This window comes from Homalodisca vitripennis, chromosome 4 (genome assembly GCF_021130785.1).
Source record: "Homalodisca vitripennis isolate AUS2020 chromosome 4, UT_GWSS_2.1, whole genome shotgun sequence".
Classification (NCBI taxonomy): domain Eukaryota; kingdom Metazoa; phylum Arthropoda; class Insecta; order Hemiptera; family Cicadellidae; genus Homalodisca; species Homalodisca vitripennis.
This window is the reverse complement of record NC_060210.1, coordinates 148,318,410-148,572,491: the sequence shown is the minus strand read 5'-3', so window position 1 is coordinate 148,572,491 and position 254,082 is coordinate 148,318,410. Positions and strand designations below refer to the sequence as shown.

General features: G+C 31.8%; 5 protein-coding genes across 6 annotated transcripts; 1 reads left to right on the top strand and 4 right to left on the bottom strand.

Annotated features, from left to right (window-relative positions):
* Positions 1-11,372: 11,372 nt before the first annotated feature.
* On the bottom strand, positions 11,373-16,414 carry LOC124360298. Its single transcript, XM_046813802.1, has one exon. The coding sequence runs from the start codon at positions 16,265-16,267 to the stop codon at positions 15,197-15,199; it is 1,071 nt and encodes a 356-aa protein (XP_046669758.1). The 5' UTR covers positions 16,268-16,414; the 3' UTR covers positions 11,373-15,196.
* A 64,662-nt stretch (positions 16,415-81,076) lies between these two features.
* Positions 81,077-164,901, bottom strand: LOC124360296 (PH-interacting protein). 2 transcript variants are annotated; one of them, XM_046813800.1, is made up of 30 exons: positions 164,487-164,901; positions 154,759-154,817; positions 152,786-152,815; positions 150,917-150,976; positions 147,243-147,393; positions 146,604-146,699; positions 145,124-145,284; positions 143,359-143,535; positions 138,103-138,251; positions 135,264-135,581; positions 132,356-132,566; positions 130,255-130,470; positions 129,705-129,930; positions 128,732-128,860; positions 125,356-125,497; positions 123,822-123,996; positions 121,828-122,061; positions 121,343-121,540; positions 120,411-120,615; positions 119,970-120,134; positions 118,191-118,438; positions 115,779-115,930; positions 113,331-113,579; positions 101,879-102,059; positions 95,311-95,398; positions 93,918-93,995; positions 92,197-92,271; positions 89,735-89,836; positions 85,896-86,000; positions 81,077-82,905 (listed from the first exon to the last, which is right to left on the bottom strand). In XM_046813800.1, exons 1-30 carry the CDS (start codon positions 164,524-164,526, stop codon positions 81,641-81,643), a joined length of 5,685 nt encoding a protein of 1,894 aa, XP_046669756.1. In that variant the 5' UTR covers positions 164,527-164,901; the 3' UTR covers positions 81,077-81,640. The 2 variants fall into 2 exon arrangements, with proteins under 2 accessions (XP_046669756.1, XP_046669757.1); XM_046813801.1 differs by having other exon boundaries at positions 118,191-118,405.
* Positions 164,902-167,696: 2,795 nt separating this feature from the next.
* Positions 167,697-186,520, top strand: LOC124360295 (dehydrodolichyl diphosphate synthase complex subunit DHDDS). Its single transcript, XM_046813799.1, has 5 exons — positions 167,697-168,265; positions 174,083-174,244; positions 180,314-180,462; positions 184,126-184,310; positions 185,218-186,520. The coding sequence occupies exons 1-5, from the start codon at positions 168,105-168,107 to the stop codon at positions 185,461-185,463; spliced, it is 903 nt and encodes a 300-aa protein (XP_046669755.1). The 5' UTR covers positions 167,697-168,104; the 3' UTR covers positions 185,464-186,520.
* A 3,612-nt stretch (positions 186,521-190,132) lies between these two features.
* Positions 190,133-248,285, bottom strand: LOC124360293 (vitellogenin-4). Its single transcript, XM_046813797.1, is given in 25 exon segments — positions 190,133-190,615; positions 191,937-192,088; positions 193,198-193,352; positions 198,580-198,697; positions 199,921-200,108; positions 201,977-202,229; positions 207,243-207,360; positions 208,314-208,447; positions 209,444-209,541; positions 209,744-209,910; positions 213,156-213,360; positions 214,788-214,845; positions 214,848-215,018; positions 216,924-217,134; positions 217,429-217,646; positions 218,335-218,510; positions 218,671-218,821; positions 220,692-220,860; positions 224,276-224,454; positions 227,240-227,393; positions 229,152-229,291; positions 229,636-229,794; positions 231,583-231,798; positions 234,994-235,184; positions 248,130-248,285. Coding segments are annotated over 25 exon segments (3,993 nt in total). The 5' UTR covers positions 248,158-248,285; the 3' UTR covers positions 190,133-190,431.
* LOC124360294 lies at positions 239,451-243,258 on the bottom strand. Its single transcript, XM_046813798.1, has 2 exons — positions 242,901-243,258; positions 239,451-240,009 (listed from the first exon to the last, which is right to left on the bottom strand). Exons 1-2 carry the CDS (start codon positions 243,095-243,097, stop codon positions 239,511-239,513), a joined length of 696 nt encoding a protein of 231 aa, XP_046669754.1. The 5' UTR covers positions 243,098-243,258; the 3' UTR covers positions 239,451-239,510.
* Positions 248,286-254,082: the final 5,797 nt, after the last annotated feature.

Here is a 254,082-nt window from a genome sequence, read left to right as displayed (position 1 = left end):
ATAGTCGACCATGTAGTGAATGTGTACAGAAAGGTTTTTAATCAAAATTGGCTCGTACGTTTTTGAGATATGGCTTGTCCATAGATTGGTTTTTGTCAGCACTTGGCCTGTAAAAGTAGGGTGTGTCTCCGGAAATAGGCGTGGCCTAAGAATGAGGCTTGTATTTTAGTATAGTAGACCATGTAGTGAATGTGTACAGAAAGTTTTATCAAAATTTGGCTCGTACGTTTTTGAGATATGGCTGTCCATAGATTGGTTTTTGTCAGCACTTGGCCTATAAAGTTATTGTGGCTCCGGAAATAGGCGTGGCCTAAGAATGAGGCTTGTATTTTAGTATACTAGACCATGTAGTGAATGTGTACAGAAAGTTTTATCAAAATTGGCTCGTACGTTTTTGAGATATGGCTGTCCATAGATTGGTTTGTGTCAGCACTTGGCCTGTAAAATCGATGTAGCTCCGGAAATAGGCGTGGCCTAAGAATGAGGCTTATTATTTACTATAGTAGACCATGTAGTGAATGTGTACAGAAAGTTTAATCAAAATTGGCTCGTACGTTTTTGAGATATGGCTGTCCATAGATTGGTTTTTTGTCAGCACTTGGCCTGTAAAATCAATGTGGCTCCGGAAATAGGCGTGGCCTAAGAATGAGGCTTGTATTTTAGTATAGTAGACCATGTAGTGAATGTGTACAGAAAGTTTTATCAAAATTGGCTCGTACGTTTTTGAGATATGGCTGTCCATAGATTGGTTTTTGTCAGCACTTGGCCTATAAAGTTATTGTGGCTCCGGAAATAGGCGTGGCCTAAGAATGAGGCTTGCATTTTAGTATACTAGACCATGTAGTGAATGTGTACAGAAAGTTTTATCAAAATTGGCTCGTACGTTTTTTGAGATATGGCTGTCCATAGATTGGTTTGTGTCAGCACTTGGCCTGTAAAATCGATGTAGCTCCGGAAATAGGCGTGGCCTAAGAATGAGGCTTATTATTTACTATAGTAGGCCATGTAGTGAATGTGTACAGAAAGTTTAATCAAAATCGGCTCGTACGTTTTTGAGATATGGCTGTCCATAGATTGGTTTTTGTCAGCACTAGGCTTGTAAAATCGATGTGGCTCCGGAAATAGGCGTGGCCTACAGAATGAGGTTTGTATTTTAGTATACTAGACCATGTAGTGAATGTGTACAGAAAGTTTTATCAAAATTGGCTCGTACGTTTTTGAGATATGGCTGTCCATAGATTGGGTTTTGTCAGCACTTGGCCTATAAAGTTATTGTGGCTCCGGAAATAGGCGTGGCCTAAGAATGAGGCTTGTATTTTAGTATACTAGACCATGTAGTGAATGTGTACAGAAAGTTTTATCAAAATTGGCTCGTACGTTTTTGAGATATGGCTGTCCATAGATTGGTTTGTGTCAGCATTGGCCTGTAAAATCGATGTAGCTCCGGAAATAGGCGTGGCCTAAGAATGAGGCTTATTATTTACTATAGTAGACCATGTAGTGAATGTGTACAGAAAGTTTAATCAAAATTGGCTCGTACGTTTTTGGGATATGGCTTGTCCATAGATTGGTTTTTGTCAGCACTTGGCCTATAAAGTTATTGTGGCTCCGGAAATAGGCGTGGCCTAAGAATGAGGCTTGTATTTTAGTATAGTAAGACCATGTAGTGAATGTGTACAGAAAGTTTTATCAAAATTGGCTCGTACGTTTTTGGGATATGGCTTGTCCATAGATTGGTTTTTGTCAGCACTTGGCCTATAAAGTTATTGTGGCTCCGGAAATAGGCGTGGCCTAAGAATGAGGCTTGCATTTTAGTATACTAGACCATGTAGTGAATGTGTACAGAAAGTTTTATCAAAATTGGCTCGTACGTTTTTGAGATATGGCTGTCCATAGATTGGTTTGTGTCAGCACTTGGCCTGTAAAATCGATGTAGCTCCGGAAATAGGCGTGGCCTAAGAATGAGGCTTATTATTTACTATAGTAGACCATGTAGTGAATGTGTACAGAAAGTTTTATCAAAATTGGCTCGTACGTTTTTTGAGATATGGCTGTCCATAGATTGGTTTTTGTCAGCACTAGGCTTGTAAAATCGATGTGGCTCCGGAAATAGGCGTGGCCTAAGAATGAGGTTTGTATTTTAGTATACTAGACCATGTAGTGAATGTGTACAGAAAGTTTTATCAAATTGGCTCGTACGTTTTTGAGATATGGCTGTCCATAGATTGGTTTTTGTGTCAGCACTTGGCCTGTAAAATAGTTGTGGCTCCGGAAATAGGCGTGGCCTAAGAATGAGGCTTGTATTTTAGTATACTAGACCATGTAGTGAATGTGTACAGAAAGTTTTATCAAAATTGGCTCGTACGTTTTTGAGATATGGCTGTCCATAGATTGGTTTTGTCAGCACTTGGCCTGTAAAGTTATTGTGGCTCCGGAAATAGGCGTGGCCTAAGAATGAGGCTTGTATTTTAGTATACTAGACCATGTAGTGAATGTGTACAGAAAGTTTTATCAAAATTGGCTCGTACGTTTTTGAGATATGGCTTGTCCATAGATTGGTTTTTTGTCAGCATTTGGCCTGTAAAATCGATGTAGCTCCGGAAATAGGCGTGGCCTAAGAATGAGGCTTATTATTTAGTATAGTAGACCATGTAGTGAATGTGTACAGAAAGTTTAATCAAAATTGGCTCGTACGTTTTTGAGATATGGCTTGTCCCATAGATTGGTTTTTGTCAGCACTTGGCCTAGTAAAAATATGTGGCTCCGGAAATAGGCGTGGCCTAAGAATGAGGCTTATTATTTAGTATAGTAGACCATGTAGTGAATGTGTACAGAAAGTTTTATCAAAATTGGCTCGTACGTTTTTGAGATATGGCTGTCCATAGATTGGTTTTTGTCAGCACTTGGCCTGTAAAGTTATTGTGGCTCCGGAAATAGGCGTGGCCTAAGAATGAGGCTTGTATTTTAGTATACTAGACCATGTAGTGAATGTGTACAGAAAGTTTTATCAAAAATTGGCTCGTACGTTTTTGAGATATGGCTGTCCATAGATTGGTTTTGTCAGCACTTGGCCTGTAAAATCGATTGTGGCTCCGGAAATAGGCGTGGCCTAAGAATGAGGCTTGTATTTTACTATAGTAGACCATGTAGTGAATGTGTACAGAAAGTTTTATCAAAATTGGCTCGTACGTTTTTTGAGATATGGCTGTCCATAGATTGGTTTTTGTCAGCACTTGGCCTGTAAAATCGATGTGGCTCCGGAAATAGGCGTGGCCTAAGAATGAGGCTTGTATTATTTACTATAGTAGACCATGTAGTGAATGTGTACAGAAAGTTTATCAAAATTGGCTCGTACGTTTTTGAGATATGGCTGTCCATAGATTGGTTTTTGTCAGCACTTGGCCTGTAAAATAGATGTGTCTCCGGAAATAGGCGTGGCCTAAGAATGAGGCTTGTATTATTTACTATAGTAGACCATGTAGTGAATGTGTACAGAAAGTTTAATCAAAATTGGCTCGTACGTTTTTGAGATATGGCTGTCCATAGATTGGTTTTTGTCAGCACTTGGCCTTGTAAAATCGATGTGGCTCCGGAAATAGGCGTGGCCTAAGAATGAGGCTTGTATTTTAGTATAGTAGACCATGTAGTGAATGTGTAACAGAAAGTTTTTATCAAAATTGGCTCGTACGTTTTTGAGATATGGCTTGTCCATAGATTGGTTTTTGTCAGCACTTGGGCCTATAAAGTTATTGTGGCTCCGGAAATAGGCGTGGCCTAAGAATGAGGCTTGTATTTTAGTATACTAGACCATGTAGTGAATGTGTACAGAAAGTTTTAATCAAAATTGGCTCGTACGTTTTTGAGATATGGCTTGTCCATAGATTGGTTTGTGTCAGCACTTGGCCTGTAAAATCGATGTAGCTCCGGAAATAGGCGTGGCCTAAGAATGAGGCTTATTATTTAGTATAGTAGACCATGTAGTGAATGTGTACAGAAAGTTTAATCAAAATTGGCTCGTACGTTTTTGAGATATGGCTGTCCATTAGATTGGTTTTTGTCAGCACTTGGCCTTGTAAAATCGATGTGGCTCCGGAAATAGGCGTGGCCTAAGAATGAGGTTTGTATTTTAGTATACTAGACCATGTAGTGAATGTGTACAGAAAGTTTTATCAAAATTGGCTCGTACGTTTTTGAGATATGGCTGTCCATAGATTGGGTTTTGTCAGCACTTTGGCCTATAAAGTTATTGTGGCTCCGGAAATAGGCGTGGCCTAAGAATGAGGCTTGTATTTTAGTATACTAGACCATGTAGTGAATGTGTACAGAAAGTTTAATCAAAATTGGCTCGTACGTTTTTGAGATATGGCTGTCCATAGATTGGTTTGTGTCAGCATTTGGCCTGTAAAATCGATGTAGCTCCGGAAATAGGCGTGGCCTAAGAATGAGGCTTATTATTTACTATAGTAGACCATGTAGTGAATGTGTACAGAAAGTTTAATCAAAATTGGCTCGTACGTTTTTGAGATATGGCTGTCCATAGATTGGTTTTTGTCAGCACTTGGCCTATAAAGTAATTGTGGCTCCGGAAATAGGCGTGGCCTAAGAATGAGGCTTGTATTTTAGTATACTAGACCATGTAGTGAATGTGTACAGAAAGTTTTATCAAAATTGGCTCGTACGTTTTTGAGATATGGCTGTCCATATATTGGGTTTTGTCAGCACTTGGCCTATAAAGTTATTGTGGCTCCGGAAATAGGCGTGGCCTAAGAATGAGGCTTGTATTTTAGTATACTAGACCATGTAGTGAATGTGTACAGAAAGTTTTATCAAAATTGGCTCGTACGTTTTTGAGATATGGCTGTCCATATATTGGTTTGTGTCAGCACTTGGCCTGTAAAATCGATGTAGCTCCGGAAATAGGCGTGGCCTAAGAATGAGGCTTATTATTTACTATAGTAGACCATGTAGTGAATGTGTACAGAGAGTTTTATCAAAATTGGCTCGTACGTTTTTTGAGATATGGCTGTCCATAGATTGGTTTTTGTCAGCACTAGGCTTGTAAAATCGATGTGGCTCCGGAAATAGGCGTGGCCTAAGAAATGAGGCTTATTATTTACTATAGTAGACCATGTAGTGAATGTGTACAGAAAGTTTTATCAAAATTGGCACGTACGTTTTTGTGATATGGCTGTTTATAGATTGGTTTTTGTCAGCACTTGGCCTGTAAAATAGGTTTGTCTCCGGAAATAGGCGTGGCCTAAGAATGAGGCTTGTATTTTAGTATACTAGACCATGTAGTGAATGTGTACAGAAAGTTTTATCAAAATTGGCTCGTACGTTTTTGAGATATGGCTGTCCATAGATTGGTTTTTGTCAGCACTTGGCTTGTAAAAATCGATGTGGCTCCGGAAATAGGCGTGGCCTAAGAATGAGGTTTGTATTTTAGTATAGTAGACCATGTAGTGAATGTGTACAGAAAGTTTTTATCAAAATTGGCTCGTACGTTTTTGTGATATGGCTGTTTATAGATTCGTTTTGTGTCAGCACTTGGCCTGTAAAATAGGTTTGTCTCCGGAAATAGGCGTGGCCTAAGAATGAGGCTCGTATTTTAGTATAGTCGACCATGTAGTGAATGTGTACAGAAAGTTTTATCAAAATTGGCTCGTACGTTTTTGAGATATGGCTGTCCCATAAATTGGTTTGTGTCAGCACTTGGCCTGTAAAATAGGTGTGTCTCCGGAAATAGGCGTGGCCTAAGAATGAGGCTTGTATTTTAGTATACTAGACCATGTAGTGAATGTGTACAGAAAGTTTTATCAAAATTGGCTCGTACGTTTTTGAGATATGGCTGTCCATAAGATTGGGTTTTGTCAGCACTTGGCCTGTAAAGTTATTGTGGCTCCGGAAATAGGCGTGGCCTAAGAATGAGGCTTGTATTTTAGTATAGTAGACCATGTAGTGAATGTGTACAGAAAGTTTTATCAAAATTGGCTCGTACGTTTTTGAGATATGGCTGTCCATAGATTGGTTTGTGTCAGCACTTGGCCTGTAAAATCGATGTAGCTCCGGAAATAGGCGTGGCCTAAGAATGAGGCTTGTATTTTAGTATAGTAGACCATGTAGTGAATGTGTACAGAAAGTTTAATCAAAATTGGCTCGTACGTTTTTTGAGATATGGCTGTCCATAGATTTGGTTTGTGTCAGCACTTGGCCTGTAAAATCGATGTGGCTCCGGAAATAGGCGTGGCCTAAGAATGAGGCTTATTATTTACTATAGTAGACCATGTAGTGAATGTGTACAGAAAGTTTTATCAAAATTGGCTCGTACGTTTTTGAGATATGGCTGTCCATAGAGATTGGTTTTTGTCAGCACTTGGCCTGTAAAATCGTTGTGGCTCCGGAAATAGGCGTGGCCTAAGAATGGAGGCTTATGTATTTTAGTATATAGTAGACCATGTAGTGAATGTGTACAGAAAGTTTTATCAAAATTGGCTCGTACGTTTTTGAGATATGGCTGTCCATAGATTGGTTTGTGTCAGCTGGGGGGTGGGGGGGGGGGGGGGTGGGGGGGGGGGGGGGTGGGGGGGGGGGGGGGTGGGGGGGGGGGGGGGTGGGGGGGGGGGGGGGTGGGGGGGGGGGGGATTTAGAATTGATTTATGGTTTATAATTAATTACTGTATTCTTTAATCTGTTCACCAACTGAAAAACACTTTGACCAAAATTTAGTGGATTATTAGGAGCTTTTACTCATGTAATTACAATCAATAATGTCTTATTAAAACAATATTTCAACCTTTGTAAGACATTGATTATTTACATTTAAATTGAATTATAAGGACATTATACATGGTAACTTTGGTTAAAATAAATCCATAGTACTTTATTAAACCACTTCATTGTTTATCACTGTTTCAGAATTTTCATAAAACATTTTTAAAATTGACGTGAATGACTTTGTAAAAAGGAAGGGACTTTTTACATTTCCCATCCTTTGGAAGTAAGGATTCAATGTCTAAGTAGGAACAAAGTCTCCAAACTGTTAGTCCATTATCCTTAATAATATTTGAAATAATAGATGTTTTAGAAAAAAATTCATTATAAAATAAAACATATTTAATTTGTAGAGATTAATTTCAAAAATATTTTTCTCTTAGCCGAATGTGTCATCTTTTCCTCAAATCTATATAATAAATATTTAATTATCTCCATTATACTGCCTCTCCTTAATCCTTTTTAAAAATTGAAGAATCCTTTTTTGTTTCCTTATTTTGATTGTCAATGGCACTTAAAATTATGTCATATTTATTACAAGTATTCAAACATTATTCTTAACCTGACACCTTATATAAAATGTGATGATTAAAAAAAAGCGTGGATGCCTTTTATTTTTTTCTAGCTCAATCCTACCTTAAAGAGATAGTCAGTCAAATTTTTTATACTTCTGGTAGTGTGTATATTCAGTAAAATGTAACAAACAATATTTTGTAGTACAGTATATCATATTTCAAGAAAGTTAGTATTTTATTCATGCTATAATTTGGCACTAATTTATGAGTGTTATTGTCTGGAAGATACCAAAGCCTATCACTCTTGGGGCTGGAAAAATTTCATTTTCCGTTTGTCTCACTGCACGATGTCTCTAAAACGAACTGATCTATAGTCTTTGCAAAGCCTATCAATCGAAGGGTTGAAAACTTTCATTTTTAACTGTCAGTCCGCACAATATCTCAAAAACTAACATACCTATGAACTTGAAAATTTCGAATGAGGCTTCATTTATACATTAGCAACACTGAGTTTGATGATGGTGCATGTTAATCCATGGGATTTCTCTGAGCGTTAGTAAATATTTTTACAAATAAATTTGTAAACAAGCTGAGTTCAATCATATGAGATGTTAACATGCACCATACTATCACATAATCTACATTTTCATACAGTTAAAAGAAAAAGAATAATAGAATAAAAGTCAATGTCAAAAGTTAGTGACAAGATCTGATTTCAGCGCATTCTTGCGCTGTAGTATCCTTCCTACCTTACCGAAACTTTGATTACTTAAACATTGCTATGAAATCTAACTCAATGAAAAATAATGTGATTGTATTATGTGATAAAGATCATGTGTAGACTTTAAATTTTGCATGAAGCTTTATTCCTACATATACAAGAATACGTTTTATGGTAATGCATTTCCAACCATGGAATTTGGCAAAGTGTCATTGAAGCCGGTCACTTGGTATGTTGACACAATTTTCTTTTGTCCGAGAGGAGGATGTAAAATTTGTTTTCTGTATAATATTTGTCTGTCTATTTGACCGCAGGAATCTCAAGAATGAAATGAGCTATAGGCTTGAAATTTTGTATGCAACCTTAACCAAACTCTGAGGTTGAGTGGTAGAGAGGGCTAAATAGCCCTAAACTCCGCCTCTTAAATAAAGGCATATTTCATTTCATTTCATTTTCATTTCAAACTTGTTACGCAACATGTGGTGTGTGTACTTCTATCTTTTTTGATGAGTAAAAAGAAAGAAAATCGCTGTATCTCAGAAATGGTTTGTTTAATCAATACAGTAGTTTCAATCCGCCAAGTTGGCACCCTTGTACTTTTGCTTCTCATTAGCTCTTCAACAGTATTTTATAGGAATAATCTAAAATTTACTCAGTTTAATAATGAGTACATAACTTCCACTTGAGCATTGCACTACAGAAAAATAATTCTCAGTGATTACATTTGTTATTGCAGAGAGTGTTATAGCTTTGAAATCCTTCATCAAACCCACTAAGATACATTTTTAGTTAGAGTATCGACTAAATACATATTCATAATTGGAAGGATAGAGACAAACTACCATAAACATTATATCCAATAGTTTTATTTTTATCGAATACACACCAAATGTTTCAGAACTGGGAGAATAATAAGTTATTGATAATAGTTCTCTAATGATAGAAGGGATAGTCCAAATTTCCAGCCAAACACTTTTGGTTCACCAAGCTCTCCTAATCTCAATTAAGGCAGAAGCATGAAGTGGTTTACAACAAATGGCATTGACACTTTCATCAACGCTGCTGAATAGTAACTAATTAAATATTCTTTAAGTGTTGGTAATTTGGTGCTAAAAGATACAGTACTAGACTAAATGTAATGTTCTTACTTTGATATACCTTTTCCTTTGTAAAGGATGCCTTGTTTAGCATTCCTAGCTTAAAAAAAAATGTTCCTCCTTTCGCTGTGATATATGCTAAAGCTGTGATTAAGAATAACAACAGAACAATAGTTGTTCTGGTACTGAGATTCTTCATTAATTTTATCTTCATGTGATATATTATTTCAAGCTACTAATTATTAATACACAAGAGCACATGTTGAGTTTATTTCTTTCAGAGGTAGATAAAGTTTTCAAAAATGCACTTAAGCGAGCACAAACTGAAGGTGTCTTTTATTTACTTTAGACGCTTTGAGAATTTTGTGGGGACATTTTATAGCAATACCTCCAATGTTGAGCAGCAGTAGTAGAACCATTTAAATAATCTACATTTTCAAAATTTGTTCATTGTTGAGTAAATTGAATTTTAAAATACTAGAGTTTACCTTCTTATTCTTATTTAAATCATTTTAATTGTAATATAATGTCAATATTTATTTGACCAAAATCTTACAAAAATTTAATTCCACTACAAGTGTCTCCTTTGCAGAACTCCGATAAGCTTTAATCCATCGCTTTGATTTAAATTTGAAATCATATTTAGCATTCTTTAATAATTACTATATGAAAAACATTAATATTTTTAATTTAGTTAATTATCTTTGTTTCCTAAATCTATGTAATATTCCTCATTGCAATCAAACCTTTTCACATCTAATTCATTTTGTAAGTAAATATTCAGTTTAAGTTTGTAAAACATAGCCACGTGTCTTTATTTATACTATAGTGTATCTAATAGTTATTTGTAGTAATTTAAAATTATATTCCAAATCATACATTAGAAGTAAATTATATTGAATGTATATAATAAATGGAACCAATTATAACATCATGTGATCTTACACGCCAAAGTTTAGTTCAAGGGAGTTGAGTTCACTTTCAGTTGTTCCTCATGTAATAATAACTAAATTTTCATGAATCCATCAAAGAATTCAATGAAATGACTACACATGCAGTTTTGGATTGTTTAATATCAAAAGACATATATATGAGTGTATATTTTATGTGCCAGCTAATGTTTGTTAGTTACGTTTACACTCTGGGTATCTCGTATCTTCTGTAGACACTAATGTATTGATTGCCTCAGTCAACTTTTGGAATTAGGAGTATTATACAGTTTTTGTTGTGATTGAAAATTAGTATGTAGTTTTTATTGTAGCTGTCGTAAACCATTCAATCATCATCTTCATCACAATATTTTTATAACAAAAAATTCAGTTATTTATGTGGTGACGAAAGAAGCATATTTTACTGATTCCTACGATAAACGTGTTGATTTGATGTAATAATAGTTTTATGTTTTACGTAAAACAAAAGTAAGTAGACAAATGGCAATCTGCAGTCATTTTCATTCAATAGAATGAGTAATTTTAAAATCACTAACCATGGATATTTCTATTCTGTAATATTACTAACAATCATGGACAGCGCTGGAGAGTAAGAGCTCAAAATAGTTCTTATAAAAAGAGAACATCATAAAACAAAAAAACAACTTATAAAAAAAATTGGTAACATTCTTTTTGAATTGATATACAGTATTTCCAAAATATTTTTGGGTCAGTGATTCCTGTATGTTTTGGATGGTTGCAGATTCCCTAACATATTCTTATAGGCTTGTATGAAATCTTCTTTTCTGATTTTCTTTTTGAAATTATTTTTGTTTTACATCAATTGGCATTTATTGCCTTACCACACAACCTCGCTATTGTCTGCTGCTGCAAATTATAGAACTAGCAACACAACCTACTAGCTATAGTAATCATGTATTCTTCAGGTTCTTTTGTGGACTCAGTACAATTAAATAATAAAAGAATAAACTGTAAAAATAAGGCTTGATGAAGAAATGAGAAAGATTTATAACTTAAACCACGAGACTGATCCACATTTTTCAGAAACTTATTCATCATCTCCAATTTTCTTAACACCATCAATGCTAACTTTTTCACAAATATTATTCAATTACAAATTACAAAAAAACAAAAACTTTATGTATATTATTAAGGGTATTACCATAACAAAATTAACTGTACCAGATAGTCTATTATGCGTTCATGTATGTTAGAATGTTTGTATTTTCCGTTTTTTAATAAAATTTATTTTAAAATCTAAATATATTTTTAAGAGCTGTTTAAGAATGGAAGGGTATTATTAATACAAACCAAAAAATATGTATAAAATATATATTAAGTTAGATAAAGCGCAATATTGTACATTTTATAAACTTAACATTTTTTAAATATACCCTGTCTAAACATTATTACTTAGCACTACTGAACAGCAGGGATTTACCTGTACAATATTAACAATTGTTAGAAAAATAAAATCTTAATTTACAATACATAACATCAAAATTTCCTCAATAGAGTTATTTGAATAAAATATAACAAACTGCCATGATTATCGCTCTCATTTTCAACAATATAGTGAATATCATGATTTTGATACACTTTTCTGATATCTTAAATGTAAAAATGTGGAAGTCATTTAAACTAGAGAACACATTTAAAAAGAATAAATAGCTACAACATAAGCTATTATATCACAAACGAATTTCAATGAGAGTTTGTAACATGTTTTAATCCTAAATGTGTTATAAATATTTTCCAAGAAACTTGTAGAATTTGAAAACACTGAATCCTTTGTCTTTTTACAATATTTAAAACCTACTTATTTAATTGTTAATAAAACTTATTTACATAAGTAGGTAAAAACAACAAATTCAGTGTTGTTCAAACCCCACAATTACAAACTAGTGCATAAACTATTTTCATTGAAAACTTTAAAACTGTTTTGTTATTAATTGTTCAAAAAAAATACTTCCTTCAATTCAATTAAATTTTTCATTGAATGATATTCAAATAAATAATAACACTTGTATGACAAATGATTCCACTATAGTGTCTTGTAATAGAACATCTGATTAGCTGCATTTAAATTGAAAAACTTTTGGTTACCACAAATATATTATAGGGTACTATATTAACTTTTATTTTAATGTATTAACATATAAAACACATCACATAAATATTATTTGTGATAGTTACATCTTTCAATGCATGTGTAGTTTGAGTTCTAGCCTTGATAATATTGTAAATTATACACATTAAATGGACTGATTAAATATACACAATAAAGAGAAACCACAAAATCAGACAATTTGAACATTAATTTAATGTTTGACATTAATACATTAAGTCTAACATTATTTTACTTAGGTAAAAACGATTGAGTCTACAACTTAATCTTAGGCCAACTAGATCTTCTGGTGAATCTTTGCTATCACTTTGCTATCTTTGCTATACTTGATCTTTGAAGACACTGGATTCAAGTCACTAAGAATACTACATTGGCACCTGCATTGAGCACTAGTTCATTTAAGGCACTTTCATAACATACAAATCTAATATAAAACATTACACACTCTCAGAAGAAAGAACACTATATACTGATACTTCAATTTGTTTAACAAAAATGTTTAATTAATTACCTGGTAGACAAGGTTTTAGCTTAAAGGACAAATTTATATATTTGTAGCCTATTAATTTTAAATATAATAATATTTTATTGACAACCTTGAGAATAAATTTAACTAAGGCAAAAAGCTATTTATAAACAAAATATAAAAATCGAGTAGTATGTATTAATGTAGGCCTACAAGGTTTAATAATTTTTGCCATTTAAATCTTTTTAATTTTACCAAATATAAAAAATAAGTAAAATAATGAAGATTTTCTTCTATACTACTTGTTATTCCCAATTAAAAATAAGAATATATTCTATACGAATAATTTAACCATTTTAGTGTTCAATTATGCGTTCAAATTAATGTTGTATCAGTAAATTAAATCTATAGTCTATGAATAAATCTGAAAGTGATTAGTTGTAAAAATTTTTCTTCCACATTAAAATATAATATATGATACACCTTTTACGTGTTTAACTACACTAATGGTTAACATATATATGGATGATTCTACAATGCAAACTATTTTTACAACTTCTTCACTTATTCAACCTCACTTAAAAATCACCTGTTTGTTACACTGTATTACATACGAGAAGTTTTAAATAGATGCAGTAGAGTAGAGAAGAAGAAAAATAAACTCATCAGCCAAAATTGATAATTTTGTGTTATTTTTTTTTTAAATCCCCAAACCTCATGGCTCTATGAGTTAACATTCAATGACCTCAATCAAAATTACCATTGGTCTTAAAACCCTGTTACTTAAACCGTTTATTTAAATAATATTTTAGTGTATAGTGTGATCTGTGTTCGATAAGAAGCAGTATTTCAAGTGAGAAACCCTGTTTTCAATATAAATGAAGGCAAAAAACTAATTAATTTATCTGGTTTACATTATTCTTGAATTTTAAGTCGTTCTTTATAATATGTCCAAAATTAAGATAAAACAAAATATATGTATATTATATATACAGTGTTCTTTCTTGATCCTATTAGTCTAAACATCAAAATTGTTTAGTTTGCAACTTGCCCTTTTAGGCCTTATTATAAGTTACTCATAAATATATGTTTTACACTAATTTGTATGGTAATACAGATTTAAGTAGCCTAAGGTGTTGAAATTTAATTGCACGTAAAATAGGCAATTTAATTATCACTATATATGAATACAAATTCTGAACTATTAATTTAATGAAGGACATCTCAAAACATTACACAAGCCAACAGAAAAAACATTTGCATATTTAAATTTGAACTATTATTTTTAAAATTATGTTTTTCTTTTAAAAACAGGACTACCAGACAGTATCTATTAACATATGAACACTAATAAAAGGAAGATTAAGTAATTACAGTATAAAAGGAACAAATTGGGGTGGAGAGATTAATGAAAAGTTTAATATATCTGTTGCATCTATGACCATTTTCTTCAGCGGACTGGCAGTTTTTAGGTGATTAATATGTAAAAATCATGTTTATTTATATATTCAAAACTAAAAAAGTTAAACTAAACAGAATTTTATCTTCTTTTTAAGGCACAATATTTTGTTTTGAAAAAAAAAATATATATATATATTTATTTATCTATTCATCAAATTTTATAAATAATTAAACGAGGTTTTTTGAAATGACATTCCAAACATGACTAGCCATTTCCAAAATGTGTTTTCAAAGTTAGCTTTTGTTCAAAACTACTGGTAAATAACTGATAATTACATACACAATAACTATTATTGTTATTACTAATTGAATTTAATTATTGTGTAAATATTCAGTATAGTAGTACTTGGCAGTAGCAAGAACTGAAATCAGACTAACAATACCGATAGTAGAGCCAAATTAAAGCTTGTCCACCACTTCCTAGAAGCTGCCGACTATAATTGAAAACTGTCATTTATTAATTTCAAGTAATTAATTTTAAGAAGTAAGTATGTATGAATGTAGAGTCTATGGTTTAGCAGAAAAAATCATGAATAACCTTCAGTCCTCGGAAGAAAATAATGAATCTATAGATATTACAGACATTACCTGAAAATAGACTACACACTCAAAAAATACCAGTTGTCAATTGCTAACCTGTCATAAATCTAGACATATATATCTGGTAAACATAATAGTACAAATAATAGGCTTACTAACCAAAATTAAATGATCTGAATGAAAAAATGGTAAGTGTTGAAAATTTTGTGACAATTTATTTTGTAACTAACCCGTATAAAATAAATAATTAAAATTGTGTCTTATAAATGTATTTGTGAACTCTAATATTTCAATTGTATTTCCACCATATTTTTTTAATCAAATCAAAAAATGAAAACGTAGACCATTTTGAAAATCAAACTGAACGTATTTTCAATAAGAAGACAGTACAGAAAACTACTAGGATATTGTACAGATTGAAGTAACTTTTAATAGGCACATCAGTAAAATTATAATAATAAACAAGATTTTTAATTTTCACCTGTACATTCCATAAACTTTTATGGGACTATCACTGTAGTCATGACTAAACCATTTAGGAACATGTTCAATGGGGTAAGAAGGATAAAAAGGGGTACTCCAACATGGTAAAATAGTGTGGATCATAAGTAGGTAGTTCAGTGGGGCTCAAGTAACATAAAGGGGGAGATGTTTGATAAGTATACAAGTCCATCGTACTAGATACCTCTTGTGGAGTCCGCGGTTTGACAAGACATAGGGCCGTCTCTTGACAGGAGCTTGTGACTTCAATCCGTTCATCACAACACAAGGTGGTGCAGCAGCCAGGGGAAATCCTCTTTGATTTGAAGTCGGAGTAGTCTTCTTCAGCTTTGCGTTTTTTGCACGTTAAATCCAAGCAGTCCTCACCGATTTCACTGCGTAAGCTGTTTTCTAGTTTCAGCCACTTTTGCACTTGTCTCCTATGAATTCCAAATTTTCTTGCAATAGCTCTTTGATTCCCATGACAGGTTTTGTCATAGTAAAATGCATCAAGTACCTGAAGCTTAAAACTTGTAGAATAAAATCTGCGTTTACTTAATGCTGCACAGGTAAAATCCAGAGCTTGGTCACTTCTGTCATAAGAGTCAATACTACTAACTTCATCTTCGGAACCAGAATCGCCGTCGACGTTGATCTCTTCTGTGTCTGAAGCTGAGGATTGGTCTGGTTGTGGGCTGGGGCTGGGAGAGGAAGGCGCTTGCAGGCAACCCGCCACACCAATCTCAGCACGGGCACTGTCGTCGCGCTGTCTGGCTGAGCTAAGGTTCAAGGCCACTTCGTCCTCGCTTTTGTTAACTCTATTTTCTGATACAGCTTGTACGGTTAATCTTAAGTTTGATTCCATTTGTAACCATTTTTGGATTTGCCTTCTGTGAATTCCGTATTTTCTCGCTGTAGCTCTTTGATTACCTTTACAGTCTGAATCAGTTCGATACGAATTTAACACTAGCAATTTGAACTGAGGTGAGAAAATCCGTCTCGAGCTCATACCTTTGCTGTCGGGTTTTCCTCCTTTCTTCTCATCTAATTTGATGTGTTTTTCTGTCGGTGGCACTGTCCCTTCTTCCCACTCTTGCTTAATCCCATGCGCCATCGCACTATTATCAGACACTACCATAGGAATAACAATTTTACACACAACGAACAACACACAGTAACACTTGCACTAGCGAAGTGAGAATTCCAATTCTCTATCTCTCTCACTCGGGGCTATCCTACATTCCCCTCCCTGTCCTCCCCACCGCTCGGCAACATCAGGCCAGACTGAGCGGCGCTGTGACGAGTACGGTTCACATGTTGTCACAAGCGCGTCAGAACGCATTTGTATATCTGAAACAAACGCTAATCAATATTTCGTGAAAACTCTATATATCATTCTAGCACTGATATTTTATACCTTGAACTTATTCAGAAATTTTAAAAGTCAATCAATAAAAAAACAATTTGATTTTGAATAGAGGAATGCTTGTGAACATGGCTTAGAAGGAGAGGGAGAGAGAGGGAGACAAAAACAAGTTTTAATCGCCGTTGCCAGATTTATACAAATAGCACAATTTATCATCATAAACTAGAGATATTGTAGGAAATTAATCCTATTATAGACAGTTTGAGTAATGTTATTCAGTTTTGATCATTGTAATTATAACGACAAACAATATTTGAATGTAGTTATATTTGTCCTACGTGTTAGTGATTGCCCTTGAAATGTGGCAACGTCGCGGCAGCCATAGCAGGCGGCTGTGCCAGACAGTGTGGACGCCAAGAATCCCCACCTCTGGCGCATGCCTCTCCTCTCGCGCCTCGCCTTGTTCTCGTTCATTTGTTTCATTACTCACCATTTCTTTTTTGACACCTCATACCAGTCGCACCTTTATTTTTAAAAGCCTGATGTTTTCTCGGTAATCATTTGTTTGGCGTTATCAATTTGGCAAGCGCCTAATTCAGATTGAAATAAACAACTATACAATAAAAACGGGTTTCAATAATTTATTAATTGAACTGCTAAACAACAAATAATTTATGTCATACTTTATAATTGCCGTTTTCGTATTCGAGCTCGGGGATATGTATTATTAACTGTATACATTATTAGTCATAAAGCAGTAGTATATTTCGTGTCTGATTTTACTCAGAACATAAAATTTAACGAGTCAAAATCTAATTGTATTTATTAGTACTTTATAGTACAAGTAGTGCTTTTTAGTTTGTGGATATTTTTTTTTTTATTATTTAGAAACCCACCATTTTCAAACCTTACAAATGTCAAAATAAGCACAGTAATGGTTTCTGCAAATGTATAGTTTAGAAATACTTTATTTTAGTATGTTTAATTAGGTTAAAATATACATAAACCTTTTATAAATAAATACATTTAATTCATTTTAAATATATTACGATATTACGATGTATATATATATATAACGTAATATATATATATATATATATATATATATATATATATATATATATATATATATATATATATATATATATATATATCATAAAAAACGGATAAAGATGGGGGGATTGAACTCGGGACACCTTTCTGGGAGATAGAAGTGAACTTTTTAGTCACTGTTACAACTTTGCCCATTTCCCCAAAATGGGATTTTGGGGGAGGGCGGCTCAACATTTTAAAATGTAAAGACCCATTAAGTGACAACTCATTTGAAAGGTATTGATAAAAGAAGAACAATAGAAACTAGAGGTTTCTGTTTCAACCCAGTACAACATTGCAGCTCAGTGCAATCAATAACTAATTTAGGCAAAATGAATATTGACATTCAGAAGGTAAATAAATAACTTCAGCAGACAACCACTTTCCTTGCAAACTGAAGCATTTTTTACAGTTATTACCTGCTACAGGGCAGGCCTCTCTTATCTTATACATCTTGAGGAAGTCCAGAATCATATTCCTAATAAATTCCTTACTTCATCGTAAGATCTCACCTGGTCTCTGTAGCCTGGAATTGTCAGGATCATAACACGCTCTTGTTTACTTAACACACACACACACACACACACACACACACACACACACACACACACACACACACAGTATATATATATATAAAACATAAAAATATATATATGAATATATTGTTAAACCTTATGGAAACTGTTACATCCATACTGGATGTAAGTTGCCTTTCACTTGGGCATTACTCGGGGTTTAAAATAAGACACAGTTAGTTGTATATTAAGACTGGCAATCGTTTATTCAACTCGTGACATTCCATACCAAGAACATGGAAAGCATATTGCCAACATTGAAGTGTTACATAACAAAATATTAACAGTTAGATACATTACAAAAACTAGTTGTTATTTTATTTTCTAATGCTGAACGGTAAGTTCTGGGAAAAGCCATCGATGTATAATAATTATACCTTGATGGAAAAAGCATGTCGGACATGACCTTGGCGTTCCTCAAACTGTTCTCGCAACCACATAGAAGATTGATTCTCTGTTCAGAGCTCGCTACTTCAGGAACACTCGTAACAACAGTAAGTCCATGTCCAACACTTCCACTGAACACTGTATACTGCCGCATGCTGTAAGGACGGCGCTGATGTGATCACATGGATCGTCAGATGTAAATTGTACATAGTATAACCTCTGTGAGTACACCTAGGGATTGTTTTCAAATAAGTAAAACATTGCATCTAAAAAACGTGTTCTCTATGTAGCCTATATAATGATAGTAACACCTCATTTTCATGGGCGAATGAGAGATTAGGGTTTGCTCAGCTTTGATACTCGAGTGAAATATTTTACACAATTAATTTTACTTATCAACAACACAATTTTAAATGTTCTTCTACATCGTACATTTTTTTTAGAAATTGACATTTTACACACAACACAATTACAACAATTTTACAACAAAATACAACATTTGCAACTTATTTTTACAATTTTACTTTATTTTTAAAGTTTGTTATTTATGGATAATCTGGACAAATAATACGATTTCGAACCTTTGCCATCGTTACATCATGTTACGAGGGTTGACATCTATCACAATTGGAGTAAGTTACGTTGGAGTAAAAAATCCAAAACATAAAGCGATGAAGGAAAAGAACGGAGGAAGAGGATAAATTGAAACATCAAAACGCAGTGTTCTATATTTTGTAACATATAAAGAAGGAAAATGTATGAAAGCCTACTTCTCTACTTCTTTTTACACTATGTTATTTAGACAATCGCAAGGTCCCAACATCGAAAAACGGAAACAACGATTGCTATTTAAGATGGCGACCACCATTGTGTTTCCAACCTTTGAAGCGTTAAAATTAACTAAATATTGAACACAGCATTGTGTTGTTATAGTAATGTGGTTGTTGGGGGTAAGACTCAACTACTACTACCTCCTTGTGACGATTTCTGGGTAGTTCTTTAAGTGCTAGCAACTAGTTTCATTGTATTCAAAGTTCATACATAGCACACAGACAATTATAGGAACAAAATTAATTATATTATTTCAGAACTTTAAGAGACTTGACTAAAATGCATTTTATCATTTAAAATAATCATATTTCTTCCTCAATATTTTTTGTTGTAGTTATGGAACCTTTTGGCATGACTAACTTTTCTAAACGGGCTTAGTTAAGTCATAACAATTTTATTTTAACCTACTAAAATAGTTTAAAATAAAATAAGTTTCGCCGTAAAATATATCTTTTGAAGCCAATTGTCCAATTTAAAAGTATTGTCTGTGCCTAATATGTTACGCTATCTTAGACGTAAATGTTAAACAAAACTTTTATGAAAACGTTTTTGTATGAACAAAAATAAAGTTTTAAAATACGCAGAATACAACGTCTGATCACAACAAACATTTTAACGTAGTTATGAGCCAGACCTATTGTATTACTCTGGCCATTCTACAACTACCACACAATTGTAACTCAATAACATATAACTGGTTTTTAATCGGAAGAAGTTGATTTTTTCGGTTCGCTACTATGGCATAGGTATTAGGTTAAATTTGCAAACCTGACAGCTTTGCAACTGCAATACTTTTCTACTTTGTTTACAACATGTAATTATCTTTATTTATTAATCTTCAAAGTAGGTTTATTTCAGAACTGTTACTATACCAACCTTACACCACCCAAAATAAAAGGTAGCTGTTACATACTTGTGCGTATTCCACAACAATAAAACAAGTATTCTACGTCTATTTTACAATTTCAATATTTTGGCACTCAAATGTAGCCAAAAGCTCTCACATATTGCAAGACCTTTAATTTCTATTGCGCAATATACGACTCCGTGTGTTGCCAAGTAAACAAAGAGGGCTTTTACACAAATTAATGAGCTTTCATATTAAAATGTATCAAAAGCTACCGAAAAACTTGCAGCGTGCACTTGGCTTCTAACCATAGGTGTCGCGTAGCAAATGTGTTTACGCCAGTGCCCCTGTGGTGTGAACCGTAGCTATTGTTCTGTGCCCGTAGACTGTAGAGACAGGCGCCGCGCTGTCTGGGCCTGGCCAGGCCTGGCTAGCTCACGTGGTCCACAGGCCTGACCACCGGACACCGGCTACTGACCCGCTAGCGACCATCTTGAATTCCAGCTGTTAAGTGACTTGGAACAAAGTTACAGGGGAGGGGGTTGTTTCAATTTGTGCTTGCTTTTAAACATGTATGTCTTTGTGAGATCAAAGTACGGCATTTTGTTCCTCCGAGGGTTAAAGCTATTACAGTAATTGTTGAGTTTTAGTATGTAACGTTATAAAATTAATAGAAAATATTAGAGTGGCAAAATTTAGTTTTTGTAATTAAAATATAATAATGTAGCGTTGTTTATTGGCTGTGTCCATTGTATACAACCAGCAGAAAACATTACATAACCTAACATTATACTAAAACATTAAATTAAAAGTGTTTTAATTATTACGAATGTATATTACTTTGTAGATAATCATGCATCCACTTCATATTATTAGAAAAATCGTAAATCGTTGTTGTAATAGTTAACTAGGCATTTAATGCTAATAGAGATTTAATCTTAACCTGTAAAAGGACATATCTCTGTACAAAGGATCCCGCGTAGGTAAATGATGAATGGCGAGAGAGGAAAATTGAGCCCAAGCTCTAGGAAGACTTGAGGTTCCCAGAACTCATTTTGGGGGAGAGGGCACTTTGGTTTTAGATACTAGTATCTTTACTGAATCAGTTGATTTTTCATTTGGAAAGAACAGCAAATTAAATGGTTTAGAAAGAAATGTTCTCATACACAAAGTTTAATTCATTAAGTTAAGTTTATTTTGTTTTGAATTGTTACGATACGAGAGCAAATTTAAGAACAAATAACACAATTCTTGTTCTTCCACTCGACAGACTGTTCTCATTCACAACTTGTATACCACCTAGCACCTGTCCCAGCGGTCACACCTTTAATTGGGGTTGGTGCATGGACGAATGGAGATCCCAACCGAGAGAACGCCGATGGTCAGTTTCTATTGTTATAATAGTCTGAAAGGCAAACCGCTCCTTCCTACACGACCCTGGCGGTAGCTCAGTAGCTCAGTAGTAGCCTACACATTTTGGTAATTATTGTTGTATCATTTGTACCATTTTTACGAGATCCGCTTCATCCAATTGCATTTATTTTTTCAGGAGCACAAATAAGACGCAAGTTTCGATTAAATTAAAGTAGAATAGCTCAGATGGTATAGAGCGATATTGTTCTTTGGTGGTTTAACGTCATACTTGGATAAGTTTCACATCGCCAATGTTAGCCTAAGTGATATTAATTTTAGTTTGAAGTGCTGATAACCTAACTTTATTTCGTGGTTTATGTATTAAATGTACTATAGCACTTTACAAATTCTTAAAATTAAATGGTTTTTTGAACGCTGAGAATCTTAACATTATAAAATTGTTGGTAATATAAATTTTGTATACCTGACGCTATTATCAATAATAGTATATGAAATGTTACATGGCAACAATGGTAGGAATATTGCTGTTAATGTTTGAAATATGACTGTGATATTGTTGCATCTGCACGTGAATTTTCGACTCAATGGGAGTTGTTTTGTATGGGTTTACAATTTATTGAGCACATTCTCCGGGGTGCCTTTTTAAATTTACGTTGAGTCTGATTAGTTAATAGTCTGTTTATATTAATGTGTTATGAACTGTTGAGAGAGAAAGAATTATGGGACTGATCTTCAAGGGTCAAAAAAGGTTGGTTTGTGAAAAAAACCGCTGGCGCACAATTTCCTTAGGAAAAGAACAATGTTTTGAACATCTGAACAATGGCAAACCTCATGATGGATAGAACTTGTGTATTTTTTGCTGCACTTAAAAGTCGATGTGCAGGTTTTAATTAGGCTACGGCATGCGAACTAATGACATGTTTGATTTGCAGCCTTTATGGTGTAGACACGTGGTTTTTACCTTGATTTATAGTTCGTTATCTATCAACCTCCATTGTACGCATAGGACAAACCAGACATTGATTTATGACTAGTACACTGTAGATTATTTATCTATACAGTTAAAGCATGTTCCAACACATCTAAACAGCAAATACGCAGACAAAGTAACACTTTCAAGCATAATTTTTTTAAGAACTGTGCGCTTTTATAAAACCAATATGAACTGATAATAAGAAAAAATAAAGGTTGAATAAAAATAATTAAGAATGATATATAATATTTTAATAAAACGCAAAAATATAACCTGCCGGTCTGTATGCATATTCAGGGCGAATAAAAAGTATGGATATTCCTTATTAACTTTTTAATGACTACAGAACTAAAATCAGTGCACATTTGATGGGTATAACACTGCACTTTTCGGTTAGTATCACAGGACTGCTCCTACCTCAAAATACAAAATTTTATACTCAATTTAAACATTTGTAATGTAAAACATCCGCCAAGTTACTCGTCGTTTTAGAGGTCGTCATGAAAGAAAATTTAAATTGAAGCCTCAGCCAGTACACAGTGGCGGATAATACAAATTTAAGATGGCACATTATGCCTAAAATTATTTAAAATAACAAGCTGTAAACAGATTGAAATTAATATTAATATTAATTTTTAACGGCAAGAAAAATGCACAATAACAAGCTTGGGCCTGCTTCGACAAATGAGGCGCTCCAGTTAGAGACGCTTCCTTATCAACCCCTGGAATAAGCAACCCCTGGGCTTCTATGTCACGCCTGAGGGGTGCTTATTCAGCGAAAGGACACGGTCAAGGAGCTGAATTAGCACCCTCAGTTTTCAACATTTTCCAGTTATTTAATAAATTTACTACTCTTTAGTAGTAGATGATGCTACTACTAAAGACTAAATTACTGTTCCAATAGAGCAACTAAAGTGTTGAGACCAATGTTACAAAGGATAACTGGTTTTGGGATATTTGTCATCGATGTTACAAAAATAAAAACATTTTTTATTAATTAAATCAATGAATTATTTTACAAGTTTCAATGACTCAAAGCCATTATATCTTTTTATTTCGCATTTTGATTTCAGTTGTTTGATTATGATTAATTTATTTGTATAATGGTATTTAAAATATTAAGTCCTATCTGTAAAGTATACATGTAAAGTTTTTATACTATCTTAAGTATTAAATTAATTCAGTTATAATTAACACGACAAGGTTTAGCTGCATATATGTTTCCAGTATCGGAGAGTACAGAAATAAAGCAATTAGAAAAGTTAGATTACAAAGAAATCCTACTGATAGCATACAAAAAACATTAAAACTGTATAATTATTTATATTTTGAAAGGAACATATAGGGTATAGGACTATGTTTGACATGCACGGTCCAGCCTTTAAGTTGTCCTATTGCCTAAAATGTATGATATATGTTTTCTGAAAACCTTTCTAAGCATATAAATAAATTCTTTTCTACTGTTAACATTGTATGCATTTATTGCAAAGGCCAATTATTTATGTGACATTTTAGTTAATATTATTTTTAATTAAATATGGTAATGTAAGGAGATAACAGCCTTTCGCGTTCATCGGGGAGTTGCTTTCGTTTAGATAAATATTAGTGACAATAAATTTGGAGTTCTTTCTTTAAAGATTCAATTTATGTAATGCCTAAACTCCGCTACTACTTCGCTGTTAAGTACTCTTATATCAACAACTTAAAAAAAAAAATAATAATGTTTCATAAGAGCCAATTATTTTATGTTGCCTTTAAACTGTGTTAACTGGCAAACTTACTTGGATGAAAAGAGATCCGGAAATATAACCAGTGGCATTAGAGAAATGACTTTCATACCGTCACCAGGGCGTTAATTGAGTAATTTATTGAGTATATAATTGTAGCGGAATAACATAAATAATATGTTTCGTTTACGCATTGTTGCTAGCCATAAAATGCTGTCACTTTGATGTAATAATATCATGACCATACAACGTGATCATGTTAGCGAAGCTTACTTGATTAAGAGAATATATATAATTTATCTGATATTTGATCTACATAAACAAAAAATAAAATGTTTTTCGTTGGCAAAAAACTGCTGGAGCGATGTGGCTATTTTTATTATCATGCAGAAAAAATGGAAAATATGATCTCAGAGTTTTCAACTACATTGAAAACTTTAAGCATTTTGAGAGACAGTAGTGTATTTATTCTCGAGTGGATAAGATTCAATATAATGAACAAAATTGTGAATATATGCAAGTAAGTTACTCATAATTGAGATTCCTGGACATTGTAGCTTGGAATATTTACAGTAGCTACAGAAAAAAGAGAGACTAGGCACTGACAAGATCCACAGAACCACTTGCTACATCACTACAATATTTGAGGAATAAGCGAACGAAAAGAGCCCGTGACCATTGCAAATAGAATCGAGGGGGTGCTAAATCAGGACATAGACACGGTCAAGGCGCTGAATAAGGACCCTCCCCCTCTTCTAAGGGGATGCTTATTCAGGTCAGGATATGGACACGGGCACTGCGCTGATTTAGCACCTCCTTTCGTGACGTCAAATAGACGCTATGAGCGAGGGGGTGCTAAATCAGGACATGGACACGGTCCATGCGCTGAATAAGGACCCTCCCCCCACTTCTAAGGGGATGCTTATTCAGGTCAGGGTATGGACACGGCCACTGCGCTGATCTAGCACCTCCTTTCGTGACGTCAAATAGACGTCATGAGCGAGGGGGTGCTAATTGAGGCGCACCCTTACAGTCTTATCAGCTATTTTTTGACTCGAGGAATGTGTATTAGTTGTTGATGGTGTTCACAAAGTTAATAATGTTACTCATTGAATTATCTACTTACTAGTTGTTCATGGGGGGGGGTGGGGGGGGGGGGGGGTGGGGGGGGGGGGGGGTGGGGGGGGGGGGGGGTGGGGGGGGGGGGGGGTGGGGGGGGGGGGGGGTGGGGGGGGGATTTGATAAAGTAAAACATGTATACATGTATTACTCAAATTCTGTTTATATTATTTTATTCCATTAACGAGATAGCAACAGAGACTCTTTAATCCTTGACGTAATCTTCGCTACTTATTACCTACATGTTATCGAGTGTCCGTACCAAAACAGGGCAAGTTTCCGTTCCCTCACGTGTTGCCTAATAAGCAGGGGCCATTCCACATAATCTGTGGTAGACACATATTCTGGTGGGTTGTACAAACAGACCACAACACAGTCTCACAGCTGATAATTAATCTGTAAACAGTAAGCGTGGTCGTTGGTGAACGTTTACATTCCCTCAGTTGTGGTTTCTTTACAAATTGCTGTTGCGGTTTACGTCAACATTACCAGAGGCGAAAATTCTTCTTTAGGTTCCAAAACAAAACATTCCATTATAAATGTGAAGTTTATTGGTTTCAAATTTTTTATATAAGAAAATGAGTTATAACTATAATATTCCATTGAGTGCTTTGTTAAATAAAATCTATATAACATTCAAATCATCCGAATTGTGGCTTTTATATATGAACAAAAGTAAACAGATTATTTAAATTTCTCTCATTTACTCCTACGTTGCAAAATTATAAAAAAATGTAATGAGTTTAAAAGTATGTATAAACATTACTCCAAATAAAAGTCTGTAGGATATCTATCTTATGCAATATAAGAAATGTAATAAAATGTGCAGAAATGTGGTGGAGATGTGTTCGTTTTCGTAGTAAACATACTTTGGATCTTCATCATGGAAATAAACAGACGCCTTCTGAAAAGTCGCGATATGTTAAGAATGTCTTATAAGACATAACGCATCTTAAAATATGTCATTCAATTGTGCCTTCGTTCAAAATGAAAGCGTAATACTTACATTACATCAGAATGTGATTCATATGAGCTTTTGTTTTGGAATTTGAAACCAACCATAAAATAAGTGTTTTCATTCAAAACACAATATTATATTTTTTAAGACAGTAATCTTTACAATTTCGGTGAATTTCAAAGAAAATTTTCCTAGAGTTTATCTTAACTTACTTATATATTTAATCATAAATAATAATAAAATACGCTGCCAAATAAAAAAACCAAACTAATCTAAAAATAAAATATTTATGTAACTAATAATAATATAAGAATGAATATTAAGATCGATAAATTTGCCATTAGCTAACATGTATAATATTTATAAGTTTCCACTAGAAATAACAAAAGAAATAACAGTTAAAAATAGAAATAGATATTGATTTATATTTAGTTAAGGATTTGGTTCTAAATAATAAATTTCTTTTCGCTTGAAGCAGTTTTATAATATTTTTGGTTATGTTGAATTTCGTGTGCAGAAAATGGTTTATCAGAGTTTTTTCGAACGATATCAAACTAATGATTAGTCAGTCATTCTTGCACTTTAAAGAGATGGGTTTTATCAAGTGTAATATTTGGGACAACATTTACAGGTACATACATTAATTTGACTGAGAAGTCTAGTACGGTCAAAAAAACGTCAATTTCCTAGCTTTTTCCATTTTTTCATATAATGAGTACAGTGAACAATTTAACTTCAGGTTGTGCCTTCAGTATACCTAAATTGGTACTACTAAGTCTTTTCACTGCACGTGGAACAATTTTCGAGATACACGGGCATACACAATAATTCTGAAAAGCACTACCTTTTATATTGTTGCTATTTACTAATAATATTAGTTTAATTTCTTAAAATTAAACGTATGCTGACCACCGGAATTGCTTTTAACAATTTGCTTCACACTAGGGCAGCTGATATTTATTAATGGAAACACAAAATACTGAGACGCCGAGTGGCACTTTCCGTTCTGTGACTCGATCAGCTGACAAGAATATTGCCTATCTATACAGTAAACAAGTTTTCTTCAAATAGCTTTTAAGATTATTTTTGGTGATATTTTGGAATAAACATATACCTTATTCCTATACTTATATACTTATTCCTACAAATAAATAAGATACATACACAAGGATTGTGTGATTAAGTATCAAAAATTTTCATAAACTCAGATATAAGTATTTGGTTCCTAGCGCACTTTTCGGACAGACAGAAAAGCAATCCAAAATCTCTGCCCAAAACCCCATATATAATCTGTCATTTTAAACAGAATATTTAAGGTTCCTAGACATAAACTGTTCTTGCTTTTTCATTTTATTTACTTTTCGAATTTTTAAATTTATTAATGTTTCATGATTTTTAAATAAAAAAAATAAGTAAACTGTTACGCCACTCCACATTTCCTGATTGTGTATGTAATAAACACCATACAAAAATAAATTCGTGCATCTAGAGGGGCTGACAGCATAATTTACTCTTAAAACCTAAATTTAAGACATTTGGTCACACCCTGTACATACTAATAAACATAATGTTGAGATTTTAGCGCCAAAACTCTTAGTTTAAATATATCTTTGAAATGAGGTACCACACCTCTATGTTTCAGTTTTACAATTTTCCAAAACGACTACTAACCCACAAAACTGCCCTTGGGTAAATTTTCTGGGTTAAAAACAATTTTACTGAATTCTTTGGGGTGACTAAGGGAGTATCTGTTGAAACGAATCATTCAGCTCGGTTGTTTGGCTGCTATATATATATTGCACGGGTGGTCTTAAACACCCTATATATACTCGTAAGTATACAAAAGTGTCCTAGAATATAGATCACACCCCAATCGCTCTCTTCCTCTTGTAATGTTGTTTTCGTAGCAAAGCCTATATCCTCTTCCATATACCCTATACATTTTCCATGTGGATAAATTTAAAATCAGATAAAGATTGCGGGCGTGTGTTTGTGTATATATCTACTATATATAAACTATTTTTTAAAATATGTAATATTATTCAAAAATTGTGATGCCAACTTCTTTAGCATCTCCATCTCAATAGGAATGGGTAAAGTGTTTGTATTGAAATGTACACTGTTTGCCACATACAATAATTTTTAAATGCCACGAGTAATTTTTAAATGTATTATTACTGAATATACTTTTACTTCTAAATGAATCTAAAATGTACAGTTAATACTGGTTTTGTAGTTATTATATTACCAAACTTTAGAACCCACAATCCTCTCAAACTTTATTACTTAGTTACTATTTTTCTATCTTATACATATGGTTATGTACAGATTCTACCTTCAACTTACAAGATGTACTACATCATATAAATTATGGTTAATCGATAGTTGTTTGTTTACCTTGTAAATATGAGTCCAATCTGTTCAGATTGTAAATAATCAAAGTAAAGTATTGAGTAGTTCGTAAATTATTTACTAAGTACTAAATGACATGTTAATTACTATTGTAAATTGAACTCTCCATGTGCATGGTTAAATTTGTGGTACATTATAAAATAATTGTATAAAATTATGTAAAATAATAAATACAAAAACAAAAGTAAGGTTGTACCGTTTGACGATTACACATGGGGGTGGTGACTTCTGAGGTCGTAGTAATAAATACTCGAATTGCAAAGTTTACTTATAAGTATATTTTAATTTGTGAAACTTACAAGCACCACTTTTAAATGGTAAATTAAATATATGCCTTGCCACGTTGCTGCCATTTAGAATACAAGTATATTTTCTAGGTGGGCCTAAAATATCCAATGTTCTATGGAATTATGCCTACAATGTTTTACTTTATAAAACAATAAGACTTCACTTCCCTTCGCAATGTGTAGACTCACCACCCGAGTGTCGGCGTCTTGGCACGAGAAATTGAAGCTGTAGTCTAAGAACGGTTATTTCTAGAAGAGGAGTAGAAGTTGGGAAACTGGTAGCCATCTACTCAAACAACACGTGAGATACATCAGCTACGTGAACTACGTGAACTCGCCTAAAACAAATTCGCGACGGTATTAGCCATTTAATAATACAAATTACTTATTATAACAACGTGTTCGCCATGGATGACGCCACAACTTTTATCTATCTCAATCAAGCAAATAAAAGATCTTCAAGGGTACGTTACTTTACTATTTACAACTTTACTTTACGTTACATTCATTTTTTGTATGTTTGGCATCAAAGGGCTAATTTAATAATACGAAAAGATAACTTTTACTTACGGACAAAGCGCGCGAGGTCTGCTCGGTCACATAGTTGGGCTGCTACAAAGGGTTAGAAGAAAAATATTCATACGCGTGCCAATTAGGTAGTTACTCCGCCCAATAATTTAGTTCCGGAACATTGGATAAAAATAATATTAAATTATACTGGCTGACTAGGTTGTGAATTTTACATTATATGAAATTTAATTAACCAATTAACGGTACAAGGTTTAATGCCAAAGTAGAGTAAAAGTCAGAGTAAAATGTCGGAGATTAAAGTCTGAGTTGAACCAATAAAAAATTTTACATATATAAATTTAGTGTAGACATGAACCACGTCAGAAATTTGTGGAAGAAAATACAACTGAGAGAACATAACCATAACCGTAACCATGACCGACGTTCACCAACGACTACGGTTACTGTTTACAGATTATCAACTGCGAGCTACTCTGTTGTGGTCAGTTTACAGAGCTCATCGGAAGAGATAATGTGGCGTTATAGGGGTCTCGGATATTGGTTTGACAGTGTTCATAACTCTCATTTCATTGCTTTAGAAACTAATTTTGTTCATCGCGAATTTGGTGCAATGATGATTGCCATGCGTGTGAATATTACTGGGGGTCATAAAGTCAACACACTGTTGGAGAGTTATATCCACATGTCTTAATATTCAATAAAACAACAAAATAATGTAGCATCCACATATTAAAATTACAGAAAGAAGCGCCAGCTATTTCAAAGCGCTCTATTATCATGCTTAAGTAAATTGGTAATAACACTATTTTGCATACTGCCTTATTAATATTGCGTTTACCACATAGATTGACTATTACTTTTTGTAAAATCGTTTTATTACAATCATAGAAGTATATTCATCATATTGAAATCCGTTCTGCTAGAAGGTCGTGCTATTTGTAGTTGCACTATTGTACTTATTTATAGAATATGCGGTCATCGTTATTGGACCAGTTACTAACGGAGTTTCACTAGACTATTTTACTTTTCCATTTCATTTCATTTCGTAATTAAATTTAATGAGGTTCGTTTTTCTGTGTCTCGACTGAAACAAGCTCGATTGCCCAAAAAACTAAATCTACATAAACATTCGAAAAGCTTTATGTAACATGTTAGATCCTTAGGTCTGTATTATTGTAATATTAGCCTATTTATTCTCATAATTTGCTATAAGCAATGTAAAGGAAACTACTATTATTTGGTACTAAAATAACGTCACTCTTGAATGTAAATAACTCCACCTTGAACAGTATTCGTATTAGAGGCTATTTGTTTAAAATTAACTAAATGTATTGCTCCAATAAATGAAAATATTAAAAAATACTATTTGTAACATTTAAAAAAATTTGACTTATTTTTTCTGTTTTGATGCTTAAGACGTTTCTAATATATTTTGTATCTGATTTTTATTTTCCCCTTATTACGATACTATTAAGAAAAGCAAGCGAATATAAAGCATCGCTGTTTGTGTGGATGTTAAGCCGAAGCTTACTAGCAGAGCCCATCATGCTACGCTTCATATTTACTCCATTAAACTTCGATCCAAGTTTGGATACACCGATCATAAACCGAAGCCAAAGCTGGTTGTGTTTCTAACCTTGTTTAGGCAACCTGTCACCAAGTGTATGAACCAGTATACCTTAGAGTTCGTTTGGCTATTCAAAAACATCTGTAATATCCTGCTGTATTTCCCTAATCCTTTAATTAATAAATGTACATTTTTAATTTCTACATGAGATACCGTCTCAGTAAATCAAATACATAGCCAGGCTGTCTGTAACACCCATTACAACTGCCAATAGGTCGATAACATTTTAATATTTAAAAATCTTTCATATTGCTCCACTGGGATTCACACCGTATCTCACTTGTCGAGAGTATTTTCCTAATGATTATTGGAAAACCTTTTTTTCCGTCGCCGCCAGAGTAATAAATATGAAATGATTGTTTAACGTGAGAAAATTTTGTCAGAGCTGTGAATTATTTCCAATATTATTTTTTTAATGTACAATATAACAATACTAATTTCAGGAATGTGCAGTTACAAATTAATTTACTCGATCCAATTAGATATAGTAAGTTATACACGGTGTCTCTCAACCAAACTTGATCAAACTTTACCACGTTGTTAAGCAGGCAAAAACTAAAAAGTAATACATGATAATGTGTGTACTATCTAGCTTAGTTTAGAAGTTGACTGTATATATTATAACAAGTGTGGTTTAAATGTTAACTGTAACCCTCTGTAATTACGAATAATGGATTCCTCTTATCAGTATTTCTTAATAAGCAGGGAAGACGACGTAAGACAAAAATTTTTTTCTCTGATATCCTTGACTCTATGATAAAATCTGATAATCCATTAAATATTCCTTGACATTGCCTACTTTTTTTTACTTGACGCTTGCTGTTATACTTATATATCTTTATAAATTTAATTATGGAAATCTTAAACCGCCGCTATTTCAAAACGGATAATTGCAGAAAGTCAGTGTTTTGCTGTATTGTGTAACTCAGCATGATACAGGTTTCTACTGAGTTTAATGAATGTATCTGAAACCATTCCTGAGGTAATAATTTTTACCCAAAACACACATTAAGACAGACAAATTCAAAAGTAAGCTACACAGTACACATCTCATCGTGTATTATTTGTTAGTTTTTATCTGCTGAACAACGTGGTAAAGTTTTATGAAATGATTGCGAGACACTCTGTAATGTTGATTAAAGCATACATACCATCTTATAGCATGCAATCCTTCACCTGTTATGATGCCTTCAAAAATGCAAGGTTAGTAACGCATTTGAAACGTAAGCATTTGACTTAGGTTTGTATGCTAAAGCACATTAAGTCACTTATCATCATATATCAGTATTACTCTGGCTATACTATACTATTTTAACACTTTATTTTAGTGCCTGATGTCAGGGTACTTCCAAATACTATTTATCACTTTAATCTTCGATAATGGACGTGGTCTATATCAGTAGAACTACTGTTCTCTTACAATAGTATACGTTTTTAACTATTATTTTTTTAATGCATTAATATTTAAATCAAAATATTTCATACACGATTAACTATTTTATTGCAATAACTAACAAAGTAATTAATTAAACATACATTTTATTCATGTTTCCGAAATGTAACCAATCTATATGAATACAATTAAGTAAGCATTATTACATTATTACATTGTGAGGTGCTATCGTCTACATAATAATATGAGTATCAGGAGAACCAGTTTAAAACTTCTTACAGATTATTTAATATACATAAATTCAAATAATTAAAACATTTCTGACGCCTCATAGCTCAGACAATGTGATAAAATTGATCACTTTTCTGTGTACCATGACGATTTAAGTCTTGATATATAAGTATATATTCAGTAACTGACTATAATAAGTAAAATGCAGTATAGTTGAAAGTGCTAAAGTAACTGTACTAAAGTCTGAATTAAGGCTCTCTTTAATAATGAAGTACACCAATAACCTATATATCGAAATAGGTTGAATAAACAAGACCGATTCTATAGCTTTACCTTCCGAACCTAATAGTTACATATCGTCGGACTACAACATAAATCAAACTCGGTTAGCTCACATATTGTGTCTGTGCCAAAGTGTTTCCTTCTACTTTGGGCATGGGTGCAGGTTGGATGTATATCTGTACTATATAATAATTGGGTTCTACATTTCCTGAGACAAATAAATTTCCAGTTCAACCCTACCGATATAATAATTGTCACTATATTAAAAATCTCTCAATCTACAAATTCCTAATTTCTGCTGGTTTGTAGCTTTTGTGTTTTTTCTAGCATTTCTTGGCGAAAATTAGTAAAAAAAATGTTTTTCAAGAAAATTTAATACATTGATAAATTAAATTCATATACACAACCAAGCTTCAAATTCTACTTGACTTATTTTAACAACTGACGCGTCACTGAAAACCTCTCATTCTACATTATGCACAAATTAAGAGAACGGGACTTCTTAGTGATGTTTTGTGAAAAAATTATCAACATTTGTTCTTTCTGATAGATATATAATGTGTAGAGATTCCTTTATGAATATAAACTTTTTCACTGATTTGATTTCAATAACTGACGTGTCACTGAAAGTTTTATCTACAGATTAGTAAGAAAATACATTTTTACGACTTCAAATGTTGGATGTGAAATAATTTAAGAAAACTTACATTATCTTCTGACAAATAAATTACAACTGGCTTTGCACCATAGACAAAATTGGACATAATCCTTTACGGATAATACTGACTGGACTGTCCTTATGACATACCGTGGTTGTGTCCTACATCTCCCGTCTTTCAGATCTGTAGTATGAGCTCATAATGGACCAATATAACGTCAAATAAATTGCAAAATATCGACAAAATTAGCAATGTGGGGCTATGGAGTCTTGTAATGATATTTTCATTCATTTGTTTGGTGAGGAAAAAATCAAGGCCAAGACGTGAGCAAGTATAATATGAAAACCAATATTTTGGACTAGAATTGTGGAAAGTGGCCTCTGTAACACGACACAACGGTTATAATTCCTATTTATAATTATCTATATAGTCTTTGTAACAAGTTGTAGGTGGCCAAGACGATCCAGTTTTTATTATACTGACAGAGGATGGTAAATTGTAACAAAAACCATAACTTTATTTTAATGGTTCGCCACAGGTACAAACGTTCTGAAAATGGACAAGAATTGAACTTTGAGCTTAAAAAGAGGGTTAGCAAAACTAATTCGTTGTGAAACATTCTTGGGGATTTTACATACAAAAACAGTCTATTGCAATTTTCCTCATATTGGCTGATATTTATATTCACTCATATTCACTTACCCATAATTTGTGCATAACTTCAATGAACAATGAAACCCTAGAACTCACAACCACCTCCCGTTTAAAAATTTGGAACGGATTGTTTATAAAATAACTGTCCTTAAAAACCCTAATCAAGTTTAAACTTGACACTAAAATCACATATTTACACATAGTTAGATATTAGACTAGACTGAATTTATTGCCATCTTGGTACGCCATTTCTTTTAAATGTGTGTGGCCTATAAACATTTGTTTTAATTCATAGCTAAAATATTTGAATAGCTAAATAAAAACTAAAAGTGTTCTTAACCATAACCTTTTTGTAACTAACAACATTTTTATATAACGATGGTTTTCGATATATCAATTACGTGTAATTCCCATAAGAGTTATTTGATCACGAAGTACTGAAGAAAAAATGTTGAAACAAGTTCAAAATTGGAATTAAAATTGATCTTATTGGTTATAAAACATTAGCTAGTTTGGTACGCTATTTTGTTTCGATATGTGGGCCGTTACCAACAAATGGTAATTTTAAAAAGTAATATCAACTCGGTTATTTGTGAACCTAGACAAAATAATATTTTGAAATGCACGCATTATTTTTTTATTAATTTTATATTTTCTTTATGTTAAGTTTGTTTATGTCTGATGTTGTTTATGTTATGATGTTGGAAGGACTATGACGGAAACCAGATTTTTTCGGACATTTGCCATCGATCATTGACACATCTGACGAAGAGATCAGATTACAGATTGCGAAACTAGTGTTTCCGAAATTTTTGTATCAATAAATGGTTTTTATTGCCAGTATTTTGGTGTTCAATTGCATAAAATACTGTTTTTCTTCTAAAAATTTTATTTTCTACCCGTTTTATTGAAATTGAGCTTCATTAACAATATGCCTCTAAGGAACCCAGATTTCGAAATTCGGGATAATGATGTATCAGATGCTCCTTACACTATAACTAGTAGAAGTGCCGGAAGACCTATGGATTATGTCGGGCATCATCTCATTGCTTTTTTAAAGGCTATCAGAATAAGATTAAGGAATCAGATAAGGCAATTATTCCTTTGCGTTTTCACCAAGGCCTTCCTGCCGTCACTGTTTCCTAGTTTGCAAGCCCAAGCAAATAATGCTGGACCTCACTATAATGACATAAATCCATCTTAATATTTTTGGATTGCCACTCAAAGTCCTCATTGCAATCAACTTGCAAATTATCAGTGATGAAGTAGCTTTCTTAAAGTAATGCCTAGGCACTTTATATCTTATCTTTACTCAAGGCTTTCTCTATCTTGCTTAATGGTTTTCAAATTCAGTTTACTTTTTTAGTAAACTTTATTGGATGGCTTTTGATGGCGATCACCTTGGACAACTCTCGCCCTGTACAAGATCAAAGGGTGCACATTGATAGGATGCAAGATAAATTTTGCTCAAAACTATTGTTATTTCCAGGAAGTAGCATATTGCCATTTCTTAGTATTCAATATATGTCTGCATGGTTCCAGTCAGCTCAAACAGTGCAGTTTCAGCAGAAAGTATTGCTCTTGTGGTAGCAGCATTCTACCCTTTCTTTATAAATTATCTCCCATTTAATGTTAAAATGACCGGATTATTTTCTTTCCTCCCAGTTTAGAGATTAATGTTACCTTAACTCGTCTCCACGGCTTTGGAATGTAACCAAGAGTCAGACTGTCTCTATTCAACGTCACCAGATAGAATACCTTCTCACTTTGCGCCACGTATGATGGCAAGAAAGAGCTGATAGGACCCTTCTTTTGTGTCTGTATCAGTGATAGCAGTTCGCTGATCCTTACTTGCGACACAGGATTCTCCAATGAGGCACATTCTCTTAATGAATACTTTAATCTTTTTGTTCTGTAATTCTGATTTCTGAACAGATACAAACTACATTTTAAAAGCTCTTTTCTTATTGGAATTCTTAATAATCTTGAAAACCAATAATACACTTTTTATTTTTGTGAGGACTTTCGTGTTCAAGGAACACATCATCAGACTCTGATGATTACAACCTGTTGATAACTGGTGGCCCTTGGTGGCTGAAAAGACAGTTATTTCATTATTTATACATTTAAATACGGTAAATCGTTTAGGATTTTATATCTCAATTCATATTCAGCCTAAATGATATTTTATTTTTACATATTAAATTGTAGATCACATTACTGAACATTGTGTATGCATACATCCAAACTTTTAATCAAACCTTGACATAATTGATATATATATATATATATATAGAAATAAATATATATATATATCTTAGCGTCTTAAAGAGAAAACAGGTGTGTAAAAATAGACAGACGTAGGTAAAACAGAGTAAGAAGGGAACGCTGAATACATTTTCGACCCCTACACCCAGATCGGTTTTTATAATATATCCAGTGTTTAATATGCTAGGTTTTCCAGGTAATCACGATTCAGTGATATTTATAAAGACCTTAAAAATTGACTATAACACTTTATCTATTTCAGCTTTAGTAATCGATGGTAATACATATTTTTATTCTTTACTAATTAAAGAGTATTTTCTAAACAAATGTACTAATTACCAAAATCTTTACTGTCACTTTGAAATGTTTTACTTTATTGTAAAATTTTCAAGTTAAATCGTTTAATAAATAACTAATACATGAAAAATATAATAAAAATCCTTTTTACTAAATAGTGTAAAATTAATTTAGATCAAACCATTTTGAGTTTTGATTATTATTAAAGGAAATATCAGTAAAGTATCACACATAAAGTACTTACTGGCTTGGTAAGCTAACTAATTGAAGTGTGTTTTTCACTGTAATGTGACCATGTGTTACGTCATGTTACAGCTTGCAACAATGCGTTAACAAGCAATGAATTATGCTTCCCCGCTACATATGTGTAATAAATTACTCTATATTACTCAGACACCATAATATCGATTAGATTTTTTTATTCATAAAATTCAAAGACTGCAACGAGATACTTTAGGGTGTAGAGGATTTGTTTAGGATGTCTCTATTACCGTTGTTCCTATATTACTGGACCTCTTTTCATAGAACTATGTGTATCAGTCGTGATGGAACTTTAGCATTTATGTATTATTTTTTGCGAAAAAATTTGCCCGAGTTCTTCGAAATACACGTCTAACAGTAACTTAATTAGCACAGCCCAGAAATTTTCTGGATTAAATGTACACACAAACTATAAATTTACTTTCATAGATTTTCACCTCCATGACAATAACTTCCTCAACACAAAATACCTGTTATATTATGTATAATCTTACACGACACTTTGAACTAAAACTTTAATTGAATTTTGCTCTGCAATCCAATGCATAAATACATTTTATTGTTAACTGCAATAAAGAATTATGTATATATTAACCTATCAAAAACCCGTTTTTTATAAAATATAGTTGCTGCCTTAGGCAATAAAAAAGAGAAAAGACCTAGCCTGTTAAATATAGTTTATATCTCACGTGTTATTTTTATGAACATGCAGGTTATCAAAGTGATAATTTATCCTTAGCCAGTTCAAATTACATATGGCAAACAATATTAGATATAAAGGATCCTTAACTCTTGAAATTGTGGGAGGGGTTGCTATAATTCAGCGCCTTCACTATATCCCCAGGCGAGATGTCAGAGTCCGGTGGCGTTTATTCCAGGAGGTGCTAAGGAAGCTCCCTCTCAGTTTACACATTTATTTAAGATAGAATCTGTCCCACTAGGACGTGTAAAAACTGTATGATTTGATTCTGGTATTAACAATAACAAAGGCACATGATTACATAGGTCTTAAAACACTGAGTTAGCTAGTTAAAAGTTGAGAAAGGTTATAACCTCGAGTGAAATTAACAAAAATGTATATTTATGAGGGTAAAATTACAGAAAATCCAAACACCATTAAGTAACTAATAACAAAACTATAAAACCTTTGACTATGAAACTACACAAATATTCTTTATAGGCCCTAGATGCGTACTAAGAAAAGATTTTGGACAATTCAGACCCTAAGTATATTACATTCTTTAAATAAGTTGATGTACATCAATTTTTAATCAATCACTTGACTATATGGCCACAAACCAATGCTATTGAGAATTTTATCGTATATGCAAAGGGAGTTTCATGAAACTTCTTGGCTCAGGTAACAATTGATCGTAACTCCTTAAAACGACTGTGTAACCTGCATTAACGATATTTTATTGAAGCATCTACCAAATGAGGTAGTGAAATTCCAGTCTATAGGTTCAGTAGTAGATTCAGAACACGCTGGTTACTATCCTGTTAAGCTTCATGTTAACCCATCAGAAATTCCACCTCACAACCTGTGAGAGCTGGCCAATAATTGTGCTAAGGAACCTCCTAATCCGTGAAGTGGTTTGCCACAATATTTACAATGTTTGCAATTTTTTGATATTGCAAGGTAAACGTTCCACCTAAAAATCATAGAGGCTACCATATTACTGGCTGTGGAACATGTGAAAGTCTTACCTCACATTCCCATGATTCCTTCAGATTATCAGTTTCAATTTAAAAGACTACAGTTTCCAGACAAACTTTCTTTCTTTATCCATAAATAAAGCAAATTGGCAATCAATGAAAATTACTAGAGTGTGTTTAAAGAGCCCGTGTCCCTCTCATGGCCATCTGTGCGTGTCCTCCTCTTGAGTAAACTTTCCTGAGTGTTTGGAAATTCTCCAAGTTGAGGGTTGCACAAAACATGTTTTATACAGGGAAGTTTTAAGACAATTTTATAAATATTAATTGTCTTACTCATTTATCCAATACAATATAATAGTACATAACACAGTAAGTAAAGCAAGTTCATATTTTTTCCAAAGCACAGGTTTTCAACCCGAATTTAATAGGTTTCTTAGCTAAAACTTCTTATATACAACTCTACGCGTTCCTTAGTTCTTAAAATAGCTCGCATTAGAGGCCTAAACTCCCTAGCTCCCCCGAACAGTAAAAAAAGCGCTTGAAACGATTTATTCGTAAATTGTATTTAGCTACAAAGGAATAATATTTTATGTATGTTAACCTTATATGTCCAAACGGTCTAAAGAGCAATGCAAGCACAGATTTCCAATTAATTATATCAAAGTTTGCTTATTAATTATGGACTAACTCCATAACTTAATCTACGTAATAATTGTATGGGTTAATTTCACTTATAAATTTAAAGAAGAAACTGGTATAGTAGTAACAGACGTCGCAACTGCAATAGGCGTTTTATAATTTAAAAATATGTTTTCAAAGTCAATGTGGCTTTTAAGTGGAAATGCTTATTATTATTATTCAAAACTCTTGCCACTAACATTCATTCAAAAACATTGTTATACTACAATCTGAATTTATATAGTTTTCTTGTTTCTTTCAGATATATAAAAGATAGTATAGCATTATTCCTACCAACCGCTGGTATAAGATAGGGAGGGTAGTGCGCAGTATAGCTCACCGCAAGATAGCATTCGTCCTACGCTTGTTAGATTAGAAAAATAAACCTTATTTTGTGAAATCTTTAGTATATACACAGAAAGCTTTATTACAACAATGCGGAGATACCTAGTTAAAACTTTAATTATTCAGTTTTATTCAAAATATTGTAAAAGTTACTACACACAAATATTTAATCAGCCATTTAAGTATTTATATATTATTGAAGCATCCAGTATATCATCCTTTCATTTGCCCAAGTATGCACATTTTATCGTTATTCAAAAAGGAGGGTTTAGAAGTTCAATAGTCTATACGAAAAACGAATTAGGTTATTTAAAAATAAATATAAAAAACAGTATTTGTCCATTTTGTAATCATCGATCAATTTTTTACGTTAGCTGATTTATAACAAAAAGTATTCCTCCTCTATATGTTTCGCAAATATTTAAGATGCTTTAATATTTTGATGGTATATTATCCTGCCTCTTTGGACATTGAAATAAAAATGTATATTTTCGTAATAATACTAAATATATAATGGAGAATAGTTCCATATGGCTTCATCATAATAATCGATGATAATACCAATTTTAAATAACCAACTCGCGATTAATGCAGACTTCTGTGGCTATTAATTTTAAACATTTTTACCTTTGATTCCATAATTTATTATACAGCAAAATATATTACCCAATACTAAGAATTGTGATACCCTGAAACAAACTTATCTAGCAACAAAGAGAAATAGTAATTACAAATACGTCACACAACAATATCTATTCATTGCCTTAAATTCATTAGCAAAATCTTGTCGATTAATGTTTACTCTTATGGTGTCAAACTTGGTCTAGACCATCGTTGTGCTGAGTACAAAGGAGTAAAAACATATTCGTGCACCCAATGTTGAACAACTATCTTATGAACGACGCAACCTTCTCCTTGAAGTATTATAAGGATTAGGTAAACTTCAGGTCTGCACATGACGTAGAGGATTTGAAAAGGTGTGTCACCAAAATTGAGCTCGTTATAATATAACAAACATATAATGAAGGTTTTGTGTTACAATAAGTCCGTTAAAGGAATCTTGGTGTAGGGACGTTTGATATCTTCTTCAGTATTAATTTATTCATTTTTTTAGAAAATAATATACAAAAAGAAATAATAAGAATTAATATACACTGAGAAAATATCGATATAAGATTTTGCGTTTACTTATAATAACTTAGGGGTATTGTTAACAGGGTAACGAAGATTATATGACCGAATGTCAAACTTGATTTTCTGTTTGTCTCCTTGTTTGTTTTTTTATTTTACACAAAATTTATTTTTCAAACTTAGTTAAAGTACAAGTAAAATCACATTTAATAATTCTCTGAAAAACGTGTGTTTTCGTTGTTTTCAGGTTTTCTTCTGTTTTTGACTTCTCACGCCATATTTCATACAAATCTACATAACAGCGAGAACATAAATAATTGTTAAAAATTTTCCCAAAAAGCACACATTTCAATGCCACTGCTTATGTTTTTATATTATGTTAATTCATAACATTTTTCAATTCCATATTCATTGTAATTTTCCTACTCTAGAACATAATTACAATACCCGAAACAGATCCGAGGTCTGTATAAAAATTAGATTATGTTTGTTTAAATAGTCACTATATTTTTATGATCCAAAAATATTTAACTCTATGCACGAATATATTAAGAAATCTCCTAGTATTAAAGTTTTTAAGGCGTCATCTGATCGGAGAGGCTTACTACAGTCTTGACGGGGCTGCCTCTATCATTGTATGAAATATAGGTCAAGTTTAAGCTATACATTTATCATAATTACTTGAAGTGTAATTTTTTAATTGTATTGTGACGTGCACACTAAATTGTATTGTTATAATTGTACCAATAAATGAGTTGATTTGATTTGATTTGAATGGTAGCTATAAGTGGATATATTTGCACCACTAGGTTAGATATAATTGTATGTATGAGTGTGTACAAATACAATGATTAAAATTAAACTCTGTTTGCTACGAATGAGTGCTTGTATAAACGCGAGCAGACGACGGTAATGAGGCAACCAGATGAAATACTACTTCAACATTTAAACCTAAAAAACTTTATATTCGGAAGACTAACCTTTTCATAACTATGGAACTAAAATAGGTTTTTTAATTTTTATCCGTATTTTCAATAGTTTTAAATTAAATTTATGAATCGCGTTCTCCTTATTCTAAATGTTTTTTTTCTGTTATTATGAACGCCTAGGTAAATAATATTGCATCTTATATTGTGGTAGGGGAGAGAGCAACTAAATTTTTAATTCAAAGTTATACATTCCTGTACAGATTGATTTTTTAAATAAAAGTACTAAATTAATTTTGAAATCAATCTTTTACAATAAAGTAGAGGATAAAATGGAAAGCATTATATTTTTAAATCTTATTAAATCAGGTTAAATCGTACATGTATATTTTGCTAAACTTTTCAATAGGTAACTTTATTTTAGTATGAGTATTTATTTCATACCTTTATATTTCATACAGTTCGTAAATTTAAAGGCATAAGTATTTTTTTACATTAAATAGTAATAGTAGTGTAGTAATGTGGAAAACTTAAAGTAATTTCAAAATAACTTTTCTATGTTTGCTATATATTATTGGATATTCATTTTTTCATTACATTTAAGTGTAAATGCCAAATACAACAGAGATTTTGTTTTATTGACTACTAAACATTTTATTAATAATTCTGATGTACAGAAAAATATTTATTTGTTATTATTTAGATAGAATTTATTGCACGTACAATTATAACATTTGGAGCATCTGATTAAAAGCGGATTTCATCTATAAAGCAATCCACGAACTATTTAACTATGCATAAGTTACGTAATGAATTTATAGTATTATTATAACTAAACCAATAGTTCAGAACATAATGTAGAATCCTTTTATGGAATTATCTAATTACATTTTTAAATTACAGGGTTTTAGAGAAAATCCTGTTTTAGGCAATCGCATTCTTAGTCAGAGAAAATAAATAAAATTGTATAGATGCAGAATAAAACTATTACATCGGTCTCTACTTAATTACTTGGTTTGTAATTGAAATATAAGACAAACCACACCGCCAGCTTTACTAAAAAACAGAGCTTAAGTAATTTTTCTCCTCTAGTAGACAAATTTTATTAAAATATTGCAATATAAAATATATGAGTTTAATATTAGTAAAGTGTACTAGATGAAAATTACTACTAATTGATTATTTAATTCGTTATTTTTCACCATTTATGGAATAATAAAAAAAAATATTATTTAACCGGTCGTATCGATTTATTTCAATGGCATCAATTAAAGCAAGGCAGAGGAACGATTTGAACGCGTCTTAAAACTTCTCGCGAAGGAACAGTATCTCAATGTTGTCCCAGATTTCAACAATGTATTAGGAGATTCAACAATCATTGGATTGATATCTCTTTAACAGGCTTCCTTTAGCCATACAACTACATTAGACTGATATGTAGATTTACCTGAGGGTTGTCGCGAGCTGTGGCCAGCACATTTCGCGAGTGGGGGGCGCGGCGGCGTGCTCTCCCAGACACTACCGACGGACCACTGACACAACTTTGCGCCGCAGCCACTTCCGTCCCGCGCACTCTCCACACGAGCATCCGGTTAACGCAACGACTACAAACTAACATATTTTAGGAAATTGCGTTTCAAGGGTTTGTTTCTATCCTCTTCTTCAGGACTCAAAAAACTTGATCAATAGAAAAGGGAAAAATCAATAAAATACGATAAAAATCCCAATATGTCTATCTTCAAACGGCTAGGACCTAAGGCTTTTACGTAAATTTGAAATTGTAATTATGTTTTTCACTGTTACGATTTTCTAAATAAACCACTTGATATGCTTACTCATGGATGTCTAAAAGATCTATAACAATACATCACATCTGTTGTGTCTCATAGACTACATTAGATTTGCTTTGTAATGTTAAAGGTAAGACTTTCTCAATAGGATTGGTCTGAAAAGTCAGTGACTGTCAAAGATTCTGATTACATTGTACCCTTGTTTCACACAAACAGATACAACAGTCGATTATATATTGTAACAAGGTCATATTTTTCAAATTATTTATTGTTGTTATTCCTATTCAAATTTTTATTTTACATCGTTGTTGTTATATTATTTATTATTATATTGTTGTTATATATTATTTATTTTTATAACGTTGTTGATATATTATTATTATTTTATTTACATTCAAATTATTATTATAACTATGCTATAAATTCAAGTTATTCTGGTACTATAATCATTACTGTTTTCAAATGCTTTACTATTTATTGTTCTGATCTGCTTTTTAGTTAATTTTTGTAATCTTTGTATGTAATGGGTTTACCATGAATAAATAAATAACTCTGGTCAAACTTGTATTATTACGTGTAAAAAGCGTGTTGTTTATTGCACATAAATAAAAATTAAGTGAGTTATATTATTAAATTATAATATGTTTTCCATTAGGGGTCGAATAGATAAATAGTTTGAGGTTCAGAAAATTTTTACTTTTTCAAATTAAGGAACTTTGAATTAGGTTATAAATTAACAAGAGCACCTCAGAACAACAGGGCGCAAGATGAAGTGATGCCTAGCGACAACCACAGCAATACAGCTTAGGAATCGGAGGATCAGCGCTGTGATTGGCTGGAGAACGTCGTCTTTGATACTTACACAGCAAGAAGTGGTCCAGCGGATGAGGCGGGGATTGGGGCGAACAAAAAGCCTTCCAATCCCAGTCGAGGTCGGGCTTGTTTAACTTTCCATCCAAGTCACGAATCTCTCCCTTAAGAAGATATCTAGGAAAAGCAATGTAATTAGCATAAGAAGGCGTCAATAGGTAACTCTTTTTATTTAAGACCTTGACAGTACGTTACCCTATTAGGTGGTATGAGGCGTTCTTACGTAGTTTATTGAAAAGCAGGAGTCACAAATATGTAATTCAACTAGCACCTTCCGGAATAAAGGATATCATTATTCTGTAACCCTATTCATTATTTTTTCATTCATTGACAACATTCCCCAAACTTTAAGTAGGATAGGATGTAAAAATATTGTGTATTTGGAACATAAAATTCTGTTTTTAAATTTATTTCTTACTCTCTGTTGCAATTTAATACTTTTTTCCTATTGCTGGGTTTTATTCATCAGTCATATTTTTGTGTTTTACGTAATAATTGCATAGTTATAGTTTTAATTCATCATGCTGATTTTTTTACTAAACCGATGCTTTTCAATTACATTAAAATATTTATCATTCATTGCCGGTGAATTTGCTTAGTTAAATACTGTGCATACTACTGTACATACAGAAATGACGCATACTACCGGTAAAATCCTTATTTAAATATTGTATGTAGTTTAATTTTATTAGAACCTAAACTTAAATGGCATATAATCATTATCGTCATAAGGAAAACCCCTAAAGCCCAACTCCCGGGTCAGCATTGTTAATGAGTACAGATGGAAAACCTACTATCCCAGTATCGCTGTACCGAGTCCAGGATCTCACAACGTCTGAAATGCTGTCCAATTAACCTTGTAACTGCACTGAAGATGTTTCCAAGCTTCCCTTGTGTAACAGATGTTTGGCGAAACTCGCAGCCCGCCCGATCTTGTTACACCAGATGGAGAAAGCGGCTCCAACAACTCATTAACAATTTTCATTTAGACAGCGAAATATCCTTGAGTATTCCTGGGCTTTTGAGTAAACAAGCTATAAAAGTTATCCTGCACGATTTATACCACAAAGTAACATTTTATATTATTTGAAATGTATAGCAATATTATGCTCAGTTTTCGTTTTAATTTTATTGTTCTCGCAGTACAATAGGTCCGGTACAAGAGTTTGAAGGGCTCGTAAGTTATAGGATTTGTGCATTAAATCACTTTTTTTATAAAACAATAAATCAGTTCTTGATTAAAAATACTAAACAATAACAAGCTATGCTTCTAATTCGGTAAGTGATGTACTGTTATTTGTGTTTTACACATAAATCAAAACTGAAGAGATTTTTTTGTTTTGAAGCACTTTCTGAAAATATATCTTGAAATAAAACATGTTGGATAAAATTATTCAGATACACCTATATGTAGCTATACGTTAGCTGTACACAAAATTCAGATTAGCCGCACTGTACAAAAATTGTTTTGTAAATTGAAAGTTAGTAAGAACAGTTATTTTATCTTATTATATTTATTTAAAAAGCAGAATAATAAAATATGTGAATTATTCCGTCTCTTGGCAAGTAAACAGAAAATTTCTTAAGTTAGTTAGTGGATGTTACAACAAATCGGCTGACAATTATTTGGTTAGTAGACTTAGATTAACTCAAATCTATGGAGCTTTGGAACATCGGGGGAGAGGGGAGGGGTTGGCAGAACCCGTTGTCGAATGTTTTATAAATCAGGAAAAGGTGTATCTAGAGTGTAAGAGTTTGCGAATAATCCCAAAAGATAAATATGAGTAGTTTTCGATACGGAACCTGAAATCGGTGTACAGAAAGAGAGGAATTCTTTTAATAATGTAGATTTTTAGACAGTATTGAAAACTGTACGTATATTTTTTCTTATTAAATAAAATTAGGCCATATGAATTGAATTTTGTACAGTACTTCCTGAAAATTGAGAAGCAAGTTTTTGTATATAAAAACGTTTATATGAAATATGGGCTGCACACAAAATTCATAGCATCCAAATTGTAAATCAATCTTTCTTTCTACACAATGTTACTGGATGACTTATAAATAAGAACCACTTTTACAAATTATTTTGCTTTTATTTCTTTTTTATTGAAGCAGACTGTGTTATATAAAGATAAGTCAGATAAAAGTTATTTCAACCGGTAACTATAGGTCGTCACCTTTTACGACGGTGGCACATTGAAAACGACAGGGTAGTCGTAAAAAACGACGACAGACACTTCTAGAATTAATAGACTCAGGACACTCTCAGTTGCATAAAATCTTTTCGTGCTAAATTTTACACAGATCATTTTTGTAGTTCTTTCGTGCGCTTACTTTAAAGAAAAGTAATAAATTGTAAATAATGCAATTAAGATTAAGCATGAGTTGTTTTCCATTTTACGTGTCCTAATTAAGATGGTGAACTTATGCTTAAATTTAAAAAAATGCAAATCTATAAATATTTTTTAACAATTACCAATATGGAAGAGTCGGGTAGCTTACTGTCAATAACAGCAATATATGTATTTATTTAAAGTCGCGGTAGCGTATCTAGCATATCATATCCTTCCGTGTCCTAATAAGAAACTGATTGATCATTATAATTTATCTTCTTCTTCAGGTATAAAAAGACGTAAGATTAAGGATTCAATAAAACAAATAAATACATAACGATAATCAATTGTAACACATGTGTTGTAAAAATTGTACGGTATCGGATTGTGAGTAACTTTTTTTTCTCAAATTAAAATTATTTTATACTTTTTTGTTCCTTAATTTTCCCTGCCTTAATTATTTCTTAATTAGTTACTTAAGTTTTATAGTCGGATACTCAAAATGATATTTATTAAAGGAAATAATAAAACTAGTATTAATTGTATAAACATTATTTAAAAACACATTTTACTATAAGAAACCAATCATATATGTGGAATAGAGTAAATCTCTTTGCCGGATGAGATAAAGCAGACGCCATATACGACCAGCCCGTGATCAATTGGAGGGTCATTAGTAGCTAGACCCACCCTGATGTCCTTCGTTCTTACACTGCGACTCTGATACACTTGTCCTTTCATACTTGAGATAGACAGTATAGCTGTGGCCACATAAAGCAGTTGCCATATACGACCAACCCGTGATCAATTGGAGGGTCATTAGTAGCTAGACCCACCCTGATGTCCTTCGTTCTTACACTGCGACTCTGATACACTTGTCCTTTCATACTTGAGATAGACAGTATAGCTGTGGCCTGATAAAGCAGTTGCCATATACGACCAACCCGTGATCAATTGGAGGGTCATTAGTAGCTAGACCCACTCTGATGTCCTTCGTTCTTACACTGCGACTCTGATACACTTGTCCTTTCATACTTGAGATAGACAGTATAGCTGTGGCCTGATAAAGCAGTTGCCATATACGACCAACCCGTAATCAATTGGAGGGTCATTAGTAGCTAGACCCACTCTGATGTCCTTCGTTCTTACACTGCGACTCTGATACACTTGTCCTTTCATACTTGAGATAGACAGTATAGCTGTGGCCACATAAAGCAGTTGCCATATACGACCAACCCGTGGTCAATTGGAGGGTCATTACTAGCTAGACCCACTCTGATGTTCTTCGTTCTTACACTGCGAACTCTGATACACTTGTCCTTTCATACTTGAGATAGACAGTATAGCTGTGGCCTGATAAAGCAGTTGCCATATACGACCAACCCGTGATCAATTGGAGGGTCATTAGTAAATAAACCCACTCTGATGTCCTTCGTTCTTACACTGCGACTCTGATACACTTGTCCTTTCATACTTGAGATAGACAGTATAGCTGTGGCCTGATAAAGCAGTTGCCATATACGACCAACCCGTGATCAATTGGAGGGTCATTACTAGCTAGACCCACCCTGATGTCCTTCGTTCTTACACTGCGACTCTGATACACTTGTCCTTTCATACTTGAGATAGACAGTATAGCTGTGGCCTGATAAAGCAGTTGCCATATACGACCAACCCGTGATCAATTGGAGGGTCATTACTAGCTAGACCCACCCTGAGTTCCTTCGTTCTTACACTACGACCTGATACACTTGTCCTTTCATATTTAAGATAGACAGTATAGCTGTGGCCTGAGATAAAGCCGTTACCATATACGACCGGCTCATGATTAATTATAGCCGGGTTATTAGTTGCTGGACGCGCCCTGAGTTCCTTTCGTTCTTACATCCAAAACCCTGATACACTTGACCTTTCATATTTTAAGATAGACAGTATAGCTATGGCAAGATAAAGCCGTTACCATATACGACCGCCTTGTGATTAATTATAGCCGGGTCATTAATAGCTGGACGCGCCCTGAGTTCCTTGGTTCTTACACCAAAACCCTGATACACTTGTCCTTTCATATTTAAGATAGACAGTATAGCTATGGCGAGATAAAGCCGTTACCATATACGACCGCCTTGTGATTAATTATAGCCGGGTCATTAATAGCTGGACGCGCCCTGAGTTCCTTGGTTCTTACACTGCTACTTTGATATACTTGTCATCATGATCATACTTGAGAGAGACTGCATAGTACTTTAGTGTACAATGTACTTTTAATCGATAGATTATCTTGCAAGTACATGAGATGCGTGTTTTAATTTCGTCTAAAGATGTTTGTCGATTAGATATGAGTGTACATCCATCTAGATTGTTCTATACTATATCTAAATACTCAATCATATCTAAGAGGGCTACACATTCTTATTCATTATTTGCTTGATTTGGGTGATATTTTGAGTAATTAATGCAAATATGTGGCGGGGTAATAATTAATTGCTGGTTTGTGAATTTCTACAAGCTGTCATTTAAATTTACTTTGACGATGGCCAGAATTAAAAATTATGTTTATTAAGATTTTGCATTAGTTTGCATATATTTGTACTTTTATAATTATAGCGATTGTCAACTAACTATACTCAGTGCTGTTAACACTATGCAGTGCCATAATCTCGTGTTGACTGTGAGGAACATAGATAACGTCAAGTACGGTGAGGCGTTAATGTGTTATCCAGCTATAGTCAACTATACGAGTACTATGTGTGTTTATACAGCTACAGTCAACTATACTATGTGTGTTTATACAGCGATAAGCTAATTATACTGTGTGCTGTTATACAACGGTAGTGAACTAACTATACTAAGTGTTCTAATACACAGGTAGTCAACTAACTATACTATATGTGTGTTTATACAGCGATACAGCTAATTATAATGTGTGCTGTTATACAACGATAGTGAACTAACTATACTAAGTGTTCTAATACACAGGTAGTCAACTAACTTTACTACGTGTTTTATACAAATATGCTTAACTAATTATACTACGTTGTTTTAACCTAGCTGCCTGTATTACTCACATAATTCTTTAGCTATACATAGAGAAAATATGAAATAAACCAATAGCGTTTACAGTGATTTAGTTTTTCTTAGTTTTGTAGTGATCAGCTCATTTTAGGTAATATACTTGTACTTCTATTGGTAAATATTACTGTGTGGTTATTATCACTTATATTTATTGGTGTTACAAAAATGTAAATATCCTCAAAACTAAAGTGGATGTAGAAGCTGAAAATTTAAGTTAAAACCGACATTATTTAATAATCGTGTACAATTTGAATGCTTTGTTTTCTCTTTGTCTGTCTATTGTAAAGGGAACCCCACCACCCTTTGAGTACACTCAATATTCATTACATTGTATTACTCTAATGCAGTACTCATTTATGAAATCTATATCCTGCATACATTTATTTGTACGAGAGGTTTTCTACTATTGCAGAGGGATAAAAGTAGAAATTTAGCTCCATGAAAAAGTTGATCTTTTCAAAAACTTATTATTTGTCAATTTTAATACTAATTATAAAAATAGGCTTTATTCTTTCACTACAGTCAGTTTGTGGCTGTTGTGTTGTAACTACGAACAATAAATCAAAATGTTATCTGGTACTAGTAGGCAGGTTTTAACATTTTATTGCTCTGGTTCTTATATGTTTGTAAACAATATATATATATATATATATATATATATATATATATATATATATATATATATATATATATATATATATATATATAGTAATTTATCAAAATGTATCCACTTCTGCTCTCTGCAGGAAACATATTTTGCTTCTTTTCATTAAACTGGCTGTAAATTGTATGGAAACCCCTTAATATTTTTTATCCATAACTGATAACGATATGATCTACACAACACAATAATATATAGCAAACCTAAGTATGTTTTACAATAACCATCACACGCCTACATTTGGGGGATGCCCCGTGGAGACGTGGGGCGTGTGATGAAAATTATAAATCTAAGCAATTGTCAAAATGCATTTCATTTTAAAGTCTTTATTATTAGAACATAATTCCGCAAAGCTTACTTTCTTTGAGCGTTTCTGAGCACTTTATTGAGCTTTCTTAATTACAAAAAGGCGGCTATTGACACAAGGTCAATAGTAACGCCGCCATTTTGTATAAGATGAACGATCTTTTTAGGAATCACTCTACTAGAAAATAGTACACTGGGTATTGAAAGTATTGGATTCCATAAAATTATTAGAACTTGAACATTGATTTTCTGTTATCAAAAAGAATATTTCGATCTTTCCACCCATTTTACGCACATTCATTTTTCTCTTTATGTGTCTTGTAATAATTATTGTATTAATATAATTCAGCAGAATCCAGTTTTATAAGTGCTACATCACATTTTCTGATTATATTTCATACTTAAGACTTGTTCTGACATTATAGTTAAATTGGATGGAGTTCTTTCTATTTTTGAACTTATTTTGTAGTATTTACGTAAATAAGGTATTTGAAAGTTGTATGTTTTCTTACGTATACATTCCCAAATTAACTATTGTATCATTGAATTTGAACGGAAAGAACAATGGCGAACGACTTATGGTAATTTGCCTACAGGATTAAGTGATTTGTTAACTCAAGTACGATTTCCCGTAATGCCGTAATAACATATCTCACTAACTAAGGAGAGTTTGACGCGCCACAAATCTAATCGTCACTGGTGTTCACTCCCACAGAAAGCGCCCAAAAGGTGGCTAACCCGAGCTACAGAAGAGGCTCCACTTGACTCGGTAAACTTCTCGCCCTCGAGCACCCTTCCGCGCCTTGCCGCGTCCCGCCCGCCACTTTCCGTAATTGGACCAGGTGTGACAATTGTTTATCCGTTTTCAAAATTGTGAGTGGCCGTTCAATTAAAATATATTATCAATATTGTATTATGTGTTAGATTTTTAACACAGAGTCCATTAAACCATTAAATGGCGCATTTTTAATATTGAGTATAATAGATCCAACCCGACTATTTTGTTCCAAATTAGAAGAATTTCCAGAAATGACTACTAACGAATGGGATTAACACTTGCTGCAAGTTTTATACCTCGTAGATACTTCTCGAATGTTAACTTACAAGTTTTCTGATAGACAATGATACGTGGCCTCAAACCACCACCTGATTAACTGACCTCGAGTAGACTTGTGTTTTATTTCTTATGAATACTCAGTCAGTGTATTAGTAGAAAGTTCAAAGTCTATCCGAGGCATGAGGAGACTTCTATCAGAACCTTTAAGGGTGGTCTATTCCATTGGACCAAAATGAAACAGGATTAGTTTAAATATGCTACATTTTTGTATGTATGTTTTCATTAGTAGTCATTAAATAAAAATTCCTCCAATAATATATAATATTATTTGATCATCAGTTCTTTGTTTAAAGTTGATTATTTAATGATCATTATTGAGTGTCAGGGAGTTCTGGATAAGCATAGATAATGTCAATAAGTCAAGTAAATAAATTTACACACACGCGCGCGCACAAACACACATACACACACACGCGCACGCATGCACGCACGCACACGCGCGCACGCGCGCGCACACACACACACACACACACACACACACACACACACACACACACACACACACACACACATATTGTTTCTTCTTTTCTATAATATTTTCTAAAATAAGCACTATTTTTTTACTAAAATCATTTTCTTTATATTTAAAAATTATAGGAAAGTTTCAGTGGTTACATTTTACAAACAATAAACAACAGAGAGTAATATAAGAAAGTTTACTTTCCATCTGGTAATAATAATATAAAAGCAAAGTCCAAAATGTCAGACCGCGTTATCTATCAAAGTGCTTGTAACAAAGGATGTTCTGACCCAAGGATCATTTTTGCTTGCGCCACTCGTGAATTCCAGAAGCAATCTGTCATCATACGAAATGTATTTCTGAAGTTTTATCGTTCCAAAGAGGTTCTTGGTTATAAAAGCTCTGAACATATTGTATTCATTGCCTTGACATCGGGTTCAATCATAGTAAGTTATATCCTATTTTTACTTTTTTCATAAATAATACACTTAGCTTGTCCTGATAGACATTATTGACTTCAATATAATTTTATTATATATCTACCAAACTAGGTTCATGAAAATAAAGACTGCAAGTATTATAATTCCGTCATCAATTGTTTGTCTAACTAAAAATATTACTTGGACTCTTTATACTTACGACAAACGAATTTTTAATATATATATATTGTATATTTTATCGTGCGTTTCTTAAAAATGTTATCTCTGCCTATATATATATATATATATATATATATATATATATATATATATATATATATATATATATATGTATATCGTCAGTTGGCTTAAATTTTATTCACATTGAACTTTGGGGTCAATAATTAAAATATTACTATCCATCTGTACATACGAGGTATATCTTCGAGTACATTATTGTATCTACGAGTCTAACACAAAAATCTCACCCCTCCCCTCAATTCTAAGCTTGCCATGGGGGAGAGGCCTCACTAACCTAAGGTAAGCTTAGAATGTATTGGGAAGGAAGAATTTTTCATACTTCAGCCCCAAAATTTTACAACGAGGTCCCCCGATGACCTCAAAACGTTGTCATACAGCTAAGGTTAAAATTTATAATACATTAAGTTCTCAATTATGTCAAAACAATTTATTGTTAAATATTTATGAAAACGGTTTTGATTTTATTTGGATATTAACACATTATAGTACTGTAATCTAGAGTTTTTACACTTTAAAATATATCTAATATATTTATATCCAATTCTATGTATCCTATCCCCTAACTGTCCCTACTAGTGAACATTTGCATAATTAAATTCGAAACGTTTTTATGTTAGATATTTAAAACTAATCTATAAATAATAATGTTACATTGTATAGTTATTAAATTTGATTAGGTATTAAAAATGCATACAACGACCAAACAACGTTAATTATTGAAGTAGCGGCAAATATATTCATAGCTAGAATGTTGGATGGTAAGATACTGTATATATCCCTACCAATGCTAGTTGACAGTAAGAAATTACGAACTAAGGGCAACTCTCATGCCTGACCTTCGTCACCAAGGCCAAAAGAAATCCAGAATCCAAATACTGTTTAAATTTCGTAGACATTTCTAAACTCAGGACAAGACAGAGTTACTCATTGCATTTAAATCCTATGTTTCATAAACATTTGGGAATTTATTTGTGTTTTTGTTAGCCAGTGCCGTTTACAGCTAGCCGTTCCAATGAATACTGGGGTTATAAAACATGTGAGTGCTTTCGAGGTCGCTCGACGTGGGAATCATTGCTTTCACAGACTGGTCATAGTGGTTACGATTGACGTACGAAACGCCAGTCAACTGACATGTTAGTTGACTTACGGGTCCACTAATGCATTACTACTTAAGTAAGAATAGAATAGAGAAATATTCGGCGAAAGCAATATCGGTACGGAAATTACATAACGAATATACAACATAAACTTTTTCGCGCTATACAACTTACAGCTGGATGTTTTACTGCCAGCTCACGGACACAAAGCTGACTAATTTAACGAATTGCGGGATGCAAAAGAAAAATAACACTGCACATCATGACAGTCTCGATTCTAGGACCAGGCCTTTAAAATATTGTATGCGGCGGAATCCTCCGTAAAGAACTGCCTTCTTCTTCTTCTTCAAGCAATATACTGACGATATTTCAGTATTAATTACCGCGAGGTCTTGTTTATGAGTATAGTCTATCTCTATTGAGCAAGAAAATAGAAATATTGTCTTCGTCAGAATGAGAATAGATATCGTCGTTCATATATAACAAGACAGGCTAGAAATAGAGATCAAGAGTGTCTGCAACTATGTTTCGGCATGAAACTTAAAAACAACGTTGCTATTGAAGAAATGTTTTATGCTGCAGATGAAGCGATATATATTCGCCTGCTTCAGCGACTTGGTGAAAATCACTAGCAGACATATGGCGAGCAAACAAGCAAATAGATCTACAAGAGTGGATGGAGCATGAGATGATAACTTTTTGCCTGACCCACCACTCATGGCAATTTCAGAAGTTATCTGTTCAAAACCAGGATGTTCAGAAATCTGGAGTGACTTCACGAAGACTCGGAGCACAGTGACGCAAATCACAACTTCTATAAGAAATCTCGAATAGCCATTAACCAATTCTCGCTGTACTCTTAATTGTCTCGGACCAGAATTTTTAAATCAGTGTCTCGCTAAATGTAGTACTGAAATTCGAAGGAATAAAAAAGGCGATAAGGAATCACGTATGTCCAGCACGACAGTATGAAAAGTGTATTATATATCCGATGAATTCGTGGGTACGATCTTTAAGCCTTCTGCATTAAAAATCAACTACAAACAAACACATACTAATACTGGACATCAAACCTTATAAAACATCATGTGTCTTTGAACTCGTGGTTAATATACATGATGTTTATTATTTTTCAGAAATTTCAATTTTTTGTAAAGTACTATTCTTAAAAATGTACTAATGCGTCCGCAACAACTGAAGCCTCTGTAATTTTTGATAAATATAAAAAATCATAAAATGAAAGATACCAAACGATAGAGTTCTTTTAATTACAAAGAAACTCTAATTTTTCTGGTTCTATTGCTATAATGCTTTTTTACCGTGTAACAATAATTGTTGCCTAGTAAAGGAATTATGTTGGTTTCCATTAACTTTACAACTTACTTATACAATGCAAATTGGCCCTGACTCCTAGACTGCCAATAATAATTATTCGTCTGTACACTAGCCGCGTAATCTTAAGAACTAAGATTACGATGGCTTACTGTTTAGTGGAAAGTATGTGGAAAAGGAAATAATTATATATATTGAAGTTAAACAAAACATAGTCATAGTTATACACGTTTGTAAAGTAAATTCAAAATCAGTGAAGAAAAATTAAAGTGCTTATTAATATACGTTTTGCTATACCTTTAACATTAACATATATTAAAACTTGTTAGTTACATATATTCAGGTTTAAATACCAAATACAAGATATTTTGACATAAGACCGTTGGGTTCGCCACCCACCCAGCCCTAAGATATGACCCGGACACAGTTCAGATTGACTCAGGGTAGGGTCCACGTGTCGCGCTGGTTGTGAATCGTTACACTCATAGAAATTAATGTCAAGCGTTGCGGCAATTTAAACTCGTAAATATAACTCCTCATTTTCATCTAAACGTTTAAATGATCCTATCACCGAAATCAGCAGTAATTAACAAGATGTTACTATCACGTCCACACTCTTACTTAAAAGTTTTGCGTAATATTGTAGAAAGTACGTCTGTAGATTTTTGGAAACCCAAATATCCAAATTTTAACTTTCGTATGAACATTTCATGGTGCATTTGCTAAATATATTTAAAATAGTTGTCAATTTTCTTTGCGTCCTTTTAATATATAACTTTCGTCACAAAATAATTTCAATTTTTAGTATGGTTCAACGATTTAATTGACAATGAAACAAATGCGTTAAAATTGGAAAAATACAGGATGTGAATGAATCGTGAAAAGTTTCGGTACTGTTTAGTAAAATTTTAACTAAGAAATTTAAACAGCTTAATTTTTATTTTAATGATTGTCTCTTTGAAAATATTGTATTTTGTAATCAGATGAAGTACTCGTATTTTGGAAGGTCTCGTTACCCACTTGATCAATTTTACTACAATAATTGTTAATTTGGTGTTAACTATTGCTTTTATCAGTTTTAATGATTGTTTTGGATATGGAACAGTTAACTGAAAAGGAAAATAATACATGATGGAGCGTTGGTTTGAACCGCATCACTTGTGAAGGAAATTTCACAGTAAAGGAGAGAGAGGTCTGAAACAAAGTTCCAGCAGCTCTGGGAAATTAAAGTAAGTTCAAATTAAGTAACATCAAAACTAATATATGCATATCCCTTTAATACGGGTACATACACCTAAGATTTTATATAAGATAGTGCCTGTATAACTTACACATAATTAAAATTTTCAAATCTATTGTAATCTTTAGATAGATTCCAAATCTAAATTGTAATATTTTTGAGTCAACCTACATATGATACGATGTTTACGATTTCGGCCGTAGTTCTTAACACATGTGTTCGAAATTGGCATGGACACTTCAAGTGGGCGACAAGGAAATTTCACATTTGGGGGCACCTGGATCATAGAGGGTCGAACCCCAGGGTCAAAACGATATTCTACACTAGATGCATGTGGTTGGATGGAGTTTAACAAAACTTGACATGACATTTCTATAGTACATATATTAATATCCAAAGATAGTTATTTTAAGTCACTTTGAGGCAGAGTTTCAGAGCCAAAGCCATTGTATAAACCTCAACCCTGGGTATCCTAGTTTACCCAAAATGTAAATGAACGTTTTACAAGTAAATGGTAACATTAAATTCCTCATTTATCCCAATCGTATATAAGGGGTATTGGTCAATATTTTTAATAATTCTTAAATGTTACTTAAATTTTTAATGTTCATTATATGGGAGAGTCTTTAACAAAAGAAACTTTTGAACCATAAGGACGTAGACCGTGGGCAAACGTAGACGTGTTAAGGTAATTTGACATAATTTTGTACTTGCACTCTATGAAATGTAAGAAATTCTCTTTATCAAATAACCATCATTTCTTCAGCAAAACTTACCGTTCTCACCGACTAGAAAAATGGTTGCTATCTCACATTGCCCTTCCTACAACTCGCCGGAGCAACCTAATCTTCTGATCTTGCATTTCTCGCAGTCATTAATATCTTCGGCTCAGCGCTGCCAATTTTTTCAATCACTTTATTTCCACATAAATTAACTCAACGTGCATGATCCGTACAATGCGCTTTAGAATTATTGAAAAGCTCACACCTTCCATAACTACCTCCAGCCATATCTTCTTACCCACCAATCAATGTGATAAGTTATGTGAACCACCAGTGAGAGTATGTTGGTTCTGATGGCAAAGCGTGGCCAACGAGTTTTCCAGAAAATGCTGAATGATGGGAAAGTAATCTATCTGAAAATTCTTCATAGGGCAGGTCGCTTTGCCAAGGTCGTCCATGCTTGAACTTACATCAATGATACCCAGATAAAACAGGAAAATACAACATTTCTTTGCAGAAAAATTCATGATCAGTATTAGTATATACAGTATAATTACCAACTACTCTTCATATGCTAGGCACTTTTATTTAAATCAGAATACTCCTTACATTTTACTTGTCATTAACAAGAAAAACTTGCATTAGATTTGGTAAAATCACTCAAATTCACGAAGCATAATGTTTTTTTTTATCTATAAATCGCCGTAAAAACTGTTGCAGGAGCATTGATTATTTTTAAATTAGTGATAAGAGGAAACCAGTTATATCTAAATTGTTCTGAAGAAGTCATTAGTATTTATCGATATAGTTTCTAGAATACTTTAAATTATCATTGTCTTTAATTTTGATTTTGTTATGACTGTTATGTAACATACAAATTTTTGCTAGTATTCACGCGTTTTACTTTTATATCTTCTGGTGCCTTGACTTAGTTTGTTTATTTTGTGATTTGGAAAAGTTTGGAAAAGCTCTTACATAAATTTATAACTTATATCTCGACTTGGGAATGGGAAATTTTACGGAAGCTAATTTGAATTTCATCGTATTTGTTTATACCAGACAGCAAATACATAGTAATCGAAGATCTGTTAGGATGATACAAACATTTACTAAGCTTTAGAATCGGTGTAAGACATAAAGAAGCAATACTTTGTATGAAGTGGAGACCATGTGGATCTCGTTCACCTTCTATACACATTCAACGTGTACAACTCCTGGCTGGAAGACATTTCACTTCCTATTGCACTTCGCCCGTATTTGAGTAGCCGCAAAAACTATTTTACAGCCACAACCATATCAATGTATATACAAGCATATCACTTTTTGTTCCCGATTGTTGCATCTATCTCTCTCTTTGATCTCTTCATTTGTAATAACATTTCAAAATATTTTTACATCTGCAAACTACAATTAAACCAGCAGCGACAGACTTCTGACACAATTGGAAAGTTACTAGAAGGTCATTATAATGTTTATGCCAATTGTATCCGTACTTATAAAAGACAAAACACTCACTCACTAATCATCGATTCCCGTACTTTCCAACCCCGATGTCACAGAATGACGCCAAGTTTTGACACTTGGATTTGTATACCCCAAAATCGAGCAACAAAACCACTTTTTTAATAATCAAACCCCAATAGACAAATATTTTGCAATGTTTGACCTTAGCCATAGCGAGAGACAGCGACTCTAAGTCTAACCGAAAGGGCATGGGTTCGATTTCAGAGGAGATTAATAAATATTTGCAAATGGACCGAGTTTCCGGGAAAACATTTTGTGTGGTTGATTGAAATTGTATTGGCGCTGACAGAATTCACTTAACAGAGGGTTACTTTTAACTTTCTTTGAGAGATGCATAAAAATTATGGGTACGAAATGTCGAGCGTTGGGATCACCATTCCATCTGATTCGAGATTAGATCAGAAAGGACCAATTGGGTTCAATAATTTAACCGTTTGGGGTCTGTTAGAAATTAATTAACTCAAAAACTGTTAGCAAATTATCGATTTTATTTGTGTGCTAAATGTTTTACATATTTGTAAATTTTAATATTTTAAAATAATTTTCCATGAAGGTGAAGGGTAAACATTTAAACTAGGCATGCTGGACATGACGAGAACGGTGTACGGGTATTGAGATCTCTCAATGTTCATGGTTAACATCACATTCATTCAATGTTCTAGAAAGTTCCCTATTATTAACCTCAGTGACAAAGCCATGTAGAGTATGATCAAATGTGGTTCCAATTTCATCCCTATCATCAATTACAACCCTATGATCTTATAGCTGAACTGGATAGATTGTTAGAATAATCATTTCTACATTCTTTATGTATGAATTATCGAACACTTTCAAAAATGTGTTTTGTGAAATTTTAGATGATAGGTAAGAAATTTCTATTTCTAGGGTTGCTTTTCCTGTTATAATAATAATAGTGGCCTGTGAGTGGAGATTTTTCTCATTTACCTCAGAAATGATTGCAGATTTTTCAGCGTAACAGTTACTGTATCGACACTTCTATTGAAAGCCAGCTCCCGGGTCTGGGAGAAGGACTCGTTGTTTTCAATAGCCTAACCTCGGGGGACGCCTGGTTTGCGGTATACAACGAGCATTTCCATGTCGCAGCTTCTGTACTGCAGTACTGAGAATGAATCCACGGATACCAACTGTTGTTATAGCGTTACTTTGCGACATGATTAGTACATATCTATATTTATAAACCAATTCGAACCAAAGTTTATGTGGCTTTAGTAATTAGTCGTATATTTTTTGTAAACATATAATTTAGAAAATAAGTTAATTATACAATTCTTAAATTATATTTTGTTATTATTTTAAGATTTAAAGGTTTTACGTTTTTTGCTTACATTTCTATAGAATATTTCAATAATTCCATAAATAGATGCGACTTCTTATATAATGAATTTTGCAAATATCACAGCTTTCAGAAGGTGGTTGTCCAACATTGTAAACAATAACATATTGTTTAATGCATATGTATATTGTTATTATATATCCACATTGTTATTGTAATATCTTAGAAAGAAGGACTATTAATTAAAGTAAAAATTGTTGTTAAAGCAGTATACCAATCACATTGGTTACTGCTAGCTGTAACCCATATCTTCAAGCGTAATTTCTCGCAGTATAAAAAAACAATATTTTTCTTAACATCAGAGATGCCTGAGAAAGGTGGTGTCAAAAGAGCGGAATCCCGGACTCGAATGGAATACTTTATTCTTTAGTACGTGACCAGTTCATGATTCATTCATTTAATTAGGTTTGTATTAAAAGAAGCAGACGTGTTTTAATCATTATAACCTTTCAACCAAATATCTTTATGTTTATTAGTTTTATTTTCATCGTGTTTAACTCTCCCTCAAAATGTCTAGTAATATTTTTTAATATGGATAAAACAAATATTACTGGATTTCAAAAGCTTTACTGTATTTCAATAATTAACTCTTTTTGATTGTGTAATTTAATATTCCTTAATACTTACTTTTGATTAATTTCACAAAGAAGCTTTGAATTACGTTGAGGTCATTGCACATCATACACGTTAATAGTCTATATAATAATAAGCTAAATAATAATATCGTTAAATTAATCATTTCAACACATAGCTTATTGATCTCAACACAACGTATTGTGATCACGTGCATGTTAGATCAAGAGTACTCTTGTGCGAATGCGAAGTTCACTCCATTTAACCTTCCGCTCAATGCAGCGTCTGAGATCTGACTTTATCACAGACTTGAAACCTGGAATCTGGAGTACACGTCCGTGTGAACAGATCCAAAAAATAAGTCGGCCACAAAAGACTTCAAAACGAACTCTTTTAATCTTTTCGACATCAGAGCCATCTAGACTACAATATCCAAGTCTAATCTAGATGAATAGGTGTTCTCATTGTCTCATCAGTTACACAATTGAGTGCACTACGATGTTTTAGATGCAATCCCAAAGTCGAACGATTCAGGGTTAGTTTTTGGCTTGCTTGTCGCCGACTTCTTTGGATCTATTCAGCCTGACGTGGACTGGTAATAGTGTATTAAGAATTGCGGTTGAAGAATTTTCCCAAATTAATCTTCTTTCGCCTTCGATTAAATACTTTAGACAGTAGAGGACCTCAAAACGTGTCTTAAGTTTTATTCCAACAGAATAAAAAATTTCTCCTTGATGTCCTTACTCATAGTTTTGTGGATATGATTTCAATCTGGCAAGACCTGATCAATATTTTATTAGTCCATTGATGAACATGAATATCTTTTAAACTTTACATGATTTTAACATGTACAAATTTGAAAGAGTCGAATAAAATATCAAAATATTTGAAATACTTAAATTAACTTATCAGCAACTAATTGATTGTCTACATTCTGTACCTTCACAGTAGTAGTTTATATTTTTATGTAAGGTTATAGTAATGTTTTTTTTATTGTGAATTAATTCATGTATTGGCATTATAAGTAACGTTGAACCTCGATATTAATTTCATATTCATAAAATGTAATTAATTTGGATTTTATTGGAGTACATTTTAATTAACGGGCTTCTTAGTTTATCGATTTGGTCAGTGTGATGAAAGTAGGCTACCCCGTGTAAGCAACCTTTGATATCTACTACCTGTTTAGCTAATTGTAGGCAGAGAATAACCCATGTAGAAAGCTATGCAATCCATTTAAGTGTTTAAAACTAATAAAAGAATTTTATTTTCAATTTATTAGACGAAAGCTCCCCCAATGTAATCATTTTTCTCTTCACGCTGATTTTCCTATTACTTTACACACAAAACGTCAGAAAAGTTATTGTATCCTTATAATGTTTTTGGCAGCAATCAACGTGTAATTATATTTCACATTGAAGTTGCAATTTTTGCACTGTAGAAAATCGTTATAGCGTTTAATCAGAATACACAGATTTTTGCATTAATCATACACTATTTAATTGTATTTAAATTAATTTAACCAAAACACAATTTAAATGCTATTCAGTTATAAACTTCAGATTTTTTTGTTTATGAGATTTCAATAAACAAACATATTAAAGGATTTATGTTGTTTTCCATTATGTTGTCATGCCAACCACCATATATTTGTCTAGTATCAATTTTCCGGTCCACTATTTTTTGAGGTAAGCATTATTTTACTAAACATTAAAGATAGTACTATATTTAATTTATTCAATCTTATTTATCATGTAAAGGTATTACGTATGCTGACACCTTACAGCTGTTAAATAGATTAATAATTAGTTCTATGGTTTTTAAAAGCCGTAAATGTTTGCAATCTGTTTAGCAAATTTTAACATTGTCATTCAATTTTTATTGAACATTTTTGATTACAACAAATGTATTTGTTACTATTTTGCAACAGATATTAAAATAGGCTAAAAGCTGAGGGCCAATTTACACTGTATAACACACAATCTGGTCTTCTTGAAATGCTATTTTCAAAGTTATTTTCAGCCACGCTAATTTTGGTGGAGATCAAAATGAAACAGTAATCGAAAGGTTTAAAGTAGTGAATGACATTATTTCTCAGGTTGATAAACCACTTTAAAAAGGTCCTTATATAGTTAGCTGTCGCTTGTTTAACATTTATAAACGTGCCTGGCGTTTGGTTTAAAGTGTTCTAAGAAAAATATTATCCCAGAAAATCTATTATTATTTCATTCTTTTTATAATCTACTTTTATTTCAACCACCACCAAAATTTACTTGGCTGACGATTGATTTATTTCCCAACGGAAATTCCTTTATTGATTTTAAGAAAACCCCGGTGTGTGCCTACATCGTGCAAATAGGCTCTCGGCTCCTGAACTGTAAGCCAAGAGTTTGCTGATGGCAAATGTTGTAATGATTTCTCTTCTGATGGAATTCGAAAAATAGACTTAAAATACGGTACATTAATGTCTAAAAAGTACATTTTTATATAAATGTTCCCTGGACTATTTTCATTTCATTCGATTTCAGTAGTTCGAGAAAACATTCATCAATATTTCAGTAACGAAGATTTAGACTAATTACTAGGGAAACTTGGCTTATATAGTTACTTCTCCACCCCCTCGCACACATGTTCTGGAGAATATGATCGATCAACACCTGACCCTTTCGACCTCGGTGTTGACAGGGCGGTCGTAAAACCTTCTGTTTCTTATGAAGAAAATCTTAATAAGAAATTGAATGAAGTCTACGTTACAAGTAATTTACATATATTTCACTATCTATGTTAATCCATATACGTATATTTCACCAAAATAATAAATAAAGTAATGTTTTAATTTATTTCTTTAGTTTATTGTAATTTTTACACAAAATAAATATGGGTAAATAATTGTGTAAGTACCGGTATGTAATAATTACTTCTTTTCTATCTAATTCATTAATATAAATTATTTTTATTTCAACGTTGTTTATATGAATTTTAAGATATTAAATTTCAATATAAAGTACAAAACAGTCCAGAATGGTTTCTTCCTAGAGTCGCCGTTACAGTGTGTCATATATTGTGGCATTGAAAGAAAGGACCAGAAGCAATGATCCATCAGTCAAAAGCTTCCTTTATTACCGGCACTTATGATGGATTGTGCTCGGGTATTCTGGACATTACAAGTTCTTGTTCTCAACTCACTACCATTTTCTGGCCTTATTTATTAAAGTTTAACTTAACTCAACGCCAGTATTTATCTTTACATTTTCTACTAGAGACAACAATAATACTCATTTTCCTTTTTAATAAACTGTAAAAATACATCACAAAAACTTCCTATTTATAGAGGAATCACTGCCGCTTTTATTATCAAAGAATATCTTAACCACAAATATATCTTAATGATTATTTATGAGTATCATTTAAACGACTTCTATCTATCTATATTCGTACTAAATACTGGTATAAAACACATGTTTTTCAAAATATTTGGAAAGTTATCGACCATATTTTTCTTTATGTGTCAATCATGTACTTAATGTTTCACATCAATGGATAAACATGTTAAATCGGATTTAAAATGTAAAACCAATGTTATCGCACTTTTCTTACCTTGTTATTTAATAATTTACAATGTTTAGTACGAGACGGGCACGATAATTTGTTACAATTCTTAATGGTTTAACTCAATACTTATAGAACTATAACCGAATATTTTATTAATACCAAGATGTAACTTGCCAACATGAAAATGTATTAACTTCCTTGAAAGAGAGACAGGACATCCTAATCCATTCAATCTTTAAACTAAATTGATTCCTTATCCTGCTTTCGACTTATTTAAGATTTCCCTCCTAATAGGGCCTCACAGCTACGCCGAATTGTCATTCCTGACCCCTTGGACGTCGTGGCAAGATCATTCGTAGTCATCATCCCAGTGGCGGTTCTACTAGATTTTCCCTGGACACGAAGTCCCAAAACTGGTTATACGAGGTAGTATACTTTAAGTCTAACTCACCAAATACAAGTCACATTTTCTCAAGCAAATACAAATTTTTATTTTTATATTTATTTTACACTATTTTAGAACAATGTTATCTAAATTTGTACCTTGATAAAACGAAGAAAATATCTATTTCTTGGGCAACTAGCAAAAAAAAAAGAAGGAGGCCACGTCATCCTCTCCATATCAACTTAATTTTAGAGCTACTGAATCATTACTAATAAATTGTACATAAGCAATGCCATATAAAATTACCATTTGATTATACCTACAAATAAGTTCATTTATTCTGTTAGATGTTTTTATTTAAATTTTAAATTATAATGATATTGTTACTTAAAACTGTTGCACATTATCGTTGCATATAAAATATAATGTAGATGCGGTACATTATTTTTAAAACAATATTATTAAATACCACTTTTAAAACCGTTACTAATAAATATCTGGACGAGACATCAGGTTTTTATAAACTTCGTTGGATTTAGTTTTATGCCTTGTTTAATCGATATATGTGACGATCGATGTTACACCTCACATAGGAAAATATGTATCCAGAATATCCCAAAATTATTCAAACAAATTTTCAAAAATCTTATGAGCATCTAAAAACTGTTTATTTTATTTTCGTTATTTTAAAACATTAGAAAGGACTTATATCACTCAACGAAAAAGTTTTAGTTTCCTACGGCCACGATATTTAATGTGGCCGTAGGAAACATTTTATGTGAATTGATTTAGACAACTCACAAACAAAAATGAATGGTTTTATTAGTTGCAAAGCAGGAGGCAAGTTTTTGTAAAAGGTCACAACTTAATTCTGGTGAAAGGTGTAAATAAATTTTCTCTGCGTATAGAATCGATCGTCAGTCGAGCTATTTTTTGGTTGAAGTCTCTATTTTCAGTTCCTTTAATTTGACACTGATATAGCTATTATTTACGAGCCCAACAGGTGGTTTAACTGAGCTTAAGCTAAAGAATCTCACTTGTGAAAGTTTTATCATATTTTATGTTTAACCCTTACAATTATTTCCCTTTCGGCCTCTATCGTGTTTAACATTCATATTGGTTACACTATGTATTTAAAATTATATAAATGTATGGTTATATAAGTTGCTATTCACTAAGGTGGCAAATCATTTTAGTGAATAGTACAAGAGAGTGTGTACCAGTTATCTTCTTGTTCCCTCCACCTATTTATGTCCATTGTACCGGTATTCCACGAAGTGCGACATTATTTCCACTCACTGCCTTGATGTACCGTCTATACAACCCAAATTGAATGGAAAATCTGCTTTCATGTTCTTTGTACTCGTTATATAGATCTAAAAGTTATTAAAAATATTCTTTTACTTTTTTACTAAATGTATTGTCGGTCACTTCGTAAGAGCCAATGTTTATTTTTGTAATTTTAGTTATGCCCATAATTCTGTACACAAGTTCAAATGTTTGTTTTTCTTCGATGATGAATTTACGACAGTAGATATTTTATGGCTCAATCACTTTCATTACAATGAAGTTTTTGGGAAGGCGACTTCAAACTCATGCATAAGTCAAAACAATTGTTTCCGTTTTTGTAACCTGGCTGGCATTTTCTATGTTTAACTGGGCAGTGTTTATCATAATAAACTAAGGAAGCGATTATACGAAGAGCCGTCCGAAACATCCGCTATAAGTGAATTTAGAGAGCAATGCTTGATAGTTGTGGTCCAATAAATTTGCAACTATATCCTTCACATGATAAGTCAGTCATATTAGCCCCATTCTCACGACGCGTGACTTGCCGATTCCTAGACGACTTTGACGTTTTGGCGGATGTGTTGTTCGCCACTGTTCTTGCGAGACAACTGTTTTTAGGGCGCAGGATGGCGATTACGTCGGGTCGTGGGTAGAAGCGGAAAATCAGTACGAGCTGGCGTTTCGCCTAGCTAGCATTGAAATTATGTGTGAAGACTAATTTAATTAACTGCTTGTGCTGCAGCGTACTATGTTTCCATTAGTGGTGAAACCATTCCGTGGCACTGAAGAAGAAACTTGTGAAAGTGAAAGAGTGTTAGTGGGATTTAGTTATTCTCTCTCTGAGAGCTTCTTAGACTATAGTGAATTCCAAATTAAGGGTTCCTGTTCTTACAAACCAAAAATCTCCATTGTCACTTCCACTCATAGTGGACTGCTCCATGTTCAAATCAGTACTATACTAAACCAAAAACAACGACACTATAGAACACCACTCTTGACAACGTAACTAACCACGACCGAGAACTTACTTTGCTCAATAGCCTAACTGACAGGCCGTGTGAACAGTGCACTAGCCGAGCCAGGCGGTTTAATGGATTGTGGGCCAAAATACTGTCAGGGCTATTTCTTAACTACTGCTGGGACAAATACTAGGTCCAAGATCGTGGTCCGGAATCGTTGCCTCATTCAATAATAATCTACAAGAAACAGATTTTTAACTACTAAAGGAGCAGTAGCAATTTCTGTATTACAGCTCAAGCGACCATTCATCAGGTTAGAATATTTAGCATTATTTAACTAATAGTAGTTTATACCACTATGAGCAGAAGAGGATGTTTTCGGTGCCTAGCCGTATCTTAAGAAGGAACCGAAGCCGATGTCGGAAATTTGATTAATTAAGCGCCTAAAGACATTTTGCACCGTGTGGTGGACAACGTTATCCTAAGGAAAACAATTAATGCTTATACGTTTCATTTAATGTTCATTACATAATAACTCAACATACAAGTACTGTCAAGATTACATATCAAAAATTGCTGTGTTTTTGTATTTTGTGCAACAACCTAAAAATCTTATTCCATATGAAAAGTGTGGGTATGCGAGCCCAAAATAGTCCATTTATATAACATTTTCTGAACAGCATTGTTCAATTTGTTGACATAAATTAAAAAGAGAACAGGTCCAAGTACGAAATTCTTACTTTTTTGGGATTAAGTTTTCAATTTGGAAACACTGATGCTTGTCTTCAAGAAAAGACTACATCCACATGTGTGCTAGTCCCCTAACACCGCAATATTCAACCTCATGCAACAGTCAAAGGCCTTGGACAGATCCAAGAAGACTGAGTATTGCAAAACTTGTGGAAAGCCAAACTGGCTAGGTAAAAATACGAGGTGTGATAAAAAATAAAGTAAATATTTTTAATTCAAAAAGTAATAAATTTACATCGAATTCGATTTAATCTCCTTTAAATTAATATCCTTGGCTGGCAATGCACTTATTCCAACGTTTAATCCATGACTGGAAACATGTTTGGAAAGCTTCTTTCGGAAGGACTTTTAGCCACTCGGTTGTGGCTCTCTCAATGTCAGGAACAGTGTGAAAACGTTTTCCTGTAAACACCGGTTTAATGTTTTGGAAGAGCCAGAAGTCGTATAGTGCTAAATCGGGTGGGTATAGCGGATTTGAACAGACAGGAACTTTTTTTTCGGCCAAAAATTTGCGAATGAGAAGCGAGGTGAGACACGGCGTACTGTTGTGATGAAGAAGAAAGTCATTTACACATATTTCTTGTCTTTTTCTTCAGATGCCATTACACAAACGTTGCAGTGCGCCCTTATAAACTTCAGAGTTCACAGTTGTTCTCTCCTTGGAACAAACTCTGATCGCACTATACCCTCACTATCTAAAAAACAAATGAGCATGACCTTAATACTCGATTTTTGACTGATGTGCCTTTTTAGGGAGAGGAGATGCTCTGATTATCCATTACAGAGCAAAATTTTTTTGAACATTTGCCCAATCTCTGAAGACTGCAATTAATATCTCACTTACCTCCAAAACTCACTCATTTTTCTTACATCACTTTGAATTGTAGGTTTTGACTGTTTAATCCTAAACAGTTTTTTGAAAAGTTTTTAGTGTTTTCAATTTTGCGACTCACAATAAAAGCGTATGCCTTTATGACATTTTTGTAAATTTTGTTGTTTTTATAAAAGGTATTGAAATTTTCTTGTCAAATTGATAATACATTGAATAAAAAAAATTTTAATTTCTCTCTCTCTCTCTCTCTATATATATATAAACGATTAGTACATACGAATCACGACTGATCTAAGAATTGTTGCGCATTTTAACTTTTACTATTTAAAGATTAAAAGGACATGAAGAATCAAGTGGTACAAGAGAAACTTATGGGAAGCTCTATGCATGTTGTAAATTTATATACATTTTTATGTTGGATCCATGATTTAATTAATTATTACACCTAATTCAGTTCTATATTTCAGTTACAATACTGCAATAGGAATGACTATATTCTTTTATATTTATTTATGCTTAGAAGTTAAGTGTAAGAGAGGACTTTTAAATCCTAACTTCATCTATAAATAGACAGGTTTTTTTTTCATTTCATTGCATTCCATTTTATCAGATGTATTGAAATTGTTTTAAAATTCCAAGATTAATTTTCAAGCCTTTTATTGAGTTCTCTAATATTTTGGGTTAAAAATTATTTTTATTTAACAATGGCCTGGGTCACATCCCAAGACATCAACATCCTGCACAAAATGTACATGGAAGAATAGAGGAGTTGATGGCTGTGATCGATGTTTTGGTTACCCTAATTAGTGAGTTTTCTGATCATTTTAAATTACTTGAATCAAGTTGCAGAATTGCTGGGTCATTGTATAGGTAAGGTTGAAAACATTTATTTTTAAATCGCCAATTAGTAGAAGTGTATGATGCTGAAAAGAATTTAGAAATAAATCTAGTTTATCTAGGAATATTCTAAAACACTCGCTTGGAGATCTATCTGTACAGTACAGTCCAATGGCAACAATTGTTTCAGATAAATTTAGAGGAAAACTGATACTATCAACTTCAAAGTCAATTTCAGAACTGCAGTAGATTTTGAAGAGCTTAATTTTAAATTTATTTTGTCTCACAAGCATAGCTACTCTTATTTCCTTAAATCATTCTCAGGTTAAAAAGCTTGCCAATTTGAAATTGTGTTATTGAAAAATACCAATAATTTCTTTGTTGAATTCATGTTCAGATTAAACCAAAGTACCAGATTGTAATTTATCACAAATCAATACCCTAAACTCTTTTTTTAAATCTTGGTACATAAAATTTAAATACACCGGTTCCAAAGTCCTGCACATATTTTAGAAGTAAAATAAGAAACTAAAAATTTAATGTGAGACAATGACAGGTATGCTAAGACTACAAAATTTTTTGATAACTTTCCGACTAACTACCTTAATACTTCGCAGGACACAAGAAGGTTTTCTGAAGCAGCCCTATGGAACTGCAGTATATGGAATAAAACGACCACCAGAGCTGCAGAGAATATCATTTCTTTCTTCCCTATACCCTTATATTCTAATTTCAGGGATAGAACAAGGCATAGTAGTTTTTGTTCTTCAGTGATACTTTTGATGATCCTCTCACCACAATGTGTTCAGTAACGCACTTTCACGTGTTTTCCTTTGTATTGCACATACTCCTATCTTTTAATACTATCTTTTCTAAATTGTTTTTTGATTAGTTATGCACTTGGATATCAACTATCTATCTATGTACATATTCTCCCAATGAATTCATTAATCTCAAGTTCAAAAATTAAACATGTCATGACCAAGAAGAAATGGTGGATATAATTAAAAATTATATCTCCACTTCTATAAGGTATCATTGGTAGAACTTTTCTTTGATAAATTTTAACTTTTTCAATTTAGTATTTAATAAGTTTATACACGAGCAAATACAAATAATGATGCTTCATTTGACTAAATAGTTTGTGAGGGAGGTTGGAAATAAGGGATGGAGTGAAACCATAATTTTTCAATTATATGTGGGGTATTGTGGAATAAAATCTTAGCAAGTCAGAACTTTAATCTCAATTGATTACTTTTTTGACAGCACAAGCCAAACCCATTATATGCCCAAAACCGGGTTGATGTATTAAATTACCGAGGTTTGAAAACTGAGATGGCCCAAGAGATGGTTGCAATTTTCAAAATGCCATATGTCATGAGCTATCACGGCCTGTAGCTTTGATAAACTGTATCTTTTCATTTAATTATTGAATTAATTAATTTTCTATCTGCTATTTGAGGTTACAGAGGTAAAATAAAAAATTATCAGAATCATGGCATGTGGAGTGTCATTGAAAGATCTTAATGAGGACTTTAATCACTACTGATTCTTTTTTTATAGTGTAGGTGTGTATGCATCATTCTTATATGTGGTTATCTCAGAAAAACAAATATGATTGTTATTTCGAAATATACTAAATCCCCGAGATTCCTTTCTTAGCACAATTTTTATCCTTAATGGATAGAATGTTGTACACAACAAATATGCTGTAAGCAACTTGACATATCAGCCTACTACACCACCATAAGTATGTAATTATATATAATGATTGACTCTTGATATACAGACAGGTATTTATTTGTTTCAGGACGAACCTGAACAAAATTACAACTAAATTTAAAAAAACACAAACATTGATACAAAATATTTTATTTGAAAAATATAAGTACACAAAGAATCATTGTAACACTACAATTAACACTTTATGATTAGATGGATCAAGGAGTCAGTCTTGCAAGGATTTATTTTAATTTCTTAAAATTATTTTTCTAACAAATGAAAGATACATATACTTACAGTGTACTTATTATTAACTGTTGTGCATAAACATATTTTCTTTATCAATCTCTGAGTGAAAGCTGATGTAACAATCCTGCTAACACATTAACAGAAAATACACAAAACTCAATTCAACTACACAACATTTAGTTTACAAAAGCGAACAGTATTAACTGAAGTAACACCAGCACAAGTGTGCAGTTACGTCTTCAATAAAATCTTGCCTTAAGATTGGATTTCTTAGTTTTGTGAAGCTGGAAGTAACAAAAAACTAAGATTTTAATATTTTTTAACAAGTTACTAAATTCTATTACATTGATTCTTGAACATTTCCAAAATTCAACTGTTCACAACACATTGTGTTATAAGCTTTATTGGAGAGCTGTTACCATAAGTTGACAAAAACCACTCTGACAGTTAGTTACTCATGTAGGTTCATGGACAAAAATATTATATTGTTGTCAAAGTGTCAGTTTCCTTTTAAAAGAAAAGCTTTTTTGTTCCTTTTGATTAGGCAACCAGTTTAACTGTTGCATCCATATTTACATTATACACACATCCATTTCTAATAATGCAAAAATTATTATGTTTTCTGCATGATGAGGTATTTTATATTGGTGAGCAATTAAAGAATTGTTTAAATATTTTTTTCATTTTTTATTTTAGGGGATAAAATGGTAATCCTTAACTAAGCTCAATAAATATTTAATCCAAATTTTATCACAGTAAACTAAATATTCCATTAAAATAATAATTGTGGAAATGAATATAGATTTTAAATTTTAAGTTCTTAAATAAAAATTCAAGAATGGTTTTCTTGACAGATTTTAGAATTAAAGACATCAAATGATATTCCCTTACACTATTACATTAACTTGAAGCTTTAAGTGTTAGATACAGATGTTGAACTAAGTTTCAAGAAAGTTGACTATTCTATTATTAACATAGTGGACTCTCAATTGGCAGTGTTGTTGAAAGATTAACTTATATAGGACTTACAAATAATTAAAAACTAATGACTAAGAAAACTATACAATATTATAATTAAACTAATTAAAACTATGCCTTTGACCCAAATAACAAAAAACAATCTAAATATCAGTTTTCAATATTGAAATTTGAAGCTACAATATATGACTAATTAAGAGTACCACAGAATAAACAAAGAAAATTGCTTGCATCATATTTTGATTCAACATGCTTTAAAACCACAAAATTTGTGTATTATCGTGAATACATGGAAATATTTAACTAAAACTTTTCCTACATGATGTCCCACTCTCCTAGAACATTCAAATATATTTTTCTATTATCAGGGGAAATTAAAAAAAGCAATCCACTACTGACTTGTTTACAGTATTAATCGGATATGGTTTTAATATGATAGCATTATGATACATGTACTAAAAACTTACTCAGTAATCACTGTTTTTAATAATTTTACGAATTTGTTCATAAAAATTTCAACTTCCATAAACTAACACACAATATAAGGAAAATAGTATCAGTAGTTATTTTAAATTATAACAAAAAGCACAAATAAAGTATTGCCGGATTATAACAAAATCTGAATTAAAACATTTTGAATATAGTAATTTATTGATGTATTAATTTGTTAAATAACAATATGAAGCAAAATTTGATTCAAGACTATGCCTAAAATGAGTTACGGCAGTAGAGATGGTTCATACAATTATCTTTATGAAAACATTCATTAACCAAATTCTTCAATGTATATGAAATATTACAAAACAAATTTACAACTAAGCATTTCAAAGATCAGGACCGGAAATCAAAATTTCTGACATTAAAAATCCTGAAGAAAGAAGTAGGACAAACCCATTTTATATTTACTTAATGTATCATTTTTGTACTTTTGTTGATAAAAATATATAGCACTTTTACTATGAGCATTTTGTAACTTAATAAATTTAAAAACGGAATTTTAATTACATATAAATAAAAAAAACATATACAAATTAGGCCTATTTCAATAAATTTTATATTGATTAACTCTCACACTGACTTGAACCATTTAAGGTAAGTTAAAATTAAGGTTTAAGGATTATTTATGGAGTATATAGCACTTAAGTATTTGAGCACTATTACATTTTTTTTATTCAATAAATTTATGATTTGAAAAAGTTATCTAACAATAAATATTTTGTTAGGCTACCTTCTCTTAGGCATTGTATTATGTCAAGTGATTTTTGGGATGACAAACAGTGACTTATGTTTCAAACTACAGATAAATAATTATACTTATTATTGTTAGGCACAAAAATTAGACTTTATATGTATTTAGCACACTTGAGTATTTCAATCAGATAATTTCTCATTGTATGATTTATTGTTAAAAATTGTCTGTTAATGTGTGGTTGTAAGAAAAATTAATATTTGAATTTATATTAACTTTCAATAAATTGTTCATAAAAACTTCATAATACAGCTAATACTTATTTTATCAAAACAGCTAATACTTAAACTTGGATATTTTTGAGCATTATTGAGTAATATTTAACCTTCCTTAATTTAAAGACGCATATAATGCTATACAATAACGAGTATAGAATAGTTTAGTGTTCAGTTTGACTAATCATAATTTGTGTTATACAATTTATTATGTTTAATTTGCATTAATGTTTTAGTGGCAATTAGTATCAACATGACAGCAAAATTCATATTTTAACTCTGGGCCAGATAAAATAACTACAGGCCATACAACTTAACTAAATTTATTTTACACACATTTATAAATATTAAATATAACTGCACATTTATAAAAATTTTTAGGTGTTTCAGAGAAAGTTTCGTGTTTATATTATATTTTTTTATATTTTTGGAAAACAAAATGTCCACAGTGGTAAAATCAAATTTATTTTACTTACAGATAGAAAAACTAAAAAAAAAGTAAAAATAATTTCATAATTTGCAACAACACAGTATGACATTATATATTGCTGCTTATAGCATTACCGAAATTGATGTAAAAATCAACAAACAAATCAAATATGATGTATTAATTTGTTAAATAACATAAAGCGGTTTTCCCACAAGAAGGCAAATTAAATATACACTCATATAGTTATTGAAATTAACTATACTTTTCCTCCAGAAAAAATAAGGAAAGGACAATAGGATGTGAATATATGCTGTAATAGACATTAACCTCACAGTTTGTAAGACTCTTGTGAGACCAATCTCTTTACCTTCAACTAGATCCTCAGAACCACTCTACAAGTACTAAATTTATTTTTAATTTTGTTAGACTGAAGATCACCCAAGAGTTTTACTCTCCTTACCCTCCAGGATGATACCAGACATGCTGCTGACTACCATCTACTGGTACTCCATCTCATGCTGTACCAAAAGAAACCGTCTTATGCAGGCCAGAAGCTGTTCAATCTACAACCGGCAGAAATGAAGATTCTCACAGGAAAGAAACTAAAGAAATCACTGAATGGCTGACTTCAAGACCCTTCTACACACTGGAAGAATACCTGCACTGGGAAGATTTTTAAAAAAGAAACCTTGCATTTTAACTTTATTAACAACTATATGTACTCATGCGCAAACATTACTATTGTAAATATAACAGACATGAAATTATTATAAATTGACGCTATACATTTCTCAAAGATAGTGTTATAAAGAGTTTCTGATTCCTAACAGATATACTCAGCTGTTTCTTTGGTTTTCTTTATAGAAAGGCTCTTTCTGTGCAAATGTCTTTTAGTGATCAAGAACAATACTTAATCCGACTCCCCCTCCTTAGTTCTACTTATTGAAAGGAGGGATCTAGAGAATTAAACACTGGGATCTTTGACAATAACTTTGCCTAAGCATTAGCTAAGGTATAGAAATTTAATTAACTTAATTTGCTGTATGCCCTCCTGGCTAAATGTTCGACTGCAGTTCTTATCGCTGAACAACTTATACTAGGCTGATCTTAGTACAAGCACGGGTATCTTGGCCCCCCACTACGCAGTTTTGTCTGCCAACTCATTCTCTAAGATTCCATGAAGGCCTGGGAGACAACCAAGTTCTAAAGGCATTAACAGAACTAAGTCTTATTAGACTGTGAGTTTATGTGATGTTTCCGCCTTTTGTGCTTTAAGCCATCTGGGCACAATATTCAATTTGCTGAGATTTGATACCTACCACACAGCCTTAAATAATGAGTAACACCAGCTCCAGGAAGGTCGAACAGAGAGTCAAAGGGTCCGAGCACACTGTCTACAAGACCATTCCATATCAGCTCTTCATCTAGAATAACTTCCAGATACTTTACTTCTTTGGAAATGATGATGAGCACTGTAAAGTTAAAATGCTGAGATTACTCTTGTTGTTGAATGAAATATGACCGTTTTCTCAGTATTGATTCCAAGATCTTCCTTCTTAAACTTTAGGGGAATCATTTTTGAATAAGCAAGAGAATATTGTCTATTTCGTAAATTTGGATGTAGTGTCCACTGCATGAAAAGTAATAAAGTAGGCTCCCTACAAGATTCCAAAAAAATGGTGATAAGACAACAACCTCCTACCAACAAGAATTTATTGCTCTTGTACCGAGTTCGTCGTATTCCACTCCCCTTTTCCTAGCTGCTTGTTTTATGGATTTGAATAAAATGTGTCTTGTCAACTGCCCATAAATGTCATAAGTGTTTGGGTGCCTTTAAAGACATAAACATCGATAAAACTATTACATGGTCGTTTTGCTTACTCCACTGATAGCAGTAATAATCTGGTCTTAAAAAAATGTTAATAATCTCATTCCCACACCAAAATAACTCAAATTTGGTACTTAATGTTATAAGATTATTTAGATTTTCTGTTTTAATAAATACTGTGCTCAATCCTAATACAAATCCACTTAAATTTAATTTAACTTCTTCATTTAATAAATCTTGTTAACAAAATATGTGTATAACATTTTGATTGTGGTTTTAATTTAATAGTCTATTTTAACTTCTATAGATTTTCCAATATTTAAACCAAGAGTAGTATTAAGTAGTAACCTTCAAATCAGTATGAATACACTGCAACATAACCTCTATCTCATTATTTAGTTATATTCATTAATAAGGCAGTTCCATTTGTTGTGAATTTTATATATATTAGTTCATTTTAATATATAGTTCATGTATTAACTAAAAACTCCTTTCTCAACTTTGAGAAAAATATTTTACTTCTTTATTCTTTTAAAGAAATAATAAATAGCTTTACTGACAGGCCATAGTATAGTTAGGAGTGAATTGATATAAAACATTAACATTAAAAACACAAGTTTACCAGCACTCACTGATAATTAACAAATAACAAAGACTTCTTAGTCAAAAAACTCAACAGATTTGGCATTTCCAGTTTGCATTAACTAATTACTTACTGTATTTATAAACCTTAACTCTACTTTACATACAATACAAATATACTAAAAATATTACCAGTGATCACAGATGTCATTTTTACGAATTTTACATACACTAAAGAAGTATCAACTTTATGTAACCATTATTCATTATACAAATATACACATCAGTAGTCTAATGTACAAAACTTCAGAGTTAATAAATGGACAATACTTACACAAGACGAGATTTAATACATTGGACTGTACATTGAAAGTGTTATCTTAAAAATCAACCATACATGTACAAAGCAGATTTTTATTATTTACTTAAAATGGATCAATTCATAATTACATTACTTAATACACCTTCACTACACAATACTAAATTCAATTTAAAATATTTAAACTCTTATTTTAGCAAAGATATAACACATACATACTACTGTTAGAATAATGTCTTTGAAATCAATAATTATAAATTATTTTCTTAAGTGATCGATAAAAAAAACAGAAATATTAGTACGATTAATTCTTTTTAATAAAACAAAACATTCATAGATAACAAAACTGCCTTTGATATTATGAGAAATTTACAACAGAAAAAGGGAGGTATTAAAATGTATACCTAGTTCTAATTCATCAAACACAACAAGATAATAAAAATAATTGTTTGTTTTATTTTAAATTATTTTTCAGTTATGTTAAATTTAATTTGTTCATAAAAAATGTATCAGAAGTTTTGTAATATGTAATAATTACACTGTTAGTAAAACATAAAAGTTAGGATCATTAAAAAATGTCATAACAGCCAACATATAGAAATTATTAGCATATTTAACTTTCAATCTCAATAGAGAAAGATTAACTCAATCATACATTTGCAGAAAATTTATATAATGTGTGTTTTCATCATTATCATACCCAAGTATGAAAACCTAAAGAATCCACTATTTTTAGTTTTAAGAATGTTAGTAAAACTATATTAAACTACAAATTTTGTAGTCGAAGATAAGATTTGAAACAATTTATCTATATAAATTAGAAGATAAAAAAAGAACTTATTTTTAAGAATAGTGTAGCAAATTAATGTGTTTTATTTTATTGTATTTTTTTACTATACTTGTCATTGTTTACCACCAAATCAATGTGTATTGTAGAAATTATAATAAAATTACAACTATCAACCTCCAAAATGAAATAACAACTTTAGGACATAAAAACACAAATTCAAAACATGACTAGATAAATAGTTCTCAGTGTACAAGACCATGAATAATAATGTTCAATTAAAAATGTTCTATGTGAATCCATTTACAAATTACAACTCCATACTCCATTCAGCACGTGTTTGAAGGGAAACTTCATCCTTTCGATCCAGAAAGGCTCAACACAGAGTATAATTGGAGAGAAATATTTGTCAGGTTTGAATACCATGACTATGTCAAGACACTGGATATCTCACTGAGGAGTGGAATGTGGTTCAGGATCATTAACGTCACTGTTGTGTAACCCACAAAATTATTTTGAACGAAGGTGTAACTGAATAATAAGATTGATATCTTATTATTCAGTTACACCTTCGTTCAAAATATTACACCCTTAAAAACTTATTGTCACACCACCACTTCTAACATTTAGCCAATGATCTTCATCCGCCCACTTAAAACTCTTTTCTATACGGCTAGACTATTAAAAAACAATAACTCTATGACATAAATATGTTTAATTTATCACAAGTAACATGCAGATGACATGGTTGCTTCTATATTAGGAGCAGAAAGTGTGCAGAGAACTTTGTGTAATCACCCTTGAAGCATCCTTATGATCTGCATATCCCTTGTCATACATTAAATATTTATATTAATAGTTTATAGTAGATAGATTATATTGACAATTCTGAATCATGAACAAAAGTGCACAAGCCTGCAAAACATTTTTGCACAGTTCCTGTTGCTTGAAAGCATTGACATTTCAGAACTATACTTATTAATATAATGTTGTTGGTGAAGAATAATCTTATATGAAATAGACTAAGGCTTGTGGGCATCTAACAGTCTTTGACCCTAACAGGTTCGAGTGTAATCGATCCGACTTAAAAATTAGTTTGCCCAAAACATGTACCAGACAACAGTGAAAGTGTAATGTAAACTCAAACACAAAACAACTTGGTAACAAACCTGTTTACAGTGAAAAGAAGTAAGCACATGTATGTCTTATTTTTATTATTTACATTATCTCATTCAAAAAATAAAATGTGTGTTAAATAATATTATCAAAAAACTGTAAATATTAATATTTGTTACAGCATGGTTTTCTAGAAAAGCATATTATTTTGCAATATTAAAACAAATTTCCTGTTATTAATATGATAAGCCCTTCTCACATATTGCATGCAAATTATATTCCAAAAGCTATCCTAATTATTGCTTACACATTTTTAAAAATATACATTCAAATAATTTATTTTCTTTGTCAGATTTTTTACGGTGCTAGTTTCACACACATATAACATTACAAATTTGATAATGATTTGTTTAGTCAAAAATTAATGCAAAATTAAGTAATGTTAACTATTGAATGAAAATATAATTACAATAACTACATTAATGCATGATAATTTTGGTTTTAACTATGAGAAATGCACCATTACCGATAGAGTGAAAATGCACATCAAACATTGCACATTACGCCGTGTGCGAAGCAAAGTGCAGGCAAAATTGTGTTCCAAGTAAAGAATTGGGCAATGAAAGAGTACATGATACCGAGGCTATAAATCTCACTTAACTCCTTTAGTGCCAGTCACTGATTAAATCAGAAAATAATAACAAAAGCATTATTTATTATTATGCCATTGACCAGTGTATTGGGGGCCAGAAATGCCAATATTAGATGTTTTATATATCAATGCTTTCTTTAAATAAAATGAAAGTAAAAGAGTCTCGACATGACTTGGGGACTTAGGGTTGTGATGACAGGGTTATTCTCTGCCCAAACGACTCTTTGTATCATATTATATTATATTATAATACACTTAATATACATATCAGAACAATCTGTCAGCAGCTCTCCAAACATCTCACAATGGGCTGGTTTATGTTTTCTCTCAGTGTTTTGTCATTTAGATAAGTTTTTATATTCATTAAAAATATAAGTAGCTCTATTCAAAAACATGCAAACTATATAAAAATGGTTGTTTTATATAGGCAAATAATACAATCTATCTCAACTGCTCAGTACCACATCACACTACGCTGCTACACTGAATTAGTAGTCATGTTTGTATTTTTGTATACTAAAGGCAACTTTTACATAATTAAAGATTTTTTCTGTAAGTTAAAAAAATAGTCCTATAATCAAAAATGTATTAATAGCATGATAATGCGTAATCGTGCATCGTTCACTGGTAGGTGCATCTAGTTATATTCAATATATTCCAATAAATAAATCATGTCTTACGGAAAAGTGATTGATATTAAGTATTCCAAAATGCATTTATTTTTGTTTCAGCCATCAAAATACCTCCAAATAAATAAATTGCTCAACAAGCATTAATATTGTTTCTAAACCAGACATTAAACAATAACTCAGACTGTCTTTTTTAAAAAGACTGAATTAATTATATAAACTTGCATGTATGTAACAATAGACTAACGAAAGGTTTAATTGAATAAAAATATATATTCACTTGGCCAGCAGTCCATAAAAGAGAGATCGTTTGAAGGCACACCTACTATTATTCTGTTTATATATCAGTAGTTTTTTTGGCCTGGCATTTAGTAAAAACCACTATTTTATAAACCACTTAGTTTAACTTGTACTTTCATATATTTATAAGGACTATATGGGTATGGGTATGAGTAATGAGTCAGTCTTCTTCAGGCGCACGCGCGCGCGCGCGCACACACACACACACACACACACACACACACACACACACACACACACACACACACACACACACACACACACACACACACACACACACAGTATCAATAATTAGTACTCTACTAACAGTACTACCAGCACTGTATACCCATTAGCAGCTATTTACCTGCTTAGCTTGTAATTATTGGAGAATACTCTTTCTTTCTTATTAAACGGTCAGCTTTTCATTATAGAGACTTTCTATCATGATTGATAATGCTTGCTATTCTCAATACCGATAGTCTGATTGACTGTATTATGAACCAATCACCTCTGACTGTTGTGCCTTCTGAATGGTTTCAATCCCTACAGTGCGAAATAGCAGGGTGGAGCTTCACTTCAAACACTTCCTGAATGGAATATGTTTGTGCAGTATAGTAAAATAATGCAAATAACACTGAAATATGTTAACATTTCCTAAAAATTATTAGACTGTAATAAACAATATTAGTCTACATTACCTGACTATTTAAAAAAAACTGCAGGCGAGCAAATCTGTAAGAAGCATCCTTGTTTGCTATTAACTATGAAATAACTTTCGATATCACTGTTATGCTTAACAAATAAATACGTTTGAACTGTACATTTCAAAAATATACATTAAGAATCACTAATCTCTGAGAAAGGCCCTGGCCCTTGGTGTCAGTTTCCGAACTCTACCTCGACTACTGACACTAATAGCAGCAGGCTTATTGTCACTATCTGAATTATTTGATTCAAGTGTTACATCACTATCACTATTTTTCCTTTTTCTTGATCGAGTCCTACAATTTCTTCCTTTCGCACTATTATCACTACCATTAGCTGTTTTTTTACTACAGCCTGTATTTCGAAGACGCTGATAGATCCCACGACCTGAACTCCAACCACCAGTAGAATCAGAAGATCTTCGCCGTTTTTGACCCCTTCTGGTAATGTTTGTTGATGGTGTATAGGCATCACTGTCGTCATCCTCTACACTGTCTCCGACATCTTCATCTTGATCTTCAAGATTACTAGAATTTTCACTTTCATTTGAATTCTCAACATATAAACTAGTTCCATTTATTGGTCTTTGGTTGGATTTTCTTGTTTTGTAATAATGTCCACCCTCTTCTTTACTTTCATCAGAACTCTCTTCAACTAAATTTTTCTTAGTGGTTTGACGTAAAGGGTATTTACCTTGGCTAACTCTTGTTTGGACCTCCCTTCTTGTACGCTGATTAACTTTTACTTGAACAGCTACTTTCTTATTTTTCTGTCCAATGTTTAAACAATTTTCTTTCACGTTATCACTGTCCGTTTCTTTTGCTATTCTTCTCTTTGGATATATACATTTGACAGTTTTTCTGACTGGTTTCTGAGAAGTGGCAGGTTTGAATTCCTCATCTGAATCATTGTCAGAGCTTTCACTCTCTGAATTTTCTTCACTGTTTTCGTCTTCCTCTCTATCATCTTCATTATCTTCATCTTCACATTTTTCTTCTTCCCCATCATCATCTTCGCCATTGTTAACACCATTTTCCAAAATTTCTGATTTTGTATCTTCACTGCTCTCTTCAGACTCACTTTTTGATATTTTCCCATTAATTGTGTTATTAATTTTTTTGTGTGAACTTAATTTAACTTCATCTTCTTCTTCAGAAGACTCACTCTTTTCTTCAACATGTATCATTTTAGCCCTCCTAACAGGCAGACTGATACCAGCTGCCTTACTAGTTGATGGTTCATTCACATTGATATTATTATACAGTTTCACATACACTGAGTTAGAAATCTTTGGTTTTGATTTTTCTGAGCTCAACTCATCATTCCCATTTTCTTGTTTGTTATTGATTTTCATATTTCTTGTTGGACGAGACAGTGGCTTGCGTTTTCTTGTGTAACCATTGACAGCTGCAACAAAAAAATCTATAAATACTTTAAAAAACAAGCTGCAAGTGTTAACATTCCAAACACAGAATACGGGAAATGTGACCATGTCCAAACCAGTATCCTATTAACATAATAAAAGCAATACAATAACAAAATATATTATTAGACTGTATCAGTTATATACGCAAAAAAGACACCTCATTTTTTAGCAACATTTGTTATATTTTATGACATGTTTTTAAATTGGTTATAGTTTTATTGCATTAAATTAAAAATTTAATTTTAATTAATGATACTAAATTGTTGGTTCCACCAATACTAAGAATTAATTCTAAACTGAAACCAAAATAAATTAAAATTTACATATTGTTAATTATAGCTTCATGACTGTCTATAGATACTGGACTTATGAGTAAAATAAGTAGAATAGCTAACAAGAATGAGAGTAAAATGTAAACTCTCTCCCATATATTAGGTTTGGATCAACTTGAGCCACTCATTATTACTGCTAGGATGATTACAGATTCACACAACAGCTCCTTTTTAAAAGAAATATTTTGAATTACTATGTCCGTACCAGACATTATTACTGTTAGTTCTTCATATGTTTAATGATCTATTTTTATAGGTTATTTTATTTAGTCATTAGTGGGGTTGACAACATGGGAAGGTTCAGTTATGCTGCAGTACGTAAAGACAGGCATAAATATTAATAATGATTCTGACAACATCAAGTAAATGTTTCTCAATGGCAGATAACATGATTATATCAGGTGATAGTATTACAGAAGCCATTAATTAGTTATTCTTATTCTCTGAAAAATATACATTGTACATCAATACTGGCAAGTTTTTAAAACTTTTATCTATAGTCAATGGAGTACAAAGTTTTTTATTGACGATGGAAGGTTTGACAGGATAACAGAATTTCGGACATTTGCCATCATTATGGTTACAAAATGTATAACACAACATTTTAAGAATTAGCATATCTATCCTCTTCATCAGGTGTGGAAGGTATTAGTACGTACAAAAATAGAGAACAGAAAGAAGAAAAGAAGGGAAAGAAAAGGGTTCAAACATACCCAAAAGCCACTTGGAGTCTAGTCCACAATAGCCATGAATAATATTTATTAAGCAACCTTTCCCTGACATACCCCTGCATTAGAAGTAATAGGTGATTGTATACCCTCAGTGCAGTTACAGAATGGCTGTTAAAGGTCTTAATATCAGGAAACCTTTCAATAACACTTCGAAATGCTCCACTGATCTGTAATTTAAGGCGATGTAGAAGAGGCTGAAGAATGGCAAGACAGTTTTAAGTTTATCCCATCTTGAGTTTCAGGTTTCTGTTGAGTTATTTTTATCTACTGCTACTGCACTCAGAGCTTAGGAAAGAAGCCAGAATTATTTTTAATTGTTACCATATGTCTGAAAGATATATAATATCTTTATTATAATTGTGACATAAATAATGATAATAAATTGTAAATGTAAAAAATGATTCATAAATATGGGTATATTTTTAAGGTGATCTATCTGATTAATGTAACAAAACAAAAACAAACAAACAGCAATAAATAAAAAATTTTATTTGGTGTGCACAGATAACATATGAAGTATTGCAAATAAAAAATTAACATAATAGAGTACAAAAAGTAATGTTTATACGTTATTGATGTCTCAACACATCTATGGACTACTCTCCAGCAAAATACACAGAATCCATATTTCGAAAAAGATTACCAAGCCCATGGCATCCAGCTGCAACGACTGGTAGCTAGTGGTAGCTGTCCATTGCTCTCCCAAACACCATTATGTTACCGAGGCCGCAACATGCCACAGTCGGCTGTGATCTAGTAGTGTTAGCAGTTGTTTACAATCGTCACGCCTGTACGCTGCGGTCAGCTGTTATCAGTCTGCTCTCGCTTGCTTGTGTGAACTATGTGAACCGGGCCTTACAACATGGTCACAGTGACGATGCATGTTGATTCATTTAATCGCAAGTTGTAGAAATTTTTAAAAATTATAAATTTTACATCTATTTAAGATTTTTTTTCACAGTGAACTAAATTCACTGCTTAGTCACGGTTTCATGATTTTCGTGTTGGGAACACTCATGATATATATATATATTGTGTGTGTGCGTGTGCGTGTATGATCTTAAATAGCTTTGAAGAACCCTCATTTACTGTAGTTGAATTTTATAACACACATAACAATACGTATTATTTTTATTTGATTCAGTTCCTAGGGATATAATATATATACAGGAACCTTGATGACAGAACTTAGTTTTTTTATAATTTTTCCATTTTATATACATAGGGAAGACCATTAAAATACCATAAACTACAGCTTGGATTTCTGGTATATTCTGGTAGTTTTTATAACAGTTTCAGTTGAGTAGACATTTGTAATTCATTTAACATCAAAAACAACATCTTGATAGGAGAGATGAAACGAGCCTACTCCATAGAGAGTGAGTGGCCACTGATTAATCAATCACTTCTATATATACTGTGTTAGTTGATGCAACAATTTGAAATTGAAATGAAGACAGATAGAAGATCAATCATATGATTGTAGAACCAATCAATAGTCAGCAAAACGTTGAATTTTATCGTAAATGGACATTTTCAGTGATCCTTTTCAGGTGGAACAGATTGAATTTAACTTGAATCAGGAATTAATGGTTATAGGTTAGAACTGGTTCTGTGATAGATGATAAGCATCTAAATTACACTTAATTTTACTATATTGTACTTAAATATATTTATTTTATAGACCTACATATTTCCCACAAAATTCCTATACACAATCATGCACTACATAAATATAGTGGCAGATACTAAAAGTAACTAAAGTTACAGTATTACTTTACTTGATTTTAGTAGCTGCCACCATAAAATATTAAACATAAGGTGTGTTAGCAGTGCATATTTCAACAATATAAATTACCATTGTTCCAAAAATGAACATTGACTAATGAACCAGAGAACTAATGTTACCTGAGGCAGAGACAGCTCTGGAGGGATGATAGTCTCCGTCACTGTCACTGTTGGTCATATCTTCATCTGAGTTGTTCCAAGACTTCGCAACCATTCTCTTCGAAGCTGTAAAAGAATATTAAAACTTAATATTTATGAAATGGAATATACCCAAAGTTGTACAACAAAAATGCAATATGTTGGCATGGAGTCAATGCAATTTAAATAATAATAATTAAAAAACATTTATTTGTTGTTTGGATTTTACGATCTTTAAAAAATTCAAAATTCAGCCTAATGTCACGTCAATAATAAAATATACTAATAATAATAAGAATATTCATTGTTATAAGTATTATAATACATATACAATAAATATTAATATATACATATTATATGAATACTAATTTATTTATATGATAAAATTTAATTTACTATACGACTAATTAAAATGTTATATTAGTAATAAAAAAGAATTCATATGAATTATAGAAACGATTTTCTAGTAGCCAATTAAAAGATTTCTTTTTAAAAGTAATATACTGATACTTCCCGATTAAAGTTTCTAAATGACCTTTCTCAAGATTTATATTGTCAGGATAAGACATTATGACTTTTGAGTGATTTGATTAACCGAAGAAAATTAATTTTTGTGTTATTTTTGGTTCTTCTATTGTAATTATGCATAGAATAGTTACATTGTAATAACTCAGAATTTCAGACAATGTACATAACTAAGTCATATAAATAAAGATTGATTAATGTCTGTATCTTAAAATATGTGAACAAAGGTTTACAATGATCTACCGGGCCTGTGTTTGTAATTACTCTAAGACCTTTTTCAGTATATATTCTGGATTCTAGAACAATCCTCCAAAAAATCAATCTATATCTTAAAATTGATTGGCAATATAAAAAGTACACAGATTTTAAATAATTTTCAGGAACACTAAATTTAAGACGACTTAACAAATAAATTACTCTTGAAAGTCTGGTGCTTCTATGATCGTTTTGGTTGTTCCTATTAAACTAGTTATCTATCTGAATTCCAAGAAATTTAATTCAATTTACATAAGTATCAATTGACATAGTATCGATGTTGGATATAAGCTGAATATTATTTTTTTGTTTTTTCCTGGTTTAGGAGAAATCCACTGCTACTAAATCAGGAAGATGTAGCCAAAACTGTATCATTAGTATACTTCTGAAGTTCTGATAACCTGCTGTTAGTAATCAAAAAGTTGTATCATTTTGCATGCAAAATTGATTTTGCTATATTTTAGATGGTAAATCATTTATACATAGAAGGAAAATGAGTGGCCCAAAAACTTATGCTTGTGGACACCCCCCCCCCCACCATTTTACCAAAACTTTATCTTTCCATTCATTTTGTAGATATAATGTTTGCTTCCTGTTAAGGCCTTGCTTAGGTCACAAAAGGTAGCCTGAGCGAAGGCCTTGTTCTCCAATGCCAATTGAATTTATTTTATGAGATCATCTAAGGTGTCTACTGTTGATCTCCCTTTTCTATAACCAAATTGAGAAAAATTTTATAAATTGTTTTTTTTTTTCAAAAATTAACCCCTCCCCCCCCCCCATTAGAGCCCTTTACTAGAGCAAAATGTGTCTGATCATATACTAACACTTTAATTAATTTTGAAAAACAGGAATTATATATATTGATCTGTAGCGCTTTGGTTGGTCTCTAGAGCCCTTTTTATAAATAGAGTAAACCCTTGATAGTTTCAGGCACTCTGGAAATACCCGTTCTTGTAACAAATTATTTATACAAAAAGTCAAGGAATCACCAAGCTTAAAATTATTTGTTTCAACAAATTTGTTGATACATTGTTAACATCAAGATAGCCAGATTTAATTTTTTTACTGCATTATTGAAATACTGTTTGGCACAATTGCTCTCCAACTAAATACTGTAGTTTTGGTAACACTCATCAATTATGATGGTGCTTGGATTATTTTTAAGGGACTTTGCAACCTCTTTCTTAATACTTTCTATTGAAGCAATGAAATTAAAGAGATGGAAGATTAAAGATGTTAGTTAAAATCAAGTTTTTGTTTCATTTGTTCTGCAGTTTCTGTATTTTTCTTGATTACGTTCCATCTCGCCATAGGTTTATTCTTACTATTCTCAATTTAATTAGTGCTATGCAAGAATTTAAGCTTCATTAATTGAATTTTTATACAGTCATTTTATTCACTGTACTTAATTTTTAAATCTATGCCACTATTATTCCTTGTGCACTTAACCGATTAATTGACAATGACCATTCCTTCATTTACTTCTATTAGTCTCTTTTTTACAATCTTGAAAAAATACAAATTTTTTATTAGAATGTCAAAAAATAACTCAAAGAATTTGTGAGAATTTGAGTTTTTTTACTAAAAAAAATCAATATTGTCAATAGCAAGAAGCCAAATTTATTGATAAACTTGACAGACACTTTTTGGGTATAACAAAATTAATATAATTAACAGATTTAATATTTGTACCTCTATCATCATTGAGATTTGAGCACTGACGTTTCTAAAACCAAATTTATGCCTGTATATTTGCGCTAGAGTGATGAAACACTCAATGAGGATTTAAAATTACACTCGTGGGAATTTTTAAAATTTGCAGCTAAAACAAGGTTGAAAAGTAAATTTTTATACATATTTAGGGGTGACATTTGATAGTAAGCTAACATGGACTGTGCATATAGAACATCTTAATAAGAAATTAAAGAAAATGATATTTGCATTTTACTAACTTGGCCAAATTTTAAACATCACAGAGTTAAGAATAGTACATTACGCTTATGTGCTATTTGTGTGTCTTAGAGAGCCAGTGGAATCATAGCGTACGGTGGTGCGTATATAAACACTACAACACTGCAGCCTTTGGTGGTAACACAAAAAGCTATTATTAAGGTTGCCATTGGTAGGAGTTAATTGTACTTGTCAGATGCTGTGTACAATAATCTTAAAGTTTTCGATATTAGAAAATTGTATGTCAGAAACCTGATGACCTATATCTTTAAACGATCAGAGGAATTTTCAATCGAGTGACACACCAATATCACACGAGGAGTTCAGTTAATTACTCCTCGACTTCTCTGTGATAGATTCGTTTTCCAAGGATTCATAAACCCTATTTCACTACTAATCCCTTCTCAATTGTGCACTACTTATGAAGAAATATATTAGAACCACTCCGAAAATTTGATGAATACCCACTGTCTATTTTCAGGATAACAATAAATAATTGGTTGCTGAGTATAGAAAGGACAAATACAAAGATTTGGTAACTTGCAGTACAGATTGCACTACCCCAGGTAGCTGATCCACCACGTGGATGTCTTGTGTGTGTGTATGTGTATATAGATATGAGCGTGCATGAGAGCGTGTGTGCACACGTGTGTGTGCTGTGTGTGTTTGTTATTAAGCAAGCATTCTAAGAGAGCCTGAGTGCAGTGTCTGAGAATGTGTAGGATTAGGGAAAGAAAGATTTTTATCTACTTATCTAAACTTATATAGCCAGGGCATTTAAGCCATATCTGTTATAAAACTTACAAGATTAATTATGCAATTAAAATTAAAACATATAAACATTAAAAATTCTGAAAATATTTTTTTTAATATCACAACTGGCAACTTAATTTTGCTATTTTTAAATATCACATTTTTTAAATCAAATACTTTAGAATAGTAATTAACTAACATTTCTCATAAGATAGCAAATCTCATATACTACCAACCAAATCGCGAAACATCGTAATGCAATCCCTGGCCCAAGATAGTGTGCACTCTTAAAATTATAAATTTAAATTAAAAATACAATTTAATATTTGATCACATACTCCTAGGCCTAGAACTGTTGATGTTGGCTGGACCGTTGTCATTCTGAGAAGTGCCTTCATCTGATCCTGACATTCTTCTTCTAAACCGTTTTTTTCCTTTTGCTGAAAAATATGTATATCAATCACCTTTGTTATATTGTACACTTTTATTAGGAAAATGTTAAAAACTAGTCAGGTAAATAACCTGTCAATAGAAAAGTGTGATTTCTTTTACATTTAAATATAACAATGGTGCATAAAGCTACAGTTTAGTTGTAACAAGAAATTGAATTTCCAGTTGAATGTTGGGAGTATAATTAGGAGGAGTTAGTTCCTTCAGTGCCGAGAATGCTATAAATGATACCCCTTACAAGAGCAAAATGTGTCTATACTTTTTTTATATAACATCATTCCAATTAATTTTATAGTGGTCTGTCTTGGAGTGTTTGATTCCAAAGATTATGTCTTCTTCTACTAATTTTTTCCAATTGATTTTCAATCAGTGATGCATTAAAGCAAAAACTTGAATCTCAAAATCCACCCAAACTTAAACAAAGGTTCGGATTCAAAAAATCAATCAACGCAATTTGACAATTAATAATCGGCTGATCGCAGTACATAAATTACTAATCACTAAAATGTATTTTTGTAGTACTTCTCGTTTAAAAATTGGAAATTGATAAATTTTTGACAAATTGTCGTGCTTTTGCTAGCAATTAAAATTTGTACATTTATGTTTACACAACACCGCAAGTATGCTGTGTTTATTTCTAAACTACAGCTGACCAGTATTACGCAAATTACTGATCACAAAAAAATGATATTGTTGTATTTTATGTATGACAATCTTTAGATAGGTAACCTAATCAACAAATAATCGTAAGACATAACACAACATAAGTACATGCATCACTGTGAGTCCACTGTGTATATTCGCAAGTTCTACCAGCAGTTTGCTAATTACTGATTGACAAGAAGTGTTTTTATTGTACTTTTGTCTTTAAAAAAATGCAAATAAATAACCTAGTAAAATACAGGGTGATTCAAAAAGAATATAACAACTGTAGAAATGTATAACTCTGTATTGCTCAAATGGAAACAGATGAATCTTTCGTTTCAAAGATTGTAGTGATGAAGCTACTTTCTACACTAACGGGAAAGTCAACCAGCACAATGTCCGTATATGGGGCACTGATAATCCGTGGGAAACAATCAAGCATGAACATGACTCGCCTAAGGTGAACGTTTTCTGTGCAATTTCAGTCAATAAAGATTTTGGTCCCTTTTTCTTTGAAGGTGCTACAGTAACTGGACTACAGTATCTGGAGATGTTGGAGAATTGGCTGTTCCCTCAGCTTGAACAAGGAGAACAACAATTCTTATTTCAGCAGGATGGAGCACCACCACATTGGCACTAATCTGTCCGTGACTAACTGAACGTCAACTACTCGAGGTGACGCATCGGCCGCCAGGCAGCCCGTGACAGAGCACTTCATCGCAGTCCTGACCTTACCCCCTGCGATTTTTTTGGGAGGGAATGTTGAGGATGTGCTGTTTCGGCCACCTCTTCCAGCCACCATTGATGGTTTGAAAAAAGAAATAACAACAGCTATCCAAACTGTTACGCCTGATATGCTACTGAGCGTGTGAAATGACTTTGAGTATCGGGTTGATATTGCTCGAGTGTGTGGAGGGGGTCATATTAAACATCTATAAAACTTTTTTTGGGTGAAAAAAAATTCTTTTTAATACTCTTTGTAATGATGTATAACAGACGGTTCTATTATGTTTATTCTATTAAATACAACTTTTTAAAGTTGTGGTATTCTTTTTGAATCACCCTGTATTAATGTACTTTTGTAAAAAGTATTTACAATTAGTACTACTTTTGTAAAAAAATATTGCTTACAGCTGGAACTTTTTATATAAACGTTCGTGCATCATTGCGAGTCTGCTGCATGTCTTCATGAATGACCATACAAAATCTCTAAGCAAAAGACTTCAGAAAACATAATCTACATTATTGGATTGTTTGATTTTAAATTAATGAAGTGTTCATTTTTCTTTTTATATTTTATGAAATTGAATTGTCTAGATTAAAATCAAAGCTTGAAATTATTTTAATTTGATCTTGACTCTCATTTGCTCTGTAATAACGAAATTTTACTCTACAGGTTTCTGTATTGGTTGGGTTGGAATGCCACAACTTCAGTTTTTCTTTCATTTATTGCAATAAACATGTAATTTTTAATCACAGTATATCAAGCGATCATTTACTGTTTTAGATTTTCAATATTTCCAAGACTAAAAACATTTCCAAATCATATTTTCACCCATTTTGAGTAAAATATTGTTTAAAAAAACTTATATAATGTTAAGAACAAAACCCGGAGGATGGGAAAATTTGTTAATTACAGTAAAACATAACCAAGTGTGAAAGAACTACTCTGAATGAAATGAATGACAATAATAAGCAAACTTACTACTTTTTGTTTTTGAGGTGGAAGGATCTTCATCATCTGGCAGTTGACGTTTTTTCTTAGGGAATTTTTTTACACCTACAAATTTAAAAGATTAAATTGTATAAAATAAAATATGTCTTCATGGACAGTCATCGATAATAGATCAATAAATACAATGATAAATACATATCAAACACAATGTAATCTCAAATAAATATGTTGTTATAAGCATTAAACATAGTGAATTTTTTCATAAAAAGTACTGATCGCAACTTGCTCCTAATATTACCTTTAGCAAAATTGCATCAAAAGTATATAATTTTAATCCCAAGTTCAAATATATGGACAGGAGTTGCGTATGTTTGTTTTGGAGGTCATTATGAGTCCAAAGCAGTGTGTAAGCAAGCTCATAGGGTAAAACTTGTGCCAACTAAGATGACATATGTGAGAGAAATCTTTGAACATACTGTACTGTTTTAATAGTGCCTATACAAGCACAGACAGCTTGTCTTATCTACAATATCTTGTATCTACAGAGCCAGAACATTTTGAAATATTACTTGAATAACAAGATGTAAAGAATAGTAATAGGTAGTGACTTCCATAATGTTAGGCTGTTTTACAGAAAAAAACTAATCGTACACCAATTTAATGTATGTTGTCAGGTCACACAGATGGAAAACCAGTCATCTACTACTATGTCACTAACCCTGTGTTTGTGTTATTTGTTTAATTGCATTACAATACTTATCACTATGTTAATTTCAATTGATAGTCTGCAAGAACTGCAAAGTCTCTAGTGTAATTTATTTTTTAACTGCTAGAGACTACAAAGTGGTATCAAGTGCTAAGGGAAGGTGTATGGAATGATAACAAATACTGAAAGATATTCTGAAACCATGTTAAATCACAGTCAGTGAGGCCAAATGTCAGAAACCAAATCTGCCCCATGATAATCCTCAGGGGACATTACAAAGCATATTACTGAATCATTCATCCTACAGTCCTAAATTGTCACTCTCTTCCTTCCAATTTTTCCAAAATTTAAGGATCTTTTTAGTAAAAGGCAACTGAAGAATGACGATACATTGAAAAAACTGTTACTGATAGGTTAAATGAACAAGCAACAGAGTTCTTTGACGAACGTAACCAAAAGCTGGTGGTATGACAAGTGTTGTTTATTAATGGTAACTATGTACACAGACTATTTATCTAATGTTCAAAAGGATGGTCCTTCTATAGTGCTGCAGTTTTCCAATTGGGGGAGAAAACTAGTAGAATTCACGTGTACTGTGCAGATTTCATGAATTTCTAGGATTTTCTCTTTGCTCTTTTTCCTTAAAAAAGGAGTGGTCCCTGGCAAAGTGGAAGAGATTACATTTACTCAGGGATTTATTACAAACAATCCACCAGCCATGTAAGTGATGAAACATTTACTGACAATATAAAGCTCAAACAGGTGCTTTTGCTGACCTCATGTGAACCGGCCTGTCACCACATCATGACAATATTTGGTGGAGTATCACTCTCAACACTCGATGAATTGACTATAATATTAATATTTTGTTGATAAATACAATTTTATAGGCTATCAACTTTCCCTCTAATTTTAATTTTAGCTACAAAGCCATTCAACTTACATTAAAAATCAAGTTTTTTCACAGCAGTGTAAATTTATACATTACTTATATTTTAGTTACATTATATGTACAAGGCCTAATTTATAAATTATAAACACTTACCAGGAGGTTCATATTCACTAACTGAAGCATTTTCATCATCCGACATTAATAGTTTTCTTCTATGTTTCTTTTTCCCTCCTATGGAAAAACAGATGAGATGTCAAAAGTAAAATATTATTAGTAGTAGCAATAGCCAAATTCCACCAATGCCAAAATCCACCTAATTTCAACACATCCATAAAAATTAAATTCTTAAATTAGATACAATCCAAAGTTGTTTTAACTATATAAAAAATGTTATTTATTTTATTTATCTCATATATACTTCTTTACATTAAATGTGTAGTTTTTCTCACAGTTCTACTTTAATTTACGTGTATAATAAACTATAGTACATAAACATGTAAAAGAATGACATTTGTATGTGATTTAAAACATATGTATTTTCAGTTATTTTTAAAGGGAAAACACAATTCACTACAGCCCATCAACAACGTGACATTAAGTTCTATGTGCTACAAAGAACCACTCTAATTCAACCCTCCTTACACTGTAAGCAGAATATCTCACTGTTTAAATTGAACTCTAAACATTGTAAGTGGAATATGTCACAGTATTTCCAAACAACAAATTATATTAATGTTAGTTCTACAAAATTTAGTCCGAATACGTAAAAGTGCTTCTTTGGCATTTTAATAGAACACATATGCAACATGACTTATTAACTCTGGTAACATTTACAACTTAAAGCTGAAATACTCGCTCATAAAAATCCACTGCTGCGCATACGCTTAAATTGTTTGTAAACTGATCACTATTATAGACTGTTATGCAAGATTTAATTTGAAATGTGAGTACATTCCTAGTTTTATTAAGTTTATAAATCCACATTTGATTATTTTATTTTACTATGCAACGATAGTACAACAAAAAACTTTCATCTTTGTATTTTTCTTTAATGTTATTATCTTATATCTGTATTTCATAATTTGTAACTAGTATAAAATTAGTACTATGACTACTAAAAAAATTGCAACTTTGAGTAGTTATAAATAATAGTAAAAAACTGAATTTTGGTGTATCTCAATTATTGAAAATATATGCAATAAAATATTAAAAATTTTCAATTAAAAATATAACATGTTTTCATTAGTTTGGACACCAAAAAAACTACAAAAATTAAGCCGGTGTTACACAGACACATATCTTTACGACATACAAAGGGTTAAAGCATTTCTAGCAGAAGTTTCTAGCAGAGCTAGAATCTGTATTTTAAGACTTGAAACATAAATATTCATTTTATTGAGTTTTAAAATAATACAGTGCTACTTAAAACCAAAATCTGCTGCAGCTTGTAAACAAAAAAGATTGCTATGACATAGAAATGTTATGTTTTTACACATACTTAATATTGATGAGACAATAAACCTAATTTTTAATTTACAATCCTTACCTTTTTTATTCAAATTATTCCATGTATTCAAAATACGATTCATGTTCTGTTCAGCAAGTGCTGATAATCTCAGAGCCATGGTATACATCTGAAAATCCATGAAACAACTCAGAACAGGATTTAATGAGGTTAAATTTGGTTATTTCCAATTTCTAGTGCAATCTGCAGTTTCTTACTTTTACAGTACTGTTTTCCTTTGACAATGACATTCCATAGGATTTCAAGTACATAAATCACATGACAATTCAAAAACAGTACTATTGTGACTTCTACATTAGTTAACAATCTGTAAAGTTTTTTTGATATGTCATAAACAGTTGTAGCAAGAAGGTTAAAATTGAAATCTTAGATATATGATTAAACCACATGAACCTAAAAGTATTTGTTTAGTTTTTAACACTTAAAACTCTAAATTTTCAACTTTAAAAATACTTCATTGACTAAAGAAGCACACAGAAAGTAATATGCACATGCTTGTAGAGTGGAAGTGAGTTTAAATGACCTTCAGAAACACACTAGATGGCACACAGAAGTAACATTACCTCTCAAGATGCATGTGCAAATTTGAACTTTATGCATTCATCCAGTATATTTAGAGAAAAAGTATCAGTTTTTTGTTCTGTCAACTTGAGTTAACCCATTGCGGGCGACAACACCTTAGCACCTTAGGCAACATTAGCACGTGACACCCAGCGGCCGGAGTTGTTTACTTGCGGTAATTATAAATGCACTATTTTAACACTTTATATATTTTTATAATGTGTAATACTAAATGCATTTATTTATTTAGATAAGTGCTGAACTAAAATAATAAAATCGATCTAGAATAAGATTCAGCTCGTTCGTCGAAGGCTTGGCACAACTCGGGATTGTACACTAATATTCGCGGAAAATATCAAACTAATTTATCATCAAACAAATAATTGCACAAGGCAAACACAGTGGGATGCAGCAGTAAAGGGAAGATGGACACTCCATCTCATACCAAGGATCGATGTTTGGCTGAACTGAAACCACGGCGACGTCAATTATTATCTCACACAGATGTTGTCAGGGCACGGCTGCTTCAGGGTGTATCTTGCCCTTGCTGCAGATCTCAGCGTGACCAATTGGAGAGTGTCCTCAATCAGAAAGTCCTACCAGAGGCAATAGTAGAAGTAATGCTGTCAACAAAAGCTGCCTGGAACGCCACAAACACTTTTGCTGCAGAAGTCCTCACAGACCTGCATTCTATTGAAAGGAAAAGAGTAAAAGCTAGAAGAAACTAGAAACTAGAAGAAAGGTGAAAAGGAGACCTTAGTTTACTAAAAGAAAGAGCAGTAGCTGTATAATCCCTTCCCCCCCCCCCCATGAAGTAATGCCTAACGGTGGTACCGTGGGGGATCAGAGTTTAGAGAAAGGGGAAAACGGTTTTAGTCGGTAGTAACTGTTAACAGTAATGATCATATGTACTGTAACAACAGCGATCGTACGTGAGTTGTTAACATGTTGAGTCCCACATATCCAGGCATTGCACCTAGCCTGTCGAAGACGTCAATATCTTTCCATAACCTCTATAAAAAAATATTTTAAAAAAATAAACCATATTCTCCATCACTGCAACTTTTTATAAACAATCTATCAAGTTCTAAAGAACACAGGTTATCGGTCATTGTACACAACAAACACGACCGAACACCATTTCTTACAAACAAAACTAAAAGGTAAAGTGAAGATCATATTAGTAACAGTTGATAACATTCCACCTGATATTATTTGTAAGCTGATACTGAGAAAACAATACAGTACCAAACATAACTGAGAGCATCTGAGGCCATTCTAGTGGAAAAAGCATAAAATAAACAGTAATTGCTATAGGCAAACAGAGGAAGCGCAGCTCACATCTTTTAGTGTTTGATCCACTGAACGGTCTGATGTGTAGAGCACATCTTTTGCCCGCAATGAGTAAAACAGCTTGTTGTTATGAAATGTTTAACTGCTCCACAGAGATTTATTATATTTAAAGGCTGTTTATGGTCATGACCCAGAAGAAAAAATTCAAAGCATCAAATAAAAATGGTGCCTATTTTGAAAATATGTACTTCTAAACTTAAAAATGTTACTTCAATATACTTTTATCTCCGATATTGCTAATTTTTTGCTTGCACCTATAATTATGTGTGCATCAATATTTTGCTTAACCTTGTAATTTTTACTAAGAAATTTATTTGTTAAATGTATTTTTTATGCCGGTGATCGAACTGCTTTCAACAAAATTGTCGAACCAATGTTTGAGTGAAACCAGCGGTATGGGGCCGAGCATTGTCATGGAGCAACATAATTCCATTATTGAGCATACTACTCCGTTTGTTTTTAATTTCCCGCCTTAGTTTTCTTAAGGTTTCGCAATACCTTGCTACATTAATAGTTTCACCTCTTGGGAGAAAAATAAACAGCAAAACCCCTTTCCGATCCCAAAACACAGTGCACATGATTTTTTGTGCAGACATTGTCGTCTTGAATTTTTGTTTCTTCCGGGATTGCATGTGTCGCCACTCCATTGACTGCTGTTTGGATTCTGGTCAGACATGACGGACCTAAGTTTCATCACCTGTCACAATTTTGTTTAAAAATCCACTGTACCGTGTGATAAAAGTCAAAGCACTTCCGAGTCTCTTGGTTTTGTGCACGTCAGTGAGCCTTTTTGCAACCCATCGGAAACACAGCTTGTAATAACCTAAGCGCTCCGTAACAATTTTGTATTGTGAAATTTGTTGGAAAACATCAGATAACGTTGTCATAGTGAAACGTCTGTTCTCTTGGATCTTTTCGTCAACTGCCCTTACTAGATCATCAGTGGAACAAGAGAAGGCTGACCGCTCCAATTATCATTATGCACATTTGTTCGACCGCCATTGAACATTCTAACCCACTTTCTCAGCATTCCTTCACTCATCACGTCTTCCCTGTAAACATCTCGCTGTTGATGATAAATTTCAACCGGTTTCACATTCCTTGTGTTAAAAAATCTTATTACAGAACAAATCTCACAATTGGCAGGATCACTAATTGTCTTAAACATTTTAAACGTTCAGAGAAAACTGAAAACACAACGTAGAACAACTAAATTGACGTTTGACAATAGACAATAGACAAAACTCTTTATTTCATGAACTTTGAGTACAGAAATGTCGTCAAAAGTTTGCAAGAGTTGGAACTTGATGAATACAAACTAGGCTTGCATTACAAATAGGTGATAAATCCATGTACGAAATTAGTTTTGATCTTGAAAAGTCGGGTCTTCCTTCCAATGAATGTACTCGTCGATTGAGTAAAGGGGCCGAACTAGGAGCTGGTTGATAAGCCGCTGTCTCATATTCTTGATTGGCCCTGGAGTTTTCAGCTCATCAGGCAGGTAGTTGGCAAGTTTGGCACCGATGTATGAGGGCTTCTTCTCATAGAGTGCCAGTCTGTGATTGGGAAGAACATAGTCACTACCGTTTCTTGTGAAGTGGTTATGTAGGTTGTTTCTTCTGGGGAGATCTTGACGTGCAGCATGGAGGATTACCTCAAGAATGTAAAGAGCTACCACTGTGACGATTTTTAAGTTTATAAAAACTCCTCGGCAGGACTCCTGAGGACCTAGACCCAGCATGGCTACGATGATTTTCTTCTGGTGTATCAGTACTCTTTGGAGGTTTGTTTTGGAAGAGTTTCCCCATAGTACAAGGCCATATCGAAGATGTGACTCAGCAAGAGCAAAGTATGCTGTTCGGAGTATGCTCTGATCTTCTGTGATCGATTTGAGTCTGTTTATAACGAATACACCAGAACTGAGTTTAGAGCATACCGTATCCACATGGAGGCTCCATGACAGGTCTGAGTCAATGGTGAGGCCTAGGTGTTTAGCATATTCGGTTTGGTTTAGTCCAGGTATTTCAGTTACTTGGCGTTTTTTTGGTCCAAAAAAGAGTTGTGTGCTTTTACTCTCATTAACAGCCAAATCATTGCTATGGCAGTACTCAAGTGCCATGTTAATAGCTATGTATGCTTTAATTTCAAGTTCTTCAGGGGTTTTTGTACTGTTTATAACAACTGTGTCGTCTGCATACATAAGCAATGGACAGTGCCGCTCAAAGAAATTTGGCATGTCGCTGGTGAAAATGATGTACAGGACAGGGTCCAGGACTGATCCTTGCGGGACACCTCTACCTAGCTTTTGGCTTTCCGATCGAATTGTTTGCATTGTCCCTTTGTGATCTGTGTGACTTATTTCAACCACTTGGGTTCTGCCTTCCAAGTAACTCTTAAACCACCTTGCGGCAACACCGGTCACTCCGATTCCCTCTAATTTCTTTAAAAGCATTTCATGGTTAAGGCAATCAAATGCCTTGCTGTAATCTAGGAGTATGGTTGTCACAGTGTTTCCTGCCTCTATATTGTCTATAAGTCCTTCTATTAGGCTGATTAATGCTGTTACTGTTGACCTTCCCACAGTGAAGCCATTTTGATGAACTGTAAGCATATTAAAGGTTTTGATATGTTGTAGGAGTCTGTTCAGTACTATTTTTTCTATCATTTTAGAGAAAGCTGACAGAAGTGAAATCGGCCGATAGTTTGATGGTTGCTTTTTATCACCTTTCTTATGTTTTGGTAGCACTTTAGCGATTTTTAGCTGAGAAGTAAATGTGCCCTGTGAGAGAGACTTGTTGACAATATTTACTAGTGGCTGTGCAAGTTCGTCTTTACATCGCTTGTTTTGGGTGACAGTTCATCTATTCCTAAGGAGGTTTTTGATTTCATTGACTGGATCTTACCTCTGTTAAAGTGGTTGGGTGAAGTACCAAGCAGGGACAGTTAGTAATCCTGCTCGTCATTGTGTTCTGTCTGGGCTTAGGTTGTTGTGCTAAGGTTGTTTTAGCAACACTAGTAGGTAGATATTCAGTTGGTTTGCTATATCCATAGGGTTATCGATTATGTTTCCGTTCACTTCCAGCTCGGACAGTATGTTATGGTCTTGCTTACTTTTCCTTTCACTATTAATAATTTTCCAGATAGCCTGATTTTTGTTTTCAGCTTCACCCATGATCTTTGCAGTTGCTTCTTTCCTTCTCCTTTTAAGTAGTTGATCATATTCTTTCTTTTTTCTCGCCGCTTGTTGTTTGTCTCTAGCTTTCCATACAGAATGTATTGCTCTTGTGCCAGGAGGAATTCATTTCTTAATTTTTTAGTGTCAGAGTCCTGAGGTGTGGGTTTCTTCATTTTCTTAGTTCGAGTAAATTTGACATGACAAGTTTTGTTGATTGTGCTTATAAGTGTTGCAATTATCATGTATGCTTCTTCAGCATTTTCCTTTGAGTATACTTATTCCCAGGATTGTTGGCTCAAGAGTTCTTTTAGTTCCTGTACGTTTCTCCTGGTAAAGCTCCTTTTTTGTATTGTCATGTTGTCCTTTCCAGGTTTTTGGACATTTATTGTGCACATTTGTCCGGTATGATCAGAGATGAAGGTATTTATTACTTCGGATTCAATTTCGGATGAGGCTAAATTTGTACATATAAAATCTATGGAGGTCTGGTTATGTGGTGTGATCCTGGTTGGAGGGAGATACAGTCCTATGATGTTGTAGGTGTTCAGGAAAGCTTCAAGTGTTTTGTTACTCGTTGAACTCTCGTCCAAGCAGTTTACATTTGTCCCCCATTAGGATTACTGTACTCTTCCATGTTGGAATTGTGTCCAGGAAGGTTCCTAGGATTTCTAAGGCATTTTCAAGATTATGATTTGGCCTGTACACTCCAATAATGTGTCTCTGGGTTTAGTTTGTAGCTTTACTGCCGCTATCTCACAGAGCAGTTCTTCGCTGTATTGGGACGCATTCAAGCTTGTTGAATGATTCCTGAAGTTCTCTCTAACATATACTGCAACCCCCCCTTTAATATGTTGTGTTCTGCTAAAAGAATCTATTAGATTGTATTCATTGACTCTAACATTACTGATAGAATTTTCTTGGTAGCCATGTTCCATGATGATAATGATGTCAGGGTGCTCTTGGGCTAGCTGGTCATTTAGGATATCTATTTTATTGGGGAGGCGGTCTACATTTTGATGGAAAAGCTTTGTTTTTCTTTTGTTTGTGTACATTGCTGGGGATGCTGTTTTAAGGTGTACCCTCTCTTTTGCTGGAATGGTTTTTGGCCACAGTTGTATGGAGATGAGCCAATTTCAAGTATTTTGTGTTGAGTATATGTTTGTTCGCAGGGTGGAGAGAATTCACAAATGTTCTGGTAGCCAGAATACAAACGTTATTCGACAGCCAGTGAACAAGGAACCAATTGCAGCGCTACGGTGGCAGTAGAATAAAATGGTACTTACTTTCTGAACACGCCTCGTAATATAGATAAAATAAGACTACAAATTAAGAAGAAAGTGGATGATTCCAATGATACATATAAAGAATGATGCTCCAAGTTTTTGCTATTGTTTCTATCTTAGGGAAAAATATTAACTAATATGAAACTTTATAAGTATCGTGTATACTCAAAAAACAATACAGCATTTAAAGGAATTGGTTTCTTGTGTAGATACTAACCCTGGACTTTTTTTCTGTTGTATAATTTTTGGCATTGGTAAAAATTCTTCTTAAATCATCACAAAAATCTTCTGGTGTTTCATAGTTATCACCCTGAAGTTCTTCACGCATGGTTCCCAAGTCCATTGGTGTATCTACTATCCTGTAGTATTCAGGGTGTTCTAGCCGATCCAAAGGCACCCTGAAACAAAAATCGGGACAGGCTATATTGATGTAATAAAGTGATAACTTATGATAAATCCTTTACATTAAATCATTTACAACTACAAATGGAATACTGTAGCGCTTCCGATAATGTCATAAACATATAATGTACTAATTTAATAGTAAATGAGTGAATCTTGAGATAAGTAATAATAGATTGTACTGTTTAACACATTCACTGCGGCAAAAATATGAGGGAGGATCACCAGATGCTGAAAATTTTTTTGGTCAAATAATCTTACCCTGTGAAGACGGGAATGATGTGTCAAACTGCAATTTCAGGGATGTTTCTGTTTCAGAATGACGTCATAAGCCTGGGCCCGCCGTGTTTATTGATTGTTTGTACCAAACAGTCACTTATTTGCTGGATATAATCTATTACAGTTCCTAATTATGTTTTTTTTTTTTTATGTTAATACTATAATTCTAAATAATCTGAAGTGTTGTCACCAATCCTTTGCATAGGGTCAATAGATCCGTCACTGTAATTTTCGTCCATATTCCTAGCTCTACCACTACTCAGACTGGAACAACTAGGCTGAGAAGGATCCATTTTGGTAAACAAAAACAAACTAAACACTCACAATTAAAAAACACAACCGTAAAAATACACAAAACACTTAAAAGAAGTGAAGTTGAAAGTAGGCCCACATAGGGGCCAGCCGCGCACGAGTTACGCCCGAACGGAGGATACCGGGGATGACTCTAGGACGTCACTGAATACACAGCTGCAAATCGACCGTCTACTGCGAGTGGCAAGACCACACTGAGGCAATGTTTGACAGATGGCGCGTGAGCCCTGTGTGGGCCCACTGTCGTGCACGCGCAATCTGATGGGACCCAATGTCACTGAACGGGTTAAACATACAATGTCAATTAAAATATCGTTGTTGAAACTTTGAATAGTGATTTAGAACATTAATCCTGGAACTGCTCATCATTTTCCCCAAAATGGCAAACACTTTTCTGCAATTTTAATTTTAAGGGTTTTTTTTAATTTTAATTACTATTAAAGTTTTTTAATTACTATCATCTAATTTTAGATACTGTATTTAAGAATATTTTTATTTAATTAGCATTTAGTTTAACCCTCTAAGTGGCAAGCGACGTCTGAGACGTTCTATTTACGCCGCCGTGATGTGGCAAGCGACGTCTTAGAAGTCGCTTCACCTTGCCGCTTATTGCTAGGCAACCGATAATTATTTTTTGCACAGTTGCGTTCATCACTAAATTTCAAATACAATTCATATAGTATCATCAACATCACGATGAAATAATCAATGGTACTAACTGAAATAATCCTAAGTTTTCTCCCGCGGTCTGTGGCAAAACTAGCTGAGTAGGCCTACGTGACTGTTTCGTTTCTCTTGGCTTGTACATATAGCTATATATTTTCTTTATTATTATAACATTGTCTATCTTTTTGGTTTGTAATAAATTTGGCATTGATTTTACGATCTTGTGTTAGTTTGTTTATTTACTGTTTCCAGGTACCAAATTTCATTTTCAAGTTTGATCACAAACAAAAAACTAAAAATAATAATTTACTGTAATAAACTGATCTGGTAGATCTGTAGAAAAACTCTTTCTCTTCAAAATAAAATATAGTATGCAAAGATTCTACAGCATTTAGGTTGTTTTTTACCAGTTTCAACAAAACAACTTTTTTTGCTATGTTGCAAAAAGAATTATTTTTTATTTTTTCATTTATTTTATTTATTTTTTTATAATTTTCTAACTTTTTCCTTTGGTATTTGTAGGTAATTATTGTTTCTACCTTTGGTATATAATGGATTTTCTGTAACTATGTTTTTATTATTTTTTACAAAGTGTCAAAGTTACAATTTTAGTTCGGTCAATCAACATTTTTTGGTTTTTCACATGATAAGTCCAATTCAGGATTCAAGAAATCATTTTATTTTGTCACAATATGAAAATTCAACTCTTTCTGAAGAATTCAGTATGCAACATGACTAGGTTAGAGTAAAAAATATATTATTGGTGAATTTCTAAAAAATACTCTGCAAAGTGGCCAAAAAGAGCTTGCCACTGTGGAAGTTTAGCATTGCCACTTCTAGGGTTAATCAATGAGAGAACGAGAGGGATCAGCTGTTGTCCAATTATAAATTTATCACAGTCAATCCACTACCGCTCGCGTTCCTCACTTGGCAGTGCAGTTGTATCCTTGTATCCATGGTCAATGTCACTCTTCGACATGACCTAACTCCTCCCAGTACTCCTGTGTCTTTTGCACACGTTCACTTCTCTGCTCATAATCCCATCTCATCCTCTGTAACTCACCATTCTCCCACGAACGTGGTCTATCTGTCAGTGTAGAGCTTTGGAAGCCCCCCTGGAACTCTCTGTGGTCTTGTCTGCCTATGATCTCGTAAACCTGGTCCAGGGATTCCTCTTGTAGTGATACTCGGAAAAGATAACTTCTCTTGGTGAGTGACTTCTTTGGAACGTTCTATTATTCTACCCTAAAATTGTCTCCTTTAAAATTGTCGGAAGCTGGAGACCCCGACTGGTCCTCCGAACGTTCCTTAAAAATAATTATTATCAAATAAATGATTCATTTTATTTCTTTTCTCTACACAACATATTTTGCTCCACCAGGACCGGGTGTTTCTCTTTCTTGAACATAACATTTTGGTCCTTCGGACAGGATCTTTAATTTTTCAATTTTATTGGAATCTCTCCCGTAACAGATACAGATATTCTTAAAATATCAGTGTCTTCAGAAATACATGTAGTTTACAACCAAAAAATGAAATATTGAATCGTTTTAGTATTACCATTAAAAATAAATAGATTAAGATAACAGATTTGTAATGAATAAATTTTTCTCCAAAGCATACCACCCTTACTGGTAATTTGAAATTTGTTTGAACAAATCTAAAAGATGCAAAACTATTTTTAATATATCTAACTTACAAATTATAAAAAACATTCAAAGAAAAATTTGTTGTTGCTTTTGAATAATATATCTATAACTAAAAAATCGGCAAAACTCTTGGATTGCACTATTTTATATGTTATTATATATATATATATATATATACAGGGTGTACATAAAGTCCTGCACTGGTATAATATTTTCTAAACGATAACAGATAAATGAACAAGATTTGGTACATCAACACTACACCTAAAAATCTACTTTTTGAAGGAACTATCAGTTTTCTGTAATATCATGAGGACGTCCCGCAAGGAGTCAGAAGGAAATCTTAAATAGGAGCATAGCTCAATATGCACATCATTTTAAAGGGCTTATCTAGCAGAGTTTAATGCCGCAAACCGCACTCAAAAAGATTGATCCAGTACAAAATGGCGGCTGTTCAAAGGTTTTACTTGGTTACATTTCATTAGTAGCCATAACCCCGGTAAAGCAAAACTGCAACTAAACGAATACTGCAGATAAATACTACATTGTGATTGTCAGTTGTAAAGAAGTGAATTTTGACGTAGGGTTACAAATTTGGTCCTAATATATTGGTAACGGTGTTTAAATAGGCTCTTACGTCAATGCCGTAGTGTGGGAGTGCTCCGTCCTGTTGAAACCAGATATTCTAGTAATGTTCTCCAAACATGTTTCGAAGTGCTGGTGTAATTTCATTTTCTAGCAAACGTTGGTATGATATTGCACTTAAATTTCCTTCAATAAAGAAAGGACCTACCAACTGGGTACCTATCACACCAAGCCAGACATTCACCTTTAGTGGATACTGCGTATGTGCCTCCCGCATCCAGTGAGGATTTTCGCTACTCCAGTAACGGCAATTGTGCCTGTTTACGCTTCCATTCAGCATAAATGAACACTCGTCTGAAAACACAATATTGTTTGCATCAATTTCGTTGCAATCTATTTTGGCCATCATAGTTTCACAAAATTCTATACGTCGATCAAAATCATCTTCGTTGAGTTCGTGCACCAAATCAACTTTATAAGGCTTAAAATTAGACCCTTTCAGAATCTTTTTAACAGACGTAACAGAGATGTCATGAGTTTGTGTTGCTGAGCGTAGGGACTCTTGCGGATTCTCAATAAATGACTGCAATACATCTAAAGAGTTGCCTTCAGTTGTCGTAGTAGCGGGCCTTCCTGTCCTATGACGATCGGAAACACTTCTTGTTTCCATAAAGCGTTGAACAGTTCTACCTACAGTTTTTCTAGAAATTGGCTGCCTCTCGTGAAAGTAGTCATGAAATAAATGGCATGCTTCCTTGTGTGATCGTCTGTTGTTTCCCCAACCAACCATCATAAGAAGTGTTATACGTTCACGTTCGTCAAGCGACATAGTGTAGTTGAAGAACTACAAGCAATACGACAAACTCTTTTGTACTAAAGTGCACTGATAGAAAGGTTGGACAGCACTACTAAAACAAGAAAACTAGAATAGCCTACTATGAATAGACTGGCTAATTGGAAAGTCCATACTGCGACCCAAAGATAAGAGCTTTCTAATTGTTACTGTTATCAGGTTTTCCCCGTTATCAATATGTCACTTCTGTACAACTGACAATCACAATGTAGTATTTATCTGCAGTATTCGTTTGGTTGCAGTTTTGCTTTACCGGGGTTATGGCTACTAATGAAATGTAACCAAGTAAAACCTTTGAACAGCCGCCATTTTGTATTGGATCAATCTTTTTGAGTGCGGTTTGCGGCATTAAACTCTGCTAGATAAGCCCTTTAAAATGATGTGCATATTGACCTATGCTCCTATTTAAGATTTCCTTCTGACTCCTTGCAAGACGTCCCCATGATATTACAGAAAACTGATAGTTCCTTCAAAAAGTAGATTTTTAGGTTTAGTATTGATGTACCAAATCTTGTTCATTTATCTGTTATCGTTTAGAAAATATTATACCAGTGCAGGACTTTATGTACACCCTGTATATATATATATATATATATATATATATATATATATATATATATATATATATATATATATATATATATAATATAAATATATAAAATATATATGTGTATCTACTTATAAATTAAATATATAAGTTTATGCTCTATAAAATTTTTCTATGGCAACAAGTTTTTTACATTTTTACAAAAGTAAAAACGTTGAAAAAAAGTCAACAGTTTTTTAGATCAAAATTTTACTTTCATCCAAAAATTATGTATAGGCCTATAGAAAGCTAATTTAAACATAAGTTTACAACAATGTATTTTTACCTTTTTCCCCCATCAGTAGGATCAGGCACAATTAATTCATTAGGCAATGATTGATCCAAGTTAGATAAGACTTCATCCACATCTACAAAACTAACATTGTCTTCTGATTCACTTTCCAATACATTCATAATGCCATTACTTTTAAAACTAACACTCATTGTTAAATTTGTGATAGATTATTTACTCAAAATAAAAATATTGAACCTATACGAACAAAGGCCAATTTACAGATCCACAAAACTCCAATCAATTCACTAAAACCTCACAAAAACTTCTAAATTTTTCACTCCACTAATTTGTAAAACGTTTATTTATATACACTAAACAATGTTAAGTCTAAAAGATCCAAATAAATAGCAAACAATACACTAGTATTGACAATGGTGTATTAACCCGGCGTCGGGCGCATCACGGAGTTTTCCTCCGGGTTGATATATTTAGTTGTCAATAACTAGTATACTGTGGTTTGCGACCTTGTTATTTGTGTTACTTCACGAGCCTCCTTTCTGGAAGAGACTGGCACAACCCCCATCCACATCGCGTCACTAGCACCAGGATTGTTCCAGAATTAGTGAAGGACTGGAGTTTTTCTCTGTGTGCGCCCGTTCACGTTATGAGTTACCGGAGTAAATATCCGTGAGCGCCCATTCAAGTACTTGTGATTTTTATCTTGTGTTTTAGTTTTTGTTTATGATTTATTTTTTTATTGTGTTCTATTTGAAGTGTGATTAACTATTTAAAACATTTTAAAAATTAAACATAAATTGTGAAAATGGACTCAACTGAACGTTCTAGGATATCACGATTGTTAGATAGTGTGGAAAGAGAGGAAGAACATGACCGTGTCAGGCCAACTGGTGCATTTGTTAGGGAATTATTTTCAAACAGTGATGAAGAGGATGTGGGTATTACTGATGAAGAACTCAGTGATGCCGATATTGATGAACAAATTGAACTCCAATATGATGAAGAAACAATTCCATCAACTGAAAATTTCGTAATAAATGATGACGATTTCAATGACCTACAAGCATTGCCCTTGGCAAAACGTATGAATGATAACATATTACCTAGAATCAATGGAAAACTTGCTTACATCAGTAAAGGACGTGATATGTTATGGAATGTAGAACCTAAGAGACAAGTGTGTACACCCAACAGAAATATTTTGAGAATGCAGATGGGTTGTGTAAGTAGATCTGCAAAAAATATCCAAACCTCAATTCAAGTGTGGCAAAAAATATTTACGGATGAAATTATAAACTCAATAGTAGAAAACACGAATATTTGGATTGAGAAGAACAAAGATAAATTTATTAGAGAAAGAGATATAAAGCTAACAACTGTTCAAGAAATAAAAGCTACCATCGGTATTGTGTATATGGCTGGCGTAATGAGAAATTCTCATCGAATTCTAGAAGACCTCTGGGCTCAAGATGGAACTGGAATTGAATTTTTTCTATGTATGATGTCCATCAAAAGATTTAAGTTTTTGCTTAGGGCGATGTGTTTTGATGATGTTATGACACGACAAGACCGAGAACAACTAGACAACCTGGCTGCTATTAGAGATTTGTTTGACCAGTTCATAGTGAACTACCAAGAAAGTTTTGTAGTAAGCGAATTCATTACAAATGATGAAATGTTAGAATCATTTCGGGGGCGATGTCAATTTCGCATTTATATGAACAAGCCTGCGAAATATGGGATAAAAATCTACGCTTTAGTTTGTGCGAAAACGTTTTATACATACAATCTTGAAGTTTATGCTGCAAAACAACCAGAAGGTCCATATCAAGTTGACAACTCCGGAAAAGAAGTTGTAATACGTCTTGCAGAACCACTATCTGGCACAGGACGTAATATCAAAACAGACAATTTCTTCATGTCTATTCCCCTATGTTATGAATTGCTGAATGATCATCGGTTGACACTAGTTGGAACTTTAAGAAAAAATAAACGAGAAGTTCCTAGTGTGTTTCTTGATGTAAAACATCGACCAGTAGGATCCTCAAGCTTTGCATTTAGAAAGGAATGCACAATTGTCTCTTATAAGGCAAAGAGAAACAAAGATGTTATCCTCTTGTCATCTATGCACAAGGACGATGCGGTTGACTTGAACCATGATTCGCCAACCTTTGGAAAACCCGAAATTATTTTGTTCTATAATTCAAGTAAAGGAGGGGTGGATACAGTGAATAACTACAAAGAAAGCTACAGTACAGCAAGAATAACCAGACGTTGGCCAATGAGACTGTTTTATTCAATGCTTGACATGATTTAGGTATATTTATTTCTGTTATAAATTGTATAATTTTTATTTATAAAACTATTGTAACTTACAAATTGTACACTCCAATAAATTATAATATAACATGTTGTTCATATTTTTCATAGAGAATTTGTAGTAGTTATATCTTGGAACATATATGATTAAATAAATAAATATACATACGTCACGTTCTTTAACCCTGCAACTGGCTTTAAGCGATTATCGACGCATTAACTACAGTTTCAAAATGGCACTAAGCTATTTTCGACGCATTAACTATGTCGTAATATGATCTCTCACAGCAAGCCTATTTTTACTTTGTTTGAAGTAAAACATACGTAAATCTAAAGATAAAGATCCAAGGTTTCATATTATATCATAAAACGATCTAAAGTTACGTTAAATCTTTCATTATAAAATTATAAATTTGGATGTTCACATTTCCGATTGCCATTTGTTTGCGTAATTTCCGAACACGCTAAAATTACCGCGTGTTTGTCAAAATTCCCTATCGTGAGTTTACGTTCTACACGATCGTAAGAGACATCATTGAAAACAGTGTATTCTTGGCTTTCAGAAACATCTTTTCAATAGCCAGTAGGAAAATAAATGTTTATAAAATAAGCGTTTGAAAAGCGTGTGTTTTGTAAAATTCCAAAATGCCTAATGCGTCGAAAATAGCTTCATTAAATTTTATTATATTTGTTACTTTATCGTTGTCTGGAAATAGTGAAAATCATATCAAAACAAAGAAGACGAATTACTCTAAGCAACAGTATCGTCAACGAAGACTATGAACTAGTATTTTATTTTTGTTCTGTTGCACAATCACCGACTCAGCCAGTAGATAAGAACAACGCATCGCTTGGTTGCCATGTTGATTTCTCTGTTGTTATTACGCCGTTGCCGGTATTAGTGTATTGCTTGCTATTTATTTGGATATTTTAGACTTTTCGTTATTTAGTGTGTATAAATAAAAGTTTGTTTAGTGTTTTTTTTTTTTTTTTAATTAGTGAAGTGAAAAATGTAGAGGTTAGGTTAAGTTTTAGTGAATAGGTTGGATGTTTGTGAAACTGAAAGTAAGCATGTTATACGCTTCAGGTTCAGTGTTTTATTATTTGGTTGGCAATTTATAGTTATTTCATAATGAGTGTTAATTTAAACATAATGTATTTATTATAAAAGCATATTCATGTATTTTAGACAGTAATTCTTTTTTACTTTTTCTGAAGGTATTGGAGTTTTATTTCTATGACCATCGCTTGTTTTATTTTCTTTAATAAAAAATAATAGAGATAAAAATACATTGTTGTACATTTTTGTAAACTTCAATAAATGTACTATCTATATAAATAATTTTTGGATGACAAGAAAATTGTTAGCTAAAAATATTAGGCATTTATTTCACAATTTTGACTTTTGTAAAAATTAAAAAAAAAGTTTGTTGCCATATAAAAATATCTTACACAATGCAAACTTCTATAAATATCATATTTTTCTCTTCTACATACATTTATCTCTTAGAAAAAATATTTGTTCATCCAATAGATTCCAAAATATCACAATGGTATACATAATAGTGCGATACAAACTTTTTTTTAGATTTTGTAGTTTTTTAGATGTATTATTCAAAAGTACCAACAAACTTCTTTTACCTAAATATTTTTTTATAATTTGTAATTCAGATATATAAGCAAACTTTTGTATATTTTAGAATTATTCTAAAAAATTTCATATTACCTGAGAGGGTGCTATACATTTGAGAAACATTTATTCTTTACTAATATTTTTATGTTAATGAGTAAAAAAATTAAAATAAATTGAAATGATTCAATATTTAATATTTTTTTTAAGAAACTACATTTATTCCTAAAGATATTGATGCTTTTAAAATGTTTGTATCTTAAAAAATAGATGAGCAGTGATTAAAACGCAAAACCCTTACAAAATCACCAAATAGTGCCTGCCATTTTGGGAAAAATGATGGCCAGTTCCAGGGTTAAGACTAGGATTTATTTTGAAGTTTTTAATCATGTACTTGTTTCAATACTTAGTTTCATTTTACCTATTGACTACTTTTGAATTTACTTGTGTATTTAAGACGATTATGAATAATCGATGAATAAATAATAACGTCAATAGTTAAATAACATAAAGTTGTAAATTTTATTTCATACATTTTAAAGCCTAAAATTTGCATATAAGAGTAAATATTTATAAGTGCATCTCAAAATTGAAATAAAAGACGTAATAGATCATTTAGCTGCATTATTTTGACACCTGGAGAAAAACTCCGTGAGCGCCCGTTCACGTCTTGAATTTGAAGCGCCTGACGCCGGGTTAAGAACCGAGAAATCATCACAGTAGCCAGAAGATTCGTAATTATTATCTATTAGATGATTGTGCAACAGAACAAAAATAAAATACTAGTTCATCGGCTTCAATAACAACACTATTGCTTAGACCAGTTCTTTGTTTTGATATGATTTTTACTATTTCATAAAGTTTAATGAAACTATTTTTACGCATTAGGCATTTTGGGATTTTACAAAATATAACCTTTTCAAACAAATATTGTATTAACATTTATTTGCTTACGGCCTATTCAAACAATGTTTCTGGAACCCAAGAATACACGCTTTTCAATAACATCACTCACGATCGTGTACAACGTTAACTCACGACAGGAAATTTTTGCGTGTTCAGAAATTACAAGTACAAATCTCAATCGGAAATGTGAATGTCTAAAATATCTAATAAAAAATATAACGTAACTGTAGAATGTTACTGTATAATATGAAAACTAGGATAATTATCTTTAAATTTACGTATGTTTTAGTTTAAACTAAGTAAAATTAGTCTTACTAAGAGAGATCATATTACAGCACAGTTAATGAGTCCAAAATAGCTTGATGCCATTTGAAAATGTAGTTAACCCTCCAAGTGATAGCGGCTCAGACCGAGCCGTTAGGGACCCGGTCTCAATCGATAACGGCTCGGTCCGAGCCGTTCGTGAAAAACGACGTAAAATAATAACTAGTATCGGAATTCAGCTATATTTTATACTAAACGGTTTAGAAAGAGTTCCTTTACTTGATACTCTATGTCGTATATTTTCAAGCAGATACAAATAAACATTATATGGAACTTGTTGATGAAAAGTACATTTTTTGGCAGTTTTCGATTTGTTTATGCTGGTGAAAAACATATTCAAAATCAATTTTCATGTAAATATAAACTACAAGTGTTATACATCTTTGTGTTCAAACTTAAATTGTGAATCTTTTGTATATAATGAATTTCAAATATGTTACTATGGAAATTGTGAAAAACAGCCTCAAAAATATAATTTTTATTGGAAAAATTTGTTTTTCAAGGTCATTAGTAAATAATACAATGAAAAAATTTTCTTGGTAAGTTTTTCTGTATCATTACCATTTAGTACATATTATAGTGAACATTTTAATATATAATATGTTATATTTCAGGTATATTTGATATGTTTTATGAATTAAAACAAAAAACACTGCGCATCATCATAAAAAGGCCTATCACTGTAGAGTAATATGAGTATCACTTGGAGGATTAATGTGTCGATAATCGCTTAAAGCCAGTTGCAGGATTAAATGTCATTTTTTTAAATTTATAGATAAAATTTAAATTCCGGTTTATTTTAAGTAATTGTATTACACAACAATGATTAATACATTTTACTTATCAACTCCAAACCATTTCAAGCAATCCAAAATTCTAATAGTATTGCAGTATTTGTTGATTACCTGAAAGGTTCTGAATCTCTACAAGCCCACAACATTTCGAACAGCTCACGACACTCCCGCTTCCAATCAAATGGTCCCATCTGCCTCGAGGCTTCTCTGCGGGAAGCTCTCATAGATCGAGCAGCTGCAGCCTTGAGGCGATGGCGGCTCGTAGACGGGCCTGGAGCATTCTGGTCCTCAGACTCACTCGAGCGATAGTTCTCTAGCAACTGGCGGTACAGCGTTGACACATCCACTGTACATGTTTCTCTATAGCAACAAACCATCAGCCAATTTGTAATGAGATACTTTGGTGATGAATATTAATAAAAATTGAATAAAATTCTATTTGGTTTACAATGTTTTATTAATATCATAATAATCTCAAATCTCTATTTAAATGTGTAATGATCTATAACAAAAATTATACTTCATTGCTTTACTTCAGGGCTGCAATCATTTATTTATAATTTATCAAACAATTTCATTAAATTCATAAGAAGTCTTTCTTAGTGAAAATTACCCTAAATATTCCTAGGAATAGGTTTATTAACAAGTGCAATGTTTTAACTTTGAAACAGTATATTGGTAATTTAATTATATAATTTATTAAATATAGTATTTTTACAAAATACTACAACTTTGTGACATATTTTGTAATGATTTCCAAAGCAATCACCATAAAAATAACGCCTTTGCTCAGGTTACTTTTTGTGACTTGAGTAAGGCTTTTGATTGTGTAAATCATGAAGTTTATTGAAGTTGAAATATTATGGTATTTCTGGTACACCTCTAAAATTTTTTGAATCTTATCTTAAGAACCGTTTACAGTCAGTTTCAGTTAATGGTGAAACATCCAAGGATGTTTTTGTTGAACGGGGAATACCTCAGGGATCTGTGTTGGGACCACTCTTATTTTTAATTAGCATTAATGATTTGCCAAACTCATTAAACACAAAATCATTTTTATATGCTGATGACACTACATTCCTAAATACTGCCAATAATGTGAATGAACTTAATTTACTATCTCAAGCTACTATAACAGATGCTGCTTCTTGGTTCAGAACAAATGGATTTTTGCTCAATGAAAATAAAACTCAAAAGATGTTATTTACGTTAAGAACTATGGACAGCAATAATATTGACAAGGATAGGGTTTCCAGGACTAAATTTTTAGGACTCTACATTGATAATAAGTTAAGTTGGCAGGCTCATATAGATTATATATCCTCAAAATTATCAAGAGTTATATATCTTTTAAAACAATTAACAAGTTGTGTACCAAGTCACTATCTGAAAACAGCTTATTATGCTTATTTTCAATCAGTTTTTCGATATAGTTTAATTTTATTTGGCAACTGTTCTAGGATCGATGAAATTTTAATTCTTCAAAAAAAAGCAATTAGAGTAATAACAAAATCAGAAACAAAAGCTCACTGTAGACCTTTGTTCACTCAATTAGAAGTGCAAACAATCATAAATTTTTATATATTGATTTGATTACTTTCATTTTAAAGAATCATAACTTGTTTTTTTTTTTTTTTTTTTTTTCCCTTCTGAGGGAAGAGGACACTTTGTCCCCGCACTTAGTCCTAAGAGGACCTTTGCGCCTCCCTTACTTTTATTTGTGCCCTCAAAAACCGAGGCTTTTGCAAAAACCAATCAGATTTAAGGGCTCCTGTTCTCTGATGTCCTTGGGGCTGAGGAGATATGCTCCCAAGTATCTTTTCCTAGTCTCTCATAAATCATAACTTGTTAAAATTTACAAATGAAATTCATGATCACAATACTCGTAACAAGAATAAGGCAGTAATTGAGTATCACAGACTAAGCAAATCTTTATCTAGTCACATTGTATTGTCTGTTAAAGTGTACAATAAGGTTATTCACCTTATAAATGAAAATTCAGTGAAGATATTTAAACACAAATTTTATAAGTGGTTACTCAACAATCCCTTTTATTCTTTAAATGAATTTTTTTAATGTCTGTGATCAATTTTTAAACTAAGAATTTATTTTTATACTGTGCAACTGTACTTAATTATTTATTAACGTTTTATAATAAGTGTTTGTCTAATTTTATTAATAAATAAATTATTTTTTGTTTATCTATGTATAACTTATATTGTTTCTATTGCTATTTTGATCTCTAGTTTTCATAGAGATTAAGTTGTTAAGACTTTATTAAGTAATACATTTTGTAACTGTTTTTTATTTATTGACTTATTTGTTGTAACTTTAAATATCCTTATATTATTTATTTAAGTAGGTTAGTGACATGGCAATACTGCTCAATATAAATAACTCTGTCAATGCTTTTGTAAGCCTGAACGACAATAAAACATATTCTTATTCTTATTCTAACCTTTATTTCTTGTTTACATACTTAAAAGATGATTTTGTTAACTTATTGCCCTGAAATATCTGCCTTCAGTTACTATATCTAACTACTACATCTACACTTACTTGACTATTTTCAAACACAGATCCGTAACAATGCGAGCCTGCTTCACAATATAACTGTGTGCTTCATTAAATTTCTCTGTGTTTGTTGCAAGATATCTTATATCAAACTGTGCTGCTGTGATACGCCGATAGAAACGATTATCAAACCTTGCCTAAAAAAAAACATTCAGAATAAATAGATTATTACAAATTTTTAATTTGATTTATTCTTACAAAATATGTTGGTTCCATTTGTTATTTTAACACCTTATAATTAAAGGAAAATGATACCTCCAACTTATAGTAAATTAGCATATACTTTATTTTATAACAATAGATCAAATCTAAAAATAAATTGAACTCGCACAATCTAACAAACAAATCATCCAACTGGCCCACTACAACCAAGAAACCATTAGAGTCCATTTTTAATCTTAAAACAAGAGCCCTCAGCTATTTTGGATGAGAAATAATCAATTGTCATCAAACACTGTGTGGAGGAACTTGCATTGCCTCTATAACCATTAAATTATATTAACAAAATTGTGTCGCAAGTCTTTTACTCCAGAGCCCTAAGGTTTTCCCAAAAGTGATAAAAGAACCTCCAACAAAAAAGACACCAAAATAAAGCTCGAGGGATAGTTTATTAAGCACTCATTCTGTACTATTGACAAATCAGGGTGGCCAATCAAAACCTATTTTCAAATTCCCTATTTTTCACTGTTTTTTTTTTCCGGTCAAAGGTTTCCAATTTTCTAGTCCAATTTAAATCCAAATACGCAACCACCAATATAAGCTACTTTGTTTATATCTGTGTGTCCACATAATATCACATATAGTTAATTTTCCTTGCTGTGATGTTTAGATGTATCCAATTCAGAAAAATAAATAGAACAAAGAATTACAAATACAACGCTACCATGGGGCAGACTACAGTCTAGTATTGAAGGTCAGAGGTCTGAGGTGAACAAACTTACGGTACGAGACAGTACACAAAGCTCAATGTACAATTAAAATAATCTTACAATTACTGCCGAGCACCTTATGTCCATAAATCAGCAGAAATCAGACCACTAAAATCACGTTTTAGCAATCAGTAATTTGCGTACTGCAGATCAGTTGTTGTCCTCAAATAGGCACAGAAGACTCACGACGATGCACAAAGATAAATATGGAAAATAAAATTACTTTATAACCACAATATTCATTAAACTAAAGTAAATTTGTTTATATATCAACATTTTTTCACACAGGAAATAAAACAAAACCATGTGCAAACAATCAGTAATTTGTGTTCCCTCAATCAGCTGTCGTCTGAGAATATGTGCACTGCCGATACCTCTCCATTAAAGGCTTTTTTACATTACTAGCTATAATACTGACTTTCAAAACATATTTTAAACTATTCTGTTGGTGTCGGAATCTAGTGATATGAGCCGCGATAACGATTATCGGAATCGATCCATCCTTAATACAAACTCCTGGGCCATTACAAAACTTTACGCATAATCCGCACATTATTTTCTGAAGCCACAAATCCACACAAACTATTTTATAGCTGGTAGCTTAATTAGAACGTCTCCCACCTAAGCTGTGTATTGGGCATTCAAATGTCCCACAACATAATTAAATTTGATGTACTCTATGGTGATACCAGCCAGAGAAAACTGGTTCTCAATCTGCGCAAACAATAAACAGGATCGACAGGCCAGGAGGGTGGAATCTTCATTGCAACCCATCTTACCATAGAAGTGTCAGTGTTCTGTATGGTGTTGATTTGACTATGTTGTAGAAGTAATTTCACTTGTCTTTTATCACGCCTATCGTGTAAATCACTTCAATCTCGTTAAGATCACCACTTTCCTGAGCTGGTAGTGAAAAGTAAAAATTTATTCAACAGTACAAAGGCGAAACAGAACTGACTGTTTATTTACAGACAGCAATCCCAATAATAACATTGACAATATATTTTAAAATAAATAACAAAGGTTAAAATGACACATGTTAATTTGAACCACATGGAAAACTTTAACCCCACAGACCACAAAAATATTTTATTGTTATTATAATAATTTCCAAATTTTTTCAACAAGTTTTTATATAATTCTTTACATTTGTTCTAATGGTTATGACATTTGAAAGATTAAAAGAGCGCTGGTTTGTTGGCTTCTATACAGAAACACCATTACCATTTTTAAGGTATAATTTTACAATTTAATAAACATAGCTATGTTGCTATTGTCTTGCAAAATTTCCTGAAACCATTGTAATAAATAAATTTTTTTAATTGATGTCTCTGACCTATGGTTGCTAATTGTTGGTTACAAACATTTAATGAAAGTTACAATTTATATTTAATCCTCTTATGTTTTCATATTAACTGTGTTGTCTGATAATTATTATTTTTTCGAAAAGTAAAACCTATATCATTACCTTGATTGTAGATAGATCAATGGGATACTCGACGACAGTAGCATAAGAAGGGTATCTGTTGAGGTCAACAGGGGCGATGAAAGGCTCCGCTACAGAAAGCTCCATGACCTGCTCCAGACCCATCAGTATTCGCTCACATGCAGCGTCCCGGTCTCCCAGTGGCCACTCGTCCGCCCTGGGTCGATACAGGATGGCAGCTATCTCTTGGGCAGACACTGGAATTGATCCACCCACTTCTACAGGCTCCGCTGTTTGCATCATCAATACCATTTATATTTTGGGAACACCCTTTGTTAAGGCTAAATCATATAAAACATACAAAGCAACCAGGAAAATGTAATTTGACTTTAAACAAATATAAAATGTCTTATTTCAAATGATTAATTTGAAATGAAACCAAATAATTCCAATTTCTCACTATATTCTGACACTAGGCCAATCAAAAGGAGGTCATAGTTTCCAAATGAAACTGCAGGTTCAAATAAGTTACAGTATAATGAATGTATAATATATGAGAATAACACAAAGTCAATGTAAAACTGAAAATTAATTTACTGAAATAAATTATGTTTATAATAATAATAATAAATCTTTATTGTCACAAACGTTTCATGATAATATAGCACAGCTATAAAACAGATGACATTGTCAGATATAACCTACACTACTCTTGTTTGACTAAATCCAAACAACCTAACACACAATACACTAAAACACGTAAAACAGCAATAAAACACACACAATAAAACAGGGTATTAATTCACTTATCATAGGAAAGCAATATGCCCAGTTGTAAACATACTTAAAAACACAAAAATCAACATTAACAAATAGTAATATAGTGCTTAAAATTTAAAAAATGTCATTTAAAAATTCACTTACATTATAATATGTTTTTTCAAGTAACAACTCCTTAATGTTATCTTGAAATGCACCTGAATATATTAATTCCTTAAACCTTAAAGGTAATTTATTGAAAAAAATTTTTCCCCATGTAGGATGGTGTCTTTTCCACCACTTTCAGATGATGTTTGGGATATTGAAAATTAGTTTTATACCTAGTATTATGACTGTGTTTATGGGTTTTATTAAAAAGGTTGTCGTAATTAGACTTCACTGTTAATAACGTTTTGAAAATTAGTAGGCTTGGTACAGTTAAAATTTTATTTTCATTAAAGATAGGCTTACAAGAAACCTTCCAAGGTGAAAATGTCATTATTCTTAAAAATTTCTTCTGAATTTTAAAAATGTTATCTATATCTGTTGAAAACCCCCAGAACTCAATTCCGTACTGAAGGATTGAATAAAAATAAGCATAATATATGATTAAACGTGTTTTTAAATCTATGGCACGTCTCAAAATAAGCATTTGAAAGCATGCTGAGTTTAACCTTCTTAAAATATTTTCAATGCACTTAGTCCAATTCAAATGCAAATCCAGTTCTAGCTCCAAAAATTTTGAGTTTCTACTAATAGAAAATCTCTGATGTTCAAATTCTAAATCACTAAAATGACAATTTCTTGATTGAGGAGTAACAAATTTTACCAATTTAGTTTTTTCTTGGTTTAGTTTTCAGTCCATTTGCTTCAAACCATTCCTTTAATTCAGTTATGGTTTCACTGATTTTAACTTTATTTATATTTAAAGTATAGACTTCTTAGATTTATAATGATGACACAAAGAACACCAGTAAAAAATTGGTAGTATTAGAGAACTGTTTGCCATCACAACAGGTTATTACATGTTTTTAATAAGGTAAAAAAAGATAGTTTAGTTACCTGAAGGTTCCACAGGTTCCATATCCCATGGGCTCATAGATTCACTTTCTCCATTATCCCAAACGATGCGATATTTTAAAAACTCTGAAGTACTGTTTGTAAATCGTCTACCATCAATGCGTCCCCACCACCAGTGGTCATCTATCATACTTCTAAAGCGGTCACCTGTAAAAGATAGAACAGTAGCCTTATTATGTTATCAAAACTAATAGAATACTGAAATCAGGTTTTAATATAGTTTATGGAATCTTTTTGTGTGTATCTTTTTTGTTCTTATTATTAAAACTGTTATAATACAAGAAGTAACAGAAGTAAGTGCTTTACTACTTTACTTCATAATACACAAATTAAATTGAATACTCATCCCAGTCCTCAGTATTTTTAAATAAAAGTGTAGTATTGTGTATTTTAAATGCAAAACACTAAATTAGACTAACATACCTATCTCCCATTTTCTATCCAAAGCATTATCATATGTTTGTCGTAGAACAAAGAAATCAATAACATCGGGAATGTCGTGATACTTGATGGTGAAGCACTCCCCTGAGAGTTGGCCATTTCTTTTCATCACAGCAAGGCGAAGACAACACAAATGAGGGGGTCTTACTTCGTACCTTATCCCGACCACTTTTAACAATTCTGGTTCCTAAAAACATAGCCAATAAAATGTGTGTTATAAGCAAACATGTAATGTTACTGTATACATTGTAGCAACAAAATGATTTTCTAAATGGAAGTTAAAGAAAACTAACAGTTTACACATACAGAGTATCCTGAATACACCATCCTGAATCAGATGCAATACAGTCACATGTTATTAACACATGCCAATGTATATTATTTCTGATTATTGTTGTTTTTTGATTATAACATTTTGAATCCTTGGTAGGTACAAACAAGATATTAAGAACCAAAAACCAATCCATCACCATCAGCCAATCAGTTTAACTGTAACTAGTGACAACGGTAAATTTTATTCTGGAAAATATTTTCAATACTTTTAATATAGATGAACATCACTATCATGATATGCACGTTAATATGATTTGTGCAAACCATAATACCGTACATCTACTGCAAATATTAACTAACTATTGATAAAATGTTTAATTTATCTGAAGTTTTAATCCCATAAAATTTTTCTTTGAGAAAATTTTTACAATAAAATTCATACAAGTTTATGAATGGGTGATCATAGGAGCAAATATTGAGACTAACAGATCATACAGGAATCTTGTATTACTTTCTCATGTAAAAAAACATTTCAATGTTATACACTTCTATAATATGATGAACTGTAATGGTTAAGGGGAAGAGTGGACTTCATCGTCCTAACTTCACCTACAACAAATTCATGTTTTATTTCATTTTACCTTAATGTTGAGTTTTCCCCAAGGATTGAGCTGTGAGGGTGTCAGCTGATAGATCTTTCGAGCCTGGACTGCATCAAGGTAAAGTTTGTAACCCTCCTTAAAGAACATCACTTCATCTCCCATTTGAGGATAATAAGGAAATTTCTTTGGTATGACGGCTGACAGCCACTCTGAGGGTCGATAACCTTCTGGCACTTCCTGAACATTAAACCAACAATTATTAAATAACATTGTGAACCTTGAATATCCAATCTTACTTTTAAATTATCATTAACAATAACAAATCTATTGAAGAAAAAAGCACTATTCAAATTTGATAGAAAATACAAATATTGATTTTAATATAATTTATTTAAATACAATTTCATACATAGAGTGGGATTTGGATTCTCATCTAATTAATTTATATTGCAGAAATGAAGGTTAATTTACAGATAAAATTAAAAACAATATTAACAAATCAAGTTTAAGTTCAATATATTTACCTGGAGATCTTCAGTTTTTTTAGTTGGCCTGACAGCTGACCTCTGAATACGTTTACTACTACGTTTAGGAGGTTCCAACACTTCACCCTCATCCTTGATCCAATCTGAGTATTCAGAGCTTGCAGACTCACTTGAACTTGTGGACCCAGAGTCCAAGTTATCTGAACATGCAGTGGAGTCCTGACTAGTGTGGTCTTGTTCTTCGCTGGCACTTAACTCTAGATTTGTTGGATCCTACAACAATATACTAACAAATTAATTCCTAATAAAATAAGGATTTTTTAAACGTGTTGGCAAAAACATTTTGTAAATTTTAGCTATCTAGTAACCAATTAAAATTATTAATTAATCAGATATAAAATTTTATATTAATAGTAATACTCATAGGCCATACTAACTCATTATTTTAGTATGGTACAGTAAGGAAGATATTGGAGTGCTTTAAACGTGTTATACACTTTGAAAACATAAGAATTTAGTAAATTACGCACAGTTATAATTATTAAAGTTGATTTGTATTGTTGTAAAATTTTGTATACAAACTTTAATCACATTCACATTTAAAGCCAGGAATATATGTAAATTTTTAACATTGATCTTGAATTCTATTGATTCTAAGAAAAATAACTGGAATAAGAGCTGGATATCGTCTGTAGCAAGTCTGCAATTATAATATAATTGTATTATATTATATGTATTATATATATAAAATGTATAATATATATATAATGTATAATATATATATATATATATATATATCACATCTATAAAAATGTATCGTGTGCTTCCAATTACCAAAAAACTACATCAAATGACGTGGCTTTATGACAAAAAAGTTTTAGACATCTATGGAACTGTAAAATCAGCATTACAAACATTTAGATTTTGTGTAAATTGCAAAGAAAGATAAAAATGCTATGATACATGAGTTAAGAAAACTTTCCATAACATAGATATTTTTGAAGGAAAGACTACACAAATGTTGTATTCATGTTACCAATAAGTTTACCATTGAAATTCATGTTTTTAAATCATACTAATAATTTGTTTAGCATCATTTAGGCAAGTTCAAACTAATAAAAAAATATAGTTGTAATGTAATTTACTGAATTAAAATCTGTAATTAATGATTTTGTAACAAAACTCCATTATTAAAAACCCAAACGTTACTAAATCTCATAAAAAATGTGTTTTATAGAGCACAGTTCTCAAAACTTGGTTTTTTAACCAAATGAGGGTCTTGGCAGCTTTTGCATGTGTCCACAGCAAAATTTCGTACAATCAAAGGGTTCACAATAATTACAATGCAGTAACACTACAATAATAATATATTATGGATGATAATAATGAGCTAATTAGTATTGCTTAGTTAATTCAATAAAATATTTAACATTATATTACTAACTTATCCAAAAAATATTTGATTTTAACTAATCCAATTGCATGTCAATAAATTTTCTATTCTAATTTCACTATTCACACAACTAAGAGCTTTCATTTTTGAGCACTGATTATCTATTCCGTTCTATTCGTGTTTTGGTTTAGCCCTTTCAGTACCGAAATCCGGATAACCAGACATTTTGAGAACATGCATAATTTCCAATATATGGTTTGCTAGACTGTTCACAAAAATATACTAAAGCTATAAAATGTTTTCTTTTGAAACAAATTTTATAACAATTTACATTCAAAATATACTTTCTTTTTGTTAAACTGTGATACTTTTTCTGCTTTATATATATTTGAAAAAAATCAATAAAAATAAACAGCATGCATATAAATGCTTACAGTTTAAACAGATTATTGTATAGTTTTATTTTTTAATTTCTTTTGCTGCACTTCAGTTTATTAACCCCTCAACTACTGCTCTACACAGAGTGAAGATAAGTAATCACATAAGACAACAAGGACACTAGTGTCTGTCCCAGTCAATGTGTTTATAACTTCAGTCTTATACTAAAAACTTATAATGCTTACACAAATACTAAGCTAACCTCAAACTGGTCTTGCAGTTGTTGTTCACGCACAGCTCTAGTTCTGTAGGCATGAGTCCGTTTCTTCAATAGCTTTTTCTCTGTAGGCTTAATCATAGGAGGTTTAGGAACTTCTTCTTTAGGTTTTAAGCTTTCCCTTTCATAGTCTTGGATTTCCAATTCCCCTAAGTAGTGTCTAAAAATAATATTGCATATTAATATTAGTTTTAACACAATACGTACTGACATCAAGTAAACTTTGTATCATGTTAGTAATTACTTGGGAGTAACAATACAAAATGTTCATATTTTACCATCTAAACTTATAAAATGAGAAAAACATAATAAGCAGTGTATCTGATCTATGAAACATAATATACAGAATGTACCTGATACGCAAGACAAACTTCTACAGCTTATTAAGAACATCAAATTTGGTTTTGTAAACATAAATATTTAGTAACATTTGCTCAGACCTATAGAGCTCTCAAAAACTAATATTTTAAAGCTAGTAAACTAATTTGTACAAAATGTAACATAATGTGGTTTCTATGTACATAATAAGTTTTCTGGGTATGATGATATAGAATTCATTTTTGGTTATCCAAAGTAATAAAATGAGGAATAATAACATAATAATGAGGAATTTTCATTTGTCCTTTTAATATAAACAATATTTTAAGCTGATGACTACATTTACATAATAAAATTTCCAGGTTACACCATTAGGGATTAAAATTTTTGGCTACTATCTTCGACTTAGTTCTATTCTATACAATCATGTGTCACTCAATGTTAAAATCGGTTACCCCTTTGAAATACTCTAGCTGCGCAATGTCTAGTAATACATAAATATACATATAATTATAAATTATGTCAAACAATATAAATTGCAAAAACTAACTGAATTGCAAAAGTGCAGTATAAGTTACACATGTAGTTCACACAGTGACATTTAATTAAACTTTCTAAATGTAAACCTTATGATATAATTAGTTCAGCTAAATAAACACTTCATGTTAATAGCATGTTTGTTTACCGTTCCCAAAATATATGTGTGTGGTGATTACTAGTAACCAGTAGATATTGTTTCATTAGGGCTATATTAATTGATGTGTCATTTATCAAAATTTTAATCATCTGGTTTTTTTCCATTAGTATAGCCCGCAGTAATTTATGTAATGTAGTTTTAAGAATGGTCAAATCCAGTATTTTTGAAACTCAAATCCAATTCTAAATATAAAAAAATTAATTCCCAAACTTTAATAGCTCTATTTTAGCCTAAATTTGATTTAAACTGAATTAATACCAAATCAATTTCTGCCATTTTAAACTTTAGGAAACCACCTGATAACATAAACGGGATTAAAGAATACCACTATAATTTAAAGAGAGTTCAGAGGTTCAGCAAAATGGTTATATTTTAAGACTTAAGTCATATTCCCTACATTCTACTATCATTTGATATCAATAATATGGTCTTCCAGAAAACATGCCATTTACCTGATCATAGGCATATATTTGTATGGTTAATAAAAAACATAATTATATTTACATTCTTTCTCTGGAGTTTGCTAATACGGCTTTGTCTAGTGGGCGCACCATCTGACGCTTGATCCACCTGATTTCATCTCGCTGCCAGTTGCCCCTTGACTGCCGCACACCCTCTACATCACCCTCCCTACGTACCCCTATACCTGCAATAACAACGATGTGGTATTCTAAAATCCATACAATAAGGAAAGGATTTCAAATATATTACAAATGTTTAATCACCATCAAATGTTACCAATCAAACGAAACCACCATTCAATATAAATTATGCCAAAAGTCAAACATAAGGAACATTTACAAAGAGAAAACATTTATAAAGTAAATTGATGTAGTTTAAAAAGTTTAAATTGTATTCACGCATCTATATTTGTTCAGAGTTCTTTAATTTAATTTATCTGAACTAAAGCTTCAAATATTACATTTTTGTAAAGTAAAATGTAATTTGCAATGAAAGTAGTATATTTTGGTTGCATGCTATAACATTGTCAGCTTTTTATCTATTGTTTAAGGTATACAAAAACTTGGAATCTTAAAAACTAACACTCAAATCACAAGAAATTTACTATTGGTCGATATACCAAAGTAAACTATAAAAAAAATGTTCTTAATTCATCAACCTATTGGTATTTACCCTAATAATTTCTGGGTTAACTAGATCTGCTAATCAAGTTTTTAAAACAATTCTGAGGTCATGAGTTCTCTGTCAATCAAGTCCTTACTCAATCAAAAAGTTTAGATACACGAGTTCGAAAGTTAATTACAAACTAACCAATAGACCTACAATGACAGGAGTTGCATTAACAGCTTGTTTAATTCTGGATTTAAATATAAAAAGTAAATAATTTATTCAATTTTTATGTTGATAACAACAAAATAAGGTAACAATATTTTGTGCTTTTCAACCAACTACAACTTTTATATTTGATATTTATAAACTATATGTTATGTTTATAGTTATTTATAGTTTATAGTTATGTAAATGTATTACTTTTTGTTCTTGCTTTAGAAAAATTATTCATGATCATGTCATTATTACAGTGTGTCATTAATTATTTATAATTTATTTAAAGTTTACTGTTGCTGATTAATTATTAATTTACAACAACCTGTTATTTTCTTGATATATATGTAAGTTGGAAAAGGTTTTGGTTATGTGTAATATATATATATTATTACATTATATTATATTCTTACATTTAATTCTTACATTATATACACTTTTTGTACCTTTTTGAAAACGACAATATAGTCGAAATATTAAAGGATTTATGTGAAATCTTTTTCTCCAAATATTAGGATGTACATTCAGTAAGAAAAAAAGTGTAACCGATTTTGTCTATTCTTCGTACGTTATTTATTTAACCCTTTGAATGCCACAAGGCAAAAAATTTAGTACAAAAGAAATGCACTAGCAACTATATTGCAAGTCATATGCGAAAAATGCCAGGGAATAATAAGAAGTATTACCGGGCTTCCGGAAAAACAATATATTTTTTTTATTTTTCATACTATTTTTATGAAACAGGTATTAAAATGTTTGTAGAAAATTGTATTACAATAAAATGTTACAAAACAAATGAAACAACATAAAATAATATTAGTTTTGGCATGTCAAAACCAAAAAATGTATAAAGCAATTTTTATTTTTTAGTTTTTATTTTTTTTGACAAATTAATAAGAAACAATTTTACTATGGGAAGAATTTTTTAAATATTCTTTATAACATTGTTAATGTGAAAAAAAATAATGGTTAACTTTTTTATATAATTACTATAGTTACATAACAAAGCTTGAAATTATGTACATAATGAAAAAATCATTTTTCAGTACCGGTAACACAACACTAAAACAAAAATAATTAATGCATTACTTACATTTATCCTTTGGTTCTAAAGTATATCTAATATATGTTCTTCATATTTTCCCAAAAAATATGTACACACACACACACACACACAAGCGCACGCACGCGCACGCAAGCACGCACGCACGGGAGATACCAATTTAACAAAATCATTTTAGAGATCCTAACCTCAAAACGATGTAAACACAACCATGTGACCGAACGTATTATTTTAGATATTACGCATACTATACGTAGCGAGTTGTTTACGCGCCAACGATGTTACGCGCCCGGTTGATCACCGCCAGCTGTTGTTGCTTCTATTATTGTGTGATTTTTTTAACTTCACTAATATAAAGTACCATGTGAACTATTATTTATCTATTGCAGGATAGTTAACAAATAAAACAATATTGGTTGTGAAAAGAATTCATGAAAAATAAAGCGTTAAAAATTACGATAACAGACGGCGACGACGGATCGTCGCCTGGCACTTTTCGCACAGTAAGTCGGCGACGATCCATCGTCGCCGTGGCACTTTTCGCAAGGGTTTTTGGCGACGATGTATCGTCGCCGTGGCACGCAAAGGGTTAATTAAAAATTGATTTTCTTAAAGTTTACGTATAATTTTTATTGGCTTATTTTACATCATTATCTTAAGAAATTAATTCTTTACAAGTTTTGTTAAAGAACTTTACGTGTTTGTTACACATTTAACAAAGTTAATCTACTTGAAACCTAAATGAAACTTGTTTTTGGACACCGAATTTTGCGTATTTCTTCAGATATCTTAAAAATTACTGCAGCTAGAGGTCTGGTACCAATTTTATTCAATTTTTCAGTTCAATTTGCATAATATACATTAAATTTTACGTCCTGGGTAACGCCCAAAATAATTTAATAGGGCTCCCTTTTAACGGTGGCACTGAAATCTGGGCAAAATCTTTCACCCTGTATAGCTCGCTAACTAAGCGTTTCTGGACCTATGTATATATGAACTTTTTTCGTTATTTTCACCGTAAGAACAAGTCCTGACAGTTTCTCCGTTTCTTCATGGGACACCCTGTATGTATATATATATATATATATATATATATATATATATATATATATATATATATATATATATATATATATATATATATATATATATATATATATATGTATATAGTTTTATTTAGATTTAAAAAATGTATTGTTACAATCAGAACAGGAAAAGGGAAGATCAACAATACCAATAATATAATTTAACAATGTAGACAATTTATCAACTACAGGCAATCCTGTTGAGGTTTTCAAAGCTTATATGTAAAATATGATATTTTTGTATAATTATTTTGGGATTAATAAATGAAATAAAATGAAAAAATATCTTTAATAATCTACTATATTACTTTTTCATTTTATTTCAAATTCTATTTATTTTTTATTTTTGAGATTTTGATGTTAATCCTTATTTACAGTATAAAAATAGAGAAGTGTATACAATTCATTCAATTAAATGATGAAACACAGTGCTCTCCATAGAACTTACGTGGCCTCGGAGAAGTAATCTGCCGATGAGCAGGCTGAGGGTCACCATCCACTACATGGACCAGAGCTTGGATCATCTGGTCAATATTAGATCTTGCTTCTTGTACGCCCTGGATTACCTCTTGTTGACCTTTATAACAAATTATATTATATAGCAATATTTCATCTAAAATTTCATAAGTAAAAAATGTATTAGTTCAATGCTGTCATATAAGCACTATATTTCTTATTTTTTATTGTTTCCATTTTTTATGTAATAGATCTAAAGTAGCCCCAATTTTTTATAAACATGTACATTTGTCAAACATGTTGCGTTAAATTTAAAGTTTCAAAAAATATCTTAATACAAAATTTGGAATGTAAATTGCTTAATATTTAATTGAGAGTTTACTCTTCGTTAAACTTAGTAAATAATAAGTGATTTAAAAACTCTTATATCAGTGTCATTTATTGTGCCAAAATGGTTCTTTGATTTCAGTTGTTAGTTTTGGTACCCATTTTAAAAAAGTTAAATTTTGGGTGAAGGAGAATTACTAATTCTAATTTTGAATTATATAATCTATTAATTCATGGTGATATAACAAGATATACTAATGTAATTGTAATAATGACTAATGACATCCAATTCCAGGATTGCCAACTTCCCGCTCCAGACCCATTAATGCCTGTGACATGTACAATAGTCCAGCATTCCTTACTCGACTGTGATAGTCACAAGCAGTCATTCTGTATAATTATAATCCTCAAAGCTATACAACTTCAATGCAACAAATACAAATTTCTTAATCTTGTTAACAAAGCAATGTAGAAATTAAGAGAAATATGAAATGAAAAATACTTTTGTTAAGAGGTAGAGTTAAGGGTGTCAAGCCCTCTCTACCACACAACCTCAAAAATAAAATGGCAGCGATTTAAGGTGAAGTTGAGCATAAGGTGACAAACATCTTTACTACTTCAGTACATTAGTGTAGTACCTTCTTGGTTGAGAACAATATTTGGGACAAGTTGTTCGGTGGTACAGTTCTCACGTCCAGGAACCAATCGCTGCAAATTGGGAGGATAAGGGTTCCCATCCACATCTACCAGGAAGGGTGGGGGCATGAGGTGAGGGGCAACCTGTGTTTGCTCATCCAATACTGTGTGGTTCGTGTCCCGCACCAGTGGTCGATAGTCTGTATGGAAGAACAGTTCCTTGGGTAGCTGCAGAAAACATTTACACACATTATATACATTTATTTTTGTATAACTGTTATTAAAGAGTTTGTACATACAACACATATCACCCATTCCAATTCTTCATAGTTTAAAGTGAACTTGGAACAGTTAAATTATTTAATACGGACACCAAAATAGTACGAAAATAAAAATATGTTGAAATTATGAGCTTAAATATATTTGAAATTACTCAAGCCTGAGCCAAATACTGAACAACTAATAATTCACTTGTATTAAATCTCAGATTTTATTACATACACAAACTCTATTTTGCTATTTTCATAACAAATAAAGAAGAAAATGGTATACCTGGAGCATCTTGGCAGGTTTAGAACCGAGTCCAAACATGAGAATCTGTCCATGAGAGTCTGTGGCTGCCAACATGGTCCCGTCCGGAGACCACTTGGCATCAAACACTGCCCCGTGTCCCTGGTTCTCAATGTTGTTCTGAAATGAGGCAATCATCTTGCCCGAGATCACATTCCATAGCAGAATCATACCGTCATGTCCAGCACTCATGAATATCTAAACATATCAAAAAACCTTAAATTTCTTTAAAAAAAAAACCCGTTTTTTACACAAAACAATTATTTTTTTGTAAGTTACAAGTTTTTTAAAGAGACGTGGAAAGACCCAAATTTTAAATAAAAAACAATCTATTATTTTATTCAAAGTAAAAATTATTATTCTAAATTTTGGATAATTATATTATAGCAAAAATTTAGAAACAAATTAGTGCTCAGAATTAAAATAAACAAGCAAATAAAACTACTTAGACCAGTTACAATTTATCACAGCAAAGCAAGATGTACCACAATAAAAAAAAATACTGTCATAGCAATCACAATTGTAGCAAGAACCGAAAAGGCAGGAAAAACCATTCTTGATTGCAGATAACTATAGGGCAGCTGACATCCCCACAGACACAGATGTGTGCGATTTGCACAAACATAAACACAGAAAGTACAAACTTCATTCAAAATATTTGTAAAAGTACGATAATTGGATAATTAGGTGATCCATCTACAGGTTTTCATAATCATAGTAAAAAAAAAAATAGCGATCAGAAATTTTGTGTACTGCCAATCAGCCCTCGTCCACGAATGGATGCCGCAGACTCACGGTGATGCAGGAAAATAAATGAATATAGAAAATACTAATCTCAAGGAAAATATTATTTACCAAACTAAGACAATTTGTTAATTGCGTTATCTGTTTACATATTTTTATAAACAAAGTAAAACACAGTCAGATATTCGTGATCAGTAATTTATGTAAATCAGGATTGTAGTCCGTGAACAAACGCTGCAGACTCACGATGCTACACAAACATAAATAAACAAAATGTTTTTACTAACTGCAAGCAAAATATTATTTACTTAAGTACAATCATTTTTCTTTAGCTTTTTTATTTACGGTTTTTAAAACACATAATCAATAATTTTACGATTGATAATGTGTGTTCAGCCAATAGTTAATTACACAACAGATCTCCGCAGAATTGAATTTAGAATCCCGTTAATCGATTCTCAAATCTAAATCTTTTTGAAAATTTGGTGAATTCAGGATTTTCCAAATCACCACTAAAAGTATTCTAGTTTTTATTGTCTCTGATTTAAGTTTCACTATAAATCAGCTACTCCTATCAGATGACTTGGATTCCTCAGATGTTTTGCTCAATATTGAGTGTGGTATTATTGATAGGGAGACTATTGCACTTATTTATCCTGACAACGCAGTATAGTACGGCTAACTCGGCAAACAGTGGCATGACATGATAACCACTGATTTGTTGTGTCAGTGTTAATACCATGTGACTAATTTCAATATAAAATCAATTAATTTTCAAAATATGATTATATTTAGTAATTATAATACTACATAAGCAATAATACATGCAATATTATTCAATTCTTTACTGGTTTCATAACATGGTGCAGGTATCACTAGTACCGATGACACACTGTATACTATAGCTGGACAAGTAAAAATTAAACTGTTACTGTTAAAAGTTACAGCATAAGTGTGATGAAACTAAATTTTCAAATTTCCAATTATGTATTATAGCCAACAACCTATTCTGGTTAACTCCAAAAAGAACAAATAGACAACTTTTCTTTGTGCACAAAATTTGCTCTTGTTAAACTAACAGCCTAATCCAAGACTTCTTTGTAATCTAAGTGTTAAAAGCAGAGTGAATAAAACAGTTTTAGTATAGAACTCAAAATGTATCTCTCTAACTGAGAAAGAGATCAGCTTATAAAGTGTTAACATGTTCAACAATACAAAAAAATTACTTTATTTAGAAACATTTTTGTTTTTAAGTACAGTGATTGGTTTTTGTTATTGAGCAACATTACAAGTTCTTTATAATTGTTATGAATAAAACTGGAATTAAGAAAGGGTGTACCTGTGAATCCAAGGGATGTCCTTCCAGTACAAAAACCTCATCTTTATGTCCTATTAATATTTGCAACAATGCTCCAGTAAAAGAGTCCCAGACTTTGAGTGAGTGATCACTGCAAGCCGTTACTACCCACTTGTCTCGACAGTCCCAAGATACCATGGTAACCTTCAACTTCTGCTTAGCTTCCTCCTCGTCCTCTACAGCACTTGTCCTTCTGAAAATAAACAAATTATTAGCCAACTTGAGTAAGTGATGGCTGCAAAGAGTGAATACCAATTTCTCTCCTCGGCAGTCCCAAGATACCATGGTAACCTTCAGCTTCTGCTTTGCTTCTCCTTCATCCTCTACAATACCTGTCCTTCTGATAGTAAACAAATTGTGAGCAACTTGTAAGTTAAAATTTGTCTATAGTGCATATCTCATTTAACTTATTGGTGTGACACAGCTTCCAAAGCATTACATTACATCAACTTATTATGAAACAAGATTGTTGTCATTACTAAAAATGTGAGGTGTCACTATAGGTTAGCGTTGAGAGAAGCTAAGAGACAGAGAAATGAGGAAATCATTGATAATTCTTCTAATAAATATAGAGCAGCTTGGACTGTTATTAATAGAGCAACAGGGAAGGAATCACCAGCAAGCTCAGGAACTCAACCTAGCATACAACCTGATCTCTTCAACCATTTCTTCATCTCATCAGTGGAAGAAATATGCAGAAATGTCAATGCCTCAACCAGTGCAGCAGTCGAATATCTGAAGAAGGCTAACATTGTGCAACCGGTTTCTTTTGTTTTTCTTCTGTATCACTCAGTGCTACCACCAAGTGTTGAAAATAATTATGTCACTTAAAAGCTTATCCACAAAAGATGTGTATGGGTTCACTAGTGAGCTGCAAGTGTTTCTGTTGAGATTTTAGAGCCACTTACATATTGCTTAAATCAATGTGTTTTAGAAGGTATTTGTCCTTCATATTTAAAATTCTCCAGAATAGTAGCTATATATAAAAAGGGAAACCTAGTCTTACCAAATTGTTGTAAACCGATTTCTTTTAAACCTGTCATCGCAAAGATCTATAAAAAATTCTGAAAATTCAGGTTAGTAATTTTTTGTAATCTTTAAATTTGTTTAGTGATTGCCAGTATAGCTACAACTCTGGTAAATCTGCTATTCAGGCAATAGATATTATGATAACAATAGTTACTCTTAACTCCTGAAAATGGTAATTCTGTTCAAGTTATCCTATGTGATCTAAGTAAAGCTTTCGACGCTATATGTCATGATATACTACTTGACAAATTGCAATACTATCGTTTTCATGGTAAAGACTTTGATGTTTTAAAATCATACGTGACCAACAAGAAACAAGTAATAAATGTAAGGGGTACAATCTCACAGATTACAGGTTTTGTCAGGTATTTCTAAGGGGTTGGTGTAGGGACCAATACTCTTTTTGATTTTAATAAATGAACTTAGTTTTAATATATTTAGTAATACGCCAAACAATTCTATGCAGATGACACGTCTATTTTAAATGTACATAACAATATAGGCCATCTCAAATCTTTGTCTGATCAGGCACTCAGAGAAGTAACTTGTTGGTTTGAAGCAAATGGATTGTTCCTAAATAAAAATTACTCAAAACTTAATAGTATATTTGATAATAGAAAATGTATAAGACTTTAAAATTCCCATTACTTTGTCAGGTATAAGTATATATTCTAGTCTGTCATTGAAAAATCATATGAATAATGTGTGAAAAAACTGTCTAAGGTTATATATTTAATTGTAAATTTAAAAAAAAAAACACAGGTTGGTTTTAAGTATTTAAGGATGGCCTATTTATCATTTTTTTAAGCATTGTGAGGTATGGACTGATAGTGTGGGGAAAGGGTTCAGGCCTAGAGAAAATTTTTATTCAGCAGAAAAAGGCTGACAGGATAATGATGAACCCACCTGGGGGTTTATAATTATCAACACATATGGGGGGTTTAACACTGTCACCCACTATTTTTCAGTAAAAACTTTTAACAGTCATTAAATTTATACATGTAATGTTTTAATATTAGTTAAGAAAAATTACAAAACACTGCCTAAAAGGAAAATGATGCATAGCTATGAGACAAGACATAGAGATAAGATAGAGTTACTAAAATGTAGACTATCAAAAACAATGAGTTACCATAAGTATTTAGACATAAACTTATTTAATAAGTTATCATTAGCCTGGCTAGATTTAACAGAAAGTTGCTGATTTGTCGTATGATTGGTTACTAAGAATCCCATTTTTATAGGCTGGATGAATAGTTTAACGGTTCAACACTTTGACATTGTAATTTATATTTTATGTTATATTCTATATTATCTTATGTTACATTGTCGTTTGACGGAACTATACCCATAGTTTTATTTGTTTCACTGACGATGTCCATTACAATATAATATATTATGTATATTGTGATTAGAAATATTTTACTGTTCACTACAAAATTACAGTTTCTGTTTAATTTTGCAATTAAGTAATTTTAAAATAAATATAATTAGATTCCTTAATAAAGTGTAGTTATTATTTTTCAAAACCTGTGCCATATATCCTAGTTTTATAAAAATAAAATTTCAATATTTTTCTATTGATTCAAAGACATATGAAGTTCAAATAATCAGTATAAAGATATGTAATACTATTGGGAGTTAGTTGGCAAGCAATGTTACTCAAGTAGCACACAAAGAGGCAGCCCTAATATTAATCCCTGTGTTACTCCAAATGTTATTAGTTTTACTTCTGGTAGCTGATATGTATTGTAACATTTATGTATCAGTTTGGATGTTGAATTAACATTTCAAACTTTCAAACATATCTTGTTTTACACCCTATAGCACACTACATATAAAGAGAAAGTGATTTACTTACTTGGGAAGTTTGGTGCTCATTAAAAGCTTTATTGGAGTCCACTCCTGCCGCAAGTAACGCCAGATGAGCGCAGTGCCATCCTTGCTACCTGAGACAAAGCGCAGGCTGAAGTTCGCCCATTGGATGCTGTCTACACGATCTGTATGAGCCTCCACCTCCAGCACACGCTGCGGTCCGGCTGGCCCACTTAACCGGTACACTCGTACATAGTGATCAGCACTGCCAGCTGCCAGAAACATCCCTCCACTCGAAAATGCCCCACTGATCATCTGTGCACTCCCTGGTCGTGTTCGCTCAATGAACTGAATCGGTTTTGGACTACACAAATAAATCATCAACTCTTATGTCAGTTTTCAGCAAATATAATTTATGTATTTCTTCAATTTGACTTCTACCAATCAACAAGATTATAATCAATTTTGCATGGGTTTTGTTTCCACTCAAATAAATTATTTGAATGAAATAACCACTTTTACCATTGAGTCAATCAAAATTTGTACAGTTAACTTTAATATTTTTATATCTTGTACCACTAATATTTATCAATTAATTAAATATATATTCAATTCGGTTGTATCGATGCAAAAATGCTCAATTATAAACATTGACTTCTTGGTAGAAATTTCTTTTAATATTTCGGCATTTGCCGTTTTCAAAAAGGTATAATAAAAATGATATAGTAACAAATAAAGTTTGCTGTATTCTTTTTTATTAGACCTTTTAGAAAACGGCAAATGCTGAAATATTAAAGAAAATTTCTACCAAGAAGTCTAATTAATGTTTATATATATATTCTGAGAATCTGTACGAAATGTTTAAAAGTGACCGGTTTCAAAAACTTAATGGTACGAGGGTCATTCAATAGGTCATAAGACAAATTACTACTGCTCAAAAAAGACTGACTTTATCAAAATGAAACTTTCAGGAAATAAAATATTGGCAACCTTGTGATGATATCTGATCAGCTGTTCAATCATATTTTGTAAACATAGCCTCAAATTTACTCAATTAACAATGGCAAGTGTGCTCAAGAATTGCGCCATGGAACAGCATCCTGCACAGATTTTTAGTCACGGAAGGTGAGAAAGGTTGTAAAATCCACGAAACAATTGTTTAAATCGATCGACCATTTACAAATGGGTAGAACAGCTTCAAAGTGGCCATGAAAAATTTCTGACAGGCAACGCAGTGGACTACTGGTTGAAGTTAGGACTTCCTTTCTCGAGTCTCATATTGATGTGTTACTTCAGGACAATAAGTGTATCTTTGTTGAACTGATAAGTGTAAAAATAAATGCCAGTGTTGGAACTGTCCATCAAGTCATTCACAACAAGCTACAGTACAAGAAGACCTGTGCGAGATGAGTGCCCAGACTCATCAGAAGACGAGTAGGACTTCTCCCACTCTCAAAAATTCAGGTCCCAACCATCTGCCAGTAAAGTTATGCTTACAGTTTTGTAAGATTTTATTGAAGACCAAAGAACAATCAACTACTACAGTGACAAACCGGAAAACATGATAAGACCTGCCAATCGAAAGAAACGCCATGTGATCTTGAGTGAAGGTGTGATTTTGCTTCATGACAACGCCCATCCATATATGGCACAGCTGATGAAAGAAAAGAAACACAAACTGGGATGGAAGATCACCAACTTCATTCTAATACATGGATGTAAAGTTGGTTCGATACTTTGAGTAAATAAATGAATAGCTTCTAATCAAAGAAGAGCAACTTTGTAGATAGCTTTGTTAGCTTGTATTACACAGTCTCTGAGCCAAGTCCAGTAATCTGTCATTACAAACTTACTAAAGTCCATTGATGTGAAGATACAAAAATATAAAATTGTGTTCAACAGAAAGAAAGAACTTGGAATCAAGAGAAAAAAACAAGAGGATCAACTTGTAAACCCGTGGAGTTGACAAGTTTCCTGAGATGACAAATAATATATTCAAACCAAAATGTTGATTGGGAAAGTTACAGAGTGAATGGAGTTAGCAAGACAATATAAATTACTTCTTCACTGAGCTCCTGTTGGGCTACATCTATTCTGGATAGTATCTGTACAAGATGGTGAAAACAGTTACCCACCAGATTTTTTTATGATTCACTTAGGGAACAGAATTTCTTCAGGTCCAGAATGTGAACAGGATAAAAAAGAGACTTTACAATATAGCTATAGATAAAAAAGATTCATCAATGACCATCACTGAAGCTATACTTCAATATCAGGGTAGCTAATACATGGTGACCCAGAGTGAAAATTTTAGTTCAAATACTTCCGATATTCAAGCAGTATTGAATGTGTTATTTTAATGTACTATTTCTTACATTCTACAGTGACAGAGACTTAAACATTCTACTAGGCCAAAACATGTATTATTTTAGTTGATAAGAAAATCAGCAGGCTTACCTTGAAAACTATCTTCTAGGGTTCACTGATTAAAAGTACACATTTTTCACATATTATAAATATTCAATTGCAATGCGATCTTTCTCAACCAGCAGAGAGCATTTTAGTTATCTGTTCACTTTGGGTTGCACACAGTAAAAGATTTACATTTTTATGTGTTCCTTTCATTAAAAGACCCTAGAAGATAGTTTTTAAGGTTATCCAGCTGATTTTCCTATCAACTAGTAACAATCCTTCACTTTCAACCCTATTAATTCAAACCTAATCATGTTTCATGTTTACCTATCCTTGATTTGTTTTAATACCATAAAAATCTTTTATATTGTGGAAAAAATATAATATTAATTTTAACAATTAACATTTACTAAGAAACACTCACAGGATATTAACAACAAAGAAAATTATTTTTATTGCTTGCATTTACTTACTTGAAAATAACAGGAGTTTGATTTGAGTAACACCATATGGCAACAGAACCATCAGAACTTGTTGAAGCTAGATAACGTTTGCCATCCACAATCCCAGGGCAGAAGTTAACCCCAGTTATCATGCCTGTGTGGGCAGTTAGTATAGCCACCTGAAGAAAATCCCTGGTGTTAGACATATAAACAAGCTGACCTTATATTACTTCTTAATCTGTGTGAATGATATTAACCCTTTGAGTGCCGCAGCGTTTTGCTATATGGTATGCATAAAATGCCAAGCGAAAATGCCTGATTCTGCAAGAGTCTGGTTAAAAATTCATAACAAATTTATTTATTGGTATAATGTCTTGGGTTTTTGTTTTTTTTTTTATAAATATATTTTCTTTATACATATAATACATTGATCACTTATTTAACGTTTTTATACAAATAAAAAAAATCATTAACAAAAACTTTATGAGCAAAAACATTTAGTTTTTTATTTTGACACAACTTAGTGTTATTGAAATATCTTCTTTTTTTTTACTTTTAGTTATTCTATCTTATACACTCCATTTAATTCTTTACAAAAAGACATATAAACATTTTTTTATACTTATAAATAAAGTTTGGAAAATAAATATGAACCACTACAAAAATTAAAAATTTTCTAACTTAACCTAACACTCTGTGTATTGTCTACACTGATAATGCTTAAATCTAATGCCTGCAATACTAGGTCTTCATTGTCAGCAATGTTTTTACGACTCATTGTTTATAAATATCACTGGACAAACACAAAAACATAAAAACTATACAAATGTAGTAAAGTACTAGATGCTTATGATCACCATAACTTGCGGCCGTCATTGTTCTACTTACACACAGACTAGAACAACATACACAAACGAAATAATTTGAAGATACTAACACTACAAACCCATTTACACTTAAAATCTTTTAATATCATTTGTGAAATAAACAGCAACGCAAACAAAACACGTGACGGCTCATCCACGTAGCGGCTGATTCTAAACGCGACTGACGTGCTCACTTTAGAACCGCCGTAAAAATCAGAATCTAACCAAAATGCAACAAAACCTACATCAAAAGTTACGTTGAAGCCTTTGGAATGCGTATGTATAGTCATTGAGCCAATTTAGATAAATACTATATAAAATATTAGCGTTACTGCAGAAGTTGCTAACAGTGATTCTGGCACTTCTTGCATATAATGCGGGATCGCTGACAGCGATGCTCCGGCACTCAAAAAGTTAAGACTGTATTATAAGTATAATATTTTTCCACACCTAAACATTGCTGAAACGTGTACAAACAAATAGCAATAATCTGTTAATTTGATTACTTATTGACTATTTTTGTATACACAAAATACAAAAACATTAAAAAAATTTTTCAATGACCAGTAATTTGCTTACTGTTTATTAGCTGTTACCTGTGATTAAAAATGGTCAGATGCACAAACATAATCATAGAATATAAGTATTTTATGTCAAATACTGTTTACAAACTCATTATAATTCCTCAGTTTGGACATAGTTTTCCTACATTTTTTATCTAAATATGTTATGAAACTAATATAAATGAATTATTAAATAACATCTGATATGTCAAAAGTTTGTCGTCAAAGTAATTATAAATATTTTCTTGCAATTAGCATTAACCCTTTGAGTGCCACAATTATTTTGCTATGTTACCCCTTTAAATTGTCAGCCTAATATTTGTGTGTGTGTGTGTGTGTTTTTCTTGTTTGAGTTCTTACCTATTTTTTGTCACAATTTATGTAAATATTTATACAAGTGTATTTATCTGAAGAAGTGTACCTTGATACACGAAAATTTAGAAATGTTTCTAACCAATATACCATGGTTTATTTGTTAGAAGAGAATAACTTGTTTCTGTAAATATATATATACACACACACACACACACACACACAAGCTTTTCGGAAAATTGTTCTTCAATAACCACTTAACAGATTTTGATAATTTTTGTTTTGTTTTTTGTAAAGAGTACAGTGCATGTTATTTCTGGTAAAAATGCAAACAATTTTTTAAAACTATTTTATAAACTTTTGAATTTTATTTAAAATTGTCCAAATATATATTTTTTACATCTTTTCTATACGGCGTGAAAGGCCATTACATTATAAACAAAATATACTATATTTTTTAGCAAATACAATAATGTCAACAATAGATCATCAAACATTTATGCACTTAGCATAACAATACTGAAAACAACAAAATAAACATTAAGCTCATTGCTATGGAAACATCTAAATATCGATATTGATATTACTAATAAATGAAATCTTACACTGCTTTATAATTTGTTTTTACATCAAAACTCAACTACAGAATGAAGTAAACAGTACTACTAGTCAAACATGTAATTTGCTTCTGACAAATTCATCGGCTGACAGACCGTAACAACATCATACTTAATTATCATTCCAAAGACCTACAGGAAGAAATTTTTTTAACGGGAATCAATCAATACATTGAAACTTATCGAATGCAGCTATATGGTTACTCGGATATTTAAACAAAGTACTATATTGAATAACGTCTAAATATGGATCGTTGAGTCAATCGACACCAGCAACTTAACGTTTTTACCACGTCCAATATGTCGATGCCGCAGCACTAACGGTTTAATCTACAGTTATGTATTAAAGGTAAGCAATAATTTTACCAACGTATCAATGTCAAACAATAATGTCTAATTATACCACTTTTTACTACATTCTTTCTCTTTGTGCATAATGTGAAGTCAATGTAGCAGGTGTTTTATGCAACACATGGGGAGGAATGAAGGAAACAGGATTTTTCTTTTGCATCGTTCAGTAATACAAAAAATCAGTAACACTACGTTTCGAGATCTGCAATCTGATCTCTTCTTCAGGTAAATAACTAACCTAACACATAATTAAAATTAACAAATCATACCTGGGCGCGTTATAACACGCACAAGTCAGGAATCACAAACACCATGTTGTGTGTAAACTTCACTAACTCTAAAACATGCACTTAATAAAAACTAAACACAACACTAATTATTAAACTGAACTACAGAATATAGGTTACAATAGGTCAGCATCAGCCGACCAACCACATACGACTGACCAGAGCCAATAGTAAATGGCAATCGCCACACCATAAACAAGATGGCGGCAAAGAAAGAGGGAGTTGAAGTGGGCCTTTTTTTCTTATTGGTTCATCCTGGACAAACTTCTTAAAACCATACTGTGACTCTGCATTGGTTTATTACAAATATCTAATCTGTTTGATAGTTTTTGTTTTCTTTTTAATTCATTTTTCAAAATTGGCAACCAAAGAGGCCTTATTTCAACTGATGGTTGATTGATTGGTTGGTATGCCAATTTAATGTATGATGCCTCTATTAATTTATTTTTAAAGAAATGAGGTTCCTGATGGTCTTCGGACCAACAATGATGTGCAATTTTTCATTAAATCAGAAGAGTGATAAATAATAATGTTTATATCAATCCCTTATGTGCCAGGATTATTGGATAAAATTAGAAGAATAAGTGGAAAGTATAACATTAGATCCGTGTTTCAAACAAATAATTATCTTACACAAAGTCTTGTAAAAACAAAACCAAAAAATGGCACACAGGATTCCAAAAACTGTTTTTACAGTATAAAATATAGTTTCAATGGGGAATACATAGACGAGACAAAGAAACCATTAAACGTAAGGATTAAAGAACACAAAGAAAACACGAGAAAGGGGCTAAACAAACAGAAAAGTCATAAATCTGAATATCATAGAAATTTAAAATTCTATAGCTAAGTATTACAATCAAAGTAATTAAGTGTTAAAATAATTGACTACTGTAAACCACGATGGTGAACAAGTTGTATGTGAATATAACACCACTAAATAAATAATATATAAACTAGTGTGTGTCTTGCATGTAAGCTTGGCATATGCTCACACGTGCATGTGTGTATGTGTATGTGTAGAATTGGTTAAATCAGATTTCTTGGTTACTACCTACTGCATTTATTATCAACCAATGTAAAGATGCATATATACTATACATTAATACTTCCAAATTACATAGTTTTGTTAGTTCATGATTATTACAAGATAACTGAATCAAGCAACTGCTTCCTAGATATATGACCTTTGTCAATATTATTAAATTATAGTTTCGCTTTAATTAACTTGAACTTTAACTATAAACTAATTAACCCTTTACACGCCACTAATAAATCCATTAACTTTCTTATAATGCCACAACTAGTAAAAAGATTTTCTTTCTATAAATCCAAAGCTAATTTTTACTATAGCAAAATTATATAAGGTAAAATCAAATAAAATATAAAACAGGGCATTTTACTTAAAATTAGCGTATTTATTGATAAAAATAAAAAATATAAAACTAAAACTAAAATATAAATATAAAACTTTATTTCAAATCAATTTAAATTAAATTAAATACACCTTGTCGCACTATAAAACAAGATAAATATTTCAAACTAATCATAACACTATCACACGAAGAATAGTAACGAGATACATAGTAGACGTGCACTTATGACAACCGAGAAAGCACATGGATACACGACATGGATATGTTTGGTTATAGCTCTACTGTAGGAGATGAAGAACTGACAAGCAGGTGGTCAGAGTTAGATATAGGGCGCACCCCTCCCCCTGCCGTAGAGTGAAGGTCGTTTATAAATATTTCCTTGGCAACTGCGATAAGCACAGAGTGTGCACCGGGCATTTCGAAGGCCTTCTGTGAACTACAAAACTCTCCAAGAGAAATAATCTGTAATATCGATATTATAACTGTATTTGGCCTTTTGGTCAAAGTCTACCATTCTAATATATCCCTTTACGGCGTGGGAAGGGTTAATTATAAAAAGAATTTAACATGATGAAAACTCAACAACTTGGTAAATAACTCTAGAAAAAGCAATATTGTTTCATTTAACATATCTCACTTGACTTCACTCGACTAAAATTTGCACTTTGAAAATGTAATAGTTATTTCACCGAACAAATAACTAACAACATAAGAAACAACATATAGGTAAACAAGATGCTTTTTATTACATCATATTTTTTCATCTGCAAGTTTGACTAATACTTATAAAAAGGGAGTCAATAAAGACACCATTTTGTGGATATGTAAAGTTACTTCACTTTGAATTCTATATCATCAGATTGTAAACTAGCAACTATTTGTTATAAAAATGTATAAGGATCTATGAGTCATACCGGAGTCGCAGTTTGCAGACACCAAACTCTGATGAGCCTGTCGATACTGCCAGCTGCTAGGAGAGTATTTTCTGTGTTGATAGCAATATCTGAGATCTCAGCTGATGCTCCTCGCAGAGTGGCTAACAGTCGGCCATCTATGGCACTCCACACCTTCACCAGCAGGTCATCTGCTCCCTAAATAACAATAATGATGTGATGCATCAGAACAAACTGATTTCATTTTAATATTCATCTATTAAAGTGTTCATGCCAAAATACAATTGTGTCAATGAACCATACAGATTAGTTTACCTGTAATAAGGTTTAACACTATTTCCATTAGTCGACGCTTAGTGTACATTCATTATTCAGATCTTTTAGTTTAAATTTGAAATAATTTATGTATTGCTGTTATTAATAATTAATCAATAACTAGCTCAAACTAGTTTATCTATTAAAATATACTTCGTTTAATCTATAGATAACCTTCATGATGATGATAGACTCGTGCATAAAAAAAGCTAATAGCACAATAAATGCAAAATAACAGAATATTTTTTTAATTCAATTTAGAACATTAAAAATGTACGAACACACATGTGTACACATATAAGTAAATTATGGAGTCTGTCAACGTTACAACTAAGAACACGTATTTCCACGCCATTTCTGAAATAAGCAATCAAATTTTCTTGCTTGAATATTTTTACATATACACCATGAAGTTTTGAAATTTATTTACCCCCCTTAATGGGTAACAAAATCAAGAAATCCTCCAAACCTACACCTGAGATAAGCCCCTCCCCCACTCCCTCCAGCAGGCAGTAAGTTTCCATAGATACATAATATAGTACTTGGAATACATTGTCAACAGTTGCACAGTGATAAGTGTCTAGACAAAAGCGAATAAGTAAATTGGCATACCTACTTCCCACAGTGACTCTGCAACCCAAAGTGAACAGACAACTAGAATGCTCTCTACTTGTTAAGAAAGATTGCAGTGCAATTGAAAATTGTTAATTAAGTGAAAAAATTTGTACTTTTATGTGTTCTTTCAATCAGTGGACCCTAAAAGATAGTTTACAATATAAGCCTGCTGATTTTCTTATCAACTAGTTACAATCCCTAACTTTCAGCCCATTCAAACCCATTATGTTATATGGCATTTTTCCAATCAATAAGTTGGCTAAAAGCATTGGTTGTAGATCTTTCACATTATTAATATTAGAATGTGTTTAAAATATGGCTTTGCAGAAGGGTTGATATGAAATTCCTCATAAGAAATCAGTCGTATGAACTAAATCTGAATTAATTGTTACTGTCAACGAACATTCGTTTTCTTTCTTTTTTTAAGATCCATGTGTTCCGTTTGGTTTTACTTTTGTCATTACTCATTTTAAGAGAAATCTTTTCTTTTGTATGAAAATGTGGTAGCACTGAGAACAGTATTGTTTCAAGATAAGCATTAAATGACAAATAAATAATTAACAACATTTGGTCAACTATGAAAAAGTTCTGTTATGCTTAATGAAAAAAACGTTAATTTGAAGATAATTCAATGTAAGTAAATATTGTTAAAAGATCATCTAAACACAATGACAAATAAATGCAATGAGTAATAGCATATCCTAAATATTCGTAATTATAATATGCTATGCAATAATTATACATAATCTATACAATATACAAACAACAGGTAGTACGCTACTTTCGCTTAAATATGTACATGTTATGCTAGTTTGTAGTAACAAGTTACATCATTGATAATGGTTTATGGACTTACTGTGATGACGTATCTGCCAGTCCGGTCAAAGAGCAGACAATAAACAGCTGACAGGTGACCTAAGGTACAGCACAGCAGTTGGGTTCTACTGTACATTTGGTTGGACACAGAAAAGCTTCGTGGAACTGGTCCTGCATTTTCTCTCCCATTCAGAACTTTCACTAAAACAGATTTTTTTCAATGTTCAGTGAACTCTTTACAATATTCAACCGATTATATATGGGTGGGCTTTAGGCCATAACACTTTGCTTCTGTTGCTACATTTTACTGGACATATTTTACTTTAAATAAAGAAGCTTCACATACTGATCCTGAATTTTCCCTCCCATACAGTACATTCTGTATCAAGTATCTGTAGCACAATCTTACCAGTCTCAAAACATGGTTAAATGTAAACCAGTTTTGCCAATCATTATCTTGTCAACATTGGTACTATTGAAAATAAACCAGTTTTGTCTGCAAACAATCTCGTCAGGGCCGTGGTGGCATTTGGAATTTTGTCATTTTTCAGTGATACAAAAATAAGTAACACTACATTTCAAGATCCATACAAGTTTTCCTCACATGAATAACTAACTTCACTTATAACTACAATCGAGGTTAACACAATGACTAAGCAGATCACTACCATACTGGCTGTCCTAAAGTCCATACATGACTAGAGACAAAGTGAAAGAGTTTACAACATGTTCTGCAGCTAAAGATGTATCATAGTTTTAACACATTGATCGTTGTGTTTTTTAACATATGTGCATCACAACGACTTTATAAGATTGCATGAATTGTAGCATGAATGTGTTACTTTAGTTATCAACATGAGGAAGAGATGAGATTTCTGATTTTAAAACCTAATGCTACTGATTTTATGTATCACTAAATGATGGTCTTCACATACCTTCCATCATAAAAAGAAATATTTTAAAAAAACACGCTTAATGTTTTCCTGCATGCAGTCTTGTAACAAAATAAAAAACATATACCTTTAGATGCCTGTCCTCCTTCTCACATGAATTCCCCAACAGCCTACCACACAAGCTACACATCACGTACCCCCAACATCATTACTCTGTATTTAATTCACTATAAACTGTACAGTAACATAAAGCAACAAATACGCTATGTTTATCTTCAAAAAATGTAAGGTCAAATATAGTTGTTGTTTTATATTGAGAAAATCAATTCATTACTTGGAAATAGTGGAATATAAATCCAGATTTTGGTGTAAGAAATAAGTAAGATTTGTCTGATATATCCAAACCTTTAAACTCTTCAATACTACAGTCATTTATACATTTCATTTAATTCACATTATTTTTATATTATGAACTGAGAAAAACTTGTCAAAAATATTTTATTAAAATGTGCATGTACAAGGAAGCATTAGAAATCAAGTGAATGATCACAATTTGGCAATATTGTGTCAAAACCAGTGACAAAGCCATTAACAATTAGCTTAACAATCTTCACAACTGCTATTCACCTATATTGTGGTTGGTGCATGTAACAGGAGGATACAAAACCCGTTGGTTGAGTCTGGCTGAGTATTCCAATATGTGTAACCACAACTTTTCCACATCTGCAACATATTTTTAAACGATGAGTACATTACATTATCAAACAGCAAGTGATGTAAAATAACTAGTATTAAAATGTGCTACAAAAATTAATTCTTTTATATCACACGTATTTTAAAGTATATTATTCCGCTAAACTTAAAAGTTGTTTGAAATTTTTAATGCAAAAATTACAGTTTTATGTCATACATGAAGGTTTCATTTCAAAACTGTTAGGCCTACTTAACAAATTGATTTTTTTCATTGTACATAAACATGATTTTTTTTATTTTTGAAGTTTGTTTAACCCTGTGAGGTCTAACATTTTTAAGTTACTTTTTGCCAGTACCAAAAATAATTTACTGTTTCATGCACAGGTATATGAAAAAGACTACTTTGCAACTAATTTGAAAAATATAATAGCTTTGGAAATCATATCCTCAAAGGAAGAAAATATAAAGACAAAACATTATTAATACTCATAACAGTACACATGACTAACTGTTCCAAGTGAACTGGTAGATTATGTCAGAAACAATGTAAATGTTCTAATAAAGAAACTGTACCCTTAGGAGTCCTGAGGAGGGACTGACGCCCTGCTCCTAGCAGTGTAGACAAACCACTCACATTCGGCTTGATCTCTCTGTCGAGAATGGGTGCAATTCGTGTACAAATATCAAGTAAATGGTTGGGTAAAATGTGTGGGTATTTCCTTTCCTGAAAAACACAATGAAAGGAAATAATTTAATAAAAAAATTCTAACTTTTATATTATTTATACAACAAATGTGTTAGTACAAAGTGCATGAAAATAAACTTAAATACAGCTTTTACGAGAAAAAAAAGTAACAGCATAATAAATTTTGATAACTTTTAACATTGATCTTTGTTAAACTAACAGGTATGTAAAGTTTCAAGTTTATACTTTTATCGATTTCAAAGATAAACATTTTTTCACAATACAGACATGCAGAAAACTAAGGGAGATAGCTATGCTATAGATAAATAAAATAGCATAAAATATAATAGATACTATATAAAATAGCATAAAATATAATAGATGCTATATTATAAATTTGTTGCATATTTTGACTTCAAAAATCACTTGGTGAAGTTAGATCCCATAATTACTGGACACCCTGTATATACATATCCATTAATGTAGTCTTAGGTTGTAAGATCACTGTTCATTTTAATTAGGCTAATCTATATATATAAAAGAAAGTCGTGTTAGTTACACTATTTATAACTCAAGAACGGCTGAACCGATTTGGCTGAAAATTGGTAGGGAGGTAGCTCTGGTAGAACTGGGAGAAGGACATAGGATACTTTTTATCCCGTTCCCGATTTAGGATTCCGCCCCACTGGTCTCTAAAAGTTACAGAAATACCTGTAAGAAATGCATTGCTGCAAACATATGCTATTAAGTGAAAGAGCTTTTTCAAATTTAATCAGCTGTTCTTTGTAAACATATATAATGCGACCAAAGAAATATATGTTTTTATAATTTAATTATTATTTTAAATTTCTTTACACTTATAGTTTGAAAGCATAGAGTAAGCTTAAGAGAATCAGCAAATTTTGTTTAAATAAAATAAAAACCATACGCAATTTCGTTTAACATCTGGAGCTCATAATCATTAGACTGTAATAATATGTACCTAATATATGCCTATTTTCGTTTCAAAATTACATTGAGCGCCATCATTTATTACATCGTATTTGTGCAAATGAAATCGACTTTTGACTCCTGTCCACGCTGGGCTAATATAGTTCAATTGTATACAAGAATCATAGAATATTAGAGAAAAATTCCAGTTATTTCACAAGTGCATATTGAGACTGTTTTAAAATTTAAATCTTAAATAGTTCATGAGCTTGGAGTATCTTTCAGTGACTATTTATCTCAGAAGGGTAATAAGGACGTTCAAAAGAAATATGCCTCCTATGTCCCAATTTTTCTGCAGGAAATTGTGTGCGAAGCCGTGGGTAACTGGGTATCTGGTTGTAATTGGTATTTTATTGAAAATCAAGAGTGTTCATTATAAAATACTATGAATGTATTGACGAACTAGCTGTTACCCGCGGCTAATCGCGCATAATTGCTTTTAATAAGTAATATAAGGACTTTTCTAAAGATTGTGTGCGAAGCCGCGGGTAACAGCTAGTATAATTTAAAATAATTTTAATACAGGTTTAAATACATTTTTATTTTACAATGAATTAAGAAACAAAATATATATCTTTAAATCATAATACTTACTAAAATTTTAAAACCCTGTCATTTCAAACCTTAAAAGATTACATTTACTAAGAGAATTACAAGTGATTTCTAAAAGCATGGAATTCAATTCCAATCAGTTATAAATTATGTTCATAAACGTATTTTCACATAGTGATTTAATGTTATTGAGTACTTCTAAAAATCTGTATGGCTTCTATGACTTTTCAAAACATTTTTCATGTTGCTCTACAATGTGTAATGACTGAGATCTTGAGACTTTGAACAGCCTCTATCTTGGAACCTTAAAAGATATCAAACAATGTACAGTTACAAAAGTGTTTGGAATTTCTCAGTTTCTGGAAAGGTTTGTCACATTTGGTCTGTGTTGTGAAATACTCACAATATTTTAAAGTTAAATATTTTTACTGGTTATTACTGATCAAAAAATCATTTAAGCTATCTCTGTATCAAGTTTAGTTCAAATCAGTTAAAAATTACAACAATTATTATGTTCACAAGCCTTCATTATGTTGCATAACCCCATACATAATGTTTCTGAGTTTGTGGTTTGTTTTCTGTGGGCTGTGATCAGTTAAAATATGAAAAATCTTCCACAAATTCTGTCATGAGAATGATTGCACTAAGCAGATTTCTATGTACCTACCCAATATACCTATTAAAAATAATTTGGACACATTTTCATGGTTTTAACCATTTAAACACTAAGTTATTAATTGTATTACAAATTTAAATATATATATTTGATTTGTTTAAAAAGAATTAAAAACATTCTATGGCATGCTTTAAATATTTAATTCAGAGAAACCAAAATTTTGTTTTGGGTGAGCATTAGCGAAGCCTATTAATCTAGGGGTTAGAAAAATTGCATTTCTATCTGTCTGCGTGATATCTCAAGAATGAATTAACCTATAGACTTAAAATTTTACATAAAGCTTAATTTCTACACGAGAAAATTGAGTATGATGCTAGTGAATGACAATCCATGGGACTACACTTAACTTTAGTGAACATTTTTACATTGATTTTATAGATAACAAGGATGTAAAAGTAGGATGTAAGATAATTGAAACGAGAAAATCATAGAATAAACATATTTTAAAATAATCAATCATTTTATTGTCAGAATATAATCAACAACATATATATGACAATATTGAGTTCTGTCATTGGAGATTTAACGTATGACATAGATACACATGTAATGGGGTTATTTTGATTGATTGGTCATTAAGACTTTAATTACGTTTTCTCATATTCTTCCCATACTCTGTTGTATTGGTTTATTTGTATACACAGGCAGGAGTTTGATGATAATGCATATCCACCCATGCGATTTTGTTGAGGTTGAGCATTCAAAATCTATAACTTACAAATGATACTTCAAGAATGAAAATGAAGTATAGACCTGAATTTTCCATGCAACTTAAGTGAAGCCTGTTTTATGACACGTGGTTTGCCAAACTCTTGTCTTGTATATATATACTTGGAAATTTTGATAATGTTGTAAAATTCACAAAAGTTTTAACCATAAAAATATTTTTTTATTACGAAACTCTATTAACATATTTTTTGTTCCATGTACTAATACATATTTTATTTCCTTTTTCACATGAATATTTTTTAAATAATGTTTTTTATTATATTTCTCATGAAGTTAGAACTTTAGAACTTTGGTATTTTTATATTACACAAAGAAAGTTACTATTAGGAAGTTTGGGTGGGGGAAGTAGGAGTAAATATTTATGCCTAATAGAATAACAATTTACATAACAGTTTTAAACAAAATATTGTTTAGCCATTATCAAAATAAATTGACAACAACGAACAAAAAAAAAACTTTAAAAGTTATGATTGATATCAATTCTATCCTGTAATTTTAAATGCTCATTTTTCACAAGTTAGTTGTAATTGCATTGTGCAAAACATACTAAACATACTCTCCACCCATGTATATTATAGTATAATATTGATTAAGGCTAAAGTTTTAAAGGCTTACCAATTCATCAAAAGACTGCTCATGTTGATCACCTTCCCAATCTAGACGCTTTGGAAGTACCTAAAAGAGATTAAGATATTTAGATACAAAGCATTTAAAAGTTAAATAAGTACAATATATGCTGTTTGGATAAATAAACATTCTACATAAACTGATACAACAAAAGTAAGGTAATTAAATAAAAGGAGTTCATATTTTACCTTTTTCAATTTCGAAAAAATCGTGTTTATCTTTAAACATTTTTATTCTCGGACAATGCATAATTTCTAGACCTGTAAAGCTTACAGTTAAAAATTATTGTTAATTTTTGACCTAATAGCCTGTATTGTCAAAATAATAGAAGTATTGTTCAATTAACATATAACGGAAAAGTAATGGAATTTATACAACTCATTTTGGTTTCTCGAAAAGCAGATTCACTCTCAATATTATGAATGGGTTTTTGAGAGAGATATTACTGGCTTTTGGAGAAATATGTGTTGCCATAATGTAATCATCTGTGGCCTGACTGTGTTAATCATGTTAATCTATTAATAACTTCTTCAATCAGATATTATGGTTTGCACAATTCCATATTTAAAGTTCTTTTACTCATACTTATCAGAGAAGATCAGCTCTGACTTTGAAGTTCCTAAAGACTCAAAGCTTGTTCAATTATTCCTCCTAGATATAAATAAATATTTACAACACTTATATAATTCCTTAATTCAAGGAAGTACAGTTTTCATGCATATATGACAATATTTATTAATGAAATATAACTAGTCACAAGGAGAGAGAGTCTAAAGCTGTATCCAGATCAACAGAGCTGTGTTCACAATAATTACCAGAAGGAAAAGACACCTAAACGGTAAAAGTGCACATCAAGTCATAGGTGAGGTAATTTCTGCCAACACAATGGTAAGCCTCAATTTAAATAGTGAAATTGTTACATATAAATTCCAGCCGAGAATTAGAGTAGCAACTCTTGACATTTTAAACCTAGTACGTCACTCTGTGAAAAATTTCTCACTTTTCATATACCCAGGACCTCCTACACCCTTATTCTTTAAATTAATATATGTTACATGGTAATAAATTAGAAGCAAATTTACTTTAAATCATTCATCAGTTTGTTTCTAATGTCTTTAATATCTTTATTACGCTGATAAGTGTCTGTACTGTAGTCATATATAATTTTTAATATTTAGTATAGGCCGAGAAATACCATGTGGTCCTTGGCCCATCAATGTTCAGTAGTCTATTGGTCATGTGGAGTGGAGGGGGAAGTTATAAGCTCAGTCTGTGAGTCAGCGATGTGCTTATCGTATCATGCCTCTACTCCAGTTTTATACCAGACCGACCACCGGCCACCATGGACTTACAGAGTATGCCTATATTCCCCACTACTCCCCCTCCTTCCAAGCAACCGCTCCCCAGCTGAAGATCCCCTCTCTCACATCTAGCAGACCACATGGAATTTCTCGGCCTATATGTAAGCTTGTTTATAATGACACCATTTGTGTAATGCATATATACTTTAATAAAGTAATATTGATTGATTGTCTTCAGCAATAAAATCACTGGTCAGTCTACCTGCAGCAGTGGACACTGTAATATTAACAAAGATCCAAGAACATTATCTATTACAAACCGTCTCTGAACATGTGCCCCTTTCATCTTCCTGTAACAGACCTTTTGTTATCAAAGAATGCCTCATTTGAATAATAACCTTAATTTTACATTCAATATAGAACTTATTTATACATCTGTTGTTGTTTGTACACACTGGCCTATTACTCCTTCATTCCATAAGAACATTATTATTAGCATTTAATGGAAAAATAATTAGATTAAATATTTTAAGTTAAACTTTATAGTTAGTCTTACCTTTTTCTTTACCAGCTCTTTTTTCAAAACCTAAAACAGAAAACATAGCCGTAGTTTATTTAAACAAAATATTTGTTCCTATGGTAGATTAGTACAATAATTCTAGTTATTCAATCCTGTAATTTAAGTTTTAAACAATCTGTGTTACATAAGTACCATATCAAAATTAATTCATAAAATAATATTCAATAAAATGTGTTAGTTTAAATTGTCTATAGCACACTAAATCAACTATGATTAGTGCTATTTGCTCGAACATTAGATTTATAATTTTTAACCCTTTGAGTGCCAGGCATATTTGGGGGGTGATGTACTTGAAAAGTGCCAGGCCTATTTTAGCAAATTTGTAAGCATTTTTAAAAAAATTCATAGTTTGGTTATTTATTTAGCTATCAACCTAATTTTTCTTTTAATTTTCTTTGCACAAATTGCAGTTTACCAAAACATAATATAAACTGCCATGGTACTATATCTAGTAATAAAAAAAATTTACTTACCAAAGATATTTTTCCAAATTTTTTTTTGTTTTTCCATTTTCACACTCAATAACATCAATGAAACAAATACAAGACTTGTAACTATGTATAACGTCTGAAAGAGCATTTAATTGTGAATAACTGTACACATTTTCACTTCAAAATCTTTAAAACTAACATTGTTATGTCACTTTTACCACACCAATGTAAAATTGTATTTATCAGCCGTGACAACAAAGAATGTTCAAATGTTACGGGGCGCCACATCCTTGATCTGCTATTTGGTGGTAAAATACCATTTTTTTTCTCAAATACGAGTTAGCATATAAATTTGTGTACTTTACAAACATATCTAATATTACTGGGGTGAAAAACAAGTTGAAGTAGCTGACTGGTGGTGAATTCCTATTTGGACAGTGTTTTACAGAAGGCCTATCACTACAAGAAAAATTCTCATTATAACCTGGGTCATTTTCCTCATTCACTTCTATCCATCCACTTCATCTTCATCTGAGTTTTCATCTGAACTGTCAGGGATTACAGTTCTAGGCCTACCTCTAAGCCTAGGTTGAGGACTAACATCTTCATCTGACAATTCATCACTTGAAACAAAACGTTGTGTAGGCCTAGTTTGCACATTTCGATTACTCGGTCCAGGTTGGTCCAAGTCGGAACTAGGTATATAATCTGGATCATCATCGGTATTGTCTCCAAATAAACCACTTTCACTACTATCACTGTCTTCTGAACACACGCTGACATTGCTTACAAAACTATCGTCAAGGAACTCTTCATCAATAACTCTTCCTATTGCATTTTCACTTAGAGGGGATCTAGAACGATCCATAATGACATAAACAAGGATAATAAACTGTTATATAAACATATAACTAATGTATACACACAAAATAATACTAAAAATAACCTCAAAGTACAATTCCGCAACGCGAATTACAGTGAACTGGAACACGATGTCATGAAGATCAGCTGTCACTGCTATTTAGATCATTCGTCATCTTTGTTAATATGAATCGTTCCAAAGACAACTAAATCGATATATTATGAAAACAACAACTCTTTATGAACAAATATAAACTATAATTAAATAAAAATATTAGTATTTGAATTTTTTTACGAATATTTTTCCGAACGTCTGGTTAAATCGGACGTTGGCACTTTTCGGCCGACTTTCGATGTACGACAGAATCGGACGTTGATACTTTTCAGACATCATTTTGGCGTCCGATAGAATCGGACGTTGGCACTCAAAGGGTTAATAATGTCGACAATTTTTAAGAATTTTTCATCAACCTAGTGTGTTTTACATTATATAAACATTTATAATATAACTATACAAATTTCAGAATGTTGTCAATACTTAAGTGTTTCTGTCCTGAAATTGTGTTTTACAACACTCTGTTAAAATCAAACAAAGAAAATTTAAAAGAGTGTATGTCAATCTAAAATAATCTATAATCATAAAATTATAAAACTTACACGAGCGCTCAAGTCACATGGTCCATTTTCTAGATATTTTGTTATTAAAAATAACAACTCTGCAACAAAATAACAATATGAAAATTACATTTTCTCAAACATAAATATTTTACACCACCTAATTATAAATTTTGAGCTTAATCAACACAACGTAAACTATTGACCTAATGGAACTTCTTAAACCAGTATGGTTCCCTGCTAGTCAGCAAGCTATGACAAGCCAATCATGTTAAGTTGAGTTTAATTTCCGTACATGTTCCTTAATATAGAAAATGCAAAATTTAAAACTAAGCCTACTTAATTAAATCATTCATGCAGTAAGTATAAAAAATAAGATTACAGTTTTATTTTGATAAGCATGTTTAAAAATCACTTTCTGTTTTCATAAAAAACCATTTACCAATTCCAAGAATACACAATTCAAGCCAATAAACCCAGATGATGGCAAATGCTGAACATCTGGTCTCAAGTTCTGTTTCAGTACTGGCAATGCCAGATATCTCACATCAAGTGGACATTTGATTTCGTAATTTTGGTTGATTTCAATTCAACCATTTTGGTTGAATTGTAATAAATAAACATATAATGTGTAATACAATAAAAATATAAACTGACTGAAACAAAAAATATACATATTTAGAAATCAATTATATATTTTACATGATTCAAGTCATATTTGAGCAAAACATACTCAGGATGAAAGGACACTAGTGCAACACACTACATACAAAATCATTGGACAAAAACACTACTAACAAACAAAAATACCTAAAAAGATTATTGGAGCAATTGGAAACATTTTTAATTCAGTGCAACTAATAATAAACACAATTTTCCAATGTAAACTTGTATTTTAATTGCAAGGCATTATGAAATCAAATATTTCAAATGTTCAAATATACCCAACCTTTGGTTATCTGACCTTCGACCTTCCGAGTTATCTGATCTACAATACATCTTGTAACATGATTTTACGAAATATGTCACGCGAGGTGGCCCCTTTTGTCACACATGACTATATGCAGCAGATTCCCATGCGAGGCCTTTCTTTTACCTAACTGTATGCATTATATTCGAGCGACAGGCGACAGGTTGGTCACCTCTTTAAAATTCAGAAGAGGGCCATTAAAGTTGTTTTTGGATTGCAAAGAAGGCAGTCATGCAGAGTTACTTTTCATAGGAATAATATAATGACATTTCTTTCCTTCTTCCTTGCTGTCTGATGTTTGTTCAAACCTTCATATTTTCCCCAATAAAACCTCTCACTATACAACAAGAAATCTTTCTACTCTACAGGTCCCAGCTCATAAAACCTAATTTTTGTTATCTTCAATGCTTATTTTCATGCATTATATTGTTCAATCAGCTGCCACAGTCCGTGCAAGAAATGTAAATATTGAAAAATTCAAAATAAAAGGAATGCTAGTTAAAAAAAGAATATTAAACTGTAAATGACTTTTTAAAAGACAATCTCTAAGTTAAGTTTATATTAAGTCAAATATTATCATATTGACTGTATAATGTTCTTGCTTTAGACCCTATTGTATTAATTGACCCTTGTCAAACATATACATATGTTTACGCCAATAAAGCATTTTGATATGATTTGACTTGCCTCAATTACAAATTGTTACCAGCAAAAAGACAACCGTCAAAAGCCAAAGCAGCTTATAAATTATGAATGAAGTCAAAAAAGAGTGACAATTCTTCCGTGCAGAAATCCCACAGCAAATATGAAAATGAAAGGGCTATGATAGGCAAGTCGAAAGATCCGAGAACGTTTCATGTTTCCAAAAATATACCAGTGAAATATAACAATCACGAAAATGCTTGGATGAGCTCAGGAAGAATTGTTTTATAAAGAATTTCTTACACAAACTGAACAGTTTTTGAAATCCTAAAATTTACCACAGAAAGCAATATTGCTTGACAATGGTACGTGCCATGCTGACGAGGAGGAACTTAAGGATGAAAAAATTAAGGCCACGTTTTTGCCTCCAAATGTGAGTTTTTTATCAGCCTATGGATCAGGCAATGAAGAAAAATTATCGAAGAAACCTGCTTTCTTCTTTAATTGACCCTATGCACCAGAGAGAAGACATGGCTTACTACGAGGCCCAATCATCGGAGAGTGTTGGATGGAGCAAACACCATTGTTACATCTGTGATGAAAATGTACAGAACGAGACCAAACCGGACAACACTAACCTACTTCCAATGTTACAACAAGTACCAGGTACAGCAACATGCACAAACGCAACGGAAGAGGAGGTGAATGAGTGCATTGCCCAAGACGATCAATATGAAGTGACAGATGAAGAAATAGTGAACATGGCAAAAGGAAAAGGAGAAGACGATGAAGAGGATATGAATCTGGAGAAAGTGCACAGAAAATTTCACACAGCGAAGAACACAAAGCTTTGGAAATGGCATTAAAGTTTACAAAGCAACTGGAGAAAACATCGTCTACCGGGGTTTTACTTCTGAAGAACTGTAAAATTTTGTGGCCAGAAAACAACAGAGGAAAAACAAAAGACAATCACACTTTTTAACCCAAGCTTAAGTTTAGTTTTGTAGTTCACTGCACTGTATGTGAGCATATACCTACTATAAAACGTGTTTTATTACTTTGCCTTAAGTGCATTTCGATGTGGAAATAAAATTCAAAGCCTCCAAACACGATCCGACCAATCCGCGGACATGTCTGTCCAGACATCAGATTCCAAGTCTGCAGTTAGGCAGGTAGGGCAGTGTGTGGGAACGGCAGACCCAGAATCACATGTGTATGTAGACGTATCTGCGGGTTGGTCAGGTCATGTATGGGGCCTATTACACAATTTCAACATAGTTTCATTTTCCGTGTTTTACAACCGTGTTTAACACCTCGATAATCAAGACTCTATTGTATTATAATAAAATTATGTGTTAATTCTAAGCAATTGTTAGATAAAGTTAAATTTACTTATGTTTTACTATGCTATGATAAAAAGTAAGTACCGTACTTAGAAAGTGAGAAAAATTAAAATTGTGTCAGAACCCGTTGTTGATGTTGATGAAGGTTCAGAGTCCACAAGTTATCATTGGCATATATAGAACATAGTGAAATCAGTTGTTCTGACACTAATCCGCTTTTTGTTTCCAAGTTGTAGTCATATATTGATAAGTTTTAAATATATCCTTACGTTATTTTATTTAATTAATTGATGGGCTGCAGTATAATAATTAGCCACCACGGCAATCAAATCATTGATATTTGTGATTATCGAATCATCAATATTTAAAATTATCAAATGCTCGATATTCATGATTATCTTTAAGTACTAAACAAAAATGTCAAACCAAATTACATTATAGGTATTTCAAATTACAGTATAATTTGACTGTTTATTTATTTTGAAAAGTTATAATTTAATCATGAGTAAAAAACTATCTAGGCTAAGTATATTTAAAAAATTTAACAAGCTAACAGTGTAACATTTAGTTACTTTTTATTATTTTGAAGGATAAACGTTTTTAACACATTGTGACAAATACCGAATTTACATCACCATTGTACTTGCTGCCATTACTCAAATAACATATATATATCTGATTTTACTTTGTTTGAATTATTTTGAAACAATAATGTTGAACTGAATTACATTATACTCTTTTATTATTGTATTATAGAGAAGCTATATTGTATATGTAAAAGAAATATAGGTATGTAATATTATAGAAAATAATAATAATACAGTTAATTTGTATAACCATATATAACAAACCTGTCTACAGCGATAGCAAATCTGCAATGGTATTTCTGCAAGTAATGTGACCTCAAACTACATTAATTTATTAGATTCTTGATTCTAATAAATGAATAGTTGCTTTGATTCTAAGTAAAATGGTACATGATTGTTAATATAATCGTTAAATCAAATTTAGACTATTAAAAAACGTCTCCTCAAAGTGGGTTTTATGTAATGTCATGTTTGTTTTGACCTTTGTTGCAACGATACACAATTTGATTTCCACCTTTTAATTCTAGTTCTCAACTCCTCACTAAAAACTGGACACTGTTCAATACTGTTCCAAAATATAGTTTGACACAAAAAGCGCATGTTCATTGTCATTGTTCTTGCTGATGTTATTACTCTCTACATAAACAATTTTACTTGGTTTGACTTCATTTGGTATCAGTATCATTGAGGTTAACAGCTAAGAAGCAGCCAATTAAAATTTCAACATTATTAAAGTAAGCTTATTCTCCTAAACAAAAATATTGGTTTTATATGCTTTTTAATAATAGAAATGGAAATAACGTGTGGTTATATTTGTGTTCTGTGCTTTTTGTTATCTATGATTTTCAGCATTACCTGCACGCAATAGCTTATCTGAGTATTCTGTCGTCAGATCAGCTTAGTTCGGTACCAACACTCGTTCATGCAGTAGCCTCCACTGCCTATATTTAATCGAGAGAATATATTTTTATGTGATTGGAAATTAACTGATGGATTGTAAGTAGATTATATGTACATAAATAATATTAGTAAGTTGTGGTTATGTTAGTTTTGATCATCTATTAAACTCATGTTTGTTTTATTATACTATTTATTTGTTTGCTGCCTAGAAAATTTGGTTAAATTGGTTTAAATTATTTTCAAGTTACTTTTTATCCACACGAATAACGAGATACACATTATTAACCTATTACAATTGTTCAGACAAAACAAGGCAAGGTTTTAGGAGATGAAAATGACAAATAATAAATTTTATAACATTAAAAGGGGAACTACTTTTCTTGCAAAATAGTAGGAAGTTATGGTGAATTTACAATATGATGAGCTTTTTCAAGTTGTGTTTCCTAGCTATGGCCAGAGGGCATTTATGATCAGACTATCTAGAATTTGATCTTTTAGTTATAGGTAATACCTCAAGGGGTATTTTTCATGTCGCCATCAGTCCAGGACAGTACCTACACTAATGGCCGGAAACACATTCCTTCTGGCCGATATGGACTTTTATTCTCAGAAGGTCTAAATTAACGAAAACATCTTACTTAAGTCAATTTCCCATGATTTCAGCATTATTATTTTTCATATCCAAAGATGGAGAAGTGCCTCCAGCCATCAGCACGGGCTGCAGCAGCCCAAGATGCTGCCCCACGCTGATGGTGACATACAAAAAACAACCCTCAAGGTAGTACTTATCAGTAAAAAGTAAGATTCTAAATGATCTGATCAAGAATGCCTCGAGCCAATACTGCTTTATAGGAAACAACTTGAAAAAAGAAACAACTATTATAAATTTACCTGACCATAACCTCCTTGCAAGAAAAGTAGTTCCACTATTATTGTTCTAAAATTCATTATTTGTTATTTTCATACCCTAAAATATTATTTTGTTTTGTTCAACAGGACGATAGTAATAGGTTAATAATCTTGTTTCAGGTGTGAATAAAAATAAATTTTTAAATAATGCACACAATTATTAAATTTTCAACAAACCAATAAATAGTGTAAAAAAGGACTACAGTATAATAAGCGGCCACCAACACAATCACATTATGATTATTGATACTATCGAATATGACATTAGACCTATTGATATTCATAAATAATCATTGCCAGCTTTCTTTATTTAGACTAGTGATGTCATTACCAGCTGTTATTTCGTGTATGTAGGAGAAGGCTAGTGACGACAGGCACAATGGTGATGAATATGCAGATATTTGCTCAAAATAATTTTATAAACACTGAACAATGTTTTAAATGTTTACGAGATAATGACCTTGCTCCCTTAAATCCAAATTATCCAGTTTGTATTGACAAGATGAAAACTAGAATTAAAGGTGAAAATCACAAGAAAGTGAGAACAAACATGACGTATCTAAAAACAATCTTGAAAAAAGTTTTTAACATTCTAAATTTTGTATTTTTAATATAATGAAAAATTGTGTACTACTTTAGTTGATATCAAACAAACTATGATTTTTAATTGTTAATTAATGGAATTTTGACAGCATCAGTCAGTACCTGCAGAAATGTCATTTCAGATCGGCTAAAGTAATCGTAAGTACTACGCTTCTCAAACGTTGTTTAAATATAATTTAATTATTTTATGCAATCTGAAACAAATAAATTTATTTTACATATAAAAGTATAGTTTCAACATAATACGATTTGAAAAGCATAAAACTTAATTCAGTTCATTCAAAATTAATTCAAAGTAAAATCGTGTTTGGAAATACATTTAAAATTAAAATCATGTGTTTTGTTATTGACTGATGGCGGCAAAAACAGTGACATACGTGTCTTCTTTGTTTCACAAGCGTCACGTTTATCCTTGAAAATACATAAGGTAATTGAATGTTATTGTTTTGTTAGTTATAATTATATTCATTATATGTTAATTTTAATTTATAATTACATTAATATTTATACGTTAATTTCTAAGATTGAAAACAAGCAAACCCATATTGTTCTTTGGAATATCTAATATGTTATTTGGTCTGGTTATTTGTGTTTAGTCTTTGTCAGTTTACGGGTAGACTTTAATAAGCGGCATACACTCATTATTCGGTTCTTTTTATTCAATGGTTCAATGTTTTTATCCGAAGGAATAATTAGATATTACGATTTATTTAACTTAGCATAACTTCAACTTATTAGTTATAGTAATTTTAATGTAAGCAATAAGCAGCAAGAAGTAACTAATATTTTGAGACTTTGAAAATGGCGATGAATGAGGAAAATATATGAGACATTTGTCAATTTTAAGTGACGAGATTTGTTTATGAGGCTTCGACATATGGGTTTGGCTCCAAATAACCCATGTGGAGAATTCTTTCCTTCATTTCACAAAAGCGGGTTACTCATTGATATATAGCTGGGCAAGTTATTAATATTATAAGGTTTTGATATCTAATTCTAGGCCATTGTTGGTTTTGTTGTTTTGTAACGTTAGTGTTAAATTTGAGTTTTTTAAATTATAATGCACGAAATTCTTCTTAATTCTGTATTTAATTAAAACTTATTGTGTACGAATTGTACATATCAAAGTTGGATAATATATTGAGTTGTCCAATAAAAACAACAGAATAAGGAGTGTAGGCCGCTTATTAAAGTCTCTCCCAGTTTACTTTCAGTCGTTTGGATAGTCATGAATATCGATGATTCGAATCATTCGACAACCATCATCCGATCCTTTTGGTGGCCACTTATTATACTGCAGCCTAAAAAGTTTAATAAAGAAGCAAAATTAATATATCCATTACTTCGTATTTACGTACTATGTATGTACATACAACACAGTAACTTCTGATCATATTAAAATAGCTTTTCTTGATTTAAAAATAACACACAATTATACAATGAACTTACGCTCTGACTCTGAACAATACAATGATCAATCAAAAAGGTATAAATTAATTTCCAAATATTTTAATTGCTCACATAATCCGCAATCAAACACGTAAATAATTTTCAAAATTAGCTATATTAGAGTTAACGCGTCATGATTGTGTAACAGACACCATTGTTGAAGAGACTGCATGTGATGGTAGTCTGTAAATAACTAACTGCTGACTGCAGAACACTCAGATTTAAGCTATAGGGAGCAGATAACACTGAAATTCATGGATAACACAAAGCACAGAACACAAATATAACCTCAAAATTTCAATTACTAAAACACTTATTAAAATAAAATTATTTTGTGATTTCTACTCCCCAAAAACCAAACAAATTTTTGTTCAGGAGGATGAGTAGAATACGATAATAACGTTGAAATTTTGATTGGCTTGTCCGGCTGTTAATCCCACTGATACTGTCAAATATTTTTATAATTGGAAAAATACAAGGTTAAAGGCCGACCTGGCAAATCACGAATTTGACGTTATCAATGTATTCTGCTCATTCTCCAAACAAAATTATATGTGGTTTTAGGGAGTGCAAATGATAAATAACATGGTTTTAGAGGGTATATTCATAAATAGTTATTTATAATGTTTTAATGTCCTGCTTGTGTGCTGTGTGTGGATATCTGTAATATTACCTGCAGCCGGGACTGATAGTGTATCTGTTATCTGAGCGCTCCGAGGCAGAAGTCAGTGCTTCACAAGATATCGTGTACTGTAGTTTGGATCGAGTGAGTGCGTGACAGTCATGGATCAACCATCCACTAGAACGACGAATCGTAGTGAATTGTGTGTGTCGGAGTGTTTTCTCGGGCATGTTAAGAGTTTATGTTTAGACAGACAGGAGATTATTTCTTTTTTAATAGAACGTGGAATTTTTAATAAAATGAGTGTATTATTGTTCGTTGTGCGGTCACGTATTGTTTTTAAACCGGGAGACTTTGATGTTTCGTTGAGACAGAAAAATTCGTATAAGTAGTAAAAAGTTTTGAATATTGTAATTTTTAAAAATTGGCCCGGGCAGGTTCTTTTTTTGGAAAGAACGCGCTTAGACATAGAGACATATTTTGGTTTGGTGACCACGTTGTGGCATTTGAAGCCAGCGAGGCAACACTATATTTCGTTGGAGTTTGGTGTTTAGCACATTCTATGGAACACACTAACTTAATGGTAAGTGTTCTCTATTAATGTCCATTTACATATTTATATTAGGGGTTTTCATGATTTATTATTAAGTTTTTTACACTGTACATAATTGCCTTTGCATTACAATTCAATTTATATTTCTGATCAGCCCCTCTAGAATTTGATATTTTACTATCTCGAGGGATATTTTTCTCTCGTTGACATCAGCAAGGGGCAGCACCAACAAAAGGTGCTACCCCTAAGAGAAACATTGTTCATTTGGGTCAAACTTCGGCTAATTTCAGTATTATTTTTCATTTACGTTTGCAAAGACAGCGCCACATCCGATGACGTCATCACGAGGTTGAATCACGGTCACAAAAGGTCATGTGATGCCCGACGAGGCTGTACAACATGGAAATATTGCTCCGCGTGTGAACAGTTGTTCCATTTTTAATGTTCTACAACTTTGTTATTTTTCATTTGCACCCCATAAAACCTTATATTGTTTTGGTATCAATTTACAATAACGTGACCATAGAAAAGTACGTTCATTTTTTTTTTCCTGAAAACTACAATTTTTCCTGAAAACAATAGTGAAGAAAAAATTCGTCAGCAACGAAAATCAAAGGAGTTACGATTTTTTTAAATCCTCTGAAAACTCTGTTTTTGACAGTACCTCTGGCAATTTTACTGAAATGATGCTGACTAGTACGTTAATCCTGTCAACGATGCCTGCCCGCTGCGCAGTGCTGCGCACTGCTTGCTCTTTTAGAAAAAAAATTAACTCGAACTTGAAAAAGTCGAATCCCAGATCACGTGATGCCCCTGCTCCTTAACCCTCCAAGTGTTGTTCGACAAAATGTTGTCGGTTATTTTCCATCCTTAACGCAATAATGCCCGAAAGGCATCAATATAATACAATAATATACTTTCCCCCCAGTTTATATGCACCTGTGATAATAATACTTGGCTATAAATGCCCAACCCATGAAAAAAAGTCCATTTTCCATGGTCACGCTATTGTAAATAAATACCAAAAAATGTGACAAGTTACAAGATTTTGTCATTACACTACCTTTGATGGTATATTACCTAAACAGCAGTAATATAAGTTTACTCTACATATTTCAGTGCGATGACTTATGACCTGTACTCCTAAAAAACTCCAGTAAGACTAGAAGGTAGGCTATTCAATTCTACTCACCCACATCCAAATTGGAAAGTGTTGAACTACTATTATCCATTGTTTATACTCAAATATCAATAGTAGGTTATATCTGTTGATGGTAAACCAATTTCGTTACACACATTCTACTACATAATAAAGTGCACACTTCATAATATTTAGCCTAACGTAAATCATTTTTATTCAAATCTCACACATTATGTCTTGCATATTACACCTGTATTCTTAAATATCAAAGCTGAATAAGCCTGATTATTAGTACTGATTTCAAGAATACATCCCTTAAAGTAACTATACTTCAATGAATAATTCCATTCAACAATTATTAATGAGCATTTCTGTTCCACCAAATAGAAGATTAATCAGCAAAACAAACCATAACACAAGTCCACAAACTCGTCCATTACTACTAAACATGAGAAACGAATAAAGACGACATACATTAAGAAAAAATCTCTAGCAGATGTTATAACCTGTATTAAGAAAAGTTGTGTTAATTTAATTGGGTTTTATGAGACATAATTGTGCCGATTATAATTTTTAATGACGATCCAATCTGTACAACTCATTTTTCCTACCGCAAGATGTTATTCTTCCCGTACTTGTTATTATATGTATTTGAATGTAGTTTAGAACCAAGAAATAATTCAAATAGCTGAACGTAATGTTCGGGCATTCTTTGAACCTACAGTTTTATGTAAAACACTGTAAGGTTAGTGCATACGCAATTTTTGAGCTTCGTCCTTACAAAATTACGAACAGAACAGGATAGCGCCAGAATATCAATACCTTTATTTCATTATGGGCAGAGATTTAAGAGAAGTAGCAACATTTTTGGTTCAGATTCATTTAATTGTAGTTTATTTAAATAGAACCACTGTCTATCCAACGCAAGAACTTCTTTCTCTTCGTGCAATTCATTTGAATCACGAAATTCGTAATGCTGTGTTAATAAGAATGGTGCAATTAATGAAAGGCAAAGACCGACCATCCAGGTACAAATTTTGATAACTAGAATAAGAAAAATAATGGAACCAAAAATACAATTAAGTAACATATAACGGACTAGGCGTGGAGAACAGCTACCGTAACAACCTTTCAGCGGTTGCTACATGCTGCTACATTAATGCCAATAGAATTTTAATTGGGGTCTCCAACATTATTAAGAGAAGTGTGTAAACTCATTCGCAAATTTATATTGACCTCCTCGCGAAACGAATCCGTCAATTTTTATTAGAGAGAACACGAGAAACTTGGATAATGAGTTAAAGCTATTGGACGATGTAAGGAAACATTGGGCATATTCTTGGTTTTACGTGTACTGGAAGAAATCCATGCACATTATAAAAGAATGTTAGGTTTTTAGACTTGGTTATGGGCATTTTTAGATCCCCGTCGCTGTTTTAGAGAGGCTCTATGAGTATTCAGTCTCCACAATCGAGGCGCAGGTTCTCGGCCTCCTCTTCAAACTTGTTAAATGTGAACGGTTTCATTGGCTGCCCTACGTTGATGTTCAGTATTGAATTTGCGGCCTCTTTTAGCATGAAATCCGAAGCCATCTTTCAGCAGAGATGTCTACCTGAATGCTTCAACTATAATAGCGGTCTGTCGAGATTAGTGATGGAGAGAAGCCCAGTGTTTTCTGAGATAGACTTCTTCGCAATCTCTCATGCCTCATCCAAGAAATAAGTTCATGGAGTGTTAGTGAAGTGAGATTACATTCATATGGCCTCTCTTTTCTAGCGTAGGGTTAGTGCTTTGGTTATATTATATTTATATATTATTATATTATATATTCTGTAATAATCAAAATTAGTTTATATTTTTTAACAAAAATAACTAAGTTTTCATAGAGATTTATTATATAATTATGTTTTATTTGTTACCCATTTATTTATTCTAACATCTATATTGTTGTAGAGTCTTGGAGCATTGGAAAAACGGTTTATTGTAGTATCACTAGATAAAGGAATACAACATTTTCCAATATATAATTTTTTAATATAATATAATAAAAAATTATATATTGGAAAATGTTGTATTCCTTTATCTAGTGATACTACAATAAATCTATATTGTTATTATATTGTAATTAATAGTGCTGCCGTTGAATGAAAATAAATAATTACCGTAACAAACTAGTGGTTCGTGAAGATCTGGTTTTTACAAGACACAGGCTTTATATTTCTACTCAAAAGAGAAAACTGGATTTTTTCCATTTACTTAGGGCACATCCTTTCCGAGGATGTTCTTATTCTTGAAAACAAGAAGAGATAGAATAAGGAACGAAATAACCAGAGAAAGATTGAAGATAGTTTCACTGCAAGAGACAATGGAAAGAAGAAGAATACAGTGGATGGGGCATGTGAAGAGGATGGGAGATAATAGAATGCCTAGAATAGCACTGGGGAAGGAGGAAAGAGGAAGAAGACCAAGAGGAAGACCGAGAGGAAGATGGGAGGACCAAGTGTGGAAAGACATAGAGAGAAGGGGACTACAGAAAGTGCAGGTGGAGGAAGAGGAGACCTGGAATGACAGACAAAAGTAGAGGAGGCTGTGTACGACGACCCGTGATAACGGAAACGTCAGATGATGATGACTTAGGGCACAGAGGAATTTAAGCCTCGCTACAAGTGGCCAGAAAAAACTTATTTTAGCAAAATATGATACGTGACATCACACTATAATATGTACAGAATTGCAAAACACGTACTACATTTCAAGAGATTACACATCAGAAAGACACATTACAACCCACAAGCACACTTAATCGACCTTGGCAAGATGTTTGTTCCGATATATTTTAATTTTCTGGAAACAAACTATTGAATTATAGCAGATGCTTGTTCTGGATTCTATGATGTTGTGGAAATTAAATCTACATCACCATTAAATGTAATTTTAGAATTTAAATATTTTTTCTTTTCATTTTATCCTGCAAACCATACTGTCAGATGGAGGTACTCAATTAATTCTAATGAGTTTAAAAAGTAACAGAAAAATAGAATTTTAATAATAGATTTTCAAACCCATAGATTTACTAGATTACCAGAACGTTATGTTGAATATGTCAATGCGTTTGACGTTTTCACCGTACAGGTAATTTTCATTTTAACTGTGGGTAACTTTTGCAGTTGATGTTGGCAACTTTGAAGATCGTCGTAACCATCATGTGGCTTCGTTGACGGACCGAAACGTACAGTTTTCTTCTTGTTCTTCCCTCGTAAACGCTCAAAGGGTTTACATCATACTCAGACAGTATAGTCACTGATTGTATGATTAAGAGTAAAGTGTATTGTATTTGTATGTAGCAGTGTAAGGTTAGGTGTAAATCGCAGGCGAGGTCAGCAAGTTGAGGATATTGTTTAATGTTGCCAATGTATTATGTAAACTGTTTTTTCACAAAGCGACTATGAAAATTTACAGAAGTCTATTATTAATATTTTCATGTTTTTCTCGAAAGTAACCTGAAAATTTGTTTTGATTTGTTTTTGGTTTACTTAAAAATATGATAGACCTGTTGTAAAACATGATAAGCCTTTGGTGAAACAATAAAATTAGTTTTTGGTTTGAATCTCACAATATATAAGTAATTTATTGTTAAGAACGTATATGTAATTTTATTATCAATTAAAAATGTCTTGGTTTAGAGATAGTTCATTAACGTGGGCTCAGTTATTTTGTGTGAGACTTTTAAAATGTGGTGTAATTCCTCAACATGCAGCTTTTATTATGGATGGTAACAGAAGATATGCTAAACAAAATAATGTAAAGAAGATTGATGGCCATTCCAAAGGGTAAGATATCAAAATATTTTTCATTAAAGGCTCTATTGGTTATTATAACCATCGATATAACCAATCGATACCAGGTTAATTATTTTGAACAATAAAATTAACTTAATCTATATCAACAGCTGTAAACACTTTCAAATAATACACGTAATCGTATTATTATTATTATATATACGATTACGTGTATATATAACAATAATAATAATTATTATATGCAATAATTATAAACAATTCAATAATTATGACATAAACAGTATGAATTGTGGCTCAAAATATTTATGAGATTTCCTGTTTGATCGATTTTGTTCTGGTTAGTTTATTATTTATGTAATTTCTTATTTATTTATGAGTTTTCTTATATACTCATACTTTAATTTAAAACATATTATTGTTATTTAGGGCTATAGATACTTTTATATAAATTGATAATCTATGATTTGAGAAGCGAAGATTAGGTATCGATGTGATTATATTCTTCGATATAAAAAACCGGGTCCGCTTATCGTACCCTACCCTTTTTGTTATCATGTAGTATTATGGAAATCAATTCTCTTTTACATGGCAGGTATATTGCTTTCTGAGTGGAGAACTATTTCTATTAAAGGTAAAATCTCTAGCTGTTTGGAGAAAAAGGTTGAACAGATATGGTATTGTTGTTCATTAACTACTCTTCAAAATATATTACAAACATCCCACAGTTCTATCAATCATGTTGTACCGGATGAGTATATTGGACAAATCTCCATCCTTTATTAACATTGTCCACTCTTTGTTTTGTTAAAACTGTCAAAAAAGTTATGTATGTATCAAATGCCCTTTTTTCTATAGTCTTTATGACTGAAGTTACTATTTTAGAATCATGAGGAACTATGTGTGAAAATGTGTTCTCTTTTACATTAGCATTTAAACAAAAACTCAGTTAATATCACTAATGTTCAGATGGAAAACAAATTTAGTTATATAATCTATAACTATTGAGTTTTGTAACTCATAGTGGTCTCTAGTATAATCTTGCCTCTTTCAAGAACATTAGTAGCAACATTGTCATGAAACAGTACACCGTTTGTATGTGGGTAAGCAATCTGAAACATAAAACTAATACCTGTGATGACATCTGAACTAATCCATTTCATTGGATTCAATATTTGCATATCTTCTAAGAATATATGGTTTACTTGTAATTGGACCTTTCAAGATACAAACAACAGTTGACTCTATTAATCTAAGGTACATAGAATTCAAGATTACCAATTACACTATTTGGGACAACTTTGTTCTTAATTGTGTGTACTTGTGATTGAGACAAGACAACCTATTGCTGGTGTATACGTTAAATATATCATGAGTTAAAGAATGTTTTTGGCCTTCTTTCTTGTCTTTGCAACGTTTCTTCAACAATATCCAAGTTCTCACGACACTATAACATTTGAATTAGTGCGAGATATAAGAAAAAATTCACTTTTAGTTTTTTTATCGATTCTGGGTCTCTCTGGTCACCTTTATGTTTCCGTTTACTATTAGCTCATCTTTCTTTGGGTATGTCCATAGTTATTTCTTTATAAATTAACATAACATGTTCCCTAACTATGCAAATAAATCTATTTGGTCTTGGCTGTTTGTTTCCTGCAAGAATAATGTACTTTACTTGAAAACCCCAATTTTCTTCAGGGCGATTGCTCATTCTTTCTGAACAAACATTCTTTGTATGTGTGTGAAGAAACAGACGACCATAAAGGCAAGTATGGTGAATATTTATATATGAAACCTTCTATGACTTCCCGATTCTGTATTTGGCATGTAAAATTGATATTGCTCCAAAAATAAGCATGGCCTAAGGATGAAATTTGTAATATATTAGGCCTATAGTAGACTATGTTTAGAATGTGTATGCAAAGTTTTATCAAAATCGGCTCATACACTTTTTGCCTCCCAAACCAGCTATAGGTTTCTTTTTCAAGATAAATACAGTCAAAAAAATAAATACAGTAATCATAAAATATAAAGTAGACTTTTTAAAGTAAAATCTTTATTGGAATTCCAGTAAAGTAGATTTTGTTTTGTATTTGTTCTATTTGTCTTCAAATTACAAAATTAATGTGGTTTTGTTTAAAGGATTGGTTCTGGAACTAGGTTAGAAGTAGTGCAAGAACTAAGTTAGGAGTAGTTTGCGAACCAGGTTAGTATTCATGTCTTAAGATCCATTCTAGCTATAGATGGAATCTATGGGCAGTTTCACACTGCTACCTAAATGTAATGTGGTAAATGTGAAATTAACGGCAAAAGACGAGTTTTATGCTATTAAGCTATTGCTATCGTCCGCCTAAAGGGAAGGTGGCCACAGTAAAATAAGCAGGTTTCACTTTTTTTCAATTTTTATTATCGAACAATTCAATAAGAATCCAACTTTAATATTATATAACAATCGTATGTAACAAGAATTGTAGTACATTACAAACAAGAATAATACATTTTTTAAATATAAAATTTAACAATTACGTTACAAAGTAACAAAACAAACTTTGCCGTAGACCTACAGATCAGAAATACTTATATTTTATATACAATATTTCCTCCTTTGTGAAATAAAGGAAAGTGTTATCCCGTGGGTTACCACATGTTGAAGCCACTTAAACAAATTTTGTCTCTTTTAAGATATATCTCCCATAATTTCCAAATATTTATCACAATTTCCAAATTCTTCAAAATTATGTTTTTTTTTCTTCCTGAGGGGAAAGGACAGTTTGTCCCCGCGCTTAGTCCTAAAACGACCTTTGCGCCTCCCTTACTTTAATTTTGTGTCCTCAAAGTCCCAGGCTTTTGCAAAAACCAATCAGATTTGAGGGCTCATGTTCTGAGATATGTTCCCAGGTATCTTTTCCCAGTTTCTAAGATGACAGGACAATTGAACCAAATATGCTCTGCTGATTCCTCCTCTTCTCCGCAGAGTCTACATTCTTTAGTCTGGCTAAGGCCTACCTTCATAAGATGTTTTCTTAGAGGGCCATGTCCTGTCAACATTCCTAATATTAGTCTTATATCCTCCTTATTCTGATCTAAGAGAACTGTCCACCCTTCAACATAAGGAGAGATAAACATTTTGGATAGTCTTAATCCTGAGGCTCTACTCCAATTAATGTTTCTTATCCTATTTTCCCATTCTTTGACCAGAACTTTGATGTTGGAGAAGGCTATCCTGCAACCTGGCTTAGGCCCCACCATTGTGGATTCCGCTCCCTTTTTGGCGAGGATGTCTGCTTTTTCATTTCCATGAATGCCTTTATGACCCGATACCCAACCGAGTGTTACTCAGTTAATCATTGCCGGCTCTGCTAGAGCATTCTTACATTCCCAGACCGCTTTCGAATCAAACGAACAGGTATCAAGTGCCTTCAGTACAGACTATCAGAAAGTATTAGGTATTTTAATCCTTTTGTCCTCATTTGTATGAGTCTTCTGGAACATGATACTATTGCCATGACCTCTGCCTGAAAAACTGTGGCATGTCTTCCTAGTGGCACTGCCATGTCGACTCCTGGTCCGTGTATTCCGTATCCTGCCCTAGAGTCGGCATGAACTATCTGTGTAAAACTTCAGGACTCCTTTTGTAGGGTAGGCCTCGTTTTTAATCCATTTATCCCTACTTCCGATAGAGACCATATATGGGTTGTCAAAGGAGTATTTCTTAACCATTGCGTCTGACACTTTGGTTAGCATTTCAGTCTCAGGATCAAAAATATGTTACTTCTTGTTGATTATTGTTTGTATAAAACATTAATGTGAGTAAAAAGTTGAAATCGTAAGTTAAGTTAAACAAAATAATATTCAATTATTCATTCAGATAAAAACTGAATAACAAGTGTAGCCCCTTCTTAAATTCTACCCCTCCTGAACAAAACCATATAAGGTTGTAAGTGGTGGAAATGACAAATAATTAAGTTAGATAACATGAAAAGTGGAACTACTTTTCTCGCATGGTGTAATACTTCATAGTTCTGCTTCTTCGCTATCACGTGATCTTGTGACCAGGAGTCAACCTCGTATTGGTTGCTACTGACATTATCCGGTTTGGCATCTTTGGATACGTAAATAACAATAGTACTGAAATCAGGCGGACCTCAATAAAGGACATTTTTGTTAATTTGGACTATTGGAAAATAAATATCCATATCGGATTGCCTCCACCCATCAGCACAGGTTACAGCAGTCTCATGCTGATGGGAAAAAATGATAAAGCCCTCAAGATAGTACCTAATTAAATCAAATTACTATCACTAAAAGATCAATTTCTAAAGGGTCTGATAGCGAATGCCTCCAGCCATTACTGCTTGCTTAGGAAACACGTTTTTACAAAGTCAAACAAATATATTTATGTAAAGTTACCTAACCATAACTTCTTATTGTCTTCCTAATTTCGAATGTACGTACAATCTACTTACAAACCACCTGGTAACTTCAGACCACAAACATATCTTTTCTTGATTTATAAACAGCACACAATAAACTCTAACTGCTAAAAACATGATGATCAATTAAAAAAAGGAAACAAATTAATTTCCTAATATTTTAATCCCACATAATCCAACTCAAACTCTAAATAAATAAATAACTTTCAAAACTAATTGACGGCATTAGAATTAACGTACTGTGATAGTTGAGTAATGGACGCTATAGTTATACACAAGACAGTGAAGGCTACTATATGGGATGGTTATTGATGCTGTACTAAGAACTGTTCTGACAATAGAACACTGAGTTTTCGGGTACAAATAATGCTAGAAATGATAGATAACAGTACGCTCATAGATCAAAACGCTCAGTACACAAATATATCCACAAAATGACACTTCCATTTCGATTATTAAAAAACATAGTTATTTGTTATTTCCACCCACTAAAACCATACTTGTTTAGGAGGACAAGCAGAATAGGTTAATAATGTTAAAATTGTGATTAACAACTCTGGCCATTAACTTCACTACAGTAATACCTTTGATATTTAACTAGACTATCATTATTGTAGTTATTAGTTTATAGCCTTTGATGTCTAGAGAATAGACTCTGCATCCATATTATAGGGGTTGTGTGGCAGAAATAGTGTTCATTAAACCTAGGTCTGTTTTTATTCTTAAAATCATAGGTAATGCTCCTACTATTCTATATTTTTTTGTTCAGGGTTTTAACCCTCAAAGTGCTAACATTGTGTTACATATGAATAGAAAAACGGCAGTATTAATTTATCCGCATATGCCTTCTTTATTTCTTTCTAAATGCTGTCACTAGACTACTGATGATTTTAGCAATGCATATCGTCAACTGGAATCATTGTCTATGGCAGTCACTCTTTACACGAGAGTTATTTTGCTGTTGATAGCTATAGTGGTTTAGACTTTCCTTTAATGTTTTATTTAAGAATTTTAGCTGTTTTTAAAATCATAATACAGGTCAGAAATTGTCAGTAATTTTTGACACTCGTTGAAGTAATTGCGTACTTTGGTACTAACAGGAGGCTATTCATTTTTGAGTCTTTCTTACTTCTTATTGTAAATATAAAAAGTTAATGAGCGCTCATATGATATGAGCTTGAATTTAGGTACTATCTCGAGGGATGGTTTTCTTTATTTTTTTACCAGAAGTGTGGGGTGAGACCTCATTGAAACCCGCACTGTTAGCCATGGGCATTTCCGATCGGAACTTTCCCTACCTCAGATCACGTTTCAGATCGTCCAATATGGTCTGATAGATTATTATGTTGTGTTCTGCTTTTAATGTAATACAATTTTTGTCAGAAAAACCATACATTGTATTTACTTATTTTTTCAGGTTTGATAAATTGTCAGAAACTCTTCAGTGGTGTTTAGACCTTGGTATATCAGAAGTTACTGTATATGCTTTTAGTATAGAAAACTTCAAGCGAAGTAAAGAAGAAGTGGAAGATTTATTAGAACTGGCTCGTCAAAAATTCCAAAGGCTTTTGGAAGAAAAGTAAGACTTTGTAGTCAAATTAGGAAATAGTATAAAAATATATAAAGTTATGATAAAATACTTATGTACTATACTAAGTTAATTTACGTTTTCTTAATTCAATATAATAAATATGTAACTTAAAAATTACTTTGTGTGTAATCACACATATTTATTTCCTTGGTAAGCAATTAACAAGAAGCTTGTAAAAGCTCTTAGAGCTTAGTTTAACTTTAAGTATTTAATAACTCAACAGTGATTTTTAACAAACAGAAACCATACTAATTTGTACATACGATTAAACAAATTTGAATTAAATCTTTTAGGACGAGTGGGCTATATCAAAGTTCTTTGTCCAAAAAGACGATGTAGACTATACTTAGCCTTCTACAAATATATATGTTGTAGTATCATCTAATTGTCATCTTCATCTTTTTCACACCACTTAGCATGTCACTCCAGCTGTGTCGTAATACATGAAAATGTGTTATGTAATTTTATGTGATTGTATCTTTTTTCCTTATTTTCCAACTAATCAACATCACCTTTTGTACTTTTATAGAAAAAAAGTAAGAATCTGACAAACGTTGTTTCCCAGGAGAAATTAATTTTGTTCCTATAATAATAATATGGTAAAAAATAAAAGGGAAGTAAAATATAAATAAATATTTTTACCTAATCAAATTATTATTAAATATTGGTGTACACAATTTTATTTTGAATAATAGTATAAAATATTATATGAATATAATTTTTAATAGTATACTTATAATGTATTTACAAAACATTTGAAGTTTTCTTATTTTCACCTTCGTCTTCTTCAGTACACTCTTAAGATTTCATTTCCAAAGGTTATTAAATATTACTGTTCAACGTAATCTCCATATAAATTTAGGCACTTATCATAATAAGGAACAAGCATTAAATGCTCCACCATCATAAATTTATGTTATCGGACACTAGTTGGACACACAGTCCTACAATTCCGCTTTCTCATCAAAATGTTAAGTATGGCTCCCTGAGCTTCTTGATGGAATCTCCTAATACCAATTTTGGTTCACCACATGTGACCTCCAGGGCGGAACTCATTTCCCACAGTGGGACATTAGTAGTAGACCGATATCCCGGATATGTTATTTTTACTGCCTCGTGACCCCTCAATGTCAAGACTGTCTGACTGCGTTTTCTTGTACGTCTAGAACTTCCTGAGAATCTTCACTAGATTCTTTCTTAAATTAACCCATATCATAATGCCAGACATGGCTTATGATAAACCCCGTCTGCATTCCCAGACACTTGAAACATCTGAGAAAGGATACTAAGAAGGCCATTGCCTGACACAAACATCTCTGTGTCTGTCTGCTTTCTAAACTGGCTTCAAATTAAGAGTAAAACAATATACGAGGGGTATTAGAAAAATAAGGTTCCTATGATTTTTTAAGATAGGCAGCTCTATATTTCTACTTAGTGTTATACATCAGTTTAAAACTTAAAAGTTAAGCTATGTTTCCACATAATCACTGTTTCTGTCCAAACACTTTTGTAAACGATGCTCCAATTTTTATATCCCCATGTTTTAGAATTCTGCCGCCAATCCTTTGAGGAATCGAGTAACCTCTTCCTTGACTTCATCATCGGTACTGAAGCGTTGGCCACCCAAGTGTTCCTTTAATTTTGGGAATAAGTGATAATCACTTGGGGCTAGGTCTGGGCTGTAGGGGGGATGGGGCACAATAGTCCAGCCAAAATTTGTCAGCAGTTCTTGAGTTTGACGTGAGACATGAGGTTGAGCGTTGTCATGGAGAAGCCTCACACCACTGGACAATCTTCCTCTCCGGCCTATGTGTCGCAATATCTGTCAGAGTTTACTGTTGTTCCATGAGACAAAACGTTCCGATCTTCAAGCAATGTTGTCTCAACTTTTTCAACAACTCCATCTGAAACTGAAGGCCGTCCACTTCGGTTTTCATCGTGAATTTCCATATGGCCTTCACTGAATTCTCTACACCATTTCCGAACGTGTTGAACAGATATGCAGTTTTCCCCATAAACTTCAATTAACTGACGATGAATTTCAATAGGTGAAATCTGTTTTGCATTTAAAAAACTTTGCATTTAAAAAACGTATCATAGCACGAATTTCGCATCTGGCGGTAACAACGATAGGGAGCTCCATCTTCGAAGGCAGGTAGGCCGGCACTGTTAGACGTAGCGAGGTGCAAGTGGTATGGATAGAGAGAGGGACAGCTGATGAGTAAGACAGTGTTGCCAGATTTCTCCCAACATATCGCATTCTGTCTCGGCAGCATAGGGAACCTTATTTTTCTAATACCCTCATATAACAAAAGTCTTCACTTCGCTGAAAATTAGTAATAGTGCAAAGTCCAGACTTTATGGTGGATAGAGAAAAACATCCAACTTGAAAGTAGACTGGAATATCTCGTGTTAAAAACATCTTTTCCATCTATAAAATTCTTGTCTTAATCATCCATGCTGACATTGTGTATTTTTACCGTTTAGGTATGTTTCACACAAACAATTCTTTTCTCTAGTTTTAATTCACTCCAAAGTAATAAATAGCTATCTTTGTTGTAAGACTTCAGAAATGTCAATGATGCAGCCATTCACTGATTCTTTTAACTTTCTCTTAGTTTTCTTGAACTATGTGGGACATTGTGATGTCTTATTTTATAAGCATCTATTCTATTCTTGCAAAAACTTTTTGTAATTAGTGGAAATCGATGCAAGAGCTTCGTTATTATGAATATTTTTTGTTGTTGTTACTTTGTGGTAAACTTTTTCAATCAGTCACAAGGCTTCGTTATCTACTTCACTCTTCATCATGAAGTGACCAGCCATTTTTAATGCACCATTGGTGCACTCCATCTTCAGTGATTATATTGTCCTTATACTTCACACACATGCCAATTTAAATCACTTACCGGTTTTTGCGAACAAACACTTTTTTAATGATTGCATTTCACAACTTTTGAGATTCTCAATTCTATGGGCAGTCTTTGTATGTTATATGAAGAGTTTCATAAAAATATTATTCCTTTATTTTTGTTTTAGTATTTTTAATGCTTATTATTCCAGTTAGCAGACTGTTTCTATTTTGCTTATCAAGTTTTTTATGATTAATTTTGTGACAGTGACTTTTGGCAAGCATTAAAAGTTTTGTTTTAGAGATCTCTTTATGTATCAAACTTAAAAAACTATGCTATGATCAGTATGCCATAATTTTATTAATTGGCCCTGATTAGTTTAAATGTATTTCTTAAAATAATGATTTATATTTAGTTTTTATTGATTTATGATCAAATCATATCTTTTTATAAGGCAATTTTATAAGAATTTCAGACATGCAGTGACAACGTAGAAAATTTTACCAAAGGTTTATATTCACAGTTCAATGTTTTCCAAAAACTAGTATTAAGCCTATAGTAGGGGAGCCCTGGATGCTAAATTTGCAGTTACTAAAGCGTCATGGTGGCCTATAGGATTGTGAAGATTAAGTCTTAAAACGAAAAAAGTTTATGTTAAGTTTTTTATTTCCGTGTGGAGGAAAGCGTGGACAAATTTTCAAAAATGTAAAAAAAACATTCACATGGGAATACTTGAGCGCGTCAGACATTCATAATGTATATGCGCTACGTCTTTCTGATAACCGAGCGATATTAATCTTACGATTAATTAGTGGACGGTGGCCATAAAAAGGGATATAAAAAAGAAAGAAAAAGTTATTCGAGCGTGTCAGATATTCAGAGGGAATGTTAAGTAAACTCAAAAAAAAATCCTATTGAAATGACTGACAATTTGGACGAGATCGAAAGTCATGACAGATTTGTGAAAATGTTTAAAAAAATGCGGTCTTGATATACTCGACCGCGTCAGATATTTATACAGGCGGTTCAATTCGATGTTCTGACCATTCTAAATGATAATCTGACAATAATGTGGAGTAATATTGTTCATCTGACCATTTGAAAAAAAGTTTTTGTTTTATTTCACATGTTTCTTTTCCACAAAACACACATTTCACACTTAAATCACTCGTTATTGTAACATAAATGAGTAAAACAAATAAATAAATACGTTGTACTTCTACAAAAACACGTTGTTATTGTGATCAGCTGAGATGGCATTATGGCGGCAGATGGTAGTGTAAGAGTGAGAAGGAAAGAGAGGCGCGGAGTGGGAAATATACAGTTCTCAGCAGCTATACGCTCCACCCTTTATTTATGGTTTTAGCTACCTCACCCCTTGAAAATCGTCAGATTATATTTTTTCCGTAATCCTTAAAAGATTTCTTTCAAAATAAAAAAGTTCAATCGCGCTTGAGTATTTCGAGGTAACGTATTTTTTTTACACCTTTGGGACTTATCTATTTCCTTATACCATGCTTAAATCATCAGATTATTGAAATCTACACTGTTCTACATGTACTTAACTTACCTTGTATTTATCTGACGCGCACGAGTGTTTCTGAGGATTGATTTTTTTTTTTACTAGTCTGATGGTCTGCCCTCAACACAGACCCCTATATTAAAGGTTCATATGTGCTAGGGGTACATTACAGGGTAAGACATTTCTCCCCATATAATTTTTTTACGCGCTCTAGTAACGCGAAAAATCCCCGCTTGGGCTCCCCTACTACTAGTTTGGGGTCCAAACAAATATTGGAATTTTGAATAGGCCTATTTTTAAAGTTGTGTAAAAATTGTATATAACAAATTAACTATTATATAGCCCAATAGAAAATTTAACAGGTTGTATATTTTTAGCATACAACATACTAAAAATTAAATAACAATAAATAATAACGAGTTTCATAAAATTTTAAAAGAATTAACAAGATAACAATAAATATTACTATTAAAATGTAAATTAGTTCATTAATTTAAAACGTTTAAATTTAAAATTAGTTAGAATTACCCTACTTTTCATCAAAAAGATAGTGTAAAAATAATGTTCTACTACAATATTTTGTAATATTAAAATGTTCAAACACACTCCAATGTACAAAGTACTGATTTATAAAAAAGAAGATTAATGAATTCTAAACCTAAGTTACTCATAATGGTCGAATATGTATGATAGAGTGAACTAGACAAGAGGTCAATATTCCTATCACCAATAATGATTAGATTATATTTACTAATTTGAGAAACAACTTCTAAATGGAAAACTAAACAGGAATTGGTTGCAGCATGTTAATGGTCTGTACTTAATGATACATGAACTATATATCAGTATTACTAGAAAACATACTGAGTCTACAATTACTATGGTCATATTCATCTTTCACTTAAGTCTAAACTCCTCTTGACAAATCATTAGAGTTACAATATATAGTGTAATAAATAACTTTGTAAAAAAATTATTTCCAGATTTTGATAGAACAGCATCTTGTTTAAAACAAGAGATAGCGCAAAGACAGTTTTACTTATGCTTACTTTTTTATTATTTATGATTTTCATAAAAAGTAGAAGTTGGTATAAATTACAATTATTTGTTGATTTTGATGTGGATTGCCAGACAACTATTTTCTTGCCTTAAAATAATGTTCTATTCCCTATCCAGATATATTTGTAGGATTGTCTTGCCTCAACAAGATGATATAAATGGCTTAAGGTGTTGGAGTAAAAGTAAGTCTCATTGTTTTGTCAAACCAAAATCGCTCAAGGTATGAACAATAAATTATTATTGCTAAAAGTAACTATTTACTTGTTCAAGTAACTCAGGTTGATTCCACTAAAATTCATTGTTCACATTGTTAATATTGTAGCATTAATCAATAGCAGTAGATGTATTCCACCATATATAATACTGATATTAAATACATTACCTAAGTGTAATGTAAATTACAGTGGATGAGTGGCAAACTAACTTCTGTACCCACCAGTCACTTGGATAGAATTGGCTTGCACATAAGAATTGAGGAAATCAACCATTCAAGAATTAGCAACACATATTCATGACACCAGTCATCTTAGTGATAACCATTGTTTAATTCTCTCCAAACAGTGCTATAATGTGTGTTATGAAACCAATCATGCTTGTGCTTCTAAAAAGTATCTTTTTTTTCAGAGAAAAACTAATGGAAAATGGAGTAAGGATCCGAGTTATTGGAAATATGTCATTACTTCCATTAGATTTAGCCAGGCTTATTGCAGAGGTTGAACTCCTCACCAAAGATAACAGCAAAGCTATTCTCAATGTAGCATTTGCATACACAGGTACCATTATAGTACTGTACTTGTTTTGTCTGTCACTTTTTAATGTAAATACAATATCATTAAGTATTTCTACTTTTGCTTAGCTGTGTGGATTGTTGTATTTTGTACTGTATTGCATTGATCAGTCAATTGTTCAACTTGTGCTGAGTAGGCCTAATAATTGATCCTAGGAATGTCAGACTAAATTTTGCTAAAGCCAGACTATAAAGAAACCAGTTGTCATACCTGAATAATTTCAATTATGAATTCATAATCAAATCAAATTCGCTTCTAATTAATAATAAATAATTGATATGGTTATAATAAAATTGACATACATTAGATCTATTTTACTAACAATTTTTTGTTTCATGTCTGATTTCATACTTTTTAACATTGTAATACAAGATACAGAGTAATGGCACTATTTAAAGATAGAAACAAAATCAAAATTAATTTACAGCATAATACTAAATTAACTCAAAGAATTTGATTACAGTTTTTCCAATAAATTATAAAACACTTCATAAATATGTTATAAACACAATACTAACAGAATACTTAATCCTTTCAGGACAAAAATTATTTGTGTTATTTTTTGACATTACCAAAAATATATATTGGAAAGGGATATGCAAAATGGACCATGTTAAAGTAGAATTGTACTGCATGCCTATTAGAAGGAAAAAATCTATAGATTTGGTAATATTTGTCATAAGTTTTTGACAACAAATACTAGTAGTGTGAAGATATGTTTAAAGGTTTACTTATTTAGTTGATAAAAAAAATATTTTAGGTTGAACCTTTTTGAAGTAAAAGGAAATAATTTGTACTTGGAATCAATTTATTATATTTACAATCTAAGAAAAATTTCATCAACAATTTTTCCATCTCCAATATCTTATAAAATCAAGACATAATTTTACAGCTCCGTGAATCAAGAACTGATACTTTTACCAGGCCTGATAAGATACCTTTTGGAGAAGAAAATAGTGGGTAAGCTACAACAAGTAACACCAAGAAGGGGACGTTTGCATCCAACATGTTGCACAACAATGACAGAATGAGCTGAGGGCTGATTGGCAGGACTAACATTTAATGTCTAGAATTGGCAGCGGATAAGCTACATTGTTTGGTTCTGTCCTGCCACTCACATCTGTCATGGCTAGTGTCAAGTGGCATACGTATAACACAAACATTAAACTTTAAGTGGCCACTCAATCCAGCGCCCACCGCTTACCGCTTATATAGCGGGCGAGGCTTTGGTTGGTCTATGAAAGATTGCCCTTATTCACACTTTCCGATTGGTCATCAGATAACCTATCATGGTCACATCCAAACCCCGACTGAACTTTGTTACACTGAAAAAAAACTGCACAAGTTTTGTGTCTAGTTTAACGGTGCAAAATCTCTCGCGAATGCTACCACAACCAGTGTTGGATAGTTGTTGACAAGAACTGGAGATCAGTTTCAGCTATTAAAATTTCATCTATAAATATTGCCGTGACATCACTGCCGTGTGTGAACAGACTTTGTGTTGACTCCCAGAACAACCAGCGATACAACTGTAGCAAGTACTTGCGATGTTCTCGTGAGCAAAATTACTTACCTTTTTCACATTATGCAACAGTAGTTGTGCACATTCTCTTGCAACTTTACTTGCCAGTGTAAATGCAGCTTATGTTGTCGACAATTCAAAATGTTCAAATAGTCCAACGTGTTTAAGGAGCCTCATGTCATGTTGTTTCGTAGTCCATGACAAAAGAAAGGGTTGTGAGGTGATTTGACAATTCAAGGCCACTCACCACCAGTGAATGTCTGGGCATCGCACCGGCACAACGACCAATCAGTTTAGACCGGGCATGAGCATGGTCAGGGATTTCAAAATGGAGAGTCGTGGAATTTCACGATAGACTGAGAAAATTGTTTGATTATTCCGGCAGGGTGTCTACCGTCCACAGAAGTCCCAGAAAAAGTTGCGAATTTTAATGAGGGTTTCACATTCTGTTTAAAATATACATTTTATGACATTGTGATAATAACTATTAATGTGTCAGAAACGTATCTTGATCTACAGAATGTTCAAAAAAGATTCAGGTCCAAAAATTTATCGATGGGAATCGACAATAGAATTTGAGGAGAGCCGCGTTTTTGTCGTATTTTGTGTTTGAAAAATTGTAAAAGGATAATCTTATCAATGAATAGTCTGAATTTTTATAATAGTATTTTACTTGCAGTTAGTATTAGGTTTACATTCGTAGACAGCCACAAGTCTGCTGCGTATCTACCTGGACGGTAGCAGATCGGCATTACGTAAATTATTGATTTCAAAAACTTGATTTTGTTATAATTTGTGTTGAAATAACCATAGATAGATTACCTAATTAATAAATTATCCCAGTTCAGTAAACCATATTTTGCTTATAGATTTGTACTTATGTACATCCATTGCAACAAGTCTGTTGCATATATTCGTGGATGACAGCAATCTGCAGTACGCGCATTACCTATTGCTAAAATGTGTTTATTGTTTTACATTATGTATGAAAAAGTCAGAGAATTTCTTCAAGCCAACACCCTGCATAGTTATGTAGTCTAGTTTTTGGTGGTTTAAGGCAGTCAGTGGTAGCCATAATTTGTTATTGCCTTTAAAAGGAATATCATACTCATGTGTTTCATTTACTTCTATAAATAGCTTTTCAATTTTAATTTCTGTAATGTAATACATTTGCTATTTTGTATTTGTGCTGATTAAGTGTTACAAGACAGTTCATTTACTTCTCAAATCCCTCACTTATTCAAAATAAATTTAAATGTATGCAAAAAATTTAGTTGTGACATGTTTAGGCCTAAATGTTATTTTTGTATCCAAATTTTTAGAACATAATAAAAAAACACATTTTAATATACCAGACATATTTTTAAGGCAGTATCTTAACATTATATAGCCTTGGAATACACTTCCGAAGACTACAATTTTGGGTTCGATCGTCCTGGAATTTTAAAGATGTGTACTTGAAAAATAAAACATACAGTAAAATATTGGCAATGATCTTAATGTTTACAGAGTACATAGTGTTAAAAAAACTCAACTTTACTTCATAAAGAAATTGGACTCCAGATGGCAAATCAATCTCTACATAAAGGTCCCATAGCTGTGTAAAAAAACTGTTGTTTCAAAATTTATCACACAGATGTTCTGTAAAAACATATTTTACTAGTATGTAAATTTAGAAAATATTTAGTTATTTTATTTTGAAAACTTAATTTTGAAGCACTAATCTTCTGCAATTATAATATAAAGCAGAATCTTGAAATAATTGAATCAAATGTAGTGTAATTTAATTAATTTGATAGTAATTTCAGTTTGTTAGTTGCAATATTTGAAAATTATGTTTTATTAGGCTATATCATTAAAGCTAGTTTTAGGTTGCCAGTGGGCTAAGTCCAATAGCTGTAATATAGCCTTGGTGATGTGGCTGCGATGGCCTTTTAGCATATCACACATACTCTTGGTTGAGCCAAACATGCTGGTTTCGTCAAGGAAACTGTGGAAGGTTTTTCAATTGTATTAAAAAATAACAATAACCTTTTATGACCTTCACTCTTACTCTGGTGATTCCTTGAAACATCTGGGTTTCAGAGCAGTATAATGTATAAACTCATTTTGTTGTTTGTTCACAGCTAGAGATGAAATGACAGAGGCATTTAAAAAAATAGTGGAGGCTCACCAGTCCTCTGACCTTGATACAAGCGACATCAACGTCCACCTTCTGTCCCAGAGTTTGTACACAAGGGGATCTCCTTATCCTGATCTTTACATCAGAACATCTGGTGAAAAACGCCTCAGTGATTTCCTCCTTTATCAGGTAAATAGGAGAGCAGATTGTGATTCAGTACATGTTAATTATTTATTTTTAATAAAATAACAGTTAGTGCTTTAAATAATGTGCTGTTATGTTCTCATTCAAATATTTAAGTCATAGTTATACTTCTTTAACCAAGTTAATATTGCATATCAATCTTACAAAACTAATTTACAAATCAATGACCTTGAGGAATGATATTATAAGGACTCTTACAATATTAAAGTTTTATAAAGCGATGCTCAAAGGAATGTAGAGTGGTAAATAACTAGTAACTGTATTGTTAAATGTATCTAGCATCTTTGACTATCTAGGATAAAAAATATGATATTAAATACCTATATTATTTCTGAATGTAGACATATTTTCATTTAAATTTTAGATTGTTATTGGTTATAGTAATAGTATGTGATTAATATCAATACAGAATATTTTTCTTTGGTTTAACATATTCATTCTATTAGATCAGAACTTACTGATGAGTGCCACAATTTTATTGTCGTGTTTATCAAACTCATTTCATTTATTATTTTATTAATTAGTCATAATTAATACAAATAGTCATTGTATTAATTTGTTCATTTCACTTTAACTTCAAACTCGGTCATACTAAAAAAGTCCTAGAATACTGATATAAGTGTAATTTCCAGTATTTACCACTCTATAAGTAATACAATGTCACATTTTTGTATGTGTATTTCCGATGACACTGAAAAATACATTTAACAGAATTCATAAATAAATGTTAGGCTTACTATTTAACTAATATGACTGATCATGTATAATTCCAGTAGGTCATCAGGTTACGGATTCTTGTGATCATTCTATAAATACCTATTAATATACTTTCTAAATCTAAATGAACCTGATAAGGAAAGTAAAAAATTAAATTAGAACATGTATGTTTTAGTCGGCATACAGCTATCTGCACTTCTCAGACGTGCTCTGGCCCGACTTCACAGCTTGGCATCTACTGGCTGCAGTGTTCCATTACCAGCGAACCTACCCACAGCTAGCGAGGACCAGGGCCAGCCTCTCCACAGTGAAGCCCAGACTGTCTGAGAAGGCAGTCAAGTTTTTGCAGACCCTTGATGAGAATCACTGGAAAACAGCTGCTTGCATAATGACAAACTACTCTAAAGAAGTACATGTCTAGATCACTAAAAGGACTTTTATAGAATGAATAGTACTTGGGAATCACTTTTGTTTCAACTTTCCTAATAGGGAATAGTAAGGGCCTAATATTGACAAATGACGAATAATAGTAAATATTCAGAAATGAAAATAACTTACTGTATTTAGTTTTTTAAACCTTGTCAAAATTGTTAAATTTGTATATTGATTATTTAAAAGTATGTAACAAATATTTAACATTTATACAAAGTGCATTAATAAATGTAAAGGCTGTTAAAACCAGAAGAATATGATTTTTTTCTGTGGCCTATTGCTGTATAAACTCTAAACACCGTATATCAGCATACTACCAACTCTTCAGAAATTGGAAAACTGCTCAAATTTATCAGTTTACAATTTTTATTTGCTTTATCAGTTTTATGTATTATAATACAGTGAGTAATTATGTATTTCAGAAATCAAAATACACAAATAATAAATATAAAAACTGAGAATTCAAGGAGTTTTTTTTTGCTACTGATAAGTTTGCATTAGCTTATCATGGATAGGTTTACTCCACGATATCAAAGTTATTGTGAGGTTGTCAATGTGTACTCCATCCTGTACAATAGTCAGCTTGTCAGAACATTAAAAGTAACGGAAAGAATATCTTATGTATAACGGAAAGTTTATGTATAAAATAGTTATGCACCATCATTGTAATTATAAATTTAACCTTTAATTGGTTACAAGCATTTGGTTAGCAAAGAATACTATAAAGTTTGGATTTTACATCTAATCTATACGTGACAGTTTTTATTACAGAGTCATAAATCTTAATTCAATATTCAACATAAACTTCTTCAATATTTTTGCTGGCTCATAAATTCTTTGTATAGTAATTTTAATTCACACTCATTATTTTAGTTTTAGACATATAAGAATAGCTATACATTTTGTCAATACGAGCTGAAACATGTAATATTGTATATTTTATTTATTTATTTAAATTTTTTTGTTATGTGAGAATGTATAAAATGTAAATTTGAACTGTATATTTGGCTTTAAAAATATAGAATATAAGTGCATTGTCTAATTAATACTTGTAATGTTATTATCCTATTGGCTAAAACTTGTTTAGTAGAGAAAATGCAGGATGTGTAAAATGCCTGGAGACACCTTAATACTTTAAAAATATTATAAATAGCAGATAAAATGTGCAAATGTTGCACAAAGTTATTTTAACCCTTTCCGCTCAGATGGGCAGCAGTGCTGACCAAGTATGGCTTCTCGTAGGCTCATATTATTTTAGCGCGTACTGTCCACTCAGATCGGATGGGCAGAGGTGCTGTCCACTATGGCACACAGCAGCCATGTCATTGTTGCGTCCCCACCAGCTCAGATTTATTTTCAGCGCGTCATTGATACTGTGCCTTTTAAAAAGTTAAATGGATTTAAAGGTCCAAAGGTAAATAATAGTGTAGTCAAAAAGTATTACAATGGAAATGTTATATTTCTATAAACTAACATGAGTTACAATGAGTATTAATAATGTGACAGTAAATAATTATAACATGATAAAAAATATAATTGAACTGCTTATTATTGTTCCGAATACAAATTTAACTGCAGGCTAGTTGTCATCTTGTTGTTAAAATATCTGAGATGAATGGTACTTTTCAAAACAAACACCGTTGTGAAGACCGGGCTCATTTTCACAAGTTTTGCAATAAAACTTCACTCTTTTCCTGGTGCCGCCTTGTGCTCTGCTGCTACACACGACACAATCCTTCACTTTTCTACCTTCAAGAGGGTATGGTAGATGAAGTTTCCCATTTAGTCGGGAAATGTCTTGCAATTGGGATGGTTTTCCTTTTTTATTTGTGTTCCTTACATCGCCAACAAGCTCTAATACCAGTAATTAATAATAATACCAGTAAAACCAGGTATTAATACTGATATATTTACACTTTTATTAACAGTTATATTTAAACTGATATCTACAATACTTCATTTACACTAATATTTAATAAAATTGCACAATACTAAGAATAATAAACAATCCGTTCTAATAATGTGTGTAGGTTAACTCACTAATGACAATGTGGTTAAAAGCGCGCTAAAACGAAAGCCTAGAATGCAATATTGACCAGATGATCAATTTCCAAGCTTTGTAATGAAACAGCTGATTGATCCTAATACGTTGTATTATAAAAAAGATACGTCAGAATTAAAAAAAAGAATTTATAACTTGTGGCCAACGCTGCTGTCCATCCGAGCGCTAGTAGGATTATTCAACAGAGAGCACAGCTGACCATCCGATCTCTGAGAACGGCAATTCTAAAAATAAATGTGCGCGCTAGAGAAAATGGTGGTGGCCAACACTGCTGCCCATCCAATCTCTGTGGACATTCTAACATTACCGCTCCGAGCGGAAAGGGTTAACTATTTTTGTGTGGTATAACCATCACATACCTACATTGGAGGGATGGCCTGTGGAGAATATCATGGAAATCTTAAATGCTAACCTTAGTCAATATGTATACATAATTTTAAAGGTTTTTATTAGAACTTAACACTACAAACCACACTTCATAATCAGTATTCATTACAAAATCGCGGCTATTAAAATTAGATCTCAATTGAACTTTTAAACGGCCGCTATTTTGTATAGGATAGATATTTTAGGGACCACTTTATCAGAAAATAGTTAACTTTGAGAATTAAATTTGATTTCAGTATTGAAACTGTGAGTATTGAATTTTTGTTTTTAAATAAATATTTATGCAATTATAAAAAAATTAAACATACAATAATGACAGATAAGAGCATGGTTGGAAAATAGAGGAAAAAATTCATTTATTGCTAAGGAGAAATTGCTTTTAGGTTTTTAGTTTACAACTAAAATCACAATTACTATTGGATATACAATGTTCTTTATCCAGAAGCTTGTTGCCCTATCTAACAGCACGACAATTTTGGAGTTTACCCTGCTAGTACTAAATTGTGAACTCAAGAATCAACTATTTTAGTTAACTGAAAAAGTTAACTGAATTTTTACATTAACCCTCAAATTTTATCATATTAAAAACTATCACAAGTTTAACAAGTGAATTAAATCCTTATAACAAACATCTACCTGCTTAGTGTGCCACCCTGCTCGCTGTCTTCATTTTAACCCATGATTTTCATTTTTGGTAAGTACAAATATGTGTAAATCTGTTTTCTCCTATCTCTGTTTGTTTTACTATCATATTTTCTTGGTTCAGTGTAGGAAATATATACATTTTTGTGTGTCTAAGCAGTATTGTATTCCTCATCCGTGCAGAATGGATTCGTTCCCATGCAATGGTTTTTAGCCATAAAAATGTGCACTTTATGTTTGGTAAATTGCTTGTGATTCCATTTGCAATGGTCGCAGGCTTGCTGCACTCCCTTGTTTCTTCTAATTCCTTCATGGAGCGAATGGCTAGTTGATTCATGATAGTGCCTAGTCTCTCTTTTATAATTCTTCAGTTACTGTAAATATTCCATGCCACAATGTCAAAGAAACTCAATATCGGGTACCTTAAATACCTTAAATGGACATACACAATTATTACAATCACAATTTTGTTAATTAAATTCAAATTTATAGCAATGTTAAAATAACATCCAGAAAACATGAAATGGTTTACATTTGTCACTAGTACCGCATATAGTAAAAGTTAGATAATACTATTATCATTGCTGTTTTACAGAACACTATTGCCTCTCGAAATGTTTGGAATTTTCCGCTTCAGTGTAAACTCTACTATTTATACAATTATATTGTTTCAATTTTTCTTTCTTTTAACACCTAATTGGAATCATTATGAATACTTTTTTATACAATCAAATCCATGCAACATTCTCAAGTGGTGTGCTTACCAACAAACGACATTTCATTTTCATTATTTATGTAGATAAAAACCGTGTGCATATAGTTTGTACGAGTATTAATCTATAGGTAGTAGAAGACCTCAAAGGTCAAAAGGAAAACTACGTTTATCTAAATACAACAATATAGTGCACTGGAATAGCAAGAGCTGGTCGGTTCACATCAAGGCTTGTGCGTTTTTTTTGCGTGTCTAAGCTGTCTTAAAACTTAAGTGAAAAGATTCTAATTTGTTACAAATTGGTTAGTTAAACCTTAAAAAACTATTGTGCAATACATTGGACAGTTAAAAAATTTGTATTAAAGTATTTAAAAAACTTTTTAAATAAAATATGATATTTTGTGTCATTTATTTTATTATATTATAAGTATAATTACGATAATTTCATATTTTAGACAACCATCCTGTAAGATAAAAGATATTAAATACATCAGTTTTGACCATCATGCAACTGACTATATCCGTAACATGTTCTATGCCTCAGTTGACAGTTTATATTGAGTCATATTGCATCGTGTGTTTGTTATTTATATTATCAATTTATGAAATGTGACATAAAATAGTCCATTTGACAATACTTATCCGGGAATATTCAAGTTAGGATTAAGTAAAATTTGTACATACATTTTTGTAGTTTACAAGTAGTAAAAAATTAAAGAATATAATATTTTTGTGTTAGAACAAAATGAAGTACATTAATAAGCATAGAAGAAAGTAATAATTAACTTTGTTAAAGTGTTTTGAATGAACACAACTATACGCAGAATAATGGTTTTGGGAATTAAAATATAAAAACACATTAAAAATATTTAATTAATAATTTTTCTTATTTACTATTACAAGAAAATCAATAGTCTTAAAATATTAATTTAAAATTAGTAACAAAGTAACTTCTCGAGACTCCACTTGAGTCCGGGCAGAACATGGGTTACATTGATCAGTGTAAATTACTCACATTATTAAAAATAAATATACTGCAAACTTATAACATTTAAAAATAAATACAGTTTATTGTTTTGTTTAAGGTCAAAAATCACCAAATAAATACAGTGATTGTATATTTTGGTACTATACACAATTATTAAACTAAATATCTAACACTGAGTGTAGTACGTGACAGGTTCGTTGTTAGTGTCACTGTTAAAGTCGGCACAGAGTCCACAAGTGTAGCCCCTGAATATTCCTGGGACCAGAGCCACGATTGTCTGTGTGTAGTGCTGCACGACCACACCATTATGTAGTTCCACCTCAGTGGCTCCCCCTTGTTTCACAGAAATACTGTAACAGAGTTCAGGAATACAATAGCTTCATTTGTCTTTCAAAGGAAATCAAAACCTCTAAAACAGTACATAATATTGATTTTCTTTAATTTTTTTACTATACGAACTTTTGCATTTTAGATAACTTCATCGAGTGTTTAGAGTTTTATAATTACATACATAGGGGCTTATGCAGTATAAAATGAGTTTGTAAACACGATTACAAGTCACTAATCCAGACCAAACTTTGTATAGAGATATTATGTAAATATAGCTTGGGTAAGTTCATTAGCCAGTCACATTATAGCAAAATATTCTTTTACATTTTTATTTATTTATCTCACTTATTGATAATTTTTATTTTATTCTCTTTTAAGCCTCCGCTCTTGGCTCTGCTGGCTTGTTTTATGGTCACTGTGGCTGTTATTCCTATCATGATTGGACCTCCACGGGATTTGAACCCGTGATCTCTCAGTTAGAAAGCCGTTACTATATCCACTAGTCTACGGAGTAGGACAATTGATAATTATAAACCAAAACAACATATTAAGAGTCAGCTGTACTGGTGGTCATCTTAATTTTAGCCCTATAACATCAATTTTAAACAAAACATTTAATACATTAATCTTAATCAATAAATTAATTATAGACAATGTTTCACTGTAAAGAAATAATACCCATTCAAGCGCTTTTAGTTTTTCAATATTTTCATTAGTTATTTGGAAAAACAATCTTTTTCGTATTTCATTGTTTAATAATCAGAAGGCACACACTTTACAAGGAAAACATTAAAAAGCGTTTGGATGTGTATTCACCTTTCCTTTAAAATGACTTATCTCCCATAATTCTACAACCAATAATCATGGTATAAAAGTGTTGAAGTTACCATGTAACTCTTAAACACTTTTAAAAATCAAAATTAACTTTTACTTCTACAAATCCCAGGTTTCAAGTGGCAGTTGCTAAAGTTTTGACAGTGTACCAAAGTGCATCTGCCAAACAAACATTGATTTTTATATTTTATTAATATATTCCTATGCTGGTCAGCTGTTTGAGATAGTGTTGTGATACAGTTAATCAGAATACAGCAATTTGAAACAATAAGATTTGATAGCAATACTCTCTTATTTTATTGTTGGACATAACCCAGATGTCTCCACAAGCATGACTACAGTCTCAGCCAGATGAAATAGCCGGGTTGCACGGTTACAAGGCAACAGAGCACCAAGATTCATTCTAATTGCCCAGCCCATATAAGCAATTTGGATTGTTCTGTTTAAAAACAATAATGTATACCACTTGTACGAGGAATAGGAAACAAAAGCAAAGATGTTAAATACCTGAAAAATGGGTTTGTCTCGTTTGTCCCTCCATGATGGTAATCTTCTGTTATAGGACTTAATTTTATACTTTCATTTAGAAATATGTCAATACTACCATTGGTACTTGGTAGAAGTTCAATTATATCCTCTCCAAGGTAAAGCTTCATAGCCTGAAATACAAAATTGAGCTTCAATTATATGATAATAATTATTAAGGTTTACCTTACCAATCTAAATTTCTTGTACCGGAGAGAAATATTTTTATGCCTAAAAGAAATAAGAAGACTTATTTGAGATTATATTTTATAAAATCTGTGTAAAATATGAAAATGTTACTTAAACATGTGGTATAAACGTATGAGTTTCAGAGCAATGAGGTTATAAGATGGTATTAGTCAGTACTGACCAATTTTATAAGAGCAAATATAATTGATAGCATGCACATAGAAATCAAAGTTTAAATTTATAAAATTTTGTTTTCAAAGTATCAGAACTGAACATTTTTTCAATTTAGTAAGATATTTCAGTGAAGTTCTTTTATGGTAAATTAAAAAGTTAATCAAAGTAAAATTCAGTTACTGTAGTCAAGGGTTGTCAAGATGAAATCTTCATGATTATACACATTTAATAATATTCTACGTAGCTTTTCAAATCACTAGTTGTTGAGAGCAAAATGAATTGTTAGAAAAATATTCAAAAGAAATTAATTTTGCTCCTTACATAATCTTTTGGCTGTATGTACTGTTATATGGCAATAAATTAATTCTTAGGGTGAGCTTAAAAAAACACTTTATGTACTATTAAAACAGACATAGATACACACATGAGCATATATAAATAAAAGTAGATGGCATGAAGAAAAAGTATTTGAAGTGGTAGTGAAGGTAGATAATATGCACTTTTAAGTTATGACAGCAAATATATTTGTGTGTTTATATTTGAAATTTTAATAATACAATGTTTTAAACATACCTAGTCAATATTTTTACAATAAATACAGCTAATGTGCAAAATTTATTTCTGAATTAAAGAATTTGATTGGTAGAATAATGATTTATTATTAATAATAAATACCTGGTAGAATAATGATTTATTATTAATAATAAATACTTAATCCTAAGCAAAAAATGAAATTGTTTAGAAAGAATTCTGTCATGGTATATAAAGTGATTACTTGACACAGTTTCACTAAATAACATTATGCTGTAGTTAATCTAAGATCTACAAAATACAAATAAAAGTGATACTGAATGAATATGAATGGTAACGTAAATGTTACCAGATGTTGAGGTTCTGCCATTTTCTTGACGAGAACTGCAAATGAGGCATCTTCAGAACAGTCCGCTAACAAAACTGTGAAGCAAGATGTCAGAGACAGGCTCTTAGTTGTGTTGTCCATTGTCAGCACTGTCTGACTGTTTATAGCACATAAACCTTCAAAAAGAACAAAAAATCGTTCACTGAGAATGGTTGGAATTTATTTTAGTAGATTATCAATCATCATTAAAATGAATTTGAACAATAAAATTGTTTCATATTTATAAAAACCATAAAAATAGAATACATAATTATTAATACATAACATAACATTAATTATACAACCTAAACAAACAATTCTAACCACAAAAAAGGTTGAAAACCAAAAGAGTTAATATGAAAGCAAAAAAGAACCAGAGAGTGAAAATTTTACTGAAAATATACAGTTATGTAATATTTTAAAGTAATGAACTATATGTGAAAAATACATGTTGTAATGTAAATAGCCAGCTCCTCACTTCTGAAAGGAATGACTTTAAGATGTGACATGATTTAATGGGTTAGGTAGTTGATTAAAATATTTAAGACCAGTATACTGGAATGATTGTTTAAATAACAAGTTTTAGTTACTTTTGGCAATCTGAAATCTCTCTTGATTATTACCTCATGTTTCATAAAACAGGCCACTAGTTGTTGTGTTGCCACATCTTAGATAAAATAGTTTAAGAACTTTGAAGCCAAATATATGTTTTCTAGGATGGTATCAATTTTGAATTGTGTGAATAAAAGAATAGAACTTTCTGGCAGTTGGAATTAATCTTATAAAATAATTTTGATGTTTTTGATTGTTCATTGTATAATCCATAGGTTCCTCTCGAACATTGAATCCCGTTTGAAATCAAGAGTCTATTAAAGCGAATTAAATCGTTTTCAGCAATTTAGAAAATAAAAAGGCCTAACTGCTGATTTTACTCTTTTGTAAATCATTGTTGTGTGGTGTCCCAGATTAAATTTTCATGTAGATTTACAGATGTTTCCTAAATATTTGAAAAAATTATCCAGTTCCACAATTACAATTAACGTTATGATATATCAGATAATTTACAAACTCATTTAAAATCCATAGACTAAATGATCTAGCTTTATTTATCTTATTCGACCTAATATGGGCTTTACAGCAATTCATGATTGATAATAAGATTTCATGGAATTTTTTTGTAACAATGATTCGTGTCTTTTGTCGTGTCACTAATAGCACACAGTCCAATCAAATTCCTTCAATTTGCTTAAAACTAGAACCATATTTTATAACCAACCCTAACAAACAGTGGTCAGTGAGACCTATGTCATAAAGAGCACTATTAAATAACTCAATTTTCAAGTGTCTAACAAACATTTTATCCAGTGGCGTAACTAGACAGAGTCGCGCCCCCCCCGCAGCGTACTGAAATGCGCCCCTCCTGTCGGCTCCTAACACCCCCCCCCCCCTTCCTCCTACTGACCTACACGCATCGTTATAATTATAGCCTACTTCCCCTGGTCTACCTTTATTCTCATGATGTTCACTCTACTTACGGTAAATTGTAATAGAAAACAAACCTTTACTTTTTAAAGAGTGGCTTTAAATTTGTGTAAATAGTTTGATAGTCCCGTGCTGTGCAATGTTTATTTTTATACATTTTGTAAAAAGATCAAAAAGGAAAAGAAAACTTTAAAATGAATTATTCATCATCATAATTATTTATTAATGAAAACTATCTCAAACATTAAAATAAAAATAGAAAAAATTGTAGACATGTTAATTATTTTCCATTTATTTAAACCCTCTCCTCTTCTTAAAACTGAAATATTTTTCAGCTAACATCTTCAAGTTGATCCTACGAGCCCTTTCATGTTCTATGCTCAAGACTCCCAAAGCGCTCAGGCCTGGTATTGGTCATAGTGTTTTCTCAAATAATTCTTTATGAGCTTGAGTTTAGAAAATGACCTGAAATTTATATAAGATTAAAAAACTATGTTGTTAACATATATGCCATTTTCAGGTTATAATACAAGTATATAATTAAAGGGTATAATAACTCTTCTTAACACAAAAATTAATTTTAGTTAGTACGGGTTTTTATGATATTTTGGTGATTACGAACCTTTCCGCTGACGCTGACGTAACTGGGAGAGTCAAGAACATCATCATCGCTGTGCAGACATCAGGAAGGCTGCTTGACAAAGTCACGTTTTCTATCATTAAATATGAGGCTAAATCCTTAACTTTTTTCAATCCTCTTGTTTTTAATTTCATCCGAAACAATGTTTCTGAAACACACTATTTGTGTCTCCAACCCGTGTGAAACATCTTCCTCATACTTCTCACAAAACTTTCCTGGCTGAAAAAATATTAGTTCATCATCACTTTTCTCTGTGAGGTACTTTGGAGTTAAAAAGATGAACTGATCGTTAATCCTGACCATGCTCTCAAAACGTCTGGAGATTTGAGCAATAACTATATCCAAGCTCCTGTAAAATACTTTTACTTTTGAATTCTTGCAATGGATTAGAAAATTCAACATCGTTGGTCAGTTCGTCAAAAAAGTTTTTTACTTTTTTACATCGTTTAGTCGGCAGAGAAGACTCAATATTCCATCCCCTGGCTAGCGTTTCAGCTTCTTTAACAACACCTTCAAACTCATTTCTTGCTCTCTTTAGTTCAGTCATACTCTTTCCAAGAAGGGCTGTAGCTTCGTCAATTGATACATCCTCTTTTTGTAGTGTTTTAGATGTAATATTAATTCTCTCTAAAACCTTACTTTGGAAAGTAAGCATCAATACAAATTGAAAACACGTCATTTGTTTTTTGAGTCCAGTTTGCCTCTAAAACCTCTTTATTCTTTTTAGAAGTCAGAATAATATTCGTCAAACAGCTTAAGACAGAAACAAAGTTACACTTTATGGCCAGTAAACAATCGTACCTAGATGACCAACGGGTCGGACACAATCTTTTGAGTGTCTTGCTAAGTATAGACCCCCTTTGCTCCATAGATTTCTCTCTCAAAGCTTGCCATCTTGGCAGGCTTTCGCCGAAAAAACACGTAAATTTGATTGACCAAATCGTAAAATAAAATCATTTCTGTTATGTCAGTAACTGAGTCATTGAGTACCAAATTTAATTATGCGAGGCACAATGCACGTACTCTGCATTTGGCGACTTTTGCTTTATTCTAGATTGGATTCCAGAATAGTTTCCACTCATTACGGCTGCCCCGTCATAACCCTGGCCTCTACACTTTTCAATTTTAATGTTGTTTTCTTCTTCCAAAAAATTACAAACCTCGTTAGTAATTTTTTCCGAATTTTGGCCTGTAAGAGCTATGGAACCCTAAGAATGATTCTTTAATTTCAAGTTTTTCGTAGTTTTGGACTGCCACATGTCGTATTACTATCGATAGTTGATCAGTTTTTGAGGACGTCTTGAGTGTGTCTAATACCAGAGAGAAGAAAGGAGCTGCTTGGATTTCACTTACAACTTCATCCAGAACATGCTGTGACGCAAACATGATCATTTCATTTGGGATTTTGGGAGACAAATACTTAACTTTGCTTTGATCGTTTTCTAAGTGACTTTTTAGAAGAGGATCGTATCGTGACAACAAATTCTATAATATTCAAAAAGTTTCCAGAAGTAGTGTCCACTGTTTCAATATTTTCATTCCGATGCCCTCTGAACGCTAAGTTACAAGTAGCCATAGTTATTACTACATCTAAAAGTCTTTTGAGAATCTCACAATACTCAGGTTCATACTTTTGAATAAGTGATTTTGCATCTTGGCTATTTTTTTACGGTACTATATGCTAAACATGAATTTAAGTGTATACGAGATGTTTCATGTTCTTTAATTTTTTTGCTTAAACCCTTGCCAATCATTTATTAGACCTTTACACCAAGCATCTTTAAATTTAGGGTCAGTTCTGTCAGCGAACAACCAACAAGGTTCACAGTATACGCCATTTAATAAAGGTGAATAACAAAGCCAAAACCGTTCTAGTTTTTGCCACGTTTTGGCAATTTTGTAATAAAAATCACTGCTAAAAGATCTATTGTTTGTCGAGTCTTTAGGAAAAGGCCCTGTGGGCCTACATGGTTCAGAATTCAAAATGAAAGTTTTATCTTCTCTTTTAAGAGGGATACTCCGTCATTAGTGTAGAGCCCAATGTCAGTTTTAAAAACACCACGTTGTTGACTGATTTCATTAGTATCAATATGCAAAACACAGTTTTTATCAATGTCTACGGTACAGCTACAGCTATCATTATTTATCTTAACGTCTAGACTCACGTCTGGTTTCGTTATTTGTGAATTCAGGTGGGGTCTGAGTAGATGTTCCATTTTTCTGTCTCGATGGTAGGTAGGTCAGAACTTATTTCACTACACTCACAAATTAAAACCGGAAGTTATTGTTTCCTTACACTGTCATTGTTTTTACTAAGAGATATGTCAGATTTAAAAAATAGATCAATTTTTTGGTGTTTTTTTGCTTTTTCTTCCTCCTCCTTCTTCCGCTTTCGGTATTCTGCACCACTAGGTTTTTTTAGACATTTTTGTTTAATTATTGATTTAGTTTTTCTAGTACATCGTCCCATAATAGAAGTTTCCTGTAAGAGGTGTTAGTTTGCAAACACTTTTCACCGCCACCAACAGTTGTAGGCTACTGAATAAATCACAACTTTCGAAAATGCAGTAAACGTAACGAGTAATGAATATATGACTGAGTGACAAGGAACCACAGTATACTGTGAAGGAACTACCTAACAATAATTGGTACTTGGTAGTGTGGAGGGAGGGAGGGGAGTATTCAAGTCGCAACATGAAACAAGGCAGTACACGCACGCACACCCCCACGCTCACACACGGTCCTAAAGCGCCTTAAAATACACTTCCGTGGCGGTTCAGCAAATAGTTTGCCTGCTTTAGTTTTGAAGGCGTTTAACTAAAACAAGAAATGATAATAGGCCTACGATATTCCTCGCTAGCTCATTTATACAAAAAAAATTATAAGGAATTACAATGAAAATAGTGATATTCAACCTTAAGAAATTTGGTAAAATCGGTATAATTTTTTTTTATTTTTTCATTCCTTCGTGTGGCGCCCCTTGACACGCCGCGCCCCCCGCATTGCGGGGGTTTGCGGGGGTATGTATTACGCCACTGATTTTATCAATAGTAGATTTAGAGTTATCAGTATTCTAGTCGGACTATTAACAAGCACACGAAACCATTATTGTTGAGTAAATTAACATACATAATTTTGAACGGATTAATTATTAATATTCAAACTTAAATTTATATTATGAACGTATATTAATAATTCATTTTTAGAACGTGCAAATCACAATAAAAAATTATCAAACCTACCCTGAGCTTTCCAAGGAGGCAAGGCTGGGGAACTGAAGTCTATAGTGGTAGAGGAGCTCCCAGTCTGGACATAGTTGGGGAACAGAGCATGGGCTGCTGTGATCAGCCAGTCTGGCAGCTATTGGAAAATATGCCATTCTTCATTTTACTTGACAGAGCAATGTTATACTGTAAGTAAACAATTACAAATAGCAAGATATCTATTTACTTCAAATGTATGGAAACATGCATATTAATAGAATTAAATTAGTTGAATCATTTTACATTAGAAGCATTTGTATTACATAAATATATTTAAAAATTAATAAATTTTACTAGACAACAAATATACATCATAAATAAATAATCCTATAAAAAAGTGTTCAGTTTATATTTAAGTGCTATTAATACTTCAGAATTTATGTGGTAATCTTTGGGCCTTGAAGCAGATTCAGTGGCCAATGTCAGAATGTGTTAATGACATATACATTACAAATAAAAGGGAAAAATCATAAGTAGGTATTAAAAGTGACAATAATTTTATCTAACATTTTACAAAATCAACTAACTGGGTGGATCAGAAGGTTTTTGTAGATGACATTTTGGTCATACTTACAATACAGTGATCTAGAGACCAACAGAACCCAAATGTATACCCAAGTGTATTTTTGAGATTTGTTAGTCTAGTTACCTGTTATACAATTAAAACAGTAATTCCAAATATCCTGACCTATGTCCTGTTTTGTTATTCTTAATTAATTATCTTTTGGGTCAAGTTTGGTTACCAAATAAGTTACATTACAATTTGTAGATTAATTATTATGTTTAAATGGATTTAAAATTAATAAAGCGATAAATCAGTCAAACCAATTATTGCTTTGTTACTTAATTATTTAAAGGAAAGTGGAAACAATGAGATAAAACTTATATCAATAATAAAACCACAAAATAAAAAGTTTAATTTTATCATTTTTACCTTGGTCAGGGAGAGGCACAAAAATTGTAGCATACCAACTTTATATTTTCTACTAAACTCAAGTATGATTTGAATGTTTGAATTTAACTTATGTTACTCTTCAAGCCATAGCTGAGCAATATTTTGTTATTGATTAAAGTTAACAGATCAAACATATGTACATTACTCAAAATCCAAACAAAGATTTCAAATTGATACAAAAGTTAGTGTCCTCTGTCCAAGATTAGAGCCCAATTTTGGCAAAGTTCAAAGGCATTTTTTTGTAAATTTATTTAAGAAGGAGGGAGTTCTTTTTTAGTATTTTGTCAAAAGCCCAATAAGTTCTCTAGGGGTATATGCAGATATTTTATTCCTCTTATCCCAATCCTCCCAGAAAGTATACTCACATTAACATACTGTACGATTGCCTCTTGTTGAGTTGCCAATTCACTGATTGACTGAAGACATACAGGAGAAAGATCAGGACATTGGAGGTCTTGCCCATTGTTGTGAGATGCCTCCACCTTGACATCTACCACTGCAGCCTTGTCTGCATGGGTAGGCGATGAGTCTCCCCACGATATGAACATGTAACCTTACAGTGCATACATTAATCATTCATTTAATCAGCCATTAGTGGGAATTCTCACATTTTCAGTTCTAAATATAACACATATTAAGATTCAGAAACACCAAATAGAAGAGGTCTTGATTTTAAGAACAAAGCCACAGAAAGATTTGATAGTACTCAAATAAACACTAATTTTTAAAAAGTTACGTGAAATAATAATTTACTACAAGGCAACAAAAAGTGACGTGGACATTGTCAATAAATATAGGTCTGAAAAGTGTATATCACACATAAATTGTAAGTGGCCATTTACAGTTTTAATTAGAATACTAAATTTTGTTGCAATCAATGCTTTTAGTATCTTAAAAGCAAATGATGATGTTAATATTTTACGAAGAGAATGTTTGATAGAACTTGACGAAGAGTTAATTTTTTTTTAATCAACTGCTCAGAAGAGTTCAAATCAAAACTTCTGTTGCCACCAAACACAAAAATAAAAATTACCTTGGGAATATTGAAAAACCTCAAGTGAAAGCACACCCCGATAAACTTGAAAAATAACCTCCAAAGTGCAAGTACTTAAATAAAATGAGTACACAAGCAACAAGTGCAGTGAACGTGACACTTTTTTATAAGGAGCATATTGCTTCAATCAACTTTGTTTGTACGGAATGTTGCAGCAAGGACAGTGAGTGAGCTGTATTCAATAACTTTTTTGTATATCAGTGAACACAGTAAAGACATATGCAACCAAGACTTCTTGCAGAATATCATATATACAAGTACTATCCAGAAAGTAAATTATGTTTCGCTCTGTAGCTGCTAGGGGCGGGACTACCACAGCCATTTTGATGTCAGGGCGTTTCTCCATTTAGTGCCTATCTAGCCATGCTAGTGAGAGATTACTGTCGCTCCTTGTTGTTTTATAATATCAGTTAAAAATGTTTGATGCAATTGAAAATCCTGTGAGTTTTGAAGTACGGTCCGTAATACGGTTTTTGTTAGCTAAGTACATGCATTCCTATGCTGTGATATTCCATGGTGCAATATGTGATCTTTAAGTTACAGAATATTGAGGATACATGGGATGATTGGAACCGACCCTACCAAGATTCCATATCCATGAGGAAGGATAGTGTGGTACACTCGTTTTCTGCCATGACACTGAACTAAGAAAAGACTAGCACTGTTCCAGTCTCTACTAGTGAGTAGGAGAGAAATGTTTCTACCAGGTCTAGTCTTACTAAAGTCTTTGGCACTGAGGGAGTCCCACCAATCCAACCACCATTCTCTACATTGAACTAGATCTATCAACCGAGTTATCCCATTATCTTAGTATTTACAGACAGTGACATCCATTTGGGTTGCTGGGGTGTTTGCTGTACTCAGATTAGGTATACTAGAAATATACAAATGATTCCCTCTGTGGTCTTCCAAGTGACAGACTTATAATTTCATCTGGCTAGATCTTATTTAGACCCAGTCAAGGGATTTCTCTACATTAACATAGAGAAATATTGGCACCATTTTGGTAACCATGTGTTATAAAATCGTTATGAAACCTAATCGTATATCCTTAATATTATTGATATTCTGGAAAGCGTCTCTATATTTCATAAATTTATGTTCTTTGTACCAAATAAATAACTATAAAAATAAATTTTAAAAAACACATCACAACACTTAAAAATTTTATATTAAATGCATTTACAAAAACATTGCTTTTAAAATATTTTATAATAAACTAGGTAACTTAGTTTCAAACTTATAAATTAAAGTAAAGAACACGTTATTTGAAATGCTGAATAAATAAACATTTTGTTAAAGATTACATGAAAGAAGAATAGTGTGATGAAGATGAAAATTGTAATATGTTAGGCACACAATGTTACCTGTTAGCGGAGAGGGAGGTTTGAACACACTCGCCTTGCTGGATGGCAAAACAAAAGCTCCTTCAAACTGTATAACTCTCCAGATATCTGAGGATGTCACTCTAACAGTTGGAGTATGATAGAGCTTGAAAGTCAGCTCACGGTTTCCATCCAAATTCTTCTTTATCACAGCCTTAATTTCCCACAGCAATCCATCTTTTCTTGACATTTGTAATTTCATTTCATTTTTCTCAAAAGTTAGAACAGGCTCAACCTAATAAGTAATACAATAAAACACATGATGACATGCCTAGTCAATTTACATTTATAATTAATGTAATAATCAACTATCAGTTACCCACAGCTTTGCACACAATTTCTTATTAAATAACAGATACATCCTTTTTAAATAAACACTATTCAGGATGGCCTCTGAAACATATTTTAATCTTCTAATCCATTTTAGAATACTGTAATTGGAATTAAGTTTAAAGAACAATGTTTTGGGCCCTGAAGGTGAAGAGTGAAACAGTTTTTATGAGTAGGCTACAAATTAAATACACAAATTTCTTTGCAACATTCCATCATATTTGATTGAACATTTTCAGCAATATCAATAACACTTGAACCATATTAGGCGAGTGTTTGAAGTAATCTTAGTGGAAGCACTTATGATGTAATATTATGGAGCCCTTAGACAATTTTGAATACGAAGTAGACATGTTTAAGGCACATATTATTTCGGTGTTCATGGTTAAAAGGTTGAAAATTTAAACAAAGTTGTCACTAACTCTTATTTCAGGTTTAGCACCTAAAGAAGCATTTCTGGTTAAAATTAAGTATACTTTTGACAGGCATTAGTAGAATTTTCTATGTTGCCATGAACAAAACATATATACTTACACACTATGAGAAGCCTACTTTAATCAAGAAGGATCTATTAAAGGTCCTTATCTACTTTATTTAAAATACCATGGTAGTGGAATGTGTGTATATATATATCTGAAAAGTTTACTGTATGATGTTGTAGTAGTATTTATATTGTTGGCCTGATCAAGAAAATATATAAAAACTTAGGTCTGGAAAGCCTTTGTCGGTGAAAAAACGTGTACTTCCAGCCAATGCTGTCTACTTCCGGTCTTAGCTATTTCTGGCACCATAATGGTATTTGTCTTTTTGTCCCGATTAAGAAAATATATACATACCTTGTTCTGAATAGTCTACTTCAGTCAAAGAGTGACTACTCCTGGCTGTTGTAATTTACTTCTGATCTAATATATTTACGGTACTGTAGTCTGTTAAGTGTATAATACATATGTGTGTCAAATTTCACCTTTCTAGTACAATGGAAAGCTTAAAATAACCATATTTCTTCTAGGTTGTAACCCTATTTCAGCCATATGCTATGGGTAGTTAGTTGATCTTTAAGAAAAATCTTTAATTTGTCTGTTAAGAGCTTATGCCATGTGCTTTTTTTAAAATTTCATTTCATTACTCTAGGCCATCAGGAAGTTGAAAAAGTGTGGTTTTTCATAGAGTTTGAAGCTTTTTTAAAATCTGTGTGGGTGGTTGATCATAATGAAAATTTTGTTTTTCTTTGTAAGTCATGAGGCATGTTGGTGTTAAATTTTATCTTTCTAGGACACTGGGGAGTTAAAAAACTAAATATTCTAGTTCTAGGGGTTGTGACATTCCATTTCAACTCTTATGGATGTTTGATCTTCATAAAATGCTTTAGTTTTTCTATTTAAGCCATGAAGTATACATGTTCTAAATTTCAATTCACTGTGAGATCGGGAAGTTGGAGTGAGTGCACTGTTTATTATACTAAGTGTGTTTTTTTAAGTAAAGTCTGTTTTGCTGTAAACATTAGTAGTTCACGTGCATACCACAATGAGCGTGTGCATTGTGTACTGGCATGCCTTGATAACAACTCTGCTCAGTTTCAGCTCTGTAGCTAACCGTACAGTTCTGTTCTGTTCTTTCATAATATTTAAGACTATCAACAAGACTGAGGTTCGCTGAACGATACGGTTTCTGTCTGCCTGCAGCAAAAATTCATTGACAGATTTGCGATGTGACCGGTGATACTGTCATGAGTGAAAGTAAAGTGCGTAAGTGGGTATGACAATTCAAAGATGGATTGCTCCAGTCACCCTTCTTTGGTTACAGACGATTTGATGGCTTCAGTTGAAGCAAGGATTCGTGAGGACAGGCACTTCACAATAACAGGTCTTTCAAATGAATTTCCTGATGTGTTGAGATCAGTGCTTTACAACATTGTTTCTAAACACCCAAATTTCAGGAAACTGTGCTCCATTTGAGTCCTGAAACTCCTACTAGAGAACCAAAAACCCAAAGATTTGAGTGTGCAATGAAGTTATTGATTCATTATCATAAAGAAGTTAATGGCTTCTTAAGTCAGATCGTAACTGGAGACGAAACATGGGTTTTGCATATGGTTGTAACAGGTCAAATTACGACATTTGAATATTCGCGGGGAATTGGCAGACTGTGACGTCAATGAATCGGCAGACTGTGACGTCAGTGAATCACATGTTGTCGGAATTGAAGTTTATTTAACTAATAACGAAGAAATTTATTGAACTTTATACGGGAAAAGATTTGATCAATTAAAATGAAGTAAACATAACCGAAATTCATGTTTTACAAAAACACTAAATAGAATTACGCAGAAAAGCCAATTGTGGGATGAATGACTTGTATATTGATGACGTCATAAAGCACATGTTGCTAAAAATTTAAATAAAAATCTTTGAAAAAAATAATAAAAAGAAAATAGAAAGACTTAAATTGATTAATTATAGTAAATGTGATAAATTTCGACAATTATAAGAAAAGAATCAAATTATATTTATTTGTGAAGACGCTGATTTGAACGAGAGAGGGGATGAGTATTGTTTTGAGTCGGTATCCATAGTTTTATACGGAGATTCGGTCTTCTCTCACCTGACTTGAAGCAAGGAGGTTGTGTTGATTCTCCTGGGATAGTAGTGATCTGTTGTATAGTGTATTGAAATTTTAATGAAGGATGGGATATTATTTTAGACTTTTAAATTATCAAAGCATTGCAAGGTGAGTGAAATTATAATATGTATTGAGAGTGTGACATGGAATAAATTAATCTCATGGTCACTTGGTTTGACTTTTCTTTGAATATCCCCTTTATAAAAAGTGTGATGGAGTGATATTACATTTTTTAATCACTACTTAACATATTTTGAAACCTGAGATACACACAGATTTGTTGTTGGTGATAACACCACAGACATTCAAATTTAATAAGTTTTAAGCAGTACCAAGGGAATGGCGACCAATACCATGATGAGCAACATGGTACAACAACGTGCCACTGGTGACAAAAAGGCGTACAACTACATGGTGAGTCAACAACACTAAAGAACCGACTCACAATAAATTGACACAACCACGTGGAGGGGATCTGCAGCAAATTGACACAGTCAAGGTAAAGGGCTTTCAGCAAATTACAGCAGTCAACGTGGGGGTGACACTCATCAAATTGGCGCTACAACGTGGGGACTTGCATCATGGTGACACACACCCATGCAGCAAAAATTTCTCATACCTGTAAAGGTGAAGGCTAAACAGACCCTGTCCCAGTGCAAAATCATGGCATCGGTGTTTTTGGATAGGTATGGTGTTTTATTGGTAGACATCATGCAACAAAGAACCACTATCAATGCATAAGCATACTACCAAACCCGGAAAAAGCTACTCAGAGCAATTCAAAACAAAAAACACAGCATGCTGACAAAGGGAATTGTCCTGTATAACAATGCAAGACCTTAGACTGGCCTTACGTCAGACCCACAATTTATTGAACAATTTTGGCTGGGAAGATTTTGACAACCCACCCTACTGTCCTGATCTTGTGCAGAGCGATTACCATCTGTTGCTCCACCTCAAACAACACCTCAGTGGTAACCGTTACAATGATGACGGCAGTGAACAAACTATTGGTTATCAGAGCAGGCAGCAAGTTTTTATGAAGAGGGTATTTTAAAATTGGTTGAGAGGTATGATAAGTGTTTGAACAAACTTGGCAATTATGTAGAAAAACAGAATGAAGTATGTACTTTCTGAAAATAAATTTACTTATTTGAAATAACCTTTTGTTGTGTATTTATGTTCAAACGGACCTTAATTAAAAAACATGCCTCGTGTATAGAGATTAGAATAAATATTTAGGCATTAAACATTGCAGAAATAATAAACTTAATATATTTTGAAAAGAAAAATCTTGTACTGATATTCAAAATAAACTATACGAATTTTTAAAATTTCAAACAATGTGAACAGGAGTGTTTATGAATGGAAAGCCCTTATAATTCATACAAAATATTCTTAATTTCGGGATATTTTTCTAATTAAATTTTGAATTGACTTGGGCAAAACTGCTAGAGAAGAAATTGAAATTGTATTCATCTCTAAATGTTTGTCTTTTTAACATATCCAAATATAATCTTTGAAAGTACCTTCTAATATAAAAATAATCATATATGTTACATAAATAAGAATTTAAACAAAGATTAATTTTACCATAACATTCTTTTGGTTCATTTCAAGTTTATTTAAAGTGGTTTCATTCAAAACCTCGTGTTTTATTTGCAAAAAAGTCGAAATTGGCCAAGATGAAATGATGACCTAATACACATGACATAAAAACTGCCAGCAAATTCTGTGGAAGCGATTTCATTGTAAACTGCACTGGAGATAGAGTGTATGTGGACTGCAAAACAATGCATACAGAAAGCATGAATATAAACTAAGAATGTATGTTTATCTGAAGGACCTGTTTCCCGCAAACTGCTAGCTTCTTGATTTTTTTGTTAAGTACAAATCTAACTGAGTAAGGAAACTATTACTGTTTCATCAGGTGCAAGCAAATAAGTTGGCATTTAATATAAGCCATAAGAAAATTTTACAATCATACATAGGCAAGTTTTATAGAAACACTTATCATCGGAAGCTATAGAAAAAAGCTACAGCAAATAAATCCTTTGTCAGGTTTTCCTAATTATTGAAACCAAAATGTTAAATGTTCAGTAGAAAGCTGCAATTTATAATTTGATATTTATGTACTTTTCAATTATCAAATTTAAGATTTTAGCATGTTACGAGTAATATTTGTTGAGTTGAATACCACTTCGATCGAAGCAATTTTACATAGGTTAATACATCTTTTTTCTTATTTCATATAGTTTATCCAATTAGTATACATCTGATCTGTTGAACCTAGACTAACCTGTGATAGAAGAGGCATAACAGACAACATTAACCCACAGTTACTGCCTGGGGGCTGAAATGCCAGCTGTTCTTTAAGTGAAAATATTCCAAGTAATGCAACTCCACCTGGTACCATCCTGGAAGAAAACCAATAATTTTTAGAATTGTTAATTCTCAAATAAATTCAAGTTTATGTGTATTAGGAAAGCAATCTACAATAGTGAAAGCATGTTATTTTTAAGTTATTTGACAAAATCACAGCTGATCTTTATAATTTTACATTGTGCCTTGTTCATTTTTACCCATTTTTTAGGCTGTGCACATTGTAGTATATACACAATAATAACAGCGATACAAAAGTTAGGTGGGCTGGAGGTTAAAAAACCAGCACAGTTTAAAGGAGAGAGATCATCAAGGTCATGCTCCATGAGACAGGTATGGAATGGAATCCACCAAATGGCAAAGAAACCAAAAGAACACAAGCAGAGGATCTTAGGCAAAAGTAGCACTCCAGACATCCTTCTTTGGCTGGGAGAGACGTCACATCCCAACACCTTTAGTGAAAATTATTACCTTTAGCTGAGGTGCCAAAAAAACGCCTGGTATGGTTTTAAAATTTTTTAAATTTCACTGTCTAAAAATTTATTTTGTTGGAATTAATAATGAATACGAAAATCAATCAAAATATTAGTTAATTTATATTGTAGTGATATAAAAATAAGTTAAATTAAAACGTGTTATTTTTCTGAGGGATAATAGATCAAATATTATGAAATAGCATTGGATATTTTAACATTGATTAGTTGTCAAAGGCTATTCAAAACTTGTAAACATATTTATCATACATTTATTAGCGCATTGACTGTGGCAGCCTTTTTACGGCACAGAGGCTGAATGGTTCTCCTTGGCCTCACTCGTTACAGACCTACAATGAAGGTGTTAATACAGGTAGTTAAACTTTTTAAGTGAATCAAATATTCTTATAATTCAGTGTTTGTGCATGAAATTTTGCAGACCTAGTTCTTGATACAAAATTAACACTCTCTTACAATATTATTATTAATTAAATATACATCAATTTAATATTTACTGGTAATTCTTCTCCTTGGACATGAAAGCTTTTTTCAGTAGATGTAGGGCATCTGTAATCGTGGTTCTGCCTGGGCAGTTGAAAACACTAGCTCCAAGCCGTGCTCCAAGATCTTGTGAATCCATGGTCCATTCCTAGACGGTCATCAGTTACTGTTATTAGCATATTCTGATCGGGAATTGAAATGTTTTGAGTATTGTAGCTGTTGTTTTCTCTCTGGAGTTTTATAAGAAAACCCCATGTTTTTCTCCTGTCATAATTTTTTCAATAATTTGTCATCAGCTTCATAACAAGGAATGATGATGGTAGTAAAAACAAAGGACTACTTTTACTTATAAGTTTGGAGAGTAATTACAACACAATAAATGTACATACTTCAATAGTGTATACTCATTGTTAATATTTAGATTGATATTTTTTTATACCTATTAATATTAATTTTATTCAGGCTCAAATTTTAACAATGAATTGTTTTACGTATAAAATTTAAAACTATACTGTTTAGAAATTTAAGCCCTCAAGGCAAGCAGTTGAACATTAAAACATTAAAATAGCTGCACAATATCAAGAACACACCATCCATCACAAGAATGGAGAGTTAAATAGGCAGGAAACAATGTTTACACGACTCCGGCAGATGCCTTACAGCACAGAGGGAGGACAAAAAGTAGCCGATATCACTCAATATACTCCAGCAGTGAAGGTGTTAACTACATACAAGGTAACTTCAGTTGTAATCATCAAGTTTTTAAATAAAACTTATTTAGATTCCCTCTCATATTGGAATTTCTGACAGTAAAAAAGCTTGCAACTCCACAAAGACAGCATCTGTAATTAAATACTATCCATTTTTATTTGACATTGTAAATTTGTTTATAGAATGTACTAAATGGCTATGTTAAAAGCAATGTTAAGTCCAAAGGTAACAGAATGTTTTCGTTGAAAAATAACTTTTTATCCTATATCTCCTAAATTTTACCAAGTTTAGTGTACAAGTTTTAAAATTACTTTTAATATACTTTGATTTGAACATTCTACAATAATAATATATCTGTAATAGGAACAATCATGAGTAAAAACTTTAGAATTCCAAAAAAAGTAACTTAACAAATTATTCAAATTTGACTTACTTCCTTTTCAACATGTGAGGCACAACTGTTTGATCCATGGGGTACTGGATTGAACACCGCATGCCACACAACCCCTAGCCGTGACCCAGCCATATAATCTGGAAGGTAAAAACTCAATAAACTTTTCAGTGATCCCAGAAATAAATAAGTTTATAATAGTTTTAAATCAAACAAATTCATCCTAAAGTCATGTGCAATTTTATTTTAAAATGATTTTAGGTAAATTAAAAAAACGGGATCATTAGATATAATTTTCATGAAGCTCATCATTAATACATAAGGTTAAAGTCTTGCAATTACCTCTGTGCTGAATGGTCTTGATTGTAAAAATGTTTTTTGCAACATCCAAATGAAGCTGAATAGCGAAAGGCAAGCGAACATGTAGACTTCTACTACGAGTGGCACCATACCACTTGTTACTCATCGGGTTGTAGACTTGCAGACTTGTTATACCATTCCAAGAATATCTATTGGAATAATGTAATATAATTGTGACATATTCTTGCAAAATAAACAGATACAGAATAATAATTAAGTAAAAGTAGAAAGTAATAACTGTTATTAAATAATAATAGTTTTAATGTAAAAAGTTGAGAATGCCTATAATGAACCAATTACTGACAAAGCTCATGATAAATTCATAACGAAAGTTATAATAACCATATTATTTCAATAACAAATTTAAAAATATAATGAGATAATAGAAGCATTGAAAGAAAACCACCTCAAAAATCTATTTACTATTGCCAATCACACAAATTTTATAATTTGGTACTCATTATGCCAAGTATAATAAAATGTCTAGCTGTTTGAGTATGAATACCACCATAATATAAAAAGTCTTAAAAATTGGATTCTATACTCGTGAAACTTAAAACATCCCATTACTTTTAGAACGCACCTCGAATGTATGAAAAAAATGCAAAATAATTGGAATAAAAGAACTCCATTATCTAGTTAACATTTGCATTCTCACCCCAGAGAGTAAAAGATTTGCATTTTAATCTCAGATATATTTATATAAAATTTGTTATACTAAATAAAAGTTATATATATATATATATATATATTTGCATATTTTTGCTTTTCCATTATGGGTTGTAAGTAGTCCATATTGGCATAATGGAATATAATAACTTCTGGTCGCATTGTGGGCTTCTATTAGCCAATTATGTTTCCCAGTTAAATTGTGTTTTTAATTATAAGGGTAGAGTCCAGATAAGCCCAATCCATGTCTCAACTGTTTTAATAAAATTAATTAGACCACAGAGACTTACTGTAAAACTGTTGCTAATACAACGCTCTTTTGAATTTTATTAATCATTTTTACTTTTTCACTGCAAGTTATTTTAAAGGACATTTTAGTACTTTAAACTATGAGATACTTACATGTCCAACAGATATAAAACAGCTTGTAATGACAGCATGGCCCTCATTGGTATTGACAATTTATCACCCCATCCTTGTATTATTAAGCACAACAGTACACACGTAATTATACATGTAACCAATACCGAAAATAAGAAACTAGTTTCCATAGTAAAAACAGCTGAGGAAAACAACAGATCAGTAGCGCTACATAGCGGTGAGTAAACTCAGCTGATTCTTCAACTTCTACATAAAACTATAATTTATAGAAAATTCACAAATTTGTTTGAGAAAAATAATGAAAGACTGTTGTTAAAATATTCCGTAAAGATTCCAGTTAGTAAAGATGCTCACGCAGTCTACAAGACATTATTAGAAATACTATAATTAGAACAAGACAAAGTAAGAACTATAGAAGGTAACATTAAAATCATTTCGCTTTTGCGACCTGAGGTAATCACCGTACCGCTAGGTTCTGATACTGCATGATGACATATTTCATCAATGACCCACAATGGGTTAACCAGTGGAAAACTCATTTATAACTGAAAGAAAATATTGTATAAATGTACTAAATATTATCTACACATAATTATATTGAAATTTTAATTTAACCCTAACTATCAATTATAGCCCATTATTAAGAATGTTAAGCATCTTTTGGTTAAGCCTTTGGCTCATGTAATTAACTCTTCTTTTGTGAGTGGCATTTTCCCTAACAGATTAAAAATTCTAAAATTAAAACAATATTTAAGAAAGGTAACACAACTGACCCAAGTAATTACCGTCCATTGTCTATATTACCAACATTCTCTAAAATATATGAAAGAGTCATGTATATAAGGCTTGTTGAATTTCTTGAGAACAATAATAAATTTGATGATGAGCAGCACGGATTCCGATCTGGTAGGTCTGTTATTACTGCTGGCATTGAGTTTGTTGAATCAACATTAGATGCTATCGATAGAGGAGACCATGCTGTTGGTATCTTCATGGATCTCAGTAAAGCATTCGATAGTGTCTGCCATAGCAGCCTTATTGGAGTTTTAAACAGCTTAGGTATATCAGGAATCGTTTTAGATTGGTTAATCTCGTACCTAAAAGATCGAAACCAGTATGTTGAACTATCTTATATTGATAAGGACAGCCAAATTAGCTTTGTAAAATCACAAATTAAAACTATCAAATATGGAGTGCCTCAAGGTTCTATTTTGGGGCCAATACTATTCCTGTGCTATATTAACGGTCTGCCAAAATCTAGCATTAACAGTAGGATGTTTCTGTATGCTGATGATTCCAATCTTCTTGTTTCTCATAAATCTTTAAATGAAATTCAAAATGTATCCAATCTGAACTTAATATCAATACTTAATTATTTTAGTAGTAAAAATCTATTGTTAAATCCTGATACAACAAATTTTATTTCTTTCAGAACTAGGCAAAACAGAAATGATGTAGTACCTTCAATTGAAGTGCTTGACACAGAAATAAAACAGGTAGACCAGACTAAGTTTCTAGCATTAATAATTGTGGATAAGAACTTAACATGGGATAATCATATACAGCACATTGAAAAGAAAATATCCTCGGGGTTATTTGTTTTATATACTCTCTCAAAATACTGTGAACTTGATACCTTGAAAATGGTTTATTATTCTCATATACAGTCCCACATTTCCTTTGGCGTTGTGCTTTATGGAGCAACAAATGATAAAAACTTGTAAAAAATTTTGATATTACAGAAAAAAGCCATACGGATTATGCTTAAACTACACCATCAAGAATCGGTAAGACATTTATTTTCGAATCTAGGCATTCTAACTATTTACGGACTTTATATATTGGAAACGGTACTTGTAGTAAAAAAAGTAAATGACACATTACCAAAATTGGGGGCTTCGCACAATTATTTAACTAGGAATCGTAATCAGCTTGCAGCACCACATATAAATCTAAAAATTACCTCAAAAAAACCAGAAGTAGCAGGTATTAAGTTTTATAATAGCTTACCAGAACATATTTTAAAAATTGATAGTTTTTTACTTAAAAAAAAAACAGTAAAACAATATCTTATAAGTAAATCTTTGTATTCTTTTGATGAGTTTTTTATAAACTGATAGGTGGTTGTGAAATACACTGTTAAAATAAGGTAATTTAATTATGTCCATTTATTATGTAAATGTATGTTATGTTATGTATGTTATAGTTGACACCATTTGATGTTTGTATGTGTATGTAACTGTATATGTACAAATTTTGAATAAAGAAATTTTGACTTTGACTATATTCTAAACATATTGCGGATTTTACAATCCTCCACTATGAATACGTAATTAGAAATTACCTCAAATCAAGTTCAGTATTGCGTGCCCTGCCCTCATCATCTTGGCTAACACTACCTCGAGCAGATATTAAGGAGCCACTGCGTGTCTGGATCAACGAGGGCACACCTAGGTCGGTCGGCTGATTCCGCATCAGAAATAAAGGAAACATGAGGCGTTGGTAGTTTACACTGAACTCAAAATAAACTGAACTCAGCTTTCTAACAACTGTAAAGTCAAATTTAGAACACAATCAGTGATGGCCATTACAAGCATAAAGTATGTAAGAAATATAAGTAATAAGTCACAATCTAAAATGTAATTGTTTCATTATTGCTTTATTTGCTTAGTTAATCTGTCTGTGTACTATATTGTTATTTTTAAATAAAATTTTAGGTAGTTTACTTGTTAAAACTAGTTGCTATTATATAGCTAATGTACTTACTATATTTTTGGAATTTTGTTTCGAACAGTACAGTTTATGAAAAAGAAAAAGAAATCAGTCCGATATCTTATGTGTGGACTTTGGATCCAATAAATCACTCATCAGTGTACTGGTGTCTTCACTTCAATACTCCCTAGTTTGAGGGTAATTTAAAGTTGTACATTTGGTATAATTCAAGACCAATACAAATTTTATTTGGAATTTACTATCATATAATATGTAGTTATTACACTGTATGTGATATTGTTACAATAAACATATTAATTAAAAATGTAAATATAAACATTATGAAATAATTGTTTCAAGGGTATTTATGGTTACAAATGAATACAGCTATCAGTTATTCATGTCACTGATAGAAAATTATAGAGACTCCTACAATTTGATAATAGAGCATGTTCAATTGATGTAATAAACTGGAACCACAAATGCAATAAATAATGTAGAACCATCCTTATAACATGGACCACAAATACCTGATACAATTACTCGTATTACTTTTAAACGAAAATTTAAAAGTAATAAAATATATTTTTTAATTGAATAATTAAATTGAAGAATGATAGTAGACAAACAGAAATGTTTCATTTTAAACTCCAATGTAATGAAACATGTTGCATAGTAATTAATGTATTCTAAATTTAAAGGAAAATACTTGTTTATTAAGTTCAAAAATGTATCCATTGTTTTCAATAAGCAAACTGTAATTCTCTCCACAGTGAGTGCTGCACAAACTTTTAGTTTTTAATTGGAAAAAAACCATTGGAGTCTTTTTTTATTTTACTGTCATTAATACTTACTATCTAAACAAGATGCATCTCTTTAAGCAAACTAATAAAAGCCTTATCCTAGAGAATGTGTACTTTATAAAGAAAAGGCATGCCATAGGACGAAGTGTGACATTTTCTTAGCTAAGAGTTAAGAAAATGTCACACTTCGTCGGAGATAACTGACCTAAAAGAATGAGTCAGTTATCTCCGAGAACTGAATTGCGCAATGCTTGTACCAGTCAAAAGGTTATACATCGACAAACAGTTTTTTTTTACTGATAACTCGAACATAATGTCACTATTGTTTACTCAATTAAATTATATCATACCAGATGGTATTACAGAATTCTCTATGAACAAAACATAGATTTTCTTGGACTTGAGATTAAGATTTTTCTAACCTTTAGCTCATAACCTAAAGATTTCAATTACCGTTTTACCTGTAGATATATTATGGAAAGATGAAGTATTTAAATATTGGGTTATAACTGTTTTTTTTTTCCGTCGATTTTAAATATCAGTTCCAAGTGAATTTCTTCTTGTTTCTTTACAGGCATTTTAAGAGTTGTTAGAAATTCTGCAATCTTCTTAAAGTTGATGCTTGTATCTACTGTCATCTTGTAAAGTTGGCGTTTGATGCCTTCTCCCACTCCTTCGGCCTTTATATACAGCTAAAAATTAAAACAACAATTTATTACATTCTTGAAGCTCTTGCCTTATTGGAAATGATATATTAATTCAAACAAACTCTCCAATAACATAAAGTTTTTTATTTTTGTGAGGCCTTTCGTACTCAATGAGTACATCTTCGGACTCACACAACTGAATGAAAGTAATAATAACAATAGTAACATAAACAATTTTGTACTAAATAAAAACATATGTCATTAAAAATACAAAGAGGTAATATTCTATGACAGCACAGTATGTTATATGTATATATAAAAATAAAGTTTATATTTAGTTAAATCAAATAAAGTAACGGTGAATTTTGAAAAGGTCCAGGTTCGTTGTTTACCAGATTATTTTGGTTCTTTTTTATAAAAATTGTTTCATATGCATCAAGGAATTTTGTATTTTGTACTTCTTTTAATAATTTTGCATTTGAAAAAGAGTGTCCAGTTTGAAGTGCATGTTTTGCCATGGCTGATCTTTCTTCCAGAATGGATTATTTTCCCAGAATCTGGAAGCGATATGTTGACGATATTTTTGCTGTTTTCGACAAGAAACAAAATCTTCAAAATTTTATCGATTCTCTCAACTCCTTTTATCCTTCTATCAAATTCACTTGTGAAATAGAAAATGAAAATCAACTCCCATTTCTCGATTTATTAATCATGAAAAATACGAATGGCCATTTTGAATTCGATATATACAGAAAACCAACACAAAATGACAGATTCATTCCAGTTGATTCATTTCATCCCCCATCACAAAAAAGAGCAGCTTTTCACAATTTAATCCATCGGCTTTTACATACTCCATTATCAACAGAAAATTATAAAAAAGAAGTTAAGAAAATAAAGGAAACTGCTTTATTTAATGGCTACAAAACTAACATGATTGACAATATGATAAAAAAGAAAAAGAAAATTATTGAAAGAAATTCTAGAACAACCTTATATCAAATCAAAAGTAAAGAACCTGAAAAATGGATATCTGTTTCCTACAACAATCTATCTACAGATATTACTAAAAGTTTTAAGAAACATGCCAATATTAATGTATCTACAAATTCCAAAATTAAATTAAAGAATATATTAGGAAATCCCAAGAATAAAATTAATGAAGAAGAAAAATCTGGAATTTATCAAATTAATTGTGACAATTGCGATTTAAAATACATTGGCCAAACAAAAAGAAAGTTAAAACAGAGAGCTAAGGAACATAGGGCATGTTTAAAATACCAACAGGAAGAAAGATCAGCCATGGCAAAACATGCACTTCAAACTGGACACTCTTTTTCAAATGCAAAATTATTAAAAGAAGTACAAAATACAAAATTCCTTGATGCATATGAAACAATTTTTATAAAAAAGAACCAAAATAATCTGGTAAACAACGAACCTGGACCTTTTCAAAATTCACCGTTACTTTATTTGATTTAACTAAATATAAACTTTATTTTTATATATACATATAACATACTGTGCTGTCATAGAATATTACCTCTTTGTATTTTTAATGACATATGTTTTTATTTAGTACAAAATTGTTTATGTTACTATTGTTATTATTACTTTCATTCAGTTGTGTGAGTCCGAAGATGTACTCATTGAGTACGAAAGGCCTCACAAAAATAAAAAACTTTATGTTATTGGAGAGTTTGTTTGAATTAATATAACAATTTATTAATCAATAAAAGTATAAAATTCTATTGTTTGTATGTCATATATATTTTTAACAGCCACACTATTTTTTTATCCATAAAGAATGTTAACAAATTAGGAAATAATGTTTATTATTTCTCATATTAATTGTATTAAAACGATTTTTAGGCTTAGAATAAGACACTGTTACAAAAAAAAAAAAAAAAAAAAAAAAAAAAAAAAAAAAAAAAAAAAAAAACTACTTACAGCATATGAAGTTGTTACTCCCAATGAGTGTTGTTCTGTCATAAAAATAAAAACATTCGGTAGACCTGTCCGTTCACTTCCGATTGACAATAGCTGCAGCATACCACCATAGCCCCTCTCTTTGTCTTCATAATCTAACAAATAATTTCCAGTTGCCCAAGGAGTGGATTTCCTCTTTATAGATCTTGAAAGCTGAGATGCAATCAATCCTCTAAAAAGAATAAAGTACACATGTAACACTTAATAATTAATGATTATTTAGCATTATCTCGGTTTGAATAAAGATAAAATAACTCAGATTATTGTTGAATACTGGCAAAAGAAACTGTAATTTAAAGTTTCTGTAAGATTATTTTGTTTAGTAAACCTGAACAATGGAAACAGAAAATGTTTATTGCAATAAGGATGGCAACTAAGTGCATAGTTAGTACCATACACATATCTTTTAATTTACAAGCAATACTTTTTCAGGAAATTACAATGACAAGTCATGTCTAATGCTCACATGTTGTAGTAACATGGATATGTGGTGGAGGCCAGAGACTTGATGGTGGTGTAGAAATAGTTGTAGAGCTGCAGGCTGGGCTCAGTCTGCATGTACCAGTACAGGCTGATAAGACGGTCAGATGTAGGCTTGGACAGTATCAAAATGGTCATAGCTGCAACTCGCATCTCAAGCGTCTGTGATCGGTTGTTCAGTAGTGGCCAGAATAGCTCAAACGCCTGTCATAACATAAGGTTAATGTTTGTGTCTCGTGTAAAAGAAATACATTTAATTAAAACTACAAAGACTAGAGAATTGTTAGGATCTTCAGTTTTGTAAAATAAGCTTTGAACCACTATGGTATCAATCTGACTGATTTACACTGCTGATGCCTAATTCCCACACTTGGTAAGGTCCATGTTGTCAATTGTGGATTGGTAAGAGCAAAATTAGATGAATCACGGAACTAAGGAACACATGAGAAAGTTACAAATTTCTATAGAAGATTTAAAACACAAAACTGGCACACTCAAAATATTGAAAGGTAAACATTCTAAACTAGTTTACTGATTTGAAAATATGATAAAATATATTCTAAAAACATCATTCACAACAAATGGGAAAGTTTCCAGTTATGTGACACACAATTCATACATTTAGATACTGAAAAGAATACTATGTAAGTATCTCTTCTAGGCCCGAACTCAGACCAGTTTTTTGGATAATTTTACTGGGGCACGGGACAAGCCCCGCTACATGTCTATGGGGTTATAAGACCGAGCCAAATATCTTTTCCGGGGCCCGCAAAAGCTGAGTATGGCCCTGATCTCTTCTGGTGTATTGTAAAAATAAATTTAATGAATCATTTTTTAAGTTAACAACTGAAGAGTACTACAGAGTGTAATGTTTATGTACAAATTCGCTTACTTTATCAGGATTAGTGTAGGCAGTGTTTAGGACTGCCCAGGTAGCCAGAAACTGGATGTGATGGTCAGAGGTAGCCTGACCTGTGATAGTGGGGGTCAGATAGTCCAAGATCTGTTTGAGAGCAATGTTGCTCAGTCCCTGCAGATACAACATGCGCTCTTCATATTCATCGCTATCTGGAAAACACAAGGTTTTATCTCCATTGAACTTCAATTTACTGACAAAAGCATTTTGATATTTTAATAGTGTGAATTTTGTAACAGTACATTACAATATAATTATTATTGTGATTCAAACTATGAACAAAACAAGGTTACTGACAGATTAAAATATTACCTGTAAATCTATCAAGGTAGAGTTTGGCATATCTGTCGATTGTATCTGCTTTACACTGTCGTGCACATGTTGAATCTATTAAAGTTGCAAAACTTAGAATTGCGGAATATCTCACATCTTTCCCAACAGGTGGTTTCAGGTGAAGTAATTCCTAGAAACATAATTTTATACTGTAGATATTCCCATCACCAAACATTAACAAATGATATAAAAAGGGCCTTATGTTTATTTTCCAATAATAAATGTATCTATAATTCTGTTATTATGTTTAATACTTTTTACAATATTTTGTAAACTACCTACTCACAGTTCTTGGATCTTGTTTATATTTGAGATATTATAATTAAAACATAAAACGGTTGAAATATTTTAAACAAGCGTTGAGTATTAAAGGTATTAAGAGTATTAAAGGATTGAGTATTTAATCCCAACTTTGGATTAGTATTACTATACTTACAAAATTCATAATCATCTTGTCAACTGTAAAATTTCCTGATTTATATTGGTGTAGATTGTCTCAACAAGCATGTAAGAGCAAACACTGTTGTAAATTACCTATGAATTCTAAACCCTTATTAAATTTTAACACAATAACTGAGACTTTCAACTAATATTTTTTGAAAGTTTGAAGAACACCTTGATTCGTCATTATTTTTTTTAGACCAACCAGTCCCTGATGCCATTAACCATTATTGTGATGAAACATGGATTCCTGTTTGCAAACAGCTAGCACAACTATGTGTATGGAAGTGCACATAACCACACCGATTAGAATAACACAACTATTCTCAAAGAGATATTCATGTCAACGCTATTAACTTTGCCATAATACTTTTTTTTTTAAGTCAAATGATTTTCTTGTTTGGCATCTTTGAATGATGGTCTGTTTGCTTTAAATGAGCCATAAAATGGTTTGATGTTGCCTATAAAATAAAAAAAAATAAATAAAATCGGTCCTGACCTGAAACCCTGATGAGTAAATACCTGATAAGTATTTATTACTTAGATGAAAGGAACAAGTTTTTTTCTCATGGTCAGCCTCACTTCTTTGAGTTTCTCTCTGAAGAACCCAAGCTAACCTTTCAAATGAGATCCTACCAATTTCAGAACCTAAAACCACTAACAGATCTAGTATATCATCTAGTGTGACAAATAGTTTCTGGATTGGATATTAATATTCACCTATATATGATTATTACCTATCATGAGTTTTACTAACCTTGCCCTGCCATCAAAGTACGAACAAAGCATCTGTTTCCTTTTTGTGGATAAAGGGCAATTAGGTGGTATTGACTTGTATATTTTTGTGAGTTTGACGATTTTTGTTTCTTGTCATTTATTAATAGTCATAGTCATAGTGTAGGCTCAGGATGCACTAAGCGAGACATCTTGGTTGATGAGGAACTGAAGAAGTTCAGGTTGGAGGGGAGAGTGTTTTCAGTGACCTCAGCAAAATTGATTTGATTAAGTTTGTTGTGGAAACTGAGAATTTAGCTATTGTTAAATATAGTAAATAATTAATTTCTAGGTGCACTACTTCTAAACTCCTGTCAGTTTAACTGTGAATACAGCTGCCATCACTCACTTGAATGATAATCACCACCAGCAGTGGTTAGGTCAATTCTGCCATAATTTAATACAGTAAACAATTAAAACAGTTGCATTTAATTTAAGTAAAAATACAAAGAACATTTTCAGAATTTTTGTTCCAATAGTTAAGAATAAAATAACAAAATTTCAGGTTCTTCCCCCCTGCCCATACCTGGATCCCCCATGGCATGGGGTCTGCAGAGTGTAACTACTGTTTAAAAAGTCAACAATAAAAATTATAAAAGGTCAAACTTCATATACATATGCCATCACAGCTGGATTGATACTGAGTGTGGGGATTCTCTGACACCAACAATGTTGACTCTAACCCCATCCACCATCAAAACTATTCCCTGAACAGCGTCTTTAAAGTTATATCTTGACAAATAATAATAAAATATACACCTCAAAGAGGACATCTTCAAACTTACTTCACACTGCGTAAGAAGATCCTCCGTAGGCTTCCGTTGATAAAAGGGGAAATTGACTAGTAGACGTCCAGCTAAGAGACCTTTAATACGTTCTGTCTTGACAAGGTCCCTTATAAATAAAGCAGATTGAGAGGAACCCACGACAGGCACCAACTCCCAGAATAAGTGTCTGAAATTAATAAAACTTTGTCAGCAAGACATTGGATTTGCATTATCAGTGTCTTGTGTTCTTTGTATTTTCTATCATACAATCAAAGTTTAATAGTACAGTTTATTGTCAGTTTCGACAAAAATAAACAGTACTTTACCATTGGGATGATATATAAAATTATATCACTAAGCTAAAGCTCATGAGTAAGAAGAAGATATTAATTAAAAAACACTATTTATATAATTTTTGTTTATTTTTATGATTAGATAACAATCTTGCTTGCTGGTATGAACAACATATTAAATAATAATGGAAATAAGAGAAGTAATTTGGAACATTAAATATGAATAGAATAAATATCTCAAAACATTATGCTATTAAGGTAATTAAAGACAAAACCATATCTGTATACATGTCATAGAACATATAAATAACATATCAATATATGTACATACAAACCATATATAAATTTCTTCGTGTTATATCCTGCACACTACATATATTTTTTTTCATTTCATAATCTTGAGGACCACTTCTTTAAAGAAAATTTGAGGTTAACTCGTCAACCAATTGGGAATGTATAATAGGATGTTCAAAAAGTAGCTTAATATTTTCTGAACAATTACAGATAAAGCAATAACCCTTAGTACAACATTACTATTAGCTACAAATCTAATTTTAGAAGCTACTATCAGTTTTCTGTCATATCAGAAGGATGCCCAACAAGTAGCCAGAAGAAAATCTTAAATGAGAACATAGGTAACATAGTACATCAAATTCAAAAGTTCTATTAGGATATCATAATTCCACAATCCGACCTATAAAGGTACAACTCTTAAAAAATGGTGCTGGTTTACAGTTTTAAAAAGTTACAATGTAGTCCTGTTGTGAATGGCTTAATATTCTTTTCTTAGCTCAAGTTAGGAAAGTGAAACTTAGTAAATGCACCTTAGACCAGAGAAATAACTTTTAGAGTGAATATTATATGACTAAATGACTATTCACATTCAGTGGAGGATGGTCCACTATGAGTTCAACAAAAATGTAAACCGTAGGTCAAGATATACATTATTTCAAAAATATGTACTGTATGTAAGAGTCTGGTTTTTATATTTGACTTAAACTCATATTAGTCAGTAATTGAAAATATTAAACATGTACGCGAATATTATGTGTTAAAAGTTATTTTTGTCATTCCAAATATTCAAATTTATTTAAGTTCATGTTGCTGGAGATGGCGGGGCAGTTATTAATTTCATACAGATTTTTTCCTGACATCTTTAGAATAAAAAAAAACACACACACATACATTTGATTCGTAATTCACAATGTTCATGTGTATACAATGTGAATTACAAGCGATTTATATTTATAAACTTTTAACAGTTCAAAACAACAGCTTGTGGAACAAATAGTAGAATTTAGTTTGTTAATGATATTTTCAAATGCATTGTCACATGCTGTGATGGACTGGATTGAAAACAAAGGTCACAGTGATCCATAGGCATATCCAGGGGGGAGGTTTGGGGGATTGTAACTCCCCCCCGTTGATAAAAATATTCAAAGTGTATTTAACTTGTGTTAAACTGAAAGCATATTCGTAGTAAAACAACATATCATAGTTCAGTTTCGTTTTTATTTGTTTTGATAGTTTAACTGTAACAGATGAAATAATATAATAAAACACAAGACTCAAGATTTGTAAATTTTCGGAATGACGAGTCCATCTGCGATCCATGGGGGTTATAATACAGACCACACTTCCCGTGCTTCGGGCGAGAGAGTGTTCATTTTCAAGAATAAAACATAAATAAATAATAATAACAAAATAGAATTGGCAATCATTTTCTAGGTTGCCACCAAAGGGTTGTTAAAAGCAACAATCAAGCCCCTGGCACAGTCAAATTTTACTCTAGCTCTAAGTTTTATGTTGAAACTTCTTTAATTCATAATAAATATTAATTCTGGTGGGCCGTTGATATGTAAAATATAAGTATCTTGAAGTTCTCGTCTGTTAATTTCAAATCTTTTGATTAAACAAGTTTGGCTGTAAAAAATTATTAATTTGTCTCACAAAATCTCTTTCATTGAATACTTTATTCTAATTTTCATATTGAAGTGTTTTTTAATACTTTTCATACTAAAAATTATTAGTTTTATTTTTTCAGGTTCAGCGTTCTTGCTTCTAAGAAACTGCTTAAAACGCTAATTTGTTATGTGAAAAATTAACAAAAATGTTGCCTATACTTAGCCTCCCTGTCAGATCTCAGGTTGAAGCCTGTAGTAGTTTGTCTAAAACTGTTACCCAAAAGGATGTCTAGTATGGCATTAGAGTCTTTTTTATCACGAGTATGATGACATTAAAATATAAAAAAAACAAAATAAACGTTTTTTCTTAGATTTATTTGTCTAGGTTCATTAACTGCACAATGCATGCAGTGGACGTCAACCGCTCAGCCGCAGTAAAAAAACACACAATTACTAATTTCATGTCTCAAAATCTACGTAGTTGTATACACAGTAAATATATCCTCTATAAAAATAAATGTAAATTTATATCCCAATATTTTTTGTCAGGGATGATATGGTTTATAAATTTAAAAACATATAAATGTTAAATACATATTATTGAAGTAATAAAGATACACGCCTATATTTTCAAGTAAAATATATGTAATATATATTTATAAAAGATAAAAGATATGTATTCTGAAAATCAATTTTAGAATGTATAAATTCTACGTAAAAGGTGGAGGATGTGTCTATTAGTTCTTAAGATATAACTATTTTCCAAGCCTCTGTTATTCTCATTAATACAGCGTAATTTTCTTGAAATTCTGTTGTTTTTCTTTTAATTTTTAATTAACTTAGTTTTAATTTTTGTTCTTTTCTTTTGGCGATCTCCAAAAGGGTAAATTTTCGTTTATGTTATAGCCGTTTTTATAGAGCATAAAATAAGAATAATAATAATTCTCTCAGACGGCTGTTACAATTTTTAATATTATTTGCATTTAACATATTCTGGGTGGGGGACGTGGTGCTCTTGTAGTGGTAACCCACTCCATTAGGTCATCCTACATATCCCTATGCAGCGATCAACAGCAGGTAACTAACTATAAGTTTAGTTTAGCCTTACTATTGTGACTTCGCAATAACAATTCTTAAAAAATAAATGCTACAAAATATTTTAAGTAAGGTATTTTTCATGCGGATTCCAAGAAAAGAAACCTTTTTGCAGGGGAGGGGGGTATTCTGTAGCCCCACAGAAACTATTTCCTCCAAAAGAATGCTGGGTGGACCATTAGTTCGACTGCCATATCATACTTAAACTTATGCTGCCCACTGTTCGTGACTAGGAGAGAAAGTGGAAAAGAGCCACCATCTTAGTCTAGCATTTGGATTTACTCTTATTTTACTCTGTGGAGTAACTTACTGCATTGTCTCCTGTTGGTAGCTTGTGCCTAAGGTCACTGTGCTGTATAGCTGCTCCCAGTCTTCCAGTTCCAGCCACCACATCAGGTTTATCAGGTTGTGAACTGTCTCGTTGTTGAGTCCTCTTGCACCAACTTCCCACCACAGACTGTTGCCCATGTCCTTCAGCATATCTGATATCTGTTATTTAAAGGAGACTATTAACACATTTTTTTAACTTGGGTGAAAATTGTGTTTTTCAGGGAACAAGATAAAGAAATGAGTAAGGCTCATCTAATCCTTCGCTCAATCTTAGTCTCTTTCTAATGGCTTAACATGTTTGGTTTATCACATGCTTGGGTTCACCAAACCTCTGTATTGTGTCCTTAATTCACAGAGTTCTTGGAACTGAAACCAAATAGTATTTGGTTCCCTCCTAATTTATGAATCTCTTACTTTCATTTCCCCAAAAGCCAAGGAATCAATCAAGCTAGGTGATTTCACAACTCCAGTATTGAATTATTACTCTCCATATAATCTAAAAATCAAACTTATCTTGCAGAATATATAATTTTTAAAATTACTCTAAATGTCATAAAAAGCTCATACAGATATACTAAGATCTATAACTATCATAGCTATTGTTTACTAATCTACAGCTAATTTTGTAGTATGTATAATGCAGGCTTTGCAAGTGTATGAGCACTTCTGGTTACAGTGAATTATATTTCCTATACCAATGTTGAATTTGCCTTGTTGCCATGACCAAGAAAATATATCAAAATGTGTATATTTATGGCCATTGTAATTTATCCAGTCTTAGTACTTTTTGTGCCATAGTTGATTTTGTTTTCTTTCTGATCAAGAGAATACATACATAGGTTTGAGAAGCCTTATTTCTGTCAAAGACAACTCAGATGGGTTTTATACATTTCTATAAATGTATAGTAAAAGTTAGAAAACAAATTTGTCTTTTATATGTACATGTTTACAGTACTGATCAGGCACTGCACACTTAATATTTGCTCAAATGTACATTAAAAATATATTTTTAGTAAAACTCAATTTTCTTATCAGGATATTTTCTTATTCTGTGCTCAAGAACGATAGCAGAAAAAGGTTAAAATAAGAAGTGTTGTTACTATCTACTTTCTCTATGCTTTCACACTATAGATGTAAACAATTGAAAATAGTGATTATGAAAACATATAGTTGTGCCTGTTGTACCTATTGTATTAAATTGTAATTCTGGGGTAACTGGATTACCGGTGGAAGGAGTAGGCCCAGAAGAATGATAAGTACTGGACTGTACAAAAGAGGCTACTATCAGCGAGGCGCGCATCGCAGATGGCAGTGTTTGATAACGAAATTGAGAGGTGGGGTGAGGTAGACGTGCTGTACCTCCCGTTTCAGTTTATCGGAAGTTATAGTAACAAGTAGACTTTGAAAGTGCTTAGAGTTAATCTTTTGCTAATCGTCATCGAACCTGCAGGTAAGTGAACCTTTTAACTGGAGTCCAGTCAATATTCATTCTTAGTTATTTTGAATAATTTTGGGGAAAGAAATATTGTAAAAATTAAATTTAATGGGAATTTAGGAACTTGTCCTTTTGATCTGTGCAATATAAAACTTGTTGGTGCAGTGAGCACATGAAAATTTTACATAAATTTATATAAAAATACTAAAAGAGCTTTGTGGTTGTTACAGATGCTTTCAGCACTATTATTAAATCTCTAACACTGAAAAATTTTTAAATCTCTAACACTGAAGAATTTTTAAATCTCTAACACTGAAAAGAAGTAATATTTAAAGTAAAGTAAAGAAAATTTATAACAAAATAAAATTGAATTTTGATGATAAATTAAAGTGAAGGATTGCCAGATCAGATTAGAGTGTGAAAGTTTTGAATTTTGAAAATTGAATAAAAGACAAGCTGTAAGAACTTTGTACCTTTTTGGAGTGACGAATATATTACAAGTTTGAATTTAAAGTTATCAAGAAGTTTTAATTTTAATTTTAAATCCAGTAATTATTTTCAAGAAGAAGTTTTATTTTAGTTTGAACCTTATTTATTTCAGAAGATTTTCGTTTTCCTTTTTTTTTGAACCTTCACAAACATTTAAATTTCAAAGCTAACCCCTCATGTGCCAGTAAAACGGTACCTACACTGTCATAAAACAATGTTTACACAAAACAGTTGATCACATTTAACAGGCACTTTCAATTAATATTTTGCAACTTACTGCTCTAATGACCAGTAGGGTGTAACCTGGAGAGATTTTTGACATAAGAATTACCTATATTCATCCCAGGATGAATTTCAGTGCAATCAGTTGATTAGTTTACGCATTAAAGCAGTATAAACAGATAAAAGCATTTTCACATTTATAATATTATTAGAATTATTTGACAATATACAAATATATAATATTTCAAATAGCTAAGAAAGAATTGAGTTTTCAGTTATTGAACTACAATAAATGTGATAGGATAAAAAGTGTATGAATATTTTGGCACCATTCATTTCTGTTAAGTTATTGTACCAGTGAATATAAGTAATTTTACTTAGAATATCAATCAATCAATAATATCTTTATTCAAGACATACATCAAATGTACATGAATGCGTAATTCTTAATAAATAAATTCAAGGTGATGTTATATTAGTTGCACATATATCCATAGTTGAAAATAGGTTTAATATTATTTAAATTGTTTTTATTACCCAATTATAATTAATTCTACTTGACTTCATAAATCAAAATCAAAATACATGGCTCTGGAAGTAAAACTTTTCAAAGTTATAACATGATAAATCAATTAAAAACTGTTTTAATTTATTTTTGAATCTAACACTATTGTTTTCATTCCTGATGCTACCTGGCAGGTTCCCCATAAACTTGATCCCCATATAAGTTAGGCTTTGCTTAAATTTTTCTTTATTATGTTGTTTTATTACAAAGTTATTAAGTATATTAATACCTACCTCTTGTAAAACTTCTGTTTTATTTGCAGGGGGTATGCCATGAGTTGCATCTAGCAGTAGCTCTTTATAAATCAATTCTGCATTGTTGGCTGACTCAGATGGAAATGGTAGTTCCTTCTCAATTGCACCAGCATCTTTTAAGACCAAAGTCTGGCTATTTAAACAGTTGTTTATTATATGATGCATATAATTCAGGATATATAAATATGAGACACATTTTATCAAGCATGTATGTTCATATTTAAGGAGGAATAGAGGAAAGAAACCTTAAAGATTTTAAACAGCTGCTTCTTTTCATTCCGTGTTCCTAATTAACAGACAAAGGTGACATTTTAATCAGAATTATTTATAGGTTTGTATCATCATCTCAGCCATAAATAATTATTCATTATTATTTATTATTTATCATAGTATTTTGAGTGAATTAAGAAGATAAATCAGGATATTTATATTATAGGCAGTTTTGGCCATGTAAATGTAGGAGTGAAATTTCAAAGTCATAAGTATTATATCACACTTCAATAAAACATAGTATCCAAATTTTGTAATAACAATAATACTTTACTTTCAAATATTCTTTACAGAAAACTATTAATATACTTTATAAATATTAATATACCAAATAATCCTTATACATAAATAAATACATACAAAAATTATATTTTCAATGTGTCTATAAAAAATATAGTCAACGATTAATGAATAAACCTTTGAGGAAGGCATCAGCCACAACATATTATTATTGCAATCTCTCGGAATCCAAATATATGCCACTGAAAATATGTTTATCCAAATACAAACTTAGAGTTTTTGATACTTATTGGACAGTTAAGTTACCATTGCAATCTCACAGGATCCAAACGTATGCCTCTGAATATATATATATATATATATATATATATATATATATATATATATATATATATATATATCTCCAAGATCATGAATGTAATGATGAGTCATATCGAATCAAATCTTATATCTTATCAAATTTCAATGCATCTAGTTTATATTTTTTTTGAAAATTTCACTTTTCAATCTTATCTTTTCCTTATCTATGATGATTAAAATGTATTCTGTTAAGCTAAGATTAAGAAATGACTTTACTAGTGACCATTTCAGTTTAGCCTCTAGTTAAAATTCAAGAGCAATTTTGGATTCCAAAAATATTTTTAAACCCTTATTATATATTTCCGAATTGAAAGAGATCTCATTTTAAAGATATCATTAGTAGACATGCAAACATATTTTTTGTGTTTAATAACTTTATGGCTTATGATGAAAAAACTTACTTATCTTTTTATAAAGCTTTATAGCAAGCTCTTAAGCTTTTGAATTTGTATCATAAGTTTAAAATGAGATGCTTGATACATCTCCTATAATTGTAAGACCAAAACAAACTCATACAAATTTATAGTATAAATTAACATTGAATTTATAAGATACAGTTATAGGTCATTTTATTTGCTAATGTTTCTACAAGAAGTACTTATGATATAATTTTGTGATAAGAATCTTCAGCCTAGGAAAAGAAAATTAAAAACATATTATTACATATTATGCAGATTACAAAATACATGACCTGTATCTGTTGATAACAATACTATTTTTTAAGTGCAAACATGTAAAGATAAGACTGTCACCTGACTAAAAATTAATGAGCTTAAGCGTGGAAGGGCTGCAAAGTGATTGAACCCCTTGCTGTGATGTTCCGTAACAACAATGGGACTCCCTTGTCAATGAAATACTCTCACTGTAGGATACTGATCACTCACCTAACTAATGAATAATGTGCTTCAGCTTGAGCCTGGAAGGGCTGCAAAGTGATTGAACCCCTTGCTGTGATGTTCCGTAACAACAATGGGACTCCCTTTCAATGAAATACTCTCACTGTAGGATACCGTTCACTCACCTAACTAAAGAATAATGTGCTTCAGCTTGAGCCTGGAACGGCTGTAACGTGATTGAACCCCTTGCTGTGATGTTCTGTATCATCATTGGGGCTCCCATGTCGATGAAATATTCTCTCTCACTGTAGGATACTGTTTCTGTCTGTAATGATTACACCATCTGTTACTAGTTGTTGGAGGTTTAAAGCTATAATCTTTGTTAAATAAAAGCTTAGATTTAGCATATGAAAAACATTTTTAGAAATCATTTTATTGTCCATTTAGATCTTGTTTTCATATAGATAAATAATCGTTGAGTAGTTGATGTTGTTGTTGAAAGATGAGCCCATTTCCATCATCATAAATTTGTTAGAATGACGGAATATACTATAAGTTTAAAACGTTAATGTAAGAAAATTAACAAAAGTTTGTTTATTTGATGTGTGTTTTATTATATAGTTAATGTATTACATATAATTGATCAGTAAAAACAAAATACTTCATTACCTGATATGAATTAGGACATATAAATTTTGGGCTGCTTGACCATAATGTAATCGGGTGGTTCCAACAGGACTGTAAATCCAATATTTTTTTCACATGCTTCAAGTTGCCTAGAAAAGGTTGCACAATATACTCTGCTTTGCATTTGCCGTAAAGACCAACCTGAAAAATTTATCATAACATTTAGCTGAAATGCATATTTCTCTATATAACAGAACATATCTGAAAAAAATATAAATCTGAATCTTCACCAACTACAACAGAAGATTAATAATAATAATATTAGTATTATACATAAAAGTATTATTTGTTTTAACTGGGTACAGGAGATGGAACAAAAATTGTTATCATAGATCAGATGTCAAAAAGATAATCTTGCAATATTACTGTGTAAAAATTAAATCATATTAAAACTTAGTGATTATTTTGAGCCGATTAAATTTTTAAAATTAGTTGGAATCACAGAAACTACTGGAGACTGAATTAACAGTTTATGACACACTAGAGCTTGTCATAAGGTTAAATATAATAATCTACAAACCAAGAATATTATTAAAAACTTATATTACAATTAATTTAAGTTAAATGTTTTCAAAATAAAATAAATTTAAATAATTACTAAAAAAATAGTATTTAAGGAAGCATTCAATAAATAGATAAATAATATATTGTTTTTAAAAAATCAGTTAAGTTGTTGGGTAAGCATCTTGATAGTAGGCTAAGTTGGGATTGTCATGTGGAGCATCTGTGTAAAAATTATCATACATATATTAGTTATATGTAAAAAGGAAAGCTTTAAGAGCAGTAAGAATATTTCTGATATGGATTCACATCTACCCATTTTAAAGAATGTCAAATAATTACTCTTTCAAACATGTAATATTTTGAAGTTTAAGTAATGTCAAAGAGTCACTAAATGAACTCCATATTAGACAAACACTCACAATATTATCTTACAAGAAAAATTATCTGCTGGGCTTAATATCAATAAGGTGATAAACTCACAAGAAGTCATTCTTAAACAAAAATAAAACTCTTTGATAGTTATCAGAAGTACAGTAAGCCCCCGTAACTAGTGCAAAATAATAGTAGGAAAATGGCTCAAGAATAATGTTTTTTATTCAGTTGAAATTTGTTAGCCTGTGCTTATTAATTTAAGTTAATAGGTTTACTACGTCATAATTTATTTCCTGGTTTTATATTTTTTATTGTTTTCTGTAGTATATATCAATTATTGTAATATAAGTTAAATGTTATTGTTTTTTATTGTTAATTTTAATTTTAACTTAATTATAACACTGAAATGGTTGCTGAATAATTGTTGAGTAAACTGAAAATGATAGGTTTGTAGCACTTAAATTACAAGTTAAATCATTTCAAAATAATTCATTTTAAAACTGTACTATTAAGTTTCTTGTAATAGTATTGTTTGATTAAATATGAACATCTTTAACATGGTTAGATTTTAATGCTAGAATAGATCTCCAATGTTCTATATTTTATGTAGTATGATTTTGTCAATCACACAAATTGAGTTCAACGACAATAACATTTCTGACCTCTAAAAATGTAAAAAATCAAGAAACATTAAAGAATAATAGGATGACTTTATTTTGTACATAAAACTGTTATTTATATTTAATACCTGTTTTGACAATTATTTTTATATAATTTTTGTTCATATTAATGGAATAATTTATATCAACGAATTAAAATTTCAATATTATACAAGTGTTAAATAAATAAATATATATAATATTAATAATAACTATAAATAATGTTTACAAGTAAATCTATTAACCAATATAAAAATAAATATATAATGAAGAAAACACCTTTACAAAACTTTTGATAACTTCCATGAATTCTAAAGAGAGAATCCATTACTATTTTTACTCTATTGTATTTTATAGAATTGTAACTGTTAATGAAATCTACTGAAACTAAAACCTCTTCAGAAATGAAGGCCAGCTCTCCTGCAGCAATATACTTGATGTCCAGCTGTAGTAGAGAAAGAAGAGCTCGCTTGATGTTAATAGACCAGTCTGTGTCTGTTGGTGCCACTGTTAGACTCTCCAGGACTCCGTCCTGGAACACTACCCGGAATGGCAGCGACAGTTCTCTGTGACTCTCACCCAGGTCTTCATCAGACTTTATATCAATTAGCTGGATAAACAAAGATCAACATATGAGAATACTTGTGATACATTCTGATGCAATGTCACTCCAGTTATTAAAGTTGAACAAGTTATTCAATAGCAATTTACCACTTCAATGATATTGTTGAAACAATAAAGACATAATTGGCATTGAGTTAGTAGCTCTCTGATAAAAAAAGTTCTTCATGATATTCTAATATTTCAGGGTTTGTCCGGAAAGTAATAGGACTGAGTCAATTAAAAAAAATGTATTGAGCAAATCGTTACAATTCTTTAAAAACTTTCAAGATAGGCTCCTTCTGCGTCGATGCAGCGCTGCCAGCGCGATTTCCAAGCATTGAAGGCGTCACAGAAGCCATTCTCCGGAATAGCCTTGAGAGCCGCGGTACAAGCTGCTTATATCTCCTCTGTCGTCTCAAAATGCTTGCCTTTTTAAGTGAGAAAACAAAAAAAGTCTGGGGGGGGCCACATCTGGGCTGTAGGGCGGCTGTGGAAGAGTTGGGATGCCGGCCTTGGTCAGGTAGCTATTCACAAGAAAGACGGTGTGAGCCGCAATTTCTGGTCGCCAGTGAGCACTTTTGGGACCATCTTCGCACACACTTTGCGCATGTTCAAATGCTCCGTCACAATTTCATGAACGACAGATTTCGGTAAATGTAACATCTGGGCAATTAAATGAATACTTAGTCGACAGTCTTGAGTTCAAAACTTTGCGCACACGAGTCACATTGTCGGTGTTTGTCGAAGTCGAAGGTCTTCCAGCAAGGTCTTCATCAGCGACCTCTTCCCGGCCCTCCAAAAAGGCCTGGTGCCACCGAAACACACCACTTCTTGCTAAAGCAACATCTGGGTAAGCCTGCTTGATTATATCAAATGTCTCTGCCGCAGATTTACCGAGTTTCACACTGAATCTAATCGTGTACCTCTTCTCTAACGAACGCTGCATTTTCAGCTTGCACCACTCACAAAAACACGTCACTTGAAAATGCCTGTTCTGACTCTTCAGGTGCTCGGAGACAACTGACCAGCCGCTTGTTCGTTAGCTAGGAACACCCTCTACCGAATCCAGTCGTTGCGCGCACGCTCCGAAGTACAGTCTCGGCAAAAGAAAATCAGTCCTATTACTTTCCGGACAAACCCTGTATTTGTAATAACATATGTATCTTTGAAATATGACTATTAACCCATTTTATTTTTATCAGTAGTAAAAAAAAATGTTAAAAAACAGTCTCTTAAACATTTCATTTATTAACCTATAATCTCCTTTTTACATATCTCTCAAAATCTATGTATCAAAATGATAACTTGAGATTATATGTAATCGTATGAGAAATCAATGAAACCTGTTGGGGGTTATTAATAACTGTATAATAACGCATGTATTGGACCTAACAAGTCTCTGAAATATCACTTAATGACTTTTTCTTTTCACTTATTAAATATATTTCAAAATTTAGATTTCAGATTATATTTGTTTAAATAATAAAATTTAAAAATTACCAATCATTAATTAGCTTAGTTTATAATGATAAAGGTGGAAGAATAAGAAAGAAGTCTGTATCAGTATGTAGAGCAGCCCTGTTGTGATTATGATTGTTTTTCTATAAAAATTGTTTAGATCTTGAGGATATTTTAAAATCAAATTTTCGGACTCAAAGTTTAAAACATTAGGCAATGATCTGAGAGACAAATTTCAACTAAATCACAGATTTTAGCTCAAAATTAGAGAATATGTATTATGAATACAGTTTTAGTAGTAGGAGTAGAGTAAATGAGTTGGTGCTTAAAATGTCCCTAAATACTATCATATTTCTTACAGTCAGTAGCGTAAAAAGAATTGTACCAATTTTCACCAGTAGGAGAGTTTTACCAAAAATGGTCAATGGTCCTAACAGACCCTGTCTGCTACTGCTTTTAACCCTCAAACTGGCAATTATTATTATAATGTCGATCTGACTATTTCAAACAGAAAGAAACGCTGATTTCAATGGTGAAATTTGTTTTGCTGTTTTGGCAACAGTGATGTCACATTGAGGTCATAAAAATCTTGCCAGAAAGATCATCTTCCTCTAGTCATTTTGAAAAATTAGGGATATATCATGGGTATAGTCTTGGTTTATAGTTTGGGTTTGTTATAGCTTTGTTTCAGGCTATAGTACGCTAAATGTTGGTATATTTTAGAAACATTTAGTGTAAAAATTATATTTTTGATTATTTTTTAGAATAATCCTATACATAGTAACAAATTTAGGTACATCCTACCACTTTTCAAAAATTAAAATTAAAAAATTGGTTATTCATTAATTGAATGTTATGTGGTGCATATAATTCTATAAATTTTGGTATATATTGGAAACATGTAGTGAAGAATTAGATTTTTTTGTACATTTTTGAAAATTATCGTAACAATAGTAACACATTTTCATGTAATATTTGTGGTTTATATAAATAATTATATACATAATTATTCTTCAAAAGAACCTTTATACCATTATATATTTTCTGAAACTAGATAAAATAAAGAAAAAATTGCTGTCTTAGATTCTAAATCTAAATTTTTTATGGTTTATACATTATGTTTTTATACTAAAATTATCTCCACATTTTCCTAAAACAATAATTTATTACATATATAGGTTTATAGTAAAAATGCACTTTTTACAAAATGTTTAATGTACGGTTACAAAACACTAAAAAATGGCATGCATTCTATGGAAAAAATGACTGCCAGTACAAGGGTTAAAGCTACCATCTTTTTTAAATAAAAGTTTAGATTTAACGTATGAAATACAGTTTTGGAAAATATTTTGTTCTGTCATTTAGGTCTTGTTTTCATATAGATAAATAGTTATTGATTTAAATACATTTAAAGATGATATTACCCATAATTGATGGTTTCAATTGGCATTTAATCTTGTGATATTTTACAAGCATTTCTTCAAAAAATTAATTTACTATAGGATTATAAAAAACTTTATGTAGTATTTATTATGGCCTCAATTTTGTATGTATAACAATGATTCTTTAAATATTATAATCCAGAAAAAATTATGTATTGAATGAAAAATAAGAAGCTGGCTTCAAATATTCTGAAGGTAATAAGTACATTTGAACTCACAAATTATATATTCTACAATAATAATAATGTATATATATACTATTATAATATAGTACAAATATAGTACAATATTAATTGTCTTGCCTGTAATGTAGTCAAGTTATTTACTGTCTGAGCTATCAGCTGTGCATTTATATTCCATTCAGATGATATCTTCATAGGGTAATTAGAACCCACTTTGATTTGGGCATGCCACAGAAATTTTATTTCCTGATTTGCTGAAAAAAGCTCATGCTCGCCTCCAATAACTGCCTGTAGTGTTGAGAGGAATATTCCTGTAAACGTTACATTCATTGATTATATTGTGCTATTATGAGTATTTAAAGACTAAAGGCTGAAATTTGATCAGAGTTCTTGTAACTAAATTTCCCACACAACAGTCTTGACTTACCCATCTAATTTTGAATGAATAAGAGTTTTCATGTAAATTCTTCCTATCAACTTAAACTCCAAAAAAGTAACCGTAGACATTATGAGTTACTCACTAACCCTTAATATCTTTTGTGGGTAAGGGAAAGAATAAAACAAGACTTCATTAGCGCTAATAGGGAGCCAGTTATCAGATCCCATCTGAATGTTGAATGGGTGTCAATTTAACATAACTGAATTTCTCTAACATAGCCAAGAGCAGAATCCTCATGGGTTGGACTTACACAAAACTTCAGAACTCCATACTATCATTCATGTAACCTTTCCAGTTTACAAAGTAACAAAACACTGGAAACACGTAAAATCATAATGAAATGTTGGAAAACAAACTTCACTGTTTTGAAAAATGTGTAACTGGCAAAGATGATGGCACTAATATCTTTTGAAAAATAAAAAATTAATGTGTTAAAGAAACCTGAGGTATTAGGATGTAGTTATGAGTAACAAAGGTTGAGAAAATTTATTGTGAAATACTCGAATAAAAGTGAATGTTATAGATAAACAATTTATTTTGACTTTGTGAGTATTTATCCAAGAGTTAACTATCACACTTATGGAAAGGATAATTAATTATGATTCTAACAATTTAGCAATGACAGATATTAAGGTAACAGTTTAGAATAATACAAAAGGGGCTTTAAAATTAGTTGAAAGTACCTAGGCTTAAAAATAAGTTTAATGAATATGATAATGTTGACTATTATAGTTTTAAAACTTTCTTTATTTTACACAGTGAGACATTACAGTTATCTGTGTATGTCAACTACATAATTGAAACATGAATAAATAACAATAGTTATGATAAATTATTAACAGAGCAAGTAATTGTTAAGCTTGTATTCAGATAATGTTGAGAGATTCATTAAAGCTGTAAAAAGCCATTCCAATGAGATTGTTTTAGTAATTTATTATTAGAATACCGCTTAGGCATTTCATGGAAATTTTAGAGGATTTTGGATTAAAAAATAATACTGTAAAGATTATATGTTTGTGTTTTATTTTACTCTGGGTAAAATGTCAATAGTTGATCTTAATATATTACTTTGACATCTCAAGATACCCCCTTGTTTATAGCATTCAGGAAGTTATTATGGTTATATTAAAGTGGAAAGCTATGTAAGTACAAAAAATATTTTCTGCATATGTCAACTGAACTTAATACATAATTCAATTCTACTAAAATGTAACAATTTACCTATTTTAGTCTTTAAGAACAAAATTATGACTATACTATTAATTAAATGTGTGTATAATGTAGATGATTTTTTTTATTGACTGGAAACAAATATTTCTAAATTTATTAAATTGCATATAATATTTTTGTACAGGTATGTCAGGTTCCACATTTAGGTCAGTATTATACTTGTTTCTAGTGGTGTGTTATTATTAATCTTTTAAACTTGTAAACAGTAGTATAGCTCTCTTAATGTTACTACTAAATATCAGTGGTGGTATTAACATATATCTGTATATTTATATGACTAATAAAATTCTTGATTCTTGGCATCATCTTCATTCAGCAATACTGCAAATTTCTGGGAGTACTGCCATTCATAAGGGTAAGACAAAAGCTTCATCATCATCATCGTCATACTTTATCGTCACAATGAATATTTACGATTACAGCAATAGCTGTAAAAACAGGTAACATTCGCATAGAATACAATTAATTTATAGACATAAAATTTAGTCATACAAAGTTTTACAATTATCAGTGAATAATCAACTTAGAATATATCATCATTCCTTATGAATAAAAAATATACACATATTATAGAGTAAATGTTTTGACATATACCTAAAACACATCTAAACTAAAATATATTTTTTCCAGTAGGTGATCAGCAAGACTGCTTTTGAATGTATTGGTGTTTATTTTACTTTTTAGGTCAGAAGATAAAGAGCTTGTGTAAGACATGGGCAGAAATAATGCTATGAGTGTATTTGTATAGTATATAAATTTAAAATACCACCACTGTATTAGAAAAATACACAATTATACTCAATTATAACTTTGTTCGGAAATCATCTCGTCTATTAGTATAATAAAATTCAGCCTAACATCTTTTTTACAAAAAATAGTCTTTTCTGTGATGATTAGTTTGATTTTATACCAAGCAAATACACTGCAGCACAAGCAGCTGAAAATATTGTTGACACAATTTTGATGAATTTTGAGAACAATTGCAATACTGATTGATTTGACACCTGACTGTGTATAAGTTACAATTAGGAAAATGTGTTAATTGTTTCTATTGTATTTAAAGAATAGGAAGAATAGCACTCCAGCACTCAGATAAGTCTGATTTACAAAATACTATAAATGGAGTGTCACAAGGATCAGTTCTTGAATATTTTCTACTTGTAATTTCAGACAATGATTTTTTACTTAGTATGCCTTGCACATCAGTATTGTATGCAGATGACAGAATACTTTCACATCATGATAAAAGTCTAGTCAAGCTAATTCAGGAGGAAGATTATGTGTAAAAAAAAGAGCCTTGGAATGGATTGAAACAAACCTTTACTAAGTAAACAATAACAAAATTGAAAATACTGTTTTCTTTAAAAGATATAATATATAATATTAAACCTGTTGAGTTGCTGAAAATGTACCTTGATAGTTAAGATTAAACTTTTATTAATATTCAACTCAATAACACTTTTATGTACACATATATTGAATTATTTATCTTTTAAGCGAACTAAAAAAATGTGTTACTATAAATGTGCGGGTCACAGATTATAATACATTTTATACTGTTATCCAATGTACATGGAATAACTTAGTATGGTAACTGAAGCAGCGTATAAAAAGCCTTTAAATTGTGGAAAAGGTCTTGTGAATTATTAATAATGTTCATGAATATTAGGAATACATGTGTGCCTTTTTTTAAACGACTAAACATTTGTATACAGTAATGACCCTGTCATGCATGTAGATATATTTATGGTCATAATAAGGTTATTTTAAACCAAATTATACCAAGTGCCAAACAATAAATTCATTTTCGTTTTATAGAAAAAAATCTTCATGAAATCCTTTTTTGGCTGTTTACAATAATCTTATGGAATAGTTAATTAAATTTAAAACTATTAAACTTCTTAATGTTTTTATTTTTCTCAAAATTATAGCCATATATATCTATGAACATAATAAATGTGCACAAAATTATGTTCACACAAATATTTCCATCGTCAATATGATGTTATCTCTTGATTAAGAACAATACCTAAGGTTACAAAACATGTTCACAAAATTGTAATTTTCAACATCATATTTAACATATTTAATTTCTTTAACATGTCATTGCACACCACACTGTTTGTGAACGAGTACATATCCTGCAGCAATTTCCTCACATCTTGTATAAGTGGCTATACAAATTAAGTAAATCTTCCAAAATGTGAGCAACTTTTTCTTTTAGTTCATTGTCTTTAACAGATATGAGTTTTTACGTGGAAATAACTTTACTGAATAAAAAAATATACATTTTATTATAAATATAAATGTTTCATGCTATAATGCAACTACATGCAACATTAGCAATTTGCCACTGACTTGGTCTTCTGCTGCTATAATACATAAATTAATTAAACATGTTGAAGGCCAAACAGAATTTCAAGTAAAAATAGTCAAATAATAAACGTCTCTTAGCAAATTGCTTACATCAATCATAAATGACAGTCCGCAATCAAAACGTTCATACATTAACTTAATGATCAATCAGTATCAGATTGAAGACTGCTGCAGACTGGTTTTAATTAAAATCAGGTAGTGGATGTAGGTAATGAGGGTAACATGGACGCTCCACCTCTATTTTATCCAAATAAAGAAACTATTAATAAAACTCTGTATTTGCATTACTTTGCTATGAGGCATGTAACATGTTATTACTTTTTAAAATAGAAATTTAAAGAAATAACTAATAATACGATTGTAATAATATGTGAATATATCTTCAGGTAATGTTTATTCCCTTTAAAGATACTTTGGAAATATAAAATCAACATTTAAAAATTTATAATAAAATATATAACTTAAAGTTACTACAATACTAAATAAAATTTGTATATTTTTCAAAATACAGTACAAAATAAAGAAAATCAAGTAATGCAAAAATATTTTATTGCAAAAAGTATCTATAGAACATTTATTAGTGATGTCAGTACTACAATTTTTCTCTTTGTAAATCTGGGGTGATGTTATTTATACATGCTTTGGTCAAATGTGTTGGGAATGGGTCACCTCTTGCAAGAACAGCTCTGATTTTTTTCAGGTTTACCGGGTTTGGGCAGTAGTTATTACGAGATGATATTTTGGATATTGGTCTCAATGGCAATTGTTTAGAAAAACTCGACTGATCTCTGTTACAAGTATGAGCAACTCTATACTTGTTCTGAGGGAATGAGTTTGTACAACTTGTAGTATTGTTTGCCTGCGGCAACTTAAAGGTTGAGTAGTTATCATATGACTGTGAAACAGATAATGCAGGTTTAGATTCTGGTTCCAGTTTGTTATCACTTTGTTGAACTCTGACTCTGGGATCTCTAGTGCTGAAACTTGTAGGCTTAGGAATAGAAGACCCCTTGTGGAGTCTAGGATCACGTTGGCTGACAATGGTAGTTGCTGGGGCTTCGACTTGACTATCATCTGCCTTATTTGGTACACTGTAAGAAATTGTATTACATTTAAAATTGTATTAATATTGTTTAATGTTTTAGATGTTATATTATCATTCAAAATATTTAGGAAATCTATATTTAACTCTTTCAGTTATACCTTCAGTAATGGGAAGTAGCAAGAACCACTAATTTTTTGGCACTGAAAGTGTTAAAAGTGTATTCTATAACTAAATAATTCACTATTCAATGATAATAAGACAAACTCTTTTTTATTTAACACATTAACTTTGGTGGACCCAGCTTAGTATTATACTGGTTGACCTAAAGTCGTTACATGACTTGGTTAAATTCAGCTTTGAAAAAAACTCTTCTTGGATTGGATGACTACGGCTGCAGAGACCGATGACATGGATGTGGGCATAATGAATGACTGAGTGATTGGGTTCGAAAATATGTTTTCTTTGTAATGTAATATATGTTATTATGTAAAGTAATATTAGTTTTAGTTTTTATTTTAATCTTTAAATAACTTTAAAAGATTATAAACAGATTTAAGTTGATTAATTTCTTTTACTAGAGTTGTGTATTTGTTTAGTAGTTGGTTTTGTTGAGGTTAAGTGTAAGAAATGGCCATGAAGCCCTAATTTCGCCTCTGTACTAATGTACTAATAAAGAAATTAAGGCTATGACTATGACTTGTATTGCAGTGAAGGTGTTAAATAACAATATTCAAGATTAACATACTCCTTGTTCAATTCAGGAATATAATGTTTAAATTATGAAATTTAAAGTATTTTACTGTATGTGAATTTCACACACATTAATTTTGTTTATAATGTGCCTATGATGTAAGCATTATAAATTACATTAAAATCCAAAATAATATATTTTGGACAAATATGATATAGTCAAAACGTAAATCCATACATTAATAGATCCATACGTAAATATACCATTCAGACTAATGAACCTTGACAATAAAAATAAAAATTTGAAAATAATGAACAAAAATGTCACACAAATATGAATTTATCTTAGTTTTATAATAAAAATCATTTTGTAAAATATTAATAATAGTACAAGTTTGCATTCTTTTTACTTTAATAAAAATATTATCACAAGTTTTGTTAAAGTAATTGGTATAAAACCACATTATTTGCAATAAAATATTTAAAAATGCCACAGTTAATTCAAAGTTGATACTATTACGAGTAGTATAGTAATAAACCGATTTGATAATTTTGAGTCACCTCTGCATATATCTGCAATAATACGATAAATTATTAAATTGGTTACTAAGGATCAATAATCAAATACAAATCATGAAGTTTACTTAGGAATATGAATATTCATATTTTTAACAATTAAGATTGAAAATATTAGTTTATTGTTTGATTTTGAAAATGTATTCTGTGATCGAACAACATGAAGTCAGAACGAACAACAATCATCAAAAATAGGTTTTCATTATATGAAATGTTTTAATTTTGTATTTGGGGTTATGATTTTTAATGATAGAATTAAACTACTTCTGTAATATGAAGGAAATTTTGACTCTTAATGTACTATATTATTATTGCTAAATTAGATTGTCTAAAGCAACTTAATTTTTACTATTTCAAGTTATTATAATATATGGCGGTATTTTAACCAAAATTTATATCAAATTTAATACATACATTTTGTTTTTTTTCTAATTGTAAATTTTGTTATTGTATTGTAAGTTTTTTATATACTATAATATCTTGGTAAACAAGACAACACTTGTCAACAGACTTTGAACTAGTTCTTTCTAATTTTGATTAGCATTAACAGCTTGTATGATCTAAACTGATGACTTGAGACTATAAATCAATTACATAGGACCACTTACTGTAGTTAACTCTCTCCCGGTCAAGTTACCATGACACTCTTTTGACACTGCTGTGGTGTAAACTGTTTAACACTTTAAACATATCATTCCATTCAAATAAAAAGAAAGTTACATAATTTTGTAAATATTATTAAACTCTTTATGATGTGGTGGTATTAAAAACATTATTATACTTACAAGTTTAAAGTAAGTGAAATAATAACTTCCAATAAATCATTGTTTATGTCTTGTACATTTATAAAATGTACAAGTACATGCTGGGCATTATTATTTTATAATATGAATTACATAAAACTTTTACTTACATTTTCTCCTGTTATTACTCCAAGAACACTTGGTTTTAAATAAAGGAATGTCTCACTGTCAATGAAGTAATTTACAAAACATTAATTATATTACTCCTAGGTAGCAACACAATACATGAAAAAACGTCCAGTGAACAAGGAAAGAATTACTGTGAATTGATTATTTTGTAAGAAGTTTAAAAAAAACAGCCAATGATAATAGTACAAAGTGGAGTGTATTGATTAAGAAGATCATTTCCCTACATCCCACTTTTTACTAGCATTATACTCTAACATGAACATAAATGTATGTAACTAATAACCAAATGTAACAGTTTCAGATGTAAAAATACAAAAAGAATGAACTTCAACCACAGAAGAAAATGTAATTGTAAAAACACAGTAAACACCGCGGCTAAATAACAAAGTCATAGCCGTAAAGGGGAAAAAAAGAAGACCAGGAAGGCAATTGGTGGTGACTGGCCAGAAGAGGGTTAAATTTATCAGAACAGGTTGAATTTTTGTTAAAAATTCAACCAAGATTTTCTCTCATATTTTTTAAGGCATTTTCACAGTTGTTTACATTTTTCTGGTAAGATAAAGTAAATAACTAGAGCATCTAATCAATTTTCCTATATTATAAATTATTATGCAACACTTGCGCTTAATACCATAACATTCAAAAGAATACTGCATTTTCTTTATATTTTGTGTTCTTTATTTTACAATAAAGTATTATTACGATTATATAAAAAGTTGAATTATTTTAGTCAACTTACTTGTATTCTGAAGAAGAGTCATCCAGAAACTTTTTTTTAACACCTGACTTGATATTAGGATGATGTTTACGAATACTTTGTTGTAGTAAATGAAACAGTTTTCGTTGTGAATCTATTTTTGGAGAATGAAGAAGTTGTAATGATTTATAGAATACTGCTAAGTCTTCTGAATCAAAAGTATGCTCAGTTGTATCCATTTTTAAATCAATACAGATTATCTTTTAATACTAAGTTACTTAAAAACTTATAGGAAACACAGATTTAGATATAGATTGTATTGTTTCTATTATCAAAATTATTACTTTGCAGCTGATTTGTATCTCCATCCAATTAATACTGCCTGCCTTGTACTTCAGACAACAGGAACAGGTGATTATATTTTTAACTATATGATTAGTCTGTAATAACCAGCTGATGGTTGATTTATTATAAATATACTAAAAAAAATAAAAACTTCCTGAATAATGACAAAATATTAGTTGTTTACAGCGTATCATATTGAAAATTGGGTACTTTGGGATTATACCGACCACACCCAGACATGAATCGTTATTTCACATTTCGTTTCTACTGATTACTAGATTAGCGTAGAACAATATTTCGTCAATATAAAACAGGAATTGTCTTATCGCAAACACCTCCCCATCCTCAGACAGAGGTCAAAGTCGAGCGTCTAGTAGATAACGTGATTGCAGAGTCTCGCCGCCCGTTCAGCTGGTGCATCGCTTTGTTGTACTTCCGTGTTTTACCTCTACATTTCTCCAAACACAAAAATTCAACAAAAACAAACATTTACCAAACTAAACTTTTTATTAAAAAAACACTCAAAAACTTGTTTTTATTCTTGATCACATTCCGCCACCCAAAATGCGAGTGCCTCCGGCCATCAGCGCGGGCTTCGACAGCACCTTCGGTGCTGCCCCGCGCTGATGTCGACGAAAGAAAAACATCCCTCGAGATAGTACCTATCAGTAAAATATCAAATTCTAGAGGGGCTAATCAGAAATATAAATTGAATTGTAATGGAAAGGCAATGATGTACCGTGCAAATCACGTGATGCCGCGCGGCCTGCCGTAATCAGGATTCTCGAGAAAGATAAGATAACAGCGACAACAATACCGATCACAATACCTGGAAATGCTTGTAAGTTTGTAATTTTGTAATTGAAGAGTTGTTTTTTCGTTCTATCATGTTTGTTTCTATAAATTTCTATTTTTGTGTTCTTCATACTGGTGTGGTCGGTATAATCCCAAAGTACCGAAAATTGTTATATTATTTTTTATATTAATGGTCTGAAGAAGATATGAATATTTTTGAAGAAATGTTTTCTCTTGTGGGAATTTGTTTAATAATTTTTAAACAATGGTACATTGTAGCATTCAATGGGTAAGAAGCATGTTAGAATCTCAAGTAGATAATAATATCAAACCTCTCTTTTGTTTGCTAATTAATTAATTTCAACACCTTTATTTTTTTATCACACTGGATATTTGGTATTATAATTTTTAAATAATAGCTTGAATTTGATTAACCTTTTAAATAACCATGACATATGATTGCCACAAAAAACCTACCATAAACGTTTGCATATTACACATGAGGTAAGAACTTTTTTTCGTAGCTGTAATTATGTATAAAATCATTTATTTTTAGCCACAAACAAATACTAAATAGGTATTAATAAAAATTATGGTTTTTTAAGATTTATTTCTTACTTTTTACAACAATAACAAAAATTCTATAAGAGTAACATTAGAACATTGTTTGTGTGTAGTACTCAGAAAAAAACACGGATGAATGTACTCTACATTCCTTGCATTCATATGAAATGTCTTTCCCTTTCTTAGGTCTTGTCTTAATGTTGCTGTAGACAAAACATAGGCTCTGAATCTTCCTCTTCCACTCTCCACTGAGTGGAAAAATGTCCCACAACAAAGCGTATTGTATTCTTTGTCCACTACTAGAACCTATTTGATTTTCTTTTGTCCTTGCATAGAATGAATCTCCAGTAATTGTTGTGAGATTTATTCTGAAGTCATTGAAAGACTGCTTTTTATTTTTGGCACATGCTAGTTTATGCATATAATGTGTATTGAGCACAGTGATGTCCAACAAGTGAAAAAAATAACTTGTGATACCATTTAGTGGTTTTTCAAGAACTATCATTGAACAATAACCATATCTGCCTTGTTTTATTTAACTTGTCAACAGCCCTCAAGTCATGATTTGGCAATCACTTCTAACTGTGGCATATTCAATAAGCCTAATATACAGCTGAGGGCTGGAGTACCAGTTGTGCAAGTAAATTACACAATTCAATCTAATATATGATTGCATCAGTGATTGTATTACTTCTGTAGAGATACCTAAGTCCTCTGTGTCATCTATACTCATGCCCTTCCCAGTATATACTATGAATCCAAAACAATGCCACTGCTACAATAACATAGAACAAAAAGTTTGATTCCAACATTTTTCTTTTTTTAATTTATTGTCCCCAACCTATTCTGTCTAGAAGAAAGTCTGGCTATCCAGCCAGATTTGGAAAATCCCCCTAATCCCTCAAATCTGACTAGGTTTTGTTTTGACTTAAAGAAGGTCATGTACCTGTGCCTCTGTGTTTCTATTAGTGTACATATTTTTTACAATTTGTCTTGACCAGTTCAAAGTGAGTTGTCATCGAATTGTATCAAATCTAATAACAGTAAAAACCTGTCTTGACTAAAAGTAGTTGAATAAATTTTAGATTCTAGTAAAGGATCAATACTCCAGCATTGACTTTAAGAGTTTTGTTATGTGGCATGAGCATATTAACAGCCAAGAAACAATATATTTCACCTGGGCTCGTTTCAAAAAAATATTTCAGTTTTGAGAAATTGCTAATTTCATTTTTTAAATTAGCATGAGCACATTTATTAGTTTTCCTTGTATGTGGGAAATTATATTCCAGTCAAACAGCTGATAAAAACATTGCTTTCATTTAATGTTTCAAAAAGTTTACCGTCTATCTATCTCCAAATAAAGGCCAAAGTTAGGCTCATCAAATTAAAATTTGTTTGTCTAACAATTACCATTGACATATATTACACTTTTGTCAGGCCATTGTCTGTACTCTTGGCATTATTAGGCAATCTCTCATTTTCCAGAAGGGTCTAATTCTGGAGTTTGTGTTGCTGAAATGTCCATGGTTTATTGTGTTCAGTTTTGATGTCCATAGAGTCAAAACTGTTAGCTTTATCTTCTTCACTGTCAAAAACTACTGCACCAGAATCATACACTATGTCTATATGTCATTAGTCAAACCTTCCACTTCTCATCTAATTTCATCATCTGGTAACAAACAGTCTCGATCATGCTCCATATCCACAAGAATTCACCACAAAATTGCAATAGTATACATGTATGAGAATACACTCTTGTCTGTGCACTAAAAGGACATTCAATCATTAACTGCCTGTCACATAAAAGGCACAATGTTTTAATGATGCTGAAAGAAAAGGTAGGAACTCCCACAGTGATGCTGGTGAGCTATAAAGTGGATTCTTATAAAGGATTCCCTTTGGGGGGGGGGGGGGTAGTTATATAATGACAAATGATGATTTTTGCGCTACATGGGAACTTAGCCCCTCAACCCAAAATAGGGGGTTGTGGGGTTAAGTCAAAATTTTTAAATGCAAACCCCCATCAAATGACACTTCATTTTAAAGGTCTCTATAAAAGAAGAACAATGCCAGAGGTCTAGAGGAGGGGGGTGGAACTTTTGGGAGACCTGGTATATTTGTCACATTAAATGCAACTATTTTCTTAACTGAAACAATACCTCACACAAACAACAACTACGTTACATATCAATGAATCTAACCACAATTATTACTTGTATCAATTCCAATCATATTTAAAGCAGTAGAGCTTGTAAAGTTACCATAGCTCAAAAACATCCTAATATAAGATGAGGTTGAACGTAAAGTATATCTATATGACTATCGCATAATCAAACATTCAACAAAACCTCCGTAGGATACAAAAGAAAATCAAAATAACCCGTACATGTTGTAATTCAGACTTTTTACAACAAAAGATATATTGATAGGCAAAAGCGTTTGTTTAATTTCAATGTCTTAGTAAACAAACATTACTTTGTACAGGTATTACAAAACAACTAATTCCACATATTTTAGAACTGTTGCTTTATATGTTTCTTGGAATCATTTCATAATAATTGTTCAGAGATTTTAAAATGAAAATTACTCAATTCAATTTAGTATGTATCAAAAATAAAGATAGATATTTTTCTAATCTTGTTGATCAAAAAATATCTGTGTTCTCATATATCTTTATGATCACTTAAGACTATTGTGTGTGAATTTTATGTGAATGTGTTATAACACATTAAAATAACTTGCTCCCGGCGGAGCAAGTACTTTTTGCGATTCAATGTTTATTGAAATTTTATATATATATATATATAGAGCACAGTTGTATTATACAATTAAAGCAATTAATTAATGTCTTCACACTATCTGGATATATAATTTTATTACATACAAATTTTCTAACTGAACATAAAGTAATCTCTTATAGATAGTTCATTTTGTAAAAGTCTTAGATATTATAAATAATAAAATGTACACTGTTTAGTAAAACTAATTTACCAATGACTGATTAAATTTTAGTTAGTTTAACGTTACTCTTATGGGATGACACTCAAGGTCGTTTCGTTACAGCTGGCTCTTAATGCTCAGTTGTAGATTTTGTTATCAGATACAATAAAAATTAATTATGACAGTTAAATTGCATAACTTATTGTGACATTTTACATAGATTACGCAATTAAGTCACTAACAGCAATTTTATTACTATATCAACTAACAACCAATAAAATTATTATAATTACTTTTTCTTTTCAATACAGAAAATTATATTAGCTTATATTACACTAGATCATACAATAATTATATAAAATTAGATTCAGTAAAGCACAATCAATAAAAACTTTAATATTTTATAAATTTAATAATATCTTTGGATGATAACCAAGATGGCTAATAATTTTCAATATCTTAATCTGACATAATCTGTTATTAAAATCTTGTTACATCTTGGAATTATAACAAGTTTAACAAACAGTTTTTAGCTTCTGATCATCCTTATCCACTTATGGATTATTCCTTTTTTTTATCACCACACACAGTAAAACACTCAATATAATAATCCATACACTTGCTTACCTGAACAGAGTAGAGTTAGTCTCATCATGGTAATGTCACCATAATTTGATGAAACACTTACAAAATAATGGAACGGTAGACGTTTCAGCGGTGTCAATGATTCAATAGAATCACCCTTGACCCAACAAGGCTATCAGGAGACTGCTCCTGACCAGTGCGGCAGACACTCATTAGCCTTTCTAATCATTTAATGGACAAAGTGCAACTATATCTAAACAGCTTGTACAAATACACAAAATGTCAACTAACGGAACTTAATTTTGTTTCAGAGAGTTAAATTGTTGAAATTAAAAAATTCCAACAAGTAAAATGTTTGCATTACCTTATTTCTTGTTTAAATTATAAACTATGGATTATTTATGCATCTTGCAACAAAATCTACAATTGGGAATTAGAAACTGGCTGTAGTGAAATGACCTTGAGTTTTATCCCATATGAACAATGTTAAACAACAAACACTTTTACAGACCTAATTTTTGTAATAGAATTATCGAGATGTCTCGTTTTCAAGATATAATTAATACACACCCAAAAGAATTTTTTTTGTACACTTTTGAATATTAAGATGAAGTACAATAAATTACAGGTTTTTTCTGAATGAAAAATACAAATGCAAGACAAAGTAAAATGCGATTTGATACCTAATAAATATATCTTTGAAATAAGACATTCCCAATAATTTCAAGGCCAAAAATTAGTTTATAATAGTGATTGAAGTAACTACTATAATACTTTTTCAATATTATTACTAAAAAGTAATAATATTGAAAAATCAAAATGGCCACCTGTGTAGCTGGTTCTTAATAGTGAAATCTCTCATTCTTTTTGAAAGTACATTTATTAGTTCACAGCTATACAAAATTCTACTCTATTTGGTCCTGTTTCAAATTAATTGTAAACTTAAAATTCTTGGAAAACATACATTACCACTACACATCATCACATTTTACATCTAGTTAGGAAGAGCTACCAGAAGAACATGCTCTAAAATATATATGTTACTTGAGGCCTCGTCAGGCAGTGAAAAAGTAGTGTTTCAAAACTTGAAATTGGGAAACATGTAGTTGAACATATTTCTCACAGAAATACAGTGAAATACTAATGAAATTAAACATAAGTTCCAATCTTCAAGATTGATTCTTTCCAGTCATCCATTAGTACAATCCTTACAATCACAGCCAAACAAATAAATAGGAAATTATGACGTAGTGACATATTTTTCAGTTGACACTGATTTGTTTATAAAAGAATGTCCAGATAAGATACTGTTATTAATGACTTTCACCAGCTTCTAGACTGGTGATATACAGAGTGTTCTAAAATGTAGGACTGGTTTGCAATCGATACCCAATTTTGTTGGAACAAGTTCTGTTTATATTTTTTAGTTAAACAAAAGAAATTCAAGAAGTTCATGTATTAACAATGTTTTGAAACAGTATGAACTGTAAAACTGAAATAAATAATAAACAAATTGATACTTACATTTCTGAACCTATACTAATTTATTACAGATTAGTGGTGAAACATAATTAGGCAGCTGCTTAGTAAAAATCAAATCAAATTTATTTTATACTTGATTTAATGTTTTAAGGTGATGAAAAACATTTTTAAGTTGAACAATATTTTTCTCACTTTGAATTCATAGCCTTTTAACATAACTTCTCTGAAAACAGAAAAAATTTTAAGACACAAAGAATTACAGGCACTACAGTAAGCTAGGAAATATATTTAATTTTGTTATCATGTCAAATAAAAGTAACTGAAGATATAAATTTGAAATTGTTAAAGCATATTAACAAGGAGAAACCTTTTTATTCTTTTATAGCTGAAGGAAGTTACATTTTTATTCTTTTATAGCTCAAGGAAATTACATTTTTAAATCAAATATAATCTTTAAAAACTACGTTATTTATATATATTTTCATCAGGAAATACAAAAAAAAACGTGTCACTTCCTCCAGTCATTTTTCATGAACATGCTGTAAAATTTCATATACTTATTATCAACGGTTTTACTTTGTGACTGATTATAAAATGTCCCTAAATTCTGCTTCAAATGCCACTCCTTGTATAATGATCAAAGAATTTTATATTTACTATCTTTAGGAATGCTATCTTAACACCTTCACTGCTAGTATCCACTGATGAGACCAACTTCTCTTAACCAGGCCCTGCGCTGTAAGGCATCTGCCGCAGTTAACCTGTTAAAAGGCTATGGCAGAAAATAAAAACCATTCCATCCATAAAAACCGATCACACAACCTTAATCAGTTAACAAGCATCAAAATCAACAAAGACACATTCTTCATTTTTATTTGCCAACATGCAACTTTCAAACAGTTGTCAACATTTTGAAAATTTATCTTAAAATTTATTTTTTTTCTTTCCTTATAAATTGCATACTTTTTGAATAATTAAATGTTGAAGTTAAAAATGTTTATATTTTTTCTAAATAACCAGTAAAAATATTGAAAAAGCTAAAAAGCATTTGATGAGTATTCTTTAAAGTAAGATATTACCATTATTCTACAATCAAAATTAAGGCCGTAGATATAACATAGTTCTTACAATGCTAAAATTATGATAGCTGTGAATACATTTGGCTCTTAAAAGTGTCTGAGGTATAACGTTGTACTTGTGGGACAAAAATCAAGGACGTTTCATACAGCAACACAAGTTTTGTACAACGTAACACAAACACAAAACTTTTGAAGAATATAAATTACATAATTGATAGAATTTATCAGTCAGATGGTTGCTTCAGATCGTATCAACATCACTTGTCTACATAGGCAAAACAATCATAGATTTAAATACAAATAAATAATAATAAATGAGATAACTATCTAATAATTTAATTTTTTTAAATATATTTGGAATACATTCTTGTAAATAGAACCTCAAAGTTTAAGCCATGTATTTCAGTGGCAGCACTTAAAGTAATAAGATCAGTTCTTCACCTGCATCTGATTATGGAATGTAAAACATTTTGCACTTCATATATTGTTTCATAATATATTACAATACAACAGTTTCAATAGACTTTTATTGTCACATGTCCAAACTCAGTGGGAATATAGGGTAATAATAAAAACTGTATATACTCCTGTATTTTAGGCAATATACAAAGTTAATTGCAAGTACAAATACAAGATCTGTTAAGATCTGTGACCAAATACAGGATTAAATACCAATTGCTACTGGTCATATGAAATGCAGGATGTTATTAGTGAACTGTCAGTTTTTATTAAGTAATGACTAGTAGTTAGAGCTAAGCCACAGCGCAGACGTTTAGGGGCTAACATTTCTTTCTACATTTTAGATGTCCAAAAAATAAGCTTTAGTAAAAAATCATATACTTAGAATGAGGTATTAACATTTTGAAACCAGACATTGACTTCACATGTGCAGTAAAGTATTCACAGCAAATCTAGCCAAAATTCAATCTTTTACTTTTCAATGTGATCCATCATTTTTCAGAATGTGATTGGAATGTGGTTATTACATGGTTATGGTAACACATATAAAGTAATAAAGCAATACAAATTCAAACCACTGACAAATTAACAGTACAATAATTGACAAAGTGCCAAGATTTTAAACTGAAACATCCTACATAAACATATTGCAACCAACAGCTACAAAATAATGTATAACATAACTATATAATTTTGATGTTATAAAACACATTTTCATTTTGTCAATCATCCACAAAAAATTTTTATGAATGAGAAAGTTATGATCCTTAATTTAGATACATATAGTAAACCACTACTTCATGGAATTTGACTTAACATCTACTATCCTATTAACCCATTGGCCTACCTATATGTTTTCCAGAATCCACTGCCTATCAGGTTTAGAGACGGAAATACTGGTCTTAAGATATTTATATTTTGATAAACTTGAAACATTTTAATTCTCGTAACATATATTTATGGCCCCTTTCACGGCCAGCCTCTTTTTTGAGATATGAGAAAGCCACTGAGTTATTAAAGAAAACTTGTAAGTTTTTATTTTATAAATTACTATTTTCTACGATTTTCGGTTAATTTTCATTATGTTTCTTGAAAACCAATTTAAGTTTGAGAAGGGATAACATTTTTAATAAAAAGACCTGTTGATGGCTTTGCAAATGGCTGTTATAAATTAAGCTTTACAAAACATTTCATATTTAAATAAATAAATGAAAATATATATAATATATATATATATATATATATATATATATATATATATATATATATATATATATATATATATATATATATAATTTTTTCAATAAACATTGAATCACAAAATGTGAGAACTGTAGCATATTAAAAAAAAGTACTTCATTGGTAATATTGGATAAAAATTTTGATTTGTTACAATTTTTAACAAGATAATATTTGAAAAAACTGTGTAACCCGTACAAATTTTACATTTTGGACCAACCGGTATACAAATTAAGACTTTTTTCAAAATTGACAGTGACCTTTAAAATGAGTTATAGCTCAAATTACCTTTACATGTGAAATTGTTGCCCCCTCAGCACTCCTATTTCTTCATGTTCAAGGTTTCCAGAAATGCAGTAGGCAAAAACTCATAGATCTTATTTAGGTTTTTCAATTAATTGTTTCTGTCCGCTTGAATTACATCTATCAGGCAACACCCCTTGTTACGTGAATACGTCTTTGTCATTCTTTTTGTTATTTAGTAATTCTTCATCAGCACATAGTTTAGCTTTACTAAGTGAATCTATTAACATGTAAGCCAATTTTTTTTTTACCTCGATTATTAAGATGTAAACCATGTTGAGTGAAGTGAAACGTTTGCAGCTCTTCTACATCAATGACAATTATTCTGCTCATTCTCACTGAAATATATTTTATATAGCTATTTACCATAAATATATTTCATCATGAGGAGGATTACATATTTCGATGTCGTAACAATGGGTATAGTGGTTATTAGACCAGTTTTATTTTCACATAGCAATTTCAGGAATTTTCTAAATTTCTGTAAATGTTTAAAGCTGTTTTTACAGCAGTCATCACCAAATCCTTGGTTTAGCTGAGCTAAAGCCAAGCACGCCTTTTGCTCAAATTCCTCCATACAGATATTGGCAAATACAAAATAAAATTTTAAAAAACATTTAAAATTCCACCCTGTTCTCCAATTTGCAGTTACTTTATTCCTGCTATGACAATCATAATTTATTATTGGCCAATAGTCAGTTGTTAGTGGTTGGTGATTTCATATATCACAGACCATGTCAAATGAAGAAATAAAAAGATTAACTTTTATCAAGTTCCGAGACCCACCGGTCATGGCATCAGAGAGTGGATTGGCTGTGACCCACTGGTAGTCCTCATGGCCTAGGAAAAAAGTAAAATTAATTTTCAGCTGGGAGTCGATATGTTAAAGAGAAAGTAGTGACCCAGGTTTCCCAGCTGGTGCAGAAATTTATATCATCATTTATATCTATCCAGTTTACAATGTAAGTAAGACATGAAAACACTGAGATTTCAACATTTTAAATTTATCTTGGCTTTTATATTGTTGTGTATTAACTTTTTGAGATCAGGTATGGGATATCTATAATTCCTTATACGAACATGAGTTGACTTCAGGTGTATAAGGTAAGTACTTGACATGCTACTTAACCTATGTTCCCATTAAAACCTTTCCTCTGACTCCTTACACGCCGTCCTCCTGGAAGCATGGCGGTCCACTGAATACATTCAATTCAATAATATCTTTATTCACACATTCATCAAGAATGGTTACAGAGTCAACACATGCAGTAAAAATTTATGTCATCAAGAAGTAGGTAAACTAGTTTAAAACTATTATAAATGCAAAGAGAAAATATCTTTAAAATTTGATATTAACTAACATTTCTGTAAAATAAAATATATATGAGGAGAAAATATATGAATGCATATACATACACATACATGTCTTAAAT

Excerpts from the sequence above, each read along its gene's own strand:
- LOC124360296 (XM_046813800.1), bottom strand. The coding sequence starts at position 164,526 with ATGGATAATAGTAGTTCAACACTTTCCAATTTGGATGTGG. Across the intron at positions 145,285-146,603 it reads ATGCACCAACCACAATATAG|TGAAAGTTCTGAATGGGAGA; the intron begins GTGAATAGCAGT and ends AATCTGTTTTAG. Across the intron at positions 125,498-128,731 it reads GATTACTTCTCCGAGGCCAC|GTATAGGGGTACGTAGGGAG; the intron begins GTAAGTTCTATG and ends TTGTTATTGCAG.
- LOC124360295 (XM_046813799.1), top strand. The coding sequence starts at position 168,105 with ATGTCTTGGTTTAGAGATAGTTCATTAACGTGGGCTCAGTTATTTTGT. Across the intron at positions 168,266-174,082 it reads ATTGATGGCCATTCCAAAGG|GTTTGATAAATTGTCAGAAA; the intron begins GTAAGATATCAA and ends TTATTTTTTCAG. Across the intron at positions 174,245-180,313 it reads CAAAGGCTTTTGGAAGAAAA|AGAAAAACTAATGGAAAATG; the intron begins GTAAGACTTTGT and ends CTTTTTTTTCAG.
- LOC124360298 (XM_046813802.1), bottom strand. The coding sequence starts at position 16,267 with ATGGTAGTGTCTGATAATAGTGCGATGGCGCATGGGATTAAGCAAGAG.
- LOC124360294 (XM_046813798.1), bottom strand. The coding sequence starts at position 243,097 with ATGGATACAACTGAGCATACTTTTGATTCAGAAGACTTAGCAGTATTC. Across the intron at positions 240,010-242,900 it reads GACTCTTCTTCAGAATACAA|TGTACCAAATAAGGCAGATG; the intron begins GTAAGTTGACTA and ends AATTTCTTACAG.